General features: G+C 46.1%; 2 protein-coding genes and 1 long non-coding RNA gene across 4 annotated transcripts; 2 read left to right on the top strand and 1 right to left on the bottom strand.

Moving 5' to 3' along the window:
* Window positions 1-33420: 33420 nt before the first annotated feature.
* LOC131808194 (uncharacterized) lies at window positions 33421-34264 on the bottom strand. Its single transcript, XR_009344718.1, has 3 exons — window positions 34170-34264; window positions 33899-33974; window positions 33421-33580 (listed from the first exon to the last, which is right to left on the bottom strand). It is a non-coding gene; the product is annotated as an uncharacterized LOC131808194 (long non-coding RNA).
* Window positions 34265-57415: 23151 nt separating this feature from the next.
* CTNNBL1 (catenin beta like 1) lies at window positions 57416-220446 on the top strand. Of its 2 annotated transcripts, XM_059133251.1 has the most exons (16): window positions 57416-57570; window positions 91647-91835; window positions 95611-95717; window positions 105073-105214; window positions 114812-114907; window positions 122248-122341; window positions 125208-125299; window positions 133351-133423; window positions 133660-133718; window positions 135197-135345; window positions 157312-157493; window positions 191243-191340; window positions 193353-193433; window positions 209725-209862; window positions 210098-210170; window positions 220253-220446. In XM_059133251.1, the coding sequence occupies exons 1-16, from the start codon at window positions 57541-57543 to the stop codon at window positions 220339-220341; spliced, it is 1692 nt and encodes a 563-aa protein (XP_058989234.1). In that variant the 5' UTR covers window positions 57416-57540; the 3' UTR covers window positions 220342-220446. The 2 variants fall into 2 exon arrangements, with proteins under 2 accessions (XP_058989234.1, XP_058989235.1); XM_059133252.1 differs by lacking the exons at window positions 57416-57570; window positions 91647-91835 and adding an exon at window positions 95191-95292.
* A 23532-nt stretch (window positions 220447-243978) lies between these two features.
* VSTM2L (V-set and transmembrane domain containing 2 like) lies at window positions 243979-277950 on the top strand. Its single transcript, XM_059133642.1, has 4 exons — window positions 243979-244316; window positions 267652-267821; window positions 269400-269450; window positions 276512-277950. Exons 1-4 carry the CDS (start codon window positions 244196-244198, stop codon window positions 276782-276784), a joined length of 615 nt encoding a protein of 204 aa, XP_058989625.1. The 5' UTR covers window positions 243979-244195; the 3' UTR covers window positions 276785-277950.
* The last annotated feature ends 10408 nt before the right edge of the window (window positions 277951-288358 follow it).

The following is a 288358-nucleotide window of genomic DNA, read 5'->3' as shown; positions in this document are numbered from 1 at the left end:
GGCGGGGTGGGCAGAGTGGAGATGGCACCCAGCAGCAGGAAACTATGATCCTAAGGAATTTGAAGTCCAAAGGGCTGCATTTGGAAGACTTCAACTCCAGCCTGCTCATCTGGGACAGTAAAGTTCAACACCAAAAACTGGGTTAAACCCCTCGCCCTGCTGTTTTTAGGATCAAGGTTTTCTTCTGCTCCCCGCCCCTTCCATGTCTCGGACATCACAAAGTGCATCAGAGTTTTTGAAACTAACTTCATCTCCCATCCCTGTCCTGAATGGGGAGACAAACCATGTATCCACTGCCTCCTAAACAGTCCCCCTGGGGGACCCTCCAGTTGGGCAGGCCCCAAACTGAACTCCTCATTCTCCTCCCCAAGCCACCTGAATTTGCTCTCTTCAGCAGTGGCCCCACCCAAGACAGACACCTGAGCATCCTTACCTCGGACCCCTCCTTCTTCCTGACCTCCCATGTCCAGCCCCCCCAAACCTGCTATTTTTATCTCCTTTATCACTCTCTCGAATGTACCTACTTCTCTTTATATGCCCATAGCCCTAAAATACAATGCTCCTGGACATGAGTGATTTTCTTAAACAGAAAGACACCTGCTTAAAAGCCAACAGGGGCATCCAGCTTCCTATAGGAGCGAGTCCAGATTGCTCACCCGAGCAGTCAAAACTTCTTCCCGTCTGATCCCAGCTACGCCCACAGCACATCCCTGCATGGACCATGCACTCGGCTGGAACCACAAGGAAGACATGCTTCTTTCTGCGTCCTTGCTTTTGCACACGCTGTTCCCTCGTGTGCCCTCCCTCTGCTTCACCCACCTGAAGAGTATTCGGACTCAGATGAAGGGGGGAATCTGTCCAGGGGGCATCAACTCTAAAGGAGCAGAGGGAGGGGTGTGCCCGCCTGGGGAAGAGGTCTGGATGGGGTGGGGTGCCAACAGGACCTACCACAGTGTCATAAGAGAATTAATGCTTTCAGGAGGCTGAGTGGTGGTTCTTCATGGAATGATGGCAGAGTCCAGACTTTACAGCTGCCTCGGGTTTCGTTTTTGGTAGTTCATGCAGTCATTCAAAAGATATTGATTAAGTATCTCATAGAAGATGTTCTCGTGGCTTTACTAAAACCCTAGAGATGTACTGGAGAGCAAAAGGTGCCCTTAGGGTTCTTGTAGTCTAGTGCAGGTGACAATGTCCATCAAAAAGTCACACCAGGGGCGCCTGGGTGGCTCAGTGGGTTAAGCCACTGCCTTCGGCTCAGGTCATGATCTCAGGGTCCTGGGATGGAGTCCTGCATCGGGCTCTCTGCTCAGCAGGGAGCCTGCTTCCTCCTCTCTCTCTCTCTCTCTCTGCCTGCCTCTCTGCCTACTTGTGATCTCTCTCTGTCAAATAAATAAATAAAATCTTTAAAAAAAAAAAAAAAAGTCGCACCAAAAGACAGAGGTCCCTGAAGAGAAGGACTCAGTTTTGAGGGTCTAGCTGTTAAAGGGGTTAAAGAAGGCTTTCTGGAGGAAAGACTCTTGAGGTTAAAAGGTTACCAGTGAAAGACAAGTTCATAATTAGGTGGAGTAGGGGAGATGTGTGGCTCTATTCCTACTTCTTTCTTATAGTTCTGCTACAGTGTAAGGGAGAGTCACTGCCTTAGAGCCATTGTCAGTCATTTACACTTGAGTATGAATGAGATTTTAAATTCTTTTCTGAGAAGAGAGTTTGTTGAAGGGGAATGAAAAGAAACTCTTGGACTGACTGAACTTTGGAGAAAAGTTACTTTCAAAAAGCAGAAAAGGGGAGCCTGGTAGAAAAATAATGTAAGGGTTTTGAGAAAAATATGCTGATTCTGCACTTTGCAGCAGCTGCCTGCCTTCTCTCGTGGCCTCTCTTCTTCTCTCTCACACAGGCCTTGGAAGCTGGTGGGAAGAAGCTTGGCTTGGAGCTGCCCGTGCCCAGGGTCTGCCTTTCTGGAAGTCAGAAGTGGCAGCAGTCTATGCAACATGATATGGAAGCCTCCTCTCTGCCCTGTCCAGCTGCCATCATGCCAGTGCCCCAGATTTCCCCCATTAGCATCTCAAAGCCTTGGCTGGGACTCCCAGGAGGTCATTCTGGCTCTCTTCTTCTGACCTTGGGCATCTCCCTGTCCCTTCCTTTCTTGCATACATGAGGGGACTGGACTTGACTCTTCTGAGTTCCCTGCAGTCCTCGATAAGTGTTCCTTCCTCACTCCCTATTGCCCTCCTAGAGTCACAAACGCGAGCTGGTGATCCAGGGATCCCTCAGGAGGCCTGGGGGTCCCTGAACACCTGGAGCCCACTGGAAAAGGCCTCCAGCCCCTGTGACCCTTTCAATGCCGCCAAAAGGACTCCTGCTCCCCAGATTGCTTTCTGAGGCTGTCAGACACGCGTCAAGGTCAGGGGTGTGCATCTGCCCTAGACACAGCAATAATGGCTTCTAATGGACTGTAAACAGGTGAAGTTTGCCGCAAAGATGCTGCCACTGCTGCTGGAACAATAAAAAAACTCCTTTTTTTTTTTAACCCTCTCCTGGATTTCAAGCATGCCATAACCGCCTTGATTCTAGACGGCGCCTGATTCCAGACGTTCCTGCCTGGCATCACGTCCACCCTTAGCCACAGATCAAGAAGAAGGATCTGACCATGGCCCCTTGGCAGATGGGGGAAGGACCAGCGAGGGAAAGAGATCTGTCTGTGGTGTCAGGGTCATGCTGTGGCAGTCAGGACCGGGACTTCAGGCTCGTATGGTCTCACAGCCCACACTGCTACCAGACCCCACTGTACCCAGTTAGGCAGTCTGCTCATGATTTGCACTGGCCTTTGTGGGAGCTGCCAGAGAGGGAAAAAGGCACCTTGGAACCCAGAGTTCTAGAGGGAAAAGTGAAGGTCTTTGCATCAGACCAACTTGAGTTCAAATCCTGATCTGCCTTTTACTTGCTGTGTGACTTTGGGCACATTAACTAACCTCTCTGAGTCTCAGTTTCCTCATTTCTAAAATAAAGCAATAGGATGATTGTGGGGATTGAAGGCAATTATGTGCATGAAGGGCGTGGCACAGAGGTCTCCCTATAGCTCAGGCCCCTCTGCAGCCCCCCAACTTGAGTAAAACTGAGATGTCTGAGGCTTCCTCTTGGAAGTGACCTCAGTTATGAGCACTTGGGCTGACAGATGCAAAGCAGTGACCCAGGTTCCCAAACCTTCTGCCCCTCGGGTCAGTGTCCCCAAGGTCACCAGTCACCAGGCAGGTCTAAGCAGCCCTGCTCTCCCTTCCTCAGGGCCTGGGCTGGAGGGCAGGAGCGCAGGCAGTGAGGACCATAAATAAGGCCAACGAGGAAGTAGTAATCCGGCAGCCGTTTCCGTCGCGCTGCTACTTTTAGTGCTGCCAGCAGCGTCACAGCCCAGGCTGCAGGGGGGACGTGAGATGGCCCCTCCCGTGAGCTGTTTGTTCTGAGCCTGTTAGATGCCAGGCAGGGAGGTGAAGGAAGCCATAAGGGGGGCTTCATCCTCTGCTGTGGACAAGCCCATGTTCATGCTGCCTTCCTCCTCCTTACCCCTTTGGCCATCTGACAGGCTCTAGCCCTTAGTCTCTTGTGTTCGGTGGGCCTGTTTCTCTCCAGCACAGTGTCCGCCACCCTCCCCCTCCATCACCAGACACCTGAGCAGGGAGAGTTTTGTGTTTTGCTTATAGCTCTATTCTTAGCACCTGGAATAGTACCCGGCACATAGTAGGTGCTCAGGAAAGTGCAAGATGCATTTACTTGGCCACTCTTTTATCTCATATTCCATTCAGAGCACCTTGATGCTAATAAATATACCTACCACTCCTGGGCCCAGGGTTATTAAGTCCTGGTGGAATCTCAATGAACCACATTGTCTTCTTCCCCTCACCCCCTGAAGCTGGGGCACTCCGAGCAAAGGGGCTCGACAGAGGAGTTAGGATTGGCTCACTCTGGACTCAGAATGCCTGGCCTTCACTTGGCCTGCCTTGGGAGAATTTCCTATATGGCTGAGCCTCGGTTTCTTCATCTGTAAAATGGGAGTGGTCAAAGGTGTACGGCGTCAATGAGGGATGTATTCAAATGTGCTTTAATATCGCACCAGCTGCCAGGATGGCTAAGTGAAAGATGGAAAGTGGCCTATGATGACTCCTACATGTGCCCTGACGCTGGAAAAAACCATGTACCCAGGGGCTGTCAGGGAGCAGCAAGTGATCCTGATGGGGAAGGTCAAGCGTGTCGTCCCTGAGGAAGCAGTGTGTGAGCAGGGTGTCTAGGGGCTCTGTGTTCCTGTGTTCTCGATGGAGGAAACAGCAGGAGCGGAGGCACAGAGAGGTGTGAGAGGAGCTGTGGGCTACCAGGGTATATGTGTGGAGGAGGAGGAGCCAGGGGAGGGGGGCTGACATCAAGGGACTCTCAAATGCTGAGAGAAGGAGTACAGCCCCTGTCTGGGTGTGTGGGAACCACTGAAGGGGTTTGAGCAGGGCTGCGGCATGGCAGACTCTGGAATTTGAGGTTGGGGGTGTGGAACAGATGGCAGGAAGGGCTGCTAAAAGAAGGCTGGTATTCCAGAGGGTAGAACCTATAGCTTTTTCGAATGCTGGGGGCGGGGTGAGGTGTGTGTGTGTTGGGGGGGTGGGCACAGCCGGGGTCTGGCAGCAGCGCTCAGACCCAGATTCCCTGCTGATGAGCACAGACCACCCGGGATGTCACCCGCCACCGCCCCTATTCTGCAAGAGGAGACCAGGGAAGAGAAGGGGAGAGAAAACCTGGAGCCTTTGTCCCGCCCCCACCCCGTCAGTCAATAAGGCCTCTCAGGTTTGGGTCCATGTTGCCCTATCCAACCTCAGCTCTGGTCACTTTTGAGTAAGTTCTGGAATCAGACCCAGACCCCACCTGGTGCACCCAATGAATGCATCTTGCGAGGCTGACTCTGTTGCCCATCCCCACCCTATCCCCTCTCGCTCAGGGCTGAGGCTGGACTCTGCCTTTGCCTCCTCTTCTAACCAGTTGCCTCAGTCTCTCCCCTGGGGGAAGACCAGCCTTCAGCATGGCCTCCATCAGGCTGAGTTGCAACAGCTGACCCTGGGCTCCAGCCTAATTGGAGGGAGGCTCTGAGTCTTTCTGTCATTTTCAAGTTCGGACAAAGCACAGGTGCAGGGCTTGGGGTCCATTTCTCCAGGGGCTTCTCGGAGCTGCCAAGAAACAGCAGCCCTGGAGCAAAGTGGGGGTCCTGACATCAGGAGAGGGGGGAGCCACAAACTCATGGACCCTTCCAAAGGTTGGAGGCTGCGTGTGACTTGTGCAAGTGCCACCCACATGACCCAGCGCCCCACTGTGCTGGAGGGGGCTGCCCAGCCTTCAGCTCCCATGAAAGCTGCTGAGGTGGGTGGGGCTGTTAGGTGTTCCCCAAGCCACACTGGGCAGCCTCCGAGCCTCATACCCTCATGGGGCCAACAGCCTGCAAGAGGAGAGGTCAGCTTTGGGCTGGTCTATGGGGGAATCAACTGGAGGTGGGAAGAAACCAGGAGAGGGTTTCAGGGATGTTCGCTGTCAGCCAGCAGCAGTCAAGTCTGGTCTCTAAGGCACTCGGCTGCACAAGGCTTGGGTCTCCGAAGGGAAGCCCAGCTGAGGCTAGGGCCCAGGGGAAAAGGAAAGCACCCGGTTAACAAGGCTTGACTTGCTTCCGGGAACAGTGTATGAGAACCCTTGCTTGGCAGAAATGACGCTCAGCATCCTCAGATTCTAGAATGTACCATCTTACACGGCAAAGAGAGCTGGTACATTTGATCACATCGTTAGAACCGCACGCCTGCCCCGGGCCTCTTACACACACACACACACACACACACACGCACACACACGAATACAAGCAAAACTGGAGACATCTGAGTAAGGTCAGTGGATTGTATGTCAATATCCTCATCGGGATATTGGGCTGTAATTGTGCAAGATGTTCTCATTGGGGAAAACTGGATATAGGGTGCATGTTATCTCTCTGTATTATTTCTTACAATTGCATTTGAATGTACAAGTATCTCAAAAGAAAAGGTTTAATTAAAAACAGAGAAAGAGAGAATGAGAGAGACTGGACCCTAGAGTCCTGAGCTCAAATCCCAGCTCAGCTGCCCCTTTCTCATGCTGTGGCCTTGGGCAGGTCCCTTCACCTCTGCGACTCCCGGTTTCTTCATTTGTAAAATAGAGATAAATTACGGCCATTTACAACTGAAAGCTAATAAGAAGATGTCCTACTCCAACTGGTGGCAGGCAGACAAGATAATGTTCCAAGGAAAATGTTTAGCCTTTAATGCATCTGTTAGAAAACAAGACTGAAAAAAATTAATTAAAATGTCAATTGAAGATACTAGAGATATAATGAAATAAATCCAAGGAAAGAAGGAATTTAGAAGGGTAAAAGCAGCGATGGACGGATCAACAAATTTTTCGGACATGATAATCCCTACAATGCCGTGTGCCAAGTGCCAATGAGAATTAAAGAAGTCGGGGGCACCTGGGTGGCTCAGTGGGTTAAGCCTCTGCCTTCAGCTCAGCGTCATGGGATCGAGCCCCATATCGGGCTCCCTGTTCGGTGGGAAGCTTGCTTCTCCCTCTCCCACTCCCCCTGCTTGTATTCCCTCTCTTGCTGTGTCTCTCTGTGTCAAATAAATAAATAAAATCTTAAAAAAAAAAAAGAAGTAAATCCATGCATTCAATCAAGAAACCAAGTTGCCCTCGCTACCCCTCCCTATCTGTGTAGCGCAGTGTGCTAAGAATAGTGGATAAAGGGGAGCAGAACCCCACCCCTGCCCTCTGGGGGTTTTCAGTCCAGCGGGAGAGGCGAACACAGTCCATGGTTCAGTGAAATCAGGGAGGAAGCAAAGAAGATGGAACATCTGGAGGAGGGCCCAGGAAGGGGGAGCACCACATCTAAGGTTAATGTGAAGGACCAAGGGGGTTGTTCTCAGAGTGCTCCTACCAGTGTAGACAGCACATGCCAGCATCTGATCACGGGGAGGGGTCCCCCAGGTGAGGCAATGCAAGTCTCCGGAGCCTGCCACAACCTTCCATTGATAGTTGAAGAATTGAGGCTCAGAGAGGGTCCTTCACTTGGCCCACGTCCTTCAGCAGGAGGAGAGGAAGTTGCGGTTGAATCAGAAGGCAGAAGCAAGGCTTACCTGCTTTCTGGGGGTGCAGTTCTGGGGCCACAAGAATGAAGGGTACAGGGAAGTGAGCTGGGGAGGAGGGTAATACAAGGTGACATGTTTCTGGGCTGGGCAGTGAGCCACGTGGCAGGGCGCTGGGTCACGTGGGTGGCACTTGCACAAGTCACACCCAGCCTCCAACCTTTGGAAGGGTCCATGAGTTCGTGGTTCCCCCTCTCTCCTGACGTCAAGACCCCCACTTTGCTCCAGGGCTGCTGTTACTTGGCAGCTCCAAGAAGCTCCTGGAGAAAGGGACCCCAAGCCTTGCACCTGTGCTTTGTCCGAACTCGAAAATGACAGAAGGAACCAGAGCTTCCCTTCGATTAGGCTGGAGACCGGGGTCAGCTGTTGCAGCTCAGCCTGATGAAGGCCATACTGAAGGCTGGTCTTTCCCCCAGGGAAGACTAAGGCTGCTGGGTTAGAAGAGGAGGCAAAGGCAGAGTCCAGGCTCAGCCCCGAGGGAGAGAGGACGGGGGCCGGGGTGGGGGACAGAGTCAGTCTGGGAAGACGCGTACATTGGGTCTGGTGCATCATGTGGGTCTGATTCCAGAGCTTACTCACAAGTTGATGAGGTTGGATATGGGGCGTGGACCCAAGCCCAGAGAGGCCTTATTGACTGGCTGGAGAGGGGGGACTTGATCTTGAGGGCAATGGGGAGCCATGAGAGATTCTTAACGCCTGGCAAGATGGCCTGCCCCAACAGCGATTGGGACAAGCTGGATCCCACTGGCAGGAGTGGGCCCAGTGACCTCTGATTGGCAGAGTGGGAGGCTGCCCAACCAGCCCCAGCCAGTGCCCCCACCCATGAGGCCAGGTCCAGCCATGAGGACGGCAGCACACATCCTTCAGCATGACATTGGAACATCGCTGGGGGAGTGGAGGGTGACGGAACGCTATCCAGGACGGTAATGGCTCCAGCGCCAGGAGGAAAATGACATAAATAATATCCCATTAGAGGCGCCGCGCTGCTCTGCTGAGTGCCTTGTTTTGCTGGCAACATTATGGGCTTCATAAACAGACTCATCCATTTCCCAGTCCCTGCTCTGCTGAAGGGGACAGTGGGGCCTGGTGCTGGGGAAGGTGACGGGGAGCGAGGGCTGACGAAGTGCTGAAGGGCAGGGTCCAGTCCTAGCCCAGCAGCTGATGCCCAGCATGGTCCGTCCCTCCAAGCCTCCACCCACACACCTCCCTCTGGATCACCGGGACTGCCGGCCCGGTCCACCTCTGGACGTTGCCCATTCTCCCCGTCTCCACCTGGAACTCTCTCCCCAGCTCAGTCTTGAGAACAGCCCAACTCAGGGGCTCCTCCTCCATGCAGCCTTCTCTGATTCCCCATTCATAGGTGACCTCAAGGCTCCCCTAGCTCTTGGTGCGGTAGCCAGGCCCACCAGAAGAAGCCCTGGTGACAGACAGATCTGGTTTCCAAACCCGCCCCTGCCCCTGCCTCCTAGAAGCTTGCTGACCCTGGGCAAGTCCTCTGACCTCTCTGAGCCTCAGTGTCCCCTGTGGAAGGTGGTGATAAGAATGTACACTTGTGGGGAGAAATCTTTTAGGCTTCTCTGCATACAGTATATTTTTTCATAGCTAATTGTTCTGGTTCCTTTTGTTTTGTACATAGAAAGGTAGGTTTACCTCTCCCCAAAGGGACAGTGTATTTTCCTGTCTCTTACCCTCTTGTCTTGTTCTCTGCACAGCAGGCCTTCATGGCAGCTTTGAGAATGTAGCAAGAAGACCTCAAGACTGGGACTGTGGGTGCTGAGTCTTGTCCCAGCTTGAACATCGGTGAGCTATGTGACCTTGAAGGAATTCCTTCTCCTCTCTGGGCCACTCGTCTTCCAAGTGTAAAATACAAAGACACTTGCGGTTGCTCCTAGCTCACATTTCCAGGATCCCAGGCTCTGGCTTTGGGGTCAGAGAGCATTCAACTAGGATCCTGTTCTGCTGTGTGTCCTTGGGCAAGGACTGAACATCTCTGAGTTTCAGTTTCTTCACCTGGAAGGAATGAAGCCCACTTCACAGGGCTGGTGTGATAGTTTAGCAAAATCCTCAATTCAGTGGTATTTACTGAGCACCTATTATGTGTCGGGCATGATGCAGGATGTTGGGTATACAATAGTCTCCTGTGGCGAGTGAAACAATGATCCCTTTCCCTTCACAGAGCTCAAGTTTTAGTGGAAAAGAAACAAAAGTTAACCATCACATAAATAACAGAGTAATTACCAGTGGTGATGGGTTACAAAGAAACATAAAAGAGAACTAGAAGGACCTGACCTCATGCTCCTAGTCCAGGAGGGCTTCCCTGCGGAGGTAACATGGGAGCTGGTTATCTATTGAGGCATAACAAGTGAACCTAGTGGCTAAAACAACAGCGATGACTTTGTTGTTGCCCATGGTTTCCGTAGATCAGGAATTCAGCAAGGGCTCTGCTGAGTCCCTCCAGAGGTTTCATTCGGAGGGTGGCCAGGGCTGGTGAAGCTAGGGACTGCTGGGCATCTCAGTCTCTCTGCACAAAATCTCCGGGCTTCTCCATGTGGTGACTCTGCAGAGGCTAGCGTGGGCTTCCTCCTAAGATGACATCATCTGGATCTGGAGCCAGTGTCCTGGACACAGAAGGGTCCCAGTGTCACTTCTACTGCACCCTATTGGTCAGGAGTCCACCGTGAATCAAAGGGAGGTGTGTCAAGATCACACTTCATGAAGAACACATTGGATGAAAGATATTACGGCGACCATCTTTGGAAAATACAATCCGCCATAGATCTGAAGCATGAGGGGAAATGAAGCAGGGAAAGAAGAGAAGGAAGGGGGTTCTGAGCAGATGGATGGGACAAAGCTGGGGTAGAACGTATCTGGCTTAGAACTGAGGAAGCGTTCTTGGACACGGTGGTGAATAGGACAAAAATCTATGTCCTTTAAGAGCTTATATTCTAGTGGGGGAAGGCAGACAATAACTAAATACACAAATGCATAAACAACAAAATTTGGGGTTGTAATGGGCACTGGGAAGGGAATATATTGAGTACGTGGATAGAGCGGGCTTAGGGGCTGGAGTATTATTTTAGGCTGGGAAGACCTCTCAGAGGAGGTGGCAGGGGAACTGAGATCTGTGGATGGGAATGAGCTTGCCAGGCATGCAAAGAATTAGAGTAGAGTTTTCCCATTAGAGGGAACAGCCTGTGCAAAGGCCCAGAGGTGCGGAAGGACCTGGCAGTGTGATTGGAACTTGGTGTGGGCAAACAAGTGTGACATGATGGTAGACTGGGGGTGGAGGGGAGGCCAGGTGGTGTAGGGCTCAGAGAGTTTGGATTTCTTCCCAAGTGTGATAGGGAGCCACAGGCGGTTTTAAACAGGGGAGTCATTTGATCTGCTTTTGTAACAAAGCTCCCTCTGGCTGCTGGGTGGAGAATGGAAAGCAGGGGCCGGAAAGGAGGCAGGGAGCCCTAGTTAGAGAGGATGGTAGCCTGACCCAGGATGCTTGCAGTGGTTGATGCTGAGAAACGGATGGGACTGAGAGGCAGAACCAACAGAGCCTAGTTATTGGATGTGCAAATGAGGAAAAGGAGAAGAAAGATGACCTTCAGTTTTCTGATAAAGTCAAACCTTGTTTTACAGCCCAGAGAAGTTAAGTAACTATCCCATAGTCACACAGCATATCCATGGTGCTTCCAGAAACAGAAGCCAGACCTCGTGCCCAGAATTCAGTGCATCCCTCTGGGTTCACCCTGGGCCTGGGATGCTACTGTCATGGGATTCTTGGTCCTCTCTGTGTCTCTCCAGCCCTACCCATCTTGTCACCTCTCCTCTCTCCTCCTGGGATGCTAGAGGCTCTGGCTGATGCGGGCCCAGCAGGTGTGCCTTGCCAAGCTGTCGACATGATGAACAGCCTCCCTTGGCCAAGCAGATAACGGTACACACACAGGTCAGGGGGGGCCCGTGTAGCCCATCCATCAGGCCCGGGAACGGGCGGCGGGCCGGCACACCCTCATGCCTGTTATCTGCCACAAATGTGTTTTTCCCCCAAGGTTAACAGGAAGAGTGACGGCCAGGCACCTGACATCAGCAGGGCTCATGCTCAAAGGAGCCAGCCAGGCCCCCTCTTCCCGCCTCCCTTAGCCCCCGAAGGCTCCTTCCAGCCTGCCCCAGAGGGAAGACCTGGCCTCCTGAGTGTGGAGACACTGAGAGCCCCAGAGCTGCAGAGTCTCCAAGCCTTGAGCCTCCATAGTGCAATGGTTAAAAGCATGGACTCCAGGCTCTGCCTAGCCCTTTGGGGTTCAAATCCAAGTCCCACCACTTACTAGCTGTGTGACGTAAGGCCAATTACTTATCATCCCTGTGCGTCAATATGAGGATAAGAGCATCTACAGCACGGATGGTTGTCATGATTAAAGGAGATACTCTTTGTGAAGTGCTAAGAACGTCACCTGGCACACAGTGTACTGATCACGTGCATAGAGATTAAAGAGTTCTTAAAGACACAGAGTCTTAAATTCTAAGTCGCAGCAACACAGAACCTTAAAACTTTTGAATCTTCTTAGGGGCATGGATTTTTCAGAATCTCACTATTTTAGACTATGATAGTCACACCTGTAGGGGGTGTGCTAAGGGGTGGCTTAGTGGGACCTGAACTCTCCATAATTTCTATCACCGCTCCTTCTGTTCTTTCATGGGGACAGTGGATCATATCCTGATCTTATGCAAGGTGTTCTCAAATATCGTGTCATGTCTCCCTTCCAACCAGTTTGTTGTACCCACGTGGAAATTCTTGAGCTTTCACTGCACGAGGCTCCAGTCTCTATATGTCCTTCCATCCCTCCATCCCTTCAGCTGGACATCCCTCCGTCTGTCCCTCCCTCCCTTCATTCACCCACCAACACACCTGCTTGTGCACCTCCGCGTCCATCCATCCTTTTATCTCTCCATCTCATCTACCCATTCATCTATACTTTTCCCACCCACCCATCCATCCACCTATCCATCCACCCATCCATCCATCCATCCACCCACCCATCCACCCATTCATCCATCCATCCATCCACCCATTCATCCATCCATCCATCCACCCATCCAGCCATCCACCCATTCATCCATCCATCCATCCACCCATCCACCCATCCACCCATCCATCCATCCATCCACCTATCCAGCCATCCACCCCATTCATCCATCCATCCATCCATCCACCCATCCATCCATCCAGCCAGCCAGTCATCCACCCATTCATCCATCCATCCATTTGCCCCTCCCTCATCCCTCCCATCCATCTATTCCATCCTTACTTTTTCTTCTTTCTTTCCTTCCTTCCTTTCAATTTCCTATCCATTCATCCATCCATCCAGCCATCTATCCATTCACCAAGCACTATTTGAACATCTGTGACATGTAAGGCACTGGGTTGGGTTATAAAGGGGTATGGATTGGTTTCAGTTTTCACATTCTCTGAGCTTCTAGTCCAGCAGGCCCGATAAGATACAAACACGAGCCAGCCAACACAAGATTGGCCATATTCAGCAGGAGGGATCAAAAGAACCTATACAAAGTAGCAGAAAGAGAACTCTCCTTTCTGCGGGGGCATCAGGAGTAACTTCCTCAAGGAGGTGGTATATGAGCTGGGTGTGGAAGGTCCCTGTCTTGATGACATCACAGGTGGGCTTCGTGTTTCAAGGGTCTGGGGAGAGCAGAACTCTCAGAGGCCTTAAACACCATTTAGTCCAAATGGATGACTGGTGCTAAGAGCTCCCCCCTTCAAATACTACTTGAAGTGTTGCTGCAAACCCCACTTGCATACCTCTAGGCCAGAAAGGCTCACTACCAGGCAATGAAGAAGGCTTCTAGAACTCCACTGTACTTCAGGAGCTAAATGGCACTTCTAGACTTGATTCTAGACTTTTTCTCATGAAGTATCTTGTAAGACATCATCTTGAGGAACATACTCTGTGAAATGATGTTTTGCACTTTGCATTCTTTAAGGATACACCCAATCTTCTTTAATTTGTCCCCCCAGATCTTAGTACATGGAGATGGGCAGGAAAGAGTGAGGGAGAAGCTGTTTTTGTCTGCTCTCAACTTTTCTGAGCAGCTTCAGAAGCCGCAGGGCCTCCGTGGGTCCAAGCCCTGCAAAGAGAGCCCCTCCTTCCGTGTTTTCAGCTCCCTTCAGGTGGGCCCAGCCCAAAGAGAGGCTGCCTATCTGGGACCATCTGGGAAGTCTTCCAGGAGAAGGTGGCACTGAATCTGAAGTTGAATAGAGTAAAATGTAGAGTGGGATATGAAAAGGTGAATAGAAATTACCAAAAAAGGGGGCCCTTATAGGCATGGCCCTTATAGGCATGGCCCCAAAAACCAGCCTGGCCTGGGCCTTGACTCCTTGGGATAAGAGTCCACCTTAAGCTCAGGAAGAGGGCAGGATTAAACTGAAATGCTCTGGTCCCTACTTTTGTTAGGGAGTTGGGGTCTGCGGGTGGCACTCTGGGCTGGGAGTCAGATAATCCTGGAAGAAAGCAGGTAACCTTGAGTAACTCACAAGGTCACAAGCAGGTGACCTTGAGTAACTCACTTCCCCTCTCTGAACCTCAGTTCCCTCAGTGGTAAACTGGGGGTAACACAGCTTGCTTCATTGGACTGATGGGAAGAGCAAGGGAGGCGGATGGATGAAGAAGTGCTTTATAAACTGTTAAGTGCTTATAAACTGTAGAGTGCTGTGCATACTTTAAAGCTATAAATACATGCAGCGTGTTAGTTACACACCTTAGCTCAGGACGCAGCTCACGATAGAATCGCAGAACCAAATTATTCTGCCACCTTTTGAGCTCTGCTCCCCTGGCTCTTTAAATAGTTTGGGTCTTCCCGGGGCCTCTCATTAATATGCCATCACCCCGAGAGCTGTTAATCCTTATTGGCTAATACCTTAGTTGGTGCTAGCACTTTAATTAGCACTTAACACCTTTAGTTAGCATCTAACTCCTTAATGGGAATCGCCTGGTTTTCAGCGGAGAGAAGAACCTTCAGGAAGGGAGCCAGCAGGGACTTCTCATGGTCTTGAGGCATGAAGGGGAAAAAAGGAGGCTCTGAGAGGAGAAAGATTGTCCAGGAGAGAACTCCCTGGCCATCCGTTGCTGTCCATTGCCAGTTGGTAACTCCGTCACCTCTCCCTTGGCCCGACCCCTCCCCCGCCAAGTTAGCCATCCCTGAATCACCTCTGCCATTTTCCCTAGCAAGAAGCCTTGGGCAAACTCCTTAACCCCTGCAAGCCTTGGTCTCCTCCTCTGCTAAATGGGTTATTCTACTGGTTTTGGGGGGCACTGTGATGAATACCATGTTTTTCAAATGTGCTATGTATTTGTAGATGATACACAGACATTTTCCGTGTTGATACGGGTGCATTTGTATCAGTCAGCTTCAAGTAATGCTGCGCTAACGAATGACCCTCTCCCAAATCTCAGTGACTTTCAACAATAAGGTTTTAGTTTCTGCTCACACTGCATATGTCACGGGTCTGCTTTGATTCTACTCCATGTCCTCATTCTGAGAACCGATCTCAAAGGCCAGTCCCAGCCTAGGATGCAGAGGGAAAAGAACCAAGGCAAAACTACCAGATGGCATTTCTCTCTCCCTTCCTTCTTTCCTTCCTTCCTTCCTTCCTTCCTTCCTTTCTCTCTTTCTTTTTTTAAGATTTTGTTTAAAAAAAAAAGATCTTATTTTTAAGTAATTTCTACAGCCCACGTGGGGCTAAAACTCATGACCCCGAGATCAAGAGTCCCACGTGCCACCAACTGAGCCATCATGGTGCCCCATGGCGATGGCTCTTAAAGCTTCCATTCAGAGAAGGCATACCACTGTTCTACCCACATTTCATTGGCCAAAACAAGTCATGTGGCCTAACCCAAAGTACAGTCCTTTGTGGGGAGGCACCTGATAAGGAGGGCAATGAGGATTTTTTTATTTTATTTTATTTATTTATTTGACAGAAAGAGAGAGCTCAAGCAGGTGGAATAGCAGGCAAAGGAAGAGGGAGAAGCAGGCTCCCCGCTGAACAAGAAGCCTGACATAAGGCTCCATCCCAGGATCCCGGGACCATGACCCTAGCCAAAGGTATTTGCTTAACCAACTGAGCCACCCAGGTGCCCTGCAATAAGTATTTTTAAGATTTCTTTAAAAATTTGACACAAAGAGAGAGCACAAGCCAGGAGAGGGGCAGGCAGAGGGAGTAGCAGGCTCCCCGCTGAGCAAGGAACCCGATGCGGGCTCCATCCCAGGACCCCAGGATCATGACCCAAGCTGAAGGCAGACGCTTAACTGACTGAGCCACCCAAGGGAACAGCAACGAATATTTTTAAATGTAATACAGTCTACTACAGTATTTACTTGAAGATTAATTGAAAAATACACAGCTGTGCATACCTAAGTTTTAATATATATATTAAATATATATTTATATAAATATATATATTTTATAGAGAGAGAGAGAGAGAGAAAGATGGAACAAATGGATCAAATTGTAAATAACTGGTAAATCTGGTAAAGGGGGTGTATGGATGTTTTTTGCAACTTTTCTGAAAACTTTGAGATCATATTAAAATCAATGGTTCAGTATACACGGCATATTGTTATATGAGATCTATAGTCATAAAGGCATGTATATGATAGATCAGATCTGATACATATGTATCAGATCGAATCATGATGTGATGCCTTGGTTGCTTAAGGTGAGACAAACACAGAGAGAATAAAGACTAATGGAGTCAATATAAAGAATATCAAATAGTAGTTCCCAGTGTGACCTTTGTACACGCAGGACGTGAAGGGTAGATGTTTGAGAAACCCTTGGTTAAGGTGTATGATGTTCCTCACACCTTGTCAGGGGGTCCTCTGGCCAGCGGCTCCCCTTCTCCTCCACCCATTGTGGGTACCTTTGAACACCTGCTGTGTGCCAAGCCCTTGCAGGGCACAGAGGACACAGGGGAGGGTAACATGTGATAGTCATGGACTCTCCTTGGAGCATCTCACAGCCTCACAGAGGTGTCAGATAGAAAGACACCTGGCAGCGAGTGGCCCAGGGAGCCCAGCTGCCGGCTAGAGCTGTTGTCTGAGGGACTGGCTGTTTAGTGGCTCACTGAAGGCAGTCGCCTTTGGGGGAACCACCTTGCGTCCTCTGGTTCTGGGTGTCCTTGGTTCTACATGACAGTGTGCTTGTCATTGTGGGGATGGGGAGCAGATAGGCAGAGTGACAGTGTAAATGCTGCACGCTTTCCTTTACTGCTTCTTTGATGCCAAGATCTATTGTCGTGGGGGTCAGAAAATCTATTATTTTTATATCAAAAACAACAGAAGGACTTGAAAGGGGCACAAAAGAACTTTTTTTTTTTTTAAGATTTTATTTATTTATTTGACAGAGAGAAATCACAAGTAGTTGGAGAGGCAGGCAGAGAGAGAGAGGAGGAAGCAGGCTCCCTGCCAAGCAGAGAGCCCCATGCGGGACTCGATCCCAGGACCCTGAGATCATGACCTGAGCCGAAGGCAGCGGCTTAACCCACTGAGCCACCCAGGCGCCCCACAAAAGAACTTTTTTAAAAAAGATTTTGTTTATTTTTTGACAGAGAAAGAGAGACAGAGAGAGAGGGAACACAAGCAGGGAGAGTGGGAGAGGGAGAAGCAGGAACCTGATGTGGGGCTCGATCCTAGGTCCCTGGGGATTATGACCTGAGCTGAAGGCAGACGCTTATTCTACAGAGCCACCCAGGTGCCCAAGAGAACTTTCTAAGATATAAAAAAATGTTCTTTTTCTTAATCATGGTGATGGTTACGTGGGTATATACGTTTGTCAAAACTCATCAAAATGTACGTAGAAAATGGGTACATTTTATCATTCGTAAGTTACACCTCAATAAAGTTGATTTATAAAACAAAATAAAAGGAAGCACTAGAAGCAGAGCAGTGTGAAAATTACGCATTTATTTTGGAAATGTTCAGAGAAGTTAAGTAACTTGCCGAAGATCATACAGCTACAGAGGGAAAGAGCAGGAAAGAGACCCGTGCATGCGTGATTCCAGAACTGGCTCTGTGAATTACGATTAATAACTGCCCTTGAGTTACTCACACAAACCAGAGTATCTTCCATTTTGAAAGGCAGCATTCACAAATAGCACAAGTTATCCCTGAAATAAAGATTTCAGGACTAGGAAGAAATTAAATGGTCCCAGAGTTCTCCTTCCTTCCTCCTCTGCCGTCTGACACACACAGATGCCCTTGTCCTTGACCCAGGTTGATCTCCGGGCCCCGGAGGGTATCCTGGAAATCCTCCATCTACTCCTGGGCCAGCCAAGCCTCCCTTATCGTGAGCCTCTCTCCTGCTTTCTGCCCTTGTCATACCCCAGCTACATGTCCTCATGTTGTCCTTGTTTTTACTCTTCCACAGTCTGGGAGGCTGGGAGGGGGTCTCTTGATTTGGGTGGGAGGCAGGGACCAAATTAGAGAGTTTACCATTGACCCTTTTTATGGACGAACTGAGAAGGCTCTGAGAGGTACGGAAGCTGCCTAGGGTCACACACTTGGCATGGGTTAGAGTCTGAACCCACCAATTTCTGACTGATTCCAGATCCTGGACCCCTGCCTGGGAAGGCAGGAGGAGGCTAACTCCCATGGGGGTGGGTGTGGAGAGGAGAACGGAGGCGATGGGAGATGCCCTCCTGACCACACCCCTCCCACCTCTAGAACCAGCTCTGCTCTGTCAATGGCTGAGAAACCTCCCAGTCCCTGAAGGGACCGGGATGCTGGGGCCTTTTGCTGAGTGACTGCAGACCACATTTTTCTTAATCTAAATTGAAAACTGCTCAAGTAGAAAAATCATTTCACTGCTCCATCTCAGAAAGGAAAAGAAGAAGGGAGAAGGGAAGGGCGGGGTGGGGGAGGAAAGGCTGATGGTTGTAGAGGCTGAGTCCGCACCTGCCCTGAGCCTTGCCACTGGCTTGACCCCAGCCCTGCCCTATCTGGCCGCCCACAGCCCTAGGGCTCTGTCAACAGACACCAAGAGCCCTGCTATGCACAGGACACTTGGGCTGGGCTCCTTGGACAACAAGACATTGTCAGGGATAGCTCCTATTCTTAGGGGGGCTTCTGGTTCCTCCTCTCCCTGCCTTCTTCCTTTCATTTATTCCTTCCTTCAACACATATGTATTGAAGACCTACCATGTGTCTGGCAAGGTTCCACATACTCGGGATATAAAAATGGTCCTTACCTTCCTGAAATATCCTGTCTAGGGGAGAAGACGAATGATCAGATAACTAGAGAGCGACGGACTGAATTCAACTTTGAAGGAACGTGAAGAGAGGAATGAGTGGGTACTCCTCAGACAGGGTTGGGAATTGTGATTTAGGCTGGGCAATCACGGAGGGTCTCCTGGAAGAAGTTGTATTTCAGCAGAGACATGAAGGGTGAATGGAAGTTATCCAGGCAAAGGCAGGGGACTAGTCAGCGGTGGGAGTGGGGAAACACCTTCAGGATAGAGGAAGTACTATGTAGAGTAGATTTTTAAGTCAGGCTGTTTGGGTTTGAATCCCAGCTCGGCCACCTGTTTGTACCTCAGCTTTTCCTCTTGTAAACATAGAGTTATTGTGAGAATTAAGTAAAGGGACATATGTACTATTCTTAGAATGATGCCTGGCATGTGATTTTTAGCTAAAAAGCAATCCAAAAGCCTCAGTATGTGCAAAGGCCCTGAGGCAGGGAACTTCAAAGTGAGAAGTGGGAGAAAGGTCTTGAAACAAACTTTATTCCAGGACAAACACAAACTACATACATGCCATGTAAATCCACAGACTGCCCCAGAAAGGGCATAACGTCAACTCCTTCATCCTCCAGGTAATCGCAGCAAGTGTGTGCCAGCACTTGATACTCTCTTCCCTCGAAATCATTTCCACAACTTGCGGGAGTAGCCACAGTCACTCTACTCAATAGATGAGCAAACTATTGCTCAAACTATTGGTCACTCTACTCAATAGATGAGGCCCAGAGAGGCCAAGTGACTAATCCAAAGTCACACAGCACTGGGTTTGAACCCAGTTCGACTAACTCCAGAGCTGAAGTTTCTCAGCCCTGGGCTCTACTTCCTCTTTTCTGAGATGTGACACAATAGAGTTTGTGTCTAGGTTTGACTGTCGTGTGTGGGATCTTGGACTAGTCATGTCCCCCAGGGACCACCTGATAAGAAGCAACCAAGGTAAGGAAACTATACAACACTTTGTCTCAGTGGGGTCTCAGGGGACAGCAGAAGGGGTGCTATTCATAGCTGTACCAGGATAGCATGTATAAACTGGGACCCAGGGTCACCCCAAGCATGGAGAAGGGTGATCAAAAGCATGGGGCAGCTAGATCTGGCCGGATCAGTGTCCTTGGGCAAGTCATTTAACTTCTCTGAACCTCAAAGTTTCCCCATATGGGGGGTAGTGTTGCCTCCCTCGTGGAGCTGTGAGGATTGAACGAGATGCTAACATGAGCTCCTTTCAGTCTGTCTCTTTGCTCATCTCCCTGTTTCTCAGATTTCCCCCTCCATTCACCCTGCTTCTTTTAGGACTCAGGTCTTGTTGGATGCACTGTGTGTCCTAAGGCAAATCCTTTCCAGTCTCTGAGTCCGCTCTCCGTCTCAGACCAGAATGTGTTGACAAGGCTGCTGGGGTCCCACGCCTCTTCCCGTCCTCCCTCAGCTGGTCTTCCTGCCCTGCCATCCATCCCCAGACTCATTTTACAGGTCAGTTCCCTTTAATTAGCCAGGCTCCGAGCCTTTTCCCTGGCAAAATGGAAACTCTGCAGGTTCATCAAAATCTCATTAACCTCCATCCCCCAGCGGCCCTGAGGGGGTCAGGCCCGCCTCAGGCTGAGGGAAGCCACCTCCCAGCAAGTCAGGGGTCCCGGTCTGTCCGTCTGTCTGGGGCAGGGGGTAGTAACTGTGGTGGGCTGGTCCCCAGAAGTATTCTGGCCACAGCCCCCAGCCCTGTCAGCCCTCACTGCCTGGGGGTCAAGGGAGAGAGATGGATCCTCAGCTCTTTAATTTGAAAACTAGCCAGGGGACTGAGGGACATCAGGAGCAGAAGGAAATGACTGGCTTCAAATGAATTAATACTTGGCTTGTAGCTGGCAATTTTCTCCAATTTCATGTCACCTGGCTCTTCTTTCTTATTTTTTCACGTGGAGGGTAACGCAGCCCACTGCTGTCTTCTCTGCCACGGTCCTAATGCTTAGTTTAGGATGTGTCTCTGCCTGGCTCTGGGCAAAGAGCGCTCACTTGTGACCTTGCTCTTGGGAGTGGCCCTTCTGGGGCAGTTTGAGAGGGGGCGTGCACCTGTGGGAGCTCTGGGGACCCGCCACTGTCACCTACTCACTGTGGGGCCTCGGGCAAGTTGCTTAGCTTCTCTGAGCCTCCTTTTCCTCACCTACCTTGAAAATAAAATGAGATAATGTTACCTAGTCTCTGGAAACCTCTTTGAAAAACACCATGACGCTTTCTTACAATGTTAAACGTGTACCTTTATATCGCAGGAATCCTAATACTAAAAATATGTATTCAAGACAAATGAGAACTGATGTCCACCAAAGCTATGCATACAAATGTTTGTACCAGTTCTACTCATAATCACCCAGACCCAGAAACAACCCAAAAGTTCATCAATAGGCAAATGGTTACATAAATTGTGGAATACTACTGGAGGAAAAAAAAGGAAAGAAAGAATTATTGATATCCACAGCAGCATAGATGAATCTCGAAAGCTTTCTGTCCCATGAAAGAAGAACTGTCTTCTTAATCTCAAAGATTAAACACTAAATGAGTCCTTTTAATGACAGTCGGGAAAAGATCAAGCTCTAAGCACAAAAATCAGACCAGGCATGGCCAGAAGCCTAGTGTTGGAGAAGGGGATCCATTGCAAAGGGACCCAGGGCAAGTGTTTGGGGTGATGCAAATGTTCTCTGTCTGGATCATGGTGGCGGTTGTCCTTGTCTGTCAAAAGTCACCACCTGCACACTTTAAAAGGAGATTTAAAACAATAAAGTTTCCGGGCAATTACTGCATGGAAATGATACCTGAATAAACCTTTTAAAAATAACATTAGCCGAAAAAAATGGTAATTTAAAATTTTATTTTGCTTATTGAGAGGTGGCGCACAAATAATTAGCCTTAAAGTGAACCAGTCTTACCTGGGTATCTTGATGACCTTTGACATTTTTTGTACCATTCCATCCAGAGTAAGATACCGAACATCTCCAGCCCTTCAGCTCCAGGACTGCAACCCTCAAAGTTAATCACTATTTTGACTTCCATTATTCCAGGTTACTTTTGTAAGATTTTTGGATCTCATAGAAATAGAATCATCTAGATTGTCATCTTTTGTGTTTGGCTCCTAACTAGTTGCGGAAATCATCCCCCCCCCTTTTTTTTTTAAAGGATTTTACATTTTAAAGATTTTGTTTATTTATTTAACACACAGAGAGAAAGAGAGAGATCACAAGTAGGCAGAGAGGCAGGCAGAGAGAGAGGGAGAAGCAGGCTCCCCGCTGAGCAGAGAGCCCAAAGCAGGGCTTGATCCCAGGACCCTGAGATCATGACCTGAGCCGAAGGCAGAGGCTTAACCCACTGAGGCACCCAGGTGCTCCAGAAAATCATCTCTTGAAAACGCAAATCACATCATGTCCTTCCTTGATTCTATGCTCTTATCAGAGTTTATAATCCAGTTATCTTTCCAATAAGCTTTAGATTAAACCCCAAACCCTTACCCCTGCCCACCAGGCTGTGCAGGCTTTGCCCCCCCTGGACACCCCGCTCCCCACTTGCCCCCTCCAGCCCTGCAAGCCTCCTTTCAGTTCTGTGAGTCCACGTGGCTCTTTCCAGCTGTCTGGTCTCTGCCCTTGGGGACTCCTCTGTCAGGAATGTCTTTCTGCAGGACCGGCTCCTTCCTGTCCTTCTAGTCTCTGCTTCTATGTCATCTCCCCTGAGAGGCCATGCCACAATGCCAGCTATAGGTACCTCTTGGCGTCTCTATAACCCTCATCGTGCTTTGTAATGGTTTGTTTGGGGGTCGGTCCTTTATCCCTGCTTAGTCTGAGACTTCCTGCCAGGGAAGGTATTGGGTACTAATCTGTGTGCACACCGTAGGGGCTCAGTCCAGTGCTTGGCACCTATGGGGGTAATACATGTTGGTTGAGTCGGTTCCGGGACATCAGTTTCTAGCTTAGAAGCTGGGTTCTCACACACTCCCTCCTGTACACCTCACCGTAATGTGGCAAGGACAGTTGGCACCAGGTGCACCCCTCCAGCTGAAGAACTTGGAGAAGTGGATGGGGTTGCCTGGATCACATAGTCATTCTCAACAGAGAGGAGACCTGTCACCACCCGTCTGTGCCCTTTCCCACCTCTCTGGGTCCACAGAGCCTGCTCCTGGCTCTCATCCATCTTCTTCTTGTCCTTGCTGTAATGCATAACTTACACACCATAACACCCAAGTGTTGGATGAACTCTTAGTTTTGTATGCATTCACAGAAGCCACCCCCAGACTTAGATCTAGGATACTCGCAGCATTTTAAAAGCCCCCCAGTCAACGCCCACCCCGCTCCCACCGCAAAGGTATCCTAACGGTTACCTTTTCATTCCCAGGACCATATTTGGCCTGTTTTTGAACTTCACGTACACGGACTCATCAGAATGTCCTCCCGTGTCTGACTTCTCTCACTGCAGACAATAGCAGGAGATTTCGTCCCTGTTGTTGCCTGTACCAGCAGCCTGTTCTTTTTATTGCCAGATAGCTTTTCATTGTATGAGTGTATCGTGATTCGTTTCTCCATTCTGTTGATGAGCATTTGTGCTGCTTCTAGCTTTTGGCGCTTGTGAATAACGCTCCTAGGAACATAGCTCTGATAGACATAAACACTTACTTCGTTGGGTATGTACCTGGACACGGAATAGCTAGGTTGCTGAGTAGGCATGGGAATGGTTTTCCTAGGTATTAGCAAATAGTTTCTAGAATGGTGGTTTTTTGCACATTTTAAAAATGCAGCAGTTCCCAACCTTCCCGAGTTGGATACATCACAAAGGGACTCCTCTGCTGGGCACTGGGACCCTGAACCGCCCCACTCCATTAGCAGTCACAGCAGAGAGAGGGGGTCAAGCCAAGTGGCTGTGCAGAGCTGCGAGGCTGGCTGACTCGCTGAGCCCAGCAAAGGTTAGGCCGCCTTGCATTTTCCCCTCCAGTGATCTCAACTCTTAGGGGCAATTAGCCATCAGTGGAGCAGGGAGCTCAGAATACTAACCAGACTTGGCATATTCTGGGGAACGGTTTCTGCCACCCACCCAGGCCGAGGCCCCACGTTGCAGATGGGGTGCCTGAGTGGAGGTCCAGGGAAGGGAACCTTCATTCCTACGGACTCTGTGCTTTTTTTTAGTGTTCTCTGTCACCAGACACCCTTTGCTGGGGAAATGGGAGCCACATCTGATACCATTCTGTTGTTGCATGCTTCCAGGGACAGAAGACTCATCACCACTCCTGGCTGCTACTTGCTTCTACAGGCAGCTCTGCCCACCACACAGTACTTCTTTGTTCATTGCAGTGCTTTTGTAACTAACAGCCTTAAGTGAATATAAGTCAAAAGTTCATTGGAAGGGACCCACTAAGTAAATTATGTTACATCCAATTAATTATATAATGGATACTCTGAGACCATTGTGTACAGGGGTAAGACAGACTGGCATCACGTACTGCGATAAGACACCCTGAGAAGGGGCACAACGCCACCTCTGCATTATTCTTGCCAAAAATTCATACCCTCGATCTAATCACGATGAGGTGTCAGACAAACCCAAATTGATGGATGCTCTACAAATTAACTGACCAGTAATTTTCAAGTGTCAAGGACATGAAAGACAAGGTAAGACTAAGAAATTATCACAGATTGAAGGAGACCAAGGAGACCTAACAAATCGATGCTATGTAGGATCCTAGAATAGGAAAAGGACATCACAGAGTGGGAAAACAGGCAAAATTTGAATCTGACCTGAAGATTATCATTGACCCTTGAACAAAATGTTTTTGAACTGTGTGGTCCACTTATATGGGCAGATTTTTTTTTCAGTAGATGCAGTACAATATTGTAAATGATTTTTATAAAAGATTTTATTTAGTTATTTGACAGAGATCACAAGTAGGCAGAGAGGCAGGCAGAGAGGGGAGGGCGGGATGCAGGCTCCCTGCTGAGCAGAGAGCCAGATGCAGGACTCATTCCAAGGACCCTGAGATCATGACCTGAGTTGAAGGCTGAGGCTTAACCCACTGAGCCACCCAGGTGCCATTGTATAAGGATTTTTGTCTGTGCTTGGGGCGGAGTTGGTGTCCTTAACCATCCCCACTGCTTACTCAAGGGCCAGCTGTACTTAATAACATTGTATCAGTGTTCATTTCTGACCTTCAATAATTATCCTATGATATTGTGACATGGTGACATTAGTGGAAACTGACTGAGGAATACATATATTATTTTTACAACTTTTCTATATCCTTATGGTTATTTCAGAATAAAAACTAGGAGAAAAAGATGATAGTGGAGATCCAAACTTTCTAACCTCTATGGTGCTATGGACTTTTTGAGTGAGATTTACGGACTCTTTCTCTTGATAATGGTTTTATTTTTTAATTTCTTAAAAAGATTTTATTTATTTATTTATTTATTTGACAGACAGAGATCACAAGTAGACAGAGAGGCAGGCAGAGAGAGAGGGCGTGGGGGAAGCAGGTTCCCTGCTGAACAGAGAGCCGGATGCAGGACTCGATCCCAGGACCCTGAGATCATAACCTGAGCCGAAGGCAGAAGCTTTAACCTACTGAGCCACCCAGGTGCCCTGAATAATGGTTTTAACCATAAAATAAAATGTTTAAGCTTTCCAAGAAGATCATATTAAAATACAATTATCAAAATATTTAAATAGTAAATATTTAATTTTTAGTAATTAAATAATTAAATATTAAATATTTCAGATACAGTCCTATACGTACCTCTTGATTAACATATTCAGTAACAAGATCTAGAGGCAGGTATGACAACCATTGTCATTGCAGAGTCATGATGAATGGAAACAGTGTTTCAAACTGTCTGCAACAATACTCATTTGATGTGAAAATATCTATCCGTGCTCACTGCTGGTGATGAAGTCAAAGATTCTGCTGGTACTACCATGACTTGTTGCTTATATTTACATCAAAGAAAATTCAAAATTTCAGTTAGAGGTTAGGGTAAATAAGGAGAGAAGTTTTCCCTATTCAAATCCACGGACGCCCTGAATTCTATTTGCTGCCTGGCAAAATATCTATTACATCCCTAATGTAAATGTAGATTTATTGAACTGGAAAGAAGCTCATAACATATCGGTAATGAGGGAAAAGAAGGTTATAAAGCAATATGTACAGTACGATCCCATTTTTGTGAATTAAAGATATGTGCGTGCATTATGCATTCATTCAACAAGAATTCCATGGTCGGGATGCCTGGGTGGCTCAGTTGGTTAAGCAGCTGCCTTCGGCTCAGGTCATGATCCCAGCGTCCTGGGATCGAGTCCCACATCGGGCTCCTTCCAGCTGACCTGTCCCAAGTCCCCTGATGGGTCCTCACCCAAAATCATCTCAGACCTTTTCACCATCACAGAGAACCTTTCTTTGGACCCACTTTAGTTTTTCTACACTCCCTATATGGTGCATTGAGACCCAAGCCCCAGATTTAGGGTGCAAGGAGATTATCACCTCCCTCCTTCTAGACACCATATTTCTATTTACACAGCCTAAAACAATAACGATTTTTTAAAAATAGCTTTATTGAGCTCTAACTTGCACACCACATGTATTAGTTTTTTTATGACTGTTGCAACAAATTACCACAAATTTAGTGGCTTAAAAGAACACAAATATATCCTTATCTTACACTTCTGGAGATCAGAAGTCTGACATGGATCTCACTGGGCTAAGGTCAATATGTCAGGAGGGCTGGGTTCTTTTCTGAAGGCTCCAGGGGAGAATCTGTTTCCTCATGCTTTCCAGCTTCTGGAGCCTTCCTGCATTCCTTGGCTTATGGCTCCCTTCTTGCATTTTCAAAGTGAGCAACACTGGGACAAGTCCTTGCAATATCTTCTCCTCTGTTCTCTCCTCAGATTCTCTCTTCCAATTTTTCAGGTCCTTGGTGGTTATGTCGGGCCCAATGGGAAATCCAGGGTGACCTCCCTATTTTAAAGTCAGCTGATCGAGGGTCATAATTTTACCTGCCAACTTAACTCTTTGCAGTGTAACCTAACATATTCACAGGTTCTGGAATTAAGAAGCCACATCTTTGGGGAGCCATACACACCATACAATTCATTATTTAAAGCCTACAACTCAATGGTTTTGAATTGATTCACAGAGTTTATTCACAGAGTTGTAAAACCGCCACCACAATTTTATTTATTTTTAAAGATTTTATTTATTTATTTGAGAGAGACCACGAGAAAGACAGAGAGAGAGAGAGAGAGAGAGGATGAGCAGAGGGGAAAGGAGAGGGGGAGGGAGAAGCCGACTCCCTGATGAGCAGGGAGCCTGATGCAGAGCTGGATCCCAGGACCCCGGGATTATGACCTAAGCCAAAGGCAGACGCTTGCATGACTGAGCCCCCCCCCCCCGGTGCCCCACCACAATAAATTTTAGAACATTTTCATCACCCCCAAATAAACACTGTCCCATTCCTCCCAACACCATACAAGGCCTCTCCCTTCCCTCACCTAGGCAACTATGAGTCTACTTTCTGCAACGCTAGATTTACTGTTCTGAACACTTCATATAAACGGGATCATATACTATGCCGTCCTTTGTGACTGGTTTCTTTCACTTAGCATAATACTGTAGCATATATACATATTTCTTCCTTTTTATTGCCAATTAATATTCCATTATCTACATATACCACATTTAACTTAGGCATTTACATGGGTTGTTTCCACTTTTTGACTATTAAAAATAATACTTGTATAAACATCCGTGAGCAAGTTTTTGTGTGAACATGTGTTTTCATTCCTCTTAGGTATCACACATAGGACTGGAATTGCTGCATCTTTTGGTAACTGTGCGTTTAACATTTTGAAGAACCACCAGATTGTTTTCCAAAGAGCTGCACCATTTTATGTTCCCACCAGCAATGTATGAGGTTTCCAATTTTGTCCCAACCTCCCTATCACTTGCTATTAAATTAGAGCTATCTTAGTAAGTACATAGGGGTATCTCCTGATTTTTATTTGCATGTCCCTAATGGTTAATGACGTAGATCACCTTCTCATGTGCTTTTAAGCCATTTATGTATCTTCTTTTGAGACATGTGTATTCAGATACTTTTCCCATTTAAAAAATTGAGTTATTTTGTTGTTGAATTGTAGAAGTTCTTACAGATTCTAGGTCCAACTGCTTTATCAGATAAGTGATTTGCAAGTATTTCCTCCCAGTCTATGGATTGTCTTTTTGCTTTCTTGGTGGTAACATTTACAGTAAAATGTTTTTAGTTTCGATAAAGTTAAATTTATCTATTTTTTTCTCTTGTTATTTGTGTTTTGGTATTTAGTTTATTAATATTTGGTATTTAAGTTTATGGTATTTAATTTAATTTGGTATTTAAGTTTATGGTATTTGAGTTTAAGAGACTAAACTCAAGGTGATGAAGATTTGTTCTCATAATTTGTTCTCATAATCTAGGAGTTTTATAGTTTACGATCTTATTCTTAGGGCTATGATCCATTTTGAGTCAATTTTTGTATGGTGTGAGGCAAGGGTCCAATGTCATTGCTTTGGGTGTGCATACCCAGTTGTTCTGGCACCATGTATTGAAAAGACAATCTTCTCCATTGGCATCTTTGTTGAACACCAATTTACTGTAAATGAAAGGGTTTATTCCTAGACTCTCAATTCTGCTCCATTGATCTCTGTCTATCCAGTACCACACTGTCTTGATAAATGCAACTTTCTAGCAATTTTTCTTGCTTGTTTGTTTGTCTGTTTAAAGTAGGCTCCATGCCCAGAACTCACAACTCTCAGATCAAGACTCAGATGCTTAACTGGTTGAGCCACCTGGTGCTCCTTTAGTAAGTCTTGAAATCAAGAATTGTGATTCTTCTGAATTTGTTCTTTTTCAAGATTGTTTTGGCTATCTGAGATACCTTTTTTTTTTTTTTTTTTAAATTTTAGAATCAGCTTGTCATTTTCTGGAAGAAAAAAAAAGTCCTAGGCAGAATTCTGATAGGAATTGCATTAAATTAGTATATCAGTTTGGGAGAATTGCTATCTTAACAAGATTAAGTCTATCTTTTTTTAAAATTTTTTATTTTTCATAAACATATATTTTTATCCCCAGGGGTACAGGTCTGTGAATCGCCAGGTTTACACACTTCAAAGCACTCACCAAAGCACATACCCTCCCCAGTGTCCATAACCCCACCCCCCTTCTCCCAACCCCCTCCCCCCAGCAACCCTCAGTTTGTTTTGTGAGATTAAGAATCACTTATGGATTGTCTCCCTCCCAATCCCATCTTGTTTCATTTATTCTTCTCCTACCCACTTAAGCCCCCATGTTGCATCACCACTTCCTCATATCAGGGAGATCATATGATAGTTGTCTTTCTCCGCTTGACTTATTTTGCTAAGCATGATACGCTCTAGTTCCATCCATGTTGTCGCAAATGGCAAGATTTCATTTCTTTTGATGGCTGCATAGTATTCCATTGTGTATATATACCACATCTTCTTGATCCATTCATCTGTTGATGGACATCTAGGTTCTTTCCATAGTTTGGCTATTGTGGACATTGCTGCTATAAACATTCGGGTACACGTGCCCCTTCAGAACACTACGTTTGTATCTTTAGGGTAAATACCCAGTAGTGCAATTGCTGGGTCATAGGGCAGTTCTATTTTCAACATTTTGAGGAACCTCCATGCTGTTTTCCAGAGTGGCTGCACCAGCTTGCATTCCCACCAACAGTGTAGGAGGGTTCCCCTTTCTCCGCATCCTCGCCAGCATCTGTCATTTCCTGACTTGTTGATTTTAGCCATTCTGACTGGTGTGAGGTGATATCTCATTGTGGTTTTGATTTGTATTTCCCTGATGCCGAGTGATATGGAGCACTTTTTCATGTGTCTGTTGGCCATCTGGATGTCTTCTTTGCAGAAATGTCTGTTCATGTCCTCTGCCCATTTCTTGATTGGATTATTTGTTCTTTGGGTGTTGAGTTTGCTAAGTTCTTTATAGATTTTGGACACTAGTCCTTTATCTGATATGTTGTTTGCAAATATCTTCTCCCATTCTGTCAGTTGTCTTTTGTTTTGTTAACTGTTTCCTTTGCTGTGCAAAAGCTTTTGATCTTGATGAAATCCCAATAGTTCATTTTTGCCCTTGCTTCCCTTGCCTTTGGTGATGTTCCTAGGAAGATGTTGCTGCGGCTGAGGTCAAAGAGGTTGCTGCCTGTGTTCTCCTCAAGGATTTTGATGGATTCCTTTCTCACATTGAGGTCCTTCATCCATTTTGAGTCTATTTTTGTGTGTGGTGTAAGGAAATGGTCCAATTTCATTTTTCTGCATGTGGCTGTCCAATTTTCCCAATACCATTTATTGAAGAGGCTGTCTTTTTTCCATTGGACATTCTTTCCTGCTTTATCAAAGATTAGTTGACCATAGAGTTGAGGGTCTATTTCTGGGCTCTCTATTCTGTTCCATTGATCGATGTGTCTGTTTTTGTGCCAGTACCATGCTGTCTTGATGATGACAGCTTTGTAATAGAGCTTGAAGTCCGGAATTGTGATGCCACCAACTTTGGCTTTCTTTTTCAATATCCCTTTGGCTATTCGAGGTCTTTTCTGGTTCCATATAAATTTTAGAATTATTTGTTCCATTTCTTCAAAAAAGATGGATGGTACTTTGATAGGAATTGCATTAAATATGTAGATTGATTTAGGTAGCATAGACATTTTCACAATATTTATTCTTCCAATCCAGGAGCATGGAACATTTTTCCATTTCTTTGTGTCTTCCTCAATTTCTTTCATTAGAACTTTATAGTTTTCTGAGTATAGATTCTTAGCCTCTTTGGTTAGGTTTATTCCTAGGTATCTTATGGTTTGGGGTGCAATTGTAAATGGGATTGACTCCTTAATTTCTCTTTCTTCTGTCTTGTTGTTGGTGTAGAGAAATGCAACTGATTTCTGTGCATTGATTTTATATCCTGACACTTTGTTGAATTCCTGTACAAGTTCTAGCAGTTTTGGAGTGGAGTCTTTTGGGTTTTCCACATATAGTATCATATCAAGATTAAGTCTATCTTAACAAGACCCATAAACATGGAATGTCTTTCAATTTATGCAGATCTTTTTAAATGTCTTTCAACAATATCCTGTAGTTTTTAGACTACCAGCTTTACCTGTCTTTGTTAAAGTGATTCCTAGGATTTTATTCTTTTTGCTGCTATTGTAAATAGAATTATTTTCTTAGTGTTATTTTTGGATTGTTCATTGCTAGTATATAGAAATACAATGAGTTCTTTAAAAGATTTATTTACTTTTATTAAGATTTTATTTACTTATTTTAGAGAGACATAGAGCATGCAAGCTGGGGCAGAGGGAGAGACAGAGAGAAAATCTCAAGCAGACTCTCATGACCCTGAGTCCATGACATGAAATCAAGAGCTGTATGCTTAACTGATTGAGTTACTCAGGCACCCCAAAAATACAATGGATATTTTTTAACTTGATCTTGGATCCTGTGACTTTGATAAATTTATTTATTAGTTCTAATAGTTTTTTTTAATATGAATTCTTTGGAATTTACTATATACAAGATCATGTCATTTAAGTAGAGATAGTTTGACTTCTTCTTTTCCAGTCTCATTGTCTTTTGTTTCTTTTTCTTGCCTAATTTCCATGGCTAGGACCTCCAATATAATCTTAAATAGAAGTGGTAAGAAAAGGCATCCTTGTTTTGTTCCTGATCTCAGGGGGAAAATACATTTGGTTGTGTTAGTATGTTAGGTATCATTTTTCCCCCCATAGATGGCCTTTAGCAGAATTTGAGGAAATTGTTTTCTAGTCTGCGTTTGCTGAATGTTTTTATCATGAAAGGGTGTTGTATTGTATTTAATGTTTTTCTGCATAGATCTACTGAGATGATCATGTGGTTTTGTCTTTTATTCTATTGATATGGTGTATATTGTTTTCACATATTAAATCAACCTTGTATTTCTAGGACAATCCCACTTGATCACAGTGTATAATCCTTTTTATATGTAGCTCAATTTGTTTTTTTAAAGGTTATTTACTTATTTTTTAAGTAATCTCTATGTCCAATGTGGAGCTTGAACTCACGGCTCTGAGATCAAGAGTTCCACATTCTACAACTGAGCCAGCCAGGGTTCTCTCAATTTGCCCTGCTATTATTTTGTTGCGGACTTCTATATCTGTGTTCATAAAAGATATTGGTCTATAATTTTCTTTCCTTGTGATACTTTAACAATCCCTTTTTAAAAAGCCACATCACAGTGTTGACTGCAATTCTATTGTCAGAAATTCCCTCCTGCGCCAGCCGAGGTGTTGGAAGAACTGGACTGCTCCCCATGTTGACACAATCACACTGCAGTCTTGAACTTAACCCTCTCTGGACTTCAATCTCCTGCTGTGTAGTTACAAGGTCGTAAACTCTTTCAGAGTCATAGTCTCATGGCTGGAATGTACTTCCAGTCCAGTGCTCTTCCCCTGGGAGCACATCTGAAAAGGTCTTCACTCTTTCCTCCTCTGATAAATAAGATAGGTCAGTGCCTTAAAAACAAAACATTTACAAACATGTATATGAATCACCAGGGAATCTCATTAAAATGCAGATGCCGATGCTTTAGGTCTCTGGAGGGTCTTCTTACAAGCTCTCTGAAGACGCTGATCTATGGACTCCACTTTGAGTAATAAGAAACTAGAATATTGTTTCCCAAACTTCAGTCACATAAGTACCAGTTTCATACTTTTTTGCCATATCCTTCTTCCATCTATACAATTAAAATTTTTCTTTTAATTGACTAGCAATTAAATAGCTTCTCTGGACAAAATTTAGACTCATTCTAGGTAATAATACACATCAAATCACGGATTTTATGGACTAGTTATATTTTTTTCTAACACCCATTGAACATACCTATTCAACTAAAAAAAAGTCCATCTGTATATATCCAGAAATTATCTTATGTACCACTGATCCACACACCCCCACAAGGGGAACCACATTAGAAATTCCAAGGGACTGAGAATGTGGTTCTTGCCCTTTAAACATCATCACACTTTAATTGGACACTTTTGACTTGCGTTTCATGATTTCGCCCCATTTTTCTCTGCTGCAATTTGGCCAGTGATTCCTGTCTTTCCTTCTATTATCCACTCTGATTAACTCGGCTGCACCTGCCAGCCTTTATTCCTGCAAGCGTGTGGAGCGAGGCGTTCTGAAGATGTTGTTAAAATGAATGAGTTTGATCATATTCACTCTTTCCTATCCTAAGCGTAGGGGGCTGAGTCCTCGGGCTCATCTGGGCTGCGTTTCTCAGGCCTGGGTTTCACGGTCCTGGACAAAGACACCTACGGGAACCAGCCAGACCAACCTGCAGGGTTCTCTTGGTGGACATTTTTGGGGACATGGTTTGGCTGGGTCTCTGAGAGTCTGTGAGTTTCCCCTGAAATGTCTACAGGAAGTAGGGACCAGGGTGTGTGGGACATTTGCTTGGATTCTCCAGGAGCGGCTAGACCTGGAGAGTCTATATAGTAGCGGCTAGACCTAGCTTTATGAGGCTAGACCAAGGCTGGCTTAGGGAATTTTGATTCCTCTTACTTCTGCTTCTTTGTTTCTTTCCATACTTGTAGGACAAATCACTTAGCCTCATTGAGCCGCCTTGTCTTCATCTGTAGAATGGGGATAATGACTTCCGCATGACATGGGAGGTACGGTAGTTTGATGGGAGGTCCGGGTTTGATGTCTAGTAGGCTGGTTCTCTCATTTGTGATGTGTGTGATGTCTGTTTCCACCTCTGTGAAATGGCGATAACAATGTGCCCTCACAGGGACAACAGGAGGATGAAGTGGTGTTCAGCCAGAGGCTGGTATAGAGTGACACTCTAAACAGACAGCAGCAATGACTACAATCATTGTCATCATCATCATTATTGTATAACATTTTTTAGTAAATCTTGAGTATTCTGATATGTAATATTAGGTTCATCTTTCTCACTCTCTTCTTCCCTTCTTTCCTGTGCTCTTGCCTTCCTTTCTTCTCTGCTTCTCACCGTTATAGATGCGTCTGACTGCAGCTGCAAGGGGCAGTGGGAGCTGAAATTGGAAAAATGGATTGTGGTCAGATACTGGAGGGACTCAAATGTCAGGAGAAGGAGCTTGATCGGCAGTCTAAGGGCAATAGGGAGCCATTGAAGGTTGTGGAGCAGAAACAGGGGATAGTGAAAGTGGGGGAGATGAACCTGGCAGCACAGATTGGGAAAGAAGCTGGAGCCACAGAGATGAGGCAGCCAGAGGCTGCCTCACTGCCTAAAACCTGTCTGGGAGACGCAGCCCTTTTCCCCACTCTCATCTTGCCTACAGAACCCAGGTGGAGTGCCTTACTTTGCTGTGTGACCTCAGACAGTGCCTAACCTCTCTGAACCAGCAGTAAGGATGATCCTAGGCCTTGATGACACCTCCAGGCCTCCGCCATCTTCCAGGCTGCTCCCTGTGCAGAGATTAATTTGTTTACTCCCTTGCCTGGAGATGAACTGAGAGAACTAATCGTCCATCAGCCGCGGCTCCCCCAACCCTGCGCTGCCCCGCCCCAAATGTCCATTTCCTGGCAAAATATGTCCTTGCTGCCACCAAGGCTGCTTGGAAAATGCTAATTTTATCCTCAAATTAAAATTTGTTCCCTTACCCTCGTTTTCATCAAAATGAAGCATCCAGAAACATTGCCACGGCGTGGAAGAGAAGGATATGACATAATTTTTTAAATGCTTTCAATCACTCTGCCTTCTGAACACTGCATCCTCTCACCCTGACCCCCTCCCCGTCTCCCCATCCCCTGAGGCAGCATTTACATTTCTTAATAACCCCTCATTAATATTCATGAGAAGGGGCGGGTAATAATGGCTGAGCACACCGCACTAATTCAATTTCCACCGCCTCGGCGTGTTTACTTAATCACCAAGGGACCCGGGTTACTCAGTACAATTATTTATTCGGAATTAGATCTGGAGGCATCTGGACTGGAAACAGGGAACCAGGAGCAAAATGGAAATCGAATTCTCTTTGTCTTTCCCTCCCAGCCACCTCCTCCTGACTGTCTGCCAAGGCTCCAGGCGGCCAGCAGGGCTTGGAGGACAAGCCGGAGCGCAAGTCAGTCTGTTCCTAAAGGCCTCGGCTTGTGCCGGGTTGGGGAGGGGGGCGGTGTTGAATGCGTTTCAGGTGCTCATCAACGGTGGTCTAGGAGGTATTGCCAGGCCCAGCGGTGGGAGGTGGCTAGCCAGAAGTGGGGTCTTCCTGGGGGTGGGGGTGGGTCTTGGGGGTTGGCCCCAGGACCCGGTAGAGATGAAGGTCTGTGACACTAAACCATGTATGCTCTCATCTTTCGCCCTCAGCTTAACCATCACCTCGGCTAGGATGCTTTTCCTAGCCCCCAAGACTAGGTCACATCCTATTACACCCGGGATATAATTGTTCCAACAATGGTTTCCGGTTAGTTTTTCATGGTGTTTCTCCTAGTAGACTGCCGGCTCCATGGAAGCAGGTCCCCTGACTCTCCTGGTCATCCCTGTGCAAGGCCCAGCACAGAGGACATGCCCGACAAATAATTGTTGACTTGTTGACTGATTCTTGGGCCTCTGTTCCTTATTTACAGAGCGCAGATAAGAATATCCACCTTGTGAGGTTGCTGGGAGGATTCAGTGACTTCAGTGTACAGAGATTCAGAGGATTTCTGTGTAACGAGTGCACAGTGTTGAGCCCAGTATGGGACACATGACAAATGCTCAGTTAGCATGCGATGCTGTTATTCATATTATTGTCATTTCTGATTGTGGTGGAGCACAGAAGGGTTAACTGTGCTTCGTGTTGCCAGGGGCTGATTCCTTCAGGTTGTGTTTTCCAGGCTTCTGGGATGACTGGTTTCCAGCTGGGGCTGGCCCATGGGAGGCATTACTGGGAGACTGGAGGCTGGGAGGAACCGAGAAACCTTGGTATTTCTCCCTCTCGGCCTTGGGTGGCAAATCTGAAAGTGGCTTATCTCATCCATGCCGTAGCTCCTTCCTGGTTCCATATCCCAAGTGACCGTCTTCCTGGGCAGGCGACACCGCCCTCTGCCTCTGTCTCTTAGGTCTCAGAGCGGGGGCAGTCTCCTGCTGTTACTAGACTTGAAGCCGCATCACTGTCCTCAGCTTCTCAGTTCTTCCACCGTCTTCCATCTCTTCAAGTTCTTATTTTGTAAATATTCCAGTATTTCCTGGATAGACACTGAGCAATACGCTTCCCTATTCGGCCGTCGTCTCCTGGTGGAAAGGGCTCCATCATGCACCCCCATGGCCTGGACACCGAGACGCTCCCAAAAGGTGAATGAATGAGTGAGTGAATGAAAAAAATACTGATTATGCGACCTTTCTAGCCAGGCTTTACTCTTGCTTGGTCAAAGAGAGGTTTAAAGAGAAATAATTTCTCCCAGAGACTAACAAATGTTTGGACTGAAACAACATCAATAATAATGCTAATGAATTACTTTGTGAATGGAAAGGGCTTTATAAATACTTCGGAGCCAGTATATTTCTTTGCAAACTGTACAGTTCTGTACCCACATAGGGCTTTCCTTACAGTTTCAGTCCAGCTCAGCATTCCTGCTACCGTGACTTGCAGGCTGGGGAGGCTGGGAAGAGGGAACATAATGGATTGGAGGCAACATCTCAGCCAAAGAACAAAAGGTGGGGAGGCACACAGGGCACACTGGATGATTTCATTGGTATAGATTCATTCAGGGAAGTCTCTTCCCTTCTTTGCTGCCTCCGAAGCCCCTGGACCCCTAAGTGCCCAGCCAAAGCCCTTCATTAGAATTTCTCAGAACTAGGGGTGGGTTGGAAAAAGGTCAAGATCTACCAGTCTGCCTGCCTGGTGAGGGGAGCGGGGGCATTCCTTTAGAAGTCACCTGGAAACAACAGGGCGGGTGACATTTGGGATTCAGATCGGAGAAGGAGTGAAAGGGGATTTCAGAGACGTTAGGGAGTGACCCAGCCTGTCTTAGATTGGGTTCCCCTAAAGCAGAACCCCAGACAAGGACGTGGGTACAAGTCATTTATTTGGGAGGTAATCCTGGGAAGCAGGAATGAGGGAGGCAGGAAAGTAGCCAGTTGCTGCTATGGACAACTGAGGTTCCATCCAGCCATCCCTTTGCTTACTATGTACACTCATTCATCCAGAGGATGGGTGGCTGGAGCACTTATCCACCAACCCCCATTCCCCCAGGGGTTGAGCTTTGCCCCAGGGGGCATTCATTCCCTCACATCTCTGCACTATACCTGTGGTGGGCTGAGCAAGAGATGGGGGGGCCTCCAAAAAAGCCTTGAGGTAGACAAATTAAGAGGCTGGCCAGGCACTCGAGGGAGGACACTGTCAGTGCGCATGGGCTCTGTGCACCACAGCTACAGCCAAGAGGAGGGAGATGGAGTGTGGCACAGGGCACCCGCAGCATCTCCCACCCTCCGCTGTCCCTGATGTTCTCCAGCCTCAGTGCCTGAACTCGATGGCCCTTCCTTTTTTTTCCTCCCTTCCTTCCTTGGGGAGAGAAAGGCTCAAATGAAGAGCCTGCCTGGCTCCTTCCAGACGGAAGATGCTGGGAGAGCCTTTAAGCCAGATTCCCTTATTCTAAGATTCTAAGAGTTGTCTGCAGTTTTGTGACAGTGGCCCTAGAATGCAGACTCTGCCCTTCCAAGGTTCTAGAACTTTCAAGATTCCACAAAATGGGGAGGGGGGTTCTGCTTTTGGACTTGTGTGGTCTCTGCCACCAGGCCTCGGGACCCCAGATAGGCTGCTGGGAGCAGGCACCAGCTTAGAGGAAAGCCCCACATGCCCCTGTCTTCAGGCCTGCTAGGACAGGTGAAGCCTCATTCATAATGGATTCCGTTGCTTGGCAAGCAGGGGGCTGCAGATGTGCAGGGGTGGAGAGGGCACCCTGGAGAGACCCTTCTGTTCCCTCCGAGGAAGGAGCTGCCTCTGCCAGCCTGCAGGCCCCAACACCTGGCAACACCCACACCAGCACCGCCTCCCTCACCACACATCCCCTCCCCGGCCTGGTTTCCTCTTCTTCTCCTGAGCAAGGAGCCAATTTTCGCTCAGCGATCCTTTACCAACTGCCTAGGACGTGCCAAGTGCTAGGTTAAGCATTTGAAACCTCTATCACGGATCGGGACCTCCATAAGCAAGATTATGGGGCGTGAGATATTTATTAGGGACCCACATGTGTGAAAGGGAAGGGAGGAAGCAGGATAGGATCAGTGAAATCAACCGATCGGAGCTCCACAAAGCCTCCGAGCACTGCCTGGCAGGACCATTCTGCATCTGCCCAAATGGCCGAACCTTCAAACCCCTCGGCTTAGTCACCATGTTGCGGGCTGCCAGGGAAAGGGAGTGACCTCGCGGGCCACAGGCTCTCTCCGTAGCAGAGGCGGACCTGGAAGAGCCAGGGGAGGCAGGCTGTCTGCCAGCCGCAGTCCCCACGCCGGGCAGCAAGCCCTTCCCTGAAGGGGTGTCTGAGCAGCCGTTCATTTTGTCCACCACAACAGAGGTGATCCCATGGGGTACAACCCATCCGGGCAGGAATTAACAAACTTGTTTTACAGATGACTTCGCAGAGGTTGAATCCAGAGAGAGCAGCTTGCCCACAGCAGCTTTCAAAAAGGAAGCGAGAGTTGGAAGCCAGGTCGGTCCATGGTCCAAATCTTATGGTCTCCTCGCCATAGGATAGCTGTCCTTGGCTCGTGGGATGCATTTTACCCATTTCCTGTAGGTGCAAATGGTAACTCAATGGGGAGCACCAAAGATGTCTTCCCCGACCTTCACCCCCACAAAGCGTCCTCAGCCTCCTTTTCCGCTCATCTTTTCCCTTTCCCCTCTTCTACCTTTAACACCCACCTCCTCCCCTACTCTCAGTCCGCCTGGTCTGTGTGGATCTCCACCTCCTGTTCCAGGACGAAGCATGTGACCAGGCTTGGCCAATCAGTGCATCACATTCCCTTAGCTGGGTAATTGGTCCATAACTATCCCATGGCGGGAGGAAGACCCAATCAGAGTGAGCCCGAAGACTGTTGCAGTAACTGCCAGAAAAATCTTGCCCTTTCTAACTGCACTTGAACCTGCAATGGTGTAGAACTGTTGCTGTTAGTTTTATTCATCCCTGTGTCACAAGCCACCCCCAAACTTAGTGCTTAAAGCAACAAGGACTTATTATTTCTTATGGTTCTGCTGGTTGACAGTCATTCCATACCTGTTGGCTGGGGTCACTGATGTGGCTGCATTCGGCTGTGGCTGGACTGGGGGCGGGGGATAGGGGTTAGGGAGGTAGGAGTGGTTAGCCCCAAATGCGGGTAATAAAAAGGAGCAATTTTTGCTGAATTTAAAAATGATAACACTATGAGTCAATCTGCTTTTTATCATCACTGTGTGCTGCCGATCCTAAACGATGTTAGTGCTAAATACATCCCCCCAATAAGACTACCTCCATCCCTGCCCCTCTGCCTGCCCCCCTCCGCCCCCAGCCAGTACAAAGGCCTCTCTCGGAGCCTGGAATCTTTGCTATGATTGTTAACTGGGGCACCTCAGTTCTCCTCTGTGTAGCCTTTATTCCCATGTGCCATTGTCATCTTCTCCAAACTCTTCATGAGGTCTTTCTCTTCTGCATGAGGTCTTTCTCTTCTCCAGGTTAGCCTGGACTTCCTCACAGCATGGCAGCAGGAGCCCGAGAGGGAGCACGCCAGCTGTATAAGAGCTCATAAAGCCTCTCCTTGATCACATATGCTCATCTTTCATTGGCCAAAGCAAGTCAAATGGTCAAACCCTGCATTATATGTAGAAGGGGACCCCCAAGGGCATGACTCCTGGGAAGCATGGTTCATTATGAGCCGCCAATGTAGCAGTCTACCCCTTGGGGGTTGTCTACAATCTGGAAAAGGAGGGTCAAACAGAGCCATGAGCTGTGGGTTGGATCAGGCAGGGTCCCTAAGGAGACAGAGGCACTTACACTGTAATTTCAGAAGACTACAGTAAAGGAGCTACTTGCAAAGGTGTCAGCAGTTTTTAGGGAATTCACAAAGGATGGTTCCTTTGGGCTAGTGGTAGAGGAGATCCTTGAACTCCCCTTGATCTGAAGGTCAAGAACAGGATGTGGTTCCTAGAATCCAGAGAGAGGAGCTGTGCTCTCAGGGAGAGCTACCTGATATGAGCTGGGGCCTTAGGCAGAGGGAGATGGCAGGGAGGAACCGGGAGGGAGAAATAGCCTACTTCCACCTTCCTCCCTCTAATTGCCTGCCATTGCTTCCCATTGGCTAAACCCTATGGAAACCAGAGGGCAGGGGAGCTTGCTGACACACTCCATGCAGGTCAGCCTCCCAGCCCCAGAGCTGAGAGGATCAGGGTGGAGAGCAGCTCTAAGGAAGATATAGGTCCAGTGCTAAGCACCCCTCTTGGGAAACCGGAAAATGAAGCGGCACAGGTCCGAGATGCTAGGTGGAAAGACAAGATCCTGAAGATATCATCTGGGCTCCTGACCAGCAGAGGTGGAAGCAGCTCTATTCCTGCGCTTTTTACCTATGTAAACTACTAAACGCTTTTTTTCCCCCCACAGGCCAGTCTACATTGGTTTCTGTCTCGTGCAAACTCAAGGTCTCTGACTGATATACTCCCACTGAGGAGCTGGCCCTTGAATGGAATTAAAGTGGAATTTACATTTCACTCTGACCAGAGTCCTAAGAAGGCCAGAGGGCAATGAACATTGGAGGTGAGGCTGGGAGAGGTTGAAGGATTGGGACAGGCCATCTGGCTCATTAGCTGTAGAGATGGGATCCAACCCCTACCCCCATGTCAATGTTCCAGCCACATTTAGCCACTCTGTTTCCTGAATATGCCATATCTCTTGCCTCTGGATCCTTACTGGGTTGAATAGTGTCCCCCTCCCTTAAAAAGCCAAGTCTTAACCCCAAGCACCTGCACATGTAAGCTTATTTGGAAATGGGATTGTGGAAACTGGAATCAATATAGGATCTTGAGAGCATCCTTGACTTAGGGTGGGCTCTAAATTACAGTGACAGGAGCCCTTAGAAAGGAAAAGGATATTTGTGTCAGAGTTACAGAGGGGAGGACATGTGAAGACAGAGAGCAGTGGTAGAGACCAGAATGCTGCATCTCTAAGACAAAGAATGTCAAGGCTTGCCTACCACCATGAGAAGCTAGGAAAGACACATAACAGAGATTCTTTCTCAGAGCTCCAGAAATTACCAGCCCTGCTGATGTCTTGAATTTGGACTTCTGGCCTCTAGAACTGTGAGAGAAGAAGTTTTGTGATTTTGGATTACCGAGTTTGTAGTAATTTGTAATGGCAGCCCTAGGAAACTAATACAGGAACTTTGCACATGCCATTCTATTGGCCTGTATGATAATCCTCTTCTCTTTCCCAGGCCTGCACTCCACTCTGCCCTTTGGGGTTTATAGGCAAACAAACCTGCATGGAAGAGAGGGAACCTTTCAAAGAATCACTCACACTGCCCCTTCACATGTCTTTCTTTGCCCTAGAGATCTCAGTTCAAGTGTTACCTCCTCCAGGAAGACTTCCCTGATGTTCCTACCCTTCTCTGTGGGTCCCCCTGACTGCCTCTGCCACAATTGTGCTGGCATTATCTATTGACATGGCATGTTTTTCAGTCCTCCATTGGACTGGACACCTGCTCAAAGGCGGGGACTATACATGATTCCTCTTTGTGGCTGCAGCTGTGCCTAACACAGGTCCAACCACAGCAGGGATATTCACTAATGTTTGCTGCATGGATAAATGAGTGCATGTTCAGTTCCCCTCCAGTTCTGCTCTAACTATGGACCCCTGCCCGTCAGGGGAGTAACCCTTTCTGGGAGCATGTGTGAAATAGCTCATGCTCACCAGTGGTGGGTGGGGGCAGGACACCCACCCTTGGGTTCAGCCATAGCTTAGCTCAGCCCTCCTACCCGTGATGCCAAGGCCCTGTCAGAGGCATGACAAACAGCTTGGCTGATGGCTTATAATGTCAGCGATGATGGAAACAGGGAGGCGATGGCTGAAAGAATGGGTTGGGGACGCTTGTCATAACTTTATTTGTGGGAGGTGAGTTCCTGTCGGCCTGGTGATGGATGGTGCCTGGGCAGGCACAGTGCAGACCCTGCCACGGCATCTCCCCTTTCTCTCTAAGCCAAATGACTTTGGGGATGAAAAATGACTTTCTTGGGAGGATCAGGGAAGGGGGGAACCTTTAGGAGAAGGGGACCATGTGGTCAGACTTGGGAACGACTTTTGCTTTCCTGCCTACTCCAGCCTGATAGTGTCCTTTCTCACCCCCTTCCTTCTGAGGAGTTATTGTTAATAATCCCAGACACCTTACCTGCCTTAATCTTCAAAACTGCCTAAAAAGGAATGTGTACCTTTGCAGATGAGGAAGCTGAGGCTTGAAAAGAGGAAGGGTAATACCCAAAGTTGCCTGGGAAGGAAGGGGCAGACCTGGGATCTGAACCTGGATCCAATTTCTCCAAACCCTGGCCTAAGTGCGTAATGATGTAACAGAGACCATGTATGTAGCATGTGCTAAGTTCTTTGGAAGCCCAGTGAAGAGAGTAATTAATTGGATGGGAAGAAAGTCAGGGAAGACTGCCTAGAAGAGAAGATATTTGAGTTGATTCTTGCACAGTGAATAAAATGAGAGCTGGGAGAGAAAGAATGTATTAGGGATTGGGGAGGGAAACGAAAGGAGCAGCATACACTTTTGTTTGCCTGCCCCAGAGCAGTCACTGCCCTCTTTCTCCCTCCTAACAGAGCCACAAGCATTATTAAACCATTTGTGAAATTTCCATTTACCTTGTGAGTGACTGGTTTGGAAACAGGAATGGGAACAATTCTGGCCAATGAGATATAAAGAATGTTTCCTCAAGGACTTTTGGGAAGTCTGGGAAAGATTTTCTTATTCTCAAACGAAGAGCCTCTTTTGACGGATGTGGTCCAGTACCAGCCTCCGGTACCGGATGCCTGGAGGTGTGGCAGCCATATTGTGACCAGGTAGGGAAACTGACAAACTAATGAAGGCTCAGTGGGAAGATGGGCGGGGCTTCACTGAGCAGCTGAATTAATGGCTCCTCCAGCCACCAAGCCTTGGAACTTAATCTTTGAGTTGATACACAGTTTCTCACTGTTAATCAGCTAAGTTGGTGGTTTTGGTTTTGCAGCCTACAGCGCTCTGACAGATTCAGGCCCTAAGAAGGATACCAAGCCTAGGGCGCCTGGCTGGCTCAGTGGGTTAAGACTTTGCCTTCTGCTCAAGTCATGATTCCAGGGTCTTGGGATTGAACACCATATCGGGCTCTCTGTTCAGCAGGGAGCCTGCTTCCCCCTCTCTCTCTGCCTGCCTCTCTGCCTCCTTGTGGTCTCTGTCTGTCAAATAAATAAATAAAATCTTAAAAAAAAAAAAAAAGGATACTAAGCCACACTGTTGTTTCCAGAGCTCAGGCTTGGATAAGAGACAAAGCCAAGGTTAAAGGTATAGGCTTTGCAGTTACACAGAGCTGGCTTCAAGTCCCAGCTTGGCCACTTCCTAGTTGGGTGACTTTAGGCAAGTCACTTAATGTCTGTGGAATTCAATTCCTGGGAATGACAATGATACTCATATCACAGGATTCTGATCATAAAATAAGGTAAGGCAGAAAAAGGGCTGCTTAGGACAGGGCAGGGTGCATAGTAAGTACTCATTATGTCACCTTGGTAATGGCCATTACTATCATTATTGAATTTTTTGGCTTCCGTGGAAGAATATTCCCTCATATACTCAGCCTAACACACACACTCACCCTAACACTAACACTCGCCCTAGCAGTTGGCTGATGCCCAGTAGCTCAAATCCAGTTCCCATTGTACTGTGATTGTGTAGGTTTTGAGATCTTGGAGCTGCATTCCGAGCTGGAGGAGGAGAACGGAAGTGCTGGAGTCACGTTTTGGCAGGAGTTATCATGGGAAGGGTTGAGGTTCTGCGGCCAAAGGTCAGCCCCAGACGGGCCTACATAAGAGACTTTCCCCTTGGCCAAGGCTGTTTGGACCTTTCACATCCTCAAGCAACTAAATTATTCTGCATCCTAAGGTCAATGATAGCCGTGAGAAGTAGGCGTCACCAAAGAAGAAGTATATACCAGGCAGAAGGATCAGCAAGCAGGTCTCCCCACCAACCCAGGCCTTACCAACAGATACTCTTGTTGCCAACAGACAGTAAAGTGAAACCCTAGGCCTGCCTCACACTCTTTGAGCCTCTTTGGCTTGGGTCAAGCCTCTGCTCTCCCGCAGAGAGGGAGATTCTCTCTTTGGTTCCCCACCATTGCTTGTGGTGGTGGTTTTCATTTCTGTAGAGGCACCCCTTGGACTTAATTCTGAAGTCAGTATTTCCAAGTGTTGAGGATGTCCTTGGTGGTCTGGGCCTACTTTCATCCTGCTGTACCTGCCTCTACCCACATGGCTCCCAAAGAAGCAGACATGTTTTTCCTTGGCTCTACCCCTCTGATCACAATTAATTGAGCTAGAGGTGGACACCCGACTGGAACTAACCAGTCCAAAAACTTCCATTGGATTTTCATTTATTTTATTTTATTTTATTTTTTTAAGATTTACTTATTTATCTGAGAGAGAGAGAGAAATCATGCAAAGGGAGGGGCAGAAGGAGAGAGAGAGAATCTCAAGCAGACTCCCTGCGGAGCACCAGGCCCAAGTGGGGGCTCAGTCTCACGAGCCTGAGATCATGACCTGAGCCAAAACCAAGAGTCTCACACTTAACCAACAGTACCGCCCAGGTAGCCCTCCATGGGGTTTTTAGACCTAGAGAGAGAGCCAATAGCTTTCTTTGTTTTCAAAAAAAAAAAAAAAGATTTATTTATTTGTTTTAGAAAAGAGAGAGAGAGAGAATGTTTGTCCATGAGCAGGGGGAGGGGCAGAAGGGGAGGGAGAGAGGAAGCAGACTCCTTGCTGAGCATGGAGCCCCATGAGGAGCTCGCTGTCACACCCTGAGATCCTGACCTGAGCCAAAACCAGGAGTTAGATGCTTAACTAACTGAGCCACCTGGGTGGCCCTAACCAATCTCTTTCTAAGGTAGAAGATGTGGGATTTCAATCTGGAGGCTACGGGTAGTCATACTTCCCAGCACGTGGAATGAGTCAGAATGCAATGTGAGAGCATTAGGAAAGCAGAGAGAGATGCTGACCGAATGGGCCTGACACCCTCTGAGCCCATAATGCCTGGTTTCCTGAGGCCCAAAGGGGACCACTACCTGGACTCAGCCAGGAGTAGTCAATCTTTCTTCAGTAGCAGGAGCCAATACGTTCTCGTTGGACTTCTGTCCCAATGACAAGAACCTTGACTGACACCCTCCAACACCCTTGTGCTGCCCAGGGCCTCCTAGCCTCTTCCAACGTTTCAGGGTCTCCTTATGACCACCACCCTCTTTCTATTTCCAACCCAGGCCAGCTCCTGAGGCCCTGGCATGGCTTCTGCCCTTCTTGTCCCAGTCACTCCCCCTGGGTGACCTCATTCACCTCCATGGCTCAGCCTCAACAACCTGGGCGTACTTGTAGCTTCTCAGCTTCTCAACTTCTTTGCTCCATTCTGGACCCCATCTGAGCTCCAGGCTTTTCAAACATGGTGGAGCAAAGTTGATCACCTTAACAGTGGGCATCAGAATTCTTCCTGAAAACAACTATTTGGGTTGAACGGATGCCTTGATGAGCCTCCTTAGGGGCAGGTAAAACCCCTTAGGGCACTTAGGGCAAACACGAAGATGTCCGGTGAGGTGGCCGGAAGGTGATGAGGTGGGATGCTGCTCCCTAAGGGCCAGGGGGGAAGAATTTGTCATTTGGGATGCTGAATGTTTAGGGGAAAGAAGTGATCAGTGGCAGGGGTGAGAAACCAGGGGGAGGGAGACCAAGGTATGAGGCTGGATGCCGTGTTAAGGAACGGCCAAGAGAGAGAAACACCCACTCCCCACTCCAGGAGCCTCGGGATCCCCCAACATATTGAAAACGGGGGATTTCTTATCTGAAGGAATTTCTTATATAGTAGTTAAGAGAGCATATACAAGGTTTACACTGCTTTATCTGAAATCTGGCTAGACCTGGCTGTGTGACCCTGGGCTAGTTACCTAACTCCTCTGAGCCTTGACTCATCATCTGTATGATGGGAATAGAGTATTTTTTAGGATTAAGTAAGTGCTTGGCATGTGTTGGGCCTTGGAACAACAACATCAACAACAAATAATTGAAGTTCAGAGTGTTTAAGGACTCATCCGAGGTCACTGGGTCAACTAGTAGTGGGGAGGGCAGACTGCAGACCCAAGAATGCCTGATCTCAGAGGATCTCAGAATCCCTCCCTGAAGGTAGCTTCATGCAGACAGGACGAAGGCCAGGGCTTACAAGCTCAGTGTTGGGTTTCTGGCAGCTGAATCCTTGCCCCCAGGTGCTGGCTCAGCCCACTGTGGCTGAGAGTTGACTTTGCTCCCCCCCCAACCCCCCCCCACTCTCCCCACTTTTGCTCCTCCTTGCTCTCCTGGACAGTATTTCCCTGGGGCTCCCGTTACCAATTTGCAGAGCGAAGCCACGCACAGGCAGTTCAAGGGTGGTGTGAGCTCAGTGGCTCTGGTATTGTTTTTAATTCAATATTTTGTCCCTGTGCGCCAGACTCCTTTATTGGATGAGAACACTGTTATTGAATCCTGCCCCGCAGGAGAAAACGCAGGCTTCCCTGAACGATGGCAGCTAGGTTGTTCTAGAGTCTGATGAGTCAAGGCAGGGCGAGAAGACAGCAGAGAGTTCCAGAAAATCTGGTGGTTACAAGCTGTTCTGTGACATGCACAAAAATATTAACATATGTATTCTTGACCTTTTCCCTTGCCCTCCCTTCTAGGGAGGACAGAGCCCAGGAGGCAGCCTTCACATCGCCCTCTTCCTTTTTCCTGCACATCCGCTGTATATTTGGATCCTGCAGAGTTTTTCCCGCCTCTATTCCCTGTGCCCAGTGCCACTAAGTTCAAACTCCGATCATCTCCTGTACTGTCAACTGGTCTACGCCATCCTCCCCTGCTGCCCTCAAACCTATTGCCCTTATGATGGATGATCTTCATGGGGATCTCCTAAAAGATAAGGATTCAGATGTTCAGTTTTATTTGGGAAGTGGTCCTGGGAAGCACTGGTGTGCAAGTGAAAGAAGAACAGGGAAGGGAAGGCAAAGCGTTACACTGTGGGCACCTGGGGTTGACCTCACTGGGCACTTCCGGGAGCCAGTGAACAACACGTGTTGTAGCTCAGGGGTATCCCGTCTGAGGAGTGAGGGATGTGGGCATTTATCTTCTAAGTTCATCAGGTGGAGCACTGTTCCGGAGACGGGGAAGGGTATTCATTCTCTGGCATCTCTAACCTGTTCTACAGGCAAGCAAAGCAGGTTCCAGTGGTCAAAGAAAGTCCTTGGGTAAAGAACACAGGTGCTGGCATTTGGAACTGAAAATCTGCTCAATGTACACTGAAATGTAAGGAAGGGCAAGGGTGTATGGATGGGAAGCACTGACAAGATACATCCTTTGACTGAAAGCCCCCTGATGGATTCCCTTTGCTCTTTGGGTTAAAGATCCCAATACTTTGCTATGTTCTACAAGGTCTCAGTGGGCTGGGCCCCTGCCCACCTCTGCTGCTTTCCCTCACCCCTTCCTCCCTCTCTCTCTCTCTCTGGGCTTCAGCCTTCCTGGCCTTTTCTCTATTCCTCAAATGTGCTTTGTCTCACCACAGGGCATTTGCACATGCTGATCTCACTGCCTGGTCCTTCCACATCGCCTAGATAATCCTCCATATCCTTTAGGTCTCTAGGTCACACAATTCCATCTCCCATGCTGGTTATGTTTCCTCAGTTCTCCATTGAGACAACTGGATTCCTTCTCTTCTGGGTATATATTTGTGTGATTATGCAGTAGTATCTCTCTTTCTTACCAGACTCTGAATTCCAGAGCCCAAGAGACTGCCTGGTGTATAGCAAGAATTTGATAAATATTTTGTTGACTGAATGAATGCATGAATGAAGGTTCTATGGAGGCCTTTCTTGTGCCAATTGGAATACTGGGTATAGAGATGAATTTAAAAGAAACTAAGAGGGGGTTGTCTGGGTGGCTCAGTTGGTTGAGCATCTGCCTTCAGCTCAGGTCATGACCCCAGAGTCCTGGGATTGAGTCCAGCCTGCGTCTCCCTCTCCCTTTGTCCCTTCCCCCAACTCATGCATTCTCTCTCGCTCTCTCAAAACTAAATAAATAAAATCTTAAAAAAAAGAAAGAAACTAAGAGTCTAAGATCATAACAGGAGGGCCATCATTGCAGGGAGGAGGCAGGGGAGAGGCAGACAAGATTCCACAGGGAAGGATAAGAAAAGAGAGATTGGCTGGTGGTGTGTAGATTATACAGTGGAACTAGAAATGGGTGAGGAGAATAGTTAGCACATTTTCATGTTTGCTACTCAATAATGGCCCTTTGCAGTTTCACCAGGAACTTTTCAAGGTTTGTTTGGTTTCTGTGTGTGTGGTTTCTTTTTGCATGTCACCTTTTATGAAGACTGGCCCAAGGCAGCTCTCTTCCTGTGGTCCAAACCTGTGTATTCTGTGCGTTCCATCAGTATCACAATTTGGTGAAAAGATCACTTTTGAGTCACACTAACTTGGGTTTGAATCCTGGCTCAACTCTTTCTTGCTGTGTGGCCTCGGGCAGATCACTTACCCTCTCTGTGTGTTGGTTTTCTCCTCTGTAAGGAAAGGGTAATCTTCTGGCTTTGTGTGGTTGTTGGGAGGCTCAGGGACCCAACAGAGGCCAGTGCCTGATACGTGGTTTGGATGTTTGATAAATAATGCTATTATTGCCCAAACATAGCCCATGACTTCATAAACAGCATTAACTGAGCACCTACTCTATGCCAGGCATATTCATTCATATCGAATCCTCAGCAACATTGTGAGGTAAGTGTTTGAGGAAGACAGCTCAGAGTTCACTGAATCTTACCCCTTCTCCTTCTTGAGCCCACAGACAGACCACATTTCTTAATTTTCTTGTGCATTGTAGTATCCATGTGACTACTTTCTGGACAGTGGATGAGGGCAGGTATGAAATGCCCCACTTCCAAGCTAGGATCCTGTATATATTACCTCTCTCCTGGGTCTCCATGCTCTCTCATTTCACCCACTAGCTGGAGACGATGTCCCTCAAGACTCCAGGGGATGAAAAGCCACAGAGTGGAAAGAAACTGGATGACTGCATTAATGTATAAGAGGCCATGTGCCAAACATCCTCTTCTGACTACTTTATGAGCAAGAAATAAACATCCATTTTCTTATTTATTACAGAAATTAGAGAGCTTTGATTATTCCACTATTTTTACCCACATTTGAAAGATGATGGAAAAGAGTCTCTAGAAGGTGAAGTGACTTGCCCAGGGTTGTACAGGCAGGAGCTGCGAAGCCAGGATTTGGACTCCAGAACTTACCAGAATGTAACTGATGTTGCTTTCCTCTTAGTTAGCTTTCAATAAATATTTGTTGAATGGATACAATTAAGAGTCTTGATTCCCTAGCCTTCATGTTGAGAACCTAGGGGAAAAGTAGCATAAAGATAAATGGCACAGTGGCAAAAAAAAGAAAGAAAGGAAAAGAAAAATCAAGATGTGTGGATCTCCTTTACTATATTGTAAGTTTCTGGAAGGCATAAACTTTATTGTACTCATTTTTTAAAAGATTTAAATTAATTAAAAGAGAGTGGGAGTGGAGAAGGGACAAAGGGAGAAGGAGAGAGAGAATCTGAAGGAGACTCCATGCTGAGTATGGAGCCTGATGGGGGTCTTGATCTCAAGACCCTGAGATCATGACAGGAGCAGAAATCAAGAGTCGGATGGTTATTCGATGGAGCTACCTAGGCGCCCCTTTATTGTGCTCTTTTAAAAATATTTCCTAGCCCCTGTCACAGTGCTTGATACATTGTGGGTGCTCAAATACGGCCCCTCAGCTGAACTGTCACAAATAGCACAACCTGGGTGTTCCCCCAACATTTTTAGATGGTGGAGAAATACCTCGAAATCACAGTCCTTTTTGCAGAATACCATGAAATAGTGACAAATTAATTTTAAAATGAGTGAATATATAATGTGCAAAAATCACATACCATCTTGCACTCTACCAGAAAAAGTGGAAGCAGGTACTAAAGCTGGGGGGAAATGCATTGGGGAATAATTTAAAATAAAGGCAATTCTTCCCATTAACCCTTCTCTCCATGAACTGGCCTACAACTTCCCGACTTCCACGGTTGAATTTTAGAACAGCTGGGTCCAGTTCATAGAAGTGTTCCATGGGAGCATGATTTGAAAACCACTGGATGAGTTGGTTAGAATAAGAGGGGCAAATTTATTAATGGACAAACTTCCTGTTTTCATACTTGCTAGTTAGCTGCTTAATACCCACCGGTGGCCTCCTTAGAGCAAGACAACAGGACTGTGTGACCCACTCAGGAGGTCATGGCACCTTCTGGGTCCTGCAGCTTCTGGAGTGCAAGAGAGCAATGCCCTGGACAGGGCAGCAGGGGCAGCAGGGGCAGCAGTGAGGTTCCTTCCAGTGACAATGGGGAGGGGGCGTGGGGGGGCAGATGACAATGAAGAGGCTGGAGCAGAGGATCCCTTGAGAGGATCATCCAGGAGTACACCTGGGCTTATGTGCACCCAGAAAAACTCAGTCATTTATGGGAGCTCTGCTGACAGACTTATACTGGTGGACAGAGGAGCTCTGAGTCAGAGATGTTACTTAATGGCAATGGGACATCATTTATATGCCCAGGATGTCAACCTTGGGGAAATTTTAGGCCTTTGGAATATATATAAATGGATGTATACAGATTTTCTTTTCGAAGCCAAAATTTGAAACTGAAGAGATGGATCAGTTGTTTTCTTGATGTATGTTTTTCATAGCACCATTTCCAGGGGCTGCCAATGATGGGAATGTCACTCTTTGGTACCTAAGCTGCTTTGATTTTGTTTATCTATTGTTGCATGGTAAAATACCTAAAAAGTTAGGTTAAAACACCAAAGCATTTATTAGCTCACTGTTTCTGTGGATGAGGAAGTTAGGAGCAGCCTAGATAGGTGATTCTGGCTCCCATGTTTCAAGGGGTGGCTGTGAAGATATCATCCCGGGTTGCAGTCATCTGAAAGCTTAACTGGAATCAGAGGCTCCACTTCCAGGATGGACCCAGTGAATCTCACTTCCTGGCATTCATTCCCTGTATAGTCCCTTCCCACGATGAAAGGTCTGGCCTGTGTCACCTATGGAATATTGCAGAAATGATGGGCTACAATTTCTGAGACTAGGTCACAAAAGACATTGCAGTTTCCACCTGGTGTTGGTCTTTCTCGGATGACTTGTTCTTGGGGAAACCAGTCACCATGTTATGAGAACACTCGGGCAGCCAGATAGAGAGATCCATGTGGCAAGGTCTCTGGCCAAGAACCAGTGTCAACCTTTGGGTAAGCCATCTTGGAAGTGACTGGCATCTTGACTACAATCTCAGGAGTGACCTTTATCCAGAAATATCCTGCTAAGCGGCTTCCAAATTCCTGATCCACAAAAACTGTGTGATATAATAAATGTCCATTGTTCTTTTAAGCCATTATATTTTGGGATAACTTGTTACACAGCAATTTATAACTAATATACATTCTTAGTGCTAAGGCTCAGTAATAAACAAATGCTTCAGCTCACTGGTTAAGGAGACTGCTTATTTCCCAAGCCAGAAGTGATCTTGACCAATATTCTTTCACTGACCCCCAAATAGTAATTGCATAAATAGTTCTCTCCATCTCTTATCACGAAAGTATCTCTGGAAAGTCTGACTCATGAGGACCATTGGTCTGTAGCATTAATGAGTGAAGTCCCTCAAAATTAGGGGTTTATTAAAGTCATTACACTGCTTTTTTGTTTTGTTTTGTTTTTCATTTTTAGAGAAAGAGCAAGAGAGAGCAAGCAAGGTGGTGGGCAGAGGGGGAGAGAGAGAGAGAGAATCCCAAGCAAGCTCCATGCTGTGTGGAGCCTGCTGAGGGCCTCTATCCCACAACCCTAAGATCATGACCTGAACCAAAATCAATAGTTGGACACCTAACCAACTGAGCCACCCAGGTGTCCCGAAAGTGATTACATTCTTATGAGCCATTGTGAGTGCTGGTTTTCATAGCTTTTCCAGTCATACATATTTGACTGCAAAATCCTTTTTTTATGCAATGGACATAGTTGGTCCCTACCTGCATCCTTGCTTCCTTCATTCCTAATTCCTAAGAAAAAGGCTCAGAAAAGGATGATCTCTCTTATTCTTCTTGTTGTTGTGCCTGGAACTGCTGCTGCCATCCTGTTGGCAGAAGAATAATAAAATGAGCTCCAACCTATCCTTCTTCCAGCTTCTACATTATCAACTCACCAATCAGTCTCTCATCTCTACTTCTGTCTGCACCCACACCAGCCCCCACCTTGGATTTTTTTTGAAGCAAATTCTAGTTTTCATATTATTTCATATATAGATTTCATATATAGATTTTAGTATGTATCTTTGAAAGTATTTTAGTATGTATCTTCCAACAGCATAATCCAATTCTATCATCACATGTCAACAAAACTCGAAATAATTCCTTTTCTTTGCATATCCATGACCGTTGAGTTCTTACTTGGCTCACAGTATATCTAAGAATATAAATTCTTGTATCTAATTAAGACCAAGGTTTTCTGGGAGAGAGAATTACTCTTTAGCATTCAACAATCATCTGTGCCTGGATCATAAGTATTGGTACCATTTGAAAGGTTAACTGAGCCTAGATTCCTGCTGTGAAATGCATGGTCAGACAGGCTTGGTTTGGGGTATTGCCAGTTACTAACTCTGACTGTAGGTAAGTAACTAAATTCTCTACATTTCAGTTTTTACAACTATTTAAAAATATTAGAGTGGAGAGGATCCAGGGATTTGGATTGGGGTGATGAACCCCAGCAATTGCATTCTGCCCCCCAGAAAACATATTCCCCTTTCCACTGCCTACCCTGTAACTCTTCCCCACTCATTCAGTGCCTAAATAGAGGAGTTACTGTTACATGTTTCCAATCAACCCACAATTGCAGGGTAGGAACTCAATATTGGTGATAAATATACTTTATGAGTGTTTTTTGAGGATATTTTCTTAAAGGCTGTTCCAATAAATAATTTACTGAGGCAATGAAAGATGGAGGAAGCTACTCTGATTACATCTTGGAGCACCTAAAGCTTGAAGTATAAGGAAGCTAGGCAACCCACAGCTATTTAAAAACTTTATGGAAGGGATAATGCTTCCAAGTTACATTTTTTAAAAAGATTACATTTCAGCAGTTGGTCTCTTGGGTGGTGCCCTTCTCCTGTCTCTGTGGATTCCACTCTGAAATCATCATCATCATCACCATGTTTCTGGACTGCTTGGTGCATAGTTCATAGCTGCCTCCCCCCCCCCATTGTTAGTTTTTTTGAGGTATAATTGACATAACATCATATTAGTTTCAGGTATATTAGGTAAAGATTTGATATTTACATATATTGCAGAATGATCACCATGATAAGTACAGTTGACTTCCATCATTTTACATAGTTACAAAAAACGTTTTTTTTGTAATGAAAAATTTAAAGATCCACTCTCCTAGTTATTTGCAAATAGGCAGTACCATATTAACTACAATCACCAAGCTATTCTTACATCCCCGTGACATTCATTTTATAACCAAAAATTTGTAAATTTGTAAATTTTTCCCCCTTCACCCATTTCTCTGACCCCCCCATCCCCCACCTCAGGCAGTCACCAATATCAACAAGCTATTTTGTTTTTTAGATTCCACATATAAGTGAGATCATATGGTATTTATCTCCTTCTGTTTGACTTATTTCACTTAGCATACACTGTAGCTCTTCTGAGCTTCCATTTCACATCTTTAAAATTGGAATAGCATAGCAGTAGGATTTAGGGTAGGGATTTGAAGGTGTTAGTATTATTGGTTGGAATGAGTCAATCTGTAGATTGATTGGCTCATCCATTAAACCAGCCACTAGTTAATGAGTGCCAATTAAATGCTAGGTATTGTGTTAGATTCTGGGGTTATTATGGTGAACAATCCAGCAATCTCTGGCTTTTTGGAGCTGAGAATATGGAAGGGAAAACAGACTTCAAATGAAAAGCAAATAAATATAGAAACACCAATCACGAATGTTCTGAAGATAATAGTTAGAAATGCTGATAGAGAATCTTGAGGGAAGCAGAGAGACTGCTTAGATCTTGTAAGTCAGAGGAGACTCCTTTGATACAGTGACCTTAGCTGAGACCTGAAGGATGGGTCTCTCAAACCTTATCCTCTGGAGATTCCCAAGAAAGTACTAATGAACCCTCTCATCAAGATTAAATTGAAGTGCCCTAGTATGATATTCAAGATCCTCCATGATTAGGACTGCCATAACATACAGGATGCCCAGTTAAATTTGAATTTCAGATGAGCAACAAAAAAGTTTTAATACATTACTAAATATTGCATGGAACATATTCATACTAAAAAATTTCATTGTTTAACTGAAATTCAAATTTAACTGAATATCTTAAATTTTTATGCATTAAATTTGGCAACCTTATTCAAGATCTTCCCCAGACACCCTCTCCTGCCTTACTTCCCATTTTTTCCTCTGTATATCCTATGCCTCGTCTACAAGAAGTGTTCCAACTTCTATGTCTTTGCTTACGCTTCTTCCTCTGCCTGGGTCACCAGTTTACCACTATATCTTTTTGGCAAACTCTTCTCATCCTTTAAACCCCAGTCCAAATGGCACCTTCTCTGGGAGACCTTCCTTGGCAGAGTACTTTAGCCATGCTGCAGGGTGCTCACCGAATCTGATTTTCATGGGGTTTGCCTTATGATTCTGTGTTTTAACACTGGTCTTTAAAGACACACAGACAAGATTGAATGCAAAAGAAAGGGCATAGGAATGATCTAATTTTTCCTGCTTCTCTGCTCGTTCAATTCCCACTTAACTCCCCATAACATTAAGACCAAACAGTTTCGGAGTACTTTTCTGCACCTGCTAAGTGCTTTGCGTGCAGCGTCTTATATAAATTCCCTGTAATCTTATGAGGTCAGTGCAATTGAATACCCACTTGAGGGCAAGGGGATGAGGCATGTAGAGGTGAAGCTGGCTGACAATGTTTCCACAGCTGTAAAATGGGGATCATAACACTATGTTCCTCATTAGGCTTTCTCCAACTAAAATATGGGTTCCAAGAGGGCAGGAACTCGTTTTCATACAACCTTCTGCATCTTCAGAGCCTAGAGTTGTGTTGATCATGGAGGAGGCACTGAGCAAATGCTTGTTAAACAAATGAATGAGTCTCCTTATAGATGAAGAGACCACAATTTAGAGAGAGAAAGTAACTTACCAGAGAGCAGACAAGTAGATGCAGTGGAACTTTGAGGAGAATCAGAGTCAGTGGTGTATTGGTAAATGTGTAACAACCAGCTCTCTGAAACACCAGTAACCCTGTAGCATTTGTTTGTAACACTTGTTTGGTTTTCATGGTGTAAATACTCCCACCGTGGCCAATTTCAAGCAACCAACCTGAGGTCAACTTGAAAATTTCCTGAAAATTTAATCATAGGTTCTTGCTAGCTTATTTATACAAGCTGGCTCCAGAACACCAAGTACTGGGACATAATTCTAAAGGTTACACAGTTCCAAAAGGTACATTGCCACCTTTATTCATCCTGTCTCCTTGAATTAGGCACAGTACATTCAGCTAAGGGAGGTAGGAGGGGGAGGACATTCAAATAATTCAGTTCAAAACAGATTGCGTAGGTGATTCTTTAAGAACATAAACCCAATTGCAAAACTTTCTTGCTTAAAAATTTTTGATTTATTTCTGGAGTGCCTAGGAGGCTCAGTGGGTTAAAACCTCTGCCTTTGGCTCAGGTGGATCTCAGGGTCCTGGGATCAAGCCCCAAGTTGGGATCTCTGCTCAGCAGGAGCCTGCTTCCCCCTCTCTCTCTGCCTGCCTCCCTGCCTACTTGCGATCTCTCTCTCTCTGTCAAATAAAATTTAAAAATTTTTTTTTCAATTTATTCCCAATGCTCTTCGCATAAACCCAGTCTCCTTACCATGGCCCATAAAGGCCATCATTAAACCTCCTCCTGTGCCAAGCACAGTACTAGGCTTTTTGTACCAGGATATAATGGTGAGCATGACAGACACAGTTCCTGCCCTCATGGAGACTGTGTCCAGTAAATAAGGCTGTCAATAAACAAGTGATCAACCACTAAGTAGAAAATTACAGATGGAGATCTGTGTGCCACAGAGGAGGTACTGGGAAAGAGAATTATGAGGAATAAGAAGGAGTTGCTTACTTGGACTAAAGATGGGTTGAGAAAGGCTACTTTAAGAAAGTGACCTTTGAGACATGAAGGATGAGAAGGAGTTGGATGACGTATGGGGCTGGTGGCCAGGAAGAAGAGGAGAAGATTTGGCTCTTTGAAAAGTTCTATAGGAATAACTTATGTATAATTGGAGATAAGCAGAGCTGAGATGGGGAGGGTACTGTGGTCAGAATGTTTGTATCACACCAAAATCCATAAATGGAAATCCTAACCTTCAAGGTGATGGTATTAGGAAGTGGGGCTTTCAGGAGTTGATTAGGTCATAAGGGTGGAGTCCTCATGAATGGGATCAGTGCTTTTCTAAGAGGATGTAGAAATATCACTTAGCCCTTTATCTGTGAGGACATAGTGAGAAAGTCTGTGAACCACAATGCAACCTCACCAGACAACAAATCTTTTGGTGTCTTGGTCTTGGACTTTCCAGCCTCAGAACTGTGTGAAATAAATTTCTGTTGTTTGCAAGCCACCCAGTGTGTGATATTTTCTCATAACAGTCTGGATGGACTAAGACAAATGTCATGGATGTGAAGGTCGGGGGCTAAATGGCTAAGACGACTAAGGGAGAGGTTTAACACTCTTATTTAAATCTCAGGAGCTCAGATGCACCCTTTGAATGATTCTCTTCAAATCACGGCCAACTTCCTCCTACAGAAAACCTTTTTATATCTCTGGGGTAGAAACAAGATCACCCAGTTCCCCTCCGGACTTGCAAAGATGAGTAAGTAGAAGCCCAGAGAGGGAGATGTGATCGCCAACAGTTTCTCAGTCAGTAATAGTTGTAGGCGTTGGATAATATACCTTCTGAATCAGTATCATTAAAGAAAAAAACAACAAAACAAAACCACGAAGGGAGCCATAAAGAGAGCCACATAGGTAATTTGCACTTTCTACTAGCCACATTTAAAAAGTAAAGAGAAACGGGGGAATTAATTTTGTATTTTATTTGACTCGATATGTTCAAAGTATAATTTCAACATGTAATCAATAGAACGCGTAGAAACCCGGTGTGCATTTTATTTACATATATGGCACTTTTCCGTTCAGACTAGCTATATTTCAAGCCCTCAGTAGCCGCATGTGGTTAGTGGTTACAGAACTGGACAGTGCAGTTCTATGCTTCAATTTCCTTACTTGTGAAATGAGGATAAAATTGACTAGGTCATGGAAAGATTAGGAGAACAAAAGTGAAACGTTCAGCGCTCCGCCCTGCACATAGGCGGCACCCAATAAATCTTGCCTCCTTTGGGTTTTTCCTCTCACCTTACCTCCCTCCTTCAAGTCTCCGCCCCCTTTCCCCACCCTCTTCAGGCTCCGGGCGGAAGCAGCACCGTCGTAAATGCAGCGCGCTTTACGGTGGCGGTCCCTTTTACCGCAGTGTGGCCGGATTTCGTGTTACTCATACTTTTACCTCATTGGCTCTGCGACCCGCTCACAGCGCTTTCCGGCAGTGTGGCTGGAGCTGCAGTGGAGGGGTCGCGGTTTGGGCGTGAGTGGAGGGAACCCGACTAGCAGGTGTTGTCTGGGCCTGGACCATGGATGTGGGTGAACTTCTCAGCTACCAGGTATGAGAGACGAGAAGGGTCGGGCTACCGTCCCCTCACCCGGGCAAGGGTCTCCGGTCGCGGGACCAGAGTCCCTTCATCTCACTTCCTCTCACCTCTGTCCCCGGCCCGCGTCCCCTCATTTCTCATGTCCGAGCTTCTTATTTCACTTCACTCCCCTGAAACTCCCCTGGGCCCTTTCAGCTTCTCAGAGCCCAGGCCCCTTCCTCTCAACTCCAGTCTGGGCCTCCTCTTAGCCTACCTTGGACTGGGGCCTGGTTCCCTTCAACTCTTCTGAAGGCCCCGGATCATCTTCACAATCATCTCCCTTCAATTCTCTTGTCCCCCGGTCGCTGAGTTGTTGTTGTTGTTGTTGTCGCTGAGTTGTTGTTGTTGAGTTGTTGTTGTTGGTGGTGGTGGTGGTGGTGGTGGGAGGGCACTGGTCTTTCCTGCAGTTGAGGCCCGGCTTCCCCACTGACTGGCCATGTGGGTTTTGGATAAGTCATTTTGCCCTCTTTGAGCTTCAGTTTTTGAACATATAAGACGGAGACAGTAATAACTACCCAAGAGGGTTGTTTGAGGACTCTATTAACTACTGGATGTGAAAGCCAATTTTAAAGTGCAAAAATCTGTTCCCATTTTAACTGCCATTGTTGGGAGATACTTGGAATTCCTATGGGATGGGACCCTAGAAATCTTGTCTTCCCTGCTCAGGCAACTTGGTGGGAATTGGTGCAGAGGGCAGAAAGGACTTATCCAGAATAACTCAACAAATAAGAGCTGGATTAGAGCTGAGGTGTCCTGGCTCCCAGTTCAAAGTTTACCCATCTTTGACTTCCTGCGGTGGCTCCTTGTGAGAGGCAGTAGAACCCTGCTGTCCAGTATGGTAGCTGTCCATGTGTCCAATTGAAGTGGAGCTAGTATGAGTTGAAAAGTACTCTTAAGTGTAAAATCATGATGAATTTTGAAGATTCAATATGAAAAATAAAGTTTTTATGCTGATTTTCTTATATTGATCAATTACCTTGATTATTGATCATGTTGATTAATCATATGGGTAATGGGTGAAATAAAATTTAAAATAAATTTCACTTGTTTCTGTTGGCTTTTTAATGTAGCTACTAGCCTTTTAGTGTGGCTATTAGGAATTACATATGTCAATGGTCTTATATTTCCATTGGACAGCTTTGCAGTAGAGAGTTGGTGATTAAGAGCTATGTGTCAGGGGCTGCATGTTCCTTGGAATCTCTATTTTGCTATTAACTGGCTGCTGTAATCTTGAACAAAATACTTAACCTCTCTATGCATTGGTGTCATATGTAAATTGGGGCAAAGATGGCACCTACCACAGAAGTCTATTGTGAAGCCGTTGTGAAATGTAAAATGCTTAGACCAATGCTTGTCAAAGAGTTAAAGTTCAGTGCATGTTAGCAATTATACTCATGCTACTCCCTCAGCCAACATACAAAGAATGGACCTTGGAGGCTCTAGACATTGTAGAAAAGAACTTTGAAGTAATGGTTGATATATAGTCAAGAGAGTTCTCTTTTTAAGACAGTTATTGAACATGAAAGAAGACAGGAAATAGGAGGGTTGTTGAATGAGTGGTTCTGTGTCTTTTGGGAGTTGCAGAATGGCTAGCCCATTGACTCAGAATATTAAAGCTAAAAGAGGTTCATTCATTTGCTCAAAAATTTATTGAACGACTACTGTGCAAGGCACCAAGTCCTCTGAGTATAGGATACTGAACAAAATAGGCAGAGTTCTTGCTTTTGAAGAGCTTGGTGGGAAAGTAACAAGATAATAAGTGGGTAAATAAAGAAGAAATTCAGGTTGTGATAGGTACTTTGAAGGATAAGCAGGGTATACTATAGAACTGTGCTGTTTGGTGTGGTAGCCACTGGGTACCTGTGACTCCTGAACACTTGAAATGTGGCTAGTTGGAATTGAGAGTAATAGGTGTAAAATACACATTGGATTTCCAGGACTTAGTATGAAAAAAATTAATGTAACATATATAAATAATCTTTATATTGATTCCATGTTGAAATGACGATATGTGGCATATATTGGCTTAAAGAAAATATTTTATTAAAATTAATGTTACCGGGGCGCCTGGGTGGCTCAGTGGGTTGGGCCTCTGCCTTCAGCTCAGGTCATGATCTCAGGGTCCTGGGATCGAGCCCTGCATTGGGCTCTCTGCTCAGCAGGGAGCTTGCTTCCCCTTCTCTCTCTGCCTGCTGCTCTGTCTACTTTTGATCTCTCTCTTTCTGTCAAATAAATAAATAAAATCTTTAAAAAAAATTAATGTTTCCTTCTTTAAAACTTTTTAAATGTGACTGCTAGAAAATTTAAAATTACATATGTGGCTCATCTATGGCTTTCAGTATGTTTTTATTAGTGCTACAAAAGAAAATAACCCCTGACAGTAGGAGATAGGACCTATTACTTTCGGTAATATCATCTGGGAAGGACTCCAAGGAATGGATGTTAAAGGACTGAAGGTTGAGAAGGAGCCAATCATGTAAAAGGGCAGAGGATCAAGGCGAGGGAAGAGCAAGTATGTAGGCTATGAGGTAGAAGCTGGTGTGGCCTGTTAGAAGATCAGGAAGAGGGTTGATGGAACTGGAACATGGTGAGTGAGTAGGAGAATGGTAGGTGATGAATAGGAAATGTAGGCAGATGACAGACCACTTAGGCCTTTCTGTAGGCCATGATAAGGAGTTTGAATTTTATTTGGAGAGATATTATAGATAACCTCACGTGGACCACTTATTTGCCAATGAAAAGTGAACCCCATTCTGGTAAAGCAGTTCCCCAAGGTTGTGGGCTAAGGTAGTAGCATAGTTGAAACCAGAATCCCCATCTCCTTATTTTCAGTCCTGTTCATTCCCCACATGCACTATTCATGCAGTTTCCTTTCTGCGGGACTGATGTCTATCCTTCTGTTCCTAAAAGATGGTACAGTCTGGAATCTAGTCCATAATCAATAAAGTAGCACCCATCCTCTCGTGGAAATGGTTGAAGGTCATTTGAATTAATGGATGCAAAAACTCTTCAAAGACAGCAACATTTTATAGGTATGAAAGATGCATTATTTACCTGCACCATCTCTCAAAATCTTTATAACAACCCTATGAAGAAGGTACTATCTTTAATCCCTGTTGTACAGATGAGGGAACTGAGGTGCAGAAAAGTACCTGCCTCATAGCTGAAGCTTCTAATAACTGTGCTGTACTGCCTGCCTACTCTGGGCCAGATGCTGAACTAAAGTGCTTTCTGATGCGTTCTTACAGTTAATTCTCAACATGCCCTTTGAGGTGGGTGGCTTGCCTATTTTACAGAGAAGGAAGCTTGAGCTAGAGAAGTCCGTTACCTGCCCAAGGACAAACAGCCAGTAAGGAACAGAGCCAGAATTGGAACCAAATGAATACTCAAATCTGAGTTTCCATTTTGTTTTCAGTTTTTTAAAAACTTAAAAAACTGAAGTATGGTACATCCATAGAAGAATGCATATATTTTAGTGCTGTTGATTATAGTTGTGATTTACAAAGTGGACTCAGCATGACCACTGAAGTTCATTTCCTCAGGGACTTGTTGTCTGATTTAAACATCCCCACCCCCAGACTTTGATTCATTGAGTCTCCTGTGGGACCTTAGAATTTGTGTTTCTAACAAGATCCCAGGTGTTGCTGAAGCTGTGGTCCAGGGACTACATTTTGAAAGTGTATCTGGTCTAGAATGATCTAAATTCCTTTAAAAATTTTTCCCAGCTGAGATTTTCCTCCCTTTTCATAGCTGTTAGTTTTAGTCTTTTTGAGCCTAAGTCATATTTTTTTCCCTGCTATCCACGATATTGAGAGCAAATCATTTAATCTTTCTGGGCCTCAGTTTCCTCATATGCCTAATGAGGGGATTAAGTAAGTCTCTTTGAAGTCTCTTCTAACTTTAAATTCAATACTAATTATTTAGGCCAAATACTAAATACTAATTATTTAGGCCAAGAGAGCTCTAGAGCTTTCAAGGGATAAAAATGCTTGATGTAGGAGAATGAATCGGGGCTGAAAATCTGGGAGATTTGAGTTTTAATCCTCCCTTTATCATTACTTATGTGGGTGACTCAGGACAAGTCACTTCCCCTCTCTATCTTTTTACCACCTATAAAATGGGGGGATAGAGCTCTAAGAGTTATTAGTTTCCTTTCCTGGAATTCAGAGATTAAGGTATGCAAGAAAAATATGTAATGTCAAGTGTTTATTTAAAGTATTTAATATTTTTGGGTGCTTCCTAAATTTCATTTTTGGTACAGCATGGTGGGAAGATTCCAATTTTCTGCTGAGATTGGTTCTTCTAGTAATAGAGTTTGGCAGTAAGTGCCTCAGTATATGCCTTATATCCTTGACATATGTTAACTATTCATTTGAGAAGACAGGAGAATTACAATGTGGACAGGAGGTGGTGGGAAAAGTCTTAAAGAGGAAGCCAGTTTTGTTCCCAATATGGAAATGTACTTTTTTGATGCCTTCGGGCTTAGACATCTCATCAAGAAGTGTGCCCAGCAGTTCCTTGGCTGAGAAGTTTCTGCTGCACAGGCACGCATATGAACTTCAGGGCATTCTCATTAATACTAATTCCACAGATGTCTGGAAAAAGTTCTTACCTTCGAAGTTTTGCAATAAAGAATTCGCATTTAGTGCACCTTGGCTCAGTGGAAATGACTTGCTTTGTGACATGAGAAGTGTTCTCTTTGAGGCAGATTGGGGTCAGGGACCCTTGGTTTTAGCAAGACTGCAGACACTCACTCCTTTTGTGACCTATCAGTAGTACCATAGCATTTCCTTGGATTGCAGGGGCCTGTAGGAATTTAATCTTGCTCCTTTCCCCTTACTTCTTTCTTTTGAAATAAAAAATTTTTAATGACAATAAACTGACAGGAATAGTGTTAAAAGAAAGTATTTGAGAAAAGGAAAAGGACCCTAATCTAACAAGTATTTTTATAGTCCCACAGTTACTGTATATTGCATAGCAATAACCATTGTGTTATTACTGTTTTGTGTTCTACACTTTTAATTTAACACTGCCAGAAATATTTCCTGTGTTTCTGCATGGTCCTCATGTTATTTTTAATGTTTTCATACTTTTTGTTCAGATGATAGACCAACCATTTTTCCCTAAATTGTTCCTCTATTATTATTTAGAGGAATTATTTATTATTATTTAATGGTCTTCAGGAGTTTGTTTTTGGAGATACTATTACAGTAAACTTCTTTTTGTTTGGCATTTCACCCTCCCACCTGCTGTTAGAAATTACCATCTCCCGTGCCATCTCCTGTGCTTAGTATTACATGTACAAAAATTATTAAGACATCGTCCTGGACCTTAAAGAATTTGTAACTTGAGGAATGAGACAGACATTTCCTTCAACAATGAACTGTGTGAATAAAGTATTATGGAAGCACAATGGAAGGAACGATTGGATATGCCTGGAGAAGGGATGTATTAATGGATGCGCTCATTGAAGAAAAAGGATAGGATGTTGGAATCTCAGCCATGATGAATGAATAGGAGTTCTGTGGGTAATGAAGGAGGCCGAGGAAAAGTCATTCTTGACTAGGCATTAGTGAGAGCAGAAGCATGGGAGTGAAATGTCGGAGCATTGAGTAAACGGAGGGGAGTGGCAGATGATGGGGTCACCTCAGCTACAGATACGTTAAGGAACACACTGTGCTCATATGGAATTCATCTTTTATTTGTTTATGGTGCTAACAGCAGTAGGTGTTCCAGTTTTACCATAATCTTGATACTACCAGTTGTCACAATTTAATTTTGTCTCATTAATCTAGTTGGTATGTAAAGTATTGGTTCAGGTTTGCTGTAATAGACATTTTTCCCCTGTACGTGTTATCGTTTGTATTTCTTATCATCTGCCTCTTCCTCCGGAAGGTACTGCTGTAGTTTGTAATTGAGCTTTTCTCTTGTGTGTGTTTTGTTGTTGTTGTTGTTGATGGGGTGTATGTAAGAAACGTTTTAGAAGACTGAACACACGTGCTCATTCTGTAGTGGCCGCATTCCACCTATAACCCTGAGAATATTCTCCTCACGATGTTTTTATAGCATCGTGATATAGACACTTTTTGCATGACAGTTTAGACTAGTGCTTTTCTTTTTCTTTTTTAAGATTTTTATTTATTTGTTAGAGAGAGAGAGAGAGAGAGATACAGGTCGCAAGCACAGGCAGACAGAGTGGCAGGCTAGAGGCAGAGGAGAAGAAGCAGGCTCCTTGCCGAGCAAGGAGCCCGATATGGGACTCGATCCCAGGACGCTGGGATCATGACCTGAGCCGAAGGCAGCCGCTTAACCAACTGAGCCACCCAGGCGTCCCTAGACTAGTGCTTTTCAAAGTTACTTCTTGTTAATGGTGGGACTATAACAGATAAAGAGCTATTTTCATTGATATTTCCATTTCAGGGTGTTTTCTCTTTCACCTCCTGAGTGATTTCTTAATTTCATTTCCTCTCTTTGCAGTTTTCTCATCCTCTTTCTTCCTGGCACATTCTCTTTATACTCACAAAACACATATTTATGTGTCTCCTCACACACTACATGGTTAACTCAGAGACAGGGACTAGCACGTAGCAAAGTGTCTAACCATAACTGATGGCTCATAAATGGTTGTTTAATGATTGAATGAACCAGTATATACCTTCAAATATGCTCTGATTGTTTTCCCCTTTGAAAAGCTTTTGTTCTGATATCTTGTTGCCTGCTGACTTGTATGTCTTTGTTTTCATGTTAGACATCAAGAATGTTTGATTCATATATGTTACTTCAGTTTCTGAATTGTCTTCCTCATCCATATCATCTCTTGCTACTCTTGCTGTAAAACCTACATTTTTTTGAACTTTTATTTTGAATTAATGTTGAATTTACAGGAATTTGCAAAAACAGTAGAGTTTCTGAGTTTCCATATACTCCTCATCCAATTTCCCCTAAAGTTAACGTTTTCTGTAGCCGTAGTACAATGATCAAAACCAGGAATTCATAATTCTGGTAACTGAACCACAGACTTAATTCAGATGTCACTACTTTTTCCACTTGTATCCTTTTCCTGTTTGAGGATCCTATCCACAGTCCCATATTGCAGTTACTTTTCATTGTGATTTTCATTGTTTTTTATGGTCTTGACCTTTTTGAAGAGTACTTCTCAGTTGTTTTGTATGATGTCCAAAACCTGCATTCTTGGAGCTTGCCAATACACTCTGCAAAAGATTTTCTTGAGCCTCATCACCCTTGACTTTTCTTAGAATTTGATTTTCTAATCCTGTCCCTCATCATAGATGAACTCATCCATTCTTTTTTTTTTTTTTTTAAAGATTTCATTTATTAATTTGACACACAGAGATCACAAGTAGGCAGAGAAGCAGGCAGAGAGAGAGGGAAAAGCAGGCTCTCTGCTGAGCAGAGAGCCTGATGTGGGGCTCAATCCCAGGACCTGGGATCATGACCTGAGCTGAAGGCAGAGGCTTTAACCCACTGAGCCACCCAGGCGCCCCGAACTCATTCATTCTTATGTCTTTCAGCACCTTGATATAGACAACTGTTAACTCCACAGCCATGATCTAGGTTTCATCTGTCTATTCTGGCCAGATATTTTGGGATCACATAATTCTCTGTATCTCTCCACGGGCTCCACCACCTATCCCCAGTTCTGCATTTTAGTCAGGGGTGTCTCTGTTCAGCAGACTTTAAAGAAGCATTGGAGCTATTTCTCAAAGTTGAAGGACAAGGTTCTTTTTCTCATGGATCATAAGATCCTGTGAACAAAGAGGTCTATCTCCTTTCTCAGGGATCAAGACAGTGTCAGGATATAAAAATGTTTAAGCCACAGTTTTACTCTCATGGAGCTTGCAGTCTAAGGATGGCATTCCACAAATTTGGAAACTGATACTCTAGTACACAGTGTCATTGTGGTGACAGAAGAATGAACAAAATTTGGTGGCACAATCAGGAGCAGCTCTGCCACCAGGAAAGCTTTGCAGAGAAAGTGTTGCTTCTTCAGTCTTCTCTTTATTCCTTCCATCATAGTATAGACTCTTGAGGCTTTGTCAATAAGTAGCTTTCGGGTCGGTCTTACTTTTTATTTTTGTGGATCATATATTGGCATGTTGAACATGGGTTTATTTCTTCAATAGGCCAACAGAACAGTTTTCACTAGTCATAGACTTCAGTCCTACCTTTTTAGCTTCCTTGGAGGTAGGTTTTATTGAGATGGCCTAATTTTGGAGGTGAACTTGAGGAGGACAGCCATAACTTTCTGTAGTCCCTCACTAGGTGTTGTTTAAAATGGGGGTTAGAGGGATGCCTGGCTGGCTCAGTCAGTGGAGCATGCGACTCTGAATTTCAGGGTCATGAGTTCAAGCCCTACACTGGGTGTAGATCTTACTTAATAAATAAATAAATAAATAAACAAAGGGATTGCATTTATAAAATTTACACCAATAGAGAAGTTTTCAGATGTAAAAATAAGTACATTTGAGAATGTGGATGGCTCAGAAAAGCCTATCAGCTCTATTGGAGAGAATAATTCAAGGCATGTGCCCTCTGAGTGTGTCTATTAGGTGTCTTTTCATGTTAGTGTAGTGAATGAACACTACCTTGGGGTCAGACTGCCTGTATTTGAATCCCACCTCTGCTGTTTGCTAGCTGTTTATCTTTGGGTGGTTAATTAACCTCTTTAAGCCTCAGGTCTTCATCTTTAACATGGAGATTTTATAACAGTTTATCTCGGCCCACCATTAAAAAAAAAATCTCCATTTTGTCATCTTTTTAAAAATACAGGATTAAATAAGACAGGGTGGGTAGTGCTAAGTAGTATAGTGTCTGACACATTGTAAGTGCCCAGTAAATGTTAGCTGTTAAATTTTAATTATTGATATAATTACAATCAACACACATGCTTTAGCAAAAGAAAAAGTGTTTTTTTCAATTCTATAAGGCTGCCTCAGTATTCCCAAGGTCATTGGTCCCTCAGAGATTAAGGTTTAGAATGCTGTAAAAGGAAATGAGAACAGTTTGTCACCCACACATGCTACAGTATAGAACTGTTTTCAATAGATTAAAGCACAACCCTATTCCACCACAGTTAGCAGTCATTGATATCAAGAATTATGTCATCAACACAGTAATTCTTTTCCCCAGGTCTCTTTAATATTTCTGAGATATCTCAGTGTTCCCCTTTCCTGGAGCCAGAAATCTCATTTACAAATTGCTCCTTTCTTTTTGTTTCTTTCTTTTTTTCCCCCTCAAGGTTCCTGAAGGAAGTGGTTGTTTTTGGTTTGAGTCTTGTATGGCTATAAGATACAGCAGAAATTCTCTTACTTTTTCCAGAGTCAGACATTTGATTCTGGTATTTCAGCTGAATAGTTCAAAGCCGTTTTCTTTTCTGCAGTGTTCTAGGAGTGACTGATCTGAGAGTGTGCTGGCCTAAATTTTAAAACCCCATTGTGGGTTGGTAGATAGAAACTAGATTATCTTTGTCCTGAGCTCAATGAACAATCTAGTGAGACAGACACAGTGCATTTTCATCTGTTAACTCATTTTAGATCTCAGTTGCCTGTGAGCAGATTATCTGCTTGGGCTTCTTAGACCTCCCTTCAACTACCCAGCAGTGTCCAAAGCCATTGACTGAACTGAGAAGGATTTGACCTCAAGCACAGAGTATTATGATGCTTCCCTCTGAGTGTGTCTGACTGTATTCCAAAGGCAGGTATACTTGTTTATTGAACAGATTGTTTGGTGTTCTTTTTTTTCCTTTTTTTTTTTTTTAAAGTTCAAATTCAGTTAATTAGACATACAATGTATTACCTGTTTGGGGGGTACAGGTCTGTGATTCATCAGTCTTATATAATACCCCATGCTCGTTAAACATATACCTTCCCCTATGTCCAGCGCCCATATGTGATATATATATATACACACACACACACACACACCACATCTTTATCCATTCATTTGTTGATGGACATCTGGGCTCTTTCCATAGTTTGGCTATTTTGAACATTGCTGCTATAAACACTGGGGTGCACATGCCCCTTTGGATCATTACATTTGTATCTTTGTGGTAAATACCCAGTAGTGCAGTTGCTGGGTCATAGGGTAGCTCTGTTTTCAACAATTTGAGGAACCTCTATACTGTTTTCCAGAGTGGCTGCACCAGCTTGCATTCCCACCACCAGTGTAGGGGGGTTCCCCTTTCTCTGCATCATTGCCAACATCAGTTGTTTCCTGACCTGTTAATTTTAGTATTTGGCATTATTTATGTTTGTTTTGTTAATACATAAAATTGAGGATTAATTTTTTATTTGACCTCCCCCTAAGTTAAGAGCAGTTGAGTCTAAAATTACTTTTGGAGGGGCACTGGGGTGGCTCAGTCATTAAGGGTCTGCCTTCAGCTCAGGTCATGATCCCAGGGTCCCAGCATCAAGCCCTGCATCGGGCTCCCTGCTCAGCAGGAAGCCTGCTTCTCCCTCTCCCACTACTCCTGCTTGTATTCCCTCTCTGGCTGTCTCTCTCTGTGTCAAATAAATAAATAAAATCTTTTTAAAAAATTACTTTTGGGGGGCGCCTGGGTGGCTCAGTGGGTTAAGCCGCTGCCTTCGGCTCGGGTCGTGATCCCAGGGTCCTGGGATCAAGCCCCACATCAGGCTCTCTGCTCAGCAGGGAGCCTGCTTCCCTCTCTCTCTGCCTGCCTCTCCATCTACTTGTGATTTCTCTCTGTCAAATAAATAAATAAAATCTTTTAAAAAAAATTGCTTTTGGAATTTTTAATAAATTTAAGCATTAACAGTACATCAGTCTTCTGATGTTTCATGTTAAAATGCGATTTTCTTCGCAGCTTTGGATAAAATAAAATAATTGTGGCTAGAGTTTGTTTTATCTTTTATGGGCCTCTTCAAACATTAATACTTCCATGGAAACAACTAATTACTTCTCATATTAATGATAAGGGAAATTTGAGCATTTCAGTGGTACATAATTACTGACAGAGAAGCTGAAACATGAAGTGGGGGCTCTGGCCAGGAGCAGCTGTTGGGCAGAGGAAGGTAAAGATGCCAAAGAACCATCAGAATGCAAAAATGCACAAAACTAGGAGCTGGTTCTTTGAAAGAGTTAATAAGATGGATAAACCCCCGGCTAGACTTACCAAAAAGAAAAGAGAAAGGACCCAAATAAATAAAATCATGAATAAAAGAACAGAGATCACAACCAACACCAAAGAAATACAAACAATTATAAGAACATATTATGAGCAACTATTCACCAGCAAATTTGACAATCTGGAAGAAATGGATACATTCCTAAGAATGTATAAACTACTGGAACTGAACCAGGAAGAAATAGAAAACCTGAACAGACCCATAACCAGAAAGGAGATTGAAGCAGTCATCAAAAATCTCCCAACAAACAAGAGCTTCCCAGGCTCTTGAAGGCCAGATGGCTTCCCAGGGGAATTCTACCAAACATTTAAAGAAGAATTAATACCTATTCTCCTGAAACTGTTCCAAAAAATAGAAATGGAAGGAAAACTTCCAAACTCATTTTATGAGGCCAGCATTACCTTGATCCCCAAACCAGACAAAGACCTCATCAAAGAGGAGAATTACAGACCAATTTCCTTGATGAACATGGATGCAAAAAATTCTCACCAAAACACTACCCAGTAGGATCCAACAGTACATTAAAAGGATTATTCAGCATGACCAAGTGGGATTTATTCCTGGGCTGCAAGGTTGGTTCAACATCCGCAAATCAATCAATGTGATACAATACATTAATAATAGAAAGAACAAGAACCACATGATACTCTCAGTAGATGCTGAAAAAGCATTTGACAAAGTACAGAATCCTTTCTTGATCAAAACTCTTCAAAGTGTAGTGATAGAGGGTACATACCTCAATATCATCAAAGCCATCTATGAAAAACCCACCACAAATATCATTCTCAATGGGGGAAAACTGAGAGCTTTTCCCCTAACATCAGGAACATGGCAGGGATGTCCACTATCACCACTGCTATTCAACATAGTACTAGAAATCCTAGCCTCAGCAATCAGACAAAAAAAAGAAATCAAAGGCATAAGAAGAGGCAAAGGCAAAGAAGAAGTCAAACTCTCACTCTTTGCAGATGATATGATACTTTATGTGGAAAACCCAAAAGACTCCACTTCAGAACTGCTAGAACTCATACAGGAATTCAGTAGTGTCAGGATATAAAATCAATGCACAGAAATCAGTTGCATTTCTGTGCACCAACAAGACAGAAGAAAGAGAAATTAAGGAGTCGATCCCATTTACAGTTGTACCCCAAACCATAAGATACCTAGGAATAAACCTAACCAAAGAGGCAAAGAATCTGTACTCAGAAAACTATAAAGTACTCATGAAAGCAGTTGAGGTAGATGCAAAGAAATGGAAAAGCATTCCATGCTCATGGATTAGATGAACAAATATTGTGAAAATGTCTATGTTACCTAAAGCAATCTACACATTTAATGCAATCCCTGTCAAAATACCATCCATTTTTTCAAAGAAATGGAACAAATCATCCTAAAATTTATATGGAACCAGAAAAGACCGTGAGTAGCCAGAGGAATGTTGAAAAAGAGAGCCAAAGTTGGTGGCATCACAATTCCAGACATCAAGCTGTATTACAAAGCTGTCATCATCAAGACATTATCATACTGGCACAAAAACAGACATATAGGTCAATGTAACAGAATAGAGAGCCCAGAAATACACCCTCAACTCTGAAAAGAATGTTCAATGGAAAAAAGGCAGTCTCTTCAACAAATGGTGTTGGGAGAATTGGACAGCCACATGGAGAAGAATGAAACTGGACCATTTCCTTACACCACACACAAAAATAGACTCAGGGCGCCTGGGTGGCTCAGTGGGTTAAGCCGCTGCCTTCGGCTCAGGTCATGATCTCAGAGTCCTGGGATCGAGTCCCACATCGGGCTCTCTGCTCAGCAGGGAGCCTGCTTCCTCCTCTCTCTCTGCCTGCCTCTCTGCCTACTTGTGATCTCTCTGTGTCAAATAAATAAATAAAATCTTAAAAAAAAATAGATGAAAGACCTCCATGTAAGACAGGAATCCATCAAAATCCTTGAGGAGAACATAGACAGCAACCTCTTCCAACCTCAGCCACAGCAACTTCTTCCTAGAAACATAGCCAAAGGCAAGGGTTGGGACTTCATCAAGATCAAAAGCTTTTGCACAGCCAAATGAAACAGTCAGCAAAACCAAAAGTCAACTGACAGAATGGGAGAAGATATTCGCAAAAGATCAAAAGTTTTTGCACAGTAAAGGAAACAGTCAACAAAACCAAAAGACAACTGAGAGAATGGGAGAATGGGAGAAGGTATCTGACATATCAGATAAAGGGCTAGTATCCAAAATCTGTAAAGAACTTATCAAACTCAACACCCAAAGAACAAATAGTCCAATCAAGAAATGGGCAGAGGACATGAACAGACATTTCTGCAAAGAAGACATCCAGATGGCCAACAGACACATGAAAAAGTGCTCCACATCACTTGGCATCAGGGAAATATAAATCAAAACCACAATGAGATACCACCTCACATCAGTCAGAATGGCTAATATTAACAAGTCAGGAAACAACAGATGTTGGAGAGGATACAGAGAAAGGGGAACCCTCCTACTCTGTTGGTGGGAATGCAAGCTGGTGCAGCCACTCTGGGAAAACAGCATGGAGGTTCCTCAAAAAGTTGAAAATAGAGCTATCCTACGACCCAGCAATCGCACTCCTGGGTGTTTACCCTAAAGGTACAAATGTAGTGATCCTAAGGGGCATGTGCACCTGAATGTTTATAACAGCAATATCCACAATAGCCAAACTATGGAAAGAACCTAGATGTCCATCAACAGATGAATGGATAAAGAAGATGTGATAGATATACACAATGGAATACTATGCAGCCACCAAAAGAAATGAAATCTTGCCATATGCAGCAATATGGATGGAATTAGAGGGTATTATACTGAGTGAAATAAGTCAATTAGAGAAAGACAATTATCATATCCTCTCCCTGATATGAGGAATTTGAGAGGCGGGGCAGGGGGAGCTTGGGGGGTAAGGAAGGAGAAAATGAAACAAGATGGGGTCGGGAGGGAGACAGACCATAAGAGACTCTCAATCTCACAAAACACACTGAGCATTGCTGGGGGAAAGGGGGTATGGAGAGGGTGGTTGGGTTATGGACGTTGGGGAGGGTATGTGATATGGTGAGTGCTATGAAGTGTGTAAGTTTGACAATTCACAAACCTGTACCCCTGGGGCAAATAATACATTATATGTTACTGAAATGATTATTAGAAAAAGAATGTTAAAATGCAGCAATAAAGAAATAAGAAAAGGACATTATCATTGATGAATTGGGGGTTGTCATGAAAAGAAACCCCCGATGAGATTCCCTATTTATTACTATTATTTTTAAAGATTTTATTTGACAAAGGGAGAGAGAGAGAGTGTGTGAGTGCACGTGCAGGGGGAGTGGGAGAGGGAGAAACAGGCTTCCTGCTGAGCAGTGAGCCCCATGTGGGGCTTGATCCCAGGACCCCAGGATCATGACCTGAGATGAAGCAGATGCTTAACCAGCTGAGCCCCTGAGGTTCCTTTTTTAAAAAGGTGAGGGTTGTATTGAATTGCACTAACGCCTCTTTTATTTGGTGTCTTTGGCAAATGGGGTACTTTTCCTGAACAGATTTTCCACATAGCAGCAACTGAGAAGAGCAGCAAAAGTGCCAGCACAAGAACTTCTTCCTTTTACAAATGGGGAAGGCCTGGCACAGGGACAGAGAGTGACTTGCCTCAGGTCATAAAATGGGGCTTAGAACAGAACCATGCTTTTTTCCATATTTAAAACTTGAATTTTTCATCATTTTGTTTGGAGTTTCTTTCTAAAACAAACATTTTTGCCTTTCTCAATAGGTCAGACTGTTGTCTTAGGGCCATTATTATGAACACATGTTAATTGTGCCCAGATTTCTCCCTTGATCTTTTGAAGTGTGGAAAGTTTTTACTCCTGCATTAAAACATTGGGAGTATTACAGAGAAATTTTGAGTTCTTATGCCTGTTGTTTATTGTTTTTCTTGCTTTTCTTTGGTGTCACCTGTCACTTCTTAGTGGTGGTGTTTGTTTAATAGGATACAATAGGGTAAAATCTAACCTTTGAGGCCCTTTTTGCTTTTTTTTTTCCCCATGATTTCTGAAAAGTTGTGGCTGTTGGTTGGATGAAGTATTAGTATTCTTAGTCATCTTTGGATGAACTATAAAACTTGAGGGCTCTTCTGTTAATTACTGAAGGCCTGTAAGATACTAGAGATCAAATTAGTGTCACCTGTCTTCATTTTTCATCCAGCATTTCTTGTAGCTCTCTTTGTCGACCACTACCAGAGAAACTAGCACTCACAGACAGAAGCTTAACCTGGCCTTCTGTGGAGTGCCCCTTTCCTTCATGGCTGCTTGTATTTTTGGAGGGGAGCCATTTACCCGTCTGATGGCCTTGACACTATATTTTTAAGCTAGTCTTCTATCCAACTTCACACACCCACCAGCCCATGAAATCTAGATTGTAGCAATCACCTGAGACCCCATATGCTTGTTCCTGACCTTTTTTTTTTTTAAGATTTTATTTATTTATTTGACAGAGAGAGATCACAAGTAGGCAGAGAGGCAGGCAGAGAGAGAGAAAGAGAGAGAGGAGGAAGCAGACTCCCCGTTGAGCAGAGAGCCCGATGCGGGACTCGATCCTAGGACCCTGAGATCATGACCTGAGCCGAAGGCAGCGGCTTAACCCACTGAGCCACCCAGGCGCCCTTCCTGACCTTTTCATGCCTCTGCCCCATTCCTGTCTTGTGCTTTGCTCTTGGCTCTCTCATTTTCTCTCTCTTTTCCCTCTCCCAAGTATGTACATCTGTTTTTTGGCTCCCAACTGATGCCTCACCCAGAAGGACCTCTGGCTGACTGGGCTGGGGCTGCCTCATATGGTTTACCCTGCCTTTGCTGGATCTTTAAGACCCAAACTTTGGGTTTTGGCCCCAGCCATTGGTAATCACTGTTGCTAGCCCATCTGATCCTCCTGTGAAAGGACAATTTGGGCAAGACTCCACCCAAAAGGCTTGCAGATTTTCCAAACTCTGCAACTTTGAGAGTCTACAAGTTCTCCTTGGTCTTGTCTTTGCCATTGTTTCCTCATCATTCACCAGGGGTTGGTAAAGAATCAGTGTTTTCTAGGGCATTGTGAAACATGCTGACAGCCTGTGAGCCAGTCTAGGTGTTTGAGGGTTAGGAAATTGCATTTAGATTAGTGATACATATTGAACCTTCCTTTTAATTATTCAACAGATACTTATTAAATGCTTACTAAATGCAAGTTGTTAAACTAGACACTGAGAGTAGATACGCACAAGACATTTGCAGTGCCTTGTCTTTATGCAACTTATATCCAAGGGGGGCAAGACAGACAATCAACGAGCAAAACAAATACAAATAAATAAGAATGCATACACAAGCAAACAAATACCACATACACAAAACCAAGATAATTTCAAATAGGGATATGAAGGGGAAAGTATGGGCTGATGTAATAGAGTGATGGTGAAGCATCAGAAGGTTCTAAAAGGCCTTTCTGAGGGGGTAACATTCGAATTAAGAACTGAATGATGAGAAAGATCGAGCTCTCTCAAGAGCTGTGGGAATAGCAGCATAGGCCTAGGAAAAATCCAGTACAAAAGCCCTAAGGTAGGAACAGACTTAGCATGTTTGAATCAAATGGCTAGAGCATGGTGAGTGAGAAGGAAACAATTAAGGACAGAGGTCAGCTGTGGGGAGGGGAAGTAAATCTAAAATGTTTAGATTTTGTTGTTGGTACAGTGGGAAGCCATTAGGGGTTTGAAGATGTGGAGTGCCACAATTTGGTTTATGTTTGAAAAGAGCACTGCATCTGCAGAATGTAGAATAGATTGTAAGGGAGCAGCCTGGCCAGCTTAGGTGTTCAAAGTGGGTAGAATTCACCTTTGTGTTGCAGGGGGCTGCAGCCGAAGCTCTGCTCTCCCTAGGATAATTGCTTTCCCACCTAGGTTGTTTTCAGAATCTCCTAGTTCTAAACATTTAATCTACGTTCTGGCTTAATCAAGAAGCAACACTCTCCTCCTGCCAGGCTTGGCTCAGAGAATGTGGGCATAGTGCCTTTTGTTGAGCACCCTGGCCTGGAGAGAATGAAGAAAGCAGCCCCAGTGGACAAGAGGACAGTGCAGCTGACCTTCAGCACCTGGTAACTTGTAGGGAGCTTTGGAATCCATAAACTTTATGTGCTTCTGCAAAACAGTTGCAGATGGTCTGGACTGATGATTAAATATCACTGCTGTCTTGCCCAGATCTGCTGTGGCCATCCTCTCTGCGTCTGGTTTTACATTACAGTGGGTAATTACAGGGGCACAGCTCTTTCTGGTTGGCTTAGGGGGGGAATTTAAGTTTCTGCCAGTTGTGTAAGTGACTGCAGTGAGCAGTGGCTGTGAATGGCTACTTTTTGTTTTCAAAATTAAAAAAAAAAAAAAAACAAACCCACAAAAACCAAACTTAAAAAGAACTCTCTCTAATGAAAGGGAATAATTGCCTGCCTTTGCTGTCTCGGCTGATTCTCCAGTGGGAGTTCTGCCATCAGACTTGTCAGACTTGGTTGGCAGGGACTTTTTCTCCTGAGTTAGCATGGAGATCTGAATGGGCAGAGATAACACAAATTAGCAGTGGTAACAAGCATATCTGCAGAGGAACAGATTTCCTTCTGACCAAAGGTGCTATTGGTAGGCACCACCCTAATTCTCAATGCATCTCAGTACCACTGATGACAGGACTTTTCAGCAAATAAAAAGAATTGCTTAACCACCACCTGAGTTGGGCAGTTTTTACAAGACTTGTGAGTTTCAAAGGCCCTCGGGCTGCTCAATCTGCCAGTGTAAAGTCACTAAATATTATCTCCCTGGCTTCTTACTGGGGATCCTTATACCTCATTCTGCATAATGAACTTGGGGAGACTTTTTTCCCCCCAAAGATTTCTTTCATTCCCACAGCATTTACAAGGACACAGAAAACTCAGTGGGGGAAGAAGAGATGATAGCGGCCTTCTGGATGACATGACGTTTGCCAGTGGTCACACGCGGGTTCCATAATGAGGATTGCAAATCATTCTCCATCTTCTTGGAGCCTGTCCCATAATTAGATGATTAAACATTTTGTTTAAATTGGTAATTTTCCCCCTATCTCCTCTGTGTGCTTACCATTAGAGAAAGATGGAGACTGGTTGTCTGATACTGGGCTCCACATTCAGTTGTGATTGTCAGCAAGAGGTTCAGGAAGTCTTATTTTAATTAAAAAAGCAATTTTGGCCATGGTTCACCTTGTGTGAGGCAGAGGCACTTCTGACCATGTGAACTTTTCGATTGCTATGTACAGTGCATAGAGCTTTTTTCAGGAGCGTGACACTGAGCCTAAAAGGATAATATCAGGAGACGGTGTGTGGCTGGGCTTGAAGTCTTGCCTCTGCATTAATGGCAGATTTGCCTTCAATTGACAGATTGTGTTTGTGGCAAAAAAGGGTTACTTACAGGGAAAGTATGGTCCTGATTTGAAGTGAATGAAAAGCAGCTTATAGAGGAGCTCGTAGAAATTTCAGTGTGGTAAAAAAGAGTATGTGTTTTCTCCCCCTCTGCGCCACCACACCAGAACAGAACAAAGGGCTAGGAACTACCAGCTCACTGAGAGCCAGGTACTGTGCTCTTCAGTTCATAGGTGTTACTGCATTTCATCCTAAAAGCAACCCTGGGAATGTCAGTATTCTTATTCCCATTTTGTACATGAGGAAAGGAAGTTCACAGAGGTTTAGTAAACTTGCCCAAAGACACAATAAAGCAAATGGCAAAATATTTTCCTAATAGAGGGCTCTGGTGGGTGAAGGGAGCTTAAAAACAGAAGTGTCTTGGGAAATAGAATGCAGCAGTCTTGTACTGCCTGAGTCTACCATGTGTATCATTCTTGTCCATCAGAACACCGTGCACTGGTTATCAAACCCAGGGGAGCAGAACACTCCCATCCGTTACCAGTCCCGGGAGAGGACTCCAAACACTTCTGCCCATTGCATCTTGGTACTGGAGTTGCCAGTGAAAACCCCACACAGTCAGGTACTGGATGGACTAATGCTTTACTCACACAGAGAAGAGGCAAAGCAAGACCAGCTACTGGGATGTACATTAGTCCCTTGTGGCTAGCGGGGCCCTCCTCCTTCCTCTGAAGCTGGCGCAGGGCAGTGACCTACATGTATCCATCTCTCTTGCAGCAGAAGGACCCCAACCTGAAAGCTGGTGGTGTGCCTGAGGGGCACTGATGTACATGTTTAAGCAGAGCAAGGGGACACTCGTTGAGCAAAAACAGACCGATATTGCCATACAAGGTGTTAAGCCTGGCACAAGCCGTATGGGCTCCTTACTACCCATTCCAGGCCTGAGGCCCAGTCCTGTGCAGCCGAGTGGGGGTTGGAAATACCGCACGCGTGGACTGCCTTTCCCAGCAGTTCTGTATTGAAATTACTTGGTTATGTGTCTTTCTTCCCATTAGACTTTGAGTTCCTCAAGGACACTGATCAGATCAGTGCATGCTAAATGTCTCACTAAATGTCTCTTGACTGAAGAAAGGAAAAGAAGAATGGAAATAAGGAAGAAGGAATAAGGAAATGAATGAAGCAGTGAATCAGTGATTAGCCGCTGAATTTGGTTTTCTTCTAAAGGCATCTTTAGCCTTTAGGTGCCGTTAGCACCTTCACAGTTGCCTTCTCCTTCTTGTCTCTTCTTTCTCAATGGAGAGTAGAGTAAGCCACTGTGACAGTGATTCAGTCATTGCCTTAAAAAAACAATAGATGATCTTCATAAAAGCTTGATTCTAATACTGTCATAACCTGAGAGTGATGGCCTTTTTTTTTTTTTTTTTTTTTTTGGACTGGAGTTGTCTCTGACTCCAAAGCAGCAGATTGATTGATCCATTTATTTGCCCAGGATTTGCTGCAGGTCTGCTGTGGGCCATAATTGCTATTTTCTCTTTACCCAACCTTAGAGACAAAAAGTAAGAGATAATACAAACAACAAGATTAGTTTTTATTTCATGTTGTTGTATTCGGCATATCCATTTCCATTTTTTTTTTCCCCTTATATAACATGTATTAAGTACTTTACTGGGTTAGATGCTTCCTCACTGGGACAGCATTTTTTTCCGGGGATGAGGTGGTGATTTACGCAGGGTCACACTCTAGTAACAGACTTGGATGTCTGACTGCTGAAGTCCATTTTCTTCTCAATGCACCAGTCTCCCCTTTTCATAGGACTCATTTAGCATCAGTTTCTTAGGTGCTTAGGCAGTTCGCTAAGCAAGTCACCTGAGCCTTGGTTTCTTTACTTGCAAAAACAGGGAACCGATGTCCCCTACCTAGCAGGGCTGTGTGGGGAGGAAAAAGATAATGAACATAATCACACAGTTAATGGTAACTATTACACAGCTTGGATAATCACTTGGTGAGGAAGCGGTGGAAGAATTCTTTATGGTTTCTTTAAACCCTAAGATTCTCTGACCTCAGTGCCTCCTAAGAAGCCCTTTGCAAGATTTATATCTGACTTTGCCTGACGAGGGAGGCCCCGCCTGGCTTCCTTATGCAGCTTTTGTTTAAAAGAGATGGCCAAATTCCTTTGTGTGCAGGGTTTTTCAGCCAGCGTCTCTCTGTTTTTTGGTATGTTTGCCGAGATGCTCAAGTTTCTAAGTAATTTCAGTCTGAGGCGAGTTGGATTGATGGCAGGCTGCTTTAACACAGGTGTTATAAATAAGATTAAGAGGTTGTTGAGAGGTATCAGTGGAGCTCTGGGACTGGCTTTCTGGAGTCATTCTAAATTGACAGCTAATGGGTAGTTTGCCTTGATGGCTTTCTCTGAGTTGGTTGTAACTGACTAGCGATTCACCCACAGAGGAAGCTTGCTTATGAAAATTCACTTTCCTTTCCTTTCTCAGAAAGTAAAGCTACCATAACGTGTAATAATGGCTCTGCATTGTGCACAAAAACAGTTGCCGTTTGCGCTGTTTTCAGGTACCTTTTTCTAAGGCAGCTGGTTCTGTAGGGTTTTTTGGTTTTGTTTTGCTTTTTGTTTTGGTACTGAAGCCTGCCAAGCTTCAAAGAAAACTTTAAAAAGGGGCGAGATGGTTCACATTATTTTATTCTTTTATTTATGTTTCTCTATAAGACAGTTATTTAATTATCTTAATTCTTGGTAGAGTCCCTTCCTGCCCAGCAAAATGGGCATTTTTGCCTTCTCTGGTCTACGAGATGCTACTGCTAGGAAATTGAGTGTCCTAAAATGTTCTTGAAATGAAGAGTTACTAGTTTAAAATCACTTTAAAGTCAGTTTTATAACCTTCTTGCAAGAGAGTTGTAGTGGTGGGGATAGAGCTCGCAGGGGGAGTTTGTAGGTGGCAAGAGGCATTCACCCAGGCTCCCAGACAGTTCCTTTTGATCATATTCCTTGTGGCCATGTGGTCAGTGTTTGTTCTGTGTTCTAGGTGGAGGAAATATTTCTGACTATAAGAAGAACTCATTTCCCATACTTGTCTTTATTGGGAATGGAGGTGTTTTGCAAACTTGAGCAGTTTGTAAAGCTTCTAGAAATAGTAAGGCCTTTGAGTTGAGGAAAATAAAGTGCATCTTAGACAAAAGTAGACATGAAAGCATCTCTTTTCATTGTTTTTGATGGGCTCATCAACAAGCATGTATTGAGGCCAGATACACCAGATACTTTGTTCAAGCTGAAAGAGGTAAATGGGCACTAGACAGCAAGTATATTATATAATCATGCTATGTTTTCAGACTTTAAAGTATTACCCATAATGTTGAAAAATACTCTCTTTAACAGGATACTCAGGGTAAAGTTTGATGTGAGTTCTGTCTTCCTTGAAATAAATGTGGCAGCTATTGTGTAACAGGCTTATGTGGGTTAAGTTTTAGCTTTGAAAGCAAGTAATGGTGGTAGCTAATGTCTTAAGTTCCTGAGATCAAAACTGGATCAGAACCGTTAAGGAATTAATGAGCAGCTGTGAAAGATCTTGATTATGTAAATGAAGGAAATTATTTATTTCTTTCTTACGATTTGGTTCTCACTAATTCAGTCCCAGCTTATTCATTCCCCCCTCCTTCCCATTTTTTCAGAACATCTTCAGTTTTTTCTTTCCTACCTGTCTCCCTGGGAGTGTACATACTTTCTCCCCTACCACTCTTTTCTGTTTGAAAGAGGAATGAAGTTTTAAGTCTTGGCAGTGACCTCAGAGGCAACTTACAGAAAAGGTAATTAAAGATTTCCTTGCCCCACTTTAGCCTTAATGAAATTGTCCATTGCTAGGAGCAATATTCCTCTGGCTGGAATCTTCTCTGTCAGCGTAATTACATGTAACAGGTGTGCCATATTACGTGCAGAACCACTCTGTGGGGCTGCTGCTTGCTGAACCAGTACTCTACCTCTCCCCTGCCTCTGTGACAAGCACTTATAAAGTATCTAACCTTTGTGTCACCCAAAAGAATAAAGTGAATTCATTGTATCTGAGCTTTGCTTTAACTATAAATAATTTAAAATAACATTGCCTTATTAATTTTTTACTTAATATTTAAAGATTCAGAGTGGACTGGGTGGGTTCCCTAAATGGTCTGGGGGAGGGAGTTCTTAGCGCAATTTCCGTACAGAGAAAAAAACGTTGCTTTTACAAATGAGCAAGGAGAAGTGACAGAGAAGAGCTTTCCTGATTAAAGCCATAGATAGAAAAGTAGCAGAAGAAATTTTAAAGTTAGTTGAAAGATGATGGCAACAGGGAGCAATGACGAAGATTAGGCCTTTCAGATTATAGTTCCTAGGGTTGTGACTAAGGAAAGGGATCGGGAGGTTGTGTGTACTGCTCCCGCAAAAGTGAGAGGTTTCAGGGGCGCATGGGTGGCTCAGTGGGTTAAGCCGCTGCCTTCGGCTCGGGTCATGATTTCAGGGTCCTGGGATCGAGTCCCGCATCGGGCTCTCTGCTCAGCAGAAAGCCTGCTTCCCTCTCTCTCTCTCTCTCTGCCTGCCTCTCTGTCTACTTGTGATCTCTTTCTGTCAAATAAATAAATAAAATCTTAAAAAAAAAAAAAGTGAGAGGTTTCAGACCTCTTTCTGTCTATGATTTCAGGCTCAAGTCCTGTCACTTCTTGAGTCTTGGTCTATTCATTGGTAAATTATGATGTTGAACTGATATTTTTTGTCTGAATCTGAGTTTTACTGTTCTTATTGTTTATATCGCTTGATGCCACCATTAGAGAATTAACAAAGCGATACATGAAAATACAATCCAGGATGGCATAAAATGATCAGATATGTAGGTGCGAATGAATCCTGCCTAGCCGCAGTCAAGTTAAAGACCCAAGGACTCCTGAGAATATGTGTACCTTATATATATTTGCTAATAGTAAGTTATGATTCCTGGGTAGTTCATTCGTTTAGCTGTCCTCCCCCATCTGTCAATCACTGATTTAGCAACGTGGGTTGAGTTCCTGTTCTGATGTTGGGCACCGTTGGATGCTGAGGTGTTAGCCACAAGGGTCGGATCCCATGGTTCCTGCTCTTGAGGACCCAGTTTATGAATTGGTAGAGGAGATGGAGATTTATCAATGCATGTGTTATGTGCTGATAGAGGGATGATCAGATACACTGCTGAGGAAGCTCCAAGGTCTTACTGGAGTTTTGGGAATACCCTTAGAGAAGGTGACCTTAGAGCTGGAGCTTAAGGCTGAGTAGGATTTCTCCAGAATGAAAGAGGAAAGGAAAGTGATCTGCTATTCGTGGTAGCACAGTACGGATTTACCCCATTCCAGGGCATTGTTTAAATAACCCAAGGTGACTCCTGGTCCTTCCCTGAATCTTTGCTGATGTCCTTATTGGTTTTCCCTATAGCAGGGTTTCCAGACCCTGTACTGTCCTGCTCATACATTATCTAGATTTAATGCCTCTTTTTCATGTGTGGTGGCTAATTCAATGCTGCAAGACTGTAGCCAGATTGGATATTACACTTCTGATAGTAGGACCTTAATATGCATTAGCTTTAAGGATATTTAAAGTTGGTCACCCTGTTGATTCATTGAATTGGAGATTTACTGAAGCCATCAGCTCTTTTCTGACTGAATTTTTTTAAGTCACATTTTTACTGACAGGGACTTTATGTATTTGCTATTTTGAGTTTAAACAAAAGGACTCCACAGTGCTTATACTCTTTTGGTTCGACCAATTATGGTTCTACCTATCTGTGCTGCCTGCCATTCATCCACATTTCTCTTTCTGCCTGCTTGAGTAACTTTGTGAAAGATCCTGTTGAGATAAAGTTACCCAATATGTGTTGTAAACCCTTAACCTGAGTGAGCCACAACAACATAAAGGAACTGCAACCAGTGGGGCATGACTTCTTCTGCATGATTCCCTGCTAGCTTCTAGTGGTCCGCCTTTTCTCTCTGTAACTGTGTGCATAACCATACCATTTTGCCAAATTTACTTCAGATCTTTAAGAAATAAAATTTTATAAATACAATTGAAGTCTCCTATATACTCTTTCCTAATCCCATTTTATTGTGTGCCCCCTCCCTAATCCAATTTATTACTCTCTTTAGAAGCAATCACTATCTTGAATTTGGTGATTATTATTCCCACACATTTTATATTGTTATGTGTACAGCCAGTGATGGTTGAAATTTTCTTTTTTCTTATTACAGATATGTTCCAGTGAACATTATTTAAGTATTACCTTGTGCATATGTCTGACAATTTCTGTGTATATACCTGGGAGAAGAATTGCTGGGGTAGTCAGAATATATGCATTTTCAGTTTTATTAGGTATCACCAGTTAGTCCTATACTCATTTATACTTCTCTATCAGCAAGTTTTTTTTTTTTTTAACATTTTATTTACTTATTTAACAGAGATCACAAGTAGATGGAGAGGCAGGCAGAGAGAGGGGAGGAAACGGGCTTCCTGCTGAGCAGAGAGCCCATGGGGCTCTATCCCAGGACCCTTAGGATCATGACTTGAGCAGAAGGTAGAGGCTTTAACCCACTGAGCCACCCAGGCACCCCCTATCAGTAAGTTTTAACAGTTCCTGTTTCTCCACATCTTTAACACATGGCTAGATTTTAAATTTTTCATTTTTTGCCAATCTGATATCTTATGGTTTTTATGTGCATTTTCCTCATTACTAGTGACATTGGGTCCCTTTCTAGATACCTATGGGGTGCCCGGTGTTTTTTTTTCTTTTTTTTTTTCTTTTGTGATAATTGTGATGATATTCCTGGTCAAAAGCTGATTTTAAGTAAATCTAAAAGTGTTGTATATATTAGAACTTTGCAGTCATTAAGGGAAATTAAATCATAGTTTCTGTTTTCTTTTCAAAGTGCTATGTCTTTATCTTATTTAATCTTACTTTCCTTATCTTACTAAGACAGTCCTGTGATGTAGAGCAAGGGCAGAGCAGTTTTTTTAGAAATGCTGCACTGATAAGTCAAATGACTTATCTAAGGTCATGTGACTCTTAAGTGATTCATAAACACCTACATTTTCTTTCTGATTATTGGTTTGCTGCTCTTTGCATTGTACTATGCTGCTGCTTTTAGATCAGTGCAATTCTGTTGTTATTGTTATTGGATTGATGTCTGATACTCCCTCTAGTACCTAACAGAGTGATGTTCAGGTTCTATTAGCTTAGTAAACACTTGCTGAGTGAATGAATGAATGATGATGGTTCGGGTGTAACTGACAAAACATTCCTAATAAGTCTGCTAAAATGGGGGTAGTTTACCTTCCAACAATTTTACAAGTATCTGCCTCTGTTAGCCTTGATAAATAAAGAAACTGAATCAACATTCAGCTTTCTGATGCAGCTGCAGAATTAATCAGAGAAGATGTCAAAGTAAATCATGGATGCTAAAGTATAGTTTGTACTTTTAAAAAAGGAAATCTACACACCCTTTGGAGGTGAGATGAAGATATTTCAGGCTTTAAAAAGAAGTAAGAATTTTTTTGGTAGGAAAAATGGATTAAGTAGAATCTTAATGACTAGTGATTTAAATCCTAAATCACATCCATGTTACTTGTCAGCCAATCAGATTATAGATCTTAAGTGAGAGTCTTGGTGATTTTAATTTTTGTTACATTGATTCCTCCCCACCCCTGACTCCTTGTGGGCAGTTAAAACCCATGTTCTCCAGTAATTATTGTGTTCTCAGTACCTTTTTTTTTTTTAATTGGGAATCAAGTAAATGAGAGTTTTGTTTTATATTTGTAATAATTTTGCTTTGAGATTTTGAGGTTCTGGTACTTGGTTTTCTTCCAGAAAAAAAAAGGTAGTAAATTGTCATGATTCATTGATTTTTGTTTTCCCTAAGCTTTAATTCTTATAAAGACATAATATGTAATTGTGTATGAATACCTGGAATATTTCTTGGATATTTCTTAAAAATATCTATGATAATCCTTTGTTGATATAGCGCTTGATAGTTTACATAGGGCCCCTTTGTGAGGAGTTTTAGTCATCACAATAACCTTTTGAGTTGAGGTAGGTAGAATTTTCTGTCTCTGATGGCTTTGATCCCTGATTATGAACTTTGGCTGATGGTAGTTGCAGCATTAGAGATTGTGAGCTTTTTCAGTTCTGGTGCCTTAAGCAAATTTGCAAGGGAGCCCTGATGTTAACTTTGGCAGGTTTCATGCCTGCAAATATTGATTGAGCCAGAAGTCCTAGCTGTAAAATGTCACCAGTGAATGTGCAGCCAGCAAAGGCAAGGGAAAACTCATTACTGCAGCTCATCTGTAACTTCTGGGTCAGGCCACTCACTACCATCTGGTAAAAATGAATGTTTGAAAATTCCCTTTTATTCTGACAAAATGTAATCAGGCGAGGTTAACAGCAGATGATTTCTGAGCATTTCAAGTTGGTTATACCAATCCATCCACAGCCTGGGTTCGTGACATTCCATATGTCTAATTACCTTTAGAGGTATCAGAAAGCTTTAAAATTACGAAACCTAATGGCAGGAAGGAATTTAATTATCTGTATACCTACCTTTGTCCCCTGCATTGTGTGCACCCCGCCATATTGAAAGTGTTTATTCTGAAAAAGAAAAGGTAATGATAGAGGAAGAAAGAAATAGGATTACTGTCTTGAAATAATCTGAAATTTGTTTTTTTTAAAGAGAGAGTGGGACTAATCTTGTTTATATTGCTTTAAAGAGAAGATTAAGGACCAAGGAAGAAAGTTGTAAGTTGGAAGGTTTCTCCTCAATTTAACAAACTCTGTGAGTGATCCAAAGATTGGTGGGGGAGGGGGCATGGTTTAGGGAGGGGTTAAGTTTCACTGGAAGTGTTAGGAAAGCCCCAGTCTATACCCAGTGATCGTGTTTTAAAGGGGATTCACACCTCAAATAGATGATTGGGTTAGATTCAAGACTTCCTAAAGTCTGGGTGGCTCTAGTGGTTCAGAATTACTGTAGGAGATTGTGAATTGAGACAAATGTACACAGGCATTTTCTGTAGAATGAATCTCAGTCTCTCAAAATCTCTCTCAAAATTAATCTATGTCTCTGTGTAAATCTTTCGTAAATATAGGAGTTAAAAGCAAATGCAATTAAAGTATTGTAAAATAGTAATATATTTGTGTTCTTTTTCAGTCATTGGATATTAAAAGATACAGTAGCAGTTAGGGCCTGTCATATTTTGACATAAAAATTTTTAAAAAAGGATTTTCCCTTTAAAACCTATTAATGGTTAACACCCTTTCCAACCTTGGAGTTCTTTGATTTTTGAATCAGGTGTGTCCGAGAGGTGGAGGCTACATGTACTATCTTCTATGAGCCAAACTCTGCTGGGCACTCTAGAAACCTTGGCCTTTTTGTGCTTACATACATATATACACATAAATGTATGAAAGTGTTATTGTTTCTAGCTTATAGATTGAGAAAACTCAAGCTTAGAGGGCCTAAATTACTTCCCAGGACTGCTAACTAAGTAGAGGGACTAGGATTTGAATTTAGAAAGATTTGACTCCTAAACTCATTCTCCATGTAGGGTATCACCAATTGCAAATAGGTTAGCAATGACTAGTTAGTATTGCAAAGTAGGAAAAGCACTATATTGGGAATTAGAAGCTTTGTATTATCTGCCTATCACAGACAGATTGCTTAAAGCCACAGAGCTCTGATTTCCTTATTTCTATAAAGAGAGGGATAAACTAGATTATTCGTTTGAGCCCAGATTTCTAAGTCTTTCCCATTGTTTGATATTCAGGAAATCGTACTTCATGCCCCTAGTCGGAAGTCCTTTTTCTGAAGTTCGGAAGCTTCTTGGTGCTAGGTGAAAAATTCCTGGCTTATTATGAGGTTTCAGAAGATTTCCTTTGACTTTTTCCATTTTTTAAAATAGAATCGAACCTATTTTTTTTTCCATTAACATGAAAGTACATTTTATGAAAATCACCCCCTCCTAACCCAGGTAACCTGGAATATTGAACTTACTTAGATGCTGCCCCCTCCCCCACATCTCCACTGTTATATCCTGGTATAGATGTGCTCTTCACATTAATAATTGTGCTGTGTGTTTTCATAATTTATCATAATGATACCATTATTGCTTATTATAGAAGGCCCCTTTCTCCCACCCCCACCCCAAGTCTAATTGAGGTCGAGACAAGACCATAAATGTGATAATATAGATTGCATGCTCAGAGGAAATGGAGTTGGTTTCATAGTGGAGTTTTAATTTAGGATTCGTTCTGGTGATGTAGCCTCTTCCTATGGTACATTACTTTGAGCCCAATATAACTGCATTTTCCCACAGCTCCTCATTATAGCTACAGCTTCTCACTGCTTTTTAATTAAAAAAAAAAAATAGAGAGGGAGAGAGGGAAAAATGAAACCTACAGCTTAGGTTGGATATTGTCTGGGTACGCAGGGAGTATCCTAGGCAGATTACTTATTTAATTCTTTAACTCTTTCCAAGCTTTCGTGGAGATGTCTTGATTTCTGTTTCCAGGGGGATGGATATATATATATATCATCCATCACGCACACACACACACACATAATAGGCTTCAAGTTTTTGGGAAAGTAATAGCATCTTATGTATATAATCTTGAAGCTTACTATAAGCTTTGAACAAGTGGAAGTCCTTTATGTAACCTAGAAAGGCTACCAGCTGTGTGGTTGGATGGTGGCAAATGCTTAGAGAGCATTTATACCACTCACCACCTATTGGGAGTAGGGCAGGGAATGTAGTAGATTTTTTAAATCCTTAAAGGCTGATGTTCTGGTACATCAGAAGTTAAGAGTTAATCATTTTTTCTCTAGTCTTGTGGGCAGCAGAAACCAAGAAATGACTTTATGAGTAACAGTTTCTTTTGTCATTCCTTCATCTTGAGGGATTCCAAACACCTTTCAGATACCAAAACAAATTAATCTCCAAAGGTGACTGGTAAGAATGGCTTAATCCTTTTGGGATTGGTTTTGTAAGACACAAGGAGAGCTCATACCTGAGCCGTGACCTCTCTGACCGGCTGCGACCTCTCTGACCGGCTGCGAGTGTTGTATTCCCTTCCTGAATCCAGAGCCCTTTGGCTCTTCTGTAGTGGGATCCATCTGACAGCTCTGAGATTCTTCCCCACTTATATATTCTTGCTTTGTTTTGGGAACTGATCGCTCTCTCCCTCTCTCCATAGCAAATATTGGCAAATACAATGTAGACGTTTATTTCCAGGTCAGAATCTTGTTAGCTTTATAAATTTTTGTGGGGACCTTTCACAAATAGGACTTCAGCTTTCTATGAGTCTGTATTTTATGCAGGGTTGCTGGAAAGATGGTTCCATTTTGTCTTTATCAGGGATCAGGAAGCCCTTGGATGAAAATCTTCTAGACCTGTGGAGACCTGTGGTAGCCAGTATGGTAGCTGCTAGCTGTATATGGCTGTTGGGCATGTGAAATGGGTCTGGGTCTGGGTTAAGATACACTCTGAATGTAATAATATGCCAAATTTCAGAGACTTGTTTAGTATGAAAAAAAGTAAAATATCACATTAGTAATTTTTAAAATATTGATTACATGTTAAAATACTATTTAAACATATTGGATTAAAAACATTGAAATTAATTTCATCTGCTTTTTTTTTTTTTTTTTTTTTACTTTTTAAAATGTGGCCCCTAAAAAATTTTAAATTACATCTGTGGTTTGCATTTCATTTTAATTGGGCAGCTATGTCCTAGACTGTTAAGCCCCATGATAGTAAAGCAATGCTTGTCTTACATTTATGTCCCAGTGGCCAGCAGAGGCCTTATACATAGTTGGCATTTAATAAATATTTGTTAAAGAAATAAATCCTAAACTTTATTCTTGAGAGTGGTCAAATTTCAGATATGAGTAGAAACTTCTCTTTTGGAGGGTTAGTGTCTGAAAAAGAGACAACGCTTGTTGAGAAGAACAAAAGTTCGTGAAATTTTGCCCTGGGAGAAAAAAATGGCTGAAATAAAATATCTCTGGGCCTTTGAACGCCTTACCTGTCCGCTGGAGGTGGGAGCAGATGATGTTGGTGAAGGAATCATGGCAGAGCACCCTGAGGGGTTCTGCTTTGCTCCGCTGGAGAGTTGTCCTGAGAGGAGCTCGAGCTGGATGTCCCGTGTGACAGAGCAGGGAGTTGTACAAAGAGTTAGCGAACCTGAAATTTGCCCTCTTAGGGGTGTTATGCTTAGACTATTCCTAAAGATTAACAGAGGTATTCTTGTCTCAAGAATCCATCCTGGCCCTGGCTGTCCTCGTTTCCCCATTTAGACGTGACCCAGATGGAAGCCTGGGACTGCCACTGGGCTGCCTTATTACTTGAAGACCTTCAAGTCCTGCCGTTCTTCAATACATCATTTGTTGAATGAATGGTTTAACAAATATCATTTTAACTTGACCAAGTCATATAATCTTGACTGAAAGTCCCTCAGACCTGTCTCAGTTAGGGCCCTGGCATCATGATAGATTAGCAAACTTCCCGGAGATCAGGTTCAACTTTGAGAAGGGACCAGGTTGTCTTTGCAGGAGTTTATTAAAGGATCTCAGGCATCCTGTCTCCCCTCTTAGAAAATAGAACTGTTAACCTACTTCTCTTGCCCAGAGATGCGGTGAAGATTAAGAGAGGTGCTTTAAGTTCTGCAGGAGGAAAGTGCTATTTCAAGGACAATTATTAGAGGTAAAAGTGAAACTCCTCCCCTACCTTTGAAATGTTTGTTTTAAAAAAGTAGATTGGAAGATGTATTCCAAAGAGAGACTGCCAGTATTCTTTAGGTTTGCATTTCTTAACTGTGGCGGTATTTGGCTTTCTCCTTTTAATTGTGGTCCACTGCCTTTTCTCTCTGCCCTCAGAGATAAACAATCCAGAAATCTCCTTTCCGTGGAGAACTATGGAGCTCGTGCTTTGATTTGACTGCTGCAGCAGCCTCACGCTAATCAGAATCGCAGCAGGCCTCGTTTTATGATCCTGAAAGAATTAGTGCTCCCAGGGGGCTGAAGTTCCTTACCTGCTGGGGAGCTGCAGATTTCTGGTTTGAAGTCTGCCCTCCTTTAGGATCAAGCTACCTTTCCTTCCTTTCTCACATGAAAACCACCACCTCCTTTTGCTTGTAGTCCATGGTGACTGGCATGTTGATTTCTTTCTTTTTTCTCCTCTTTTTCTGAGTGCCAACCAGTGATGATGACAATAGATTCTTATAATTTTTGTATTTATGGAATAGAGTGTTATATGAAATTATAATCTATCTCATGGAGGCTAGGAACAGAGTGAAAAATAGCAGGTGGTAACCTACAAACCGAATTGTCTAACGTGAGTTTTCTAAGCAATGTCATATGCTTGGACTTACTGGCACACCTGGTATGTGGAACCAGCAGGGTATGTGACTATAGAGGGAAATGACTTTGCACCACTGGGATAGTGGAGTTCAGTAGCAGTGTGGGTTATAAGCCACAAGGTGGGATGTGTAATGTGTATAGTAGAAATTTGTCTCTTATCACCACCAAACAACTTAGCAGGTTGGCAGGAAATGTGGCATTCTTTTCTGTTGATCCTAATAAATCATGTTGCACCTAGCACACTATTAGTGTGTAGTTATCACACACTATGTGTAGTTATCATAACATATAAAGAAAAGTTCATTGAGCCTAACACAGATGTCTTATATTGAGGAAGACAGAATCATGTGAATTACCTTATAGTAATAATCTTTTCTATTTGTTTAGTACTGTTGTCGTTTGCGTTCTCTCTCTTTTTTTTTTTTTTTTTTTAAAGACTTTATTTGAGAGAGAGAGAGAGAGCATGCATGAGCCCGGGGGGAGGGTAGGGGTAGTAGAGGGAGAGGGAGAAACAGACTCCTCACTGATCAGGGAACCCAATGCAGGGCTCCATCCCAGGACTCCGGGATCATGACCTGAGCTGAAGGCAGACGCTCACCGGACTGAGCCACCCATATGCCCCTTGTTTACCAAGCATTCTTTCACTGAAGTTTGCACCTTGTAGTACAAACTACCAGTTATGAATAAGTTCTAGGAACCCAATGTATAGCAGAGTGACTATAGTTAGCAATACTGTATAGTATACTTGAAAGTTGCTAAGAGAGTAGATCTTAAAAGTTCTCACTACCGGGGCGCCTGGGTGGCCGAGTGGGTTAAAGCCTCTGCCTTCAGCTCAGGTCATGATCCCAGGATCCTAGTGATCGAGCCCCACATCTGGCCCTCTGCTCAGAGGGGAGCCTGCTTCCCTTCCTCTCTCTGCCTACTTGTGATCTCTGAAATAAATGAATAAATAATCTTAAAAAAAAAAAAAAAAAAAAAAGTTCTCACTACCAAAAAAAAAAAAGGGTAATTTTACTAGGTGATGGAGGTGTTAGCTAACTAACAAATGTAATCATTTTGCAATATATACATGAGTCAATATCACATTGTATGCAATGGTATATGTCAATTATATCTCAGTGAAGCTGGGGAAAGAATGGTAAAAATACACACGCATAGAAGCGTCCTTTGAAGTTCACAGAGAAAAAGGCTAGAATTTCCATTTGCCATTTGAAGATGAGGAAGTGAAGGTATAGGGAGATTAATGACGTGCCCAGAGCTGCACCAGTAGTAACCTGAGCTGCTTGGAGACATTGGGCTCTTTGATTCCTGGTGCAGTGCTGTCTCTCCTCAGCTCTGAAGCCCATTCCAGTAGTGTTTCATTTTATTCCAATTTAATGGAAGGCCGCTGTTAAGAACTCCTTCACGGACTGCAGTGTCAAAGGCAAAACGAGGACCTAACAGTGTGGCAGCCAGAGCCCTGGACCAGAAGTCAGGAAGCACTGATTGTGTTTTCAGTGCTGCTGCTGGCTTTGTGACTTTGGGTAATACTACCTCTGGCCCTTACTCTACCCGGCTCTTCCGTAAAGTAGGACTTCGGAGTGCAATAGACCCTTGGATGTTACATATGTAATCTTCTCTGTATGGAGTACTTGTGAGTGACTGTACTCTTTCTTAGATGTGAATTAAAACCTTGCAAAGGGTTTGGTGTTGGGGATTGTATCATAACTAGTAAATTGAGCCTAACCCATCTCAAGAGTGTCTGTGTTCCATGTGATTTCTGTATACACAGCAACTTTTGTAAAGTGATAAAACTTTGCATATTAAAAAAATTCTGTAAAAAAAAAAAAAAAAAAAAAAGCCAGCTCCCTTGTGGGAGACTGGAGACTTTAGTCATATATTTATAGAATCACTACGGGTCTGAAGAAATGACCACTTGGAGCTTCATTTTGTGGGAGAAATCATACTGTGGAGCTTTTCATTGGTGAATCCTTGAAAGCTTCTAGAATGTCTGCTATGTGTGCCCTTCTAGGTCTTTTCCAGCTCTGGAATCCCATGTTTCTTTTTTTCTTTCTCAGCCCAACAGGGGCACAAAACGTCCCCGGGATGATGAAGAGGAAGAGCTGAAAATGCGTCGGAGGCAAGCTGGTCCCCGAGACCGCGGCCGCTATCGGGAAGAGGAAATGACGGTGGTAGAAGAAGCAGATGATGACAAAAAGAGACTGCTGCAGATTATTGACAGAGAGGGCGAGGAGGAAGAGGAGGAGGTAAGGTTGCAGGCTAGGCTGGCCCAGACTCAGTGGCTCTAGACTGTCATTTTAGGTCAAATCCTTAATTTCTCTGAGCTTTGCAGCTTCATCTGTAGAATAGGGTTAAGAATATTTACTGCACAGTGTTGACATGAAGGGGAAGTGTGATAATGGAGTTGGAAAGCATTTTCAAATTGTGAAGATCATTTTTAAAGTATTCTGGATTATGTGTCCTAATCGAGGCCTGAGCACTGAACTGTGGGCTTGTTGCTGTTGACTGGGGAGGGTCAGGGAGGCCTCCCAGACTGGACAATGGACGGCACTTCCATTTTTTAATGTAGTCATTAGTCTTTGAAAGAGGAGCAGAATTTTATCAGATTGGTGAAAGAAGGCTTTTCAGTTGAGATGGCATTAGCAAAGCAACAGAGGTGGAGAAGTTCAAGGTGGAGGTAAGAGATTAGGTATTTAGGTGTAACTGAAAAAATACAGTTTTGGAAAAGAGGTGCTATTTGCTCGGCCTCAGGATGCCTTAATGCGTACTCATTCCTACCTCTGGACCTTTTTTCTTCTGTGCCCTTTGTGGAATGCTCTTCCCCTAAGGCTTTGCATGGTGGGATTCTTTCTTCTCATTTGGGTCTCAGTTCAGATGTTTCCTCCTCAAAGAAACTTTTCCTCTCTCTGAGATAGACATGTAAGTCATTTTCCTACACTTTGGTCAGTATATTTTCTTCATGGTGCTTACCGTGATCTGAAATCCTGGCTTGTTTATTTTCCTCTTTTGCTATCCTCTCCTTCACCTTTTAGGCAAGGAGGGACTGGCTCTGTTTGTTCACAGCTGTATCTCTAGCACTCAGTGCAGTGCCTAGCTCTTGGAGGGCCTTAATAAATATTTATTGAATGAATAAATGAAGCTAAAAAGAGTAGAGGTAAAATGCCAGTGATTAAAAATAAAATGACCTTACCTAAGTGTCTTTTTATATCCTTAAGTGTTAACTTGTATGTTATTTCACTCTGGCATTTTGTTCAATATGAATTATGGAAATAAATTCTTAAGAGCCAGCTGTTTTCTGGTTCCCTGAAAGACATGATGCTAAGTTTGGATTTAAAAAATGAAGCTGGAGTGTGAATCTGAGAAAAAAAAAAAAAATGGATTCACATTCCAAAAAGGTCTTTACTGTGTTGTGACAATAACTCTCTCCTCATTAGGATTTGTACCAGTGCTAATTTGGGGTCTGCCCCTAAAAGATGGTGACACTTTGGAAATCTGTGGTGGGAGACAGTCCTGAATTTCCTCTCTTGAGGGCAGTAACCCTGCTGGCTTAGACAAACAGTGTGTGTAGCTCATCCTCCCTTCTTCCTTTGCTCTCCACTCCCCCTTCTTCCCTTTCTCCCTCCCGCCCTCCTCACTAGCTTCGGCTCAATCTGTTAGCCCTGCAGCAGCAGTTAATTGGCAGGTATAATTCCCATGTAGGGCAAGGCTGGTACTGGAGGATTAGGATAGTAGCTGTCATGGGTAAGTGGTTTCTAGCCTGGGAGACAGAAATGTAGTGTGGGACTAGGCCTTCTGTTAAGGGACAAGGGAAAAAGAGATCGCTTTGTAAAAATGACACATGGAAGACTGCAAGTCAGGAGTTATTTTCTCACTGCCACCAAAGTCCCATTTAATGAAAAACAAGTGATGTTTGCCCCTGTAAAGTCACGTGGGCTTGTAAAATATTATTGTCCTTTTTGTGCTACATCACCAGCATTCATCTTTCTGAAATCTCCTTCTGGTTTCTGACATTGAGCTATTGGAGATACTGCTGTGGTCGATGACTAAGACGGATAATTCAGTTTTCCCCCAGCGTTGGAGGGAAATTAAAGGAGGGAAGGCCAAACCCTGGAGAGGCTAAGATTTGGGGGATCCTGTGAGAGCTGTACTATTAAACCATTTTTTTCTACAGAGTGGGCAAGATGTTAGCTAGGGGAAAGAAAAGAAGTGGCGATTGAAGTTGTTTGAAAGTGACTTAACCCTTCCTAAAAATTTAGATTATGTAGTGAAATCCATGTGGCACATTGGATACATCGTCCCTGTTGCTAGTAGAACAATAAGGGTTTACGTTAATGTAGCATCCTTTCGTTTGTACAACAGTTTATGCCCATCTCTATAGGTCATCTCCATGACCTTGAAAGAGACAGGTAATATTTTCCCCCTCCATCTCTCCCTGCCTGTTTGCCTTCCTTCAGCACATCTTCCCTGGGAGCTTGCTATGCGCCAGGCACTGTGATGGGCACTGGAGAGTCAGCAGTGAACAAGTAGACGTGGACCACCAAAAGGGGTGTTTTGGAGAGATTGTCTGGTTGGGGGTTGGAGAGATTGTCTGGGCTAGATCCTGCCAGATCTTCTTTACATGGGTCATGTGAAGGATTTAGAATTTTATTCTGAATGCCAAGTGGTTGAATTCAAGGACTTGTGAGGTAGAGGCAATTGGACTTGGTGAGGGTTTGAGGATTATATTCAGCAAAGTAATATTGCCATGTGGCTAGTGAGTAGTGAAGCTTGACTCTGAGTCCTGACTGAGCCGGGACACTGAGTTCAGTTTCTGAAATTTCTCTTTACGCTACAGATAACTGGGCATGGGGTGGGAGTCCAAAAGAGGCCCTCGGGGGCCAGGAGTCATTGATAAAATCTAAGAAATCTGTCATGCCCAAAACAAATTTATAAATAACTCCTACATAAAACCCGATATATATTGGCTAGCTGAACATAAAAGAAAACAAAACAAAACAAAAAAACCCCAACATATGAACATTGAAATTTAATAAAATAATATCTAACACTTTTGAGTACTTATACAATTATGAGATGATTCAGTGCTTTCCAAAAGGATCTGTTTCTGGTTCTCTTAATAGCAGTCTTCGTATTGCTTTTAGTTGTAAGCTGTGGTCAGTGGCCACAAAAACTGTGAAGCCAGGAGTTGGGTGTAAGAGAGGCAGAGTGCATCGCAGCACATGACTGTAACCTTGAAAAGAAGCGGAGGAGAAAACATTCCTGAAATCTTAATGTAGATTTTTTTGGGGGAAATGATTCTGTTTACAAAAATTCATTTTATTTACCTTTGTAGTTATTATTCCAGTGTTTGAAATAAGAACACTGTATGGTCTACTAGTTATTTATGTCTACCCTGAGTGAGTTTCCTAAATTCTTGATGCTGTATTGGGCCTCTCTGATTTCCTTCTCAGCAGCTAGTAAGGACCCAAAACAGTAATGTGTAAGAAATGCAAAGCTGTGACTGTTGCTATTTAACAAGCATTCTTATGGTATGGGCTGTCCAGAAATAGGCTGTGAGTTGGATTTGGCCTGTGGACTGGAGTTTGCTGACCCCTGGCCGGGGCGGAGGAAAGATTGAGGTCTGCTGTCACTGACTCAGGGTTTGACCTTGAACACGTTCTTTTAAACCTGAGAGTTATCTTACCTGTACAACAAGAAGGATGGGTAAGTATTAAATAATACTATCTAATATTGTTGCTTATTCCATGGCATACAGTATGCTCAAGAAATATTTGTTGAATGAGCTGTCTTTCAAACCTTAAACTGAGCTTCCTGAACTAGTTGTGAGACAGTGATACAAAGTAGCATGTGATCTAGACCCTTAACCTTCTTTCCAATGGGGGAGATAAGTATGTACTGTATATTTAACCCAGAAATGTGAGTGGCAGAATACCATTTAAGAGCTGGGGAAAACAAGTAGTGATCAGTGAATCAGAAATCCCTTTGGACTGAAATTGTTGCTGTTTGTTCCCTTTGTACCAGGAGGAACCTTTAGATGAGAGCTCCGTGAAGAAAATGATCCTTACATTTGAGAAAAGATCTTACAAAAACCAAGAGTTACGGATCAAGTTTCCAGATAATCCAGAGAAGTAAGGCTCTGTTTTGCTGAACCTTCTTTCCTCCTATGTGTTGTGCTTGTTGTTTTTGTTTTGTTTTTTGTTTGGTTTGCCTGCTTTGGATTTGTGATTTGTGTCAGGAGTTCCAGGACAACCCACCTATCTGGGAAATCACTGCAAACACTCAAGGCTCTGAGCCAGTGGTATTCGAGGGCACACAGCAGGATCAGCAGGAGGGAAAGACAGATCAGTCAGACTCTGGAGTTCATGCATAGGCTTCTTGTCTTTTTTCTTCCTGGGATACACGCAGACATGTTCCTTTCTCCAGCAGTGAAATACATCAACATGTGTGGTGTTTCTGTCCAGGGAAGCCCATTTGAGTGAGACTAAAGAGTCCAGGATATTTATTGAGGACAAGTTATGTAGGCCTTCTCTGTCAGCAATGACGATCAAAATTCCACTCTCCCAGAAGGAAAGCAGAAGTTAAATGCTCCAGGTAAGCAAAACCCCCTTACCACTTAGGGAACCTTTCAAAAGCCAAGTTCCCAGATGCCAACCTAGGACTAGAGTCTTCTAAAGATCTGGACTACTAAGTTAGCTCTTTTCTGTATTGTTCTTCTCAAGGCGCAAAGAAAATGGACCATGCCTGTCATCAGTGATAGCTTTACTGGTGAGAAAAATGTCCAAGGCTTTGCAGTTAGACAGATATGGGTGTGATTCCTACATGACCTTGAATAAGTCACTTCTCCTTTCTTAGCTTCAGGTGTCTCATCTGCATAAAGAATACCTCCTTCACAGGGTTATTGTAAAGACTGAGTGAGAGTGATGGCAGGTCTTTAGCTCAGTGCCTGACACACAGTAGGTGCTCACGAAATGACAGTTCATGTGATTTTACCACACCTGTGCCTCCATGTGCTGTGTGGTGCCGTCATGAGGAATCTGGTGTCTTCTAGTCCATCCTGATGAGTACTGACATGGAAAGAGCACCTGTATGTGACCAAAAAATCAAGGTGTGGAATATATACAGTCTGATTTAGGTAGGGAAAAAAATGAATTCTAACTAAAGGAATTTTCATATTTATACAGATTATAATGTTCTAAATTTTTCTTCCTTCCCTGTCTTTCTGCCTCTTAGGATGTACACTTTTAATGAATCTTAATAGACCCAAGGCCTCTAGGCAATTAAGAGTTGAATCGTACAGTCTTTGTACTCCAGTTTATAGGGTACTAGGGAGACTGACTATAAATGCAGGGTAGAAGGAAATATACTTTAAAAGAGATACAAGCAGAGGGCTGTGGGAGCATAGGGAACGAAACCATGAATACCAAGTTGGGGGCAAGTTGAGGGCTTCACAGAAGAGGTGGTATTTGAGCTGGGCCTTGAAGAATGATTTTTATTTTAATAGGCAGAAAAGAACCTAGAAAGGTCTGCCAGGCAGTGTGATTGGCATGAACAAAGGCACAGAGTCCTCCTGGCAACCTAGTGAGGCTCATGTGATTCAGTATGTCCTCTCTGTGCTATAGGTGAGGAGGTGTAGGGAGAGGAGAGCCTTGTTACCAGACCCAGGCCACAACCGTCTTCAACAGGAGGAGTAGCTTGATCAGAGCTCAGCCCTCCCAACATGAGAGACCTGTCAGTTTAGTGCTGACCTCTACCATGTAGAAGCACTTGTAAGACTGCACTGTGTCTGTGTGTCTGTATATGTGCGTTTGATTACACAAGTAGCACACGAGCAGGCTGTCATTATAAAAAACACCAACCGTGCATAGGTTAAGTAAAAAATGAAAGTTCTCCTTCACTGTACAGACCCCCTCTCCATTTCGCTCTCCAAAGATTGTCTCTGTGAGTTTTCTTTTAGATTGTTTTCTGTACATACATTTACATATAGAAGCCATTCCCCTAACTAAATCATACTGTACATATTCTGAGCCTTGATGGTTTTACCTACATGACAGGAGATCTTTCCATGCATGTTTACCTTATGTTTTGTGACTGGTGTGGAGTGTTTCGTGGTGTGAAGATACCGCAATTTATTTACAGTTTTTTCTTTGGATGGATATTTGGTTATTTTAAATACTGACTTTTGTGAACAATGCTGCAGTGAACCTCCATTTACATGTGTCTTAGTGCATATTATTTCTGTGGGATAGATACCTAAGTGTTAAATTCCCAGTTGAAGAGAATGTATTTTAAACTTTGAAAGCTCCTGCCAGATTTCACACCCTGGCCTTTTATTCTCCCACCAGGAGGTCTCTTTCCCTAAATTCTTGCCCACGGTGAATTGGATCAGTTTTTAACATCTTTGTCATTTGGTCTATTATTATTTCTTTACTCAGTGGTTTTCCTGCATTAGACTCCATGTGCCTTTCAGGAGGTAGACTGTGTCTTGTTTGTTTCTGTTTGTAGTACCTAGCACAGTACCTGCCATACTGTAGGTGCTCAGTAAATATGAGTGATCTTACACAGTTGAGGTCATCCTTACTACATTCCCATTGCTTGGAACCTGAAGATACAGTATGAGGAAGCTGTGCTGTAGGTTGGTAACACTAGAAATTTAAGAAACACAGTACTTCTCGGAATGCTAATATTGCCTTTGTTGGCTTGTAGGTGTACTTTTGTCAGTGTAGAGCACTGAGTTTCTGTGGGTTATATTCACCATCTATATCTTAGGTACCACAGATGCTCCAGTGTTACCATTTATAAAGTGTTTCTAAGAAAATATTTTGTTTAAAAAACAAAAAAACAGCAACAGTAGTGTTTTCCATCCAGACAAATTTATACACTATTTTAGTTTTTAAGTCACAACATTTGAAAATTGAAATTATGCATAAAGACCATTTTTTTTTCATATCCAAAAGCAGTTAGGAAACTACATTGTGTTTTAACCTTGAGTTCTTGAATTCTTACTGGTGCAGTGTCTTTTATAATTCTCTAGACCAGCGAGGTGCAATTAAGATGAAAATTGCTAGAGCATATTTGAATGAAGCTTTCCGGTTGAGATCAGAAACGTTCAGATTTATTTTCCCATATATGCAATTGTCATTTTGATTGCATACCCAAAAATGCCTCTCTTCATCTGGCTGCATTTCAGATTCAATTGACAATTCTCCTTTCACAGCGTCTGCTTTGCACTGTGCGATCATTCTCCCAAACATCACACCGAGTAGAGTGTGCCCCTTCTCTCGTCCTCTTCATTTTTGTAGGGCTGGAATTCTTTAGGTTAGTGGCTCAGGACCCCTTTGTACTCTTAAATTTTTGAGTACCCCAAAGTGCTTATCTTAGGAAATTTTGGAATATATAAGCACACATTTTATTGCCCTCGGGGCAATGATAGCACCACGTGTTGTGCAGCCCTCTGGAAAATTCCGCCGTACACTCCTGAGAGAATGAGAGTGAAAAAGGCAAATAATGTTTTGGATTTACCCTAAAAATAGTTTTAGCCTTATAGACTCCTGAAGGATCTCTGGCTACCTCCTACCCCACCATGGGGTCCCAGGACCACACTTTGAGAATTGCTGATTCATTTGGGCTCAAGAAACCTCATACTTCCTATGCATTGATAGCTGGTTTTATGATTGCGGGAGATCTCATTGGTTTCTTTTGCTTTTCTGGTATTTTTTTGCTTCACTGGTCATTTGCTAACATTCACTTTTGTGGTTGAAGGAGAACATCCTGCTGGTCTGAAGCAAATGTACGTGAGCAAATGAGCAGAATATTCTCTGTCATACCAGATGGAATTGATGACCCTGCCTGAGACTGGGTTACTGTTTTAATATGTTGTTCTATTGCTTTCCCATTGACCTCTAACTTGATCCTTTCTTCCAGCTATGCATCAGCTGTTTCTAAAGGTATGTCTAATCCCTAGACGGTCAGTCCTCTACAAATATTGTAGTGTGTGCTTTAAATGAGTAAGCTTATTCTTGGTCAGCCAAAAGAGAAGAACATTTTTTTAGAGCAGAGCAGACTTGAAGTTATCTAGATTTATTGAGCACCTGCTATGTGCCTGCTGTTGTTAGGCACATTACATTTATTATCTCTTTTAATCCTCACTATAATTTAGCTAGGAAGTTTAAGGAAGTTGAAGTTTAGAAATAGATTAGTTAATATTCTCTGTCTGCATTGTTCAGACTGGGGCCCTGTGATCTATGTTCCAGTAACAGTTCTCTTGGGCGACACTGGACATCCTTACAATTAATTGCATTGAATAAATTGTTTAGATTTGTGCCTTGCTAGAAGCTCTGTGAGGACAGTAGCTGGGATTGTTTTGTTATTTGGTATTTCCTCAGTGCCCAGCACAGTGACTGGCACCTAAGATATGTCCCACGAATGCTTGTTGACACACTACTCTTGGTTACACAGCCTATAAATATGGCTTGGGGTATGACCCCGGTGAGTCTCATTCCCAAGCCCAGGCGTTTCCTACTGTAACTCATTATTAATGTAACACTGGACCCAGTGGTAATTTTTGATGTTTCCCTTCTCATAGTTGAATTTTTGCTTATTTTGTTGGTTTTGTTTTGATAATTTTATGACTTTCTAAACTTAAAAACATTGGGTTGAAACTGCATAGTTGGAAGAAGAATTTCCAAGTTGGAAGGGACTGAAAGGTGAAGTCCATTCTTCCTTCTCCTTGATCTTTTTTTTTTTTTTATGTCACTCATTATTAATTACCCCCAGTGACAAGGATCTAACTTTACAAAGAAACCTGTTTCATCTTTGGCAGCTCTAACTCCTAAGATTTCAACTGGAATGAAAAAGAATTTCAACACATTTTTATGAGAGGATGTCTAGACTCCTTATAATCTCAGTTGCTTCCCTGAATTGTTTCCTTAGGTTTCTACATAAAGTATGGCTCCTATAACAGATGTCCTAGACCTTAAGGGTCATCTGATCTGCATGCTAACTCTTAAGTTATCTTCTTCTAAGCAGGCTAAAACCACAGCAGCTTTTGTGGCAGCTACTTTCCTCTGCTCCTTGCTTTGGCAGGTATCTGCCAAATTTCTGTGGTGGACCAGGGAGTGTTGCCCGGTGCTGGGCGTCCAGAGATGAAGGAGAATTAGTCTCTGCCTGGCAGAACTGTCTCAGGTCTGATTTGCATTGCAGTTAAAATTGACTAAAACCATCAAGTCCTTTCTGCACATGTGCTCTCACTAAACTGTATCTTTCTCACCCGTGCATTTGTACCTGACTATGGTTCAGTGCGGTATTCGGTGTGAATCCTAGGTAATTTTCATCCTGTTGGATTTGGCCCATCATGATTGCTTGTCAGGAACTTTTGGAATTGAGTCTGTCGGCTGCTGTGTTCACTATCTCTATAAGCTTTGTGTCATACGACATTTGTTACGTTTGCCGTTTATATATCTTCACCCAAGTTGTTCATCAAAAACAGGCTTAATAGGCGCTTGGCTGACTCAGATGGAAGAGCATGTGACTCTTGATCTTGGGGTTGTGAGTTTGAGCTCCACATTGCGTATAGAGATTACTTAAAAATAAAATCTTTAAAAAACAAAAAACAGGCCTAAGGATGGAGCCCTGCAGGATGCCACCAAGAGGCTTCTCTCCAGGGTGACATTCATTCATTGATTATACCCCAAGGTCCCAAACCTTTTCCTTGCACTCAACATGACTTTGCTTAGACTGTTAATGCCCTTGCCAGTTCTTCCCAGTGAACTGTAAAAGTCTTTTGTCAAGTTACTCCCTAGTATTCATGTAAGGCAAATAAGCCTTAGAATTTACTGAGCCTTTCAGGTTCAAGGATTATACAGATCTACTGTCTCAATACCTAAATTGGACACCATCCCTCCCAAGTCTTGATTCTGATTTGGCTTCCACGCCTTAGGTGATAAGGAACCGAGTGATCTGAAAGGATAATCTGTTTGTAAGCATAGATGAAGCAGCCTTAAAAAAACTGGTGTGGAGGAGAATCTTGAGAAAAATAATTTTGAAATTAGAATAATAAGCAGGTGAGAATAGATGAGGAAGCATTGGAAAAGAAGAACAAAGGAGTGTTTTGTAATAACAGAGGTAAAATATGCCATGATAAGGTGGAAATGTGGTTGGTCCTGGCTCAGGAATTTGCAAACAAATCCATGAAATGGAGTGAAAAGCCCATAAAAAGATTAGAGTATACATTAAAATTTAGTGTATGATAGAGGTGGTATTTCTTCAGATCCGTGGAAAAAGGATAGATTATGGTTTTGGGACAACTGGCCAAACATTTGCAGAAAATAAAGCTAGATCTTTGCCCTATTTCATATGCTAAAATATATCTCAGAATTACTTACTCCTAAACATTTAAATATGTATAAACACAGAAGTAGTATATCGTAAAATATATTTGATCTTAGCGTAGGAAAAAATCTTACTCAAGGCACATGTAGCATAGAGTTCATAAAGGCTAAGATTTAACTACTCAGACTTTTAAAAACTTTTATGTTAAAAAGCACAGTGTAAAAATTAAAGGGCAAATATTTTTCACTGGTTTATTGTTTTTTTTACAATATATGGCAGAGATTAATTTCCTTAATATATAGAGTGCTTATAAATCAGTGAATAAGTTGAGCACCCTTAAATAAAAATGGTCAAAAAGAAACACAAATAATAGTAAACATTAATAGAATTTTAACATATTATCAGAAATGCAAAATAAAAAATGTTCTATTTCTTCTCTCAGAGGAGATTTTAAATAGATAATACTGGCTTTGAGGAATGTTGGGAGGAAATAGGCACTCCTGACACTGCTGGGACCTTTCTGGCAGGCTATAGCAAAATCTCTTAAGTTATTTATTCTTTCTGCCTGGGCACCTTCCTGGGAATTTATCCTAACACGGTACTGATGAATACATACATCTTAGTGTCATTTGTTATAAGGGAAAAGATTGGAAACCAGTTGAATGTCTGACAAAGGGGGGACTGGTGAAATAAATTATGATAGATCCACATAAGGAAATACCATGTAGCTTTTTAAAATGTGTTATTTAGAATAGAAATTTCAGATGGGCTTAATCTCCTACACCCACTGTGGGACTGATTAGTGGTTTCTTCTTGAAACACCGTGTTGAGAAGGATTCTGAAGTCATGTCTGGGCTAACCACGGAAGGGCGCTGGGTTCAAAGAGGGATTTTGCCTTGGGAGAAGGAATGACAGCTGCGTCCGACACTGGCTTTTCCTATTGTAGAAGAATGCTTAATGATAAGAGAAATTGTGTCAGTCTATGTTAACAACAATAGCAAAAATTGAATATAGAACTGTATACTGTGTAGGCTCCTTTTTAATTTTATTTTATTTTATTTTTTTTTTTTTTTGGGTAGGTGGGGGAGGTTAGGGGTTTAGAAAAACTACTTAAATCTACCAGAATATTACCAGTGGTTATTTCTGGTCACTGAGATAACGGATGATTTCTGTGGTTTTTTTTGTTTTGTTTTGTGCTTTTGTTTTGAGAGACAGCAAGAGAACATAAGCAGGCAGAAGAGCAGAGGGAGAAGGAGAAGCAAGCTCCTCACTGAGCAGGGAGCCCAATGTGGGGCTCAATCCTAGGACCTCGGGATCATGACCCGAGCCAAAGGCAGTTGCTCAACCAACTGAGCCACCCAGGCGCCCCTGTTTATTTTTTTGAAGTTTGTCTTTTCCCAGTTTTCTATAAAAAGTAGTATTTTATAATTATAAAAAATATATAAATGTTACGATTAAAAATAATAAGGGGGGAAAAAACAATGGTAAGGATATTGTCTGTGTGTTTTAAAGAATAGACTAAATAGTCTAAATTATTTTCCTTGCAGAATCCAGATTTCTGGAGAGGTGGTCTTTGCCCAGGCCCTCAGCATCTGAATGAGGCATATGTAACTTCAAGAGTCCCTGCTTATGTTTCTTTTCTTTTTTTAAATTAAAGCACCCTGATATAAAATTAAATTGAGGCCATTTGATTAAGCAGGCAGCTGTGGATATATAGAGACAAAAGATATAATCTCTGTCTTTAAGAAGCTTACATTCTAGAAACAAAGATAGACAAAATAATAATGGTAGTGGCGGGAGAAGAAGAAATGAGAGCAAACACATAGCTTTTTATAGGCCAGGCCTTTTTCTTAATTTTTATATATTATATATACATTTATTGACTCTTTACAGTAGCTCTGGGAGGTAACTTTATGGTATTATTTACAGATGAGAAACTGAGGCTTAGAGAAATGAATTAAGTGGCTAAAGTCAGGTTCAAACCCAGGCAGTCTGACTCAGAGTCTATTAAACCACCCACCACTGGGGTGCCTCGGTGGCTCAGTTGGTTAAGCGTGTGACTCTTGGTCTCAGCTTTGGTCTTTTTGTTTTGTTTTGTTTTGTTTTGTTTTTAAGATCTTATTTATTTATGTATTACAGAGTGAGTGAGCATGTGAGCAGGAGGAGGGGCAGGGAGAGAGGGAGAGGGAAAGAATCTCAGGGGAACCACACTGAATGCAGAGCCTGACATGGGGCTTGATCTCAGGGTCATGAGTTCAAGCCCTGCATTGGGCTTCATGCGGGCATGGAGCCTATTTCAGCAACCACCACCACCACCACCACAACAACAACCACCACAGCAACATCACCACTGCTTCCCTTCAGTTACTCTCAGTCGGGTATTGTTCAGTTGCTTTACATGGATTGGCTCACTTCTTCCTCAGAGCAAACCTTCCTGTCTTATTCATCAAAGGCTTAGTGGGCATTTCTGATATGTCAAACACCAGGGGACTGGGAGAGGTAAATGCACAACAGTTTTGTTCTTAGCGCCTGGGCACAGGTTTGTTGAAGGGTTCGGGTGTGGAACTATGAGTGGAGTATCTGCCGTGCCACGTAAGGTGTGGTGGTGATTGCAGGGTGAGGGAGACTAGCGCTGCTTTACTGTGGGATCTGTCCCCAAATCAGCTCACTGAAGGGAGAGGGTTGGTGGAAGGCAGGGTAGTTTTGGATGGCAGGAGAATCTCAGTATCTTCCTTTGGGTAAGGGGGATAACTGGCTGTTGATCCGAAGTGGCAGGTAAGAGAAACCCTTTTGGGATTAGTGGGAGAACTATGTCAGGGCAACACCATGGTCATGGTAGCTAATCCACAGGACTGGTGGGCAGATCATTTAATGCTACAAAATGTTTCAGGAGCCTCTAAAAGGCAACTTGTGACTGCAAGAGTAAGGAGAACCCAGTAATGAGATCTGAATCCAAGATTGATTTTTGTAATGAGGAAATCGATTTCTCAAGGAAATTGTGTGACAGTATGATGTTTGGATGAGTGTACTTCCTGGTTGGTCTGTTGCAGACACTTTGACAGATTGTTTCCCTGTCTGGATTATGTTGCTGTTTGCTCCTCAGTGCTGATGGTACCCCTTTCCTTTCACTGATGCTGTCTTGTTTTCCCCTCCTAGGTTTATGGAATCTGAGCTGGACCTAAATGACATCATTCAGGAGATGCACGTGGTGGCCACCATGCCAGACCTGTACCACCTTCTGGTGGAGTTGAACGCTGTGCAGTCTCTCCTTGGGTTACTTGGACACGATAATACAGATATCCTTGCAGATCTGTTCTCAGTAGGAAGGCTGACAGGGTGAGGGAACACTGTTTACTCTCTTCTGTCTGTCTCTGCTGATGTCTGCTGTCACGTCTGGTGTTCTATTTTCATTCTAATTATCTCCCATCTTGAAACACACGCTGCTCTTTACTCATTTGAAAATCTGTTTTTATCTGTGAATAAATCTGGGGCAATCCTTAATTGTCCTATTTTCTCTTATTAGTGCTGGAATTCATTGTGATGTATCTGTTCATACCTTAATAACGTTAATTTCTCAGGGTCTTGATTTTCCAGGTCCATTATAGCGGCATGGCCAGATAGGATTTGAATCTGTTGATCTAGACATCATTCTGCTAACAGATGGCCCAGTGGAGTTGAGACAAGAGGAGGCAGTGAACCGTGGTAGAAAGCACACTGGAATGTCCAGGAAGACGGGGATTTTAATTTCTTTTGTCCAGCGCTACATTCCCTATTCCTTAAAAAAGCCTCAGTGCACAGAAACACGTAATATTTGTCGAATGAGCATTAGACCTAAACAGATGATCTAGCTTACTTACTGATCCCAGCTTACTTTCTTGTGTGAAATTTGATGGCCCTCCAGTCCTCAGTATTTTCCTCTGCAGAAATAGAGTCAATAACTTTTGCCTTTCATTGTTATGGAATATTAAAGGAGACCATGTGAGGGCCAAGCGATTTCTGATACACAGTAGGCACTTAGTAGATGTTACTTTTAGCTGAATCTGAACCATGACTTCCAAAACCATTTTATACTTTGTCTTTGCTCTCAGATGTGCAGCAGCTTCCTGCAAACGGGTTTTGATATGCCTGTGGTCGGGGATATGTTCATTAAAGCGAATTCTCTTCCAATGGTTCTGTTTGAATCCAGATTTCCGAAGGTAGGAGACAAATGTAGTTAGTCTTCCTGAGTGATATTCACGGGGAATCTGCTGCTGCTTCATGTTATTTTCATCTTCCTGGTAATCTCTCTCCTGAGAGCATGTCTGACTAGGTTCTTTCCTGCCTGATAATTCTCATAGAAATAAATCAGTGAATAATTTTAATGCAGGCTTCTTGAGGGGTGATCTTAAGCCATTTCTGAGACTTGTAAGGTTAGATAGCATTAAAAATCACTCTGTCTGTCCCCAGGTTGCTGTGTTCCTTGGGGTTTACTGCTGGGTTCTGGGTTGTACGAGAACCCTGGTGGATCAGCTTGTTTCTGGATCAGTTTAATATAGGGTCTCATGAACTCATGCAGTAGATGTGCTTTGAGTGCTTATTATGTACCAGGCACTGTACTAGACCCCGAGGAACCATGGACTAGACTGGATGTTCAAGCAGCATCAGTTAGTAAATATATATTTGAATATCTGCTATATAATCAGCCCTATTCAAGGTACTGACTAGTCCTCACAGAGTTAGTAAGGTAGAAAGAGTTCTTAGTTGTGACTTCACCTTTTAATTCACCTACAGAATGATAGATTTTCAGAATCTAAGCAGACCTGACACATGATTTAGCCCATTGCCTTATTTATTTATTTAGTGACAAATCAGAGGTCCAAATAGTGGACAGCTAACTGTTGAGGTTGAGTCTGGCCCTCTGGGCCCCCAATTTCCAGGCTGGCCTTGTTTCAAATGCGTCCTAAACCCTCCCCCTGCAGGACTTATTACATCCCTGAAAGAGTTGCATAGTGTCATCTGCTACCTTGTGTATTCACACAGGAATCACCAAGTTTGTTTCTGGAAACACATCTCTTGTTCTTTTTCTGTTCCTGCTAACTCAAAGTAATAGTGGCAGCTTCCCGAAGATCCTGACATTTTGCTGATTCACCAGCCTGGTTCCTGCTGGGGAGGAGACTGACACGAGAAGTGCTGCTCGACATCAGCATACTTGGGAAAGGCAAGGGCACAGATGTTCCAAGTTGTTAAGTTCTGGTCTTTAAAAAGGAAAAAAACAAGTCCCCCTATAATAACTTTGACAGACTGCCATTTCCCTCCTGTTTTCTGAGAGCTAAACTGCGTTTTGTTCCCCCCCCCCCCCGTATGCCAACCTTCACCTTACTGCCCTAATGATATTTTTTAAAAATCTGATTTTTAATTATGCCCTACATCAAATTTAAAGTGCATTTGAAATTTTTTTAATTACCTAATTTTAATTAGATGCAGCAATTAGGGTAAATGTCATCCTCCTCAAAGTACAGTTTTTCTTGAAAGTGGTTTCAGGATAGGGTAGGCCCTCTTGACTTGCATCTGACACATCCTCTCCCATTCCGGGGCACTGATCTCCCAGTAGCAGTGTACTCTGCATCTTGTCTTATCTGTGATCTATAATGGAGATTTTTCTTCGGGAGATGCTTGTTAACAATTTACTGTTGTACAGCTGTAACTGCCCGAAACACCTTACCATGAATAAATAATTTCATGGCAATCATGACTTAAATTTTTTCATCTTTTTTAACTCTTCATTTATCAACCAACACCTTATGTGGCTGGTTGTGCTCCCGACAAGCCCAGGTCATCTTTGCTTTGTCCTTCTCTGAGAAAACATCAACTGTAGGGATTTTAATTGGATCAGAGTCTGGTTCTTGTAACCTTAAGAGGCAGAGGATGCGAAAAAACAGCTTGTGCCTTGTCCTTTCAACCGTGAGAAGCAGCTTCAGAGTTTATTCCGGCGCTCTGCATCACTGCTGCTCGTGAGGGCCTGTCAGCGCTTCTGTGCCTTGTCTCCCCCCTTGAGAGGCTGGAGCCCAGCCATCGGCTGGCTACAGAGTGGAATTCTGGTCTGTGAAGAGCACCTCTGGGGGTGAGGGGCAGAGAGGGAGGGGCTTACCCCTCACACGGTATTGAAGAGTCGCTCCGAATGTGCTAGAAGGAAACACACGGTATGATCCAACAGCTGCTGCCTTTTAGAAATACTGTTTTTTAAAACCATTTTTCCTTTGAAGTAGTCATTTAAATGTGTTTAGAGCCCTTTTTTGTGAACCTTTTGGAGTGTTTCTACAGAAACATAAAATCAAAGGTACGTTTAAAGATATTTTCTTAAGGTACTGCTAAACAAACAGTTTTTGTGGCCCATTTTAAGCCATATTTACTCATTTTGCCCAAAGGAACAAGGAGGAATAAAACAAGGGGAAGATAAAACCCCAGATGGTGACTCATCACCCCTTTTACCACCAACCAAAAAATAAATCACCACAGCACCAAATCCAAAAACATCCTATCTTTGTATGTCATTAGCTGCATTCTCAATTTGAGTGAGTGGAATCCTTTCTAAAGTCTTTGTGGTAGATCATGGCATTTATGGGCTTCCTCCTTTTTGTGATAAGCCCTGTTGGGTCCTGTTGGGGAAACAAGAAATGATAACTCCAGTAGAGTAAAAAACACTCACTCACTTACAAGTTACTTACTGTGTGTGGTAAGTGCCCTTGGAGTATTACGCTCACGAAATGCCTTTGGAGTTCTGAGGTGTGAGTCATTTCTGGCTTGGGGGTGATAAGGGAATTGGGCATTGGAGATGGGTAAGCTTTTGACAGATGTGGAGATTAGAGTGTGTTTCTAGTTTATTTTCATGGTCTGTACCTTGGCAGTGGAAATTGCCATTCCTTACATGCTAGAAGCTGACGTGCTCATGTGGTCACTACAAACTAACCAGTATATCAGGCTCAGGACTTTATTAAAAACAAACAAAACAAAAACAAAAATAAAACACCAAGACTACTGCTTTCCAGCTAAGTGCTCTATTAAAAAAAAAAAAAAAAAGAAAAGAAAAGAAAAGAAAGAAATTGGGGTTTATTGAGTATCCCCATTTGTTCAAAGACTGCTTTGTCTCTACCTGTTTGTGACTCAGAAAAATGAGGTCTCATCGTAATGTTGACCTAAGGCATTATTACAATGCGTTGCATACTAATAATGCGGGAAGGGAGAAATTTGTTAGTTACATAGGAGATCATTGGTGTTGATGGGACAGCTTTTTTTTTTTTGGTCTGGGATAATTTCAGGGAATGGTTGTTAGCTCTGTTCTTTTCTATACTACTGCCTAGTTTTCTTTGACTGTAGAAAGCCAGGAGGACCTGCAAAGTTGTCCTTTTGGATTTTGTGAAGAATTACTGTGGGGGTTGGAAAATAAAGAGCAGGCAAACTTTTTTTTTTAGACCAGCAGGGATCAATTGAATTTGAGCAGTTTGGGTCTGAGAAAGCTGAAGGGAAACAAACTGACTGCAACACACCATAGTGTCCCACAGGGTGTGTACAATAGTCAGGGGTGCCATGTATTAGAGCCCCAGTGTTAATGAGCAGGAATAGGGCTGGGAAGGGTTTGAGCCTCTTAAGGGCTTTCTTCTAATTGGACTGGGAGGGAGTTGGCTATTGCTCCAGTGCTTTCCTGCAAACACTGTCTAACAAGACTTGTGAATCTTGAGCTATTACTTTGCTGGGAGCTGTTCTCATCTTGACATTTCCAGAATCAAAACTATATTGCAGAGAAGGTACTTCTTTTTCTCATCAGTAGTCTGACATGTCTGATAATCTGTACAGATAAATCACCCATTTTTCTGGAGCCTTTTAGATTCGCTCTGGAGAAAGTCAGATCAGGTAAAAAGAGCCAAATGTCAGTCTAGGAAAAGGACCTCTTAATGTAGCTTTTGTTCTTGTTTATGAATTTTAGGTGAATGCCATGCCCCTAGAAGGTTAGGGTGATTATAATGTGCTTTGGACATCTCCCCTGTGGCATAATAGTGCCCATTAGCATTTGTAGGTACTTAATGAATCTTGAATGAGTGTATTTTCTCCCTCATCTTAGTTTGATCTAGGAGTGGGAGAAAATTAAGAGTCCAGGTTTATTCTAGGTAGCTCTGTGCCAACTGTTTTAAAAGGAGGAAAAGACCATTGTGTCTGTGTTTTGAAATTGATCTACATTAACTGAGCCTTTTCTAATCATTGTCCTAATCTAGAAGTAAAAGAAAAAAGTTTGGTTTTTTTGTTTGTTTTTAAACCGACATTTGTTCCATTAAATTAGTTGTAGTCCCTGAATCTAGACTGGTTTATTTTTCTTAAGGAATTCTTTTTGAGAGGACTTATTTATTTATTTTTATTTTTTATTTTTTAAAAGATTTTATTTTTTTATTTATTTAACAGACAGAGATCACAAGTAGGCAGAGAGGCAGGCGGGGGGGCGGCGGGGCGGGAAGCAGGCTCTCTGCTGAGCAGAGAGCCTGATGAGGGGCTTAATCCCAGAACCCTGGAATCATGACCTGAGCAGAAGGCAGAGGCTTAACCCACTGAGCCACCCAGGTGCCCCCAAAATGACTTTTTCAAAAAAAACCATCTGCTTACTACATCTTATTCTTATTTTTTTTTTTTTTAAGTAACTTTGTTCCTTACAGACACATCTAATTGGAGATTAATGAGATTAACATTCAGTTTCTGTACCAAAACTCTACATGGATCATACCCAAAAGCAAATGTATAAACCAAAAAGTGGAAGTAAATACTACCTCTTTTTCCAAAAGCCTTTGTATTATGGACCATTTTGTGCCCAGCTGGTCTTTTCTCCTTCACCTCCTATTACACTAGCTTATTGCCCCAGTAGTGGACAGGTACAGAGGGAGTGTGCGGGGTGGCCTTTCTACTCGACATGACAAAATAGGCTATCAAAAACTGTGTTTTAGTAATTCACAGAGAGACAGGCTCTCTGTTTTCCTATTATACTTGGACGGGAGAGCCTTTTACCTTGTGAAATGAAATTGTAACTACAGTGGAAAAACCTATCACCCATGCCCAGAGTCTGCTTGTGAAGAAATGTTGGATGGGCGGCAGACCATGCTGAATTTTCTCATCAAGATAGAGAGTCCCTTTGTCTATCTTTAGTTTGGGTTCTCATTCCTCTTTCCGGTCTTCAAATGACCTCTGTCTTCTGGGTAATATTATATTACCCAGGAGTTGCTGATTACAATATGGACTCATTACTGCCTTGCTGAAATGTTATTTGGTGAAAGTTAGGAATTTATGTAAAATCAGCTAGCAGTAGAATTGAGATGTTTACCAGACCCAATAGCTGATACCTCCTTTCATGTTTGACTTCTCAACTGAGGCAGGAGGGTAGGCAAGGAGATAACCACTGGAACATTTCTAAAAGTGATTTTCCTTGGTAAAAAGTTAGACATTTATCCTGTCCTACATAAAACCACTACCATTGTCAATTATTTTCCTTTTAAAAAAATTATTTTCCTTTTAATGTGACACATCTGTGAGCATGGCATAAGACTAGTGAAAGAAATATATGATACCCGGCCCATAGACCTTAGAGGCTGGAAAAGGACTTGATCAATCTGAATGTCTGTAGCATAGCCAAAAAATAAAATTAGATCTTCTAACCCATTGTGACCCAGAAAGGGAGACCATGCTGCTGTTAGCTTACATTTTAGATTTTAGAGGCTTCAGGAAAAAGTGAAGGCAACAGGGAGGGCCTTGGCCATTCTGTGGGAAGACCTAACTAACAATCTTTATTATAAAACGTTTTCATATTTTCTTAGTACTTTGATTTGCTTGGCTTTCGACATATGTGACCTTATTTATTCCTTTTAGCTACTCAGCGAGATGGGCTGGGCAGAAACTATTGCCACCATTTTACAGGCGAGGAGACTAAGCTATAAGGAGATAAAGGGGCTTGGACAGGATTACATGGCTAGTGATAATTTGGGGATAGGTCAGTTCACTAAAGATAGGAAGCAGAGATGAATACGACATGACTCCTGTCCTCATGTTTGCTCTGACTCTTCATCTATTGTTCTTTCAAATATACCCCATCTGTGTTTTGAGGCTGTTTGTGTGTGTGTGTGTGTGTGTGTGTGTGTTTAAATTTTATTTATTTATTTGACACACAGAGCGAGTGAGCGAGCAAGACAGAGAACAAGCACAGCAGGGGGAACGGCAGGCGAGGGAGAAGCAGGCTTCCCGCTGAGCAAGGAGCCTGTTGTGGGGCTTGATCCCAGGACCCTGGTATCATGACCTGAGCTGAAGGCAAATGCTTAGCCAGCTGTGCCACCCAGGCACTCTTTGAGGCTGTTGTTTAATGAACAGATGAGTTAATAAATACTTAGTTCTGTGTGGCACTGTTCAAGGGAGGTAATGATAGTGCTTATTACGTGCCTGATTCGTATTCTTGTCCTGTAGACATCTGGCTCCACAGTGGGTCGATGGATGGATGGATGGATGGATGGATACATAGATGAAATGTCATATATACATTAAATAAGCATGTGAATAGGTAAGATTTTTATGATGTACATGTAAGAACTTTTCAAGAGAATATATTTGGGAGTTTCTTAGATGAGGAGGATGAGGAGGAGTTTTCAGCATCTTGTTTGTTCCTGAAACTTCTAATAAGTTTTGGTGGAAATATGTGACAGATCTTTGTAATTACAATGGGGTCATTGGCTAGAACTTCCTGGAACCTAGCCCTGTTTAAAGCTGGTTTGTATTTCCCTGTGCATTAATCTGGAGTATAGTGGCAAAATTATCATTTTTGGAATCAGATGGACCAAACATTCCCCCTTACTATTGCAGCGCCTTTAGGTGAGTTACTTAACCGCTTTGAGCTTTTAGCTTTCTGACCTGTAAAATCTTATAATGCCCTTGTGAGAATTTGGTAGCTCAGCACTTGGTGTAATGATGACTTTTAGACATGTTATTACAATGGTGACCACTGCAGTCCTACTAATTCCTACTAGTCAGGGGTGGCTCTGGAGTTTCTAGGGGTTAATTTGGGAGCCAGTTTTTGTTTTTTAAAATTAATTCAAACAACTGTGTTTTAGTTTACTGTATGTCAAGTATGTTACGTGGTCTTTTGTGTCAACCACTTTCTGGTTAATGAAGACTAGACACTGCACATAAAGGAGTTTTGTCCAAAGACCTTTCAGCTCTTTTACATATTCAGTTTTATAGCACTCCAGTGTTTTGGGTACATAACACTTTAAAGAATGAAAGAAGATGACACTGATAGCTTAGTTACTTGTGCATGATGATCAGCCAGTCAGTTATAAATGAATAAACCAACCCTCCAATAGCATTTCTTTTGGCAAAAGATGTTCATAAAATACCTGGAACATTAGCTGGTTGTTAGCAAGCCCTATCATTCCTGTTATTATGTCCTTTATCTTTCCTTTTACTTTTTTCTTTCCAGTTCTGGGGAAACTGCCCTGATTCTGACCTTGTCTCACTCTGGACTCTTGTATGTGGTATCTTTTCCTCCAGACCTGGCTTCCCGCCCAGCCCAGCCCCTTCAACTACCTGCTCATCCTGCCTCCCATGTGCCCAGTCCTGCCCTGGCACTCTGCTTGAGTGCAAGTCCGTACACAGCTGTTAGGTTATTCTTTCGAAATATTGTTTTCCTCATAGAGCTCTAATTGTAATTTTCTCCCTATTCTCCCCTTTCTTCTGTCCTTCCCTCCCTTCCCTGATCCTCTGTGTCCTCTTCATGTGCCTTTGTGCCTTCCAGTCTCCTTCCTCTTCTTCCCATGGCTTGGCTTTCTCGCCCTTCTGCCCTCATCCTTTTTAGTTGCCTGTTTTCTGACCAGTTTTTCTCTAGCAGATCATGGCTGATTTCTGAGTTCAGTTTGATCGCCCCCTTTGCAGGACATCTGTATTCCTCATTTGTTACATGTTGGCAGTTGCCTGTGGTGCATAATTTTTTAAATGTCTCTGATTATTGAACGTCCTCGTTTTGTAGATGAGGAAACGGAGGCCCAGAATGAATAGTGGATTTGCTTTTGTCACCAGCACAGTGCTTTCTCCATCGTAGACATTCAGAAATGCAGGTTGGCAGAGCATGGGGTGTGTGTGTGTGTGTGTGTGTGTGTGTGTGTGTGTGTGTGTGTGTGTGTGTAAGAGTGAGAGAAAAAAGAGAATGTGTTTCCAAGGTGAGGAGGGAAAGCGGTTTCGTTCTGCCTTCTAGTTTCCAAACATAACTCCTTTTTTCTCTCTTTCTTGTTTTCTTTCTTTCATATATATCTTCCTCTATTTTTGTCTTGTGTTTATCTTGTTGTTCTTCCTTTTATGTCCATAGTAGCTCAGTGTTTGAGGGGAGGGGGAGGTCTAGCACAGTCCAGTATAAAGCCTTCCCTCTACATCTGAAACTGATTTTGTCCTGCCCCGCTCTCTGCCGACCTCTAGGTGAACACCAGCCATCTCATCTCAGAAATCATTACTGCCTTCGAAGGTGAACTGTACAGGGTAGTTCAGATTATACTGAGTTCCAAGAATTTAAATCGTGAGATAGGGTTAAGGGTGTTGGCCTACTTCTCACTGGAAAAGCAACCTCCTGAGCAATTTATTTGAAATTTTGAAATTTATGAAAATGTAGTGAACCTATGGAGTAAGTGACCAGGAAGACAGCATAAGGAAAAAGACTGAGTCAGTTAACAACATTTACTGAACACCCACCATGAGTAGAACCTCATTGAAGAGATGTTAATAAAACCACAGTGTATTAAAGGTGAACGGTAATAAAATGATTGATAGGGAAACAGAAAGGAACCAAAGATTTTAATAAAATGTCAGTAAGGTTTCAGTATGTACGTGATGCCCTTAACACTTTTCACATGTGTCCATAGCTGTGGTTGATTTGCTTCAGGAATTAACAGATATAGACACCCTCCATGAGAGTGAAGAGGGAGCGGAAGTACTCATTGATGCTCTGGTAAGTTGCACATCCAGCGGGGGTTTTGCGGGTGTGTGTACGTGTTAACATCATCACCATTTTCTCTGAGTGTACCAGGTGGGTGTGAGCTCTGTGGCAAGGCTACATTGAATGAGGAGAATAGAAGGTAGAAATGCAACTTGTGGGGTTGTGGGGTACATGATACTCTGGAACTGTGTTAAGGAGGGGTTATAGAGGCCTAGCATTTATTAAATATCTGCTGTAGGCAGGCCTTTTCTCATTTTTTTTTCCACTTTATGTGATCTTCACCATATCCTCTTAGATGGGTATTACTGCTACTATTCCCATTTCCAGCTGTGACACTGAGGCTTAGAGAGGCAAAATAGCTTGCCCGTGGTCACGCAGCTGGGATTTGAACCTGTATTCTTTTTGACTCCATGTTCCTGTTCTTCTGTCTCCAACTGTGGTGCTGCTGGTCTTTTCACAAATGTTTCTTCTCTCCTCTGCCAGCACCAGTGAGGACAGATACCATTATTATTTTATAGATAGGGAATCGGAGAATGTTAAAAGCAAGAACAAACCTTCTAACTCATCCAGCCAGAGTTGCAGCCCCTCCTTGTAGAGACAGGACCAGTGGATTTCTGTGTGTCTTTTTTGTGGAGCCTGGGTGAGGCTTTACAGTCTTCTAGGCAGCAGCCAGTCAAAAGTCTATACGTGAGTTAAACCAGTCTATTCTCCTCGCCTCCCTTTACATGTGAGGAAACCCAGATACAGAAGGGCAGCCATCCAGTGGGTCATTCAGCCAGGCCCTGTACAGCAGAAATGAGAGCCCGTGTGTTCAGATCCCCGCCACACCAGCTTCCCTCTTTCACCAGTGATCGTAGAGGCCTCCAAGACTGGAAAGGCAGCACAGCCGGCAAGTGGAGGAGGGAGTCTAGTCCAGCCTCTTACCCTGACACCTGTGGGGCTCTGTCTACCATCAAGCTGTCTCCCTCCTCTAGGATGGAGTTAATTTTCCTTCCTCTCTGTTTTCTGTTGTCTGGTCTTTTCTTTCTGCTAAGAATGTTAGTAAATACTGGTTTTGATGCAGTTTAACAGTTTATCAGAAAAGGCTGTAGTCCCTTGTATTAGAAGCACCGGGGTGTGTGTTAGGCTATATTCCGGCCCCATCCCAAACCCACTGAATCAGAAATGGTTGGGACTGGGGCAGGCCTCAAATGGTTCTGACACCCCATCGGTGCTCCACCCACCCTCTCCTCACTCTGTCTCTCTCAAGGTCCTTGACACTGGAAATTTCCCATGTGCCATGCTTGCTGCTGGCATTCGGTTGAATGGAAAGGCTGCGAACCCACTGGATATGAAGGACTGTCTGCTACAGAGCGTGAGGCTGGAGTCCAGCAGGGCTATTTGTGACTGAGTTTGATGAAAATTTCTATTGCCATTTTTCTTTCAGGCTCAGTCCTAGAGCGAACTGCCACTTTTGTAGAATTCAGGACCTTTATTTTTCCCTGGAACCACTGTGCAGAAAGAAAAGGATGATGTTGGGTTGTCTTTTTGTTTTGAGGAGCATCTGAAGGAAGGCTGTGGCACTTGCTCCTGCTCTGTGTCCCCACAGTGTCATTTGTGCAGTCTTACCTTCCAGAGGTTAATTACAGTGGCCCTGAGTGAGCCTTCCTGCCTGGTCCCTGGGCTGATTTTAATTACCATCCTTTGCCCGTGTGAATAGGGGAGACGAGAGAAGAGCAGCTAGCCTGGCTGCTGCTGTAAAATGCACCCAGAAACAGCAGTTCACACAAAAGCCCCCTTTGTGTTTTCTGTGTCGCTAAGCCCACCAACCAAAGCTGGATCGTGCAGATTTTATTGTTTGTTTGGAAAGGAACAGTTCATCCTCAGTCTGGGGAGCCATTAGGTAGCTGCTATACAGGGTTTTCTGTTTGTTTAGGGGTTTTTTTATTATCATTTTAAGATTTTGACTCTTACAGCTTTATACTGGTAGGGCTGGTGTGAATCACAGTTGAACATTCCTAGACTCCTATATATGATTTGCTCGTCTGCAGCCAGTCAGAAGGCATCAGTAAATAACAGAGCAGAACTGGTGGGTGGTCTTTCATTTATTTATTTTTTTACCCTTGTGCTGCACTCAGGAAGAAGTTTGATAAGTATTCTCATATTACAAGGGTTGAGTTGTCTTTGTAGTTTTAATTTGGGGCCAGTATCAGAGGCCCGGAATAGCACGAGCAGAGGCTAGAGGGCGCAAAGCAGAATTTATTGTGGTGTGCAGTTTGCAGGTATTGCCTTGGTCTTTTTCCCAATTGGAAGTCCTAGGCAATGAACTAGCACATTTCTGGGGAGAGAGTGCTATCCTGGCATTCTTGGGGGATCTTTGGGGCTTAAAATTTGGTTCACTTCCACTGCTATTACTTATGCAGAAGGTGAATATTTGTGCTTTGTAACAAATTGATTTGGTAGCCTAGAAAATAGTGTCTTTTCTAAGAGTAGTAAATGCAAGGGTATGTTGCTTTAATGGCACTTCTCTGAAGTCTTAGGACTTCTTGAGAGTTGTGATTAGATGACAGCCATTTCCTACTTTCTAGTCCCCAAATCTGCCAGGTGCTTGGCAGCCCCATGCCTTTGCTCCCATCTGCCTTCAGCTTGGCAAGCCTTGCTTTTCCTGGGCTACCTGGAATACTCCTGCTCATCCTTTAAAGCCTGACTTAAAGTTTATCTCTTCTGAGGTTTTTGTTTTGTTTTATTTTTGTTTTTTATTGTTTTTTTTTTTAGGCTCATCATCCTAGCCCCCAACAGAATTTGTGTATTTGTGTTCTTTTAGCACTTTGTATATCCTGGCACTTGTCACATTGGCTTATAAATATCTGTTAATAAGTTTGTCTTTCCTGAGATGTGATTTGCATCAAGAGAGTGGCTTGAGTGGTAGCTGTATCATTTACCAACTGTGTGTCCTTGGGAAAGTTACCTAATCTCCATGTACTCGAGTTTCTCCTTCTGTAGAATGGGGATAACAGTAGTGCCTGTTGCATAACATTGAAGTGAAGAATAAATGAGTTATTGAATCTTCAGGACAGTGTCCAGCACAGAGTGAACACCCAGTAAATGTTGGCCATTATCTTCATAAAAGTACTATGCCTGGAACATACTAAGTTCTTAGTAAATGTCAAGTTAAAATGATATGTATCATCGGCCATACAGCGAGAGCAAACATTTTTCTCATTTTGACAGATGTTCAAAGAGCATTTTGAATGACTACTAAAAAAAATTTTATGAAGGGAATGGACCAAAGTAAGGCATGAGAGGATAGATGTTTAGCTTAAAAAAAAAAAAACGAGGATGAAATGAGTAGTGATGATAATGCAAGGCAGAATATTAAGAACAGTTACGAGAGATGTAAGCTTCTGTGGAAGTGGGGAGGAGGTAGCAACCAGTTGTGAGGGGAAGACTCAGGAAGGACTGCAGAGCTGCAGGTACTTTCTGTGCCCTCAAAGGGAAGCTCAGTGGGAGGATGTGTGCAGGTGTCCCAGCAGAAGAGGTAGGAATGTGGCTGGGCCACGACATTGGCCATAGTGGCTAGGAGCCACCATTTGTCATAAAGAGTTTCACAAAAGTCCCGTTGATGTGGAGACTCAGGGGACTGCCCTCCATACCCATTATCTTGCACTCACTTAACCCTTCGGTAAACATTCAGCTTTGAAGTTCTGTAGTGCTGTGGCTTGGGCTGCTTGGCACTGCATTTGTGCTGCTCAGGTGAGGCTGAGGTTGGCAGGTTTTCAGTTGCTCTAAAGGTATTTATTATGTAAATTTCTGGATCCTGTCATTTGTATCCCTTCTCATTTCTATTAATGTCCACCTTCATTTGTATTTGTTCCCAAGCAAAATTCATTTGTTCATTCATTCTCTCAATGTTTATTGAATACTTTGTCTGTTCTAGACTGCAGCAATGGGGTATATAGCAGTGAGCCAGACTGACAGATTCTGCTTTTGTGGAGCTCAAATTCTAGTGTGGGGAGAAGCAGTAATCAAACGAGAAAGCAGATAGTGATTCTCTGTTACATAAAGAATTAAAATAGGGAGATGTGATGTCCGGTGACTGGGAAGTCACGTTAGATTAGCTAGTCGGGGAAGGCCCAAGTTTGGCATGACACGAAGAAACCAGCCATTCAGAATGACGGAGGGCAAGATGGGACAAGTGCAAAGGATGACCTAAGGCAGGAATGAGCTTGACAGACTTGAGGAACAGAAAAACTGTTTGAGCACAGCTTGAGGGAGGGGAGAGAACGCAGTCAGGGGCAGATGGCTCAGGGTTTTTATAGGCCATGGTAGGAAGCTGGGGTGGAATTGCCTGTGTGAAGGGGAGTAACTGGAGTATCTTGGGCAAGGGAGTGTAGCATAGTCTGACCTAACAGTTTAGGAAGACCATTCTTGGCAGCTGGATAATGAATTGCAGGAGCAAGAGGAGAAACTAAAATATTACTAGGTAGGTGGCAACAGGCGTAAGTTTTGCATTCTGACCATACTACCATTTGTACTCTCATAACTTTCTGCTTGATCAAGATTCAGTGGATGTAGGAGGTTTTTTCTTAGTTTTTTAATTATGAAATTTTCAGAACTCACAGCAGGTAGAAAATTTAACTCCACACTCTTAAGAAAGTTTATTGGCAGATTGTACAAGATAGAAAAAGAATCCTTCAAACCTTCTCATCTGTCCTTTTTAAAAATGTTTTCCTTCTGTCTTGTATCCATCTTCCCTGGGCAAGTGGGAAAGGATATCTGAACATGCCCTTGACCTTTGTCTTAGTAGGTCCTGCCGGAATATTGTTTAGGAGACCTGCTAATGGGGAGAAGTATCTGGTGGACTTACCAGAAAACATCAGGCTTAAGACAATCTTGATTTCCAAGGCCAAGGTTGCTCTGGCAGACACTTTGGTCCTTGACCAGGATTCATTTTTGTTTTCAGGTTTAGTCACAGGTCCAAAAAATTGGCATGAAGGTGGTAGACCCAAGCGGCTAGAGTGAGTGAGACAGAATGCTAATTTGTGCTTCTTACTAGATGATATTCAGAGCTATGCATAATACAGATATTTTTCCGAGGGTTTTCTGAGCTAAATGTATTTTGACTGCTTTGACCCTCCTACAATCAGATAAAATTGCATTTAACCCAGCTAAACATAAACTTTCATACTTTGCAAGCTTGAAAAGGCTGTCTCTTAGAAGTTAGATTTCTGTGGCAAGAAAAAATTTCCTCCAGCCAGATATCCATTCAATTCTGGGATTTGAATGCATTGCATACTGTCACTTTCCCCCCTACCATTTTCCAGATAGCAGAGATGGGAAACATAACTAAGAATCAAGGAAAGGGGGAAAGTAGTGCAGATAAAGCAGCAATAAGCAATTGAAACGGGTGAAGCAGTTTGCAGAACCAACAAGCAGTGTGATACCCAGTGGATTTGCAGTGTCTGCTGCTTTAGGATTCAGGGAGATTATAAGTCAATCAGGGTGATTTAGGGAAAAACAAACTGTGACATGGTTCATATTTTCCCCCCAGATGTTTTTCTGTTTCCTCTCACATACTCAGATTGTCCAATTAATTAAGGAAAACATTGCAGTGGATTTCTTTGGTGAAGCTTTTGCTGGCTGTGAGATTTGAGAGTGAGATTTTATATCTCCTTGGGATAAGAGGGGAAAACAGCTCATTCTTGTATTTACGGGCACCCTCAATTCTGGCATCAGTATCCCCTCAGATCTGCAGCTAGTGTCTTGCATTGCTCTTCACAGTAGAAAGGGCAGAGCCTAGAAAATTCTACCTTGTTTATGATTGAGGTTCACAAATCAGTCAATAATTGCAGGTTTTCCCCCCTTGCCAGCTGCTTTCTTTAAGTGTCACCAGGAGTGGAGGCCTTATTTCAATATCTGTCTCTCTTGCCATTGTTCCATCCTCCGGCTCAGTTTGAGCTGTGTCATAGGGTATCTTATACACAGGTGCTCAGGCAGTATCAGCTGAGTGAGCTGATACGTTTCCGTATCTCTCCTTTCTTTTCCCCCTCCCCAGAGTGACAGGGTATGATTGGAAAAAAATAGATGCTTAGAGTCAGTCACTTCTGCCCCAACCTTTGTGGCATTGGCCAGGCTAGCTATCCTCTCTGGACCTTTTTTGGTCACCTATAAGAGCTGTGAGGATGCGTGATAGCAAATGGAACAGTTTCTATAAAAGACCTGATTGCAGTACACAAAGTAAGTGTTTTCTCAGTTTATTTGAATTTAACAAAATGACTGATTATCTGTCATGTACCATAGCATTGCACTACCCTTGGAAGAGTATGCCAGGGTGGGAAATCCTCCCGTTTGCTAAGGGAGGCAGTCAGAGAGGATATACCACAGACACACGGCAGGTTTTATTTTCCTGTGCAGGTTACTGACTGGCTACTGATGAGAAAGTTATTACCAGGTGGGTAATCACTTCTTGATTCTGCATTTCCTTAGTTACCTTCCTGGGTTTGCATAAGGGTTACCCAAAGGGCAGTATCCCTAAGAATACAGATTGTGTGCAGAGGGAAGCATGAGGTAGTATAAGTGTTATTTCACCAAAGAAGGAAGGTTGATTTTTGCTTTTCTTCTACTGCCCAGTAGCCATTTGGTCTTCGCTAAGCTGTTAATCTTTGAATATCAGCTCTGTGACATGGCTACTGAAAGTTTTCTATAAGGTTGTATGAATTAAATTAGAGAAATTTAATTGCTGTTCTATGTGTTACGTGTAATACAAATGTCAGGCATTTTATTACATTAATACTCTTCTCAAGAAGGAATTAGAAATTCATCAGAAGTAATAGTTTCATAAAAGCTTAACACAGAACGTTAGGAATGTTTTGAGTTTAACCCTAAATTTTGAGGTCAGTGTAAAGTATGGCAAATAAACTTCCCAACTAAATATCTCTTGGTGCTGTGGTCTAGAAACATGATTTTGACTTGAACAAACTATTGACCCGATTTAAGATGGCACTTCTGCAAGGTGTTTGTTTAAATTCCACAGGGAAGTAGAAAGAGCAGTGAACTTGATTTCAGAAGACCTGGGTTCAAGTGCTAGCGCTGATACTCACCAGCTTTGTAACCTTGAACTTTACTTTGTCTCCTTAAGCTTAGATTTACTCATCTTAAGTTAGGGGTAAGGAAGCCTGCCCTTTCTTTGTCTTGGGGTCACTTCAAGACCCAAAGAGGTAATGGGATGGAAGAGCACACTGTAAACCATGGATGGTTTACAGTTGATTTGTTCTTTTGTTGGTGCAGGTGAGAAGAAAGTATGGGAATGGGAACATTTTGGGACTGTTCTGTGACTTGTATCCCTCTCTCCCCTTGCTCCCCTGTTGCTGAAGGTGGATGGGCAGGTGGTGGCCCTGCTAGTGCAGAATCTGGAGCGCCTGGATGAGTCCGTGAAAGAAGAGGCGGACGGTGTCCACAACACTCTAGGTGAGGGGCAGGGCAACCAGTGATCTGAGACCTTTGTGTTTGTTTGGGGGTTCGGTGCTCATTTCTTTCTTCCTTCATAATAGAGTCAACAGCAGTGGTGTTTTCTTTCCTTCTAGTCCCAGACTGCTTTTCCAGAAATGAAGACCCTTGTGTAAATTTCATATAACCGCAGCTTTGCTTTGGCTTGCAAGTAATAAAAGCAGAAATCCACTAAGTCGGATAACTTCCTGGACAAAAACTGGCCCCTTTTAGCAGACCTCTGCCTCCAAATGTTAGGGTCATGTCTGTGCAGGATGAATTTTTTTAATTTTTAAAATTTTTTTAGCTTTAGAAAGTATATATTTTACTATTTTTAATCTCTCTATATTGGTTTTTCTTCCTATTCCCTTCAGTGGGACTACAAACTTTGGAACAGTGGAATACCTTTATAAGACAGTTTATTTGGAAAACAGTTAAGTGTGTCTTTGTCTTCTTATGTGTAGTTTGCCACATGAACCAAATTGAAATATTGCTGTTAACTTGGATGCACTTTCCTCATATGTTAATTTAAGTGGGTGTCTTTGCTGTATTTCCCTTCCTCCTCTTCAAATCTCCCAGATCTTTTCCCCTGCAAAGTTGCTGAACCATTATCCTATTTAAAATTGTGCTTTTGAGTAGTCCTCTTTATCACTGGTCATTGTCTTATTTAAAAAAAAATAAAGGTGACATATCTTAAGCAGAGCTTGAGAAACGAATGAAGTCCAGCTGAAGCAGAAATTTTGATGAGATTAGATTTTTCTCTCAGCTCTTTTTGTCTACCACAGATTTCTCTTGTAATTTTATACTCTCTTCTGTGAGCATTATCATAAAGAAGAGGGAAGACATATCACCAAGGGAATAAGAGAAGAGAGAACACAACAATCTAACTTTGGGGTTGGCTTTAGTCTAGAGCTAGAATTTAGCGTTACCATCTGTTAGCCTAATGCTGGATTTTGCTGGATAGAAAGCTTATCAAAAGTTTTAACTGATGGGCGCCTGGGTAGCTCAGTGGGTTACACTGCTGCCTTCAGATCAGGTCATGATCTCAGGGTCCTGGGATCGAGTCCCGCATCAGGCTCTCTGCTTGGCAGGGAGCCTGTTTCCCTTCCTCTCTCTCTGCCTGCCTCTCTGCTTACTTGTGATCTCTCTCTGTCAAATAAATACATAAGATCTTTAAAAAAAAAAAAGTTTTAACTGAATGTTAATAAAAAGGGCCTGGTGTAATGAAAAAAGCCCCAGGCTTGCTGTCTGTAGAGATCTGTCTGGTTTCAGCATGGTCACCTACCAGCAGCTCAGGAGGTCCATCCCACTCTCATTTATTGAGCACCTGCTGTTTGTGAGGCACTGGGCTAGGCACTGGAGTAGATTAAAGATGAATTGGGCATGGTCTTAACTCTGGGAGAGTCTTGATCGGAAAGAAAAAATAATACAGGGTGACAAATGGGATAATAGTCAGTGGAGAACAGTGTGGAAGTGAGGAAAGGCCTCCAAAGGCAGCTGAATGAGGCAGAGTATGAAGACAGGTACGTTTTGACTGAGAAATGTGAGAAGGACCCTTGGGTGGGAGAGAGTCACAGTTGCAAAGCCAGGAGTGGGCGTGGACTGGGGAAAGAGTAGAGATGTATTGTGGCAGTGAGAGGTAGCAGTAGTGGAAGATGGGACAGGAGGCGTGAGTTTGCCCAATGGTGGAAGACCTTGTAAACTGAGGCAGGATGATTGGATTTGACTGTAGTGAGCAACAGGAAGCCATCTAAAGTGTAAGCAGAGGAATCAGATAAGGGCATTGGAGATTAAAATGAATGAGTTGATTTTCCCAGGAAATGTGAAAAAGTAACTTAGGGTATTGTGATGATCCTTGCCTCTCCCGAGTCTCTTACTACTCTGCTAACCTGGCTTTGTATTCCATGCCCTGAGGAGGCTGCCCACTGAGTCTTTTAACTTGCCACTGGCTGACAAGGGCAGAGGAGTGAAGATGAACAAGAGGCATGGTGATTTCTTTATCCCTTTCTCCTTCAAAACTCAGATCTGATGTCTGGGCATTGGGCTTAGAGAACGTGGAACTAACTATGTCTCCTTTATAATGTAACATATCCTAGGATATGGAGCAGAAGGGGCCCTGAAAGAAATGAAAACATTGGATGTGTTAGAATGGAACTGAAGGGGGTTTTTAAAAATATCCCCCTTTTTAGTATCATAGTCATGTAATAATTTTTTTCTTTTGGCATCCTAAGTTTTAATTTTCTATTAAGCAGCAATTTGACCATTGTAGGAGATAGCAAGACCAATTATATTTGCTTCGAGTACCTGACAGTTACCTCTGCCGGCATGGCCTTTCCCCTCTGTGCACTTTATTTTGTGCAATTAAGAGGATCATGCTTTCCTCCTTTGCTGTATCCAGAGAAAGAGAAATGAAAGTGAATGAATCAGAAAGGGAAGAGACTGAATTCACCATCCCATTTTTTTTCCTAGGCTTCCTGCCTAGTCCCGTCTCTTCAGTTACGGGTCTCTGGGACCCCAGTGCAATGAGTTAAGAAGGCCTTCCCGGGCAGATACCCACATTTCCCTGTGTTCTGCTCTGGGGTTGTTCCCTATGAGCGCAGAACATCTATCACATTCCTTTTGTGAATTTCATCATTTTCATTATGAGTTTTACTTGCAACATTACTTGAATTGAAAACAAACCATAGCATCTCCCTGGTTAATCTAATAATGACAACATAGCATCTGGCTGGGAGGAATACAGGAAGTGGGAAGAGGAATATGGTGTCTGTCATGGGCAGGGAAGCTGGCTTGTTGCAGATGGAAACAAAATTGCCCTTCCAAATGACTGGTGTCTGTCTCCCTTTAGCTATTGTGGAAAACATGGCAGAGTTCCGGCCTGAGATGTGTACCGAGGCTGCCCAGCAGGGTCTTCTGCAGTGGCTGTTGAAGAGGCTGAAGGTCAGTTTGGGTTGTGGGATGGCAGCTCACACCACCCTTTGCTCTGGGTCTGGCTGAAGCTGGCTCACCCACACTGATGTTTGTCCCTTTTGCTGTGGGATCTAGTTTGGAAATCTTCACTAGAAGATCCCTTTTGTCTTTTTCTGCTTTTCCTTTGTTTGTTTTAAAAGAAGAGGCTTTAAAAGTAGGCTTTAATACCTCCAAAAATATTTAAAACATTTTGTAAATACAAATAAATTCGTGTGGTACAGAATGCCTTCTGTAAAAGTAAAAGCTCTTCTTAGTAGAGTCCTTCTAGTTCCGCTTGCCAGAGACAGCCACTGTTAACAATATTTTACCTATCCTTCCAGAAGTTTTCTGTGTATCTAGGAGTGTGTGTGTTTCACAAATAGAATTATACAATATTTTATTTTGCAAGTTGGCTTTTTCAGTGAACTAATAGCTGCCTAGTAGTCTGTTTTATGCATATACCAAAATTAATTTAGCCATTCCCCCTTTTTATAACACTTACTCACTGCCGTATAACAATCTTCTACTGTTACAAGCAGTGCTATAGTGACTATTCTCATATACACATACACATTTTTTTTCTTGCACACTTCTTTTAGTTTATCTGTAGGATAAATTCCTGGAATTAGAATTGATAGAGATCAAAGGATATACACATTAACATTTTTGGTGGGTATTGCAAAGTTGTTCTGTGTAAGGGTGCCCCACTGATTTGAGAGTATCTATTTCCCCTAGCAACGTTGGGTACTATCAGTCTTAAAATTTTGTTAATCTGCTAAATGAAAACGGGGTTTTTTTTTTAAATTTTGGAATTTTAAAATCAGGGAAAGAATATTGGCTTCTACATGTTTGTTAGATATTTGTATTCAACTCTTTTAATTTACTATTATCCTTTGTGCATATTTATATTTCTGTTAGATTATTTATTCTCTTTTCTTCTTAGGGTAGCCCCTTTGACTATCTTTTTAACAATTAGTGCTGTCCCATAGAGTAAATGAGGAATAAGTGGCAAGAGCTTCTCTTAAAAGAGTAGTTTTAACCAAAGGCATGATGGGAGGCAGTTTGGGATTGCTTATATGCTACTGAAATGGTTAGCAAGCAAGGATTCCCAGCTTTTCTGTGAGAAGGAGGCATTTGTTCATAGATAGAATGATTCTCTAAGTGTTCATGGCCTTGCTATGCTTCAGAGCGTCACAGAGATCCAGAAAGTCTGAGGTACGTCAGGATGTCAGGTCAAATTTACCGCCCCCCCCCCCATTGTCTTGGCAGGACTCAGAAAGAATGTTCTGCCTAAGAGGGCATATGCCCAATGATTACCCTTCTTTCTGACCATCTAGGTCTTCCCCAATCCTACTTTAAATAAGTTAAATACCATTTGTTTCCATGAAATCTGTAACAACACAGATTATATAGCATGACTTGAATGTATTCATATTCAGCTCGTCTAGATACTTCCATCAGTGGGAGTGGGCACATTTGCCTGGCAGACTATAAACTCAGTGCCTATTTCAGTAGATTGTAACTCCCTTTACACACACACACACACACACACACACACACACCCCTACCTTTTAGGGGAAAAAAAATCAGGTCTGGTTAATTCATGCATTGTCATCTTTGCAACTTCCTTGACCTCTTCTCATGAGTCTCCATGTCTTTGATTTTAAGGGCTAGAACTGTTTCCCCATGTAATTCTCAGTTTTTTCTTTCCTCAACATTCAACACATTTTTATTCTCCAAAGCCTTAAAACATTTGGGGAGTGAGGAGTGGAGGGGAGGAAAGTAGGACACAGAGTTGAGGGGATGGGATAGATTACAGGGACCTGAGCTGTTCATGGGGTGGCCATAGTGAGAGCTCCAATGGTAAAATATACAAAACAATCCAATGACTTTTGTCTCTGAAATCAAGACCAATTCCTTTTAGTTCCTTGAGACTTCAGGGATCCTTCATTAAACCAGGATGTCAGGCCTCCTCTGCCCTTCGAAAGGTATTGACACTTACCAGTCTTTTTTGAATTGGTAACAGGAAGGAAAATTGAGACCTTTGGGGGTTTAGCTTGGATTATATTACCCTAATGAGAGTAAAGAGTCCCACTTCACAGTCTAGCAAGCTGGTGACTCTTGCCCTTTAGGCACAATGTTTATGTAATCCTCAGGGCATAAATAGCCATGTTGCTGTCTCTAAAACCGTTTTTTCAAGGTTTCAGGGTATCTAAACATTAAAATGCTATTCAGTTATTTTACTAGTAAGCAAGTGCCCTTAGAAAAATCCTGTGCTGCCCAGATCTTTAAGAAGAATCTTGCTTAAGTATGAGGCCAGCAAGAAGGCATGTTTTTTAAAAAAACAATGCCTTGCTCTTTTTTCTCATCATCTAGGACAGTGCTTGCTGTAACTTTCACTGTCATAAACATTGAATCTGAGTGCTGGGCATAGACCCTGATTTTTACCAGCAGAGCTCTAAAAAATTCAGATTTCCATGGGGCGCCTGGGTGGCTTAGTTAGTTAAACGTCTGCTGCATCAGCTGAGGTCATGATCCTGGAGTCCCAGGATCCAGCCCCGCTCAGCAGGGAGTCTGCTTCTCCCACTGACCCTCCCCATCTTGTGCACACTCTCTCATACACTCTGTCTCTCTCAAATAAATACACTCTTAAAAAAACAAAACAAAACCAGTTTCCCAGACCCATTGTCTAGTCTCTGTCTTTGGCATATTTTAGAGAAGTTCCGCCTATGATGCTAATGGACAGCCCTCACTGATATCCTCTGTTCTCTGGAGATATGAACATTACTGTTAGCCATTTTTATTCTGCTCTACTCCTGCACTAGATTTAATATTCCATTTTCAGTGTGCCATTCCCTATTCCAGAACCTTCCTCTACAAGATGCTGATGACTTCTCCACCAGAGCCCACCTTCTCTGCCTACTTTTAAAGTCCCCTTATACCTGGCCTAGTCTGACTTTTTCATTTCTCCCTTTTTAAACATTATTATTGCCTTTCAGGCCTTATTACCTTTCAGGCATCTTTTTTTACCTACCATCTGCTCTGCAAAGGTCAGAATGATTTTGACCTCTGTATCTGTTTTGTTGTTCATGCTCCTCTTTCCACCAGGAATGACTCCTGTCTTTCTTATGTACTTCTCAGGTATACACAGCCTTCATTAACCAGTTTAAATCCCTAATCTTCCACGTAGCCACCATCATTTTTAGAACTGAAAGAAAATTTATAACTTCCATTGCAAATTTAAAAAAAATCAAGACAGATCGAGTCCCGAATCGGGCTTCTTGCTCGGCGGGGAGCCTGCTTCTCTCTCTGCCTCTGCCTGCCACTCTGTCTGCTTGTGCGCTCTATCTATCTCTGATAAATAAATAAATAAAAATCTTAAAAAAATAAATAAAATAAAAGCAAGGACTGGGTCTCCATTATTTTTGCTTCTCTCAGTTGTTCTTAAGGTGTGGTTTCCCTGGCAACTTGTTAAAAATGCAAATTATTGAACCCACCCCTTCACCCACTGACTCCACCCCTCCTGGGTGAGACTAGTAATCAGTTTTAAGAAGCCCTCCAGGTGAGTTGGAGGTAGGTTAACATCTGAGAACACCATAGTTTATGTTGCCTTTTAAGCCCTGTTCTTTAACTGATCATCCTGTATTTATTCAGTAGTCTTTGAGTAATTCTTTAGTGAGTGGCACCTTGATGAGTCCTCTTTTTGTGCTGGTAGCCTAGCAGTATATAGAGATACGGATTTCTTCATCCATTAAGTGAAATGTCACTAATTTGTGCTAATGAGGATGAAACCCACTGCAGACCGATTGCATTAAATGGGTTAGCAGGTGAGCAGATAACAGGATTGTGAGTGAGACTATCACAGTTCATTTTTATGGAGAATACAAGCCTTTAGGACGTTGTGTACTATTGAAAATAATGCCCAAACCCAAAGTTTTATTTTTCCTTTTCTAAAGAAACAAAATTAGGATTCTCTTTGTTTCCCAGTGAGGTCAGTGTTTCAGAAACAGTTGCAACATTCAGCATATGAGCTAACGGATTGAGAACTGGCTACACGATACTACATGTACAACTAGTTGATGAGAAGTTCTTAGCCTCCTATGACCAGGAGCTGGGATTTTACAGGGCACAATCTGCTTCAGCAGTTGTACAGAGCTGTGGATATGTCTGAACCTGCCCCATGTGTTCCAGGTACCAGAGGTGAGCTGCAGAAATAACCTGCAGCTTCTGGCTGCGGGTGGTAGCATAATTGTTTTGTACTTTCCAAAAAAGCAGCAGTTCCCAGAAAGGTGAAGTTTAATTTTATTCAAGGCTGGTACATGCTGAGTACAAACCTATGCTTGACTCTGTAATTACTCTGACAGCTGAAAGATTTAGGATCACCAGGCTCCTGGATAGAAGAGAGCCCCCAGGAGCTTCAAGTCCCATTGGTTAACTTTGCAAACTCCGAGAGACCATACCTCCAAACTGAATTCTCCTTTCTCCTGATGTCCACTAACTATCCTTGTAATTTGTCACTTTGATATTTTGTAAGCTTGGAGGCCATCATCTCTGGCTGATACTTAAGTAGAAATAAAACTTCCTTGGTGACTTTTTGTCTTTGGTTAGACGTGAAGGATTAGACTCCTTCCTTCCCACCATTTCTTTTATTTCTTTACCACAAAAGTAAAATACTTGGTTGTCATTATCATCACCATTAAGTTTTTCCCATCTGATATAAGTGTCATGTGTTGGCTGTTGGCTGTTGATTATATGGGAAGTGTTATTCTGGATACCTCACATATATTATTTCTGATCCTTACGCCCTTCCAAGTGGGTGCTCCTGTCCTCAGTTTACAGTTATTGGAACAATTCTACAGAAGGGAAGTGATTGTCCTAACCCCACAGGAATTACATGGCAGAGCCTGTGACAGTTGGGCATGGGTATCTCCAAAGCCTTCCCCTCTTGTCAAGGTACTTTCCAGCTGGTACCCATTTCAGGCTCTGAAGCATTTTAGGGCTCAGTATTGTGGAGTTATGGGGTCTAATCATTTGACTTTCTAATTAGATTCCTCCTTCATGCCAGTTTTTCAAAGAACCTTTATTTTAACAGAAAAAGTGATGAAATTATTATTTTGATTTTTAAAAATTTACTTTGGGCACATTGGAAACTCCTTGAAGTGTCACAGCAAAAGCTGGAGATTTCCTGGAGGACTCCTTCTCAGTAGAGGGGAACTAGCTGTTGGGTACCTGTGATATATAAGCTGGTTAATTTAATCCAACTATCCCCTGAGGAAATTATTACTTATTTTTACTTAACATAAGAGAAATTGGGCAAGAGAGGCAAAATAATTTGGCCAAGATCATGTAGCTGGAAACCATTAAGGCTGAGATTCTAGCCTGGATATTTCTGATTCCAGTCATTAGAAAAACTTCTAGTACTTAATTTATGTTAGGTACTTCCATACTATAACCTTATTTATTTCTCATAGTAACTCTCCTGATGTTATGTTATCTTTTATTATTTTATTTTTATTAGGCTGTTATTTTATTATTTGCTTTTTACAGATAAGGAAACTTTAAGAAAACTTAAGATCGAGATACATTTCTTGGGTCATAGATGTCCACTCTCCGTTCCTGGTGCCCTGGATGTCTTAGGAATTTCGTTTTTACGTGTTTACATGAAACTGTGCCTCTATGCCAGAGACCTAACAATCATGTTTATTAAGTAGTTAGATCCAAATGATTTAATACATATTTATGTCCTAACAATTTAGTAGCCATTTGAAAAAGTAATACACATGAATTAAAAGAAAAAATATTTTTATTTTATACTTAAAGACCGCAGTTACTTATTAATAGATGTGTGTGCCTTTTGAGTGCTGCACAACTTCTAAAGCCTTGGAATATAGTTGAACACCACTACCCTCATTCCTGCTCCATACTGATTTTCACACAGTTCTTTTATTACAGCAACCACCAAAAACCAGCTTCACAAAGACAGGATGTCATCAAAAGAGTATACCTGGAGCTAGTAGTTAATGCAGTGTTCAACACATGTCATATGTCACTGTGCTTTCTTTGGAAATTTTAAAGTACCCTGCAGTGCCCCTGTGAGTTGAGTTTGACACCCTAGGTACCTTGGCACACAGTTTGGGAACTGCAGATTTTGTCTCATGTAGGTAGTACATGCTCATGAGTCAAACCTAGGTGCATCAATCCTAGATTGATATTCTTCTCTTTTTTTTCTTTAACAGGACCATATTACTTTCTAAAATTAATTTTAATTCAGTGTAATATTTTTTAAATGCCATTAACAATGGACAAGGTTCACGTCTAATTCACATCTAATTCAAGGTTCACGTGTGCTTTCGTGTTTATTTCTTTGTCTTGCATACAGCAGATGCCCAGCAAATACTTGTTGAAAAACAAAAAGAAAATCTCCCCCTTATCTTGGAGATAAGATTTATAAAATCAAATAAAAGACAAGAGGCATCGAAAACACAGAAAGGCTGTGAGATCTTTTGGCTTCTTTTAGTTAAGTGCATCTTGTTTCAAACAAGAACCCTCGTCCTTGAAAAACTGCATATAAGTGAAGTGGTGTGGCTTAAGTCATTTAAAATACCAATACTTAAAATTTAAATAATTTTGGATAAGTAATTTTATTAACAAATTCTTGATTCTGATAGAGATGCTTACCCCTTGGCTTATCACCATGTTTTCATTTTCATAAAACTGTTTTCCTTAAAGTGAAACACGCTACAAATTGCATTTAAACCCTGGCTGTTATACTGAATTTCTTGAAACAAGGCCTCAAGCTTGCCCAGGGAGCATACCCTGCAGTCAGTACACGTAAGACTTTGCATTAACGGATCTTTTAACCTAAGATGGTCAGCTTCCTGAAACCCTGTGGGGTGCACTTAGGCTTGACGAGAAAGACGTGCATAGGAAACTGAAAAGTTGCTGGGTGTTGCTTCATTAGGGGCCACTCTTCCTTCTTAAGTACAAAATCAATGTCCAGACAGAACTGGGAATAGCTCTGAGGTGATGGAGGTGTTAGCTCTAAGATGAACACTTCCCTGTCCTTTCCAGGTACAGAAATGATTTGTCATTTCAAAAACCTGGGTGGGTAGCAAAGCTGCTGCTGATTAACAATTGTTGTGTATGTGCCTGCATTTTAAGGATCAAGGGACAGTAAATAAAATCACGTCAATGAGGTTTGCTCTTCTCTGTGCACCTTTATCCAAAGGAGCCTTATTAGTGGTGAGATATTCGCATCTCGCTACGGAAGCAACAATATGGACAGCCATAAAAGATAGTCTCTGCAGTAGATATGTCCCCTCTGAAACACCAAGTAGCAGAGCATGCAGCAGGGAAAGAATTGTGGGTAGTAATTTGGGTGTTAAAATATTAACACATTTCTGCATTTTTAATGTGGTTTCCTTTTTAAATAGTAGGCAGATTATGGCACACGAGCAGATAGGTTTATGATTTCAAATTAAATTTTAAGCATTAAAAAAAATCCAAAAGGAACTACTTTGTTATAAATACATTGAGCTATTCTAAACAAGAACTTGCTTTCTTTTCACCTTCTCTGATCATCTGTCAGCCTAATTTTATGATTGTAATATGTGAGCAAAGCTTCAAAATGGATTTTAGTTTAAAATTTCAAAACTTTCAGTCATTCCTCTAGTTCACATTTCAGTATATACTGTGTGCTAGACAGCAGTCTCTGGACTCAAAATGGGGAATCTGGGAAGGCTTCACTGAGGAGGTGACTTTCATACCTGGGCATGAGCAATGTGAGAGCCGTTGTGTCCATCTGCCATTTATGGTTTTACTATGTAGTATTTGAGTCTGATCTCTTGAGAGCAGAGGCAGGCTTTTCTCCTTTCTTTTCTTTTCTTTTTTTTTTTTTTTTTTTTTTTTAAACCTTTAACCTGCCTTTTTGCTTTCTAACGTCTACTTTCTAACTCAGATCCTAGTTTTTGTGAAAAATTCATCTTGGGGAAGGAAGCAAGGCCCCTTAATGTTTTTTTCTCATCTCTCCTATTTCCCCACAGGCAAAGATGCCTTTCGATGCCAACAAACTGTATTGTAGCGAAGTGCTGGCCATATTGCTCCAGGACAATGATGGTGAGACTCCCTCTCGGTATTGATATTCTGTTAGGATAGGAGCCAGCCTTGTTTCAGATCATGACAGCGAGCTCTCTTGCCTTTGGCATCCCCTTGCTCTCCCTCTCGCTCTCTGTGCAGCTTTTGTACTCTGTCAAGCTGTATTGATTTTGTTTGCTGATGTATCAGTGTTAGACGGCTGTAAAATCTGACAGTTAGCTTCATTTTTTTCTTCCTCTATTTTTTTCCTCTTTTAGAAAACAGGGAATTGCTTGGGGAGCTGGATGGAATCGATGTGCTTCTTCAGCAGTTATCCGTGAGTAATTCTTATGCTTCCTGTCTGCCATGAAGATACATGGCCTGCTTTAAAGGGGAGGTGGAGCTGGAAATTGTGGGAAGAAATAGGCCATGTGATGCAAGCCATATGGAGTATGTTGGCAGGTTTGAGGTTACAGTGGAGCTACGTAGTTTGCCTCCCTTTCTTAGTCATTTGCTCTTTATGCCCAGATACCACTGTGTATCTGCTGTGGATTTTCTCCGTCTTCTGATATTGGTCAATTCAGAAGAGGTGTGCTTCCTGCTTAAGTGTATATTCTTGGGCCGAGAATACCAAATTATTTCCAGTTGACCCACTCCCGAGATTTTTCACTTCCTTTCCTTTTAATCTCCCAGTAAAATGGATTCTCTTCATTTAGAATCCTCATAAGCTCAAGGAGTCCAAGTTCCAGTGCAGTGGGATGGAGGTCACAGAGGAGGATAGGGAAAGATGTGGTTCTAGAGGCTGGAATAAGAAATTAGAAAATGCCATTTTCTCATTGTAAGACATGTAAATCTACTTGAAATGTTCTGCTGGCATTCTGAAAATACTGTTAAGATTTCTTCTAACAAATCTCATCTGTGCTATTCCAAAACCCAGACTGAAAATAGACCATTTGGATAAACTCTTGAGTGTTGGGAGTGTCTGAGATGTCAGTTTGCATACAGCTGCCATCTTGGTGCCAGCAGCAGAGTGGCTTGGCCTCCACCCCAAAAAATAGAGCTTTGAAATATGAATCTGTTTCCAGTTTTCTGGGAAGGTGCTTAGTCCTGTTCTGCAAGATTATTGATCATTTCGTAGTAGAGTCTATGGGTATGTATATACTGTTAAAAGGCTTTCCTCTTAACATGCCATATATGTCTGGCAAAGACAAAACGTCTGCTTTCAGCTCTTTGCCTGACTTCGAGCCACAGCTGCTGTGTGAGGCAGTTCAGTAGCCCCAATGGTTAGAAAATTCTTCCTCGGGTCGTGGCCCTTCCGGATTGTGGTTTCTTTTAGAAGGAGTAGAATAAGTCATGGTTCAGCTGGGCAAATAGAGGGCTTTTGAGGTAGCTGGCAAAGTTGTTTTTTGTCCTGGAGGTGGTGGTTTCAGCTGTATATGCCTTTTATAGAATAGTCTGTATCTGTGTTCTATTTCACAGAAAAAGGGCTTTGTTGGTTCGTTGTTGCTGTTGATTTTTTTTTAATCTTTTTTTTTTTTTTTTTTAATCTGCCTCCTTGAAGCCATCAGTCACTCATGGGCCCAGTAGTCAGTTGAGTGTTTTGGTTTTTTGTATGAACTGATAGCTATCTAATACCTGTGACTCAGAAAGTCCAGGTTCTCTAACATGGAAGCTGCTGAGAATCTTGTTGGATGAGCTTCTGCTTCCTCAATTGTTGGGGTTGTCAGGACAAACAGACTTTGGAAACTGTTGAGTGCTAGCTGATGAAAGACATTCTCTTATGGCTCTGTGCTTTCTGGTGTCTTCACTTGACAGGTGTTTAAAAGACACAATCCAAGCACTGCTGAGGAGCAGGAGATGATGGAGAACCTGTTTGATTCACTCTGTTCCTGCCTAATGCTCAGTTCCAATCGTGAACGCTTCCTGAAGGGTGAGGGTCTGCAGCTGATGAATCTCATGCTCAGGTAGGTTTATCTCTTAGTCCTCTGTTTTTTCTGTCCAGCTCCTCACTGTTAGCCCAAATTCCAGAACACATGTCCATGGTCTTTGAGTCCATTGAGTTTCTTAGATGTGAAAAACAGTTAGGCCTTCAGGGGTGGGTGTGTGCATGGGCATGTGCCTCTGTGTGTGGGGTGGGGGGGGTTCGGGTTAGGGTATGTAAGTAGAAGGTACATTTTGGTCTGTTTGTGCCCTGTTGTGTCAGTTGGTGATACGACCGCTCCATTGAAGGGAAATGTCTTTTTGCTCCTTCTCTTACTGTGTTGGTTTTGGGAAATCTAGTCATGACCTTCTAAACATAACCTATGTTAATTTTTAAACTTTGTATCACATATAGACCTATCAATGCCATATGTTTGTCTGTATTTTTCTTATTGACAAAATATCATTTTTTATTTATACATATTTTTCATTATATATTATTTTCTATAAATTGCACATGAGCTATGTGGCTAGTATAGGAGATATGAAAACGTGAAAGTTCTAGAACTTTTCTTTATAGTACTTTCTTTATAGATCTTATTATTGATGTTCTAATTCCTTAAGGTATTTAAAATGGATATCATATTTAGTATATTTCATAGAATTCTACTGTTGGAAGTAAATGGGAGGTAGCTTATGTCAATAACTCTTGAGAAATCTGGCATGGAAGAAGGGTAGAGAAATGGGGGCAGGAGGTATGGTGACCAGAGTGTGGTGTGGGGTCAAGGAACCATTTTTTAAACTGAGAGCCACTAGAGCATGTTTGTATGGGTGGAAGACACTAGTCATTATTATTCTTAATGAAATTGAGCTGGAGTCTGCACTCTTAAAACTTCTGTTCGTGAACATGCAAAACGCTGTTAAACTAGTTCTTTGAAAAAAATTTTTATAAATTCAATAAATATAGCTATTAAATATAATTTAGAATATAGACATGCAAAACTGCTGTTAAAATGCTGATAAGTGCTGTGCTTACAAAGAAAGGAAGAAGACCGGATTCTTGCCTCTAAGAAGCTAGAAAAACAGCTATCACATAAACACAGCCCAACTTTGGGTGTAGACTTCTTTCACTCTTTTTTTTTCTTTCCTGTAATAATTTCCTTGTTTTTACCAGCTTTTTAGTCCTGTCACACATGTAATTTTCGATACTGTTTCTTTTTGAACTTAACATGGCATTTCCCATGAGGTGACATAATCTTCGTGAGAGTTTTCAATAAATGCATAATGGGCTCCAAGGAAATATAGCTTACTTAGTATTCTGTTGGTGATATTGAGACTGTTTCCATTGTTTTGATATTGTAGTAAATTCTACAATGATCATAGTTTTTGTTTAAAACTATTTTCATATTTAAGCTTATCAAGGCATATGTTTCTAAAATATCTTCTCTTTAGGCCTGTGGAGGGCTGGGGACACAGTAGACCTCTTCATTTGTCAGTGCACACCAGACCTGGGATTGATTGAAAATTCCCTTTGTGGAATTGCTCTAAAAAATCTTTTTTAAAGTGCAGAGTGGGGCATTGGAATTATTCGGAGGCCTTTAGTGTTCAGCTGATTTTTTGCTAGATTTATTCTCTTGAGTCTTTTGTTTGTTTATCTCCTTTACCCTTTTAATTGCCTGTCCTTTTGTTGAAATGACCCCATCGTCTCTCCAATAAATAGCATATAAAGAAGATGCATTTGGCTTCTTGGGCCTTTTAACCTTAAAACTGTACTCTACGGGGACTTTTCCCTAAGATTCTTAAAGGTCTGAACTGCCAGTGTCTGTGGATGGTTGAGCACAAATATGAAGTGATGTATTCCTGTAGCATATGGCTTGGTAATGTGCAGCAGTGGGGAGCTGAATAAATAACCAGAAATATGGATTATTCAAACAGGAATGCTGAGATTCTAGGAGCCTAATTAAAAAGGTGCTCCAAAAGCCTTAGAAACTGTACCTCTCTAGATCTCCTAACTTTTCATTTTTGAATGCTGAAGTTACTGTTAGATTAATTCTTTTGCATTAACTAGCTATTATAGCAGATTCAGCATTCCCTTGTTTCTCTTTCCCATGCTTCTTTGTTCTGTGTTTTTTTTCTTCTTCAGACTCCCAAGTGGAAAGTTTAATTGGGAGGGAATTTTTTCTCTCCTACTAGATTCATCCTGATCTAGCAAGAGCTGCCAAGTTGCTCTCTATCTAGAGAGAAGCCCGTTTAGGACTTGGAGGCTATAGTACCAGAAGTTCAGGAAAGTTCCTGTGGTTGCACTGTCCCTAAGTATTAGTCTTTACTGTGATTCAGGCATTGAGCAGTCATGAAATGCCCTCCTGGAAAGGTGGCAGTGTGCTACAACATGGAAGAGTGGGCTTTGGGAGTTGAGGTCAGTGTAGTTTTGGAACATAGCTCTTTCACTTATTAGTGGATATTTGGTGAGTTACTCTAACCTTTCTGACCTCTAGCCCTTAGTTTTTCATCTGAAAAATGGGAGTAACAATGCCAAATTTGCAGGGATTTTATGGACATTAAATTACATGTAATGTGCCTGGGACAATTCTGTAGCTATTAAAACACCGATAAAGTACCATATTAACTCACTGTGTTAAGAGCTAGGCTTAATACAGAGAGGAACAAGACAGGATTCTTGCCTTCAAGAAACTCAGTCACTAGTGAAGGAGGCTGATGTTAAGTAATGGCAGTATAATTTAATATGTTAAATGAACCGTTCCTCTTAAGGGTTTGCATGTCTGTGAATTTTTTTTTTTACATTTCTGATTATTGATAAGCAAAGGTCATTAGCAAGATAGTCATTTACCCATACACATTATCACACATATACATATACTACCCAATTTAATATTTATCAACTTTATTGAAGCGTAATTTATTTATAATAAAACATGCCCATTTAAGTGTACAGTTTTAATTTTGACAGAAGCATCCATCTTTGTTTTCAACACAATGAAGATATGAAATGGCAATGTCCAATAGAAATGTAATGCAAGCAAGGTATATAGTTTTATATTTTACAGTAGCATGCTAAAAAGGTGAAAAGAAACACAGTTAATTTTAATAATACATTTTATTTAACCCAGTTTAATAGCCATGTAAAAACAAGTAATCAAAAATCAAAAAAATACTGCTGAGCCGTTTTACTTTTTTTCCTACTAAGTCTTTGAAATCTAGTGCATGTTTACATCTCAATTCAGTGCTAAATTTTCATAAAGTACTTGCTTTGTATCTAGATTTCATAAGATTTCTAGTTGAAAAGTAGTTTCCCATACCTAAGTTTCTCCAAACCTACTTAAATATTTCCTAATAACTGAATCAAGTATCAGTATTTAAATTTAAATTTATTTAGTCCATGTTTTGTTTAGCTCGTGTCACTCAACACATTCTTTCTGAGATTCATTCATTTTGCATATATCAGTAATTTGGTTCTTATTCACTTTTAGCAGTATTCATTATATTTTTGCATTCCAGAGTATATCCGGTTTTTGTTTTTTTTTAAAGATTTTATTTATTTATTTGACAGACAGAGATCACAAGTAGGCAGAGAGGCAGGCAGAGACAGAGGAGGAAGCAGGCTCCCTGCCAAGCGGAGAGCCCGATGTGGGGCTCGATCCCAGGACTCTGGGATCATGACCTGAGCCGAAGGCAGAGGCTTTAACCCACTGAGCCACCCAGGCGCCCCGAGTATATCCGTTTTTTAATTTAGTCACCTATTGATGAACATTTGGGTTGTTTACAGTGTCTTGCTATTATTAATAAAGCTGCTTTAAAGTCTTTAGATGAACATGTATTTTCATTTCTGTAGGGTAAATACCTAGGAGTGGAATGACTAGGTCATATTGGAAATGTAAGTTCACTATTAGAAACTACCACGCTGTTTTCCAAAGTGGTTGTATCATTTTCTATTCCCCACCTCCCCACACACGCCAGCAAAGCATGAGAATTCCAGCATATCCTCCTTAATACTTGGTAATTAGGCTAAATTTCTTTAAGAATCTTCTCCTCCCATGTCACTTCTTCAGCCCTGTCCTTACAAGAATCTTCTCCCCCTATGTCACTTCCTCAGCCCTGTCCTTACACCCACCCACCCACTCACAAATGTTGAGAATTAGGTTCTAGCATCCTGTCCTTTGCACTGTGGGAGCATTTACCATTCTGTGTGGAAGGCATCTGTTTGTCTCTGACTGTACTGGAAGACTCCTGAGAACAGAAACCAAGTCTTCCTCTTTTATCCCTAGCACCTAGTAATAGATAAATATTAGGTTGTAAATATTTTCTAAATGAATGAGAGAAGGATCTGAGAAACATTTTTGATGTTTTAAATCATTGCGTTACAGAATTTCTAGCAAATCCTATTCAAAGACCCAAAGAATGAGGAGTGATTTATTAAAAGCTGTATAGTTGAGACTTCATTCTTCTGCCTAGATATATTTAGTCCTAGTTTTTTCTGTCAGATTTTTTTTAAAAAAGACTGATTGATTGATTGATTGATTGATTGATTTGAGAGAGAGCAGGGAGAGGGGCAAGTGGGAGAGAGAGAAAATCCTCAAGCAGATTCCATGCTGAGCGCAGAGCCAGGTGCAGGGCTCCATCCCATGACCCTCAGATCATGACCTGAGCCAAAATCAGGAGTCAGCTGCTCAACTGACTGAGCCACACAGGTGCTCTTCCCTGTCAGATCAGGTTTTGAATCTGATCATCAAGACTCTGGGGAAGCCAGGCACTAGCTGCAATACTGGACTTGCTGCCCTGTTCGGCCCGTGCTCATGCTGTGCTGCAGAGAAGAAGCCAACACAAGTGTCCACACTTCACTTTATCTTCCTTTGGGACACTTGAACCTCTCAACACTCTTCCTCCATCATCCTCCAAGGTATTTCAGAGTTATGGTTAGGCATTCATTTTTTGTAACCTTTCTACTCAAGGTCCAGAGAATTCCTTCATGCAGATTCATAGTTTCTCAGCATTAGTTTATAGGGGCTGTAAGGAGGTCTACTATGCCTTTGCCTTTACCGGACAGGCCTTCTCCTCTGCTTTACCCTCCCACCCAGGTGTTAGTTTAGTTGTCCGGTGACTTTTTTTCACTCCCCTATGTTAAGAATGTTTGGATTTTACAGTACTCGACAGAATCAATAAGAAAAAAAAAAAGCTTTTCATTTTTTGTTTTTCCTCTGTCAAAGGACAGACGAAGCATTTTGGAAAGGAAGAAAAGATTGTTGAGATGATATTTAAAAATGGAACTCATGCTTTGGAAAAACCCGCAGATAGCCATTCTAGCATCTAGGGAACCCCCCCCCCCAAAGGAATTTCTTATTTAGTCATAGTGTTTTGATAAGGAAGGAGAAAAGATGGAGTGAGGGTAGAAGGCGCAGAACCTCTTGGACAGAATATTCTGTGTGTGTGAACACACACACACACTGTGCTTTGAGTGTCAAGAGTTATGGCATAGGGAAGAGATGTGCATGGTCTTTGGCTAGTAGCAGAAGAGTTAAGATACGACTATGAACCAAGTGGTATTTTTGTAGTCAGGGATAGTGGAGAGAAAAAGACAATTTAGGGAAGTCACAATTTATTGTGAATTTAACAGAATGATCAGATTCAGAGAGTCCAGTTCAGAGAAATAAAACTAACTTATACTTATGGGGGAATGGCCATTATAGAATTTATCCAGACATGAGGGTAGAACTATACAAAGTCCTCTTTACCCTTGAATGGAGACTGATTTTCCATTTCTGCATTCTTGGTTATAGATGTCTCTCTGGTAAGATGGTTGCTGCAAATAGATTTCAATATATCAGGTTTAATTATAGACTGTACTCCAAATCATTTGATTCCTGCCACCACAAAGCGCTTTTTTTAACAGTATGTCCTTGTTTCAAATGGTTCAGTGTTCTTTAAGAAACAACAAAGCCACTGGGAGACAGAAGAATTACATTGTCAGTTTCCTTGAAAATGTTGACATGAAGCTTATTACTTCTGTTGTAAAACCCTGTTCCAGTTAGAAAAAGAAGAGACCACTGAGATCCCAAGGGATGTGTACAAACGCAGCTTGGGGTTGTGTAGCAGAAACACAGTGAACCCGTCTTGGTTATTAACTGTATAGATGGGTGAAGAAAAAGAAAGAAAGAAAGAGAAGGGTACATAGACACATCCCTTTAGGAACCACCATTTTTTTCCCCCTGAGGTTTCTCAGTAAGATTTTCCTTAATCTAAAGAAAAGTGTCTCCGACAAAGAAAACAAAAAAATGACGATGGTATACCATCTGCAAAGTCGGCTTTTGCAGGCCCAGTTCTGGATTGTGGGCTTGAACCAAAGTGTAAAGGTAGGCCGGCTGGCCTGGGAAACTTCTAAATCTTGGAATTTTATTCCCTTTGTTTTTACCTTGTTGTGTGTTGGTTTTATTCCTAATGAGCATGGGAAGGTCCAAACTCGGTTACATTTTTATTCTTGTGGTCCTTTTCAGGTTTTTGTTGTTTTTTTAAGAACTACAGCCTTTTCTTCTGACTTTCAGTCTCTGAAATTTAACTGAAAAAGCAAAATAATAATGCTGACATTTTAGAAATCAGTTGAGCTTCCTGGTGGGTTTGTATACAGTGTGTGCTCCAAGCTGCGTACTCACATCCTGCTTACTGTTTGTCCAGTGAGCAAGCGTTCCCTTTCCCCATTCACTGAGTATTATCATTCTTTCTTAGATGGATAATAGTAGTTTGCACCTGTTCTCTGGGAACCAGAAAAACGCTTCAAAGCACTAAGTAATCCTTCCGACAACCCTCCAGGCTGGTGTTACCTCTTCATAAATGGAAAGTGCTGTGGCTGGGAAGACAGATTAAACTGAAGCAAGATTACTTGGCAGGAAATGGTGAAGGACCTGTCGGAGCCCTTCCATCAGACTTCATTGCTGTTCATCATTCCAGGGCTGCTAAATTGTACATATTTAAAGTACATAGGTTGATGAGTTTGCAGCATGTGTCCACCTGTCATACCATCACTGCAAACATAGCAACAAACATATTTATTGTACCCAAATGTTTCCTTGGCCTCTTGGTAATCCATAACTCCTTTCCCTCCAGTTCAAGTCTCCAGGCAACCATTGATTTGCTTTCTGTCCATTATAGGTTAGTTTGCATTTTCTAGAACTTTATGTAAATGGAGTCATATAGTATGTACTCTTTTTTTTTTTGGCCTGGCGTATTTAACTAATTATTTCAAGATTCATTTCATGTATATCAGTAGTTTATTCCTTTTTCTTTGCTGGGTAGCATTCCATTTTGAATATATCACAGTTTATTCACTTGTTGATAGACATTTGGGTTTCTAGTTTTTTGCTCTAATGAACAAAGTTACGAATATTTAGGTACATATCTTTGAGTGTACATATTTTTCATTCCTCTTGGATAAATGCCTATGAGTTGAATGTCTGGGTCATATGATGGGAATATGGTTAACTTTTTAAGATACTATCTATCTGTTCTTACAAAATTGTTACTCCATACCATTTTTATATTCTCACCAGCAGTGTATAAACTTCATTTATTCCATATCCTCACTAATTCTTGGTTTGGTGATCAGTGTTTTTTGTTTTAGTCATTTTAATGGGTATGTATAGGTATCTTGTGCCTTTAATTTTCAATTCCCCTGTGGCTAATGGTAATGGACTTTTCCCATATGCTTATTTGGCACTCATACATCCAATTTGGTGTGGTGTCTTTTCAATCTCTTGCCCATTTTGGTGGGAGGAGGGGGAGTTGTTTGTCTTATTGTTGAATTATAACAGTTCTTTATATATCATGGATACAATCTTTTGTCAGATACATGTTTTACATATAGTTTCTCTGAACCCATAACTTGCTGCTTCCTTTTCATAGTTTTTTGAAAAGTTTAAAATTTTAATGAAATAATTTTTAAATTTATACCAATTTTTTTCCCCATTTGAGTAAACTTAGGTAGTCAGTGTCTTTCAAGGAATTCATTTTATCTTAGTGGTTGAACAAATTGGTATAAAGTTATTCATGAGTATTCCCTTATTTTTTAATATCTGTAGAATCTGTAGTGAGTGCTCTCCCTTATTCCCAATGTTGGCCACTGATGTCTTTTTTTCCTCATCAGGCTGGTTACCCATTTGGTTGATCTTGTCAGAGAATCAGGTTTTTCTTTATTGATTTATCTCCTGTTTTTTTGTTTGTTTGTTTGTTTCTATGATCATTATTTTTTTTCTTCTAAATATGTGGGAGTTCAGTTTGCTATTTTTCTGATTTCTCCAGGTGGTAATTGAATATCATTTAATTGAGATCTTATTTTTTAAAAGATTTATTTATTTATTTATTTATTTTAGAGAGAGAGCACACAACTCAGGGAAGGACACGGGGAGAAGAAGAGAGTCTCAAGCAGACTCCCCGCTGAGTCTAGAGCCTGATAGGGGACTTGATCTTACCACCTTGAGATCATGACCGGAGCCCAAATCAAGAGTTGACCTCTGAACCAATTGAACCACTCAAGAGTCCCAAGATCTTATTTTTTAATATGTTTGATGCTATAAATTCCTAATTGCTGCCTTAAGCCTTGTCACACACATATTGGTATGTTTTCAGTTCAAAATACTTTTATTTAGGGGCGCCTGGGTGGCTCATACAGTTAAGCATCTGTCTTCTGTTCAGGTCTTGATCCCAGGACCGTGCGACCAAGGCCCGAGTCGGGTTCCCTGCTCAACAGAGAGCCTGCTTTTCCCTCTCCCCCTGCTTGTGCCCTCTTGCTCTCTCTGTCAAATGAATAAATAAAATCTTTTAAAAAATACTTTTATTCAGTTCAAAGTACTTTCTGATTTGTCTTTTCATTTCATCCTTGAACCATGAGTTATTTAGAAATGTATTATTTAGTTTCTAAATATTTGGGGATTTCCCAAATGATATTTCCGTTTTTTATTTCTACTTTAGTACCATTGTGGTCAGAGAACATTTATTAAAACTTGTTTTTAGCCCAGGACATAGTCTGTGTTGCTGAATATTCCACGTGCATCTGAAAAGAATGTTCTGTAAATATCAACTAGGTTAAGTTAATAGTGATGTTTAAGTCTTCTGTATCCTTACAGATTTTCTGTCTACTTATTCTATCAGTTATAAAAGGGGTGTTGAAACCTCTGACTATAACTGAATATGTCTGTTTCTCCTTTGAGTTCTGTCAGTTTTTACTTTATGTATTTGGAAATTCTTTTAGGTGCTTAAACATTTAGGAGTATATGCTGTCTTGTTTAATTGTATCTTTCATCATTATGAAATAACTCTCTTTATCCCTGTTAATGTCCCTTGATCTGAAATCTGCTTTGTTTGATATTAGTGTAGCCACCACAACTTTCTCTTGATTACTATAGGCATACTACATCTTTTACCATCTATCACTGAGTAAATTTTGTCACTCCTCTATTCATATTTGAAGCCCTAATTCCCAAGGTGGCTGTATCTGGACATAGGGCCTTTAAGATGGTAATTAAGGCTATATAGGGTCATAAGGATAGGTCCATAATCCAGTAGAATTGGTGGTCTTATGAGAAGAGGCATCATCAGGAATATGGGTACACAGAAAAAAGGCTGTGGGAGGACATGTTGAGAAGACAGCCATCTGCAAGCCTATGTGTCTTTATATTTAAAATACGGACTTTTTTTGTAGGCAGTATTACATTGGAGTCTTCTGTAACAATTTCTGCCTTTTAATTGAGATGTTTATGCCATTTACATTTTTGCTTTGTTGCCTTCTTTTTTAAAAAATTTTATTTAGTTAAGATTTTGTTTCCTAAGTAATCTCTACTCCCAGTGTGGGCCCGAACTCATAACCCTGGGATCAAGAGTCAGTTGCTGTACCAACTGAGCCAGCCAGGTGCCCCACATCTGCCCTCCTTTAACTTAACATTTTTTATTAATCCATGTTATTTTCTTGGGTGGTTTCTTAGCTCTTTGTCTTTGCTTTTTTAGTGGTTGTTTTTAAATTTATAGTATACATCTTTAATGTATACAGTCTGTCTTCAGGTAGTAGTATACCATTTCATCTATAGTATAAGGACTTTGCAACAATAAACTTCCGTTTCTTCTGGTTTTTGTGCTATTGTTGTCATATATTTTACTTCTATGTATGTTATAAATATCAATACGTATTGTTTTATCTTTCTGTTTAAATAATCAATATCTTTTATAGAGTTTTTTTAAAGTTAGAAAAAATCTTTTATTTTTACCAACACATTTGCGATCACCCAGTGCTCTTTGAGAATTCTTTGTATAGATTCAGATTTTCATCTGGTATGAGTTTCTTTCTTCCCAAATGATGTCCTTCAACATCTCTTGTAGTGCTGGTCTATTGGTGATGACTTTCATCAGCTTGGGTATGTCTAAAATAATATTTGCCTTCACCTTTGAATGATATTTTCATATATAGAATAGAATTCTGTTTTAATAGAGTTTTGTTTTGTTTTGTTTTCATTCAGTTCTCTTAACAACATTGCTTCACTGTCTTCTGGATTGCATGGTTAGCTTTGAGAAGTCTGCTGTCATTCTTATGTTAGTTCTTCTGTATGTAATGGTGTCCCCTTTTGTCTGGATGTTTTTAGGATCCTCTCTTTTGCTGATTTTGAGCAGTCTGGTTATGAGGTACCTTGATGTAATTTCCTTCATGTCTCTTGGGTGTGGGCTTCATTGAGTGTCTTGGATCTATGAGCTTATAGATCTCATCAATAGTGGAAATTTTTGAAATCACTGGGATTTTCAATTTTTTTTTCCTGTCCCCGTCCTCCTGTCAAGAACTCCAATTACATGTGTATTAAGCTATTTGAAGTTGTCCAACCACCATTCACTGGTAATCTATTAATTAATTTCAGTCTTTTCTTTCTTAATGTGTTTTAGTTTCTATTATGTATTCAAGCTCACTCTTTTCTTCTGCACTTAATCTCATCTAGTGTGTTGTTCATTAGACATGTATTTTTCTTCTGTAGATATCTTCCCTGTTTCTAGTTAGCATACTGAAGCTTTTTTTAACCTTCTTGAATATATCAAATATAGTTATAATAAAACTAATGTCTTCTGATTCTGTCATCTGTTATTTTTATTATTTTTCTCCTGCTTATAGTTCATATTTTACTGCCTCTTTAAATGTCTGTTAATTTTTTTCTGAAATTTAAATATTGTGAATTTTACCTTGTTGGATGCTGGAAGTGTGTGCCTGTCTGTATGTGTGTGTGTGTGTTTCTGTTTCTCATAAATATTCTTGAATCTTTTTCTAAGATATAGTTAAATTACTAGAAGTAGTTTGTTCCTGCAGAGGCCTACTTTTAAGCTGTTAGGTGGGACCAGACTAACCTTTAGTCTCTGGTTAATTTTGCCTCAGGACTGAAGTAGTACCCTCCTGAGGACTCCACCTGATGCACTGTGAATTCACAGTTTTTCCACTCCAGCTGGTGGGAACACAAACTATTTCTGGCCCTGGATGAGTTCTAGGCATTGCTTCCCCTTCTTTCAGGTGGCTCCTTTCTGTAGCCTTGGTTAGTTTCCTCACAGGCACGTCCTAATTAGCACTCAGCTGCAGACTCAGAGACCCTGTGCACATCTCTGCACGGCTCGTGGTCTGGCAGTCTGCCCTGTGAGCTCCAGCTGCACTCGTCTGCCCTATTGCTTTGCCCTGTGTCTCCACCCTCTTCTGAGGCCTGGAGACTCTCCCAGGCAGCCAGCTGGGCTCATGGCATGTGTTTCCCTCTCTTGGGGATCACTGTCTTGTGCTACCTGATGTCAAGTGTCTGAAAACCGTTGCTTTATATGTTTTGTCCTTTTGTGTGTTAGTTTGTTTGGGGGGGAGGATATAAATTTAGTCCCTATTACTCCATCTTGGCCCAAAGTGGAAGTCCAAGAGTGTATTATCTATTTTTAAAAGTACTTTCTAGTTGGGGTGCCTGGGTGATCAGTCGGTTGGATCTGCTTTCAGCTCAGGTCATGATCTCAGGGTCCTGGATCGAGCACCGCATCGGGCTCCCTACCCATTGGGAGTACTGCTTCTCCATCTGCCTCTCCTCCTGCTTGTGCACTGTCAAATAAATAAATAAAATCTTTATAAAAGAATACTTTCTAGTATACATTTTCTTACTGTTCAGTGCTAGTGGACAGTAATACAGATAACTTTTATATATTGATCTTATATTAAGCAACTTTGCTCTGTCACATATCAGTCTGGTTTTGTTGCAGTAGCAACTCTGCAACCTCAAGGACTTTCAGTGACATATTTATTTTTCACTCCTGATACATCCATCACTGGCCATCTGAAGTTCTGCTCCACATCTTTGTTTTGGGATCCACACTAAAGGAACAGTGTTCAATGGGATGTGACTTTCTCATAGCAGAGAGAAAGGCTGAATAATGCAATAAATCTTTAAACTTCTCCTCTGAAGACACATGTATTACTTATGCTCACATTTTATTGGCCATAAAAAGTCACATGACCAAGCTTGATGTCCATGGTGTGGGGAGGGAAGTATAAACAGTAATATGTTTGAGCTAGCTCGTACAGGCTCATGAAAGCTAACTGTACACTTCTCTTTCCAACACCATGTTTAGTGGGATCACATTGGTAACTTGAAATCCAGTATAGTGAGAGTATTTACACCGTGTAAATTGGAAAATAAGACAAATCAGCACTTTTTTCCTGGAGAGCTAGTTGAACTTTTACTAGGAAAGCCCAGGGTATATGCCCCTATTAGGGAGTAGTAGTTAATAGGTGGGAACAAGATTATTTTCTGTCACATTTCATTTCAATAATTTATTAGTTGTGTGTATGTATGTATTTACATTTTACTAGCTATGACTTCTAATGTGGGGTTAAATAGGAAGGAGTAGTGATCAAGGGCAAACTTTTCCTATTCCTGGTGTTACAGGGAATGCATTTTATTGAGTATAATGTTTGTTTCGAGTTTTTTGGAGATAGCACTTATCTGATTAAGGAAATTTCTTCTCTTACTAATGTCACAGATTTTACATAATTGATCAGCCAGTTTTATCAGATGCTTTTTCTACATTTATTGAAATGGTTTTTTAAAGTTAATATGGTGAAAATTGCATTAATGGATTTTCTAGTATCGAACTAGCCTTGCTTTCCTGGAAGAAGCCCATCTTTTTAATGTTTTTTGAGATTCTGTATTTTATGTAGGAATTTGATACCTATACCTCAGTGAGTTTGGCCATAAGTTTACTCTCAGAGGGTTGGGTTTTTTTTTTTTATAGCTTTATTAAAGGAATCAAAGAATATAAGAGTTTAAGTAATACTGGAATTATTTCCTTCTTAAATATTTGATAGAACTTGATAGTGATTGCTTTGAGAGAAGGTTTTAACTACTGATTGAGTTTTCTGGATGGCTGTAGACCCATTCAGGTTTTCTTTTTTCTTTTTGTTGAGTTACTTGGGGAAATTTATATTTTCCTAGGTATTTGTCCATCTCACCTGTTTTCCAAGTTTTTGACATAAAACTATGCCTTATGCTCTGTCGTCTTAATATCAGCTCGATCTGTAGTTCTCGCCCTTTCTTACCATACCCGTTATTGGTTTTTTTCTGTGTGCTTTTTTTTTTTCTTTCTTGATTACCTTGCCAAAAGTTTGTCCATTTTATTGGTGGTTTTGAAGAACCAGATTTGAGCTTTGTTGATCCTCTTTATTGGGGATTGGCAGCTAAGGCCTGTTTTTCTGTGACCAACAAACTAAGAATGGTTTTTGTACCTTAGAAGTGTCGCATGTATTTTAAAACACACACAAAGAAAAAGATGCTACAGAAACCATACACGGCCCATGAAGCCTACGGTTATTTTCTGTCTGGCCCTTTGCATAACATTTGCCAACCTGTGCACTTCAGAGCCCTGGATTTTGGTCACTGATTGTTCATCTTACTTTACTGTCAGCTCAGCCATTCTGTGAGTGGTTTCTCTGCATATCTGGCCCACCATAGTGCTATAAACTGAAATCTTAACCTCTGTTTTCTACATATTTGTTTTGTTCTCTGGCAGTTAGTCAAGCAGTGGTTGGTACTGGGAGTTTATGAAAAATGGATGGGAATAGAAATGGAAAATTGAAAAACGCTGTCTAGTAACATAGAAGATCGCCATTATTGTGTTTTAGCGGTGGAGTATCTCTTAGCATCTCCCAGAGCACCACTGTTCTTTGGCACAATAGTTTGAGAGCAATTATTAGTTTAGTTACATTGATCTCACGGTCTCATTCATAGAAATCCTAGATCGTGGAAAGTGATCTTCTGTCCTGGGAGCTAAAAGGAAATTAACTTTATTGTGTACATTGTCAAGCAAACAAAAATGATTTCATATGGCATTATCCAAGTTTCTTGCCAGGACTAGTTTGTGGTTCTCAGTATCTTTTAAAGATTGCCTGTCACTTTTTTTTCCCCATTCACCAGTCCCTTAGGGAGGGAGTAGACTTTACCTCTTTCACTTGTTCTTCAAGTCACTTTCCTCCAAGGTTCTTCCCTTTTTTCTGTACCCTTTCCTGGTAGTCGTATTTACACCATGGATTCAGACACTGCCCATAGATTGAATAATTCTTCCAAATTTGCCCCTATTTTTAATCTTATTCCCAGACTTCAGACCCATAAGTTTAAGGTGTACATCAACACTATGTCTCATAGGCACCTCAGGTTCAATCTGAATTCAGTCCTTTTCACTCCTAGTCTACTATTACTTTGCTTCCCCCCATCTAATGTATTTTCCCTCTGTCTTCTGCTCCCCTCACCACCACCACATACTGTTCGATCCACTGTGGCAGGTGTAATCTTTCTAATACACAGAGTCCGCAGGCTTCATGTTTTGCTGCTGCCCCTCTTGCTCTTTGTATTCTAACTGTACCATGCACCACTTTCCTGAATGTTCCCAGCTCACTTGTGTCTTCTCATGTGCTATTGTTTCCATCTGCTTGAAACACCCTCTCCCTTTTCACCTGTCTGGGAAAGACATCCAGTGAATGGCTGATGGTTCAGGCATCATCTCTTGTGAGGCCTCTGTGCCGCAGATACCATCAGCCCTCCTTCCTGCAGTCATTTTCTACTTTGTAGAACAAAACCTTTACTGTGGTGCTTTGCTTTTCTCATTATACTCATCATCTGCGTATCTGTCTCGCCTGAGAGCTGAGTTCCTGACACACACAAGCTGTGCCTGCCTCTATGTCGTCAACTTATATCTGGCACCTGTTAGGTACCTCATATATTTGGTGAAAAGAACAAATGAACAAAACAAAATTATAGTCAAAATGTGTGTTTATTGCAAAAGTGGTTTTGCATAGTGAAGAAGAACAAGCTAATTAAGAACCTTTCCTTTCCCCATCCCTTTCTCCTCATCATAAGGTTCATTTTGGCAGAATAAGGAGCAGTAGATGACTCTCTGTCATTTCCCCAACCACCCACTTTTACAGAGGCTAGCATTCACTTTGGTCCTGGCGTGATCGACAACCCGATGAACCCAGACAAGACTAAGATAAACTACTTGTCCTCCAGTAGAATAAATATTTCAAATAAAGTCAACCCAAGAAAGTCAGGCCAAACAGCTATTGATTGCTAAAAGCCTGAACTTAAGCCAATGAATATTCCAGAGTTCACCTCCATGCAGCTTGCCTAAATGGTGATCAATATGCAATTACTGCCCCCTTTAAACGTGTCTTACACTGCCTACGTGAAGAAAGGTTTTACTTTTTAAATCTTTTGTTTGTTGAATTTGCTTAGGCAGGAAAAAAGAGAGAGGGAGACTTGGCCAAATCAGAGTCTTTTACTTTTAGTATTTCCAAGATTGCTGTGTTATTTGTAAAATGGTTTGAATGTATGCTGCATGGTAACTGAAGGTGCCCTGGTACACGACCATCCTTCATGTCAGGAGGCCTTTTCCTAGTGACTAAACAATGAGGATATTATAGCTCGGTTTCCTAATTTCTGCTCACATCGTTATGTGCCCTAGTCATAACCTTTGCAAATTCAGCTTTGTGAAGTAGGATGCTCGAGTCCAGCCGCAGTGAAAACAAATGTATTATTTGCCTTGTTTCCTGTTAGAATTCCAGCTTGGTGCAAAAAAACCCTTTTCTGCTGAATTTGGAACCTTGTTTACCCTACTCCTGATATTTAAGATTTCATGTCTGACAAATATGTCTTTTTTTATACTAGTATGGTAGGTAAACTCTTTGTCATTTTACACTGATAGCAGTATCATGGTCTCCTAACTGTCCTCCTTGCTCCCCAGCCCTGTCTTCGCTCTAGTGCCTTCATCACACAGCCACCAGAGTAAGCTTTCTAGAATTATCCATCCAGTCCAGTGCCCTCCTTTTCTCCAACATCTCATGGCTTCTCAATGTCTGTGGCATGGAGCCCAGGGGCCCCAAGAACACATTTAGGGCCTGTTGTGACCTCTGCCCACCTCTCCTCAGTAATCTGCCAGCCCCGGTCATTCACAGCTACCTCTGGTCTCCCATAAGATTATACCTTTGCACGGGCTGTGTACCCACACCGTCACCAGTGGCCACACTCTCCTCTCTGTCGGGCCAATACTCATTCTTCAGACTGTGTTCAGATGTTACCTACATGTGACACCTTCACTGACTTGTCCTAGATAAAATTAATTTTCTCTGCCTCTCACCTCCTTAGACTTAATTTCCATCGCTTTGGGCTTTTGATATTATTTTTGTTTAACTGTCCTTAAATTGCTCAAAGACTGGGAGCTTAGAGTTTCCAGCAGCTAGTGCAGTGCCTGCTGCATGAAGGTACGAGCTCAGAAGGAACCTTTTTTTTTCTTTTAAATTCAGTAGTTATGTTGAGTGTTATTTGTGAGTATCTGTGAGCTATTTTGATTAATTCTTTGGTGAGGAGAGTTAAGGTAGGAATATTTACAATACATCCTTGGTCTTTTGAGGTTGACACCAAGTAAGATGTCTGTCGTGGTTTGTCTGGGACTAAGAGGTTTCCCAGGATGTGGCACTTTTAGTGCCAAAAATGGAACAGTCTCAGGTAAACCCAGATGGGCTAAACCCAAGGGGCACTGTCAATGAGATTTTTACGTACTTAGGGGTGCCTGGGTAGCTCAGTGAGTAAAGCCTCTGCCTTCAGCTCAGGTCATGGTCTCAGGGTCCTGGGATTGAGCCCCACATCAGGTTCTCTGCTCAGCGGGGAGCCTGCTTCCCCCGCCCTCTCTCGGTCTGCCTCTCTGCCTACTTGTGATCTCTCTCTCTGTCAAATAAATAAATAAAATCTTAAAAAAAAAAAAAAAAGATTTTTTACGTACTCCTTTTTTTCCCCTTACTGGGACTCAGTTTTGGCTGGCTACTCTCACCTAGGATAAGCATGCCTTGTCATCCTTAGCACTTTAATAATGCAGTGTTTTAGTATTATTTCCTCTACAGAGACCTAGCCAAAGGGATGTTCTTTCCGATTCCTTTTCTTTGGTTTTCAGGTGAGAAATGGGGTGAAGGGCTTTGGGTTATGTTATTTCCACCTTTTTGGTTAGGCTTGCCTCCCCTTTCCTGATAATCACCTTAACTCCATCTGTCCATTCTCCCCTTTTATATCTTTAATATCCTTATCATCATTAGCTTCTTTTTTTTTTTTAAGATTTTATTTATTTATTTGACAGAGATCGATCACAAGTAGATGGAGAGGCAGGCAGAGAGAGGGAAGCAGGCTCCCTGCTGAGCAGAGAGCCCGATGCAGGACTCGATCCCAGGACTCTGGGATCATGACCTGAGCCGAAGGCAGCAGCTTAACCCACTGAGCCACCCAGGTGCCCTCATCATTGGCTTCTTGATGCTCAGAAGATATGATTGGGTTGTCCATATTCTTAAAAGTAATAATTTTTAAAAAAATCTTACCCTAGTTTCCTTCTCAAACTAATAGACTTTCTTCTCCAGGCTTTACTAGGAGTAGCTCACACTCATCCCTCTTACTCTCTCACCTGCTTTCAAATATATATATATATATATGAAAATATATACTATATATATGGTATATATTTCTATAGAAAATATATACTGTAGGAAAAGACAGATATATTTGGATATATCTATCCAAATATATAGATATATCTATCCAAATATTTGGATAGATATATCCAAATATATCAATATATCTGTCTTTTCCTATAGTACTCCTCCAAATACATACAATCTCTCCCTCTAAAGTAACTGAAACATACATAATGGTCTCAGAACAAGTACATTGAACTAGATCTCCAACTCCTAGAACCAGTTCTTTACTTGAAGGTCTTATTGTATCATACAAGACAAGGTAACATGGCCTTTGGTATAGTTCATTTTTCCCTTCAGATCTAAGCTAGGAATACCATTTCTTTTTGCTTCAGAAAGCCAGCCTTCTGTCTGTTCTTAGAGCATGCCAGCACATTCCCACCTTAGGGTCTTTGCACATACTGTTTCTTCTGCCTTTAATGTTTGCCCCTAAAATGTACAAGACTGAATCCTCTCAACACTCAGATCTCAACACAGATGTTAACCCTAAAGAGGCTTTGCTTAATAACCTAACCTAAAATATCCTCTCCGTTCATTCTTTTACATTGCAGTATTTCCATGACACTTAACACTATCAAGTATCTTGACTTTCCATTTGTCTCCTGCAGTTAGAATATAAGCTCCATGGAACTTGATCTGTCTTACTCACAGGAGATGTAGCCAGTAAATATTTCTAGATTGAATAATACATGGGGGAGAAATTTATTTTCTGACTTCTACTTTTGCCTTATTATTTCATATTAATTTAGTCTCCCTGAATAGATTTTCATGTTTTTGAAAGCAGAAGCCATGTCTTAATTTTTTATTTTCTCTTGTGTCTACTACAGTACTGAGTAAGTCCTCAGTGAATACTGAATATTGGCTTGGTTGGTTGATTTACCAGGTATACTAGGATATGAAACAATTGACTTATTCTTCTCTACCTCATAGAGTGTTAAAAGAAAACACTGTAAGGTTATAGAAAATCATACCCCTTAAAGAACTGTTTGCAAGAACAGTAGCCAGCGGCAGGGGAAAGATCACCTTTGTTTTTTCTTGAAAACAGTTGAACTTTCCTAAGTCTAGAAAGTAATGCATGTTCATTATGGAAAAATGAAAGATACTGAAAAATAGAGAAAGGAATAATAAGATGCAGAAAGCATTTGACAAAACCCCACACCTTTCATGATAAAAAAAAAAAAAAACCCTAAATTAAGAATAGAAGAGAACTTCTCCAACCTTTCGTATTAGAGCATCCACAAAAGATCCACAGCTAATATCATGCTTAATGGTAAAAGACTGCATACTTTCCCCCTAAAATCCCCAACAAGACAAGGATATCCTCCTTCCCCACTTATATTCAGCATTGTACTGAAGGTTCTAGCCAGATCAGTTAGACAAGGAAATGAAGTAAAAGGCATCCAGATTGGAAAGGAAGAAGGAAAACTATTTCTTTGCAAATGACGTTATCTTGTCTGTAGACAATCCTAAAGAATCCACCAAAAAATTATTAGAACTAATAAGTGAGTTCAGCAAGGTTGCAGAGTAATGTAGAGATCGGTGTATAAAAATCAGTTGTATTTCTGTATACTTGGAATGAACAGTCCAAAAATGAAACTATGAAGACAGTTCCATTTACAATAGCATCAAGAATACAATACCTAGGAATAAATTTAACAAAAGAAGTGCAAATTTATACTCTGAAAACTATAAAACGTTGTTGAAAGAAATTAAAGAAGAGCTGATAAATGGAAAAATATTTCATATTCATGGATTGAAGGCTTAATAGTGTGAAGATAGCAGTACTCCCCAGAATGATATACAGATCCATCACAATCCCTATCAAAAAGCAAACTGACTTAATTGTAAAAACTGACAGACTGATCCTGAAATTCATATGGAATTTCAGGGGACCTAGAATAGCCAGACAGTCTTGAAAAAAGAATAATAACGTAGGATTCCCAATTTTAAAACTTACTACAAAGCAGTGGTTCATAATCAAGACAGTGTGGTACTGGCATAAATTAGAATATATTTGAGAATCCAAAGATAAAAACTGTGTCTGTGGTCAGCTGATTTGCAACAGGAATACCAAGACTATGGAAAGGGGAAAGATTAGTCTTCAACAAATAGTACTAGGACCATTGGGTATCCCCATGCAAATGAATGAAGTTGTATCATTATTTCACACTACATACAAAGATTAACTGAAAATGAATCAAAGAATTAAATACTGGAACTTAAACAATTAAACACTTAAAAGCAAACATAGGTGTACATCTTTATGACATTGGATTTGGCAGAGTTTTCTTAGCTCTGACACCAAAAATGCAGGTAACAAAAGATAAAACAAGTCAGTTGGATTTCAACAAAATTAAAAACTGGTGTTCTTCAAAGGATACCATCAGGAAAGTGAGAAGATGACTCCTAGAATAGAATAAAATATTTACAAATCATATATCAGGGACTTGTATCCAGAATAAAGAGCTTTTACAACTAAGTAATAAAAAGAATTAAGCTAATTAAAAAACAGGCAAAGGATCTGAATAGGCATTTCTCTGAAGAAGATAAAAAAATGCGTAATAAGCACAGGAAAAGATGCTTGACAGCATTAGTTATCAGGGAAGTATAAATTAAAACTACAGTGAGATAGGGGCACCTGGGTGGTTCAGTGGGCTAAGCCTCTACCCTTGGCTCAGGTCATGATCACAGGGTCCTGGGATCAAGCGAGCCCTGCATCAGTCTCTCTGCTCAGCAGGAAGCCTGCTTCCTCCTCTCTCTCCCTGCCTGACTTTCTGCCTACTTGTGCTCTCTGTCTGTCAAATAAATAAATAAAATCTTTAAAAAACAAACAAATAAACAAAAACTACAGTGAGATAACATTTCATACTCACTAGGATGGCCAGAACCAACAAGTCAGCTGACAGGTATTGGTAAAGATGTGGAGAAGTCAGGACACCTACATACTGTTTGTGGGCGTGTCAATTTGGACAGTGATCGTTCCTCAGAACGTTAAAGAAAGAGTTACCATATGGCCCAGCAATTCCACTTCTATGTGTACATACATCCAAGAGAAATGAAAACATATGTCCACTCAGAACCTTGAACGTGAATGTTTTTGGCAGCATTATTCATAATGGCCAAAAGGTAGAAACACCCCCAATGTTCATTAGTAGATGAACAGATAGACAAATTGTAGCATATGCATACAATGAGGTGTTACTCGGCTACAGAAAAGAAATACGATACATGCTACAGCTTGGATGAATCTTGAAAACATGCTAAGGGAAGGAAGACAGTCACAAAACACCACATTTTGTAGGATACCCTCTACCTGACGTGTCCGGAATAGGCAAAGGCATAGAAACAGGAAGTAGTCCGTGGTTGCTAGGGTGAGATGGGGGTGGGGGTGACAGCTAAAGAGTAGGGGATTTCTTGTCAGGATAGTGAAAATGTTCTGTAATTGACTGAGGTGATAGTTGCACATATCTGTGAATATACTAAAATTCATTGAATTATGTATTTTGTGTGGGTGAATTGTGTGGTATGGGAATTATATTTTGATAAAGCTATTAAAAGAAAGAAAAGGAATAATAAGGTAATCCATAATCCCACCACCCTGAAATAACCTGTTAACATTTTGATCCATTTCTTTCCAGTCTTTTTTAATGCATATTTTTCACATAATTGAGGTAATGCTTCATATAGAATCTTGAATATTACCTTTTGTGCTTATCACTCTAACCATAGGAATTTAGTCATTCTATTATGGACTTTCCTAATTATTAAGAAGTATATAATATTCTGTGTAAATCTATCATTATGTAATAATTTTGTCATTGGTGGACGGTTGTTTTGTTTTTTTCTTTCTTTTCCCCCAATTATAATGAGAAACCCACCCCCCCCCCGCAACTTTTTTGGAGACTAGAACATTCCTATGACATGCCTTATATGAAACCTCTTTTGTTCCCAGAGAAAAGAAGATCTCCCGGAGCAGTGCCCTGAAAGTGCTGGACCATGCCATGATTGGACCCGAGGGCACAGACAATTGCCATAAGTTTGTTGATATTCTTGGCTTACGAACCATCTTTCCCCTCTTTATGAAATCTCCCAGGAAGATCAAGAAAGTGGGAACCACTGAGAAGGAACATGAAGGTAGGGTTCACTGGAGAAATCAGCCTACTTTAGGTGCATTAGAAGGAATGGGGGGGGGGGTGAGAGCTACTTTGAAAAACTGTGATGTGCAGTTGAGGAGCGGACTCTGAGGGCCACTTTTTTTTTTTTTCCTTCCCATTTTCTGTGCATGGAAATGCAGCCCGGAGACCCCAGATCACTGATGGTCTTTGTTGCTTTGGTTCTCTGCTCCCTTAAATCCTGTGGTTCCATTTCCTTCTGTTCTATTAATAAGTCTGTGCATGAGGGTTTTGTTTTCTTTGCTGTAATTTGTGGTGAGGTGTCTCTCTGATGGAAGACCCTTTTGAAAAGAGTAATGAGGTGGCAACACATGTCACCTCCAGAGTGGTGCTTTCCTGTATTTCTGTATTAAAGTATGATTCAGCCAACATCAGGAATTGCCGAAATAAATTATTTACAGCCCAGGTTCCCCTTTTTATGTTTCTCCTCCCTGGTGGTACACACTCCCAGCAAAATGCTGCCATGAATTGCGATGCCGTAACCAGAGTAGTTACTGCTCGGCCAATCTCCTCCTGCTATTGTCTGGTGGCCTGCTGCATCCCTCCCCCAAGGAAGAAGCTACAGTGTAATCTGGAAGGCCAGCAACTTAGGAGCACTGACAGTTCTGCTGGAGACTAACAGACACTTGCACCGGGCAATTTACATGGTTGGATGGTTATTTTAAAGGAGGGAGGGAGAGGGGGTAGCGGGGGCACTCTGAGGAGCTGGTCTGTGGAGCTGATTGGCCCATTTGGTTGTCTTGTCAGAAGTTCATGTTTGTTCCATGGTTTGGATGATTTTTTTGTTGGCTATTGGTAGAATTGGTGTGGGTATCTACAGGATCTTTTGCACTCCTCACCCTCATAGGTAAACGTTGAGAGTTCCTGTCTATGCCTTCTCAAATGGATTTGGCTTATTAGCCTCTTCCAACTCAGAGTAGCTAAAGGGAAGGAGACGTGGCTCTCTTCAGGGGTGTCTTCTCTGATCACACCAGCCCTCCAGAGACAACAGAGAGTCTGGCAGGGTTGAAACTGGCAGGGCAAAGAACTGGACTTGAGATCTGAGATCAAGGAGAGAGCTCAGTTGACCCCTGATCAGTTATTGGCCACACACCAGCGGTGAACACGTTAACCCCATGGCCAGTCTGTTTTCTCTCCTCTGTGGGAATTCAGCAAAATGAGGCCCCAGGAAAGGGAATGGGTTGTTTCGGAGATCTAAGAGACAAAGTTTTGCAGACAGTCACTAGTCATTGGACACTTGCCACCTTTCTGGCACTGCTGGGTTACAGGCTCTCTTATTTAGACCTCACAACCTACAAAATAAATCTGTTTTTTTGGTAAAGAAATCAGCTGAGAAAGGAACCAACTTGTAGTTCTACAGCTCACTGGCTGTGTGATGACAGACCTTTTACTTGACTTCTCTGGGCTGCATTTTCAGGTCTATAATCTATAATGAGGAGACAGACTAGTGAACTAGAAGCTCTGATATCTGTACCTTAAAATTCCGAGGCACAGGCCCTAGTTGTCAAGGCTTCATCATGCCATCCGGGAAACTCCTAAAGAGCTGTGCCATGGCTGACCCGCTAGGTTCTGTTGAAAGACCTGATGCTGCCTCTTGAGCATGCTTAAAGGAAGGTAGAGTAGAAAAACAGCCCTCAGCCAGCTCTTGTTCTGTGCGCATGGTACCAAGTAGAGGAAAAGTGACAGATTCAGTGAGCAGCTGTTTCCTTCTGAAAAATGTGCCCAGTGGCGTGCTGGTAACAGTACATTTGCTTTAGAGTACCCGCATTAGAAATTTGATAACATTATTATTAGTGAGGGCAATGGCTTGGTAAGACATCTCCTGGAAGGCATGTTTGGCCTGTAATGGCTGGTGAGGATGAGCGCTGCATTCTGAACACACCCACACCCAGGCAGAAGTGAACCCCAAGGAGGAAATGCAGCCCTGGGCCTCTTCCCGCCCCTGCCAGCTGCTGCTACTCCTGGCACACTGGCCCTCAGGCCTTGATGGGAGTTGAGAAGGGAGGCAGAGCAGAGCAGGGGCACATGGTGCAAGATTTCTTTGTCTTGTCCTCTCCTCTGGGTTATTCTCCCTTTGCTGGCCCTTCTGATGCAAGTGGACCAGGTTTATGTAGTAGTAAGCCGGAGCTTAGCAGCCTCAGACCACTAGGAGTATCTGCAGACATGCCCAGCTCATTCTGGCCCCCAGGTTTCTACCCTGCTCTCCCCTCCATCCACAACAATTTTCTCTGACCTTTCTGTCTGGATACCTTTCAGTCATTTTCAGGTGCTTAGTTTTTGGGGTTTTGTGTCTTCTTAAGATTTACTTACTCAGAGAGAGCAAGAGCATGAGAGGGAGAGAGAATCCCAAGAGCAAACTCTGGGCTGAGTACAGAGCCCAACAGAAATCTCCATCTCATGACCATGTGATCACAGCTTAAGCTGAAACCAAGAGTCAGAATGCTCAGCCGACTGTGCCACCCAGGCACCACTTCAGGTCCTTAGTTTTGGTGTCCCTTTCTCAGTGAAGCCTATGATGAGCTCCTAGATTAGAATAGAGCCTCCTGTTACATGGAGTCTTGGTCCTAGGATTTTGCCTTCCTAGCCCTATCTAAGATTACGGAACCGATGGCCGGGTCACCTCTCAGATCCAGGGTTCAGCCTGGTGCTCCGCTTGTGGGGGATGTACAGTAAACATTCACTGACTGCAGGAATGAGCAGCCACTTCTCTAAAGGACTTTTCAAGAAAGTTAAGCACAAACAAGGATTTAGGACTCTTCCTAGAACCCTGCATAGTTGAAGTCAATGCAGTTGACTTTAGTAGATTGTTTGAAAGCAAAAACAAGTGGGTGGCTAGTCATAAGTTTTACTTTGTCTCACTGGCTTTGAAATTATGGCAGAAGCCCCGCTTTAGAGCCATGCCCTTAAGAACCACCTCTGAAATTGAATAAAGAAAACCTCATTTAATATGGAGCGAGGAGACCAGAAGGGGGAGCTCTCACCCCCTAACACTTGCTATCAGTTGCAGACCCCAAAAGGAAGAGACAGATCTTGCACTCCCCACAGGAGGAAGCTTATAATTTACTAACCCAGCAGGAGGAAGAAAGATTTTCCCCTTGCCCAGTAGTAGCCTAGCCAATGACAAGCCACTACACTTCAAACTCTTGGTTTATTCAGATGTACTTTTGTTTATAGCATCTCCTCAGAACCCTCGCCCTCCCCCCATAAAATAGCAGACTTCTCCTTTGTTCTCTGGACTTGCTTATAATTTTGTCATAGCTTGAATGGCCTGAATTGTAATTCTCTACCAATCCTGAGAAAACCCTTTTTGTTTTTTCGGTAAAATTACTAACAGTTTTATTTTTAAGATTAACATACATTATGGATAGAACTTCCTTATATAAGTGAGGCCCTCCTATGACAAGCTTCTTCTGGTAATCCAACAACTCCTAATTAAGCACCATAGGCTGGGAATTAGCTTGCCAGCCCAGAACCTCTAGAGAGCTGCCCTGCGCTGCTCCCTTTCTTATCAAACCTCAGAGACTTGTCACGTGTAAGAGTGGATTGCCTTAAAGTTCATCCTGGTCAAGGCTCAGCACTTGTCATCTCTCAGCACCATCCACTAAACTCCTCAGGTAGCCATATTGCCTGGTGCGCTACCAATAGCTCCACTGCTTAGGAACCGTGGTGGTCTTCCTAAACTTCTCCAAGCCTTAGTTGCCCTGTCTGTGAAATACTAGCTCTACCACATGGGGTGGTTGTGAGCGTCAGGGGAAATGACCTATGTAAACTCAGTGTGGACGCCGGAATAGAGTAGGTTCTTTAAGAAGTATAAGTTCTCATGTCTGCCAGCCCTGTCTCCCCTGCCCCTCTGGGCCCTTGTCCCATGCACCCATCCTGAGAGGTCACCGGGAAGCCGGTGGGAGAGTGTGAGTGGGTTTTACTAGCCTGCGGTGTAATTGCTCCATGAGATCTGCGTAGACTGGGCAGACTGCTTGTTGATGGGCATGTACAGTGTCATGATATGCTAACTAGTGGGGTGGCATAAACACAGCTGTGTTCCCCACTCCGACAGAAGGGGTTGAGAGGGAAGACTCTCTAGATTAAGGTGACTCTGGAGGGAAGGTAAGAAGCAAAAACCACCGTTATGGCCTAGAATTGCTGGTAATTTAGTTCTGCTTTTGTGAGTTGGGCTGGAGAAGGACAAGAATTATTGTAATTGAAATCCTTTAGGTTTGCATAATAAAACTTTCAGAAAAAGATCAGGGGAGGCACTTAGCTTGGGGGTTGGGTGGAAAGAAAAAAATTTGCCCTTGGGTATAATAGCGTGATTGGCTGCCTCCTTGGTTTTATAGGGATTAGTACAGTGTGCGTTGTCTCCTTGGTATTAACTGCTTCAGAATGGGAGGGAAGAAGAAAAGAGCTGGGATCCAGAAATGGCATTTGACCTTTACGTCTTGTCTCTTTTAAAATTCTTATTAAAAGAGGTCCAATTTTCCTTGTATTGCTTCATTAGGTAGGTGAGTTATTGAGTTTGTAGCAGTTCTAGTTAATTGCGCTGTTTTAACATGGTTCCCCTGGAGGCTGTTACAGGCTTTGGGGGGGTGCGGGGGCTAGGAAGCAGTGTATAGGTATGTGGTGTGCATGCTAGGCATATGCACACATTCTACCTCATCAACAGTGACAGCAGTTGATAACAAGTCAGTGTTTTAAAGACTACTTTTCTGTCATCAGCAAAGAATTGTGATTCCAGTGGACTCCACGCATCAGGAGTGCTGGGTGCTTCTCAGACTCCCAGCAGCCAGGAGGTATAGACCAGAGCTCCTGCCACCTGCCTGAGTCAGAAGAGGGAAATGGCAAAACCTTTCCTACCGTCAGAAGAGAACCGAGTTTGGTCAGCATCAGTGAAAAAGAAACATTTTTGATGCCTCCACAGTAGGTCGTGGCAGTGACATGGCATCATTTGGTGCTGCCTTTTATCAGGGCTCCTGCTATGTTCAAAATTTAACAAAGACAGGAACAAAATCCTGGGTCCTGCTGCTCTTTCCTGGTATTCCATCTCCAGATCCTTTTTTCTTGCCCTGTCCTTGTTCCTCAAGCGTTCATTTTTGCATGGGTTGGCAGTGTCTTCCCCTCAGTTGTTTTTGCGTTTTACTGTGTGCACTCTCCTTGATTTCATCTACTTCCTGCAGCTTTAACCCACATCTCTCTGCTGTTGATCCCCAAATCTTCAACCTTGTGTCTCTTCCAGGCTCTAGTCAGTTCAGCTAATTAACAAACAGGAAACTCCCATCAGACAGGCCAACTCAGCTCATTCAAAACCATTCCTATTCCTTCATTGCCCAAGACTCATCTGCTTTTCCCCTCTGGAAATGGTCACGGCACCACCCTCCACTCCACCAGGCAAGGCAGAGATCCACACGCCGTGCTTAAGGCTCATGGTCCCCACACGTAATTGATTACATTGTGCCAGTACCAGTGACTCTGCCCTTACCACCTTTCCTAACTCACTACAGCCTTACTAAGTCTCTCTGCCCTAGCCTCCCAGCTCTCATGTCTCCTCAAAATCTGTCCTGCATGCCCCCACCCAAATGAGAGAGACACTCCCAGCCCACAACTGTAAAATTACAGTTCATAGAAGGGAAGGAATAAACATAGGGAATAAAGCAGTTTTACCTGTATTTACCAGAAAGCCATATTAGCAAATATAAAAACATACCGAACAAGAATGACTTCATTATTAAAGGGAGCAGGAGAATAGGAATGCTCAGTGAGGAAGGCGCTTCCGGTGGAAGGGAGAGGAGGGGTCTAGGCTAATAACAGACAGTACCAGGATTTCAACGGGCCGGTTTGCCATTACTATATTCAGCGCTTGTAGCAGTATCTTTACATATCTGATCGCGTTCGAGTCTTACAGCTACCCCACAAGAGTAGTGGCTTTTCTCTTCCTGAAAATGAGGAAATTGTAATGACTTCAAGTCATATAGTAGGTAAGTGTCTAAACGAAGACCTACACCCTCAGCTTCTGACCACAAATCCCACACTCGGCTCATGAAACTAAGCCATCGTATGTGTTCTGCTGGATCCAAGCCAGCTTGCTCTTCTCTGGGTTGCTGGTGAAATCAAAAGATCTTAACCAGAAGACCTTGGTTCTAATCTTGATGCTTTGACCCAGGGCAGGTCATTAAGATGGTGGAGACTTTAATTACTTACCCTTTCAAATTGCTCAAGTTATTAGGAGCAAATGGCAAAATGACTCAGTGAGATTGTGTCTAGGCAATTCGAGTGCCCTTCACGGGGCTCACTTATGGTAGGTGCTCAGTAAATATTGGTGGAATGTACAGATGAATTTATTTAACACCAGTGTAACATTAACCATCAACGGTTAGGATCAAGGCACATGTTAGTAGTTAAAAGCTTTGCGCAATTCAAGAGATTCTTGCCATGGTAACCAGTGTATGGTTCTCCCACAAGGCCACTCAGCTTTTGTCCACCATAGTGTTTAAAATATATTTGTTTATTCATCTGTAAGAAAAGGATTAATACCGACTTCCTTGGGTTAGTGTGAGATTTATTACTGTGAGGTGACTGGCTTAATGCAGGTCTAATATCATGTGGGGGTCTGATAAATGTTAGTGTATTATAGATTATTATTTTAATACTGACCCTAGACATCATACTATACTAAGACTTGTTATACTAGAGGTTGCAAAGGCCTAGAGGAAAGAGTATTCTAGGGATTCTGGGAATGCTTAAGAAAAGAGATGGCACTAGAGTGTTCCTTGAAAGATACATAGTATTCCTTCTTGTACAGTGAGGGAAATGGCAGGGGTGGGGGACAGTGAGTGCTAAAGCATATATAGGTAGTTATTGTGATATAGATGATTAAGAATATGGGCTTTTGATTAAAGCAAGACTTATGTTGGTGTCTTGGTCTTGTTGTTTATAAGCTGTGTGACTTTGGGAAAGTTGCTTAACCTCTCTGAGCCTGTATTTCCTCAGTTGTAAAATTAGGATGATACTGGAATCTTATCTCGGTGCTATGCAAGGATTAGGTGAAATAAGACAGATCAAGTGCTTATTAGCACAGTGTCTGCTTCCTTAATATTAGTGGCTGGGATGAAGATGGGTTTCCCATTTGTGTTTCTCTTCTTTCTACTCTGTTGGTGATTTTTAAAGTATCTACCTAAAGAAATGCTTTCCCTCCCTGAGTCTGCCATTCATAGCTGTGTACTGGTCCCCTGTGAAAGGTAACAAAAACCTTCCTCAGAGAGGACTTACCAGGGAGTCCCATGTCCCTGCTTCTCCACATGGTCTGTAAACAGAAACGTCAAAGGTTTTTCCCCCTTTTTATATTCCTCAAGCTTGAAAATTACGAAAGGGTTGGTTATAGTGGTCAGAACAGTAAGCAAGTGAAGAGCGAACGGTATTTAATTTTAAGAATAGCATTAAGTCATGTACTAACAGGCACTTTATGTTAAACAAGGATGGAAATGTCTTGCTGTTGTTCCGTTGCTATTTGAAAACCTCATAATTGAACAGTTTCTGGATCAATTCCTTTTCTCTCCCTCCAGCTGCTTGTCTCATTCCTGACCTCAGATGACAAAATGTAGGGATGCTGAAATAAGCAATGTGTTTGTGTTCCTTTCATCAGGCTTGAGGGGATGATTTTGAGTGTTGCACATCTGGCTTGCTAACTGGTTCCAGTCATATTAAGGATTTACCCACAGGCCTTTCCCAACTAGAACACAACATAGTTGTTTGCCAGTGAGGAAGACCATGAAGCAGGATTTATTTGCCATCCCGGAAGAAACTGCTCTTTTTTGCAGGGCAAGAGGGAAAGTAGGCTCATGGCCAGCTCACATTTATTGGGCATCTACTAAGAGACTCAGGGCTTTACAGGGTACATACTTTATGAATTAGGCAGTTTAATCTTCTTTTTAGAGATGAGTCTTAGAGAGTTTGTTAATTACCAAATACCTTTTAGCAAGTAAGTCACAAAAGCAGAATTTGAGCCTGGGTCTGCTTCCAAAGCTCCTTCCCACACCAAGGTGGCTCCTGTGGTCTTCTGGCTGGCATCCAGAGGCAACACAGAGCAGTGGAGGGAGGGATTGTCTTTGAGGTGGATGGACCTGGTTTCAAATCCCAGCTCTACCCCCAAACTACCAGGTAGCCTTGGGCAGGTTATGCTCTCTGGATTTTGAATTCCTCTTCGATCAACAAGCTGGATAAAACCTTTCTGAAAACACTGTGTGAAGAATAACGATCATGAGCATCCTATATAGCCAGCATATGACAGTTTAATAAACAATAATATAGGGTGCCTGGGTGGCTCAGTGGGTTAAAACCCCTACCTTCGGCTCAGGTCATGATCTCGGGGTCCTGGGATCGAGCCCCACATTGGACTCTCTGCTCCGCGGGGAACCTGCTTCCTCCTCTCTCTCTCTCTGCCTGCTTCTCTGCCTACTTGTGATCTCTGTCTGTCAAATAAGAAAAATAAAATCTTTTTAAAAAATTAAAAAATAAATGATAATATAGATAATGCATATCAGTCTCCTTTTGTCAACCTGTTCCAGTTTTCACGTTTATGTGTAGGATGCCCATTCATTAACTTTTGTGGGTGTGAAGCCCAGTTATGGACCAGGACTTCATGTATGGACAAGCTGGGTCATAGCAACACTTCCAAAGAAATAGAACAACCACTATTCATCTCGATGGCCTGTTAACATGGGGCCTCACTTATCTTGATCATGCTAATCCCATCAAAATATATCATGTCTCAAATGAGGTACCAGACCCTTCTATTTGAGTTTGACTCGCATGTAGAGGGTCTGTTTCTATGGATAAGAGCCCTGAAGGTAGGTTAGTGAGGCTTCATTCATTCTTTCATTAACAGATCACTAGCCCCTGTTTTGTGCCAGGTTTGGTGCTGTAGATGGACAGTGAACAAGCTCACAGCTCAATTAGGGAGACATAGAAACCTGTATTTATATTGCAAGGTAAAAGGCAGAAGCAAGCGTGAAGCACTGTGGGAGCAGGGACCAGGGACTTCTCTCATCTGTCCTGGGTGGTGAGAGAGCAAGTGATATTAGAAATCATTCCACGTCACATACATGGCTCTTGAGCCAGTGTTCAGTATGAGTAAGCCAGGTGAAAGAATAAAGTAGCACGTATAAATAAAAGTTGGAAGGGATAGATTGTACTGAGCCTTAAACCTAGCTGCCTGTAAGAATCATCTGGAATTTTGTTTCAAATGTATTCTTCTGGGACACCTTCTCATACTTCCCGGTTTCACCAGTCTGCCTGATGTCGGCAGATCTATATTTATATTCGGCTTCCCAGGAGTACCCTCTGAGACCAGTCTGGCACCAGCTGTGGTGACAAGAGCATGGAGGCAGAGATGAGGTAGTTAAGCAGAAGCCAGACCTTGAAGGATCCTATAGAGCTGTTATGAGGACTGACTTAGTTAATTCATGTAAGATGCTTAGGACAGTACCTGGCATATAATTAGCATTCATTGTTGGTGGTGGTTATTGCTGTTCTTATATTATTTCATTATGTTATACTAAGAAACGGACTCCCCCAAATTTCTACAGATCATGGTATAGTAATAATTTTAGTTGTTTGACTATCTCAGCTAATTTGGCACAAATCTGAGTGGAGAGGATGAAGGAGAAACAGTCCCTCCTGTTTTTCTTTTGCGTTTTTCATTTTGCCAGGTAGAAACTTAGTTCTCTAGTGACAGCATTAGCTGAATTTGTATTTTGGATATAGAATTTTCCACCAGTACATTTATTATTTTGTCAATATAACTCTGTTAGTTTTCATTTATAATCTTGATTAAATTTTATAGAACTAGTTTTGTATGCAATGCATCTCCTTCACAGAAGTAAGACAAATACCAGGAATGTAGAAGCAACAGTAGGGAAGTAGCCAAACCTTGTTATGGTATTTCCCCAGCATTTTTAAGTGGTGCCAAAATGAGGAAGTAACCTAGGGGCCAGGCACTGAGGGCTCTGGTTTCTTAGAATTCAAAACATTATCTTTAGTCAAATTCGCTTCCTAATGTTATCATTTGGGAGCATTTGGTGTTCTGAGTACTCTGGAAGCTTTTTACATGCATTATCTCATTTCACCTAATAACCCACAATAACTCCATGAAACATGTGTAATTACCCACATTTTACGGATGAAAACACTGAGGCACAGAGAAGTTGTTGTCTTGGAAAATCACAGAGCATAGGACATGGCCTTTGCTAGGATTTTTCTGTGGCTTCCAAAAATTGAATCAGTGTTCTTCTTTTAGTCATAAATCAGGGCTGGTCACTTGTAGCAGACCTAATTTAAACTGCCCACTGCCTTTTCCTATTCAGTTTCTTTAAGTCCTCAGTAGCCCTGCCCCCAACTATTGCATAAATGTCCTCTGTCTCTTAATCCTGAACATTTGCCCTGTTACACTTTATTCACCTTTTCTTGGCTTCCAGCTTTAAGTGTACCTACCTACTGATAGCCTCCTCTCTCCTCATGGCCTCCCAGACCTGAAGCTCAATACCTCTTCAGCCTTTGGTTTCTGTTCCTAAACAGTCCTGTCTGCTTCCCTTGCAATTGCCTGCCTTTAAACACTTCACTCAGCACTGGTCTGTTTTCTCCCTCCGTGGGGCCCCTTTTGAGAATGAGACATAAATCTGTAGTTTTTGACCCCCCCACTGATCAGTATCACTCGAAGAGCGATACACATGCCTGGGCCCCACTTCCAGAATTTCTGAGGACTGGGACTCCAAGCCTCTCTCTATATATTTTTTTAAGATTTATTTATTTTTAAAGATTTATTTATTTATTTGACAGACAGAGATCACAAGCAGGCAGAGAGGCAGACAGAGAGAGAGGAGGAAGCAGGCTCTCCGAGGAGCAGAGAGCCCGATGTGGGGCTCGATCCCAGGACCCTGGGATCATGACCTGAGCCGAAAGCAGAGGCTTTAACCCACTGAGCCACCCAGGCGCCCCTCGAGCCTCTATATTTTTAAACAGCTTCAGAGCCCGTTGCTTAGCTAGTTCTGAGAACCACTGGCTAGAAGTAGAAGCATAGATAAGCATCCTTTTTGCTTTCCCTCTATGCCAAGTGAAGATTCTTGACATGGTGGGTCTTAGGGGGAGGCTTGCTAAAAATGGCTTTGTTGCTTTTTCTGAGTATGAATAGAATAACCTAGGATAGGAAACTCAAGCATTGTGGAAAGGATGGAGGGAAAGTAAAAATCACCCCAGTCTCACCACCCAGAGTTAATTACTAGAAGCATCATGGACCCCATCCATGTTAGGAGTAGGGGTTGTGTCTATGTGCATATAATTTTACATAAATGGAATCGTGGTGCGTGTGCTGTTTTGTGACCTGCTGTTTTTACTCAGTGTGTCTTGGGCATATTTGTGGGGGGTGAGTCTTTTAATACAGTTAGGAAGCTAGATGGTATTTGTAGAAGGCAGGCTACATTTTAGGTTTCATGATCAGCTTGTGGAGGAGATAGTTTGGAAAGGTAAGCTGTGCTTAGATAGTCAGGTGGGCTTCTCCAAGGATTGTGAATGTGCTGGGACTTCAGGATGGTAAGGAAATGAGGCGTGGACTGAAGGCTAACACGTCTGCGGTCCCTTGGTCACAGGGTAAGAGGACGTGAAGAGGCCTTTCAAATGGTATATATTTTTTTTAATTGTGTGACTTTGAATGTGTTAGACATGTTGGCATCTAGCAGTAGATACAATGTGGAAGGGGGTAAACTGAAAATAAACTTGTATACATTTCACTGATCATAAAGAATACAGTTACACGAGTTCCATGTTTGTCGGTATCCACCTTCCCAGACTCTTGGGGTATTGGATGTGATTTTTTTTTTTTTTTAAGATTTTATTTATGTATTTGACAGACAGAGATCACAAGTAGGCAGAGAGGCAAGCAGAGAGAGGAGAAAGCAGGCTCCCCGCTGAGCAGAGAGCCCGATGCGGGGCTCGATCCCAGGACCCTGAGATCATGACCTGAGCCGAAGACAGAGGCTCAACCCACTGAGCCACGCAGGTGCTCCTGGATGTGATTTTTTTATGTGCAGTCGCCTGCAGGTTGCTGGGGAAATGCTCTGTGTATTTAATCATGTTGCAGTCTTACTTGTTTGTATTTTTTTGTTGTGTTTTTTATGGTAAGAAATGTTTTTGGCTTGCCTTTATAGTCAGATTGATTTTGCTTGTGGGTGTCCAGATGCTGATGAGCTGTAATTAGCATAAGAAGGAGGTTGGAAAGATGTTGAACATTCTTCTCTGGTAGCCAAATGAAGATCCCCAAACAGAAATTATTCTCAGGTATCAGGTCCAAGGGAAGCAGCTCTTTTCTCTTTTAGGTGTGGGTCTATTAAAGTGTAGGAGTGTTGGCTGAGGAGATCACCACTGGTAATGGGGCTGGAGAGTCACGGGGCATGGGGGTGATTTTCTGTCTGCAGCTGAGTGCCTCTGTGACATAGTAACTTTAAATCCCTTCAGTAGCCTGTTAGAAAAGCTCCTGGGCTGGGTTAGGGGATCTGTTTATGTTTCTGGCACAACTGAGGCTCAAGCTCTGTGACTTGGGTTAAGTAGTTTGCCCCCTTCCAACCTGTTTCCCCATCTTTAAGAAGGAAACAGTAACATTTCAGTGTGAGAATTGCTTAAGATAATGTATGGGGGGAGTGCTTTGTATACCATACAATGATGCAGTGTCTGTAGTGTGGCGGTGTGTGTTCCATGGTCTTTCCCTGGTCTCTTCTACATTCCTTATATATATTTTTTTCTTTTAATAGTTTTCTTCCTTGTTCCTGGCTCCAAAATAGAAAGAAAATGATTGTTAATATGTTCCCTATTTGCTGCAGGGTTACCATAAAATAAATTAAGCGTATCATTTTGATAATCACTAAAAAATATGCCTACAACTTTCTTAAATGTATTGATTACTAATAAATCATGTCTCTGTTAAGTACGCCTGCTGGCTGGCAAGCTTGCAGAATAACAATGTTTGCCAGCCTCAGTAACAGGCTGATTTTCCTGCTGACCAAGGCAGCAGTGGTGTCATGTTTATGGAGTATATTGGCTGTGTTCCTTGAATATGTGCTATCAGTGTCCCTACCATCAGCCCCATGTGGGTTGTCATTAGTCTGTTTCATGACTGAGGAAACAGCCCCAAAGAAGTTAAGTACTTTTTCAAATCATGCACGTGGTTTAAATTAACATCTGCTGGGGGGCGCCTGATTGACTCGGTGGGTTAAAGCCTCTGACTTGGCAGGGTCCTGGGATCAAGCCCCATATTTGGGCTCTCTGCTCAGTGGGGAGCCTCCTTCCCCACCCCACTGCCTGCTGCTCTGCCAACTTGTGATCTCTGTCAAATAAATAAACAAAATCTTTGAAAAGTTAATTAATTAATTAATTAACCTCTGCTGGAACACAAAGCCCATATTCTTGACCCAGTGCTTCAGTTTCCCAAGGAGACATCTGAAAACCAAGAAGTTAAATGACTTTTAATCACCAAAGCAACAATCCAGTAACTTTAGTTATTTCTAGAAATATAATAGGAAAATTTATAATACTGGCATGGCTATAAAGTTCTATTAACAAATGCTTTGGTATCTGGTAATGGGTTGTGAATTTTTTTCTTTTTCTTTCTTCCTTTTTTTGGCGGGGGGGGGGACGGGTGTATTTTGTAATGTGGGATGTGAAATTTTTTTTACATCAATCTAGATTTTTGAAATAATGACGCTTATTATAATAAAGTTCTTTTCTGTACATTTTATATTAAGTTGGATATGTTTTTCCTAGCCAGAAGCTTGGCATGGTTCTTAATATAGAAAGAACGTGATGCAGACTTGAGTTCAAATGCCACACCAGTTGTGTTTTGAGACTCAGCTTTCAGTGTGATGGAGGAGGGTTCCTCACAGCAACAAGCAGTTCATGGGCACCAGCATACTTTCCAGCAAGAATTCAGCTCCGTTCTGACACTATCTACGCAGAGATAGCTTCACATTCCACAGATTTGGGGCTCAGTCCTACAAGATTACCCTCCTCCGTCAGATGCAATTTGCAAGCCCTGTTCTTCTGACCAAGTGGCTCTAAAATCAGAGGTTCTCAGGACCCCCTCCTCTGGTTCAATTAATTTGTTAGAGCAGTTCACAAAACTCAGAGAAACAATTTAAGTACTAGGTTACCAGTTAAATATGAAAGGATGAGCCAGGGACAGCAGACGAAGAGCTGCACAGGGCAGGTTATGGCCGTGGAGCTTTCATGCCCTCTCCAGCTGCCACTCTCTCAACACCTCCATATGCTGACCTGCCTAGAACCTCTCCAGACCTGTCCTTTTAGGTATTAGGGAGGCTTCCCTATATAGGCATGGTAGATTGAACCTGCAACCTTTCTCCCCTCCGGGGAGATCTGGGGGTGGGACTGAAAGTTATAACCCTCTAATCACAGGATGGGTTTTCCTGGCAATCAGCCCCTCACCCTTAGGGCACTCGGGAAGTCACCTAATTAAAAAAACAAAAGACACCTTTATGGCTCTCTTCACTTAGGAAATTGCAAGGGTTTTTAGAAACTTTAGGCTGGAAAGGGGGACAAAGACCAAATATATGTATCTTACAATAAATCACAATATCACAGTAACCTTAGGCACATTAATTACCTTCATTGATCCCAATGAAGGTTGAAAGTGAGTGGGAGTGTCCCAAGTGGACAAGAAAGGGAAGCGCTTTGAGGTGAGGGAATAGCATTTACCAGAGTACCAGAGGATGTGGTGTGGGGCTCTGGAAGAGGCAGGCATTTGATGTTGTGGTTGTAAAGTTTTTTCCGGCGAGATAAACACAACACCAGGCAAAGTGGGTGCAAGGCAAGATTTATTAAAAACGCTCTCTGGCGAAGTTTCAGGGCTCAGGAGAAGGGGAGCCAGGAAAGTTGCGACGGGAGGAGGTGGGCACCCTCGGGCGAGGTTCCGCCACTCTGGAAAGCAGAGTGGCGGAAGTCGCACCCAAGGCAGGGAGGAGGGGGCTTTTAAGGGGTCTCGGAGGAAGCTCAGGGGTCTTTTGGAAGTTTCCCTTATTTGGATATCCCGCCTGCTCATCGGGATCCCATTGGTCCACAGGAGCCCGGGGCGGGGGTCTCAGATTCCTGCTTGGGCCTTTGTTCTCCTGTCCGAGCTCAGGTCTTGTGGCGGGAACTTTCGCCATCTTTGGTAGCCCCCTTCCTGCCAGCCCAACAGTGGTCTTAGGGTTAGAGTCTAATAAACACAGTGAACCAGACTGCTGACTGTATTTGTCAAGGCTAGTTGAGGTGACCAAGAGGGCAGAGGACCTGGGCCCGGACAGCTTTCTCCTAACCCAGCCGGAGCAGACACTCCTAGACTCAGGGTCCTAGCTCTTAAATGTGCCTAAAACCTTCAAAAACTGAGAAAGGAAACAGCCACAGCCCGTGTATTGTTGTCCTCCTTGGCTATCATTGATAAATCTACTAAATTTATTTTATTTTTCTAGCCCTTTTGTAGATTCTTCTCTGTTAATCCCAATTTTGGTATCCTTAAGGCATATCTCTCTTTCAGTGTCTTTGCAGTTAATTGATGGAATTAGTTATAATCATAAATACCTCCTTAAGTTAATCTCATTATAATTCCAGTAAGTCCACACTAACCCCCATTCCCTTTTAGTTCCTTTCTCAGATGAGGATAACATTTTTCTCCTCTTACAGACTCCCTATTGGAATCCTTGCTTCTCTCCAGTCCATTTTGCTTCTTCCAAAGCACAGGTGAACTGCCTCCGGCACCTCTAAAACACGTATCTGATCACAGGACTGTGCTGCTGCTTTCTTGAGGGCTTCTTCGTGCAGGTCCAGGAGAAAGTCTAGATTGTTTAGCATGACCTGGAAAACCTCCCCGTATGGTCTTTTCTTGCCGTTCCCCGTTCTCATCCCTGCCCTGTCTCCAGCCTGCACTATAGTAGTTCCTCCGTGTCTTGACTGCCATGTGTTGACACTTGATGCTTTCCCTTGACTGAGACACTCCTTTACTTCCTTTTCTGTGGGACTGATTACTTACTCCTTGGAATTTCCCCCAAACCTGCTCCCTCCTTGAAGCATTCCCTGGTTTTCCACATTTGTATTTAGACTGGTCCCTTTCTTGGGCTCCTAATAGCATCCTCGTGTGTGGTGGTCTTGGCTGGCTTTTTTCCATTCATTTGTGAGTTCTGCCCAGCCATAGGATATGGCTCAAGCTGAAGCGGGGGAAGGGGTAGAATCCCTTTGATCTTTTATATCCCTCTGAATAAAAACTCACTTGGAAGAAAAAACACTTTTACTATGAAAGATTTCAGGGACACCTGGCTGGCACAGTCAGTAGAGCAAGCAACCCTTGATCTCAGGGTTGAGTTCAAACTCCATGTTGGCCATAGAGTGTATTTAAAAAAAGAAGAAGAAGAAAAAAAAATATTATGAAAGATTTCAAAAACACAAGGTAGAGAAAATTATACCTTGAGCTTTATATACCCATCACCCAACTTCTGTGATTAACATTTGCCAACCTTATTTCATTCTCCTCTTTTTTCTCCCTGGAATATTTTAAGGTAACATTAGACATTATATAATTTCACTGTGTGTGTGCAATTTGTAATTTACAAAATTAATAACTTAAATGAATGAGAGCCTTGGATATAGGCATTTTTCTAGCTAGAATGTATATTCTAACATAAGGATCTGTTGATAGCATAGTGTCTTATTATTAGATGTTAGAGGTAGCTTCAATTGTGGCGATTCTCAGCCTGGGCACTACTGACACTCTGAGCTAGTTAACTCTTTGTGGTGGGAGGCTGTCGTGTGCATTATTATAAGGTGTGCAGCAGCATGCCTCCCCTCCACCCAGGAGATGCTGGTAGCACCCCTCAGTTGTCACAAGCACACACATAAAAATTACAGACTGCTTCCGACCGTGGAATCTTTCTCTCAACATCTTCTTTTTCTATGTCAAAAGAGAAAATCTTTCATTTTCAGTTTCAGGCTAACGAACTAAACTGTTCTCCAAACTTGCACACAAAAAAACATTGCAAAAACATGTGGTGATCTGTGTGAAGATGCTTCCTGATCATATTCTGACAGGGATGTGAAAGGTCCCTCAAAAGAGAAAGATTCTCTCTTTTGACATAGAGAAAGAAGAATTTTGTAGATTTTGAGGGCTAGGAGCACTGTTCAAAAGACAACTGGGGAAACTGAGGTCCCAGAGGAAGAGTGCCATTCTGATTATTACTGTGCTTGTGAGTATCTTGCTAGAGAAGAAAATGTTTCCTTGTCCCTGTGCCAGTGTGTGTCCCTCTCTACCACACAGACTTTCTAGGAGCTACCAGAGTGATGTCAGAGGCCTGTTGGGGATGGCTCACTGAGGAGGGAGGATCATGTGGCTCCGCTGAGGGGAGTTCTAGAATCCCAGGACCAGCAAGGACATGCCGCTGCTGATTTGCTGTCACGCCAAGTATCCGCTGAGGCGGCTCATCATTCTCCCTTACCAAATATTTATGATGAAGCAGGCAAAGGAATTTTTTCCTTGGGAATGCATCTGGGGTTCCACAGTGGTAAACAAGTAGGATTTGTTTCACAGAAATTACTTTGAAGTCAGTTTTTGCCAGAAACCATCTGTTTTATATAAAGCATAGGGAGGGACATTGGCAGTTCAGTTTGTAGGTTTGTTCAAAACGGCCTCTTTTTATTTCTCACAACTCAGTTTGCTAAGCAGTACCCTGGAAATTTGGGTGCTAGTAATTTTAGTTCACCACTAGAAAGGCATATTTAGGGTGACAGAAAGAACGCTGGCCTTGTTGGGGGTTGCCTGCATGGCTTAGTCGGTTAAGCATCTGCCTTCAGCTGAAGTCATGATCCCGGGATCGAGCCCTGCATTGGGCTCCTTGCTTGGCACGGAGCCTGCTTCTCCTTCTGCTGGCCACTCCCCCTGCTTGTGCTTGCTCTTTCTCTCTCTCTCTCCCCCTCTCTCTTTGACAAATAAAATCTTTAAAAAAAAAAGAAAGCCAGCCTTGGAGGTTAGATCAGTCTCAGACTCTCACTAGCTCTGAGAACTTGGGTAAGGCACTTACCCCAGTGCACCTTATTTTTTCTCCTCTGTAAAATGGGGAGAATATTCTACTCCAAGAGTGTCATGATTAGTAAGTGAGGAAGAGTGTGTAAAGCTCCTAGCATAGGAACCTGGCACATAACACTAATAAATGCTTTTTTCCTCCTGAGAGAGACCCCTTGGGAAAGTCACGTTGACCTCTCAGGCCCATCATTCTTTTGGGACAACTGGTTGCAGTGGGGGTGGCAGACCACTTCATCTATTTGCCAGTTGTTGATGATAGCCTCTTATTAACCAGAACATGGAGTTGCTGTTCACAAGTGCAGTGTTTCTTAAGATTAAGCAGCTTCCCTTCTCTCCTCCTTATTAAGGGCCTCATCCCTGTTAGAATCTGATCAGGAACCATCTTCACAGAGATCACAACTTGTTTTTGCAGTGGTTTTGTGTGTGCAAGACTGGAGGACAGTTTAGTTCGTTAGCCTGAAACTGAAAATGAAAGTACTGCGTTAGTGCGACACCGAGATGCTCCTATCCTCTCGCTCTGTGGTGTTACTGGCTGATGGAAGAAGGTTAAGAAGTCAGACTTCAAGAAAATGAACATAAGGCGGCCTTGGGTCTGCAAGCAGGGTTTTCTGGTTTCTGTGGAAATCAGCTGAAGCCCCAGAGTCTGGAGGAAGAGTGTGCGGAGCTCAGCAGTTGGTGAGGCCACAGCAGCTGGAAGGAGGGCCAGGCTGCTAACTGCGGAAGAATGGGAGGAGGGGCCGGTGGCTGTTTGAAGAGCGCTAAGGCAGGCCTGGTGAAGCAGATGAAAGGAGCGAAGAGCTAGGTTTAGATCATTCCCTGAAGGCCCTGAAAACAGGCTCTTCTTTTTCTTTTTTTTTTCTTCTCTAAACTGAATTTCTAATCTAAAGCAGGCATCCAGGGATGGCTTTCAGAGCACAAGAACACCGCCCTTGCTTTGGGGCTGTGATGATAAGCTCTGCTGCTCCTTGGCAGGCGGGTACTTGGAAAGTGGGACTTGGAATGGTGGACAGATCATGGAGAGGAGAGAATGTGGGGGAATTCTGGTACCCATGCTTAGCCCCAGATATGTCCATACATACCCAGGTATCCAAAAAACTGCCTGGATTGTGCTGAGCCTTCCCAGAGAATATAGTAAGCTAACCATTGAAAAGGACTCTTTTAAAAAAAAAAAAAAATCACACTACACACATTCATGGGGATTATCTCATTTTACGATCTGAAAGTTTCTATGTTTTTGTTTGGATGTGGGAAGGAAGATGATGGTAACTGTATCATGCCCTTTTCAGACCCGAAGAGAGCTTCTAGGCCACAGAATGAGTTTAAATTCACTTAGGTGGAACACCCCTAAAAGTGATATGCTATGGAAAAGGAAGCTGTAACCAGCCACACCTGACATTCAGCTGTCTTCATTACTGGAGGTATCAGTCTTGGGAGTCAGAAACCCTGCATCTGGGCCATCTCCGGCCATCTCAGACCAGTTCTTCCCAATACTGCCGGGTGTGGGTGCTACCAACCTAAGTATTGGCAGGAGTGCAGAGAGAAAACAGAGGTCCTGAAACACTAGGCATTTATTTCTGTCTTCACAAGAATGAGGGCTAATAACCTAAAAAACAAAAACACGTTAGTGCTTCCAGCCAAGTTCTCCAGAATATAATGGAAAAGCGTATAGAACCTTAGAGACATTGAGGCAGAGAAAAAAGGGAATGTACCTTCTTACTAGCTGTTACCTCTGGTTCTAGGACTTTCCCCACTGGGATGTGTGGCTAGCTCCCCCAAAACAAGTGGGACTGTATACTCAGCTTTCTTGGAATGAATACCTGACTTCTAGGCACACAGTGTCTCTTTGGACTTCCTAGAAAAGAACTTACCGGATTAGTGTTATCAGTTAGGAATTACAGTTCATTGCTAGTAACAGAGACTGGAAATAATACTGGCTTAAATAAAATAGATCACTAGAGATTTATTTTTTGTCTCAAATAAAGAAGTCCAGAGATCAGGACTAGACTGGTAGCTTTTTTTTTTTTTTTTTTTTTAAGATTTTATTTATTTATTTGACAGACAGAGATCACAAGTAGGTAGAGAGGCAGGCAGAGAGATGGGGGGAAGCAGGCTCCCTGCTGAGCAGAGAGCCCAATGTGGGGCTAGATCCCAGGAGCCTGGGATCATGACCTGAGCCGAAGGCAGAGGCTTTAATCCACTGAGCCACCCAAGCGCCCCTAGACTGGTAGTTTTAAGATGTCTTCAGGAACCCACGTTCTTTTTGTTATTCTGCTCTGCTGTCCTTCTCACAGGACCAGGGATATTTGTTTCCTTATTGGTGCATCCCAAGCGCATATAAATGTGCCTGGCTTCTGTTTTCAAGATTGCCTCATGGTCTTGATCATGGAGTTCCAGTAACTGTGTCTATATTCCAGGCTGCAGAAAAGCAAAAAGGGGAAGGAGGCAGGGCAGAAGGTGACATATCTCCTCCCAGAAGTTCCATTTCCCCATTTTTCTTAAGTCTTGACCCAAAGTGAGTCACTTGGGTCACTTGGGTCAAGCTAGGTCATACCTAGCTATAAGGGAGGCTGTCATTTGTTTTTCTGCCTTTGTTTTTTTTTTAAGCTGGGTAAATTACCAGACATATATGGGTTCTATTGGTAAGGAATCAAAGAAAATGGGTAGGTAACTGGCAGTCCTCACTAGTCAGGATGCTACCAGTTGGCATAGAGCATCTCTCTTCGGTGGAGATAGTCCAGGCCTTCTGAAGAGTTCCTGAAGTCACTGGTGGCCAGTTCATTCCTCATGGTGCCCACCAGAACCAGCATCATTTCCTAGTGCCCACTGCCGCCACTAGAGTGATGGGGTGATTGGACTGGCACAGCACATTGTAGGAGTCATCAAAAACTACAGGTTGGAGTCATTTTCCACTGGAGATGGTTGGGTGTGCACTTAGCAGGCCCTTAAAGCTTCATGGACTTCCCTTTCAACCCATCTGAGGTACGGGCTTTCCCTGATATACAAACATTTGACCTAGAGAGCTTCATGCTTTTCCCCTCAAACCCTGAGATGGAATGTTAGCTACCACATCATTCTGTTCTTTTCACTCGGAGCCCTTGGAGAATAGTTGTGTAGCAGAAAGAAGTATTTTTTGAGCATATGTATCCCTTTCTTGCTGCAAGGCCTATTTTCCCACAGATTCAAGGCTGTAAATTAGTTAAGCTAGCACTTAAACACTTTTTTAAACCCTTACTGGTGCTCAAGCTCTGAAAGGAGGGGGATATCCCATGGGAAAGAAAAAAATAAATCAACCAAAAGCAACACCTATCATATTGCTTTGCAGTCAGTAGGTGATTAGGCAATGTTTGTGGAATCTCATCGCAACTGAAAAATGAGAATACTGAATTAATTTTGGCTATATTTCAGGTTAAATGGGTTTCAGTGGGCCTATTTCAATGGAAAATGCTTTCAAAATTTCAAACAACAGACATATTAAAAACTACTTTTTGGAAAAATAACCTTTAGGAATCTCATCCCATTTATATTCCAAGTGCTCATCTCTCACTTTTTTCCCTTGCCTTCTTCCTCCCAATATTTTCTTACAGAAATTTTCAAACATACAGGAAAGTTGAAAGAATTGTACAGTAAATGCTCACATACTCACCACCTAGATTCTGTAGTTAACATTTTACTGTATTTGCTTTGTCACTTCCGTCCATTTCTCTCATCCATTCATTTTAATTTTTGATGCAGGAAATAAGTTATAGACATCAGTACACTTCACCCTAAACACTTAAGCAGGAGTATTAGCCTAGGAGTAGGCTAATAGCCTAGAGTTTAGTTAACAACAAAAAGCACATAGAGTGAAATGCACACATTTTGAGTGCACTGTTTGGCAGATTTGGACAGATACATATTCTGTCAAGATCCAGAATGTTATCGCTACCCAGAAAATTCCCTCATGCCCTTCCCTAGTCAAGCCCTCCCCCACCTCACAAAGGCATCCACTGTTCTGAGGTTTTTACCGTGTCTTAGGTGAACCTCATCTAGAGCTCCATATCTGCAGGCTTAGGCAACGGATACCCTTTAGGGATAAAGCTTTCACTGGGCAGACTGTTTTTGACATTCACCTATGCTGTCTAGTGCATCAATAGTTTGTTCTTTTCTGTCCCTGAGTAGTATTCCATAGTGTGGGCGCATTTTTCCATTTTTCCTGTTGCCGGACTATTTCAGGTTTTTGATCATTACGAGTGGAGCTGACGTTGTTTTTGTAGAATGTCCTGTGTCCGAGTCTTTTTGTGGTCATGTGTTTTCATTGTCTCTTGAGTACTATCTGGGAGAGGAATTGCTGGGCCACTTGGTAGTTCACATCTCATTTTGATAAGTAGAATCTTGTAATTCAATTAAGGGAAGACCTTACTTGTGTGTCATCTAGGCTACTTCTCTCTTTTATAGACAAGGATATTGAGGTCCAGAGAGTAGATGGACAAGAGACCTATGCAGAGCCAAGGAGAAGACTTTTTTTAAAGTTTGTACTAGAAATCCCTGTCTCTTAAGTCTTTTCTGGTGTTCTTTATGTCATACTTTACTTCTTCCCTCCAGAAGGGAGCAAGGAAACTGGGCTTGTTTCTGAAAGACCATTAACTATTTCAGTTTTTGCTTAGGGAGAAGTAACTCTTAGATATACCCAAATGCAGTTTATTGCATTTGTTTCCTATGTTTCTGTAATGATCTGGATCTGTTCCTGCTTTCCCTCCAGTGTACATTCTAGTAAATCTTCCAGAATGATCTTTCTGGAACATAAGTCTGAGCATACTACTTATTCTCCATCCTGCGTTCTTTAGGTCTTATTGGACAAAGTTCTGCCTCTAGTTGAGTGTGCAGGGTTCCTGCTTCTCTTGCTTCATCTTACACGCCACCACCCACCCCTGCAGCCTGTCCCCTGATGTGCTCCTTCACACCTCCGTGCCTTTCAGCCTCTTGTGTTTTGTCTAGAATGGTGTTCCTCCTTTGTGTCCGATAAATTCCTCCTCAGTCTTCAGAGGAGACTCTGAAAATTCCCTGATTGACCCAGGCCCTCGCAGGAAATCAGTTACTCCTTTTTTATGCATAGATATCTGATGGCTAACTCTTTTTTTTTTTTTTTTTTGATGGCTAACTCTTAAAACCATGGTGTTCTCTTAGGATGTCACATTCAGTATTAGTTGAATTTTTGTGGTGCAAGACTAAGTGCTGAAGGTGTAGAGATGAGTATGATGTGGACCCCACTTGGGAGGCGGGCTTGCCATCTCTGGAGAAGACTCCGACGGCAGAGCAGTGGTTTCGGTGCAGCAGCCCGAGTACTCCCGTGGCCAGCAGTGTAGGGAGCTCACTGCCCTGCAGCCTTCCAGGCATCAGCTGTTTTGAAATTTTCATCGCATGAAACTACCTCATGGCTTTATCTGCAACACTAGTGAGGTTGAATGGTTTTTAAATCTGCTTATGGAGTATTTTTAACTCATGAGGAAGATAATCAAGTTTTAGTATAGTGGAACTAATTAGGTCACTTCCTAGCTGTGAAACCCTGGGAAGCAAACTTTTTTCCCTGGCTGAGTCTTTGGTTTCTTATCTATAAAATGGGGAGAATAATAAACATGTTTCCTAGGATTGTTATGAGAATTCATGTATTACATGAAGTAATACATGCAGAGTACACACAGGCACATAGTAGGTTTACAGTAAATATTGATTGCCTCTTTAAGTCCCTACTCTCTAGCCCAGGGCCTGCCTCATATTCAGGAGTCAGTAAATGTTTATGAAGAATAGGAATGTATGCATTTTGTATGTATGTGTCTAAAGCGCTATATATAGATGCTAACACAGATCCATCTGTTTCGAGAAGAGTGTTTGACTTGACTTGCATCAATATTCGACTGGAGTGGCTGAGCACACGCGCGTGACTCTTCTTGGGTTACCACATCCCCTGCTAAGCAGATGTCCATTATAATGGAATGTAAAAAGGGAAAAATAATAATAAAGGCAGAGGAGTGTAATGTTGTGGCTTGATTTGACAGGGCCTCCTGCTACTTCAGCTGCTAGTGCCGGGCATGAAGCAGATTAATCTGTATTCCAGCACACTACTGCTGAAGTCGGGATCGGTTTAATTAGGATATTTTAAACATCCTGTTTGCATCTAGAGTCTTACCAGGAAGCAGGATGTCTGTCTGTCTGTCTGAGGGAGTTCAGGAACAGGTAGGCAGCAAGCATGGGCAATAAAACAGAGATGGTTTTAATTTTAGAAACGAGAGAAGAACAATTCTGTATGATCTCCTTAAGACAAAAGAGCTAATGGCCTTAGATGTTCCATGGAAACAAAGGCAGCCCTGCTGCATGGCCTTGAATTTAAAAGTGGCCCTGCAAGATGTTGCCAAGACATGGGCCTGCTGGTTGAAGTACAGGGACCATTTCCATCCTAAGAGTAGAGCTGTAGCTGACCCATATCTTTCTTAACCATTTGGGCTTCTGGAACGCAGGTGCAGGCTCTGAAGCTGGATGCGCCTCAGAGGGGCCCTGAATTCATTGTCCAACCACACAGGCTGGGCCAGTATTGAGATGCTAGGCTAGCAAGGCAGTGATCAGGGTCCATAGTCCAGCATTTGTACTTATCTATGGTCTGCACTCCGCCCCCACCTTTCCAACCTCATCACCTTTCATCCTCCCTTCTCTCTGCCACACAGATCCTTTCCCAGTTCTTTGTCCATAACCTGCGCATTCCAGCTTAACGCCTTTGATGCACGCTTTCCGTCTGGTTGGAATACCTTTGTTCCCATTCCCTCCCCTCCCCTTCAAAGCTCTTTTCTTGCTTGCTTCTCTTCTCCCAGGCTCAGCTCACATGGCATCTTGCCCACCAGTCTTCCCAGACACCCTGGCTAGCAGAGTATTTGCCTCCTCAGTTTCTGCCTCTTTCTCATCACTACCACTGCCTGTCAAGTAATTTTAGACTTGATAGACTGCAAGCACCTGGAGGGCAGAGTCAGTGTCTGGATGTCTAAGTCCCCAAACACTGTATCTTAACATTGTAGGGTTCTATTTTATGAATAAACAAATGAAGCTATGTCCGTTCCTGTGTCTAAGACCCCTGGAAGCTGCCTCCTGTGGCCCAGCTCAGGTTGTTAGTGCCTCTTCTTTTGGTGGCCTCCTGGAACCAAAACTTCAACAGATGCAAGCAGGACACCTCTGACATCTGGAGGCCTTTTTCTTGGCACAGAATGGTAAGGAAGTCATTTAGGGATTGACACTGTGCTCCCTGTCCCCTCCATCCCCCTGTTCCCCACCTCCCACTCTAATCCCTACTTTGGGAGACCTGTAAGAACTAAATGTGTCCATAGAACCCAAAATCCTGGCCTCTGTTTCTCTATCCGCTTTCCCACAGAGAGCTTGGAGCTCTGAGCTTACAGCCGTTCACTTGCCTATGTAACACACCCAGCTCTGTGTCACTTCCAGGAGTCTGAGAATGCGAAATGACGAAAATAGCCAGCCCTGCCCATTCCCATTCCTTCCTCTTTCCTCCCCTACCCCAGCTGAGTTAGGGACCCTCCACATGTGTGCTCTGCGTATTCCACGTGTACCACACACTCACGTACTCAATGGTAGGTGTTTATTTCTTGGCCTTGCTCCTAGGATGATGAGCTCCTTTAGGGTGGTCTGTCTTTCTTCTCTGTGTCCCAGCACTTGCTACATTGCCCGGCACATAGTAGGTGCCCAGAAGTTTGAGCTGGTGTATGCACCACTTCATGCCCTGTAATTAATTATCCTGTGCTCACAAAACTCATAAAAGAGAAGGTATTTTTCATTTCCTCTACAGATCATGGGCTGTGTTTTCAATTCTACAGCAAGATCAAAAGGCAAATGATTACCATGGCCGAGTACATTTATTTTTATTAAAAGGTAGGACCATCTCTGCTTCGCTGTGCTGTGTCCTTCAGCTTACTAGTAAATAGCCACCGCCCACTGCAGGGCTGTCTGCAGGTCTCCCAGAACTTGTATTATCTGGCTTTATAGGCAGTCATGCACAACCACTTTATTTTAATTTATTCTAGGATTAAAGAGTCTGAGTGAAGTTGGCCTTGCGCCATCTTAGGGTTAGAACAAATCTCGAGTTACAGAAGATAACACCACCAGCTGAGAAAGTCAGTCCACCTAAGTTCCTGTTTCCCTCGGCACAGGCTAGTGAAGGTGGCACAGGCAGACTAAAACACATTGAGTGGCAGTCACGCGACCAGGAAGCACTGTGGGAGGCGCTAGGTGGTGATCTGCGACAGGTATGTGGGCTGGAGACTGTCTTGCCATGTTCCTCATCAGCACAGAAAATCTCAAATGAATGTCTGTTGGGTGCCTGTTGTGCACCTGTCTCATTTGATACAGGGATTTAATAGCTGGAAGGGACAGCCGCATTTTACAAACAGGAAAACAGACTTACTGATTAAACAATATGCCCAGGTTTTAGTGAGCACCAGAGGCAAGACTCAAATCCAAGTCAGTCTGATCCTAAAGCTCCACATAAGGTTAGTTAATTGTTGGCCTTTCTGGAGCAGGTCCTAGAAGTTAGACTTCCTGCTGTACCTATGCGTCTTTCTCAGCAGTGGGCCACCAGTAGGCCTGGTTGTTAACAGACCTATCTATGGATAAGGAGCTCTCCTCACAGAGAGAGGTGTTAACCTCCTGGGGTTTGGAGACCACCCTTTTTTAAGACCGAGGATGAGAAATGTTAGTCCATCTCCTCCTTTACAAAAACAGTGCACCCTGTACGAGGCTAGTTGGAGTCACTGCCACTGTCTGGTTTGTTCCATTCTGGAAAGACCTCTGATCTGGGTATACTAGATCATAGGTTCTTAACCAAGGAGCCATCCCCAAGAGATGGAAACACTCTGAAATTCAATGGAAGTGTTACATTTGTATATAATACGTTTTGCAAAGGATAGCATGCATGAGTTCATCAGATTCTCGAAAGTTTCTGTTGTTATTTTTTAAAAAGATAAATTGCAGATCTAGATGCCAGCGGTACTTTTAACCTGAAGCAAATCACATCCCTTATCAGGGATATGGTTTCTATACTCAAAATTCCAGAGGAGTTGAGGCAAAGATTTCTAATTCTCCTTCCAGCTCTGAAAATGACAGAACTCAAACTGACCCCAGAGAATCAAACTGCAGATACCCAGGGGTCTAACCCATTGCTAATCACCCTTGAGAGGCTCCTAAAGCTAGGGAAGAGGGGCCAGAACCACCCCTCGCAGTGGTGTCACTGATTAGTGCCTGAGGCTGGCAGTTGTCTGTTGAGCGGGGCACAGGCAGGCAGGGGCTCACACTGACACAGTGTCAGTACTGGCTCTGGAATATTCCACCAAGACCCCGGCCTCCCTACCTAGTGACTTGAAATTGTAGGTTGGCTTGGCCTTCCCATCTAGAAGCCTGTGGCTTCCTTTACCATGTGTGTGTGTGTGTGTGTGTGTGTGTGTGTGTGTTCATTCTGCTCTCCCCGAGCCCTGTGTGTGTATATGTGTGTTTGTGTTCTGCTCTCCCTGGACCCTGCCTTAGAGGTTGTTTGCTGCAGTGGGAATCACCACATCCACGCCATCTGCGTTGACAGCTCCATAGCCATCCTTTGACTCCATTTTATCCTGTCGAAATGACAGAGCAGCTGAGTGGTGCTGGCCAGCAGATAAACCTGTTATCTCCCCTGCTCTCTGTGCCAGCAGTTCTCCCCATCTTCTTGGTGCATGAAAAATTGACACTACCTTGGGCTGAAATCTGTTCCTAGGGAGGCTACATTTATTAGTGGCTAATGAAACTGAGTGTGTATGTGTGTGTGTGTGTGTGTATAAAACTTGGGGTAGCTGAAATGTTTTCCTATCTGTCAGGTACCAGTGACCTACAGCCAACCACAAGACCCAGAGAGAAAGAGACAGAAGGTACCTAAGCTACCTAAGCAGCTTCGGGTCTCCTGAAATTAACAAACTGTTTTTTGCTTAAAATCCCAAATAGGTGAATGCCATTTGTTCTTAGTATATACTCTGTAATAGATCAAGGTATCTCCTGCTCCAGGCTGGGATGAGCTGTAGAAATGCATGCTAATATGATCTAGTGCCAAAAAAGATGATTATTCTGTATATTACATTTTCCTCTTTGAAAATTACAGCTCCTGATAGCAGCACTGTTCCACTGGCACCCCACCCTCCCATCTTGTTTGGGTATATAGAGGACATTCTCTTGCAACTCGTCACCCTCCATCATAATCAGCATGATTAAAAGGGAAATTTGAGAAGTTCTGGTTCAGTATTTGCAGAACTGCCTAAAACCCAAAGTCTCTTCTTTATTTAGACTCAGGTAGAAATCACCTCTGGAAAGAGTAACTCAGTAGGAGTCTTACTCCATATGGCCTGTTGCTTCATTTTCTCTCATTAAAATTGTTGAATTTTTTTTAAATCCACATTTACATAGTGCCAACCTTTTGGACACAATGAGCCCCACATGAAGCACATCATCAGGCTTTGCATGGTTTACTTTCTGGTTTCTTTTATCTTCTTTAAAAGCTCTGATGGTTACTTTTTATATCCAGACAACATAGAACAACATAGTAGGAAAGCTTATTGTTTAGAGTCGGGCATCTTGGGTTCCGACCTAGTTCCCACCACTGACTGAAGGACAGGACATTAAGTAAGTTGATGAACCTCTCTGAGCCTTGGATTCTCCATTTATAAAAGAGGGATAAGAATGGTACCTTTCTCATGGCTTAGTAGTGAGGATTCGGTGAGAAAATTGTGTACAGACTCAAGCCTACTGTCACAGATACACAATTGGTGACAGTTACTATTGTACCCTACTTACTTTCAGCTAGGTACTTGAAGCTACTTGTAGCAAAACAATATGGTGACACTAAACCTTAGCTTTGAATAAGAATTTGTCAAAACACAAATGTCCAGCTGGAGAAAATATTTGCAGTGTATATGACAAAAGGATAATAGTCTTAATTTACATAGAGCTCATAGAAATCAAATTGGCAGCTCACCCAGAAAGCAATACAGGCAGCTCACCCAGAAAGCAATACAAGCGGTCAGTAAACATCAGAAAAGCTGCTTAACCTTGTTCATAACAAGAACAAAAACATGCTAATCAGAAGAAGAGCCCACTTTTCACCCACTAAGTTGTCATAATTTTTAAGTTGGATAGTATCCAATCTGAGTGAGGATATGGGAAAATGGATACTCTTTATATGTAAGAATATAAATACATATATATATGTATTGTATATCTATTGTATACTCATATATATATATATATATATATAGTATATACATACATACAATTTTGCTTCCATTCTGTGTGTGTGTGACACTGAGAGTGGACATGAAATTGGTACAACCTTCTTGGCAAATAACTTATCAGCGTCTTTCAGTATATTCTGTATGAATACTTTTTGACTCACCCAATTCCACTGCTAGGAATTTGCCATAAGTATACACATACAGTGGGTCACCTTGGTTAAAGCCTCTGCCTTCAGCTCAGGTCATGATCCCAGGGTCCTGGGATCGAGCCCTGCATTGGGCTGTCTGCTCAGCAGGGAGCCTGCTTCCCCGCCTCTCTGCCCACTTGTGATCTCTCTCTCGCTGTGTCAGATAAATAAATGAAATCTTTTTAAAAAAAAATACACATACAAAGGTGTATTAATGCCAGAAAAAAAGTACACATGCCAGAATATGTGCACGTGGATGTTTGGTGCAGCATTGTTTCTAACAGCAAAAACAAAACAGACAACCGAAAACTGGAAACCACCTAAAATACTCATGATTGAGCAGGACACTAGTTAAATTATGATAAATAAGGTCAGTGGAATCCTAGATCGCCATTAGAAAAAAATGAAGTGTGTACTGATATGGAAAGATATATATATATATGTATATATACACACACATATATATGTGTATTTTTACATCTTATGTGAATGTATATTACTATTATGTATGTATATTATTTTTCTTCCTCTCCTCTAAGAATATACACAAGATATCTTATAGGTATTTTCCCCTTGGGAGAGAAGAAAAGGATGATGACAGCAGTATGAGAAAAGACAATAAATACTTGTTGAATAGTGTTTTAGACCTTTGTGTATGGTCTCATTTTTACCATGTGTATCCATTACTTCTATTTTGTTTAATTTTTTAAAGATGTTATTTATTTCTTTGCGAGAATGGGAGAGGATGCAAGCAGTGGGGAGGTGCAGAGGGAGAAGCCAAGCAGGGAACGAAACATGGGGCTAGATCCAGCACGATGGGGTTATGACATAAGTCAAAGGGAGATGCTTAATCGACTGAGTGACCCCGTACCCCCTTACTTTTATTTTAAAATCAATTGGTGGATCATGGTGGGAATCCCTAATAAGGCAGTAAAAGAAATTGTTTCCTATGGGTGAGCTGAAACTCATCTTTGAGCTTCCCAGTAGCCAAGGCAAAGAGGGAGCCCTGATAAGCATAAAAAATTCATCAGGAAAGAGAAACATTTTCCTGATCTTCATCTCTAAAAGGATTCTAGCGCTAAGGGTTGGTCTAAACTCACATTTTGTCTTGTCTCTTCCCATCTTGAAATTCATGGGTGGATTCTTGCAACTTTTTTTCATGATCTACCCTCTGCCACCTAACTGGCCTCCCCTCCTCCATGTGGTTATGACACTGCATCCAAACTGGCCTTTGCATATATTGTTCCTTCCGCCTGCGTTGCTCTCTCCTCTTCTCAACCTGGTTGTCAGCCAGAGCTGTTGTATTGGAACTTTTTGAAGATGTTCAGTTGTTTGTTACCTCCAGTGGGAATCCTTTTAGGTCAGATATCCTTTCTCTGTGCTCCCCAGGTCCCCTGTGTACCTCAGTGATGGGACTTGTCACACTACCCTGTTACCATTGTTTTGTTTCTGCACTAAATAAGGAGCTCCTTAAGATTAGGGATAATGTGGTGTTTATTTGTGGGCCCCCTGAGCTCCAGGTGCTTGCCAGCACAAAGATAAGCAAGTAGCCAGTGAATGATGGCGTGAGTCATCTGAAGTTTGAGTTCTGCCTCTTTCACCAGTTAGCTGTGCAGACCAGTCCCTGTGCTCTTTACTCCGTCTACACAATGAGAGGTTTGGCCCAGATAGTCTATGAGAACTCTGGCTGATTTCTTTTTCTTCCTCTGTGGTTGTCAGATTGTCATATGTACACATGGAGATTATTGCCACTTGTTATGCTGAGTAATTTCAGAGTTTCAGAACTGAGCCTGTTAGAGTTCACTGCATTGATTATGGCTGGTCCCACATCTGCTCAGCAGCTGAAGAGATCAGAGCCTAAGATTGGAGAACTGATGACGTCCCCTACTCTGCCCTTCTCTCCTCTCCCTGGCATGCAGTGAGGTCAGAGAACTTTCCCTGACATGTGCCTCCAAAAATGGCCTTGTCTTATCCTACATTCTCACCCTGAGCTGAGCTGTTTGGTTCACTGTCTTTACCCTTGGTTCCATGACAGTCTTTGCCTTCTTGTGAAAACAGGTCCTATGCTGTCCACTCTCTGCTTTCTGCACTCACCCCATCCTATTCCCTGTTCTCTGCTCCCTTCATTTTGTTCAAGATGGAGATTATACCACCTTAATCTCAGCTTCACACAAAAGTTGCAAGAGAGAAAGAGAGAGATTGGGGTAAACTTGGGGCATTGTTTGGGGACCAGGGAGGGATAGACCAATGAAAAAAGCAGACAAAGATTCCTGCCTTTAAGGAGCTGACATTCTGATTGAAGGGAGACTGAACAGAATTAATTAATTAATTAATTAATTATAGGGTGTTTTAGAAAGTAATTATGCTGAAGAGAAAAATAAAGCAGCTAAGACTTGGAACTAGGTAGTGTCAGGGTATTGCGTTTTTAAATGGGGTGGTCAAGGAAAAGCCTCATCTAGAAGATGGCAGCTGAGTAAAACTGGGTGAGATGATAGAGCCATGCAATAATCTGGTGACGAGACCAGGAGCTCGCCTGACGTTAAAATGGCATTTAGTCCAAGTGATTTGGGGAGCCATCAGTGGGCTTTAAGCAGAGAGATGTTGGGCTCTGACTTTGGGTTTTAACCTAAAGGATCGTTCTGACTGCTGTGTGGACATGGGGCCAGAGGGAGCAAGGGTGGAAGCAGAGAATATTGAATTGAATATTCCAAGCAAGAGAGGACAGTGGTGTGGACCTGAGTAGCCGCCGCAGGGGCAGCAGGAAGAAGAGGTGGGATTCTGGGTATAATTTGAAGGTAAAACGGACAAGGTTTCCTGTGAGACCTGTGAAGAAGGAGAGGTTAAGGGACATCTCCACTGTTTTCAGCCTGAGGAACTGGAGAACTTGGTTGCCATTAACCAGGTGGGGAAGACCGTGGGGAACAGGTTTGAGGAGGCAGAGCAGGAGCTGGATTTGGGATGTGTCCAGTTGAAAAGGAGCTGTTGTCAACCACGTGGACAGAGCAGGGAGAAAGGTGAGCACGAGTCTGCTTTCAGAGAACAGGACTGGCCGGTACACCCAGGTTTGGCAGCTGTCAGCATGGAGGTGGTTTTTAGAGCAGTGGGACTAGCGTGGGCCTTCCCAGAGAGGTGACTGTGGATAGAAGACAGGATGCCAGACGGCCTCCAGCAGTACAAGACTGGGGATGTGGAGAGGCAGGGAATGCTTCCAACGTAAATGAGGGGCAAACAGTTGTATCTATGCTGTGGTGAATGCCTACCGGGGGCTTTAATTAATAGGTGACTTTTTGAGAATTCAAGGGGAGTTTGTCATGTGAAGATGTTCTTCAGTCACTTTTCAGATAGAGTATTTGTTGCCTACGCTCTGGGCATTATCTCAAAATAAACTTCCCTCTGTCATTTCTCCACGACTAGACTTCTGCCGCCTCCTTTTCAAGGTCATTATTCTTGATTTTTAAAAATTCTTTTTAAAGAAAAGAATCTCTTCACAGCTAAAGCCTATAATATACCCTTCAATTACCCTCTTCTTCCCACGGTAGAAAAATAGTAGCTCATAATAGAAGCCTGTGGGTTACATGAACTCAAAAAGCATCGTTACCATTTTGAAGTACTTACTGGCCAACTGCTTTCAAACTTGAAGGAGTTTTAGCTGCACCAGAATGGCAGTGATAACCCTGGTGCCCTGTCACGTCTCTTACTGAATTCCAGGATATTTACCTGGGGAAGGTATGAGGGAATTTTGAGGATTTGATAGAACACGTCTTGTTTGTTCATTATATACTCCTCTCATAGCAGACATTCATACTGTGTTCACAGGTTATTTCTGTAAATGGGGGATTAGTTTAAGGTTCTGTTGTGGACAATAAAAATCAATTAATTCCAGGTGGACTAGAAGTTCTGACTTAGTTTTGATTCACTCGTTCAAGTTGTCCTTGAGGATATCATCCCTTTTGAATATGTTTCTTGTGCAGCGTTTCAAGATCAGTTCAGGTTTCCAATGACACAATTTAAGTTCTTGTCTTATTAATCAATAGCAGCAGTCAGGGAAGGCCTACTTATTCCTCCTCCAATAGAGCCAGATCAGGCTTGAAGAGAGGTAATAATTACCGCTCTGATCACAGCATGTTCCCTTTTCTCCTTCCCAACCCAGAGCATGTCTGTTCGATCCTGGCTTCCCTCCTGCGGAACCTGAGAGGGCAGCAGCGAACCCGGCTTCTGAATAAATTCACTGAAAATGACAGTGAGAAGGTGGGTGTGCCTGCTGCACGGTAAGGCCGGGCCTAGGGCTGGGGGGCTGGAAGAGCTCTTTACCTGATGCCATCTAGGGGGTGCTGGGCTGAGCGCTCCTGCCCTAAAGTATTTTCTCCAGCATAGCTTTGGGTCTCGAGTTTTTCTGTGACTCTGCCTCTCCTCTCCAGATCCATCCTTCTGGGAGTAGTAGCACCTTGGGGTGGCAGCAGCTAGTACCTCAGGGTGATTTTTAGACCCAGTGAGAGTGGGGTTGTAATAGGATTTGGATTGGGGCAAAGTCATCAAGAACCATAGGCTGTAGATTCAGACGTCTGGATTTGAACCTGGTTTTGCTATTTTCAACATGTGTACCACTCTGAGCCTTGTTTTTCCTGTCTTTGAAATGGACATGTTAATTCCCATCTTCAACAGTCAAGGAAAGGAAGACTAAATGTGGCCTTCCTAGGTGGCAGTATGGAAGGTTCTGTTATGGACATAGAGAAGGGAGAGCCTGTCTTCCATGTCCTATGGGAAAAGAGAATAAGAAAAAAAATATATATATATATATATTTTTTTTTATTTTATATATATATATATATATATATATATTTTTTTTAAGAGTCAGCATATATTTAATGATTGGGGGGCTTAGCAGGCCCCTTTCATTGTTTCATGTATCCTCCCAGCACCGTGGGGTTTACCTTCTGTGTGGCTTTCATCCACATTTGCAGGTTAGGAAATAGGCTTGAAGGCATTACATTGCTTGCCCACGATCACGGTCTACTAAGGGCGTGCCGCTAGTTACGAATTAGATCATTCTAGATGAATGAAATCAAAGACCCAAACCCCTTTTATAACTTACCATAATTCCTTTCTGTGTCCAAGGAAAGGCTGAAAGTTTGTCCTCCTTCCGAGGGAGGCTTATGGCTGTCTCTCTGAGCTTGCGCCTGACCGTTTCCTCTAGCCTCACTAGCTGTGTAGCATGGGGAAGAGGCCACCATGAGGTTAGGCACAGAACACCTTAGAGGACATATCACCCTGGTGACATTTAACGTCTGTGCTTCAGTTTTTTTGTCTCTAAAATTAGGGTCACTATCTTTCCTGCCTACGTTCTCAGGGTTTTTTTTTAAGGTGTAAGGAAATAATGGACACGAAGATACTCCATCAACTGAAATATATAAGATCTTGGGGTCGTCATTGTTATCCAGAGAAGATTTGGGTACAGTCCTCCTGGACTCTGAGGGCGTGTTGAAGCACCATCTGGTGTTAACCACTATAAGATCTTGAGTAAATATCAGGGTTGCCAAGAGCCGTGGTGGTGCCATCCTAGTAAAGAGATAGTTTAGAACTCTAAGCTGGTTTCACGGTGTTTGTTCAGTCTTTTGGAAGTCTTAGGGAAAAATGAAACTTTTTCAAACCCACCAAGTGTTCCTTGGGCCATGTTTGAAGCATGACTTTTGCTAAGTTGAAAACTGATTTTTAAGTTATTGCTGAGCAGAAGTCAGGGCCTTTTTTTAAGTTGCTGAAAGAGTTTTTTTCGTGTACTCTCTTCTAACTCGAAAGCAACTAAAGAGATTTTACTCAGACCTTTTTAAAAAAAGATCAGCTCTGGGGTAGAATCTGAACATGAAAGGTTTCAGTTGGAAGAAAGAAATTTCTATAAAGTTCTAAGTGAATACCAAGTATGTAACTTCAGGCTCCTTCTCTTTGCAAGAAGGGACTTGAATTTTTATTTATCTGTTTGTTTTTAACAACTCGAATTCACAGGAGCCCTCGAAGGGCCGGAATGCAGTGCCCTTTGAGGAATGGGTGTGTTCGGACTGCACCCATCCTAGGTGTTGGCCTGTTCTGCCCCGGCTCTTCAATCCATTCCTGCTGTGTTCCTGAGCAGAGCTCATCCTCGATGTCAGAAGTGGGAGAGTGGGTCTCCTATTGTACGGAGTGACAGTGAGATGAATGGGATCCCCACTGTTCTCTTGCCTTGGTATTCTTTTTCCTTCTCACTCATGTCTGAAATATCTCTCTTTCAGGTTGACAGACTGATGGAGTTGCATTTTAAGTATCTGGATGCAATGCAGGTGGCGGACAAGAAGATTGAAGGGGAGAAACACGTACGTATCCCTGCCTGTCTTTTGCCGACCGTCGACTTGGCATTTCATTTGGGTCCCTTTGTACCTTCTCTGTCCCCATAGGACAGGAAAGGGCAGAGGTACCACCTACCCTCATGTGCCGCCTAACCTGTTAGAGCAGAGCAGGTGACAGTCTGCCAGTGGTTAGATCTTCTAATAGGAGTGCATGTCCTTTAAGAGGGAGGACGTGTCGGAATGATCCCTGTCCAGCCGGGGGTCTGGGTGATAGCACAAGTACCCTTGACATGAGCTGCTCTTAAAACATCTGGCCAAAGTGCGGTGTAGTGACTTGGTTCCACGCTGGCAGAGCTGGCAGAGTCCATCTTGGTTCACACCCTGCTGGCTTCTGTAGTCATAGGGGAAGCGTCCGAGGGAAGGGTGATCATGGGATAAGAACTGGAAGGAAAGGTCGAGGTCACTCATTGACATAAGAAAAACTGGAGACCTGGAGAAAGGGCCTCAGAGGTATTGCAGCAAAGCCTGTGTACCAGGTTCCAGAGGACTGACCCTAATTTCTTCCCCTCATGGCTGCTGAGGGAAGTGAAGCCTGTCAGGTTTGTTTCTTGAGTTGTGCTTGCTATGCTGCTACCCTGCCTTCTGTACTTTCCACCTGCTTCCATTTTGTTCTCTGCCATCTCTGGCCTCTACCTTTCTCATCTGTCACCTTCATTGGGGGCAGGCATTTGTGTTGTTTAATGTCTGGTCTCCTCCCCGCAAGACATTCCTCAGTCTTCGGTCACATTGCCAGAGGATCCTTGCCTTGCTTTTTTTCAAAGTCTCTAATAGACTTCATTTTCTTTGTGATCTTGATTTGCTCTATCGCTCCATTCTCTTTTGTTCTTCTTGCCTTAAAGATATACTGGAGGCTTTTGAGCCGCACAGGTGGGAGAGCCAGAGTTGGGCCCCAGCTCCCATCTGTGGTGGAGCAGCGCAGCTGTGGGGCAGAGCCCAGCGCACAGGGGACTGCGCTGGCATTTGCCCCCAAGCTAGGCCTCAGGCCAGGGTAAGGGCCCGGAGCTTATGGGGAGACAGCGACCCTCTTGTCTGTGTCCTGTTTCTCTTCACCCCTTCGTAACCACCGCCCCCGCTTCATAAGCTATACCTTCCTTTATGAATGCCAGGGGACAGGTCGCTATGGGTGCACAGGATCTCCCTCCCCCTAGTAAGTCCTCAGATGTTTGTTGATTGATTGAATTGACTGACTGGGACATTCCTGTTTATGCAGTGATACTCCTACAAGATAAAGGCAGAGGCTCCAAATCCTGAGGCTGGACTGCAGAAGTCAGCGTGTTGCACGCGCAGTGCTTGTTCTGCCCTCTCACCCCCTTTATTTTTGACTGGGGTTTCCTTCTCCATCCTTTCTTCCCTTTACAGTAACTTGTGCATGGTGGACACTTAGTGACTGTTTAAGTGGCAGAGTAATGTCTTCTTTCTCTTCGTCTGAATGATAATTGGAAGAAATTTCCCTAGACTTTTGTGGGGAAACAGCCACAAGACAGTTAGAACTCCAGCTCTGACTGAAGACCTATGTTATCTGCAAGAGGAGATTTTCGGGGTAAAGGGAAGACCTGGGAGTTGAGGGACCTAGAATTTTAGGCAGGCACCCCTCTCCATCACTGTGTGGCCCTGGCTTGTCACCATGCTTCATGTAGCCAGCTTCTTAGCTATAATGTGGTATCAGCAAACACCTCTCAGATCTTTCCAACTCAGTGTTGCCCCTCAGGTTCAAGCGCACATCCGTGGGTCACTGGGCTGGCTTCTAGTAGTGGGGTGGAGTAAGAGCACAGGGAGGGGGTGATCGGTGACCACGCGGCCCTTCATCAGAGGAGCGGCAGCCTCCGAGAAAGTATTGGGTGAGTGGGGAGTCACAGAACCCTGGGTTTGGATTCCAACTCTGCCACGTCCTAGCTCTGAGACCTTGGACAAATGAGTTGACCTCTCTAAACTTCGGTTGTGTCATCTGTAAAATGGAAATAACACTTCCCTTTGGGGGTTATTATAAAGAGGAAGCATAAAGTACAGAAAGCACGTCGCTACATTTCTGAGAGCCGCTGCTGCTTGGTGTTCGTTCTTGCGCAGCTTTTAAAGTGAGCCAGGCGGCCCTTCTCCTGAGGGCATCCTCCTTGCCATCTGTCCCAGAAGGAGTCCCCCTAACAGACCAGAGTGTTGGCCCCATCATCTACTTCGTTTGAGGGGAAGCTGGAGTAGATGGCTTTTCTGAAGGCGACCGAGTAAGCTGTGGGGCGTGAGGGAGCAGCTTGCATGTAGCCGTTAGGAAACTTGGCCCGCTTCCCGCAAGATTATCTATTATCAGCGCTGAAGAGGGTGTGAAATTGATTAGCACTGACGGAGAGTAATCGCCACAGCCACTCTCCCCCGGCCTTCACAGAGCGCCTGTGTACCACGGGCACCGGGGCTCCTGCCGTTCCCTGACAAACATCTGTCTCCTTGATGCCAAGGCCGTTTTGTTGGGCACTGGCAAACATTCCAAGGCCATTAGTGCTCAGCAGCCCCAGTGTTGCTCAGAGAGACAGGGCGGGGTGCTAGGGCGAGGGATGCATTAGCGAGCAGTGCTCTCTGCCAGCACTCTAGCTCCATCCTGGCAGGTGCAGCTGCCTGGCAGGTATAGAGTGACTCGGAACAGAACGACCTCTTTTTCACCTCTCCTTCATGCACTCTTCTCTCTTAAGTCATAAGCAATTTGTTGCCTCACCCCACCCATCTCTGTTAAACTCAGGTGTCCTACACCCCTTGGGAGCTCAGCAAATATTTGTTAACTCGAATTGAATGCTTATTTCTCATGCATTTGATGACATTGACGGTCAGATCAGTAATGAATAAATATCTCCCAGACTTCCACACTCCACCAAGTCTGCAACAACAACAACAAAAAAAAAACTTAGCAGGGTCGGGGACTGCCCCCAGATAAGGCAGGTCAGGTATTGACAGCTTTAGTGTCTCAGAAACCCCATCTTCCCTGTACACTTCAGACGTCCACGGGCATGGTGCGAATGGCCGTGGTTTGCAATTGACCAGGAGTCACTGGACAGAATCCAGTCATTTGGCAAATATTTCTCAGGCGCCTGCTCTCTGCGAGGCACCGGGCCAGCCACTGGCAGGGGGTGAGAGTTGGAAGTGCCCATGGAAGAAGGGGCCCCAGGAGCGGTGCTGCTGACGAGGCCTAGAGAAGCCCAAGGATGGGAGCTGTGGACTGCACCCTGCGGGACCCTCAGCTGTTTATGTATGATGCAGGGTACGAGCTGCACGTTAGAAGACAGAGATGCATCGGGCATTTCCAACTGAAGAGGAGCAGGAGCAAAGGAGGGGCAGGGAGAGCCGAGTTTGGGGGGGTGAGTGGGAAGTTAAACCCCAGGAGAAGAGGGTGAGACGGGAGAATGTGGGCTCTAGAGCCCGGCTTATTTCTGCTTTCTGACTTCGGACAAGTAGCTTAACTTCTCAGCCTTATTTTGTTGCTTAATAGTGTTTTCTTTCTAAGGTGTATGTCCCAACCTGTGTACCTTGGTGCATTCAGAAGGGATTTGGTGACCTAACACCTGAAAGCTCTTTCACAGGGCTTGGCACATAGCCGGTGGCCAGAGAACCTTTCGTTGTCTCTTTAAGGACTTCTGTACCCCATCACCCTGCATACACACACACTTCCTAAATCCCCTAGGACTGCAACATTTCGCATGATCCGGGTGCCCCCCGTTTCTTTAGTGTCCTCTCCCGCACCTGGGCACTCCTTCCTGCCTTAGCACCTTTGCAGTTGCTTCTCCCCATTGTCCTGGCTCTTCCCTTGCTGGAGCTTCCCTCCACCTTCAGGTCTCAGCCTAAATGTCACCCCGTCAGAGAGTTTTCGGTCATCACTGTGCGTAAAGTAGCATCACCCCAATCTCCAGGGCCCTTCATCACTTCTCAGTATTTGTTTATTCTCTGTCTCTGGGGCTGTAATCTCTCTTGTTCATCATTTTCTCAGGGCTTACATAGTGATTGACATGCACTAAATGAAGGACCATCACTTACGAGATGAAATTAGTATTTGTCCCTGAGTATTAAGGAAAATCGAAGGTCTGAGGGTTTTTTCCTACATTGTTCCTTAACTCTCATTTTTAACCCTCTTTTTTGGTTTGCTCTATGATTAGCCTTATCATCAAAAGTATCTCAGGACCTCTTTGTAGGTTCTGTGGCCTACCTGTGGCGGTGTTCAGTAAGGTGAAACAGGCCTATTTAGAAGAGTCTACAGGACAAGCTGGTAACTGTATACACATTCACGTTACTGCAATAATCTGTGGCTGGCAGAGACTTCCACGTCTGGGGCCGTGGCCCACTGCATTGGTATGTCTTCCGTGACTGCCTGACTCAGGGCCACAGTGTATCTGGACATGCCCTCGGGGCTCCTGGTTAACAAGATTTGACCTGAACTTTTAAAGGGCATGTAATTCTTAGACTCTTCTAGTGAGCCTCACTTCTCCGTGATCTGTAAATATTCAGGATGCTTGTCTCAGCAGATTTCACCTGACTCCCAAACCAACACCAAGCCCGGAAAACAGCAAGGTCCCTGTTATTGGGAAGATGTCCTGACTTCTCGTTGGTTCCTTCTGGCTTCTCTTGGTTAAATGTACAGAAATGCCTGGCTTTTGACTGTCAGACTGAGACATAATTATATAGGTACTGGCAGGGATTTTAAGAGGGAGGAGAGCCTTGGAGAGAGGTTTCCCTTTTTTAGTTCCTGGGAAAATTATACTCAGCAGGTTTATTCAATAAAGTGTTCTCACCACATACTTTGCACTATAATGACTTACAAATTGCATGCTAATTTTGCCACAGTTAAATCATTCTAGGCTTTATCCTGGAAAGAGAAAGATGGACTCCTTGTAATGAAACAGTATCCACAGGACTTGATGTCTGGAACAGACTTGGACTATTTCCTTAGCATTTGAAACTCATTTAAAGATCTGTACAGAGCGGGGGGAGCACAGGAGTGGATGCGTGCAGAACGTGATCCTAGAGCACTGGGGAAGGATGTAGACAGGAGAAGTAGGAGACTGCCATTGATTCTTCTGCTAACTGGGCGTCAGGCTTCTGGGATGCGCTTTAAAAAGAGAATCCTGCTGAGAGTTCCTCTCGGCTGTTCTTTAAGCCAGTCGTTCCCAGACTCTCTCTGTTCAAGAATTTGCCAGGACACAGCTGATAGCCAGTAGAAGCCAGTGATGGTGGGGGAGGGTGTGTCCTGGTGCTTTTTCCTCTCTTTTAGATGCCTGCTGATGTGCACTTTTACCCTCCGTAACCCCCCTGCCTGCCCCCTTCCCAGTCCGTCATCCTTTCTGCCAGTAGAGGGGAAGTCAGAGGAGCTCAGTTCTGATCCTGTGCCGCTCTCACTTACCTCGCAGTGTGGCCCTGCATGCTCTGTTTGGCTTTTGTCATCCTCCCTGCCTTCCTGTTCCAGCGGGGTTCATAGGCTCTAGGGCTGTGCGCCAGGGACTCCCGGGTGTCTGCTGACTCTCATAGCCCCTCCCATGGGCCATCACGCAGAGGCTTTTGTGGCTCAGCCAGTCCAAAGCCTGGTCTGTGGCCCTATCCGTGTATCATCCCCTCCCCTCCTTCACCGCACCGGGGCCAGTCACCAGTGTCACCAGGTCAGAAACCTGCGCTGCATCTGTTTCCTCCTTTCTGCCTGCTGGGTCCGTCTGGTAAGTTTTACCTCTGATCTCTATGCATCCTCTTCATGTTCCCTGTCCTCACTACCACCGTGGACACTTGGGCAGCCAGCATCTTTTCTTCTTGTAGGAGTGCAGCACCCTCCTCGCTAACCTGTTTCCTCTCCGATCCATTTCTTACACAGTAACCAGAGATTTTTTTGAAACTGAAAATGCAGCTATGCTACTCACCTACCCAAACCCAGTACACACTGGCTCTGTGTTAACCTGCAGGATATGCTCTAAATTCCTTCCAGGCCTTGCTAGGCTTCTCCCACCGGGGCCCCTGCCTGCCCCTGCCTCCCCACCTCAGGGCTGCATCCCTTACCGCCCCTCCCCTTGTGACGTGCAAAAACAGCTCTGTACCACCTGTGCCTTCCTAACCTTTCTCTTCTCTGCCCAGAATACCTCTCCGTGCCATGTTTCCCACAGCCATCTCCTGCAGCTGGCTAATTCCTCTGTATCCTCAAGAGCTTTGGCAGAAAAGTCTGTCAATAGATGCATGTTGAGTGTGTACCATGTGCCAAGCATGCTGCTTAGTGTTGCTGGGCCAGTGCCTGCAGAAAGCGTCCCGGCCCCCATGCTGCTCCCCCCACCCCTGTGCTCTGGGCTCCCTGTGCGCAGCAGCTTGCAAGCCGTAGACCCAAATCTTGCCTCTGCTTCAGTTTCCTCATCAGGAAAAGGGGGAGAATGGTAATACCTATATTGAAGGGTTACAGGGAGGATGAAATAGATCAATATACAGAAATCACTTGGAACAGTTTCTGGCACAAGCAAGTATGCCATAAGTGGTAGCTATTATTGTAAGTGTTTTTGGCCTGTATACTTGTCTCTCTCTCTCTAAAGCTGAGGCTCCACAAGCCTGTCCTGATCTTCCTTCCTCGGCACCTCCAACAGGACTGTTATTTTCTGGCCTTGTGTTCTTGTATCTGCTGTCACAGAAGCTCCGGTTCTCTCAAGCCTGGCTTATATGTTGTCAAGATTCAGATGAGCAGTCATGGGTATTTTTTGTTTTGTTTTGTTTTTTCAGTAAATTTAGAAATGTAGAAATGGAAGACACACGCATCATGGAGACATGGTAGCTAGAAGGAAGCGTGAATCCTGAGGTCATGCGGCCCAAGGTTGAATCTCAGCTCAGCCACACACGACCTCTGTTTTGGGGGAGATGACTTGTCCTTTGCGTGTTTTAGTTTTCACAGTGACTTTGCCATTTTAAAGATTAATGAGATTGTTTATAGCAACGAGTCACATGCATGTGTGCTAGGTTTGGCCTAACACATAATCAGTTCTCCACCGTGGACAAGGGTCTGGCCTGAGGTTCTTGGACCCTTATGAGAGTTTCTGCCAGTTAGTTACGCATTCTCCCCTCCCCCCAAAATCCTGTTTGTTATTTCTTCAGCCTCGGTTTCCCCAGCTAAAAATGACTGGCCGTCTCTAGGATCCTTCTCTAATAGTCTGCCCTATTTTAGAAGCTCTTAGAAGAAGGTTTCATTTGCTGGTGTTTGTGCGCACCCCACCCCCACACCCCAACACACACAGCTCCACTTACCTGTCTCTCCCGTGGCTTAAACTCTTCCCTTGCTTTTGAAGAAAAAAGAGATGGGCCTTTTGTAAATGGTGGGGCGTTCTTACCCATGACTACAGACCGTAACTGTGACCCATCGGGGCTCTGAGTCGCGTCCCCTCTTATTAAGGCAAGAGGAATTCTTATTGGCTACATAGCAGCTTCTTTTATGACTGTCTCCTTCCATCAGCGAGGGGCAGCTCGCTGCCTGTCAGGGGCAGATTAGAAATGGCATCCACATGCTCATTTGGAGGCTTGTGACTTGCCTGCTGAGAGAGATAGAGGCTTGTGGAAAGGTGGTGATTCGGTAGTGCTCCTGACGACAGATTAACATTTAAAGTGAGGATATGGCTGGGGGAGGAGAAAACAACACACAGCCCTGCAGAAATGGCACCTTGACACCACACGTACCACCTCCTTGTGTATCTTTGGAGATGAATCTGTTGATTTTAGCAGTCCCCAAACAGGCTTATGCTGCTGTGAATTGCAATCTGTTCTACTTAATGCGCCATTCACTGAATTACCATCTAAGTTTTTATTCTAGCCTTCTCTCGTGGAATGAGCAACACAAAACCTTTCTGAGTGTCTTCCGTTTTTTTCAACTCTTCCAAATTGCATGTGGAATTTGCTAGCCTAGTTGTAGATTCACACACACACACACACACACACACACAAATACACACACACGTGCACCTTTTTTTAAAAAAAAGATTTATTTATTTATCTGAGAGAGAACATGCTTGCAAAGAGAGAGCACAAGCAGGGGGAGTGGCAGAGGGAGAGGGAGAAGCAGACTCCCCTCTGAGGACGGAGCCTGATGCAGGGCTCAATCCCAGGACCCTGTGATCATGACCTGAGCCGAAGGCAGACACTTACTTAACCTGCCCCCCAGGCCCCCTTTGCCTTTTTTTAAATTTCTATTTATTTATTTTTTAATTTCTTTAATTTACAAGGAAAAGACAGGCCCAGGAAGACACAAGAGGACCACACATTTAATATAGCTGGTTTGCATTAGACCCTAGATAGGGCATCAAGAAAAAAATGCTCTTTGTTCATATGCTAATAATGGAAAAGGTCTATAAAACAAAGTTTTTCCTTCTTTGGACTGTGAAAGGTATCACAGGCTTGGAGCCAAACTGTGTGTGTTTTATCCTGTCTTCAACTCTTACTCAACCATGAGCTTTGTGGCCTTAGGAGACATTCCACCTCTATAAGCCTTCCTTTCCCATCTGAAAGGCGGACACAAAGTTCCCAACTCCTCATGAGGAAAAATCCATGAAAGTGCTTAGCCCAGCACCTGGCACACAGTGAGGACTCAGGAAAGGTTGCTGTTGTCATTATCCATGTGCTACATCCCATCTCTTGCCAGAGTGAAAGGACAAATAGAAAAAGGTCTTGGACTAGGAAATCATGTTCCACCAGAGTCTTTAACCGAAACTCAGTGACAATCATTTGACATCTGTCTCAGTTTTTCCATCTGTGAAATCTGGAAATGATATTTGAAATGTGCATACCCAACACAGGGCATAGACAGCAAGTGAGGTTAATGAAGATACTTTGCTCTCAAAAGTAGAAAGCACTCCAGTGGATGTCGAGTTGTCATAGCTTCACAAAGAGGACCATCACCTTCACTCGCCACAGCGGTGAGAGTTGAATGAATTTGTGGAAGACTTCCTTTACATCTTAACTCACCTGTCTCATTTTAGATGTAGTTTAGTGTACACACACATTTTCACTCTGAAATCTTTTTTTTTTTAATTTATTTATTTGTCATAGAGAGAGAAGCGAGAGCAAGCACAGGCAGACAGTCACTCTGAAATTTTTTAAAGTAGATATGTTTACGATACTTGAGGAAGTTACTGGATTTTTGGAATTTCTCTTTAATCTCTGTTAATCGTCTTGCCATTTGAAGAACACTCGATTTTCATGTCTAGATTGTTTAAAGATGTCCTGTCCAATGTAGCAGCAGATCCAGGGCTCATCTCTTTGGGACGAGGAAGTCTAATTTACTGTGAGAGAATGAGCTCGTTGTCAGTGCTGACCACTACGTCATGTCAGGGTGATGCTCCCTGTCTCCTACCTGAGGCCTTTGTCACAGTGGCTCTTCTGACTGTCTGGGAGCACCACCAGTCAACAGCTTCAGTCCGTCCATACCCACACCCAGATACAGGCAGAAATCCATCCTGTCTGGTGATGGAGGTGGCTCAGTTGTAGATTTGCCCTGGTTTATCAAAGCTGAAAGGAGCCATCTAGAGCACGAGATCAGGGAGACAGTTGGCGCCTCCTGCCACTCCCCACCCTGCCGTCAGCGCAGATACAGCTTAACTGGTCTCAGGGCTCCTCCTGCACAAGCTCCCATTAGTCCCCCAGCCCTTTTCCACGTTGAGCACTTGACCACCACTGAGGTGCATGAGAGTGGGCACTCCAGGTGAAACCTGTTTTCCTTCCCTGATCCAGGGCAGGCTTCTCGTTTCCAAGCAAAGAAGCCAAGGCCATGAAAAGTTAGATGACCTCTCTAAGGACACCAGTAAGTTAGCAAGTGTTAGTTTATTTAGTACTCTGTCCAATCTTGGCAGAGGAACCTGTTTGTAGAATTAATACATCATCATTCAGAAAACCCAGTGTCTAAATGCTTCTTGTAATGTCAGAGGATCTCTTAAGAGGGAAAGAAGGCAAGGGAGGTTAGGTATCTTTTTAGAATGGGGCTATTATACTCATGTTTGGGCCTGTTATACTCATGTTACTAGGTTTGGTGCCCACGTGCTGAGGCTGGGGAGCTGCAGGTTTAATCTCTGCGTGGGCCAGCCAGCCTCACTCTTTTCCTTGTCAGTCACTTTGAAGGATGTCTCACTGGTCAATGGGGCAGAAGTCATTTGCTCCCTACCGCTAGTGAGGCAAGTCTACTTATGTGCTACTAGTATGTAACCATCAGAGTTTTCTAAATCGGACTCCTTCAGTTCTTCCAGAGCCTTCTGTGAGGAAAATAAGATAGTAGGGAAAAGCTTGTGGTGATGCTAGAATGTTAATGTTACTTTTCTATTACTTCAGAGATTGAATCCTAGCCAGATGATCATGAGTTGGGTTGTACCAGCAACTATCTTGGAGTCTCAGACACCCCGAGAAGTCTTTCCACGGTTAGGTCCACTTCCTTATGTCCACATCAGTTTTGTTTTGTTTTTTTTTAAGATTTTATTTATTTATTTGACAGAGAGAAATCACAAGTAGGCAGAGAGGCAGGCAGAGAGAGAGAGGAGGAAGCAGGCTCCCTGCTGAGCAGAGAGCCCGATGCGGGACTCGATCCCAGGACCCTGAGATCATGACCTGAGCCGAAGGCAGCGGCTTAACCACTGAGCCACCCAGGCGCCCAACACATCAGTTTTTTTAATCTGGTATCTTAGAATCCAGAAAGGAGGCAGAAATTCATTAATCCATTTATAATAAAGGTTATATATGATCCTCCTTCTTCTTTTTTTTTTTTAAAGATTTTATTTATTTATTTGACAGAGAGAAATCACAAGTAGGTAGAGAGGCAGGCAGAGAGAGAGAGGAGGAAGCAGGCTCCCTGCCGAGCAGAGAGCCCAATGCGGGACTCGATCCCAGGACCCTGAGATCATGACCTGAGCCGAAGGCAGCGGCTTAACCACTGAGCCACCCAGGTGCCCCTGATCCTCCTTCTTCTTAAGACAGACCAAAACTCGAGAAGATATTCCAAAAGAACTGTCCCCAAACTTTCTTTCTTTCTTTTTTTTTTTTTTTTTGAGATTTTTTATTTATTTATTTGGCAGACAGAGATCACAGTAGGCGGGGACAGGGGGTGGGGGGAAGCATGCTCCCTGCTGAGCAGAGAGCCCAATCCAGGGCTCGATCCCAGGACCCTGGGATCATGACGTGAGCAAACGCAGAGGCTTTAACTTGCTGAGCCACCCAGGCGCCCCTCCCCAAACTTTCTTATTTGCTCTCAGAATGATACATAACCATCCTGCTTCTTTTATTTCCCTTTAAACACTGAGTACACGTTTCCGCTCAACTTTTCTGAATGCAGTCAGCAGTAAATATTCCCTGCCACCGAGTCGTACCAGGCTAGATAAGGTGCTATCCTGACAGCAGTCACCTTCTCTGCTTGCTGGTTTCTATGATGCTTCTGAAACTGTCAGGGCAGAGACTTCATCTTAGAAGCCAATCTCTGCTTCATCTTCGTGCATGTTCAGCCCAGCGATGGTGATGCCTTTCTTGGAGATGAGCTAAAGCCGCATCTCAGATCTACACTTGAAATTTTCCCTTTCAAATCATCTGGCCGTATATCTAAAAGTAGAATGTTGACTTGAACATTGTCAGAGTCTTGAAGTTCTAAGGAGAGAGACAAAAATGGAGTTTGGCATTGGTCTCTTGGGTCCGTCCTTTCTGGATGACAATATTTAGAGAAACGGGAAGGTACAGTATGTGCCTGTCTGGTTAAAAGAAGATGAGATCGTAGGGGAGAGTGTGGAAAAGGAAAAAGCACCAGGAAGGAAGAAACTTAATTTTGCTGTGCTCCATTCTTGAGCCTCTACCACTCTTAGTGAGCATCTTTGTTCTCGGAAACAGCTCCGAAACCCGCACCCATGCAAACATGGCAGCATGAAACTCGGGTTTGAGCCTTGGTTTTGAGTCCCAGTTCTGCCACCCACTAGCCTTGGGGAGACTGCTCTGCCGAGTCCCGTTTCCTCCAATATTTGTGAGAAGCAAAGGAATTTAAACGCACTTAGACTCAGTCTGACACGCAACGAGCCCTCCGTAAACACTGGCTGGCCCTCTGAGGTGGATGGATGGTGGCGGCAGAGGTCTGTATTCAGACGGCCTCCCACAGTGCCTCATCTGTAGCAATCAATCAAAATAATATCATCTGCCGACAGCCAGCGTCTTTATAAGCAAAAAACCACACTCCCTTCTTCCTTTCTAACCTTTCTTTTAGTGATACTGATGTTCCACTGTTGATCTCTCTCACCCTAGCCAAGCTGACTTTTCCGTGCCTTGATCCATGCTGTTTCTCCTTCTGCTTAGAATGCCCTTTTCAGCCTATCAGACTCCTACAGAGTCCACCTCAAATGTACATTTCCTATGAAGTCTTTTGACCCCTCCAGACAGACAAAGTGTGTCCTGGGTGCCCACAGCATGTGGTACCATTTGAGAGGCCCTTGATCATAGGCATTATTACATTTTTTTTTTTTTTAAAGATTTTATTTACCTACTTGACAAAGAGAGATCACAAGTAGGCAGAGAGGCAGGCAGAGAGAGAGAGAGGAGGAAGCAGGCTCCTGTCGAGCAGAGAGCCCGATGCGGGGCTCGATCCCAGGACCCCGAGATCATGACCTGAGCCGAAGGCAGCGGCTTAACCCACTGAGCCACCCAGGCGCCCCGCATTATTACATTTTTAAAAATTAATAATTTGGCGATGTTATTAGGCTCTAATCTCCTTGACGATGTGGACTCTTAATTCATCATCCAGTACCTGGCCCACCTTTTGGTGTTCAGGAAATCTTTATCAGGTGGACAAACGAAATGTGTTCCTCTCCCAGTTTCCATGTTTGCAAACCTCTAAGGGCTTCGTCACCTCTTCTCTCCTTTGTCTGATCAGCTCCTCACGGAGGCTGGTACTGCAGCCTCCCAGCCATGCACTCTGCTTGCCTCTCAGGGCTGTGAGCCGGCGTGTCTGTCACACAGGAGTTGCCTGTTCCCCTGTTTGACATTTTCCTGCACAGGCAGCCTGCAGCCCTTTTTTTTTTTTTTTTTTAATTTTTTTTTTTTAAGATTTTATTTATTTATTTGACAGACAGAGATCACAAGTGGTCAGAGAGGCAGGCAGAGAGAGAGGAGGAAGCAGGCTCCCTGCCAAGCAGAGAGCCTGACGAGGGGCTCGATCTTAGGACCCCAAGACCACGACAAGCTGAAGGCAGAGGCTTAACCCACTGAGCCACCCACACGCCCCAGCCTGCAGCCCATTGTGTCTCAGTTCTCTCGCCAGCATTCAGGCCCCCATCAGCTGGTCCACCATGGTCCTGTCCCTCATCACGTCTGATGCTTCCCCCTCTCCCTATCCACGGGAGTCTTAGCACACACAGCTCCTTAAGCAGCACTGAACTTCTAGCTGCGTTTCCCAGTCCTGTTTGACAAATGCTTTCCAAGAGCCTGCTGTGCTCAAAGTGGTATGTGAGGTGCTTTCTAGGGCACAAAGAAGACTGAAACACAGCTCTTACTTCTAAGGAGCCTACATGTGAGAGGCACACATCGGAATAACTGCTGGAAGGCGGGTCATGGGAGACGCCATAAATGGATAAATCAAAGTCTTGAGGGTTTTCCAGACTGAAAAATCCTAGTAGTTGGAAAAGTTTACAAGTTGGAAAACTTTGAAAAGTTTTCAAAACTCTCAGGAAAATTTTTGAAAGCAATATCCCATTATAGGCTTTAACTATATTATGATAGAGATTAGGGGGTGGGACTAGTACCAACATCGCCAGCAACGGTGAAGAGGCAGAGAGCAGAGGGCAGGCCTGTCTGTTCTGTGTGCAAGGCAGGGGGGCTGAGGGGGCGGGGTTGCTGGTGAGCAGAGAGCAATGAGCCGCACAAGGTCTCAGACCCCTGTAAGGCCTCATCCTGAAGGCCTTCATTCTGCTGTCTCTCAGGAGCTGGAAAGGCTGCCCGGGAGTCCCTTCTTCCTGGGTGCCCTCCTGTCTTAGCCAACCCTGATCAGCACCCACCACCTGTCATTATCTTTAATATCATATTACTCTCTGGTCATTTCCGGGGTCCCTATGGCCTCCCCAGACAGTCGGCCCCTCCATGGCTAAGACCAGAGCATCCCCTTACCTCCATTTTCATTCTTTTTCTGCCTTAAGTCAATGCTTAGAATGGCACCCTTGCTGCTGGGTGCTTACCTGGGCTGCTATCTGAGCTCTTGGTGTTAACGTTCATCTTCTCCACCTCAGAGGTGAATCAGACAGGATTCCTATCCCCAGGGGGTCCATATTCTAGTAACTGGTAATCATGTAATTACAGGCAACTTACTTAACCTCTGTGTGCCTTTGATTCTGATTTGTACGATGGGATTAATAATCCCCCCCCCCCCCGCCCCGGCTCTCTTTCAATGTGGTAGTCAGAACCGTAGATATAATGACACTTTAAACTCTACAGCATTGTAGAAATGTAAAGTATTAGCAGCAAATGCTCTTTGCATGAGTGGAAGTCTGGAGTGATTTTGCTTCCTGTGCCCCCAGCTGCTGAACACTTAGGAGTTCTGGAGCAGGAAGTTACAATTATGAGTAAATGAGAAAGTAAAGAGACCCTTCTATTTTTAAACTCCTCGGACATCAGTCCAGTGCTCCATGACTACCTCATGAACATTAACACCATTACCAGATTACCAAGGAATTTGCTACTAAATGAAGCTAGGAATTAGTGGTGCTGATTTGCCAGACAGTACAGCCGTCCTTTGCCTCAGACAGAGGCCTTTAGGAGCGAGATGAAAAGTAGCCTTGTGTTGCTACAGGCCGGCCCCTTGGGCAAATAAAGAAGAGCATTATCTGCGTCTAAATAGTCTCTAAGGGTTCTCTTTGGAGATTGATGACCAAGCAGTAAGTCCTCCAAGTTTGGGAGAGTGGAAAGCAGGGTCCCAGGGGCTTCCATCAGTGACAGGAGCCCGAGCTGTCAGAGGGAACCGCAGCCATAAAACTACTGACAGAATTAAGAAATGGATCGTTGTCATCAAAAGCATGTGTCAAGCACCTGTCTTCTCAAGCCAGTCTGCCAGTCACATAGAACGAGTCCGACTCCCAGTTCCTACTCCTGAGAGCCGACAGCCCGAAACAGAGATGTCTTTTCCCTTTGGTTCAGTGTGTGGATGTTTACTGAGTGGAGACATGAAGACAGAATTCAGTCCCTGCCTTACCAGAGTTCATAGTGCACCCTTATGAAATGAAGGGAGTTGGAGACAGGGCGTTAACAACGGAGGAGGGTTACGGTGGGGATCCGTGCGAGCATGGCGTGTGGGAGCAGGTCGTGTGCAGAAGAGGCGTGTGGAGAGGAGCAGTGTTAGCCTTGTCACCAGGGAAGGCGAGCGGTGGAGGTAGCATAAAGGCAGCACTGGCCTCAGAGATACCCCAGGATCCCGAGGAGGGAAGGCAGTGAAGGCCCAGAGGTGGGAAGAGGAGCTCTGGTGGCAGAGGCGGTGATAATCTGCTAGCTGGGGGGCTCAGGGGTGGTGGTGGACTTGTCCTACCATTGTGCCGGTCACACAGCTCTGAGCGCACCAGAAGCCGGTACACGGTGCACTTTAGACGGGCAAATTGTGTGGTATGTGAATTGTATCTCAGTAAAGCTGTTTAAGAAAAGAATCTGCTAAAGAGGAATACATCTGGGGACAGCAAGACGGATAGGTCTGGAGTTGCAGCGGTTGAGGAAGGAGACTCCTGTCATTTGTCGGGGTGTCGGCCTAGGGGAGTGCCTGCTGGTGAAGCGCCACAGAAGGGGTGGTGGCGTTTTGCTGCTGATGTGGTGTGAGCCTGAGGGGCGCGCGTACGGCCTGTGCCATCGCCCTCATCCTCACCAGGGCAGCAAGACAGACTTGTGGACACGGGACCACTCCTCCCAAGTTCCACCTGACTGGGAAGGGAAAGAGATCCACAGGTCTTCCAGAGAGGTGATGTACGGGGGCCAGAAACAAAGAGTGAAGAATGGCTGGAAGCAGATAGAGCTGAGATTTGTGTCCCTGTCAGCTTATTTTTCAGATTGAATATGGGGATGAGATCATTTTGGCCTTGACTGCATAGGGAAAAAAGGGGCTTTAATCTGACTCCCTGGGCCTCTAGTCTATTAAAAATGAAAAGGTAAGGAGGAGACTTTAGAAGATAATGGGCGGAGCAGGAGACCACAATGGAATGGTCTCCTGGTGCTCTTGTCATTGTTGTTGTAGTTGCCATTCTTTTGTGTACTGTGGGCTCACTGGCCAGCTCATTTGTCCCCAATGCTCATTTGCTTGCAGGACATGGTCCGGCGCGGGGAGATCATAGACAACGACACGGAGGACGAGTTCTACCTCCGGCGCTTGGACGCGGGGCTCTTTGTCCTTCAGCACATCTGCTACATCATGGCGGAGATCTGCAATGCCAACGTGCCCCAGGTAGGAGGGGCTGCCCCCAACGGGCCTGTCCACGCCTGCCTCCTTCCTGAGCCCCTGCCTGGGCGGAGACTCCGAGAAAGAAGGGGATCCACTCTCCTTGCCTCCCTGCGCTCTGTGTGGGCCCGCTCCATCAGGGGTGGGTGTGCGGGGCATGCTCTCCACAGGATGGATGCTGGTGTCTGCCAGGACAAACAGTGCTTTCCCTTTCTCTCCCCTCCCTTCCCTTTCCTCGTAGATTCGCCAGAGGGTTCACCAGATCCTAAACATGCGGGGGAGCTCCATCAAGATCGTCAGACACATTATCAAGGGTGAGTTGGTGCTGCTTGTGTCTGAGGCTCCCGGCATTTGGTGCCCAGCATTCTCTGCACCGCAGGCTTCAGTGTGTTGTCACGTGCACTGTGGGTCCAGATCATCTCTGTTAGGATGCCGAAGACTAGCCTAGGTATTCATTCTATGCCTCTGACCCTTCCGTTCCAGCATTTAAAGAACGTGTAACACACGAGAGGCAGCAAGGCTTAGAAATATTTGTTAAGAATTTAAAAGAAAGAAGAAGACAAAACAAATACAAAATCCAGTTGCAAACTACATGTAGTGGAAGGAAATGGCTTTCTTTGGGAGAAAAAAAAACAAGGAAGTAACAGGAAATCCCCAGAATCATGCAAGACCGCAGGAAGTGAATCTGAGGCAGTGTAGTGTGGCAGAAAGAGCAGACCTGCCGTCCAGCCTTGACCCTGCCTTCCCCCAGCTGTGTGAGTGTGATCTAGAACTTTTGCAAAGGTTCAGGAGACACTGCATGACAGCGTCCAGTCTAGTGCCCAGTGGTAGGTAGTGCCTGCCACCCAGACAGTGCTTGGTCAGGTGAGCCTCCCCCCTGCCCTCAGTTACCCCAGGGAGTCCCTCAGATGCCGTGACATCTTTGGGACCTTCCTCAGCTTGGAGTGGCTTATGAGGCCTGCAGTGGTGAGCAGGCTCGCACTCACAAGGATACCAGAGCTGGATTCTGCGGCCATGCCCGTGGGCCCCTTAGCACAGACTCACACACATAGCAGTATAGATGCTCGTATTGGACTTCGTGGTATGGCTCCTGCCAGAGGTCAGAGAGAGCCAGGACAGACTGGTCGCTATGAGCAGATATTCATTCTCCCACTCTGGCCCATATTCTGCCCGTTTACAAGGTGAAGGAGTAGGCTAGGTTTACTCTAAGGGTTTGCCTGTAAGTGGCTTATAACTCCCAGTTCAGGCAGGGGGATGAAATGTGAAGATAAATGGTATCTATAATAATAAGGTGGAGAGAAGTTAAGAGCCATGGTCTCTGGGATCCGCCTCCTGGAACTGAATCCTGGCTCTGTTACTTACTGTGTCACCTGGAGCGAGATACCCATTTGCTATGTGATCTCATAGTATGGGTGAGAAAATTAAATAAGATGATAGATTGAAATACCGGCCCTTAATAAGTTCTCCGTAATTGTTAGCTGTTATGAATATTATGAAATACGATGGTGATAATTGTCGTCATCGTTACTGTAAGTGAGGCATGGCTACAGTCTTATGGCAAGTCTTGTGAAAGTGGCATCGAAGTGGGTCTTAGCAGCTGGGGCCAGGACATCCCAGAACGACAGAACGGTGTGTGTGAAGGCATGGGAAGCCCCGTGTTCAGCACAGCCGCCCCGGGCAGGTGCCAGCGGGACCGCCATCGTGTCCATTTTGCAGATGGAGAATTTGAGGTATTAGAATCTTGTTTTCTCCCTCAGAGAAAGCAGAAAGGGAAACTGTTCACGAAACAAGCCCAGCACCCTGCCTTCCATGACAGCATCCCGGGTGCTCCTTCCCCTCTCGGCGTCGCGTTCACCTGAATTACCGCGATGCCGCCTCCTCCCCGGGGTGTAGCTGTGGTGATTTGCATCTCCGGTTCTTAAATGGCATTTCCGTCTAACGCCCACTTGTTCAATTAGAACTTTTTATCACTCTCAGCTCTTCTCTCTTGCATTTATACTTCTTCCTGCACCTCCGTCCCTGCAATCAAAACAGTGATCTTCTGAGGAAGAAAAGGTGTTTTAACGGGTACTGACACGGAGTAGGTGGATGTTTCCTTTGTGAAATCCTCACATGTATACCTTAGGTTATACGGAGTTTCCAGTGGTTGTGAGCCGGGCTCTGTCTCCCTCAGAGCACCGTCTAGCCCCCCAGGGTCTCGTGGGGTGTCGGGCACACACTGACGCTGAGTGGAGGTTTGTTTGCTGATGCACAGATGCCGCCTGCGTTCCCGCCACTCTTTGTCCTGTCCTCTGTTGCTTTCTTCCCCCCCCAGCTGTGCCGGAGCCTCGGGCCAGCCCTTCTTTCTCCCTCCGCGCCCTGTGCAGCCACGGAGTAGTAAATCCGCCAGATCCGCCTCTAGACTCCATCTTGAATCCGTGCGGCTGTCTCCATCTGTTACTTCCCATCATAGCACCCAGTTTATTTCCTTCCTAGCCTTTATTACAATCTGTAATTGTTTTTATTTATGGCTTTGTTTACTCGTTTTGTGTGTCTCACACATGAAAATGTAAGCTCTGTAACGTAGGGACGTTGTCTGGCTTGTTCACCATGTCTCCTCAGCCCCCAGAGCCGGGCTGGGCACCGAAGGAGAACCCACTGAGTATCTTACATATTGTTAACTTCAGCCCCACCTTTGTGCAAGTTGAATTTGGCAGATGTTTGCTGAGACTTTCCTCAGGGCTAAGCACCGTGCTGGATACTATCCTCCGGTGCTGCACGGCGCCTGCCCTCATGGGGTTTATAATCCGGGGGACACCGGTGTGTAAGTGACCAGCCATACTTGAAGCGAAATACATGCTCCAGCAGCTAGCTTCTCAGCTGGCATTTGCCGAGTGCCTGGCTCTGGGTTCAGGACTTGAGAGGCAAAGAGAGTGAGCATGAGCCGTATTTTTGAGACTTCACGTCTGGTGGGGAGAGATACTCGGAACTAATTACAGCATGCTAAGTGCTGGTTGAAGTTGTGAATGTCTGCTAACAGAGTGGTAAGAGCAGTTCTGGAGGGACAGGCCATTCCTGTGGGGAGAGGCTCCTCCCAGGAATGGAAAGAGTGTTCCAGGGGTAAAGACACATTCCAGGCAGAGAGAGAGGAGACCCAGGGGTAGGACAGGACATCAGAGGGTTATCGACCCTCTGTGCACTGCAGGCGCCCGCCCTGGCTCGCTCCCACCTCGGGGAAGCCCTTCTGCGTGTGGTGGTGTGCCAGGAAGCTGAGCCCTGTGGCCTGCCTGTCTGCAGCCAGCAAGCCCCTCAGGGCCCTGTTGGTGTTGAAAAGGGGTCAGGCCCGCTGGCAGCAGGGTGGATGACTAGGCTCTGCTCAGGCCCTCCCCTTTAAAAGCCTCCACTCCCTCCCCCTTCTTCCTCCACCCTTCCTTCCATCAAAAACAGGAGAAAACAAAGGCCCATAAAGAAAACCAGCTCATCAGTCTGTCCTCTTTGATTTTAATTTTGTTTTTCAGTTTGGGTTGCTTCCTTTTTTTTTTTTTTTTTTTTTTTTTTTAACATACTAATTAGATGCAAGCTCTTTCTTTGATTTTATGGCCTACATATTTCCTAAGTTTTGCTGGCAGGATGACAGCTGATGTATCCCTTGAGGTCGCAGGAAAACGCTGATGAGGCAAGCCCAGCAGGGGACTTTTCCCGTTGTATCTCAGTCCCCTTTCTCACCATTTTCCTCCCTCCTCTTCTGTTGGGGGGTGCCAAGAGAGCTGGGAATAATTGATGGCTCATTAAAGTCCCTCTTTCTGCAGACTGCTTACTCGGCGCTCCCAAAGTCCAGCCTTCCCTGGAGCTGGCAGCTGCTCCAGGCCTGAGCACTGGGGCGTGCACGTAGGAGAGGGTGGTCTCTTCCCAGGGAAGGGCAGGCCACACCGTGTGCTCCAGGAGGACCTGACAGTCTTCCTGCCTGTAGTCTTCTGCCCTGCAGAAGTGAGTTAGTGAGTCACTAACACTTGCAAACCAACCCAAAACTCGGAACTATACACAGTTGGTCTTTCATCTGGCAGAAAGGAAACCTCTAACTTTGTCGATTGGCTTAAACAGTCCTCCTACCTTTTTTTTTTTTTTTTTTTTAAGATTTTATTTAGTTATTTGACAGAGAGAAACAGTGAGAGGGAATTCAAGCAGGGGGTAGTGAGAGAGGGAGATGCAGGCTTCCCACTGAGCAGGGAGTCCGATGTGGGGCTCGATCCCAGGACCCCAGATCATGACCTGAGCCAAAGGCAGGTGCTTAACGACTGAGCCACCCAGGTGCCCCCAATCCTCCCGTCTTTTAAGAAAGAAAATTGAGGGCATCCACTTTTATGGAGCACCGAGTTGGCATCACAGGGCACTAGGCGGGCTCCTAAGATGAACGAGACACTTAGGAGTCCCTGTCCCTTGGGAGCATACAGTCCCGTCACAGGTGAAATGACTGATCACTATACAAGGCAGCATGAAGTCAGTGCAAAGACATAGAGCAGGAATCATGAAGGCATGGTTCATTCTGCTGCAGATTAAAAGGAACAAGGGTCCAGGGGGGCTGCACAGAGGAAGTACTTTCTTTTTGTGGTAGTAAAATATACGTCAGATTTACCATTGTAACACCATTGCGACCGTCACCACCACTTATCCACACCTTTAATTTTCATCTTGCAAAACTGAAGCTCTGTACCCATTAAACACTCACTCCCTGTCCCTCCTCCCCCCATTTCATTGGTTCTTGGCAGCCACCCCTGTCCTTTCTGTCTCCGTGAAGCTGGTAAGTGACTAAGGAGGTTCTGGAAGCACATGATTGACCTCTTAAGGGCAGGCACAGATGCCCATCATCAAGGGGTCACCTCCTTGGATGTGGTGTGGGAGCTGTGACCTGGAAATACTGTTTAGTGTAAATACTTGTGCCAGGGGTTACCGTGGAAGCTGCTGGCAAGTCTCTTCAATGTTTTGGTCGCTGGCGAAAGTTACCGGAAGACCGCATGGCTGCTGGGCTGTTGTGCAGGGGAAAGCTTAGAGGATTACTAACCCCAGACTCTTTTATTGGTGGCAAGAAGACTGAGCCAAAGTCTTCAAAATGCCTTCAGAAATTGGCTCCTGGCCCTTTGATTTGTTTTTTCATTATGGCTTAAAGTCTCCTCTAGAAGCTCATAAACATGTATTTCCATGTTGATTTGGGGCTCTTGGTAGCCTGAGCATTGCCTCTGCCATTTTGAAACTGCAGAAGCTGACAGGATTTCTTTTTAGATGACCTCTTGATGTGTGCGTGACTTGCCCCAGGTCATGGCTGCTGTGACCACTGGCAGGAGAGAATCCTGGAGAGAGGCGTGCATTTCACCCTGGGCAGCTCGTTACCCTCCGTAAGCCACAGCCGTTCATCTGTGAGGTGGAGATAACCTGCCTCACCAAGTTCTGTGAGAGTCCGGGGAGGCGCCATCCGCACGCACAGCCCTGACACGCGGCTGGCACGTAGCACGTGCTTGCTACATGTCAGCGCCTCTGCTGCTAGAACCCATGTGTGATCTCCTCCGGCAGGAAACAGATCGGAGACGCACAGACACGCGTGATTCTGGCTCTCTCTGCAACTTTGGCTAAGTTGGTAGATAACACATTCGAGCCTTGGTTTCCTCTCGGTAAAACACAGACCTGGAGTGAATATTGCCCCTTGGGAAGGCTCAAGTCGAGATTACAGTCGGGCGGCTGGGACAGTATGTGCTCAGCGAATGGAGCCTCCTTCCCTGGCTTCCTCAGCCTAATCCTTTGACCTGGAGGTGACAGCAGCCTGGACTCAGGTGCTGGCAGGAAAGCCAGTGGACCAGCACCCGGACAGATTCCTTCTCGGGGCCTGGGAGAGGAGGGGAAGGTATTTTCCCAGCAACTCAGGCGTCCTCGGGACAATGGGAACATGACCCCTGTTAGCATGAGAAGCAGATGGTACCCTTTTCCTTTAAATGGGTGTCACTTCAATGGAATTTCTGATGGACTTGTGTCCTGTAGCTACAGGTGAATGTCCTTCTAGGGAAGTATGACACTAGACCTTCCAGGCTTGTCACTGTCATTAAGGAATCTGTTAGACATGCATTTTCCTTTCCCAGTTTCTTGCGTCTTCCAAGTTTTCAGTGTGACAGAGAGGGGCATTCTTCTCCTCCCCTCACCCCTCTTCCTCCGGCATTTCTTGAAGGGTGAGCATTTGAGGCTTCAGTTTCAGGGGTCCGAGCCAGGCTTATGAGTGCAGCGTAAGTCTCTGCCCTGAAGATAGTTCTCCTCCGCCAGCCCCGGGGCCCCTCCCTCTCCCGTTTAACATAAACAGAACAGCTTGTATTCCATGTCTGAATAGTAAACCTGCTGTCTAAAGTTTGCTTTAATATTTATGCGTTCAGCACTGCTGCCTGTTTTTGAGCTCCATCAAAGCCTTTATTATAAGAGCATTTGAAAATGCTGGGGCAGTAGAGAAGGGAGTTGATGTGCGAACCACCTTTCTCACTCTCTCCAGCCCGACTCACCCTCTTCTTCTCTCCCGTCTCCCCCAGCTCCCCCACTCCTAGTTCCCCCTTCATCTAGCATCTCTCTTTCTCCTGCATTCTCTCTTCCTTTCTTACACACACACACACCCACACACACACATACGCGCGCGCGCACACACACACACACACACGCACAGAGCGAAGAGAACTCTTCCCCAAGACCTCTGGGAGGGATCTGTTCAATATTTATAAACTGCTGCAGCAGCTATAATAACCAGAGGTAGCTGGCACCACTAAGATTTTCTCTAAATAGGATTCTACTGTGGAAACAAAGAATGAGTAGGGGTAGGAGGTGGAGGGCGAGGGCACATGGCACAGCTGTGCCGGCTGCCAGGGGTCGTGGAAGAGCACTGGGGCCTCGTCAGACCTGGTTCTGGGCCCGGCTCTGGCTGGCTTGCTGTGGGGCGCTGGCCAGTCACCCGGCCTTCAGAGTTGTACTACATTTCTGAGAGCCCTGCTGGTTCTGACATTCTGACCTGCTCCACACCTGTGGCCACTGGGGCCCCTTTACCACAGGACATGGCATTTGGAGTCTTAGCCTTCTGGAGCACTTTGTAGCCAGAAGCCCCAGGGGGCTGGGCTGCTCTGGAGCACTCACAGAGCACTTTCCTCCCCAAAGGATGGAGAGCAGGCCAGGCAGCATATTGCTTAAGGAAGACAGTGCCAATTCGGGGCCTGGCTCCCCCGCCCCCGGCTCTTCAGGTACCTTTTTCCCAACTCCTATACCTTTTGGGTTGAATCCCAGCCTCTCTACCGTCCCAGACTTGGGCACATTGCTCCAGTTCTCTAATAAGCTTCAGTTTCCTCATCTGCAAACCAGAATGGCTTCTCTCCCTTGTGTGATGCTGCGAAGATCAGATGAGCCACCAGACACACCCGCCCAGCACGCGCTGCGGAGGAGACAGCCCCTCTTCCACATCGCGCCTGTTCCATTCACCACCCATTCGCAGAGAAGGGCGAATCCGATGGCTTCCTCCTTCCCCACAGAGAGCCGCGGGAGACAGGCCATGGGATGGGTGCTCTGTGTGCTTGGATTTTCGAAGGCCTTGGTGTTTTCTAATCCCCTTGATACGGACTCTGCTTTCCTCTACCTTGTAGGTCTCTAGAAAGAGATTAAGTCCCTACAGGGAAGCTGGCTTGAGTTGGAAAATCACTGCCCCAAAGGATCAGACTGTTTCTCCACTTCCCTCCCTCCTGGGTCTGAGAATACATTAGGAGAGCAAAGTGTTAGTTCAATCCATTAAGACTCTTGCTTCCAGACCATGCCTCTGGGGGTATTAAATGCTATAATGGTCATTTCTCTGTCTCCTGGGGCATCAAATACTAGATCATTCACACGTGAGTAAGAGATAACACTTACATATGGCCCCGTAGCTGTCTCCGCAGCCCGGATCCTGTTCTCCCATCACCCCAGCCCTTTCTTTAAGGGGCCTTTAATAGAAGGCATCACAACCATGTGCTGCTGGAGGTGATGGATGCATCTAACGGAAGAGGATGATTTCCAGGGGGAGACACACAGCTGGCACATGTCTGAATCCCAAATCCCGTTTTCCGGCACATGTCCAAAGTAATAAAGAGGAAGGAGGAAAAATGAAGAAGTGGCAGGAGCAGAGTTATTCCCCAGCACAGTGGGGGTGGGAGGGAGCAGGGGAGGAGTTGCACACTTTCTTTTCTCTCCCCAATCTTTGTCTGATTTGGCTCAGCAGATGTTTTATTATATAAAAGCCTCTGGCCAGGGTTCTCTGTTCTACCTGAAGCTGCCCAGTGTGAGGAGTGGGGCAGGGAGGCAAGCCATCGCCCTAATCCACTGCTCGGAGAGCTCGTGCACCTCGCCACACTGATAGTTGACTCTCAGCCAGACTCTGCTGGGTATTCAGCCAAAAGTAAGGCACATGCCTCTGCCTTCCTGAAACTCCCCATCTGGAGGGAGAGGAGAACAAGTTCAGGGTGGTCTAGAATTCAGGCCTGTGATGGGGACCCTGGCCTGACGACAGGAGCCAGAGGAAGAGGACCAGGTAGGCTTCACCAAGAAGATGGCCTTTAAGAGGGACCTACAGGATATGTGGGCTCTCCACACGTGACTCTGCTGGCCTGAGCAAAGGAGCCTCGGGGAAGGAGCTAGTGTGTCTCGAACATCTGTTATTTGCCAAGTACTTCCCATACATTTTCAGAGGAGACCCTCCCAAGGTCACTTAGGATTGTGAGTTGGAGACAGGGTTCAAACCCAGCCCACGATGTCACACCATCTTCCCTCTGGGATTGTGGGCAGTGAGAATGCTGGCCTCCCTTCCCTTCTGGCACATTCTGTATCCTTCCTCCTGGGACTCACTATAGGAAGCCCACTCCCCGCCCCCATTTCCCGCCCTCCAGTCCCTAAGATCCACAGCATTTCTGCACCATACGCCCCCACCCCCTAAAACCAGCGTGAGTATATAATTGGAGGGGGGATACTTCTGAAAATGAAATGGAGAGCTACAAGTATTGTGCTGGGGTGTGTGGGTTAAGCGGATCACGCAGTGACCTACGTTGCCACTCTGATGGTGTTCTTTGGAGATCTGTCTTCAGTGCCATCCTCTGAACCCTCCTCCCTCTTGGAGCCTTCTCCTTGCCCCTGGGCTCCGGAACCCCCCTCTCCCGTGGTGGTGCTTTTCTCCCACATCCTCCTGCCACTGAAGACAGGGGAGGGGCATCTCGACGCCATTGTTTCTCCCACCTCCCCATTTACCGAAAAACTTCCAACTGTTTGAATCTCACATCAGGGGACTGTACTCTGACCCCTCCTTAGTGGTGCAGCACCTGGTTACCTCATGGGGGAGTTCGAGGCTTGCTGTCACCTTCTCCACGACTCAGTCATACTTCTTGGTGGTGTCAATATCCATGTGTCTCTCTGCCACCCCACTTCCAGCCTGGCTTCAGAATGCATGTAAATCTGAAGACTTCTCGCCCCCACTGTGACCTTCTTGGTCCCGGTCACCATCAAATCACATCTGCCTCCTTCTGCCCTTGTCCCCTTCAGGGCATCTCCCACACAGCCGCTGGAGTGGAGCCCTCCCACAGCTCTGGTCACAGGGGAAAGGCCAGAGTCTTTGCAGCAGCGCACAGGCCCTGTGGTCTGTGCCTGCCCCTTCTTGTCCCCCATGCGGAGCTCGGGCCACACAGACCTCCATACTCACCCTCCACCGAGCCACCGAGCCAGGCGAGCTCCCCACTCGGTCTTCACTGGCCAGCCCTCTGCCGCTCGCTCGCAGACCTCCCCACAGGAGTTTGCTGCACGTCTTCATCACATGTCTGTGAGGCCTTCTGACAGCCCCGTCTCTGTTATTTATTTACCTGGTTGTTTCCCCACTAGAAAGTAGGCTTCACAAGAGCAGAGATTTTCATCTCTTTTGATCATTACTTTATCCCCATGGCCTCAAATGGTGGTTCTCAGACTTCTGTGCGTCATTCCTTGAAGGGCTGGTTCACATGGACTGCGTGGTCTGTAAGTGGGTCTGAGTTGGGCCCCACAGTCTGCCTTTCTAACAAGTTGCTGCCTGCTGCCGCTGCTGCTGGTCGGGTCACACTCTTGACAAACACTGGCCGGAACGAACGTGCCTGTTGCAGGCATCCACTTCTCGTGCGTGGATGAGGGGTGCGGCTGGGGAGGCCCCTGAGTGAGGACGGGAGAGCTGGGCCCTGATGACTGAGCTTCTCGAATGCAGGACCCAGGAGTTTGGCCCCAGCTGCCCTGGGGCGGGGTGGTGGTTGGCTTCAGGGTCTTTAGCACGGCATGCGCCTCAGCAGGAGCAAGATTTAGGGAAGGGCATGTAGGGACCCAGCCGTGCACCTTGGATCCACGCCTCACACTGCCTTTGTCTCCCCAGAGTATGCGGAGAACATCGGTGATGGCCGGAGCCCAGAGTTCCGGGAGAATGAGCAGAAGCGCATCCTCGGCTTGCTGGAGAACTTCTAGAAACCCCTTGGCCTCAGGCAGCATGGACTCTCTCTGGGCCTCCATCCCAGAAAGTTTTTACATGGCTCAATGTGACTTTTGGACAAATTAAAGCTAGTTTTGGTATTCCTGGCTGGCATTCTTTGTAGCAGGGCAGTACCCTCTGCTCTTTCCCCAGCTCTTTCCCAGCGGCTGTCCGGGGACACCTCTGAGGAAGCTCGGTGGTGGGCCTCACTCTCCCTGGGAGGGAACCGAGGCCCAGAGAGCGTCTCAGTGAGCCAGCGGTGCAGCGCACCGTGGCCGCACAGCTGCTCCGTGGTCCTACAGGGAAGGGGAGCACATGGACTGCTGACCTCTCTGGTCCAGCCCTGACTCCAACAGTGACACAAGCCCTGTGGCTGGGGTGGAAGCAGCCCTGGAAGCCTCCATGGCCCAGCGAGGCCCCTGCCACCCAGAGCACAGACCTTGGAACAGCATCCTGGACCCTGGCATCCATCGGAGCCACTGGTTGGGAGGGGAGCACGAACAAACACGTTCTCATCGGGCCCCACCCTGGGCTGATGAGTCGGGGTCTGGGGTATGGCCGGGTGCCGGGCTGGGCTCTAGCTCCTGGGCAGCTCCATGCGTCAGGGTGAGCGCCACTGCCGGAAGTAAGTAAACAGGCCTTGGGCCCAAATTCCAGCCGCACCTGCCAGTTTACCTTCCTTCCTCTGCAGAGGAGGGGTGGTGTTCGGGGGGGTGAGCGGAGTCATCTGAGCATGCTGCACATAGTGGGAACCTTAGAAGTAGGATTTCCTGTCCTTCCCCCCCCCACATGCTGGGGCTTCAGCATTGGAGTCCCACTCATTTTACACAGGGTGTGAGAAAATGGCTCTCCTCCTTTACAGAAGTCAGCGGGCCTTTAGCATGCTTTTAGCGTGTCCCAAAGAAAAGCGTCCTCGTGAGCGAGGTAGAAGATGAGCCAATTCAGAAAAGCGGCATTTCATTAAAATGGCCCAGGGTCAGCACATAGGCTACGGGGCTGCCGCACACCCTGCCTGTGCCCATGGCCAACACTGCCAGGCAGCCCAGCTCTTCTCACCGAGCCCCAGGTATAGGGCTGTGGGCGCCCCCACCATCTGGCCACAGTCAGCGAGCCGGGGGAGACCCAGTTGCCGTTCCGGGCAGCCGTCTAAGGGGACGCTGAATGAGATGGCACCTGCGTCATGCCCAGTGTCGGGCAGCTGGGAGGGTATCGAGTAAGACCACCCTGCCCTCCTGGTGCTCTCGTCAGCCCAGAGGGAAACGGGACAGCGTGCCCATGCTTGTCATGGGGTGGGTGTTGCCCCAGGACCTAGCCAGAATCAGAATGGCCTTATAGTGTTGTTTTGGATTTAGGTGTTTGATGTTTTTATTCCACTTTCCTGTACCTACGGTAGTGCCCGTGTATCAAACACCTGTTATGTGTTTCTTGCTGTGCATCCATTCTTTTAACATGCGCGACAGCCCTGCTGGCACCGTTACCCCCCACTCACGAGAGCGGAGACGGGGGTCCCAGAGAGGGTGAGGGACTTGTGCGAGGTCCTGGGCCCGAGAAGCAGCAGCACCTGCGTTCACAGCCGCGTCTGCCTGCCTGTGCGGGCTGTGCGCTCCCCTCCACCCGCTGCTTCGACTGGGAGACCACCACGGATCACTGACTGACATGACACTTCGATCGGTTCCACTGTCGATACGTGGTGTAATGAATTCACAAAGAATAAAGCATGTCCAGATGTAACCTGCAGAATCAGAGACTTCTTGAATTAAGGATGATACTTCAGAGAGCATTATTCCTTCAGCATTGTCCTCTTTCTTAAATTCTCTGTTTTTAGCCAGGTGAGGCTTGTACGCGGAACGGAAGTTCAAAATTCGACAGAAAGGTAGGCAGCCAGCCATCTCCTCTCCCACATCCCGACCCCTAGACCCGCCTTCTCCCAAGGCTCTAGGTTTCCCAGAAGCGCGTCAGAAGCCAGCACAGAAGAGGGTGGGCCGGGCTAGGGGCCGCTCACCCCGCTTCAACCACAGTCGCTCCACTCCGCCTTGCTTCCCACAGGGGGGTGCCTCCTAGGGTTGGTTTGACAGGTCCCTCTGCCAAAAGGAGGTTTCAACTCCTGTCTTCACTTTACAAATGAGGAAGTGGGTCCCCTTTTCTATCAGTTTTGTGACAGGAGGCTTTGGGGGGTGGGGACATGAGGTATATAATTCCTTAGGATTCAGAAGGGGGTTGTAGTTCAGAGGTGCTGCAGGGACTGGGAAGACGGAATGAGGAGAAATCTTGACCCTCTGCTTTCTGATTGTAACAACCCCCTGCACAGGGCTAAGAAAAGGTGTTAAGAACAAGGTAAAGATACTCATTACTAACCTTGCTAATCCATGGGCTCCTGGGGTGTGGGCCTACCTTTTGTGTCTGCTCATTGCTGAGACCCTATCTGCCTCATCAAGCAGCCCCAACCCCTCCAGAAGGACTTCTTGGGCATCCAGTAAAGGCCGCCCATGCCATATGAAGATCTGAACTTGACTTCCATGTCTGTCCACTGTTGGGGCTCCCAAACTCTTCCCTTCAAGCCAAACCCCCATGGCCATCCTTGTGTCAATAGCTGCGTGGTGCCAGCACCCACCATCCCAGGAGGGCGGTACGCCTTTTCCTGTCCAAACACAGCAGTAAAGCAGCCTTTAAGCAGGATTAGAATTTCTTCACAAGGGAAGCGAGGATGTCACGTACCTCTTCCCTCACAGCCTGCTGCTCTGGACTGGTCTGCACGCCTGAGTTCAGTGGCAGCGAGATCGGTCGTGTCTAATTTAAAGAGATTGTTAGGCAGGCCACACTCCTCCTTTATCTGGGGGGGGGGGGGGGAGCGCTTTGTCAGGGGAACTAGAAGCCACCCTTCTTGGGTCACCCCCAACCAGAGCACCCATGCCCCGGGGGGCATCCTCTGCCATTACCAAGAGTGTCAATTTAGTGTTGGCAGAGAGGCAAGACTCACTTTCCTAAAGGCAAAAACTTCCTGATAAGATTTTCTTACCCAACAGCAAAGGTTAAGAGCAGAACCACAGTCTTCAACCTGTCTTCCTCCTTGGTCTACATGGAACGTGGCTGCTGTCCCAGCGCTGGGCCTCCGTTCTCGGGGCTGCGGGAAAGACAGGGGCTCCCCCCGCCACCTTTTTCTTGATCAGGTGACGCATGCCCTTGGTGTAAACTTGAGAAGGTCCGCGAGGGTATTTCATGTCTGATACCCCCACCCCCCGCAGCGCCCTTCCCCAGAAGCAGCCACTGCTGAATAGCCAGACTGTCCTTTCAGGGATGTGTTTTTAAGTGAATAAAAACGTATTTAACACAAACGGGAGCATATCATGCCCTCCATCCTGCGCCTTTTTGTTCGCTCTCCACCCTCCGTACACACCCAGCGGCCCCGCTCCTTCCGTCGCTGAGCTCGACTGTGGCCGGGGCACACGTGATTCCGCTAATCACATTCAGGGATGTTCGGGTGTCTCCAATCTTTGGTTGTTAAAATGCTGCAGTGAACATCCTTGGCCATTTCACACACGTGTGAGTTTAAACTCCCAAGCAGAATTGCTGAGTCAGAATGCGCGTTTTTCACTGTGATACCTGCTGCCACGTGGCCCGCCCTCCATCGACAGCTCCTGGGCCACCCTCCCACACACACTCCCCCCACCGAGCACGGCGCCTGCCCTGGTGTCTCTGCCTTTCTGATGGCAGCAGTGGTTGCGTCTTCACTTGCATTTCTCCCAGGAGTGAAGTCATCTAGTGTTTTAGAAGGATGAATTGATTGCACATGGACGTATTAGCTAGTACTCATCGAGCCCATTCTGTGAGCTCATGCTTCTCTCCAATCAGTTCATGGCACCCTCATTCCTAAGGGTAAGTCCATTGTCATCAGCCCCCTTTCACAGATGACATGAGACGCCGGGGCCTGTGGCTTGCAAAATGACAAATCTGGGCCTAGAACAGAAGCAGACTGGCTCTGAATTCCATACTCCTGACCTCAGAGCCGCCCTGTCTCCCAACCAACTGGCAGAGAAGGGGCTCGAGGGAGGTTGGAGAGTGGCAGCAGATCTCTGGGGAGCCCCCCCCATTCTGTCCATACAGAATGCATCAGAGGCAGAAGCAGCCCGTTGATGGCCTTGTGACGGGAGCCCACGGTGGCTGTGCAGGCCCCTGCTCCCTGAGCCCCTCGCTCCCACATCTGGGCAGCTGGCTGCGACACTTGCCTGGGTGGGGGGCCCAAGGCCAGGTTTCCTGGCTGGACATGGGCAATCACCTGAGTGTGGCCCTGGCTGCTCCACCATGCGAAGGGGGAAGTCCAAGAAACATCTGGAAGGTTAGGCTTTCTCTCTGCAGCAATGGGGAGGAGGAGCCACGTTCCAGCAGCTCGTAGTGAGGATCCTTGCGTACCTTCCCCCATCTACTTGCTCCTCACCTGTCCACTGAGCTCAGACTCCTCTTATGCACCCCCCAACCCATGTCACATGTCACTGTAACCTCCCAGCGCATGTCTTCCGGCTCCCCACTCCCCCCAACCCTGGCCAGAGCATGTCTGCTGCACACGTGCTCTGGATGGGGCCTCATGCTGGGCACGGGGGCGTGAACCCCAGCCTGAAGTTAACTCCCCATGTTGCCCAACAGGGTGTCCCAAGGAAGCGATAACGAGCTTTAAGAGACTCAAGGGACAGAGAGGGTCCCCAAATCTGACAGGAGGGATCAGGAAAGCCAGGACAGTGCACCATATCTGTTATCTCAAGTGACATTCAGGGCTCTTAAGAGGGCCATGAGTCTCAAAAAATAAGAGGTAAAAAGTCCTTCGAGACAGAAGGAATCGCACAGGCAAAGGGGCAGGGGCCAGGTAAAACAGGCCTTTAGGGATGCTGAGACTGCTCAGAAGTCCCAGGGCAAGGGCTGAATGAGCTCCTGGCCGTGACAGAACCCGGCAGAATGACACGCATGTGGATTCCTCTGCTTTCTGGGAGCTTGGCGTCATGTCTAGTCACAGAGCTTGTTCTAGGACACATGGCCTCCCCTTCCTGCAGGCTCCCCCAGTCCTCGAATGATGCAGAAACAGATTCTGACCCCTGAAGCAAGATCTGACCTCCCAAGTTTGTCTGGGAAGTAACCAGGCCCCAGATAATGCTGGTGACAGCTGAGCGACAAGCAAGGCCTCGGCCCCTAAGGCAGCAGGAAGGCTGCAGGAGGCCCCCAGGGCACGGATGGGAAAAGGCACCAGAGGTAGGGGCTACAGAAGCTGGGACCTAAGTCTGGCCACGGCCGAGAAAGCTCCAGCTTGTGGGTGGGGCCTCAGTGAGGGTCCCAGACTGGAAATGCCATGGAGCAGAAGAGCAGGACACTGCGGCCTCAAGCCCAGCCTCCTTCAGACAAGACCATGGCCCTCACCTCTTGGAGTCTCGGCCTGTCTGAACAAGAGGGTCTCTGAGGGGTCAGCCTGTGGAAATCCACCTGCAACCAGCTCGGGGCACCCCCGTAAGCTGTGTGGGGGAACAAGACAGGTGTTGTTGCTGGCCTCAAGGAGCTCCTGGGACAGACAGAGAGACAATAAACAGGTAAACAAAGAATGAGTACTGGGGAGTTCTGAAAGGGATAGCGCCATCATTCTCCAGAAAAGAGCCAGGAGCCATGTGGCTGTTCCCCCCATGAGGCAGGGGCTGCTGGGGCAGCAGACCAGGGAGGGAGACAGGGGCCAGATCTGAGGGCCCCGAGGCCTATGGAGCAGTTTGGGCCAGGAAGAGACGCCATCTGAGTTTTGGAAAGATTCCTTTGCTTGATGGAGGACTTGTTGTGGACAACAGCGTAGGAGCAGGAGCTCCAAGAAGAGGCTGGGGCACGCTCCCAAGGAGGAGAAGCTGGTGCTGGGGGCCAGGAGGAGGTGGCCTGTGGGGACAGGCTGAGGCAGAGCTACGGGTCACCATGCAGGGAGGGGACCCTGCCCCCAGAGCCTTTTCCCAGCACCGAGGGCTGGGAGCCACTTAATGGCCCAGCCAGAGGCGGGTGGGGCCGCCCGAGAGAGCCGCTCAGTATATAAATATCTTTAATGAATAAATAGAAGTGCTTTTAGGGCTGGCGGAGTCCTATCATTTCCACCTGCCGTAAAATTTCATTAGAAGCAGGCGCTGCAGGGGGAGAGGAATGGCTGCAATGAATCTGCCCACCCACCCACCCCCCGGCCCCGCCTCCACGCTGGGCCCACTCAGCCCCGCTCCATGGAGAATCCGGACCCAGGCTCTCCTCCCCCGAGCATTCCTGGGACCCCCACCCCACCACAGAAGTCTGGTGTTTTCCTGCCCCAGGGCAGCGCCCCCAACCCCACTAGAACAGGCAAGAAGCAGCAGTGAGCAGGGATCTCACTCCCCTTGGGAATCAGACACAGCAATTCCTGCCTCCTCCCCTCTCCACTTCCAGCCCCTCCCAGAGACTTCACCCCCTCCCCACTAGTGCAGTTGAGGTGGGTTTCAGAGAAGACAGTAACCAATGCTGCTGAATTCCAGAAACAACTGAGCTGAGGGAAAGCATGCCTGGGGTCAGACCGTTTTACAAACGAGAAAACAAGAGGCCCAAGGAAGTAGGGGACTGTCCCACGATCACTCACGGTCAGCAGATCCAGCCCTCCCAAAGGTGGCGGGGGCTCCTTTATTGAGCACCAACTAAATGCCATGACAGACCACCACACTCGTCTCCACATCACCAGTGTGTAGGGAGGAGGCAAAGAAATGGCGCCGTACCATTTTACAGATGAGAACACTTGAGGCCCAGAGAGAAGTAGGATCCAGGTCACCGCCCGTGTCCGCGACAGCCAGATGAGAGACTGTCTCGGCCTGACCATAGCTGCCTTTCTCTCCTTTATGCAAATGTTCTGTTCTTTTCTGAGACCTTCCAAAGACTGGAGTAGAAAATGTACCCATTGCCTACTACGTGCCAGGTAGTCTCCAAACTGAAGGCCATCGTCCCCTGCCCCTGGCTGCGTCCCGGGAGCATCTTCCAAGAATGTTGCCATGCTCACCTCCATTTTATAAATGAGCAAAGGAAGCACAGAGAGGTCAAAGAATGTGTCCAAGGTCACACAGCTGTGTCACAGAGACCGGCTAATTGCTCAAACAGCTGGGGATCCTCAGGCCCCGCCCCCTGGCCCCATGGCCACCCTCCACCCTACCAGTGGTGTACAGCTGGCAACCCACCTAAGCCCGTGGTTATCAGTTAGGCTCATTAAGTGGCCAGGACAGGACAGGGCCCTGGCCAGCTGCCTTCCCTCCTCACCTCACTCCAGCCCTCCTGAGAGCAAGGCCTGAGGACAGGTTTCTGCTTTTACCAGCTGTAAGCCAGTGTCTCTCTATAAATAAGATGAAAAGATATGCAAGCAAGCTTCACCGGACTGGCCCCCGGACCAGTGGGCACCGGGCATGAGTGCTGGAGACAGGCTCCCTGACTTCAAACCCAGCCCTGCTCCTCCCCAGTTGTGCGATCCCCACTCTGGGCCTCGACCTCCTCATCTGTAAAATGGGGCTAGTGCTCAGCGATACTACTTGCCGTCTCGACCTGAGACAAGCTCATACATAGAAAGTCATTGACCAATGGTTAAGTGCCGATCAAGGATCATACCATCATTAACAGTCATCCTTATGTTAGCGGATTTTCTTGTTCCCTTTCCCCACTAGACTGGGAGCAGATTCATCTTTATTTATATCTTCCAGAATGAATGAGCAAACCTGTGAGGGCATCAGTCCTTCTATCAGCAAACACCCATGCCAAGGTCCTTTAGGAGCAAAGAGTGAGTGTGCCATACCCCACAGCTATTCTCTAAGGGGCTGGGGTGTTGAACCACAGTGGCGTGGGTGGGCCTCACCTGACCACCTGCCCAGCCACTGCTTACAGCCTCTCTGGTGCTCCCTCCCCCCAGGCCTTCGTCCATCCCTGTGTTCCTGCTCTGTGATGATTCTGCTGTCGCTCAAGACTCGCCCAGGGCCAGACACTGCCCTCCCTGGGGACAGGAGCATGGGTCCCGTTCTCATAGGCAGATGCACCCCTCATCAACCAGAACATGACGAGCAGAGGTCCTGAGAACCCCATGCACTTTGCCTTCCACCCCAAAGCCCCTAGTTCCTCTTTCACCCCCTCTCTGCTCTCCCCAGATCCCCAGGGAGCCTTCCCCAAGCCTGCTTCTCCTGACCTGCCCCGTGAGCTGCCTGAAGGTAGGAGCCGCCTTCCTCCATTTCTCTGCTGAGTGCTCAGCATGAGCCCCTGCAGCATTTCCTCAGCAAATCTTTTCTGAGCACCTACCATGTGCCAGGCCCCATGTGCGGCGGTGGGGTTAGAGAACAAACGAGGCTCCTTGTCTCGCAAACCAGCAAGACAGCTCAAGGTGGTCCTGGGAGCTATACACAAAATAAAAGAGAGTGACAGGAAGGAAGAGTAGCTCCTTCTGTGTGGATGGTCAGGGAAGGGCTTTCTGATGAGGTGATGCTGAGTTGAGACAGAATTGACAAGCAGAGCAGGTGCCAAGGAAAGTTGGGATTCTAGGCAGAAGGAAGAGCAAGTGCAAAGGTCCTGGGGCAGGAGCATGATTTGCATATTAAGGAACAGCTAGGTGCCACGTGAATGAGGAGAGCTGCATGAATTTGCAGAGATGGGCTGGGAGCGGGCTGAACAGGCCCTTATTGGTCACAGTGAGGAATTTGGATTTTCTTCCACACACAGTGGGAAACCATGCAAGGGTTTGAAGCAGTGGAGGGAAAAATGATCCCAGGAGTGTGTGGAATATAACAACCCAGTGAAGGAGGGAGAATGGGAGGGGGTGGGTGAAGGAAGAGAGGATGAAGGAATGAATGGCAAAGCAAAGGGAAAAGGACCCAGCTGGCTACCTGCATGAAGGAGATGCCACCGATGCAGCAGGACCTGGGTCCCTCCTGTCCTTAACCTCTGCGTCCCTTCTGGCCCACTGTCTAGAGTGGTCGCACCTAGTCCAGGCTCGTGGTGGTCAGAGCGACAGACACAAAGGCACCCTGAGTCAGGGTGGGAAGCGGTGATTCTGGGAATATCTGACCCGAGTCTTGGGAGTTCGTGATGCTTCGCTTCCAGAAGGAGGCAACAATGGCCTGGGGAAGAAAGGGCAGGAGGAACTTTACCAGGAAAGGAGACAGCAGGGTCTCCCGGGAAAGGCTCTGAGAGGGGCAGAGGCAGAGAGGCAGGAAACAGCCCAGATCTGAGCTGGGGGCCTTACAGACCCAAATCCAATTAATTGTCACCACAACTCTGTGAAGGGCAAGCTGTTGTCCCCATTTTATAGATGAGAGAACCAAGGCTTGGGAAAGGGAAGAGGCTGGATAGCCACACGACCCTTCTGGGCAAGAGCTGAATCTTGACCTCAAAGCCCAAGAATCCTCAATAAAACATATCCCAACACTCTTGTGAGGGTTGGGAGTCCTCATGGCAGGCAGGAGGGACGATACTGTCAAAGACACACACACACACACTCACACACGCACATACACACACACACACACTGTAGGCATTGCTGAGCAGCTCATTCTTCCTGGGGTATCATGGAGCTCACTGTGATGGAGGTAGCATTTGAATTCAACCATGTAGGGTGGTGAGATTTGATGGGTGGGGAGGAGGTTGCAGAGGAGAGGAGATAGAAAACGGGACTGGGAGGTGAAGAGGAGTCAGGTTGGAAACGCTCCCAGGCCAAGGCCAAGGCCAAGTGGTGGTACTCTATTCCAAAGACACAGTGGGGCCCTGGAAGGGCTCTGAGCGAATCTGAATGACCCTCCCGTTTCATGCTGAAGGAGAGGGCTGGTGCTGTAGTCTAGGCAGGCCTTGGTGGTGACCTTGAGGATGGGGAGGAGAGAGCCTATTTGAAAGCTATTATGGAGTTAGAGTGGGCCCGACTTGCTTGGATGGAAGCGGGGGAGCACAGGTTACATTCCCGAGGGCGTCAATTAACTCGGTCACCTCCCCTGGCCAGAGACTAAAGCCATTCATTCACCCACCTCTCTGGCCACCTGGCCACCAACCCACGACTTCTCCTTCCTTCCGTCCAGCATGTGTTAGTCTCTGCCTTGGGCCAGTCCCTGTCTTTGTTGGGGGGCAGGGTACGGACGTGCCTGTGCTGGTCCCTGGCCCTCAGGAGCACTTCTCGGTCTAATGGGAAGACCACCGTGACAAGAGGCATTTCCAACCCAGCGTGCGGAGAACAGGTGATCAGAGGGCGTGGGGAGAGAAGAAGGGATCACGGGAACTCGGCACGGCCCAGCTCCACCTCCAGAAGGTGGGTTTGCAATGTCATCATCCCAAAGGACAGTACATTATTAGCGTTATTAATTACCATTAATCTAATTAAATGGCAATTACATTTAAGAACACAGTGATAAAAATGCCACCTTGGGCTTAAATGGATCCACAAATGACTTTCCATGAGCTCCATGAGCTCAGCCTACCCCCCGCTGCAGCACCGCTGGCTCAGTGGGTGCACGGCCCACCCGCCCATTTCAGAGTCACCATGGAGGGATCGCAAGGTCCCACTCCCGTCGTTCCACCAGTGAGAACACCGAGGCCCGGGAAGGGGACAGTACGGGGCCCCGGGCTCACGCCCAAGTCGGTGACAAAGGGAAATTCAAGCCAAGGAGCCAGATACCAGCCCACCTGCCTCCCAACCTGCCCCATCCCTAACAGCCTTTTTTTTTTTCCTAGGAAAAACAGCTGTCAGAGGCAGCCATCCTGTTACCGATTAAACAAGGCAAATTCTATCGGAACAGAATCAGAGACACCCCTGGACACCTAATTACACAGTCTGGAACGAGAAACATGGGCAGGGAAACAGGAATATGAACAAACAGTGCAGCCGGCAGCAGAGCGCTCTCCCCATCGCCAGAAGCTGTCATCTCCCTGAGGCCTCCAGACAGGAGGACGGGGCACAACTCCTGGTCCTTGAATAAGGTTCCCGCTCCCAGGAAGGGGCTCCCCAGCTGGAGGAAGCCTGGCAGAACCCCCCACACTCCACCTGCTGCCGCCAGTCAGGGCTCCATGCCAAAGGAGCGTGTCGGTAGGAGCCTGTCTCAGCGCCCCCTCAGACCCGGACCCGTGGGGGACAGGTGTCATTCTAGGCCTCCAGCAGGCAGGACAGCAAGCTGGGGCAGAGCTGGGCTGGAGCCGTGCTGGCTTGGCCTGGAACTAGGGCTCCATCTCCCAGCTGGAGGGCTGTCCGAGCAGGTTCTGTCCCTGTGGCTGTGCTGGGTGCAGGCGCCAGGCTCGGCTGCCCCCACCCCCATTGTGATAACCTGTGATTTTATACTGAGCAGGATTGTAAGCTAGGGAGGGCAGGGGCCCTGTGTGATCCTGTTTCCATGTCCCCCACATCAAGAGGCACTGGAGCAGACAGTAACGACTGGGTAATTTCAGGATTCATTTTGCCCTATCCTCGCTGTGTTCGTGCTGGTCTTGGGGAGACAGGAATGAACAAAACAGAGGCCCCTGCTCGGGAGGAACCCATGAGCTTGGGGGACATAGACACTGAGCAAGGCCAGACCAATTAGAAGAAGAGAATTAAATGATGTAACTTTGGGTAGAAATAAGTGAGATGCAGGAAACAAGGTGATGGAATGAAGAGTGAATCAAATCAGCCCGGGGGTGGGGGTGGGGGTGGGGGCTCCTGGAGAGAAGATGCTTCTGGAAGGCCTCTCTTGGGAGATACTTGAGCTGAGACCTGAACAATGAGAAGGGGCAGCCAAGGGCAGAGCTGGGGGGACATTCTAGGTGACTGCAAGTCAAACGAACCAGTGCGTGGGTATGTGGACGAGTGAGGGGAGGCAGAAGGGGGTGCACTGTGGGAAGACAGGCCCAGAGCCCACGGGGTGCCCTCGCTCTCCGCTGCAGGGGGTCACAGGCTCCCCTGAGAGTCTCCCGCAGGCAGGGCACGGCGCCCTCAGTGCCCTTTCTTCCCTCCTCGGGGCGCCGGGCCCTCTCCACTGCAGCGAGCCCAGATGCCACCCCCACAAGGGACCTCCTCTAAGGTGACTCTGCTCATTATTTATTGTTAGTATTATTGGTGTGCCATTAATAATCGTTACCCCTCACCTCCCTCCCTGCTTTTCTGTCTTTGCGCGGCAGCAGTTTGCGTCCTCTGCGTAGGTCACGGAGCCTGAAGACAAGCTTTGGGGCTTTCTGAGCCCCTGGTGATCCATCCCTGGGGGGGAGAACATAAGAGCCACCCGTAACGCAGGGCTCTGTCTCTTCAAGGCCATGGGATCTGACTGTGGCCATCATGTTGCGTGACCTAGAACAAGGCCTGGCCTCCCTGGGCTTCCCTCTCGCCTCCAGCATGGACAGGACCTCGCACCCCTGCCCCAGGCTGCTTCCCATGCACCGGCTGTGGATGTCACACAGCAGCCCTGCGTGGTAGACTTCGGGTTCTTACCTCTTCCACCCCCTTCACAGAGGCCAGAACTGGGCCTCAACGGGGTCCTGTGGCTCGGCCCACGGCCAGTAAGAGGGCCCGGCTGAGATGAAAGGGTAGTGATGCTTCAACACAAACTCCAGGATTCCGGTGCCTGTACTATGGTTTTATAGGTCTTTGTTCTAGAAAATGCGTGCTAGAATATTCAGAGACGGTGGTGTACCACATGCTGTGCTTGCAACTTTCCCCTGAGTTGAAGACGAATTCAAATTTTTTAAAAATTTTAAACGTTCAAAATGTGGAAACAAAACCCAACCAAACCAGGCCCATGACCCTTCCACGCTGGGCATAGTCTTTCAGGCCTAGCCGGGCCGGCCTGGAGATGGGGACCCCTTTTGGACTCATTGCCTACACGCAAAGAGGGGGATGGTATTTGATCCCTGACTTTGCAAACAAGGAAACAGAAGTTCAGAGTCGCCAAGGCATTTTCTGAGGACGCACAACCACGATGTGGCCGTGCGCCTGCCCACGAGGAGCTCCCCACCTGGTGGGGCAGAAAGCCCAGAGGGAAGGGAGCCTGTGGGGAGACTGAGGGGTGCAGTGTGGCCCCTAGGGACAGGGGTGCTGGATGCCAGGGCACTGGGCCACTGTCCCCCCCCCCACCCCTGCCCTTTAGAGCCCTCGGGCCTCCCTGGATGGAAGGGGAAGCGAGGCTCCCACCCCCCGGTCAAGGGCTGATTGATCTGCCACGGTCCCCGGAGCAGGGACCCACGTCCGCACCTCGAGCTACTGCGTGTTTTCTTGTCTCTGATTGTAAACAGATTTGACTAAAGAGGTAAATTAGAAGTTAATTAGAGAGAACATGATTGATGAGGCAGTTTGCCGTGATTGGGAGGCATGGAAAGGAGGGGGCTCCCTGCACGGAGGGGAGGGGGGAGGGGTGCAGGAGGAGGCATTCACAGGCCCACGGATGGCAGGCCACCCGGCAGGGTGAGGGGGCCTGCTCAAGCCTGCCCTTCCCTTGGGCACATGGGTCCAGCTAGGGAGCACCCTACCACTACCTGTGACTGGGGGCCGGGCGCTTGCTGGATTCCGGGGGTGAAGCAGCCTAACGGTCCTGTGTGCACCCCGAACTTTCATCATTCTGGACGTGCAGGCCGGGCGGGGTGGCCCCGTGCATCTTCTCAAGACATCGCAAGTTCAAAGGTCTTCCTCTGTGTCCTGGATTATGCCCCCTGAGAGATTCAGAGAGCTGAAGCAACTTGCCCACGGTCACACAGCTAATATGAACAGAGCGGAGACTGACCTCCAGAGCCTGTGCCTTTCTGAGTTCTAGACCGGGTACCCGGTCACAAGTCCAACTGCTTAGACAATACAGGGGTCTTCCCTATGGCCCCCTGATTACACGCCTCCAGCAGTGGTGAGCTCACTTTTTTTTTTCTTTCTAAAGATTTTATTTACTTATTTGACAGACAGAAATCACAAGTAGGCAGAGAGGCAGGCACAGAGAGAGGGAGAGGCAGGCTCCCCGAGTAGCAGAGAGCCCGATGCAGGGCTCGATCCCAGGACCCTGGGATCATGACCTGAGCCGAAGGCAGAGGCTGTAACCTACTGAGCCACCCAAGTGCCCTGTGAGCTCACTTTCTCCCAAGACAGCCTGTCCCTTGGCCAGACAGCTCTGGCTAGGGGAGCATTTGCCCTTGCGTGGACCTAGTCTAACCCTCCCCAGCCCCACCTCCAGGGCTCTGCCACCAGCCTGCCTCCTTCACATCCCAGAATAAAGACCCCCAAGGGGCGGGGAAGCCTTCCAAGTCTCGCCCAAGCCCCTCATCCTCCTGGGAACACTGAGGCCCAGAGGAGGACCAAAACACCAGAGTGGCACAGGGAGCTGGTGTCACAGTGGGGCTCGCCCCCCGCATGTCTGAAATACAGCGATCAGGCCCCGGGAGCCCACAGCCTCCACTCCCCGAACTGTTACAGCTCTTCATTTCTCCATGCCTTCCCTCCCCTACTCGTTCAGTGGGATTTACTGGGGCCTGATCCTGTGCCAGTCTCAGAGAATGTGAGAGGGAGAGAGATCTGACCTTCCTGTGGAGGTGCTCATGGCCCTGTCAGGGTGGGAACGCTGTGCAGGAAAAGACGAGGGGTAAGGAGAGTCCCGAGTGGGAAAATTGACCCCTCCAGGAACTGGCACAGGAGCCAAGTTCTGGAAGAGGTGCGAGCATGTTCCAGGCAGAGAGAACTGTGGTGAGAGGGAGCGTAGTACATTCCAGAAACCGCCAGAAGGCCAAATGGCTGGAAGCAAGAGTGAGGGGGAGCTAGTGGGAGGTGAGGTCACCTAAGGAAGCCGTTTGGATTTTATTCTAAGCAGCAGGAACCATCCAGAGCTCTAAGTGGGGGAGGGAGATGGGATTTGCATTGGTCAAAGCGGCTCCCTCTGACTTTTGGTGGCATGAGGGGTGGGCACCGGGGACACGGGAAGTTCCTGCACCGAGGAGGTGCCCACCCACCTGTCAGCTCAGAGAACGTGCATGCCGAGAGGGGTTCCACGAGGGGCTTAAGGACAGATTCCATCTCTGGGGGGCAGGCTAGCTGCGGGGGATTGGGAAGGGGACATTGCCTGAGACAGGGAAGCCTAAAGCAGGGCAGGACTGAGGGCAAAAGCAGAGCCTTGGAGGGAGGCGTGTTGGATGTGAGGGGCTGTTCAGGAGGGGGTATGCTGCAGACAGGTGATGCCTGGGTCAGGGCCGATGACAGCCGGAGCCAGACCGGTCAGTCCTTCCAGATGCTGAAAGCATGTGGTCTGCAGGCCCATCCCTTCCCCATGCCCCCTTCCCCAAAAGGGGCAGAAGAGGCTGGGGCAGGGATAGGGGAGACCAGAGCCGGACAGAGAAGAATAGGACAAACCATCTCCTCCCTTGTTCTAGGCTGTATGCTCCTGTTAATGCTACCAGGGGCTACATGGCCTAGCTGACAGCCTCATCCCTATTGTTGCCAGTGGGGCTAGAAGCCCCCCGAGAACCTTGAGGAGAGGACAAGGGATGAGGAGAGCCCTGAGGGGGACGGTTGGCCCCTCCAGGAATTGACACAGGAGCCAGTTCTGGAAGAGATGCGAGTGATTTCCAGGCAGCACCATGGTCATCCATGAGAAGTGAGCTTCCCTCACTCCTCAGACTTCCCCAGACCAGAACAGGAGCCCACCTGGGGAATATCCACTGAATCAAACCAGTGACCCAGGAAATTGGGCCATGGCAAGGGTTTGGGGCAGGTGGTATTTGGGGAAGGGCATGGATGGGAGCATGGGGAGAAAATTGCAGTGGGTGTGGGTAGAAGTGAACAAGAACAAGCAAATGTGGCTCCTTGGCCAAGTTCTCTGACCTCTCCAGTCTCCGCTAGGGAGAATCACGGGCCCCCACCCCCAGGGCTGTTTCAATGAGCTGGTATGCCGAGAGCTGGCCTGGTGCCTACTTGCTAAATTGGGTGCCCAGATTCTATGTCCTCTGCTCTTGCAACAGCTCTAGGGGGAGGGAAGGGCAAGCACATGTCTCAGACAGGGAAACGGAGGCTCAGAGAGGTGAGGACACTTGCCCAGGGTTCCAGTGGGTTCAGATTTGGACCCTATGGGCAAGCTCTCATCACATCCCCAGCCAAGATCAGATACTGGTCGGATGGCCACTGTTGGATGTGACAGGGCCTGCAGTACAAGAGGATGAGCAGAAGCAGCCTGGTCCCTCCCTCGAGGGTCTCCCAAGCTGCGGGGGAGACAGGCACAGACAAGTTTCAAAAATCACACTTGTGATTTTTCAGTAATCACTTTTTTTTCAGTAATCACTTGTTGAGCCTGCACTGTTCCCTGGGGCCTGGCAGGAGCACAGGACAGATACAGCCTTTGTTCCCATGGGGTTCACACTGCAGGGAGAGAGACAGAAAGTCAAGATATCAACAGGGACAGTGGCAGATAATGATAAGCGCTGAGACAGAGAAAGGTGAGGGGCATTTTGGGTAAGATGGTCGGGGCGACATTTGATCAGAGACCAGATCTGAAAGAAGCGTGTTTCAGGGAACATGAGGAGCAAATGCAAAAGCCCTGGGGCATTTGGAGAGCCACCAGGAGGCCAGGGTAACCAGAGCAGGGGGGGCAGGGGGACAGCAGGGGAGCCAAGGGCAGACTAATGGGAGGTGTCCAGCCCAGGTCACGATGGTTCTTATGAGGTGTGGCAAGTGCCCTGGTCACGGTGCTGTGACGAGTCACCTGGATGGCGCCAGTCCCAGGTCCCCAGGGTCTCATTCCAGCGCCGAGCACACCCTGCACGGGATCCGTGGACATCCGTCCCAGGCCTCCCCTTGGAGTGGTCCAGCTCGGTGCGGTCTGCTGGGGAGGCCCTGCCCCCCATGGGGCTGTTGAGCCCTGAAAGTGGGGCCCCCCAAACTGAGAGGCACCGCGTATAAAATACACCGCAGATTCTGGTGACGAGGTACATACAAGAAATGTAAAATATCTCACTAACGTTTTATATTGGTCACGTGTTGAAATGACGATATTTGGGGTATGTATGTATGTATTATTAAACTAAATTCACCTATTTCTGTTTACTTTGTTTTTTTATTGTGGCTACTAGAAAATTTAAAATTACACCAGCAGGCTGCGTTTGCTTTCCATTGGGTGGTGTCGGTCTAGCTAATTAGTCACAGCCGTGGAATATTTAGACTGGCGTGAAGCGTGCCATCAAAGTCATTTCAGCATTTAAAAAAAACCACTCCTACAAAGCAGAGCCTCGAATTGGCAAAGCCTCTGCTGTCCCGTCGTGTTTAATAAGCACCCAGCTTGCGGGGCGAAGGGCCCAGGAACCCCGTCTCTCTGATGCAGTTAATTGCTTTTGATGGAGATTATCACTAGGCCTCCCGCTGGGAGAACACAGACGCACACCACGTGCACACCTTACTGGCCTTGGTAGAGCCCAACTTCTGGGCTTGGGTTACAATGTGAGGGTCAGAGCTTACAAGTGCTCTCTGGACCTCGGAGAGGTGCCCCCTATGGGAAGTCATGGGGTGGAAGGTCTTTGGACCCTCTCTGCCCTCCTCAGGCAATGACAGTGGAAAGACCCCTCTGGAGTCAGGGGGTTTCGGTCTTTGGCCTGGCTCTGCTGTTTCTTCCCTGTGAGATCACAGGCTTGTCAGCATCCCCCTCTGGGCCTCAGTTCCCCTCTCTCTACAATGGGAGAAATGGGGGCTGATCCTTGATGACCTTTCTCTGTTAAAAAAAAAAAATGGTGACATTTTAAATTCTAGGTTCTAGATGATGCTTTCACTCTGTGTGGTGCACTTGGGTACCTCCAAGGGGCCCCACAGGTCTTCATGAGGTTACGCAGTCTGTCGGGACGACATCCTCCTGCCCCAGGCCTCTGGCCCAGGCCTGGCGCTCGCTCAGCCTGTCCTAGTTGGAACATGGGTTCCGAGAGAGGCAGAGCGCAGAGAGAGGCTCTGAACCCGCACAGACGGCACCTCAGTCGGCACCAAGGGTGGGGCATGTGGACAGAGGCATCAGAACCTGGAGGCTGGCCCCTACGACAGGCACATGGCCCAGCTGTGGAGGCCACTCCTGGATCCTGCCACCCTTGTGGGGAATGGATAAATCCATCAGCAGAAGAGAAGAGTCCCCTAGACCTGGGTGGGGGTCACCGTTTGGCACACCCCGTGCCACCCTCCAGATGAGCGGTGGCTTCCTGGCCCCAGAGGCTGGCTGGACCCAATTCTAGGAACAGGAAAGGAAGAGGCCCTATTCTTTCACCCTATTGCAGTCCTCTCTGTAGCCTCCTGGATCCCTGCAGGAGATACACCCTGGGGCCCAGATACCTGTTCCAGCCAGACTGAGAGAGAAGCCCCCTGGCGGGGCTTGGGTCTCCACAGGCACAGCTAGACTCCTCAGAGGCGTTTATCCACTAACATCTCATAATGGTGTCAAGGCCAGTGGTGCTCAACCCCAGCTGGCCACTGGCATCAGTCACCTGGGGAATGTTTTAGGAGCCTGATACCCAGACCTCAACCCAGACCAATTGTGTCAGTATCTCTGGGGTGTGGCCTTAGAATTCATATTGTTAAAGCTCTCCCAAGTCATCCCAGTGTGCCTTCAAGGGCTGCCCCAGCCCCAGGTCAGTTCTAAGTGCCTCAGGATGGATGTTTAGGGAAAGGCGGGGGAGGGGGATAGGACTTGTGAGGCCCAGAGAGGGGAAGTAACTTGCCCAAAGTCACACAGTGAGGTGATAGAAAAGCCCATCCTGGAACCCAGGCCTCTTTCCTGAGCTTAGGCCAATTTCTTTCCCGAGGCTCCATCTCCTTTTACAAACCAGAGCCCAGGCAGGCAGTGCTCACAGTATTTCACTTTAATAATATTGGAACCTGGTACAGTCAGGGCCACCACAGTGAGGGGCGGGAGCTTGCATTGGCGATTAGCGGAGCCGTAAGTCTTTCGCTTTATCCAAATCTTGGGCAGTAATTTAGGAAATTTAATTAAAGGGGGAGAAACGGGGACACCTGAAGCTCCTTGCCTCCTGTTATAATGAGTGAAATACACCGGGCTGTAAAAGGAAATGCTGTCTGAGACGCAGCTCCAATGTTTTATTGCCAAGTTTTATTCGCTGATGTAAACGTAATCGCTGGAAACCCGAGCTCTATTAACGCACATATTTTCACACATCCGGGACCTCGCCTGCCTCCCCCCTTCCTCCAGGTTTGTTCACCCACCTCCACGGGTCAGGCCCCGCACTTTCTGGGCATGTCCATGCCAAGTCCGGATTTCCCTGCCGGTTTCACACCCTCCCATGGCAGATAAGAGTCTAATAGAATTCCAGTGCTTCTCAGAGCTCAGTAATGCATTCTGGAAATTAGGCGGCTACATACTGAAGCCATTGTTCCCCCTTATAAATGGGATCCCTCGAAGCCAGTGACCGTGGGGTCTCTGATAAGCTCTCATGAAGCCGTGCTGCACATGTTATTGGTGTGTTAAAAGGCGCAACTCCGGGCTCACATTGCTCATTGTTAGGGGCTGATACATTTAAGTAGTTTCTCCATGAATCAGGCAGCTTAGGTATTTCCCCCCTCTTGGCATTGATAGATGAGCGAAAGGAAGCCATTTAGACGGCGCTATATAGGGCCCTGGCCCACACGGTGAATGATTTCCAATGCCTGGTTTAATTTATTTTTAAATGAAATTTGTTATTGATTCTGGATTAAAAGGACAAATCTTACCGCTGTTACCACTGACAGAGCTATGGTGCTCAAGTGACACCTCTCAAGGAGGGGCGGGAGAGGGTGGCCTCCCAGAGTCAAGGGGAGGGTGGAGGCTCTCCAGGGAGCTTGGGTCAGAGGCAGGGGACAGTGCAAGATGCCCTGCCTAGGGTGAACTTGAAAAAGATTGTCTTGGGGCATCCGGGTGACTCAGTCGGTTAAGCGTCTGCCTTAGTCTCAGGTGATGATCTCAGGGTCCTGGGATTGAGCCCCACGTCGGGCTCCCTGTTCAGCAAGGGAGTCTGCTTCTCCCTCTCCTCCTCCCTCCCACTCATGCTCTCTCTCTTGCAAATAAATAAGATCTAAACACACACACATATTTATAAAATATATATATTTGTATTATATGTAATAACTATTTAATATATGTATTAAAATCAAAGGATTGTCCTTCCCACCTGCAATACCCAACATGAAGTTTGCCTTCGGAGTCTCATCTGGGAAACACGATATTTGTCTCATGGCATCCACGTGACCACGGGATGCTTGCCTCCAGGGATGGGACGTTTACTCTCTCCTGGAGCATTCCCAGAATGACAAGAATCACCCACCCTAGTGAATTCCTGGACACTATTTTCTGGGATAGTTTTCGGTTCCCTCCTTCCTCTACCAAGCATCTAGCTTCCGCAGTGCCTGCACTTGAATCCATGAGCAGAACAGACAGAATTACACGGGGGTGGAGTGGGGGCTGGGGGTCTTCTTTCACCTCCAGCTTCTGCCCTGCCTCACTGTGCCAGCTTGTGCGTGTTACCACATCTCTCTGAGCTTCAGTGTCCTTATCTGTAAAAGAAGGAAGGTAATAATTTTGGCCTCAGGCTTTGTTGCATGAATTATATGAGATCATGGATGTGAATGTGATTTATAAACTACAATTCAGGTGCTGTAGGAAATACAGAAGGGACAGTCTGATATGGTGGGAGAGTCTTGAGCTGGGAGACAGGGCACCTGGATCTAGTTCTGTCATGGCTGGCTGTGTGACTCTGAGGGAGTCACTTACTCTCTCTGGGTCTTAGTTTCCTAAGTTTCCTCAAAGAGGATGGTTGCATTAGAGGTGCTTCAGTATTGTGCCTAAGAGCATGGGCTCTAGAATCAAACATGTTTTGGCTGTATAACTGCCTTCTGTGTGACATTGGATAAGATACCTAACCTCTCTGAGCATCTGCTTTTATCTGCAAATAAGAGTAGTAGTAGTGATAATAATAATAGCCAACATGTATCGTGTATTTACTCTGTACCACTAAGGGCTTTCTATGTAGTGCTTTTCATTTAGCCCCCACAATAATCTTGTGATGGAAGTATTACAGTCTTTATTTTACAGATGAGGAAGTTCAGGCACAGAAAGGCTAAGAAACTTATCTAAGTTCACACAACTAGGAAGTAGCATGATTCAAAACTAGTATCCACACTTAGAACCACACGATTCTACTCTATTTGGCCTGGTTGTTCTGAAGATTAAGTGGGATAAGTCAAGTTCATAGCACAGTGGTGTGTACAAGTGATGAGCCAACAGAGGCTTGGGGGCGGGGAAAATTCGTTTCTCCCTGTGGGGGACTTAGACTGGGCCTTGGTCAATGGGACACTTAGCTAGACAGAGGGGAAGGCATGCAAGAGGAGGGGGAAGCACTGAGAAGGGTAAGGACATAATGAAGATCAGGCTTGTTGAGGGAGGAAACGTGGCAGAAATGGTATTTGGACCAAGGGCATGTGCAGGAGGTGAGGCTGGGACCTGGAATACAAGCTAGAGAAGCTGGGATTTCTGTAATAAACAAGGCCATTGGAAGGTTTTGGGCAGAGTCTTCACAGTGTAAGCCTTTTCAAAGTCAGACAATCCCTGGATATCTGTCCTTGAAGGAGATTTAGAGGTCACTGTGTTTAACCCTATTCTAGACTATGAGGAGAAACGATTCTTGAGGGTCAAACAATGGGTTATTGTCAGAGCAGCAGTGGGCCTTCTTCCTTGGCAGCCCCCAAGTGGAGTCTCTTGTTTTCACTCTTCTAATCCCCTCTCTCCCTGTCCCTTTGTCTGTGCCCCCGCCCCCACCTACAATCTGTAGGTTAAGAGGAGAAAGCCCTAAGTTTGAGACTGACTTCTACCACCACATTGTCCTGGAGAGGTCTCAGGTTGCAACTTAGAGTCTGGGTTTCAGTCTCGGTGCTGCTATGTGATTTCAAAGATTCTGTTCCTTCATCTTTATAATGGGGGCATTGGAGCCCATTTCTATTGGGAGTGAGGTTCAAGTTAATGAATGAGAAAACACTTTTGTAGAGTCCAAGACACCTGGCCGTCCCAGGATAACCTAGGTGCTATCTCTGTGTAGGAAGGAAGTGAAAAGAAGGGGACCAATCCGACAAAACCAACCCCTTCCTCTAGTGAATGCGGTGGGTCAACGGCGGGGATCTGTCCGCAGTGCTGAAAGTAGCTTCCCGTTGGGGCTCAGTTGTGTTGAAACATAGCATTTGTAATTGGGGACTTCAAGGGGCTGTCCATAGATGTGAACGAACCGGATTGCTACTGGCGACCAGGGGCCCCATCCAGTGTGCTGCCCACCATAATACTGGGAAGCGGGGGGATGCAAGGACAAAGTAAAGATGGGGTGGGGAGCTGTCCCTCGGGTTCTAACCTCATTCTCAAACTTGGGGCTCTGTCTACAATGCTGGATCCACCTGTAGTCTGTGGAGAGGGGAGTGGTCTGTTTGCAGCGTTCACTCCCATTCCGCGGGGCAGGAGAGGAAACTGGAAGGTCTGTCCATGGTGCTGAATCCTCGAATCTAAGAGCCCGCCTAGGCGAGGTACTTGAGGCCAAAAAGATGGGGGTCGGAGTTGACGCTGTCGTCCTCCGTAGTGCTGAAACCGCGGCGGACATGGACGTGTAGGGAAAGAGGCCTGAGGAAGGATAAGGGATGAGGGCAGGAAAGGACCTCTCTGTGGGACCTCGGAGAATCTACTTCTCCGATTTAAATGAAATTTAAATTTAAATTAAATTTAAAGGAGGCCACCGGTCGGCCCTCTTGTCTCTACTGAAGGTCTGTCCCAACAGCTCCAAGAAAACCGTCAGGGAAGGAATCGGATTCGGAGGCTTTCGTTGGATTCCTGGTCTTGGGAATGGGAGTGTCTTTGTTACCTGCCCGCCTCTCCAACATTTCATCTAGGCCCATCGGTCCGAGGAACGGAGATTTACAGTCCAGAAGAGGGCGATCCAATCCACCGCGTAGGGCCCAGCATCTCTAAGCTAGAAGGAGCCCGAGCAACTGGCCAGCCTCACTCCCATTATGCAGACAGGAAAACTGAGACACAGAGAGGATAACAAAAGTAAAATCTATCCAGCTCCTACCATGAAGACGGCATTATGCTAAGCGCTTTAACATACACGATTTCATAAATCCTCACCAGGACCCCTGCAGGTAGCTGCTTTTCCCATTTCTCAGATGAAAACTTTGAGGCTCAGACGGGGTTAGACATAAGGACACGTCCGCACAGGGAACTAAAGACTATCACCAGGTCCCCTGTGCCTCAGCCCAGGTTCCTGCCCGACCTCACCCCCACCTCCTCCGACCCCCTGACCCCAACACCGCGCTGCTAGCAAAGTTGGGAGGCCCTCTGAGCGCGCTGGGTCTGGCGGCAGGTGGAGTGGTTTTTCTCCTTATCCCGCTGGATAGTATATCTGTTTCTGAAGCCAGTTGTCTTATGCTTTGCGGGAACTAGGTCCCTAGGGGGGCTTCCTCCACCCCGTCTCGCACTCCCATTTGCACTCTCGGGCAGGGGAAGTTGCGGGTACCGCTTTAAAAATCCCAGCCTGGGTAAAACTTTGATGATAAATCAAGCGGCAGATCCCTCCGCCGCCGCCTCCTCTGGGCGGGCGGGAGGGAGTGGGAGGGAGGGGGTGCGGCGGCAGCGGCGCCGAGCGGAGTGGCCTTCCGCGGAAGGGAAGAGTCCCGCAGTCGGAGGCGGCCGGCTGGGCGTGCGCTCGCTACCCGCAGCCGGGGCTGGGCCGGAGCCGGGCGAGGACTGGGGCCGGGGCCGGGCCGGGTTCGGCGGGCGAGGGGCAGCGGCCGGAGCTGGGAAGCCAGGCCGCATCGGGCAGGGAGCGACGGGCGCGGGGTCTGCGGTCTCCTGAGCCCCGATGTGAGGCGGCGGCGCCCCGGCCCGAGCGCGCACCATGGGGGCCCCGCTCGCCGTGGCGCTGGGCGCCCTCCACTACCTGGCACTTTTCCTGCAACTCGGAGGCGCCACGCGGCCCGCGGGCCACGCGCCCTGGGACAACCACGTCTCCGGCCACGGTGAGTTCGGTCGCCGCCTCCGCGGACTTCCCCACCCAACCCCACCCCGGACTGCGCCGCTCCAACTTGACCGTCCCCGTCCCCGGGGTTGGAACCCGCGCCGGCCCTGGCGGGAGTCCAGTGGCGCCCCCTGCCGGGTCCATGGACCCACCCTGGCACCCCGACCACCCCTGCAGAGGAGGGGGCACCCTGTGTGCAATCCGATCCCGCCCTCGCGGAGAGCCTCCTACTCCCCCAACACACTCGCGCCGATGCACCCACCTCCAGGACTACACAGATATTTGCAGCCAGGGGCACACTCACTGTTCTCACACCCACAACTCCTGCCCTCACACATCTCCAGACGACACCTTCCAGATCCCCTTCCTCACTCATAAACACTCACACGTATGCCCGCTGCACACACACACAGGCACTACGGTTGGGGGCTCACACCCTACCAGCTGGTGCCCAGGCGCACACACTCTGCACAACTCTTGCCTGCCCTTCTGCCTGCAGACACACACACACACACACTTGTGAACACACTTTGCTCGCCCACTCCTCTCTCCCCATCTGCCTTTCCCTTTTGTGGGCTTAACCCTGCAGCTGCCCTTATCCCCTCCCACGCCTCCCCTGCCCCTTATGCCACTGGGAACCACTGGGAAAGGTCCTAGGGGGACAGCAAACCCTGCCTATTGAGAACCAGTAGTCTAGGGCTGCAAGTGTCCCTGCAGGGTGGGTGACGAAAGCTTGGTGGGAGCCCCTCAAAGACATTGGAATAGTTGATTCCCGTGCAATTCCCGTGCTGCTTCCAGCCACGGGCGTGAAAGGGGAAAAAGGATGCCAGGGGCTTTTGTCCGGCTCTGGGGGTGGACAGAAGGACCCTGCCATCCTTCTACCGGGTACCCACCCTTCCTCATCCTTGGCCCTGAGGACTGGAAAGGTGGGAAAATCAACTCAGCCACCATGGGAGCCAGGGAGCAAGCAAGCAATCCCACATGGGTAGCCTGAGTGTCAGAAGCTCCGTTCAGCCCCAAAGGAGCCCAAGTTGGCAGCAGAGTTGTAGCTTCTGAGGTGGGAGCTGTGGGGGCTTCCCCTACCCCTGTGAGCCAGGCTCCAGAATGGGGACCAGAGCATAAATGAAAATGGAGACCTTTCTTCTATCAGTCCCTTTCCAGTCTGGTGGGAGAGGCTGCAGGACCAAGGTTGGGCACTGTAAGCCCAGAGCTGGGTGCAGGGGGAGGTTTGCACAAAGAGCAGAGAACTGTGTGATTTATTTTGATGGGAAAGTGGGGGGATGTAGGTAATTAGAGGAGGCTTTGATGGGGACTGACGCAAGAGTAGGATTGTTGCAGGGGGTGTGGGTGCTTCCAAACCCCTTCTCAGGGTCTCTGCTTTTGGGGAAGCCTAACTCCCTGCACCCTTCTGCCTCACCACGTTTGGTGTAAGTGCTCTGTGTTTCATCTCTGAATCTTTCATATCCCTCATCGAATTTCTACTGACCTGGCTGGAGCACTGGTGAACAGGCGAAGGGTTATTTTGACCCTCAACTCACAGATGGAGAAACCAAGGCTCCGAGAGGTGAAGGGACTTGTCCAAGGTCACACAGTGAGTGAGTGGTTGAGCTGGGACTGGCCACAGGGTCTGTTGGGTAAAGGCAGATCATTTTCCAGGATATTCATCTCCCTGTCAGATTCCCTCCCATTTAAAGGAAACTGGGAATTCCTCCTTCCCTCCCCTCCTCGCTCTGCTCAGTTCCTTGGCACGGTTAAAACTTAGACTAGGAGGGTTTTCCAAGGAAGGGTTTTCCTGAGTTTGCAGTCCCAAGAGATACGAGGACTGGGGCTCTGAGTTTTATGGTCATCCTGTCCCTGGAGCAGCAGGCCCCAAGGATTTGGGTGCTATTCTGTCATTCCTGCGGCCCTGAGTGGCCCCCTCATAGGAAATCAGGTTTTGCCCTTTGCGTGGTAGTTTCTGTCTGCCCCCTGGTGCCAGGTGTGCTTAGTAGGGGCACAGCTCTGCCCTGCCGGCTGTATGTCGCCTCTGAACCCTAGCTAGGTCCCGCTAAGGCCCAGAAGAGGGGCTGGACAGAGAAGTTGCAGCATCGACTGCAGAGGAACCTGACTTCTCTCACTGACCCCATGTGCAGTTCTGGGCAAGTGGGTCAGCCCTCTGGGGCTCCTTCTGTCCCTCCTGAAACGAGGAGACCAGGCTGCTCTGCAGGGGCCAGACTGCCTTCTCCCACCATTGCCAGGTTCAAAGTCACCAAGTAGTGGATGCCAAGGAGCCCCCATGGCTGCCCCTCTGCTGGGCCAAGAGCCCGACCACAGGAAGGTTTTGGAGCCACTCACTTAATCACAAAAAGAAACTGTTATTAATGATAGTGAGAAGCGGCGAATAAGTGGGTCATGTCTAATAAGCCATTTGTGTTCAGGAGGAGAATACCAATTTGATAAAAGCTGTGTGTGCTGAAAAAGCCCAGAAATTGCTGTTTAGCAGATTGGAGCCTGATCGTTTCATTATTCCTGGGCTCCGCGTGTCCTCAGCTGATTCAGGAGATGTGGCCGGGTTAGGAAGGTGTCTGTGTCTGGGGTGAGGATGGGAGGCTGGAAGTGGGGGCTCCTCCAGAGGAGCCCATGAACCCCAACCACTTGGTGGCGCCTCACCTCTCCAGCTCAATCTGATCCCAGCCCAGCAGCCAGGCTGATGCCTTGTGCCCACTCGGGACTTGTCACAGGGAGATCCCGTGGTCAGATGGGTTGGCAAGGACATCTGGCTCGCCTCCCGTCTCCCTGCTATCTCCACTCAGCCCACTTCTCAGAGCGCCTTTAAAGGCATGAGGAATGAATGGGGGGTGAGTGGTACGTGCTCCTTGGAGAGGCATAAGGGATTGGAGGCTGGGTTTGCACTGGTCCGTGTTCGTACCTACTAGGTACTCAATGAATGGCAGCTGTTTTGATTACTCCTTAGGAGAAAGGGTCAGCTCATTGCCTTCAGCCCAGCAGAGGTTGGGGGGGGTCAGGTGGCAGGGCTAGCATTTATGAACTGCCTACTGTGTGCTTTGTGCTGCTAAACCCCTTGCCAGTGTTAAATTCCTTAAGGCTGATGTTATTCACGCAGGGCTGGTGTTGGGCATATGAGAATACTGAGGTTCAAAGAGGGCCAGTGACTTGCCCAAGGTCACTGAGTCTGTACAGAGAGCCAGAGAGCTGTGCCTGCCTCCTCTAGGATGACCTCGAGGCAAGCTTGGCCGGTGACGTGACAGGACTTGTTCTTTCTATCGCAGCGCTTCCTTCCAGCTCCCCAGAGAACTGGTAAAGCTGTGGGGGGGCCCCAAGAGGAACCGGCAGCTAGAGGGGATCTTGCTGTGGCCACATGCAAGTTAGAAAAAGATAGCTGGACTGGACTCTTTCTCAGGTCCGTTTTCCAGATCTTGGCCAGGGCAGGGGACCGGAAGGCAGGATCTTTTCGATCTTTGCAGACCTCCTGCCTTGGACTCACCAGGGGGTTTGTTAAAATGCAAACCCCAGGGAGCAAACTCCCACCCAGACCCAGGGGCCAAAATGATTGTTGATGAGACCCTGGAATCTGCATTTTATAAGCTCCCCCAGATGATTCCCACACAGCCTGGAGTTTGGGAGCCTTGGCCTTACACACTCAGCCAAGCCAGAGGACACATGCAGCGATGGAACATCGTCTGGTGCCAGGGGATGCTGGGTTGGTTTGGTTTACGAGATAGGGAGAGGACCAAGCTGGAGCAGGCATGTGGACCCTGAGAGGATCCCCAGGAAGCCTTACACTGCAGCAAACATCCGTCCACACACACACACACACACACACACACACACACACACACCCCTCGGCCAGCACCTTCAATTATTAATACACCCCAATGCAGACACAGATCCTGGCTTGGCCCTGCGCTTTGTCCATTGAGTGATTTGCTGTCCTGAGGTTCTCTTCGTTGCCAGGAGGGAGCGGCAGAGTGCGGAGGCAGGGGCGGGGGCCACAGGCCGTTTGGCCAACAGCCCGTGCTCCGAACACCCACCCCGGCATTCTCTCATTCTTTACCCAGCCATGGGTACCTCGCCATCAATAAGGCAGCCAGTTTGGTGGCTGGAAGATGGAGAAAATTGAGTGCTGTCTTCCGAAGGTTATGATGTTAAAAATGTGTTCGCGTTGTCTCGGGTGTTGGTGATTACTCTATCAATTACGCCCGTAAACACTCAGCCTTGGGCTGAGGGTTCCCGGCCTCCTGTGGGGAATTGGCTCTCACAAGCGGTTTTCCCCGAGTCCTTCACACCAATTGGTTTTGACACCTTGCCTATCAGCGGCTCCGGCGGCCTTTTCCCGGAGCAACGGGAGCCGTGGGCGGCCGGCAGGACAGAAATTCAGCTCATCTCCACGGTGACACGGTGACACGGTGACAGCAGGGGTGCTGGGGGGAAGTCTCCTGGTGACAAACAAGTGGGCAGGGTCTGGGTGAGGGAGAGTGGTCAGCCACCAGGACAGGAGACGGAGGTCCTGGGCAAGGGTGCATTTTACCCAAATTGGTGGGGAGGCCAGCGCTTGGCTTGTGGTGTCCCCTTATTCAACTCTGTGCAAATAAGGTGAGAGATCTAGGGAAGCAAATGCTGACCTATTGTCATGCCGGAGCCTTAAATGGCGTTTGACCCCCACAAGAACCCTCAGAGGAGGGGACTTCCCCTGGCCTGCAGCATTCATGCGGGAACTGAGTCTCTGTGAGGTTACAAGGCTTGCCCAAGGTCACTCACCTAGCAAGGGTTGGAGCCTGCATTCAATCCCAGGAACGTGACCCCAGAGCCCAGGCTCACAATGCTGCTGAGTCCTGGAGAGGGGAGGGGTGGAGTCTGAGGTCCAAATGCTAAAACTTCTGTGTATTCCAAGTTATTATAGTTTTAAACATTCCCATGATTTTAATTTCGTAAGGAATCCATGTTTTTAGTGGAATGATCCCAAGATCACAGCCCCTCCCTTATCCTTAGGGACCAGTACAAGGACACCCTGGGGTGGGCAAGGCTGACTTCACTTTGCAGTGGGCGGACCTGGACCCAGCTCCTTGGAGCGCATATGATATGCTAAGACCCTAAGGTGATGGGGTTCTAGGATCTGTCCTCTTCTCCGCAGCCCTGGTGAGGCAAGAATCTTCTAAGAGGAAAATGGGCCGTGATCTCACAGAGGGTGGAAATTTACCCCTCTACCTGCTGGCAACCCTGAGTTCCCTCTGGTGCACCTTCAATTGTGGGGCAGGGGGGGCGGTTGGGGAAGCAGAGAGGTTCCTGCTCCTCCAGGATGCCCTTTCCACGGTTGGGCCCCCTCCCCATCCCAGAAGTGGGCAGAGGAGTCTCTGAGACTCTGCCCCATCACACCCAGTGGAAACCCCTCTTTAAGAACCCCCAGGACCCTCGGCAGGATTTGGTCCTACCTGAGAGATGGTTTTAGGCAGAACCCAGACAAAACCTCTTACATTTTAATAGTTATGCATTTATTTTAATGTGGATTGGAAAAATAAACCCAGCACATCAAAACTGTGGTTTCGCAGACATGATTGCTTAGGAGGATACTAACAGGGATATTCAAAAATAGAAGGTTGGTTTATAGGAAAACATTAAGGACAGAACAGTACACGGGCAGGTCTGTGGGCAGGAATGGCTGGACGTGGGGGCTCTTGGCCCAGGGGCTGCCCCTCCTGCCTCGTACTCTGTGCTGTTGTCGCGAGCTGCTGGCCTAACAGAGGCTGCTGTCAGCTATTGGAAGTGAGCATTCATTTATTCCTTCATTCATTCAACAAATAGTGTTTGAGCACCTGCCATGTACCAGGCTCTTTTAGCCACTGGGGACATATCAGCGAAGAAGACAGATAAGGTTCTTGCTCAGACAACTAAACCTATAAAAAATATATAAGTATAAATTGTGATAAGAGTGAAGAAGCAGAGATGACGCTCAGCCCGGAAAAGGCACTCCCGAGGCAGCGAGGGTGACTGGTAGTGAGCTCCCTGTCATACGAGAGATGCAAGCCGGAGCCCACCATGTACTAGCTGGGGGCATTATGGAAGAATCCCTGTTTTATTTCCCCAAGGAGCACAGTCTGGTGAAGTGGGCAGAGGAGTCAGAACACTGTGGGTGCTCATAGCAATCTGTCACACAGTAATTTAGTGATGGGCCCTGAGGGGCAGAGCTCCCAACTCAGAGGATGCCTGGCCACCCCGCCTCCAACCAGAGAGGCCATGGCAGGGGTGAGGGCCTCTGCTGTCTTCTGTGTGAAGAAGTGCGGGCAGTGGCTCCTTTGTGACTCACTTCAGCTCCGGGTTAAAGTGCCCAAGTTTGGGCGAGAGAAGTAGACCTTGAGCCTTGATCCTCCCTCGGCCTCTGCCTACCTGGGTAGGCTTGGCAGGTCTCTGCCCTCCTCTGGGCCTGCCTCAGTGACCCCTGAAAATGGTGAGTTCACCCAGGCTCTAAGCCTCCAGAATCCTTCCCTCTGTGACCCTTTCCTTTGTCCTCTTAGCGACAGGTGCAGAGGGAGCGGAGAGGGATTCTGTCCTGCACGTGGTGCTTAGTCTCAGTGGCCTTCAGGGCTCTAAGAACCAAGATGCCAGACAGCATCCCCGGAGCGTTTTCTCTCTCCCTGTCATCTTCCTCACCTCCTCCGTTCAGCCTCTTGCAGGCCCATGTGGAGGATGTTCCCATTTTAGAGACCAGGACATGGAGGCTGGGGGGGGGGGGGGCTCTGGGATCGGCCTGAGGCCACACGGCTGTTGAATGACAGAGCCGGGCTCAAGCCCAGCTTGTGGGGCTGCAGGGCTGGAGTTCTTTCCTGCTCGTCTGTCCCGCTCCTGGCTATGGAGCCTGGAGGGCGTGGGGACAGTTGCTTTGTTCTGGAGTGGCACTCTGGCTTTACTGGATTCTCTCGGGGTCCAGGATGCCAAAATGCTGGGAAGGCCTGGGTCTGGCTGCACGAGCATGATCTGAGAGCCTAGGCTCCTGGATCCAAGCCCAGCCGTGTCGGTGGGGGTGCTGGGACCTTGTGAGTACGCGTGGGGCCCTGGGTGCACCTGCTGGGGTATTCTGCCAGGGGCTGGTGGTTTTGCCTGACCGTGTGTCTGGAGTGTATGTGTTCGGCTATTTGGTCATGTGAAGTGGAGGAACTGTGGGCGGGAAGGAACCTGGGTGGCCGTGTACCGTCCCAGCCGAGAGGGCCAGACTGGGCCCTCTGCTCCGTGCGGCATGCGGACCTGCCTCCCCAGCCCCTGCAAGCGGGTGCCCGTGGGACATGAGGCATGGAGGCTCTGGGAGCATCTGGAAGGTTAGAGCTGGAGCTGGAGGGGGGGTTCACTTAGAGCTATCAATTAGGGGGCTGGCAGTGCCCATCTGTGGCAAGTGTTCTGCCTGCCCCTCTCTCCGGCTCACTCTCTCCCAGGGTCAGACGTGCGCTCTCTCTCACTCTCTCTCTCCCTCTTTCAAACTCTCCATCTTTCCTTGTCCCTCTCCCTGTGTCTGCTGCATCCACCTCCCTCCCTCTTCTTGTCGCCCCACCTCCCCCTCTCTGTCTTCACACGCACACACGCACGCACACACACACTCCTCTCTCCAGGTGACACCTCAGGATTACACATGTGACACCCACGCAGAGCAGGCACTCGACAGATGCCAGGTGAATGAATGAAGTGGAGGAATGAATGACCAAGGGGGAGGGGCTCCAGGGGGCCCTGGAGCTTGCCTAGACACATGGTTCCTAATTTTCTTGGAGGTAGCCGTCTTCTGGAGCATCTGATGAAAACTGGACCATTGCCTCAGAAAAATGCTACATGGGTTCGGGTTCGTTCCAGCAGGTTCGGGGAGGCCCCCAGGGCTCACCTGTGGCTCCAGGGGAAGTGGTCTTCATTTCATCTGCGAAGAAACTGAGGCCCAGGGTGGAGCCAGGCCGGGCCCCAGGGATGTAGGGTCAGTGCGCAGCAGAGCCAGGAGCGGGTATGGAGTCCCCCCAACAACTCCACACAGCAGACCAGAGATGGGAGCCCTGGAAGTGGCTCAGGCAGGTGAACTCTCCCGCAGGGGTCTCTCTCACCAGAGTGGTGGCTCTGTCCCAGTGCAGTCAGGAGGACTTCCTGGGGGAAGTGGGCTCCTGGTCTCTAGGGCCTGCTGGGGCTGAGTGGGGACTCCAGAGGCTACAGGAGCTTCCTGGGTCTGGCAGGGGCTTCATCTAGAGAGCGTGCATGTGTATCAGGCGAAGCAGAGGCCAAGCTTGGTGCGGCCCCCACAACCCGGGGGGGTTCTGAAGGGGAAGGCGCGGGGTGTGGCTGGCGTGCAGGTGGGACTGAAGTGGGGGTCAAACAGGACTTGGAGACTGGGGGGGTGCTCTTGGAGGGGGAGGGGGAGAGGCTGCTTCCTGGACTAGGTCCGAGTTTGCAGGCTCGCAGGATGCTGGGGCTGGCCGCAGAGGGGTTAAAGGAAACATGGGTTGGGCAGGAGAAAGGAGCTGAGCACACATGTGTGTGTGCGTGTGTGTGTGTGTGTGCGCGCGCGCGCATGTGTGTACCTACCCTGCTTCCTTTCTAATGCTCACCACCTCCAGGATCCCTCCTGACTTCAGCCCAGCGATTTCACCTGACTGGCAGGCTCTTCCCCACCTCTTCCACCTTCTGGCTCTCTCCATGCTCTGCAGACCTCCTCATGGGGCCCCACCACCTGTCAGAGCCTGACAATGGTGACCCCAGCAGGCACCCTGCGGCCCCCATCAACACGCCCATCTTGCACAGGAGGAGACAGGCTTCAGAGGTGCATTCGTTTGAGGGCCCACACCTCGGCCAAAGCCAGGGGGGCAGAACCCAAACTTCTCTTCCCTTAACCACGCGCACTAAGGTGGTAGGGGATGGTGCCTGGCTGGGCTTCGGGGTCAAACACTCTTGGGTTCAGATCCCGGCCCCCACTCAGACTCTCTGAGCCTCACTAGCCAATTTGGGGTTGGGGATCTTGACCGAGGCCCCCTTTCTCACAGCCCTTGGGCTTGATTCCTAGCCCAGGGCAGGGAAGGTGCGAACAGACTGCAGGTTGTCTGTTTTGCTTTGTGAGGTTCTAAAAAAACTATTTCCGGCCTCAGAGGCAGCAGCAATTAGGGCTGGCTCACTGGGGAGCTGTTTGCCGCCTGTCATTGGCCCCAGGAAAGGGTCCCTAATGGAGGCCCAGCGGCCAGAGTGCATGGTAGTGGAAATTGCGTTCAAAACAACCCTACACTAATGGTCTCCTGGCAGGCAGAGGAGAGGGAGGGGGAAGGCAGGCTGGCTGACAGCTGATGGAAGACCTCTGGGCAGGGGCCCTGAGATTCACCAGCTGGTCTCCTTGTGTCCCCAGAGGCCCCAGCAGTGGTCCCTAACCCAGTTAGGCACTGGGAGTCCTTAGCCCCATCCTGGCCCTTCTGCTTTCCATTAAATCTCCTCCCGAGCAGAGGGGACAGTAAGTACAAAGGCCCTGGGGTGGGTCAGAACCCCTTCCGCTAGAGATTCTCTGGTTCCTGAATAGCCCTTGTGTTTCAAGAGGCCAGGCCAGTTTAGTCTTCTAGGTGAGGAAAGGGTAGGTGGGAGCCTTGGAGAAAGAGGAACTGGAAAAGTCCAGCCTATGAGAGTCTAATAATGCTTCACAGAGCCCACTAGGTGCTGGATGTTTATAGGCATGGGTGATCCTCTTGAGTCCCCACGATACCCATTTTCCAGGTGAGGACACTGATGCTTAGTGATTTGCCCACCACAAGGAGGTACAGTTCAGGTTCACTTTGGGGTCAGCCTGACTCCAGAGTTTATACGTTAATGGCTGGGCTGCTGGATTTCCCACACACAGCCAGGCAGGTGTGGAAGGCTAGGGCAGGGCAGGCCCTGGGTCCCAAGTGGGGCTGCGTTGGCCCCACACTAGGTCGCGGGGACATGACACGGCTGCCAGAGTCTGCTTCAGTTTCCCCCTTCCTGCTGGTCTCTGTGCTTGGCTTTCTTGTGCCCTCTCCCCTTCTGCTCTGGTCTTCATGGCCCTGGAGCTTGTTGGCCCCTGCCTTGGTGCCCCCCACCCCTCTCCCTTGCCTTCTGCTTCTCAGTGAACCTGGGGATGCTCCCTTCTGGGCTCCAAGGCAGCTGCTCCGCTGTGGCTGTTGCAACCTGCCTCTGCTTCCCGCACTCACCCGCTCTCTGCCTCTGGCAGGCAGTAAGGACGGTGCGTGCCTGGGCTTTGGGGTCAGACTCTAGGGCTCAGATCCTGAGTTCCCTCGAGCTCTCCAAGACTGACTAGCCGTCTGTGCAGTGGCCTCACCCCGCCGGCTTCGCAGGCTGTGCAGGTGAGGAGAAAAAGACCTGCCGTGGGCACGACCATCAGGATGCCTGTTGGCCTTCTCCTGTCCCCTGCTCCCCCATTCTGGTCCCGGCCCTGTCCCTGCCTTCCTGTGGGTTCCCACCCGTGCCTCCCTCCCTCCCAACCCTTTCTCTCCCTGTGGCCCAGATGTGTGGGAAGAGGAGGCGGGAATTCCACTGGGGAAACCTGCTCCGCTCCCACATCCTGCAAGTGCCAGAATATTTTCACTCTCCTTAAATCTCCCTAGATTTGTAATTCCACTGCTGTCTCCCTCAATATGTGCCCGTGGCCTTGGGAGGCACCGTGCCCCCAGCTGCAGCCAACGGCACTGCCCGCCCAGCAGTGTCAGGAGGGCTGGGCGAGGGACCGGGCCAGTCCCCCGCCCCCCGCACTCTCTCTGTGCCTCAGTTTCTTCGTCCCCAAGAAGAGGAGAGTCAGAGTGGCTACTTCCCATGTTGTGTGGGGAACCAGTGTGAGATTTTATCTGATGAAAGGAGCGTCTCTATAAAAAGGAACGCAATCTGATATATGGGACAGTGTGGGCGAATCTCGAAAACATGATGCTAAGTGAAAAAAGGCGGTCCCCAAAGACCACGTATTATATTCTTCCATTTGTGGGAACTTTCCAGAACAGCAGATCCAGTCAGAGACTTGACATTGATTGGTGGTTGCCAGGGGATGGCAGAAGGGAGCATACCTGCTTCAGGGGCACAGGGTTTCCCTTTCGGGGGATGAGAATGTGGGGGGACTAGAGGGAGGTGGGTGACACAACACTGGGAATGCCCTCAGGCCCCCGGCTCGGTCACGTGAGAACAGTCGATTTTGTGGTGTGAATTTTACCTCAGTGACAAACTAAGTAGAAAGGACCCATCTCTATAGCAGTCCTCTGTGCCAGATCGGCCACTTTATAATTGTCAGCGTACCTAATCCTTACAGGGGCCTCGTGAGGTTGCTGTTACCATCATCCCCATTTTACAGATGAGTAAACCGAGGCACAGCACCGCCAGGCACTTAGCACACAGCAGGTGTTCAAAATGTCAGCTATTTGGATTTCTTAAAGATTTTATTTATTTATTTGAAGAGAGCACGAGAGCGAGGAGGGTCAGAGGGAGAAGCAGACTCCCCACCGAGCAGGGAGCCCCATGCAGGGCTTGATCCTGGGGCTCCAAGATCCTGGCCTGCTGAAGGCCGACGTTCAACTAACTCAGCCACCCAGGTGCCCAGCTATTTGACTTTTATTGGTTGAGGCGGCCCTCCTTCCCAGTTAGTGGGTCAGGGCAAGGACCCCCCCCCAACCTGGGCGTGTGTCCTTCTGCATGTGTGTGTGTACACATGCATGTGTGTGTGTGCACGTGTGCGCATGTAACTCAGCAGTGAGCAGCTGCCACCAGAGAACGGCATGTAAGGAGGCTCTCCTGGTTCCCGCACATGCAGACACTCTTCACCTGCATTCATTTCATCCTGCATTCATTTCATCCTCACAATGAGCCACGTGGAAACGGACGCTCAGAGAAGGCAGGCAACTTACACGAAGCCACACCAGCAAGGCAGGGCAGAACCGCAGCTTGCATGCCCACGCGTAAGTCCTAGGTTTCACTGCCCACCCCCCCATCCCTCTGCCTCCTCCTGGTTCCCCTCCCCCATCTGCCCCCTTAGGGACACATCAGTACTCCTGCGGTGGAGACAAAGGAGGCCTCTGACTGGACCAGGCAGAGGGCCATGGACTTGGGGGGATCAGCCCACGAGGCAGAGCGAACAGTACCCCCACGAGGGGCAACGTTTCTTTGATGTTCTCCTGTGTCATTCAAAATTCATGAATTCCGTATTCTATTTCATAATATATTTATGTTTGTTTTAATACAAAAATAATGTTCTTTCCCCATTTGGGGCGGTGGCGGGGATCCACACCTCAGGAGGTCGCTTCCCTGGTTTAAGCAGCGGAGACCGTGAGGGCATCCGCCCTTCCTTTCTTTGTTCCCTCCTTCTGTAAGCAGGCCTCCTACGGGCCTCCTTGAGCCTGAAATGGGCATCAGTCCTCCCCACGTGCAAGATGCCGTAAATCAGACAGAAAGCTGCCCCGTCGGGCAGGATTGGTGGGATCGGTAGGGTTGTGACAGGTGAGTGGCAGGGAGGGTCCAGTTCCTGGGCCTCTCGGTAAGCCAGGGCTGGGAGGTGGGGACGGGGGATGAAGGTGACAGAGGGTCAATAGCAGAGGAAGCCAAAGCCAGGCCACCTCTAAGCAGCCCTGCATCCCCGCCCCTCAGCAGCCTTGCATCCCAAGCCTTTCTGACTGAGAAGCATCTCTACCTGGTCCTCCCCTGAATTTAATGCACAACTCTCGCCAACCTCCCGTGTTCCTGCAAGAAAATGGACAATGAGACCCATAGCCTTCAGCAAGCTGCCTTCCCTGGCTGGAATTTACAGACACTGTATGGTTCTCATGGTGTTTATTTTTACAGTTACCCTCTATTTATGGCAAGTGATGCTGATTTTCCGTTTATGGCAGCAATAAAAGTCTCCTTTTAAGCTGAATTTATTTAAGTAAAAAGGGAAAGGTGCTTTGAAAATAAATATTAAGTAAATAATAGTGCAGGTGCTTCAGGGATCCTGCAGAAATGGTGAGGGGGTGTCCACAAAAGGTTGGACTTGTGAGACTCTCTCCCTCGGGCATGCCCTTTCCTGTTCAGAGCTCCTTATAACCGTGCCAACCCCAGCCAGCCTTCAAGTCCAAACGTGGGCCACCTTCCAGAAGTTATCCCTGAGTCCAGGCAGATGTGGGCATGCCTTCATCTTCCCTAACACTTGCACCTCCATTCTGAGCTTCTGCATATCTCTGGGGAGGACAAGGGGAGACCACGATTCATGGCTCTGTGAATGGTGCACACCCTGAACAACTGTACATGGCGATACAGGTTCAGTCCCAGTCATTGTCCATACAGTGGTCATAGGTCTGTGTATCTGCCCTTCTTGTGGACTCTGGGCCCCTTGAGGGCCAGAGCCTGGCCAGTGCATCCTAGGAAGCCCAGCACAGGGACGGGTCCATGAAGGCTGATCTTCATTGCTTTTGCAGGGAGGACTTGAGGTCCTTCTGCACGCCCAGGCTGCCATCTTCCCACCAAGGCACACTGCAATTCCCCAAGCTTTTGTACAAACGGGCTCCTTGCACTTCTTGAGAAGAGGAAAACTTGTCCACTCCAAGATCAAACAACCTTCATCGACTCACACCTCGGTCCTTCTCCCTCCAGGCAGCTGGCCAGAATGCTCCCCGGGGGCCCTGCCCCTTCCAGAGCAGACGCTGTACCCATCCCCAGGGAGGAGAGGGCTCCTTCTACAAGCCTGGCTTCTCAGTCCGCAGGGGCTTTGTCATTCAGTTTATCTGGTTTTTCCTCTTAGGGACATTTTACATCTCCTGATTTCAGGAGCAAGGTGAGGTTCACGGGTGAGCTGGGGCTTCCTCAAACACTCCCTCTGCAGCCTTTCCCTGTCCTGCCTCCCAGCCGAGAGTTAAGGTGGCCATGGGCCTTCTGCAGCTCTGACCCCCAGCTGAGCTGGACACAGAGCAGGCTTTCTGGAAATAACCCCCAAGGAGTCACACTGCATAAAGCTGAAGGAGAAGAGAGCCCAGGGAGGTCTGGGCTTCTGCATGGGAGATCCCTTCCGCCAGCCTTGGGGCTGACATCTGGCTTTGTCCCGTCCTACTGTGTGGCCTCAGGCCCTGACACGCCCTCTCTGAACCAGGCTACCTCCCTCTGTGAGATTGGGCAGGTGATAAAGAACACCACCTCCTCAAGTCCTTGGGTCCTGTGCACGGTGCCTGGAGGGGCTTGCTTCCTGCGGTCCCTGGGGCGGGCCCCCAGGTTCTCCATGCGATGTTGCTCAAGTCATTGGAAAAAGCTCAGGTGGCTGGAAGGGGTGGGTGGGGGGCGCATGTGGACTTACTTCCTGCTTAGAATGGGGTGGGAGTAGAGGGTACTCTGCATTTGGGGTTCCTAAGGCCTCAGTCTGAATCCCGCCTCCTCAACCTACCGTGACCTTCTGTGAGCCTCAGTTTCCCCACCTGTAGTAAAGAGTCAAAGACGACCTGCAGGGTCACTCTGAGGCTTATGTGGGATCAGACACTTCAGCTGTCTGGTGCCTTTCTCATCTGGTCCCCGATGAGAAAGGTGAGCCCAGAGGGGGGCTGGTGCCAGCCCTGGGCCCCAAGGGTTCAGAGAGCTCCCCGTGATGCCGCCACAGCACTTCCTGGCCCTGCTGACCTGTGTTTCTGCCCCATTTCATTTCTGGGCACATTTCATATGACAACTTTAGGGGCCCTCTCGGGGCGCTCAGGCTGGGCTTGGATGGCCAGTGGTCAGGGGGGCCAGAAGGAGGGAGGGTGGGGAGGGGTCCAGCCACTGGGGCCCCATTCAGGGCCTCCCAGGATGCCTGTGTCCACATTGTTCATTTGTCTGTGCCTATCCCTGCTCTTTTGGGCACAGTCCCCCCGCCCCCGAAATTCTCTTCTGGCACATAGTAGGTGCCCAGTAAATGAACGATGTCTGTCTCTCTCGGTTTGTTTCTTATAGTTCCAAGAACTGAACTCCTCTGGGTTTTTGTGTGAACTTCCTCCCTTCGTGCATTTGTTCACTCCTTCAGCACATGCGGGACAGCTGGGCAGTGTTGGAGCTGGGGGAGCTCCCAGGCAAGGGGAGACACAGACACCTTAGTGTCCGTCGCAGGACACGCTCCAGGGGGGCCATCCGGGGCTCCAACGATGGCTTCCACACCTGCCTGGGCAGGGAAGTCACCTCCAGGCCCAGGGCCCCCCCGTGAGCCACGACTCTGGGAACTGCGCCCAGCGGGCAGGGCGGGTGGTTCAGTTATGGACTCTTAGAAGTGTCGGGAGAGACAGGAGGGGCCGACACAGCTGGGGTCCAGCAGAACCAGAGCCACAGACTTTGGATGCCCAGCCCAAGAGCCTGACTCTAGCTCTGAGAGCTGGCAGTTTCCCATGGGGCATCCTGAGTATGAGGGTTTCCTGGAGCTCCCAGGTGGCCCAGAGCCGAGAAGAGAGAAAGGGATCCTTTCTCTGCCTTCTGCCAGAGCCACTGTGTATGTCTGGTGTCACAGCAGCCAGTGTCCCGCGAACACCTACCGCATGCCTGGTGTGCTTGGTGTCCCAGCTGCCGGGACGTAGCGGTCAACAAAGCCGACTCCTATCTCCCGCCTTTGAGGGGGCTTACACTCAGGGTGGGAGAGGGCTAGCGGGTGAGGGAAGTCAGAGAGAACTAAGTGGTAAGGGAAAAGCGTGAAGTAGGAAAGAGGCAGACAGACAGGGTAGGGAAGACTCAGGCAGTGACCCTGGAGCTAAGAATTGAGGGCGGTGTTACCCTCCCCCCCACCCCGCTCCCTGCCCCCCGCCTGGTGCCACCCCACCCCCACCCCGCCACCGTGCACTGGGGAGCACTCCCGGCACAAAGTCCACGGAGAGGCTTGTGGTGTGAAAGCCACTGCTGCGGGCCGGGGAAGCCCAAGAGGCTTTTAAAAAAAAAATTGTGGTAAAACAACATCAAATTTACCATTTTCACCGTTTTTAGGTGTACAGTTCTATGGCGTCAAATACATTCAGGTTGCTGTGTACCCGTCCCCACCATCCGTCTCCAGAACTTTGGCATCTTCCCCAGCTGAGGCTGTGCTCCCATCCATTCACTGCTCCCCAGTCCTCCTCCTCCTCTCCCCCTGCCCCGGGGCAGCCGCCCTGCCACCTGTCTCTGACTTTGGCTGCCCCCGGGGCTCTCGCAATCAGACGGTATTTGTCCTTTTGCTTCTGGCTTGTTTCATTCAGCGTCACATCCTCCAGGTTCGTCCGCGTTCAATGTCCCTCCTTTTAAGGCTGGATAAGATTCCGTTGTGCGGAGAAACCACATTTTGTGTATCCGTTCATCGCTGGAACGGGCCACAACACAGTAGGACTTGGCAAGAGATGGGCTGAGCGGGGACCAAGGGGAGCCTGCTCTCACTCTGGCAGAGACTGATGGGTGGCCTAGGATCCAGTCCCTGCAGGCTTCATGGAGGAGGCAGCCTCAAAGCAGAGATTTGAAGATGAGAAGGGCAAGGAAGGCTGTGTGAAGGGAGAGAGGAGATATGGGGCTGGATCAGAGGGTCATGGGCTCTGGCCTCAGAGGAGGAGGGAGCCGGAAGGGGGGTGGCTGGGCTGAGGCTGCCTCTGGTGGACAAGTCCCCTGTGGCCTGCCTGTGTGTCACCGGCTGCCACGGGGCAGGGGGCTGTCGGGAGCCAATGAGGAAGGAGCAGAGGTACAGGACTGGTGGACAAGAGGTTTCACATGGTCCAGGCATGAGGGAGGTAGAGACACTGTACTCCTGCTTGATCTGATGAAGCTAAGAGGAAGCATCTTTACAATCTTTCCGGTGATGACAGAACTTTGAGCTAGAATGTGAGCGAAGAGAATGATGCTTGTCAAGCACCGACTCTGTGCCAGGAATGAGGCACGGGCTGTCTTGTGTCATCCTCCCCTCTCTTTCTCTCCTTTTCTCATATGAAGAACTGGGGTTCAGAGAGGCAAAGGGGCTTGTCCAGGTCACACAGCTGGGGAGTAGAAGAAACAGGATTCGAACCCAGGCCTGAAGACAGAGCCCTCGATGTGGTATCGAATCAGGGTCTGGAAGGTTAGGAAGAAGGTCAGGCCCTGGTCCTGGGCAGACAAGATCTTTCCAGATCTTTCCTCCTTTGCCTTTACCAGAAGCCAAACCCACTGACTCGGGCCAGGGCCCCAGAGCTGTTTCCTGCAGACCATGCCCTGATTACCAGGCTTAGGGTTAATGACTACATTGCTCCCCCAATTAAAAGCAGAAAGGAAGAAGAAGTTGCATTCAATCAAGCCCCTTTCTCCTTCTCTTGCAGAATCCTAATTTGTGGACATCGGTTTTAATTGTCTTCCCAGCAAGCCCAGCCCTGCTCAGGCCCTGGGGCAGGAGAACGCAATTGCTTCCTTCTCAAAAATCTATAATTATACCAGCCTCCCCTGAGACGGCTATGGGGAGTTACCTGAGCAGGGGGGCAGGGCTCAGGACAGGGGGACGTCAAAGAGAAGAGATGGATTTTATGTCCCAAGCTCAGCAGGGATGCTAACTGGAGATGGGCGGGGTATGGGGGGGGTTGGTCTGGGTGGCTGAAGGGAAGGACATAGGGCAGGGGATAGGAAGAGGGGCCGCTGGAGCAAGGTCTAGAAGTTATGGGCTCCACACTTAAGTGCTCTGGAACTGGGTTCAAATGCAACTGCTTTCTCTGTGGCCTTGGGCAAATCCTTAACCTCTCTGGGCCTCAGCTTCCCCACCTGAACAATGGGGATAATAATGATCCCCCCGCCCCCACAGCATCGTGGTGGGGACATTTTGGTGGGGACAAATGTCCGTGCAGAGCTTCGCACAGTGCCTGACACAAGTACTCTGTATTTCTTCGACGTTATTACCATGCCATCATCATCCTCAAACTTAGTGCAGGCCGCCTTCCAGTTTCTGGTGTTGATGGGGTACCCTTTCTCACAGACCTGGGACAGGGAGTAAGAACCTCTTGCTGGTGGTTAGAGCTGCCTGCTTCTAGTGGAGGTGTGAGGAGCTGAGCTCCCCATCTCTGGAGGTATGCAAGTGGGATGTAGAGGTGTGGAGCCTGGTGGCTGACCTTTTCCTGATAATTTGGACTAAATCCTGATGGGGGCTGATGGAGCCCTGGGGCTTGGCCCCAACTGCTGGTCAGACCCAGGTTCAAAACCCAGCTCTGTGTGAACTCGGACAAGTCCTGCCTCCTTTTTGAGCCTCATTTTCCTCATCTGTCGGATGGGGATGAGCAGATTAGAGAGTCTTAGAGATAGTGCCTGCATAGTGCTAGGCATGTAGTAGATGCTTCATAAATGGTATGGATTCTTTTTAAAAATAATGAGAAAGCTTCCTGGAGTTCCCTCCCCCTTGCCTTGGCTCACACCATTTCTTTTCTCCTTGCCTCCGCCTATCAGGATTCACCCATCTCAGGGCCCGGCTGACATGCTCCTCCTCCCCCAAGTAGCAGTGACCCCTCCCCTTCCCAGTGCCCAGGACACTGCTCTTAGTACATCACCTTCTCCCCCAGATTGTCTGAGCTGGTGGGGTTCTCAGATCTTCAGCACCCACCCCCATTGAACAGAGGAGCAAACTGAGGCTCAGAACAGGGGAGAGATACTCCCTAGACCACACGGCCCATCCGTTGGCAGAAAGAGGCTCAGTCCTCCATCCCTGGTTCCAGCCCTGTGCCCTGGATGCTCATTGGCATACGCCGCTTCTCCATCAGGGGCTCCTTGGGACAGGCCCGGGGACAGGGAGACTCGGGTTATGCCCTCAAATGCCTGGAACCTCATTCCCCACTTGTCTTGCAGACACGTCGCCCCTATTATCACTGATTTGGGAGACAACGGGATCCTGAGGGCCCTCCCCCATCCCAACTAAGCAGTTCCTAGCAGGATCTGAGGGGACCAGAGAGACCCTGGGACAAGAGTCTACTTTGGTGGGGGGAGGGAGCTGGTTTCTGCACACACAGATGACTCACCTGGCTCCAGAAGCCCTTGCAGCCAGATTTCTATCCTGCCTCCTCCCCAAAGCCCTTCCCCACTCTTGGCCCCAAACCATGTCCCCACCTGGAGCTGGGGTGGGTGGGCAGGGAGCACAGCACCTCCTTTGAGAAGTCTTCCCTGATTGCCTTAGGGGTGAAATGCCTCCTCTATGCTTTTTCCAAGTCTTTGTGTACCCCAGCCTGCCCCACAGGACCCTATAAGGCTGACCATCTTAGACTGTTACTTTTTAAGAAAGACCTCTGCAGCCAGACAGAGTTTAAATACCCCGGAAAGAACATTGTCGTGGGTGTCAGACAGGCCTGGGTTCAAATCCTAACTCTGCTGTGTGGTCTTGGAAGGGTCATTGCCCTGCACTGGGCCTTGGCTGCCTCTCTTGAGCAATGGGGACGTGTGATGGGGAGGAAGGATTCACCTGCCAACACGCGCCCCGCCCCTGTGACAGCTGAACACTGGGAATGTGGCTTGTTGAAATTGAGATGTACTGTAATCGTGTCCAATTCATGCTGGATTTCTAAGACTTAGAGCAAAAGCGAATGTAAAATATCTCATTAATCATTTCTATTACATGTCGAAATAATTTTTTTGATATCTTGGGTTAAATAAAATACATGATTAAAATTAATTTCATCTGTTTAAAAAAATTTCTTTTTAACTTTTTAAACGTGGCTACTAGAAAATGGCAATTTCTGCATGTGTCTGCAGTTCTGGGCTTGCGTTCTGGGCTATTGGACAGCGCCCTCTAGAGGGCCATTACTGGGACAAGGGAGAGGACAGGTGCCCCCTGGGTGAAGGGGTCGTCCTCCAAGTGTGTTTGAGAGTTAAAGGGCCTGGTGAAGGACTCAGGGCCTGGCACCTGACTTTGCTGTCCCCTGGCTGCTGTGTGATGCCAGGCCAGACCCCACCCCCTCTGAGCCTTTCTTGATACATCAGTAAAAAGAACCAGTGGGCTAGGATTGGGTTTTCAGTTTGGGGGTGCCCGTGGGCGGGGGAAGCTGAGCTAGGGTGGATGAAGGCCTGGCCCTTCTCCAGGTCCCCCGTTGGAGTTCCCACCCAGGGAAAGCCCATTTCTGCCCTTCCTGCCACCCAGGAGACCCTCCACATACCTGTTGGCCAGACATGCTTCCTCCACTCACACATCTCTAGGGGAGGAGAAGCGGGGGGTGGAGTCATACAGGCCCGGGTTCCAGGGCCGGCTCCGGCCTTCCTAATCTGTTGTCCTACAGCCCTGGACCCCTTTTACCCAGGTGCAGGAGGAAAAATGGTGAGCACATTCTGATTCCTGTGGCTCAGTAGTTGCACCTGGAGAAGGTCACAGCTGTGTCCCTCTCACTGTCCCTTAGCCAGCCAGGTCTCACAGTTGGCAGCTTTGGATCCAACTCTCCTCCTCCCCTCTTCACAAAGGCCACTGGGTCTGGATCAAAATTCAGCTGTTCCAGGAGAAGGGGCCAAGCACTCACTGTGATCCCCTCTCAGTCCCTCCTGATGGCTCAGAGCCTCCATGGCCCCCTGCAGTCCTACCTGAGCTGGCAGGTTGGCATCAGGGAAGGTGTCGGGGGCTGGGCCTGGCCTAGGATGCTCAAGGTGGGGACCTGTTGGCTCTAGACCTTGCTCCACCACCGCCCAGTCTTATCTGTCTTTTTGTTCACCCGGCAAGTATTTACTGAGCACCTACTAGGTGCTAGGCAGTGTTCTAGGAGCTGAGGATATATCAGTGAATAAGGCAGGCTCAGGGACAGTCCCTTCTCCCAGGAGAGCAGACAATAAACACAAAAGAAGCGTTTTCACGGTGCTGTCTGGTACAGTAGCCATTACCTACAAGTGGCTATTTGTTTAACTTTAAATGAATTAAAATGAAATTAAATTTAAAATTCAGTTCCTCATCTGCACTAGCCACACTTCAGGTGCTCAGTAGACATGTGTGCCTGGTGGTTTCTGGATTAGCTCCGATATAGAGCATTTTCCTCATTGCAGAAAGTTTGTCAGACGGCACCAATAAAGTCTTAAAAGGGAACAGTAATTTGAAGCATGGGTTTGGGCGAGAGACGTAATGTACATGAGGTAGTTAGGGTACGCCTCCTTGAGGACGTGACGTCTGAGCAGAGTCCTGAAGCAGGGGAGGGTGGGAGCGATGTGGGAATCTGGGGTCGAGGGGAAAGTGTTCCAGCCAAAGGGAATACCAAGCAAGGGCAAAGGTCCTGAGGTAGGATCTCAACTGGAATGTTCAGAGAACAGCCAGGAAGCCATGGTGGCGGGAACAGAATAAGCAGAGGAAAAGCAGAAGCTGACACCAGAGGGGACGGACCCAAACATGGAAGCCCTTCCCTTTCATGGTAGACGCCGTAGGAGAGTTTTGAGGAAAGAAGGAGTCGGCATCGGTTTATGTTTTGCGGAGGTAACTCTCACTGACCAGTTGCAAAGATATTGTCTGGAGGACAGATGGCCGTGGGGAGGCCAGTGGGAGGCCACTGCGCTGCTATGGGCACGACGTGGTGTCCCCAGGGCTCCCTGCAGACTGAATGTGGGCTAGAAGGGAGGGTGAGGGGGGTCGAGGATGACTCTGGGGCCTGGGCACCCAGCAGGGAAAAGTGGGCATGGGCCGGTTTTGTCTCTTGCCCAGTGGGAATAAGGACAGTCCCAACTTTCAGATCGACTGCACGTGAGGGCACCTTGCACCTCACTGGGCTTGTGTTCAGTAGTTCAGCCATTCTCATTACACAGGCTGTGTCCATGGGACGGTGGCCAGTCCTTCCCAGCCTCGCGGAATGTGGGAAGCCTCCAGAAAGCGCCTCATAAACCTTTAACCTCAGGGGTTAGGGACCTCACAAACTTTCTCTTAGTCCAGAAACCAGTTCCTGGAGTCAAGCTCCACATGGAAACCCCACGTGTAGAGCAGAAAAAGCAGAAGCTTCCCGACGGAGGTTCTTGTCCATCCTGATGCTTTCAAAGCCCTCGGAATCCTGGGGAGGGGTATGAGGCAAGTGGCCCCCGGAGCAGGACCCCCACCTCCCAGCCCAGGGCCCCCTGTTCCTCCCGCCCCAAGCTGCTCGGGGAAGGGGACATACAGGGGGGACCCTTGGGACTGGCTGGGGGCACATCTGCCACTGGGGAGGACGGGCCCCCTGCAGGCTGAAGCATCCAGGAGGGGCCGGGGGTGGGAGCACTGATGGACACACATTCCCCGGGTGACCTGCATGTTGCCAGGCGTCTTTCGAGGGCGAGATAATCTCTCCTGAGAAGAGGAAAGAATTCTCATTACATCTCAGGACAATATTTGTTTGGAGAGAAGAGAGACAGAACATATGGCGGGGAGGGGTACGGGCCACATTAAATGGGGATTTGTTTTCTCATTTACCTGGTGGTGTGTGTGGGGGGGAGGGGGCGGGGCTCCTGCTAGGTCATTGGGTGGGGGGTAGGGGGGACCACCTGCCTCGGAATTTTCCTGGGGAGCTGGGCCTTGTGGAGGACAGGAGGCAGATGTGGCTCCCAGCGCACTCTGGGGGCCCTCAGAGGATGGAGAATGTTCAATCTAGTCACGGAGAGCCTGCTGGGTGCTGGGAACTGCACAGCCCCAAACCCTCCAGGTCCCTGTTCTCACGGAGCTCAGCAGGCAGTGCATGCAGTGAACAGATATATGGTCTGATGGGGGGGGGGGTGCCAGGAGGTCGGGTGAGGGGGTTCCTGCTCTGGGTGGTCAAAGACAAAAGGGGTCATGTTAGAGCCCTGAGTGACTTGAAGGAGCCAGCTGGGCAAAGAGAGACCAAGGATAGAGCATCCCAGCACTGGGCACAGTCAGGGCAAAAGTGAGGGGAAAGCGAGGCATGCCCACAGGACAGAGAGGAGAGCACGGGGCAGTGGGCAGGCCCCGAACCCCAGCCTGGTGGGCTTTATCCCAGGGGCAGTGGGGAGTTAGAGCAGGTTCTGAGCAGGGGTTTCCCCTGGTCTGACTTGGTTTTACAAAAATTGCGGCACTGGCTCCTGTGCCCTCGGGTTGAGAAGAATCTGGAAGGGAGACCAGTGGGGGTGACTAGAAAAATCTGGAAGAATTGATGAAAACCACAACCTCCTCCGAGGCCTCCTTGCTCCCGCCTTCCAACCCAGCCCTGCCCTGATCCCTCACTGCCCTGCGTGGGTCTCCCATGGCATCCACAGACTCCAGGATAGAGACCCAGCTCATGTGGGACCCTCAGGGCCCTGGACCTGCCCCGTCGTACCCATGTCTTGCCAGCTGCTATCGCACAACCCTTGTCCGACCTCGCCGAGCTCCTCCAGGGGCCCCTCGTGAAGCCGGGCCGTTCCCACTCCCAGCCGGCTGCTCCCACCCTCTCCCCGAACAGCCAGCCCAGCGCCGACGGGCCTTGCTGTTTCCTGAGCCCCAGCCACTCCTCACCCGCTTCTCCACACAGCCCTGTTCACAGAGACGCCCCACGACATGACGGCGCGGACGGGCGAGGACGTGGAGATGGCCTGCTCCTTCCGCGGCAGCGGCTCGCCCTCCTACTCGCTGGAGATCCAGTGGTGGTACGTGCGGAGCCACAGGGACTGGACGGACAAGCAGGCATGGGCCTCGAACCAGGTACAGCCCCTGGGGAGACCCCTGAGCGGGGCTGGGACCACCCTGGCCTCCAGGGTGCGGACGTTTTGCTGCGCTCTGAGCAGGAGGCAGAACTAGGCTGAACACTCAGGGTGGCGGCGGCATGGAGGGCCCTGCAAAGAGCACAGAGGCCCTCCCATCAGTGTACAGGTGGGGAAACTGAGGCCAAGGGTTCCGGGCACAGCAGGCACCCCCATCATTGCACACGCCCTCCCTGGAGCGGATGTTATTGGTGCCAGGTGCACACGCCTGCCACCAACCCCACGACCGACCCCTAGCCCTGCCACTCTGCCTCAGAATCTTCTCTGGGTGACAGAGCCCGCTGGCCTGCAAGGCAGCCCAGCAATGACTGACGGAGCTGGAGGCCGCATCCCCCAGCGGCCTCGCCCGAAGCCGGGGTGACAAGAGAGTTCTACATTCTCTCCCTTGGTGGGGGAGGGTGAAGGAAGCTGTGGGAATCCGTCCTGGCTGCCCACGGTGGTCCCGGCTGGATAACACGCACACTACTGACTTCCTTCCGCCCACTCCCCTCCTGATGCTCCCTGGGGTCCCGTCCTGGGGAGACCAGTTGCACTTGAATCTTTGTCACAAGGTCTGCTTCTGGGGGAACCCAAACAAAGTCCCTTCCATTCTTACACGGGGGTAAATGCAGATAATGGACGAGCACGTGCCTATCTGCCCGCTCGCTCCCCGACGAGCACGGACATTCGCACACCTGCATGCACACACATGGGCGTGCTCACATATGCTTGCGTGTTCATGAAATAGCTTCTATTTGTTCACAAATACATATTAAAGATTTTTATGTATGCCTGTATTAGAGAGAGAGAGAGAGCACACAAGCAGGGGGAGCAGCAGGCAGAAGGAGAGGCAGGCTTCCCACTGAGCAGGGAGCCCGATGCGGGACTTGATCCCAGGACCCTGAGTCCATGACCTGAGCCGAAGGCAGAGGCTTAACCCACTGAGCCACCCAGGTGCCCCTCACAAATGCCTATTAAACTCTGTCTTGCTCCTGGGGGCTGTCGACTCTCCAACACTCTCAGTCTGCCTCACGGGGCTCAGAGGACTAGGCAGATTGGGAGGGTGGGGGTCCAAGGAAGCCCGGAGGCAGAGAGCCTGTGGGTTTTCTGCAGTTGGCTGCATGGGCGGTCGGACTGCAGGGAGTAGTGTGTGAGCAGGACACTGTTGGGATTTGCCACAAACACACGACCACGGGTATGATACAACTAGGAACGAACACGTTCACAGACAGAGACCCAAGTGTAGAGACAGACATTCCAACAGACTCAGAAGGCAGATTCACTCACCCCCACAGATCCCCACCTATCTAACTGCACAGCACACGTAGCTTTACAGGGACCCTCTGCATCGTCCTTGGCTCACACTCACCCCCCACGCCCACCCCGAGGTGACACAGAGCCGAGGCATGCCCAACTCCGGACCCCCTGAGCATCGCTCGTCCTCCTGGAAGCTACAATCTTAGCTATTGTCCGTGCTCCCGCCCCATGATGCTAACGCCTTGTCTCTGCTCTCTCTGCCCCTCCTGCTCCCTCCCGACAGCTAAAAGCATCTCAGCAGGAAGACACAGGGAAGGACGCCACCAAAATAAGTGTGAGTTTTGGTAATGACTTCTTGCAAGGGCTCTAATGGAGGACACAGCTGTAATTTAAAAAAAAAAAAAAAAAAAAAAGGGTCCAGTTCAGCTGGGAGCTTGGGTGTGAAGATGGAGAAGAAAAAAGAAAGGGGGGAAAAACCAGCTTCGTTCTGTTTTTTAAAAGATGCAGATTTTTCAGGTTCATTGAATGACAGGCATAAAAAATGACAGGGGGAGAGAAGACACATTCTCTCCTGTCACGACCAAGGCTGTGGGTGGCCCGGATGCTTTGTGGCTCTGTCAGCAGCATTTTTAATTTGGGGAACCAACAGGGTCTAATGGGACCAAGCTGACTTTTTTTGGCCCATCATGATTGACTGGGGTCATGTCACGGTCACTTGGGTCATGTGGCTCCCAGGGCTGAGATGGGACATGAGGTTCTCCTGGGGCTGAGAACTACAACCGAAGGATTTTGGGATTGGCCAGGTCTTCTACATGCACTTGTTTTATCATTGCTACAACTCTGTAGGGAACAGCTAAGCATTCACCCATTTTATAGGTAGGGCAACTGAGGCTTAGAGGGCTCAAAGATTTGCCATGATGTGTCTGAGCTACCTGTCTTCAGGGCTTGAGCTCCTTGTCCCTAGACTCTGCTGGGGCCTCATGTGGGAACCCAGGGGGCTCAGGGAGCGCCAGTTTTTGTGCAGGAGGACTGGATCGGTGCATGGGGTATCAGGTCCGCCAGGTCGCTAGTAAGTCCACTAACAACATCAGAAATGCAGGTGTCCACAGGGGTATGAGTGAGTATGGGGCAGGGAGTGACCTCCAAATTCACTCTTCTCTGCTGATTCTTCCACAATTTTTCAAGGGTTTGTGGGGGAGCTCCGGACCCCAAGGCCAGTGAGACACAGATGTTCAGAAGAGCCTTGCCGCAGAGCAGAAGTCACAGCGCAAAGACCGAGCCCCAGCAGGCAAAGGGGGTTCCATGCTGGGTAGTGAAGATGGGAGAACTGAGGCAGGGAGGCTCCTACAACCATCCGAACAGGAGGTGGGCAGACTAGAGAACAAGGGCCTTTACAGCAACTTTTGTGCAGTCTGCCCAAGGCCCTTCCCAGCTGGGGTCTGGAAATTCCAGCCACTTCCAGATTAGGACAGCTGCAGTTCCCCCTACACCCCTGCCCCTTACCCTCTGCCAAGGGCACAGCCATCGGCAATACCCCCTTCCTTGCCCAGACACCCAGCGGTTAAGCCTGGGTGGGTAGAGGTCTGTGTATACATTAACACGCCTGCAGCTCTCTCCCCTGGGATTTTGTTTGGGGTTTAAGGAGTGTCTCAGGCAAAGGGAAGAATAATCTAATGGACTTAGAGGATTAGAATTTGAGGCTGCTAGGCCCCACGTGAGGGGAATGCGAAGATGCTAATTAGTTAAATAAAATAAATGTGCTCGCGTGATGGTGCAATCACTCTCGACCCGCAGCCCCCACAATTCCTGCTCCAGCTGGGGCTCCGGGGGTCTGGGGAGGAAACTCACACACAGGCATCGGCTACCTCCTTGTCCAGACAGTGTCACACACACGGCAGTTGTTAAATACACAGACGTGGAGTCCACCAACACCTGGAAACAGATGCACAGCCCGGTTTCCTGCAGGCTAGAAGGTTCAGACTTTTCTCCATGGCCTTCAAGGCTCTGCTCAACTCATTCTGCTTGCCCACTGGGCTGTCTCATCTTGCTTGACCTAACTCCCTCTCCCCTCCCAGCTCTGGCTGCTTTGCCACCATCCCATTCCTGCCCACCTCCTGGCCTTTGCACGGGCAATTCCTCCACCCAGAGCTCAGCTCAGGATGCCTCCCTTAACCCTGTGGCTCAGCCGGCATCCCATTTCTGTCCTGGCTGCATTTCTATCTGCAATCATCCATGTGTGAATTTGTTTTATATCCGTCCCCTGTCACCCCCAGACTCCGTGGGGCCAGGACTGGACCTGCCTGAGTAATTGTTACATTTCCAGAGCCTAGTACAGCATCTGGGACATAGTAGGTGCCCAATAAATAACTGAATGACTGTCACTCACCCAGGCCAACAGTGGTATAAACCCAGACACAGATTTTGGTATGCAGACTTGCCAACACGCCATGCATCTATGCCTGTATGCGTATGTATACAGGTGACTTGAAGGCACAAGGTGGCTCATGGGGAGAGCCTAGAACCCAGGCCCTGTATCTGGAGGATCCAGCTGAGCCAGGCAGGAATTTGGCCCCATAACTCCTTGTCTTCTAAAAGTCCTGATAACGATGGACAGCTCCTGATTTTAAACTGTTGGGACCTACTTTGAAAATCACCATGGGAGCTGAGCTCATGTCACGTACTAGCGAGGTGTCCTGGGTGCCGTGGGACCTCAGGCTCTGGGGGAGGAAATACCTTCCACTTCCCAGAGCCTGGTGTAGGAGGGCTCTGTGGCCTGTTGGGGCTGCAGCGGTAACCCTGGGAAGGATCCGAGTCAGCAGTGCTGAGGACACAGTGGGGCCGGCACCTCGCATCCCTGTACCGAGATCACCTTGTACCCTGGGAAGTCCTAGAGATCAGCTATCTGAATGACAGTGGTTACTAGAGTGAAAGCTTCTTATGAAACTTCTATGTGTAAAGATCTGTCTGGCTGTCATGGAGAGCAGATCAGAAGGGACCACGGTGGCTTTAGGGAGCCTGGGAGGAGGCTGGGATGATGAGCAGATGGGAGAAGCTGGGTCCCTAGTAGGTGCAAGGGGGCTGGACTCTGGAGGGGAAGAGAGGGGCCCGGTGGTGGTGAGAAGGAAGAGCGCGGAATTCTGGATCAGACTGTGCCAGCGTGCACAAGGAGCAAGGGCAGAGATGACTTGGAAGGGTCTGGCTGGAGTGGGTGAGGCCTCCTGGGGTGCAGATTCAGAGGGACCCTGAGCTGGATTGTGAACACACGGTGTGGGGCAGGGAGGGCTGGTGGAAGTGTCTGGAAGCTGCTGATGGAGGCCTGGGAGTGGCCGAGCTCAGAGCAGGTCCTGGCCTGGGGCAGGGACCATCCTTCCCTGTCTCTCGCAGTCTCAGCCATAAGGCCACATGTCAAAGAGCTCTGACCCCACGAACATATATCAGCATGACTCATTCCTCCCGGCCTGGCTCTGGAAAGACCCCAACCTTGAGGGCCCCGGGGTGCCCCTGCCATGCCCAGAAAAGGCCCGGGTCCAGGATGAGCAGGGAGGAGGCTGGGCTTGGTCACGGCATGGACTCGCCGTGTCTCTTTCAGCATAATTAGGTGCTTAATTACACGCGAAGGCCTGTCGATGCCTGTGCCCAGGTGATTATGATTTATAGCCAGACCTCGGTGCGGGGTCTCCTCTCCTCCTGGCCTCTCCGGTCTTCCTGGACAGCTGGGCCATAGAGTTTTCCACGCAGTGTGTGAATGAGGAAATCCAAGAGGCTGCTCCTTTCCCATCCAAGAAGCTGGCGTAGGATGCCGCCCTCCCACTGAATATGCCTCTGAGGATGGGCCGGGCTCCCCCAAGACAAGGAAGGCTGGGGAGCTGGGGAAGGAGGTAGGAGGGAGTGAAAGGTAGCCCTGTGGTTTATTGGTCATGGGAGGTGCCCCAGATATCTTTGTCCCCAGCTGGGTAGCCTTGGGCCCAGTACTTTACCTCTCTGAGCCTCAGTTTCCTGACCCACCATACAAAGGGTATCCTGGCAGGGCCTATAACACAGGGTGATTGCAGGACTTAAAAAAGATGTATGAAGCTTTTAGCCCATTACCTCTCCGCGATCGAGGGCTCGGTAAACACCGGCTGCCTGTGTTGCTGTTACGGCTGCTGTGGGTTTTCTCTTTGCCTTCTCGATGGTGCTTCAAGGGATAGACACCAGGGCCGGAGAGAGCCGTGTCTCATGCTTGACTCTTCCCGAAGTACCAGTTCAGCGTGGGGTCTGGCTCTCTGTGAGTCCATGCAGCGTTGCTGGGGTCTGGCTGGTTCCCAGCAGTGACCCAGCACCCGGCACCCAGCTCAGAGCGGGCATCTGCTGAATGTCCACCACGTGCAGGAAGAACGCATCCGGGGAGCCTGGGTGCTGGTGACTAGTCAGGCCAGACACAGCCTCCCAGCTCCCTCCCCGACTCCCTCCTCCCCTCTCCTGAGGGCCACCTTGTCTGCTGGTGAGGGGGCAACAGGGTCAGGGGGTGGGGGTGGGGCACAGACTGTCAGGGGGAGGGCTTCGCCTGGGGTCTGGGGCGGGAGGGGTGGGCTGCGTCTGGTGCTACCTTCCTAGCAGCGGCTTCTCCCAGTGCTTCGCATTATTACTCCATTAGCGCCTTGTAGGGTTGACAAATGAAGGATAATTAATATCCGTGAGGGAAACAGATGTTGAGGTAATTCGCTCCCCGCTGTGCATTTGCAACAGCATCTCCTAACTCGCCTGAGAGCATGGCAGGGCCACGGGGCCTCCCTGTGCCCTTGGTCAGAGGTGATGGAATCAGCAGGGCCTGTGGCCTCCAGCTGGGCCAATCCCATGGCTGGGCAGGGGAGGCTGGTCCTCCTTAGCCCCACGCCAAGAGGGGCGGCTGGGGGGAGCCTCCCCCTGCTTCCTTCCGGGAGCTCTGCCTGTGTCCCACCTCATGCCTCCTGCTCCACCAGAAGCCCACAGTTTTTCTGCTTCGTGGAAGTGATGGCCAGCTGGAGGTCTCAGACGGGCAGGCTCCTTGCCGCTGCCCACCTACTTTTCCTCTTCCCTTCTGGAGCCTGGGACATGCCCCCTCTGACCCTGCCAGCCTGGGTGACCAGGGATGAACCGGTCATACTATTTGGAGGCATAGCATGCATGGAGTCAGGCCTGGGTTTAGTTCCCAGCTCTGCCCTTCGCTGACTCACTGCCCGCAGGAAGCCTCTCCTCTTTTCCGAGACTTCATTTCCTCATCTGTAAAGTGGGTATAGTCATGTGTACGTGACCTCAAGTTAGAAAGCACGATATCTGGGTACCACTTCACATGGAAGAAGAAGGACCTAGAGGGAATCTACTCATTCAACAAATGTCGCTGTCATTTATAGGGCACAAGGCCCTGGAGGGTCACTGAGATGAACAAAATTGATATCTTCCCTGCCTTCATGGTGTTTATAGTTTGGCCAGGGAGAGAAACAAAAAGCAAGTCGACAGACAAGACAATTGGTTCTCAAACTGTAATGACTGCTATGAAGAAGTTAAACAGGGGGTTGTGATGGAGGGCTTCTTGGAGGAGGTGATGTTGAAAATGAACAGGAGTCAAACAGGTGAAGACAGGTGGGGAAGAGCACCAGGGCAGAGAGACCAGCACGCGCAAAGGTCATGAGATCAGAAAGAGCTTGGCGTTTGGAGGAGTTGAAAGGAGGCCGGAGGTCCGAGCAGGTCAGTGAGATATTGTAAGTCAAGTGTGCATGTGCCCCGCACTGCAGATGTGAAGACTGTCCTCTTTTGCATCCCGGCCTCTTCATGGCAAGGGTGACCTGCAGGGACCAACCCTCCGAGACCTGGGGCTTGCGGCAAGAATCCGACAGCTGATTTTCTATGCCCGCCCCCCACTCAGGGGAGTAAGGGGCCAATAGGGCTGGGGCTGGAGGGCTGACACCCAGTCAGCTCCAGCCTGGGCCTGGAAAGCCTACAGTAATGCCAGGTGGGGAGGCAGGTGGTGAGGTCAGGGACACGGGCTTGGGGACCGATCTCCCCATTCTGTGTGGGCAGGGCATGGGCTGCAGGAGGCGGGGGCGGGGGGTCTCCTTTCAGTGGCAAATAAGAAGGGGCCAGGGAAGGATGGAAGCCTTTTCCCACCTTTCCTCTCCAGGCCCACCACCTCCCTTCCCACTTTCTAACTTCCTACGTTGAATTGCGGACTCACAGGAAGTTACAATGATAGATCACAGAGTCCCCTGTGCCCTTCCCCGGGCTTCCCCAGCCATGTATCTTATAAAACTGGCCAATTGCCTCTTCTCTTTTCATTGAAGAAAAACTTTTAGCATTATAATCACTGCAGGTTTGTTCTTAAGAGCTCCGATCTGGAAACCACCCACACGTGCCCACCCAGGTGGCTGGATAAACAAATTGTGGGCTATTTCTCCGATGGAATATTACTCAGCAGTGAAAAAGCACAGAGTTTTGGGCAAACAACACGGAGCAGCCTCACTAATATTCCCTTTTGAGAAAGTGGCCACAAACAAAAGAGTTCAAGAACAGACCCAACTAGTCTGGAGTGACAAAAGTCAGGGTGGGTGGGGTGTTGATGAGGAAGAGCCACAAGGGTGGGCTCTAGAAGGTTCTGAGTGTCCCATGCTTTGCTTTGGGCAGCGGTCACACAGGTGTGCATGGATACAATTCCATCAAACTCTATGTTCTTTACTGCCTCCAAGGTATATTTCAGTTTTAAAATAAAAATGTAAAAACCTAATCAAATAAATAAAGAAGCAAAGAGCCAAAGTACAAAGACAACTAGCACAGACACTCTTGATCTCTGAGAACGGTGTGAGGTTATTAGCATGCTGATATGTTTGCAGTCAGCCTTCTTTTTTGTGTGTTTTGTGTTTGAGGCAGTAGGACCTTTCACACAAAGCTGAGACTTGACCCTGCTATGTCCCGCGGCTCCCCGGCCCTCCCCCAGGCTCCAGCCCAGACTCAGCTCCTGTTCTGGGACTCCCGCATTCCCTCCAGTCTGTTTCCACACTTGCACACACATGTCTCCAAAGCCAGGACCGAGTGTTTTTATGCGTTTGTTTACAGAAACGGCCTGGCCCCGCAGGGGCTGTGCCGTGAGATCTTCCTCCCCGCGTCCGCGTGTCTGGGAGCCCAGCTCTAGCTCAGGCTTTTTAACTGTTGGGCAGTAGTTCATGCAATCAACCACCGCCTACTTATTCGTGCTGTTGATGGACACCGAAGTGGTTTCTGCTTTTTTTGCTATTTGACTCACTTTCCCGCAAGCCTCTCAGTGCCGTTGTGGGAGTGTCTCTGGGGCCCCTGAGCTACAAGTGGGCTCCCAGAACCAATGCTCTCCATCTTCCCAGCTGCTGCCTGATGGCCAGGTCATGGTCTCTCTCTCCCCCTCCCCAGGTGGTCAAGGTGGTGGGCAGCAACATCTCCCACAAATTGCGTCTGTCAAGGGTGAAGCCCACAGACGAAGGCACCTACGAGTGCCGTGTCATCGACTTCAGTGACGGCAAGGCCCGGCACCACAAGGTCAAGGCCTACCTTCGGGTGCAGCCCGGAGAGAACTCGGTTCTGCACCTGCCGGAAGCCCCACCTGCCGCGCCCGCCCCGCCCCCGCCGAAGCCAGGCAAGGAGCTGCGGAAGCGTTCTGTGGAGGAGGAGGCCTGCAGCCTCTAGACTGATGCCTACCCGGCCACCCACCTGCCCCACGCCCCTACCTACAGCTGTACAGAGTGCATGAGGAGCCGCTGGACCGCTGGGGACGGGACTGCCTGGGTCCAGCTGCCTCCCCATCCCCAAGACTGCCTGTGGCCACCACGTCGGCCCTCTGCCCACCACTCCCTCGCTCAGCATGTAAACCCTGCCCAACCCTTCCTTTTCAGACCCCTGCGGTGACCTGGCTCGGAGAAGGTGGCTCTGTGCGCCAAGGGGACGACCACCCCAAATGCTGGGGCGGGCACCATGCCGGGGCCAGGCTGCCTCTCTGTCACCAGCTTCCGTGGAGTCCAGTGTTTTGCTTTGCTTGCTTGTCCCCCGTCCTGTCCCGAGCCGGGGCCTCCCAGCTTTCCTCTCCCTCCTTCCCCATCATCCTCCGCTTGAACCTGGGGGTGTGGACTATGGCCCCTCCCCGAATTTGGACTGGAATCTTCTGAGCAGAACTAGGGCCTCTACCTTGGCGAAGAACAGAGGCACAGAGCCCCCAGGAGAGCCTGGATCTCCTTGCCCATGGCCTGTGAACAGGGTCACTCACAGGCATCCTGGGAGGAGAAGGAGATCCCCCACGGCCTCCTGGGTCAGGGGGTTCTTCACATTCAACTTCCTTATACCTAAGAAACAGCTCACTGTCCCACTGTCCACAGAGGTGGGAGAACCAGGAATCTGCCCCTTCACATGGCAAGTCCGAAGGAGGGCCTTTCCCCTCTGACCCAGTGGCCCTATGCAGAGATTTGCACCAGCAGGACCCCTTCAAGGGTCTTCGAGGCTCTCCCAGGAGCCCCCCTCTGCCAGCCCCCTATATCCCAGCCCCCTCCTGGGGCCCATGCCACACCCACCCAAGGGCCTGGGGCTGCTGGGAGCCAAAGGACCCCCAATACCAATCCCCTCACAATTCTGATTAGGGGGACACCCACCCCCTGGTAATTTGTAAATATTTCTCTTGGGCCCACCACCTCCTGGGAACTGGCTCAAACCTCTGGCCGCCCCTCAGTGATGGAGTTGGGATGTGGGAGAGGCCGAGGGCTCTGCCCAGGGGTGTGTGGGTAACCTGTACACATGATCCAATCCGTGACTACCAACCAACCTGAATAAAGCGGTTTCAAGAAACCTCTGGGCCGTGTCTTTCTGGGACATTTGTGTCTGGAGCAGTGTGGCGGGGGAGGGGCCGGCCTCACTCAGCAGCTTCTCACTCCTGCGCTGGGCGCCCCACCCTACCCCAGCACAGAACAAGAAGTTGGCTGGGCACAGATAGAGAGCGAAGGGAAACCGGTCTTTGTCCAGCTACCGGGTGCTTGATTTATTCTTAGATTTTGAGATACACACACAGAGGAGTGCATAAGACATGTTTACACTGTTTGTTCAATAAATACCTTAGAAAGCAGATCAAGGTGAGCCTGTCACCTATGCAGCTCAGCACTCCAGAACAGAAGCCCCCAGCCCAGCCCGTGTGTCTCCCTGCTCACACCCTCTCCTCCCTCTCAGAGAGGAATCACCACCCTGACTTCCTTGGGAGGCACATTTTTCATGTGCTTTTTACAGCTTTACTACCTAAATATATGTCATCTTTAGCAATGGAGTTGAGTTTTGTCTATCATTTAGACCTTTCTATGCATGGACTCACAGCCCATCCATCCCTGCACTCACCCCTCTGCTGGGGACATCCATCCATGTTGTTGCGTGTCTGTAATTTGTCCATTTTTATGAGTGCATGTATATCCCACAACTTAACTTACTGATTCTTCCTACTGTTGACAAGAAGGTGTGTTCCCATCTGCTCAGCAACACTGCTGAGGGTATTCTCACCCATGTCTCCCAGCGCGTGTGACCCTGAGATTCCGGGGTGTGTTTCTGGGGCGGGAGGGTGAGTTACGACCCATTAGGGATCCCATTTGCCCTCAACAGGGATTGTCAGCACCTTCTTATATTCGAGGAAACAGCATCAGAGAGCTTAAGTAGCTTGCTCAAGGTCACCCAGTTGTTGAACTCTGCTCTGCCACAACTGGACCCCCCCCCCATCGCTCCCCTACCCACCGAACCTCACTGCCTCTCCCATCATGCCCTGGGTTCGGATCCCCCTTGGCTCATCCCTGACAAGAGTCCCACCCACCATGGTCCTGCTGAGGATCTGCCTGAGGGCGTGTACTTCTGGGGCTCTCAGGTGAGCCCCTCACACCCAGCTGATCCCTCCTTGGCACCTACAGGAACCACGAACACCACCTACACTGTCCCTACACGCAGAGGGACATCCTCAGGACCTCCAGCCAGGCTCTTCATATCTCTGAGCCTCAGTTTCCTCTTCTGTAAAATGGGGAGGCTCCCAGGGAGATAGAAATCAAAATCCTGAGTTACCTCTTGGCACACACTAGGATGGCGAGAATCAAAGAGACAGATAATAACAAGCATTGGCAAAGATGGGGCCAAACTGGGACCCTCATGCTCTCCTGGTGGGATTATAACGTGATGCAGCCACTTAGGAAAATAGTCTGGGTTTCTCAGAATGGTAAACAGAGAGTTACTGCATGACCCAGCAATTCCGCTCCTGTGTATATACTCAAGACAGCTGAAAATCTATGTCCACACAAAAGCATGTGCATGCATGCTCACAGCAACCTTTTGCATAATAGCCAAAAAGTGGAAACAACCCAGGTACCCATCAACTGAAGAACAGGTGGATAGAATGTGATGTCTCCAGACGCTGGAATATTACTCAGCCATAAAGAGGATCGCAGTCCTGACACACGCTACTCCATAGACGAACTGTGGAAACATTATTCTAAGAGCAAGCAGCTAGACACAAAAGGTCCCACAGTGTATGATGCCATTTATATGAACTGTCCAGAATAGGAATAGGCAGACTGCTGGTTGCCAGGGCCAGGGGAGAGGAGAGTGGCCAGTGACGGCTAATGGGTGGGTATGGGGTTCTTTTTGGGGTGACTGAAATACTCTAAAATTGATTGTGGTGATGGACGCACCACTCCGTGGAAATCCTAAAAACCACTGACTTGTACACTTTCCCTGGGTGAACTGGATAGGTGAATGAATTATATCTCAGTAAATCTGTTGAGGGAAAGGAGGGTACTCCTAACTACAGCTCCGTGCCTGAGGGCCCCAACCAGGCACATGGGAGGCCCCCAGGGGATTCTGGCTCCCATTAATATTGCTGTGACTTTTATATGGAAGCCAGAGCCAAGTTGTGCCCTCCCCCTCAAGGACAGGAGAGAAACATGAGTCCTGTGGCAAGGAAGTTCATATAAATTATAGCTCATCCTGTTCTAGAATCCCAGGTAAACCTCTGCACACCCCCAGGTTAGTTGTGGGCCATGGTCCCCTTTGTGCTGCGTTGTAAGAATGGAGAGGTGGTATGCTTGTTATAAATTCGGATGTCCCCAGCCCCCTCTTGGCCTTTAGATCTCTGCCCATGTCGGTAGCTAGTAACCCCAGGTGGTTCTCATGATCCTGAGAGGCACCAGACCCCTGACCAGGGACATCCTCCCCTACACTCACTCTGCTCCCAAACTCTTGCATCGCTAGCCCCCAGCTCCCTTGGTCTCCAAGGCCCTGAATTCTGGCCCCAACCCCTTCCACACCCTGGATGCCTGCCCCGCCCCCCAGTGTGTGCCCCTATCAGGGCTCCCCTGCTGACCCTGTCCCAGAGCTTCTCTTTCTGCCCTGTGCAGGGTGGGGATGGCTAACTGACAGTAAGGACAGACTTCTGTTCCCCCTTCTTGGTCCTTTACCCCAGGATTCAGAGTATGAGGCAGGAATGCCCCATCTTAGGAGGTAAGAGTGTAGCCACTAGGTTTCAACCCAGGGGTTGGCCCTCCTGGTTCAGGGCAGGACTGACTATGCTCCTAGTCCTGACAAGGGCTGGCTATGTGATTAACTAACTAAGAGGGCCGGGGTCAGTTCTGAAATCATCCCGGCACCTGAATAAGGAATGAGGTCAGGGGCAGGGGATGATGGGGGCCTGGTCCAAGGGACGGGGGAGGGACTCAAGAGCCCCACCAGGGACCCTGGAAGTGAGTGGGGTCTCCTACCCGCCCAGGCCCATACTTTGCCCAAACCCGGGCTTCTGAGTCTGGGGAGCCTGTGAGCAACCCAGGTTTGGGGGCTCCGTCCCTGGAGATTCTGACCCAGGAGTTCCAGAGTGGAGCCCAAGAATCTGTATGCCCCATAGGATTCCAAGGGAGGTGGCCAATGGATGGTAGTTTGAGAAAAATTTTACCATATGATCCCTTAAAGAGATAGACACACGTAACTTAAAAAAAAAAAAAACCAAAAACTTTTCATATAAGAGTGGGTGTTTGTTTCACTCACCCTCATGCAACAGGCCTTGCTTCTCATCAGCGCGGTCTGGGGCTGCTAACCAAAGAGCCTTCCAGCACATGGATGCATACTCTAGCACAGTTAGCCTAAGGGCTCCCCTATGGATGGACAGCTAAGTTATTTCTAGTGATTTGCCGTTACAGGTGATGAGTCTCTAGCTATGGTTCTAGGACCTGCTTGGCACACCTGAGGTTTTTCAGGTGTGTGGGAGATCACCGGCACCAGATAGAGAAATCTACACTTTCAGTCTGAGGCAGTTTAACAAACTGTTCTCCCCAAACAACACTGACAAACTTAAAAAACGGAGAGGGGTGCGGAATTTAAGGGAACACCGTGAAATCAGCATTTGGCACACTGAAGCTGCTTTCATTCCCAAGAATCTGCATTGCTCACAAGCTTCCCCACAGGCTCCCTTGTGAGCTGTTGGGATGCCCTGCGTGGCTAGCAAGTTGTCTGAAAAGACACCCGCCACGCTGAGACCTGCGGTCACTTCTAAGGAGTGGAATGGAAGGGACACACCCCAGTAGGCTGAATATTTGCAAAGAGCAAGTGTTCCACCTGTAACTTGATATGCATAGAGATATTTTTCAAAAACCAGTGAGGAAACAAAGGTAAATAAAAAGCGGGGGGCACTTGGGTGGCTCAGTGGGTTGGACCTCTGACTTCGGCTCAGGTCATGATCCCAGGGTCCTGGGATGGAGTTCCACATCGGGCTTTCTGCTCAACAGGGAGTCTGCTTCCCCCTCTCTCTCTGCCCGATGCTCTGCCTACTTGTGATCTCTCTCTCTGTGAAATAAATAAATAAAGTCTTTAAAAAAAATTTTTTTTTAAGTAAATAAAATGAAGGGAATCCTGGTATGTGCCACGTGTGGGGTCCGAGTGGTCTTGCCAGGTCTCTCGCTGCGGTGGTGAGGAGGTTCTCCTTCTGAAGGAGTCCCCGGTGCTACGTGGAGGGAACACTGGAGCCATAGCCATCTCACTCTTCTGCCACGATGCTCCGCCATCCCCTCCCCAGTCCCACTTCCTGTTTTGCTTGACTTGGCCGTGATTTAGCTTAGGAATCCACGCTTGTCTGAGGCCACTTGTCTCGGTGAAGACTTGCCCACTCCCAGCCCTACCGTGTGAATCTTGATTAATCTAAGCGAGGGGCACTTCACGGGGAGTCCACAGCTCACCCCAGTGAGGGGTCTGTGGACAGTGTGCATGGGATTCACAGACTTGCATGGGGGGAAAGTAATAATCGATCTCATCTTCACTACCCTCCAACGGAAATTTAGCATTTCCTCCTGCTATGAACATAAGCAACAAACCACAGTTAGCCGTAACTTTGTGACTTTGTCCCCAGTAGGAATCACAAATGTTTTCATATCACAGAAGTTATTACAGTATCTCGGAACATTGTTCACACTCATCACTACTTTGAAATTATGGTTGTTATTAGATCGGCTGCTAGAATTTGTTATTTAATGCACTAATAAAGAAGCGAGTTTATTCCTCTACCACACGTTTTCAAAAATATATTTCAGGGGTGCCTGGGTGGCTCAGTGGGTTAAGCCACTGCCTTTGGCTCAGGTCATGAACTCGGAATCCTGGGATCGAGCCCCACATCGGGCTCTCTGCTCCGCAGGGAGCCTGCTTCCTCCTCTCTCTCTGCCTGCCTCTCTGCCTGCTTGTGATCTCTCTCAATAAATCTCTCTCAAATAAATAAGTAAAAAAATCTTTAAAAAAATATATATATTTCAGAAACTGTATTTCAATATCATTGGTTTCCTTTGTAATCCCATCATTTTATTTTATGCAGTCAAAAACAGTCTTCTGAGAAAGGGTCCATAGGTTTCTCCAGACTGCCCAAGGGGTCCACGGCACAGAAGAGGTGGATGAACCCTGGTCTAAGCCAACGCTGGCAATTCTGTTATCTAAGCTAGCTGGGGATTAGCTTAGGAAGTGTCATGTGACCTGGTGTGTTACCTTCACAATGAAATTTGAGGGACATCTGCTGAAGGGACAGTGGAGCCCCTGTTGGGAAAGGTTTCTTCAAAGGAGGTACAAGGAAGTCATACTTGCTTCCTCTGTTTCTTAGTGTCTAAACGTGTGTGCTTGGGAATTTCTTCTACCGTTGGGCAACCATGTGGAGAGTGGCTGATCCACTTGAGATGTAGAAGAAACTGTCGGGAAAAGCCTGGGTCTTTGAGAATGTGGTTGATCTGGTCTATTAGTTAGATAAGAACTTCCCTATCCCTGGATTCCTGTCATAGGTGAATAAGTCTCTTATGATTTAGGCCAGTTGTGTCACTTGTCAATGACTTGCAGACAAAAACACTTTCTTTAACCTACCATTATTTTTGTTCCCTCATATTTTCCATGCTTGATGAGGACCATCATTGGAGAGACAGGGAGAAACAAGTCAGCTCCTTCGTCCTTTCTGACCCTTATTTAGATTGGCCACATCACCTTTTCTTAAGGCTGAACATCTTCAGGTCCTTCAACTGTTCTCAAGAGACATGGTTTTGAGATCTGTATCTACCCCTAAAATGTATGTCGATCTAGGTCAGTGGTTCTCAAACTTCAGCATGCATCGGAATCATGCTGTTTGTTAAGATTAGCTTGTTAAAACACACCTTTCAAAGTCCCACTCTGAGAGTTTCAGATTCAGTAAGGCTGGAGAGTGTCCCCATAATTTGCTTTTCTAACAAATTCCCTTATCACGCTGATGCTGCTTGTCTTGGGGACCACAGTTTGAGAACCACTGTTCTAGGTCCCTATAAAAGCATGGCTTCCCCAGAAGAAACCACTACTCAAGCTGGGGTCTGACTAGTTTGGTTTTTTTTTTTTTTGTTTTGTTTTTTAAAGATTTCATTTATTTATTTGACAGACAGAGATCACAAGTAGGCAGAGAGGCAAGCAGAGAGAGAGGAGGAAGCAGGCTCCCTGACAAGCAGAGAGCCCAACTCGGGGCTCAATTCCAGGACTCTGGGATCATGACCTAAGCTGAAGGCAGAGGCTTTAACCCACTGAGCCACCCAGGTGCCCCGGGTCTGACTAGTATTACGCAGAACTATCACCTCTCTCAATATCGACAGTATGCTCCTGCTACTGTAGCCCAATATATAAACTGCTGTTTTATACCGTTGAACTCCAAGCCACCAGAAATCTGAAATTTTTATCATACAGAGGGCTCCTAAACTGTCTCCATATTCTAGAGAATGGGAAGCATCACTTGAGTGCTTATTATGTGTCGAGTGCGTTAATGAGTTATCCCATTTCATTCTTTTTTTATTTTTAAAGATTCTATTGATTTGACAGAGAGAGAGAGAGATCACAAGTAGGCAGGATGGGGGGGAGCAGGCTCCCTTTTGAGCAGAGAGCCCAATATGGGGCTCAAGCCCAGGACCCTGAGATCACAACCTGAGCCGAAGGTAGAGGCTCAACCCACTGAGCCACCCAGGCACCCCATTCCCTTTCATTTTTACAATAATCCTTGAAAACAAAACAACAATAATCCTTGAAATGGGCAGTATCTCTCTCTACGGAGATTAATATTCAGAGAAATAAAAAAATTCCCAAGGTCACCTAGCTGGTCAATAAATGAGGGAACCAGGATTTGAGCCTGGCTTACAGAACTCTACAATGAAGAACTCTCCTCCTGCTTTATAGCATCCATTAATCAGCTGTCCTTTGGGGCCCAAGATAAATTTACCTAATTGTGCCTCGTCCAGCTCATTCATCTTTCTTGTCTACAAGGTTGTCAAATGTGATTTTTGTCAAATGCCCCAGCTTTCTTGAGCCTGCAATATCTCCTTCACCCACAACTCAGCCCTTTCACTGTGTCCACTCCTGCCCGCAAAGAGTGACTTAGGCTTGCTGGGTTGCATTTGGAGCCACATGAGTTTCGTTTCTGAAAGTGTTAACTGTGGGCACATTTTAATAAAGACCATTTTCTAGGCTACAGTTACTTAAATGTTCTCATATAATATGCAAATGCACCACAAGTGATTGAGGGTGTGCGAGGCCTTTATTGTTCTAGTTGCAGTTATGTTGATTTAGCCCATAGCTTTATGGTTAATAATTTAGTAAGCAACCTCATTTTTTAATCTCCCATTGTCCTCATGCCTCATCTCTTTCCACATTAAGGGACCTAAGCCTGTGCAAAGATTGCATTTAATGAACCATCAATCTTTGAATAAGTGTAGCTGAAAAAGGATTCCATTCAAATTCTAGGGAAGGTGTTATGTTCACGAGTTTTCACCTTCTTGATGGGATTCTTGGTTTCATCATGAATATAATGACTCACTTTATCCTTAGCAGTGCTTTTGGCATTATATTCTATTTGGCTTGATATTAACCATTGTTAGACCAGTTTTCATTGGTTAGTATTTGCCTGGGAGATCTTTTTCTGTCTGCTTGGAACATTTGTGTGTCCTTGTCTTAGGTATAGTATCTCTTATACAGAGCTTACTTATAGCCGGATTTTGATTTAAAAAAAAAAAAATTCATCTGGTAGTCTCTGTCTTTAATAGCTAAGTTTAGTCCACTTATATTTATTGTGATTACTGATTTATTTGGATTTCTTTTCTGCCATCTTATTTTGTGTGTGTGTTATTTGTGTTTTTCCTATTACCATGAGATTTGGTGGGGGGAGGCAGGGTGAAGAGCATGTGTGGTTAGTTTAATTTTTTTTCTTCTTTCTTGACTTTTGATGACTTTAGAACTCCATCCCTTTTCCTCCCCACTTATTTGAAGGCTATAAGTCATTTTTCTTTTAGTGATTTTATTTTCGTTTTAACATACTTATTTAACTATGTGTTTTGTTTTGTTTTGTTTTAAGATTTTATTTATTTATTTGACAGATAGAGATCACAAGTAGAGAGGCAGGCAGGGGGGCAGGGGAAGCAGACTCCCTGCTGAGCAGAAAGCCAGATGTGGGGCTTGATCCCAGGACCCTTGAATCATGACCTGAGCCGAAGGCAGAGGCTTAACCCACTGAGCCATGGGGCACCCAGGTGCCCCATTAACTATGTGTTTTCTTAACAGTCTAAAGTTATTCAGTATCTCTATTTTCCTGTCAAGACAACCCCTTTAGGGGCACCTGGGTGGCTCAGCGGGTTGAGCTTCTGCCTTCCTCTCAGGTCATGGTCTCAGGGTCCTGGGATCGAGCCCCACATTGGGCTCTCTGCTCAGTGGGGAACATGCTTCCCCCTTCCTCTCTGCCTACTTGTGATGTCTCTCTCTCTGTGTCAAATAAATACAATCTTAAAAAAATAAAAAGGACAACCCCTTTAACACAATGTAACTACCAGTTGAACTGCCCTGCACCCCCATCTTCCTTGTTATTGTCTAGAATTTTAATTATACTGTTTTTCACAAAAATTAATATTATATGATCAGAAATTAATATTTACCAATATAGTTGTCCAATTTCTGACTCCGTGATTTTCTTCTTTCACTTTCTGTTTTGCTGAAGTACAGGCTCTATTAATCCTTTCAATGAGGGTATGGGTGGTAAACTCTATTAATCTATGAAAGTCTGAACAAGTTGTAATTTGCTCTTCTTTTTCAATGTTCCTCTAGCTGTGTATTGAGAGAGGTTGATTATGCTTTTCTTTTTCTTTTTTTTTTTTTTAAATGTTTTTCTTTTAAAAAAAATATTTTATTTATTTATTTGAGGGAGAGAGAGAGTGCAAGAGCATGAGCAGGGGGAGCAATAGAGGGAGAGGGAAAAGCCAGCCTCCTGCTGAGCTGGGAGCCTGACTTGGGTTTTGATTCCAGGACCCTGGGATCATGACCTGAGCCAACGGCAGACACTTAACCTTCTGAGTCATGCAGGCACCCTGGATTATGTTTTCCCTCTGCATGTTTACGATATTACTCTCTCACCTCTGTCATCCATTGCTGTTGATGAGAAATCTGCTGTCAGTTCAATTGGCATTCTTTCATAAGCAATTTGTCTTTATTCTTTTGTAACTCTTAAGATTTTTCTTTTTATCTTTGACACTTTGCTCTATCATTGTAATTTTTCTGGTTGAGATTTTTTATTTTTTTGAGATTTATTTTTTACTATCCTATTTTAACCATTAGTGTGTATTTTTCATCTGAGGACATTCTTTTCGGTTCTGAGATACTCTCAGTCACCATATCTTAAATATTGTAACTCCATTACATCCTTTATTCTGTCCTTTTAGAATTTCTATTACACATACATTGGAATCTTTCAATCTATTTACTATGTCTTAACTGATCTTTCATATTTTCCATTTCTTTCTCTCTCTCTTTGAGTGAATTACTCAGGAATATTTATCAATTCACTAATTGTCTCTTCAAATGTGTCTGATTAGAGTTTATTCCATTTGAATTCATTTCAATAATGATACTTTTCATTTTTAATATTTCTCATTGTTTCTTTTTCACATCAATAGTTAATTCTGGGGGTGCCTGGGTGGCTCAGTGGGTTAAAGCCTCCGCCTTCGGCTTAGGTCATGATCCCAGCGTCCTGGGTTCGAGCCCCGCATCGGGCTCTCTGCTCAGCAGGGAGCCTGCTTCCTCCTCTCTGTGCCTACCTCTCTGCCTACTTGTGATCTCTGTCAAATAAATAAATTTAAAAAAAATAGTTAATTCTGTTTTGGGGCACCTGGGTCGCTCAGTTGGTTAAGCATCTGACTGCTGGTTTTGGCTCAGGTCATGATCTCAGGGGCATAGGATTGAGCCCTCTGTGGGCTCCATGCTCAGTGTGGAGTCTGCTGGAGATTCTCTCCCTCTCCCTCTCTATCTCCCTCTGCTCTCCCCAACCCCCTCACACATAGAGGCATGCCTTCTCTCTCTGAAATAAATTTTAAAAATCTTAAAAAAATAGTTAATTCTGTTTTACTTCACAACTTTTTCCTTTCTATAGGAAAGGAAGTCATTCCTTCTTTTACCTTTATTAAAGTCTTAAACTTATTTTAGAGTCATTGCCAGATTGCTCTAACATTTGCACATATCACAAATGAATCCATTCGTTAAGAGTTGAGTTTACTGCTGGTCTCATTGTCAGTTTTCTTCACAGGCTTATTTTTAAGAGGAATATTTCTGTCCATTCTCTTTCTTTGTCCTTGTCTAAACCCAGACCCTTGGGACCCTACCCAAACCAAGCTTCCTAAAGGTAGCTCAAGATTCCTAGTTTTGGGTCATATCAGAGATGTCACAGAAAAGATTACTGAGTCAGGGTGATTTAGC

This window comes from Mustela lutreola, chromosome 9, assembly GCF_030435805.1.
Source record: "Mustela lutreola isolate mMusLut2 chromosome 9, mMusLut2.pri, whole genome shotgun sequence".
In the NCBI taxonomy this organism is placed as follows: Eukaryota; Metazoa; Chordata; class Mammalia; order Carnivora; family Mustelidae; genus Mustela; species Mustela lutreola.
Note: the sequence above shows the minus strand (reverse complement) of the source record. Positions and strands in the feature narration are given on the sequence as shown.

Excerpts from the sequence above, each read along its gene's own strand:
- CTNNBL1 (XM_059133251.1), top strand. The coding sequence starts at position 57,541 with ATGGATGTGGGTGAACTTCTCAGCTACCAG. Across the intron at positions 57,571-91,646 it reads GTGAACTTCTCAGCTACCAG|CCCAACAGGGGCACAAAACG; the intron begins GTATGAGAGACG and ends TTTCTTTCTCAG. Across the intron at positions 210,171-220,252 it reads CGTCAGACACATTATCAAGG|AGTATGCGGAGAACATCGGT; the intron begins GTGAGTTGGTGC and ends TTGTCTCCCCAG.
- VSTM2L (XM_059133642.1), top strand. The coding sequence starts at position 244,196 with ATGGGGGCCCCGCTCGCCGTGGCGCTGGGCGCCCTCCACTACCTGGCA. Across the intron at positions 244,317-267,651 it reads CAACCACGTCTCCGGCCACG|CCCTGTTCACAGAGACGCCC; the intron begins GTGAGTTCGGTC and ends TTCTCCACACAG. Across the intron at positions 267,822-269,399 it reads AGGCATGGGCCTCGAACCAG|CTAAAAGCATCTCAGCAGGA; the intron begins GTACAGCCCCTG and ends CCCTCCCGACAG.